The sequence below is a fragment of the Crinia signifera genome, chromosome 5 (genome assembly GCF_055691185.1).
Source record: "Crinia signifera chromosome 5, ASM5569118v1, whole genome shotgun sequence".
Lineage (NCBI taxonomy): Eukaryota > Metazoa > Chordata > Amphibia > Anura > Myobatrachidae > Crinia > Crinia signifera.
The window spans coordinates 255,317,287-255,570,119 of record NC_139221.1 but is presented as its reverse complement, the minus strand read 5'-3'; the positions used below and the strand labels follow the sequence as shown (position 1 = coordinate 255,570,119).

Here is a 252,833-nt window from a genome sequence, read left to right as displayed (position 1 = left end):
CAGCATACAGGTGAAGAGAAGCCAAGCATGGACCATCAACAGGTGACCATTGAAATGTACACTCACCAAAAATAGGTGCCCTATGTTCATTGAAAGGTTTCTTTCACTCGGTCACTCCTCCTCACAGGATATATGTGACTCCAGTTACTTGTGCAAAATTTGATTTATTTCCAACAGCAAAAGTTCCATAAAAACAATCTAAAAACAGGAAAAGACACCTGGGGCAAGTGGTGGCCTGGGTTACCTCCCTATCCGGGTGGATGGATCCCCCAATAGCTGAAGATGACACACAGCACCGGTCCACAAGCCTCCTAGGTGTTTTTCTTCCTCCAACAAACGCGTTTCGGGCTACAAATGAGCCCTTTTTCAAGGTATGGAGGCTACATGTTCAAACCTGTTTTTTTATACCGGTTTCTGATGACACATTGCATGGGCTATGCCAAAAACATGGAGAAATGTATCTCCTAAAACAAACATAGTTTACCGTTAAAATAACACAATACATATCCATCCATTATACAATCATTACAAAAGCATAATAAATATACGTTTATATAAAAACATAGATAAATTACAGTACAAATTGCTGGATATACAGATGAGCCATCCTGTGTTCCCCGTTCCGGTTTTTATTGTTGTCCATATCACAAGTGTTATTAAATTGGAGCTGGCGTCCTTACCACGCTTCTTCAGGAAGCCCGTTATCGGACTTCCGGGTCCTGAGACACACCTCCTAGACCGTACAGTGTTCTACCGGACTTCTGGTGCGGTGGAAAGCAGGTGACTTCCGGCCATACGCACCGCTACTTCTGGCCGCTCATCTTTGCGGTCCCCATGCAACCTTTAGTCAGTGCATAGTTCCGCTACATCAAATGGATTTTTTTGCCGATCTGGACTCCCATATTGTGGGCAATAGTACCATACAACAAAAAATGAAAAAAATAATTATTAAAACAGCCATTTACATAAAGCTATAATAAAAATAAGGATGGTTAAGAAACATTAGTAAAATATCAGATAATTTCCATTACGTGCCTAATTTAACCCTTTGCTAAAAATTGTAGTTTGGTTCATTTTACAAAAAACACTTAAATTCAAATCCCACATTCAATCCACAGGGTTCAATGGTTTTTAGGGTGTAGATGGTCCACATTTCTAGTTGGGACAAACTTTTGTCCATATCATTAACCTGCCAATTGTCAGGGACCAATTTTATTCCACAAAAATTAACCATGTGTTTAATATCCCCCTCATGCATTTTCTTAAAATGTAAGGATACATTGTGGGATTCTAATCCTTTTGCGATATTGCGGCAATGCTCAGCTAATTTAACTTTCATTTGCCGTATTGTCTTTCCTATGTACTGTTTTTTGCAAGAGCATTCTAACAAATACACACAAAATTTGGTATTGCACGTAATAAAATCCTCAATGTCATACATTTCATTATTATGTGCTGATCGGTATTGGTGTACCACCTTCATTGTTCCTTTACAAGCCCGGCACATACTGCAAGTGCCGCAGCGGTAAAAACCCTTTGATTTTATCTGGTTGAGGGGATTAGGGGTATTGATAGCACTCCCGAGTAATTTATTTTTCAAATTTTGAGCTTTCTGATAAATAAAGGTGGGCTTTTCTTTCACATGTTTGCTTAATATAGGGTCATTTCTCAGTATCCCCCAATGTTTATTAAAAATATGTTCGATCTGCTTTGACTGAGTCACAAAACAGACTCCAAGATCTTTTTGCGTGCCGGAAACCACTTCTACTCCTGTAGCTCCCCTTTGTGTTATAGCATGTGAGCCCATAACCCTGGCTTGATCATATCCTTTTTGTATAAATTGTTTGCTTAATTTGTCGGCATGCACTTGGTAGACCTCTAAATCTGTGCAATTCTGGCTAATCCTATTAAACTGGCCATTCGGTATGCTCCTCAACCAATTTGCATGATGGTTACTTTTAAAATCTCTTAAGGAATTGCTGTCTGTGGGTTTTTCGTAATTTCTGGTCTTCAAATGACCTTCATCAACATAGATTAGAAGATCCAGAAAATTAACTTTAAGACGACTAATTTGGAAGGAAAGTTGGATATTGAGTTGATTATTATTAAGTTCATCAAAAAATTTACCAAGGGATACTGAATCCCCCTTCCACACAAATAATATATCGTCAATGTATCGGCGATAGTTAACCAAGCTGGCGTCCAGGTGGGGTTGGCTCCAGATATTAATTTCCTCCCACCATGCCATAAAAAGATTGTCATAACTGGTCACCAGCCTGGTACCCATCGCCTTACCCTTTAATTGTAGGTAAAAATGTCCATCAAACAAAAAAATAATTGTTCTTGAGGATCAAAGAAATACCCTCAAGAATAAAACACCTGAGATCCTGTGCAGTATTCTCTTTATCCAGAAAATAACCTACAGCCTGAATGCCTAACTCATGATCTATAATAGTATACAGTGAGGTCATATCGGAGGTCACAAGTGTGCACTCTGATCCCCACCTCACTTCCTTGAGCATCTGGATTGTACTGATGGTGTCTCTCAAATATGACCTAGTTTTTATCACGACTGGCTGTAACAGGGAGTCAATGTAATGCGACAAATTAGACAGTACTAAGTTAGTGCCGGCGACTATGGGTCGGACTGGCGGTTTGCCTATACAATAGGCTGCACAAGTCAGACCTTATTTCCGGCAGCTCCACAGGAGGACTCTGACACGATTTGGCACTTGATGTGCCAAGTTTTGCATGTGATAGATGCAGTTTATCACATGCAACTCCCGGGAGCCAGACGGTGGAGGGGAGCCGGGCAGGGGGACGCTTGGAGCTGGCAGGAGGTATGAAGAGTGGCGGGTGGGAGACTCACAGAGGCAGTAAGGGGACACGGATGGGGGAGCCGGATGGTGGTGTTCTAGGAGAGCCAGGCAGGGGAGCAGGGAGATGAGCTGAAGAAAACAAAATTCACATACAAATGAATGGGAGGCCGCTGAATGGCTGATCTTATTCATTTGTATATTATAGTTTTTTCTCCTGGCTCCCCTGCTTGGCTTTCCGAGAACACCACCGTCCGGCTCCCCCAGCTCGTGTCCCCTCACTGCCTCTGTGAGTCCCCCGCCTGCCACACTTCATCCCCCCTCTGGTTGGTGTCACAAGTCAGGTTGCTAAATCCTCAAGAGGTATAATAGAATTTTGGTTGAGGTACAGTTCAGATGTCAGCTGGTGGGGCACAGCATTCAGCAATGTCTTTTACTTCCATTTGGTCAAAGCTGTTCCATGAAGACAGGTGGCTTACATTGGCAGGTTTGGTAGATTGGTACTCCTTTGGTGGCATTGTGGGGTTTCCTGCCTGCATGATGCATAGTATATCTCATTGCACATCGACTGGGAGTGGGTCTCATCCAGTGGCATATTTATAATGGATGCAGTACAGGGGGTCCACACCGCACACACTGCACCCATTCTCTTATACTTACCCTCCGGAAGACATCGGCGCTACCGGAATCGTCGGAAAAAATGGCCACTGCACCATTTTACCAGAGGTCTGCTCTAGTGCTCAGACTCTATTGTGCTGGGTGGCCAGGTGCTACGGCCCAGTTTGAGGAGGAGGCCTGAACAGTGGAGGCTGCATATGGGACATCTCCTCTTAAAGCACCCCTGGTCATCAGGCTGCATTATCTCATTTTAAAGGAACACTTTTTTTCTTGCAAGTGATTGCTGATTGATCTTGTTGATTGTTCTTTTTCCAATATGCTTGATTAGATTATAAGTCATGGTTAATGGTCAGTGGAATAACAGTAAACCTAGCCCCCCCCCCCTGTAAAATAATGGGGGGAAATGTCAAGGAAGAGGATTTTGGACTCTGATTGTGGACCAATCAACATGCTGACAGTCATTCACTGTGCGACTGCAGACTGGGAAGCAGGAAGAGGATTATGCCTGGCCATTCTGATTGTGTGTAATTCACAATCAAAGCAGCCAGGCATTCTCCACCTCCCTCCCATAAAAGCTCAGGAAGGCACTTGCCAAAAAACCCAATCCACCCCGACCTCTAGAATTGGGGTGCCCTTGGGCAGTTGCCTTTCAAGCCCATATATTAAGATGGTTCTCAACTGGTGATGTTTCTAACCATAGAGGGGAGGTCTAGTACACAATCTATGGACGTAACAATGTGATGCATGTTATCTTAACCTCACCCACACTATTTGTTATAGGAATTTTATATAAATCAGGAAGCTGGTTGGCTTTTCCAGAACTCCCCCAAATACTTATGCTGCGAACACACTGGCCAATATATTGTCCGTTCTATTGAACAGCGGATATGTCGCTGGTCTGTCAACCAGTTTGCAACAGCAATGCAGTACATCTGAGAAATGACTTAATTCCCAGAAATATCACGTTGGTTGTGTCGGACCTGATTGGTAAACCAGTGATCTGGTAAATGTCACCCGCCTTAGTGGCTCTTCCCCTATGCACAGCTGTGAATACGTTCTCAGCCTTACACACGGGGAAAGCCATTTGTAATCGCTCACCATGGAATGGTTTCCCCCCTGTTCGCAGAACTCCAATCACCGTGGGGAGATGGAGGCCGCTGCTGAAATCAGCATCGCTCTCTTAGTCCGAAAGGGGACAGCGTACCGTTCACATGCATGGCCATTCCATAATCGGCAGCACTGCAATAGGATCTGAATCGGGCCCTATATCAGGATACATTGAAGGATTTTTTTTTCATACTCATACCCCTTTTCCACTACAGCAATAACCCGGGTTATCCCTATGGCATCCCTGGGTGTGCTACCCTGGTTTGGCGGAAAAGGGTCCTTGACAAATAACACAGGTCCAGTTACCCGGAGATTCAGACGGGGTAGCTACCAAAGTGGGAGCTTCTGTCTATCTGCCCCTCCCCTTTAGAATGTAAGCTCCTCTTAGAATATATATATATATATATTGCCAACCAAAAATTTGCTTCAGTGTCCTGTCCCCTGATGCAACTATCTTTATTAACCATGTCCTTAACCTACATTGTCTTTTACTGTAATTCATTATTTGTTTTTTGCTCCTTTATGTATTGTTATGTGCTGCAGAACCCTTGTGGCGCCATATAAATAAACAATAATATGTAAATGATATGACCTTGGTCATCCAACATTGGTCACGCTAAAAGTAGTGAGAGAGCTGAATCACCGACAATTTAAAAGAAAGTAATTTCCAAGCGCTGATGAAGGTCTGACCGAGGATCAGTGGCAACAGGGTCTGAGATAGGATTTTGGTGGAAAAGGGCTATTACTACAAATTGATGTCTATTTCTTCTGGCCATGTTCCTTCAGGACCAAATATCTTATGGATAGAGAGGAGAAAATTACTTCTGGAAACACAAAGAACCATTTGAAGGAGTTGGAAGCAGTGAGCTGAGCGATATACATTCCTCTGCAGTGCACTGTGCATGTATCCACATTCAATGCTTTTTGCCAGCTGTGACAGCAAGCAGTGCTGACTGCTCACTGTCACAGCTCACATGGTCAGTATTCAACTGACCCCCCTCCGCATGCCGTTTTTACAGCGACGTATATACGGCGTGTGCGGCCGCCAAAACAGCGAGGCTCACGGCTAAATTCAGTGGGCTCCCTTTATTATCCGCAAACCTCGCCTGTCAGAGGATAGTAAGGATTCCCCTGGAACGCTAAAAAAGGTGAGCGGCCGGTGCAGGAGTTAAACGGTGAGTGTCGCTTGTTTTTGGCGATCCTCGCTGTTTAAACCCCTCGCCGGCCGCTTTGAATACGGCCCATAGTCATAGTGTGCTTACAGAGGCATACCTCCCAACTGCCCGGGGCCGGCAGTGTCCCACGGCGGGGGAGGGTCAGTTGGGAGTCCCCCCAGCCTGAAGTTAGTAGACACTGTGCGCTCTAATTGCGTCTCATTTGCATAGACTGCACCCTCATTTGCATAGATCACACCCGCTTTTCGGACACGCACACACAGCTCCGTCGCGCGGGTGTCCCTCTTTGGCTGCTTCACAGTTGGCAGGTATGCAGAGGTGTTTTGAAAATGTGACAAGGCGGTGGTTTAGAGGACTGTTGTGTGCAGAGATGTAGAATAATTCACATAGGAGGCCAAATACCGGCAGAGAACCTGCACCTGCAAAAGAGTAGGTGCAGGTTTCAATAATACAACTATAAATGCACCATGCAGTATTTTAGCATGCACAGACACTGAAAGTGATCATCTAGTCCTTGCACCTTCAGATGCATGGATGAGCATCAGGAAAGGGCTTTGTTGTAACAGTTGTGCAAACATAGAGAAATGGGCTCAGCACAGGAGTGAGAAACCCCCCCAGCAGCGAATGTGTTAAGTGTTGGGGGGTACACATGTATTGCACTTAATTACTCTGTCAGCCCTATATGTGCCTGCATGTACAGTAATCTAACTATGAAATGTTTTCCACTGTGGAATATCCAGCAGCACTACTAGTTTTCCAGCAGCATGTCTACAAGTCTGCACAATGTTAATCTGTTACAACTACAAGTTAACACTGTACAGTGCTTCCTGTACAAGTACGGCTGTTAGAGGAACTGTGCCCCTGCATAGTAGTTGACAGAAAAAGTTAGTGCCGTGTGCTCCACCATACGATGGGCTTTATTTTGGTTCATTCTTTCTGACAAAATCCTTCTTAGATGGGCAAAACCATGTGCACTGCAGGTGGGGCAGATGTAACATGTGCAGAGAGAATTAGATTTGGGTGGGGTTTTACTTCAAAGTGAGATCTATATTGCAGTGTAAAAATAAAGCAGTCAGTATTTACCCTGCTCAGAAACAAAATTACTCACCCAAATCTAATTCTCTCTGCACATGTTACATCTGCCCCCCTGCAGTGCACATGGTTTTGTCCATCTAAGAAGGATTTTGTCAGAAAGAATGAACCAAAATAAGGCCCTATGTTACAATTAAATTCCATAATTGTAGCTCCGCTGAAACTGGTTAAAAGCCATTGACTATAATTAAAACTACAAAGCAAAAAAATACATCAAATGAATGCTTTTATGTAGTTACTGATGTAAACATTATGCAGTAAAAGAAGCAGAAAAGAACACATACAGTGCATGTATTCCTTTTGTTGTCACAAATGCGGACAACATCATTACAGTGGTTTCTGATACATCACACCAAGAGATCTTTATCTGCTACTGCCCTAGACTGGATAGATAACCAACAGTACATCATACTCTTTAGAATGTTTGTGGTATAACGGCCCGACAGTCGGTATTCCTATGGTCAGTATACCGACATTGAATCCCATGTCGGTACTTGGACATGGTGGCGAATGCTTTGAAGCTGCGCTTGCCATGCTGCGGGCTCGGAGGCTTGCTGAGCTCGCCACAGGTTGTATTCTCGCTCTATGGGGGTCGTGGACCCCCACAAGGGAAAATAGCCCCTGTAAATCGTGATGCCGACTGTCGGGTATTTAACAGTCAGGATTCCGATGTCGGCATACTGACTGGGAGAATTCCAACAGTCAGGAGGTCATCCGGCACCCAAATGTTTAACAGCAATGTCACTCTATTATACTATTGATAGGGCCTGATTAGTTCATGTGTAAGCGTACACATCCTCTCACATGCAAGGGGATTCTTGCTACTGGGGGGGGGGGGGGGCGTTCTAGTGGCCGATCTATCAGAGGTGTAGCGTGGAGCCATGGCACCAAAGCAAGCGCTTGTCATTGCTCCCCCCCCCCATATATAGCCTTATATATCACCAACCTCAGCCCCCAGCCACATCACCATCCTCTGCCACAGCCCCCATCATCTTCCTCATCCCTCAAGCCCATCAACTTCCCCAATCCTATCCCCTTCTTCAGCCCCTTGTCCCATTACCTTCTACTGCATCCTGCCACACCAGCGACATGGTGTTAGGATCCAGGGACCCGGACCTGCAATCCAGTCGGCAGCCGCAAACTCTGTAGGGGACTGCCGCCAGCAACAGGGCAGCATGTCAGGTCCCTGTTTTTGCTAGGCAACCAGCCCGGTGCTTCACTTCCACCCCTGTCCGGCTGGTTGGATGCTGGGTGTTACAAAGCAGCCTGGACACCACTTTTAGCACTCCCTGCAGCAGGTGATGCCATTTGGAGGTTTGGAGGCTCGTCTGCATGGCTTCTCAGGATTGGCCAGTTACTTTCTTTTAAGGAAGCCAGGCCAGCCCGAGGACGCCGGTGATAGTTTCTGTTTCCAACTGCTGCTATGGGCCACTTTGTGCTGCTGCTTCCAATCATTCGAATTGCTGCACCATCTTGTGGTACCACATCTTCTTACCATCTGCTGGTGACTTTGCCCACCGAGTTTGTCAGTCCGTGATTTACCCATGTGCTGCGGTTGTCACCGTATCATTTGTGTGGTGTATTATTACTTTGTATTGTGTGGTAAATTATTATTGTTGTGCTGTATTTCCCTTTATCTATATTGGGGTCATTATCCCTTGAGACTTCTCATGTCGGTGAAGAGGTTGCTGGTCTTTCTGTTGTTTGCGATGTGGTTGCAGGTTATTCAATGGTTTGTGCTGGTTATTTGGTTGTTTGCGACCATGACAAAGTATCCTTATAGTTGCTACCCTTTGTTGGTAGAATTTTAGTTAAGTTCCCATTTTGACCTCTCCTTCGGTCTCTAGATCCTTGTATCCCGTAATACCTGGTGGCACCAGAGTTATTTATTTATTTACAGTTTCTTATATAGCGCAGCAGATTCCGTTGCGCTTTACAATAGTAGAGTTGGGGCAGATCTAAGTTGACTCTTCAAAAGAGGCATTATAAGTGAAGCCTTGCACCGCAGGATGTAATCGTCCCCAGGGTAACCATTCTAAACAGCAGTCATGTCTTTAATGTTCACACCCTGGATCATAATACAAGGACAATGTGCAGAAATGACCTATGATGTCACACCACTGCATCCCCAGCTGTAGGTCCACGCCCAGCCCAGGCTGTGTCAAATGAGATGTTCTGTGGGTAAGGGTCCTGGCAGTGGCCACATGGCACCCTCTGATGTTTTCCATGCTTGGAGTTCACACTACACTGCAACTGCACTCCCTATGCCCCTGGCTATTACGTGGCATAAGTATACAAGTTTTTTTAAACCTGGTAGACATCTTGTGGAAATGCCACAGATTTGTGATATGCCTGACTTAACATTTGCATCCTTTATTTTTATGTTCGACTTTCTCATGTAAGTTCAAAGTACAAGTTCATCCCCAGGGGGAAATGTATCAGACTTTCAAAGAGGACTGGTGGAGAATTTGGTCCATACTTACCATCCCTCCCAGAAGCTGTGTAAAACTAAAAATTTTTGGGTTTGTCCCCTGCATCCTTGGAAGGGTAAGTGGCTCTCCTGCATCCTGTCCACTTGCTAGTGAAGCGTGCAGAATAGCTTGATAATCACCAGCAATCATTGGACTGTGGAAAGGGGGCAGGGCTAAATCACTGGAATATGTTGTTTAGCTCCGCCCCTCACAGTAGACCCACGAATCACAGGCATTTGCCTGAGTTTGGAGCAGGGCCTAATGATGAGCAGTTTGGTCCTGCTCACAAGGTGATCTGCAGTATCTCCTCTCCTCTCAGAGCTTTGTTACAAAGTCGGTAAGTATGGGTTGTTTATAGTACCAAATAAACAAAATCTATCAAGTGCAACCGTTCGTAGTTTTTAAGGGCAACATCTCTACATGTCCTCTTTAGAAGGTTTGATGCCACTTCCTCATAATAAGCCAATTTTGGTCTATCTATATAATGCACATTAATAGTATACTCAAGCTTTAATTACTTGTAATTGTAACTAAGTGCACTTTTCAAAACTTCACCTTCTAATTAGCTATAATCCTATTTAATGGAGAGTGCAGTGCCTTAAATTACTCTAGGATGTGTCTGTGTGGGGATAATGTAAGTTAGTTTATATTACACAGTCTTGAAATAGCTGGCTGTTGCTATGTCCAGCAGCTAACTCTGCATCTCCTCCCAATTTTGGATTCTTCCGAAGACTCCAAAGAGACAGATCCTTGTATATTCAGGGCCTGTTGCACATGTGGCTGGAATGAGGGCCATCATTTACACTAGGCTGATCCAGCTGAAGCATTGCAGGTAGTGACTCAGAGGGATGTGAGTAAGCTGGGCTGCCAGTTCTGTAAATGATTTGACTTGCATGGGGGATGATTCAATTATCTCAACAGAAAAGCAGACATTGTACAGTTCCTATCTAGTAAAAGATAACATTCACTGCTGTTAGACACCATGCCGTCCTAATTGCGCTTTGTCTGGTACATAATGTAGTGATTGTGACTGAATACTGCTCTTCAGCATGAATCATGTTTCATTATTATAACCTGCAGCCATGGCCATATTCTATATACATTCATACAAAAGAACGTATAGCCGCTGCTGACATTGTGCAGTTTGATGTTTGGATAGGTATTTTTTTAATAAAATTGTATATCACAAGCGATGGCATTTGTTAAGGTAACACAAGAAATAGTAGATACCGGAGAATTAGCAATTTCCACAGCAAGAATCTTATTCCATATCGGAATCGCCCTACTTAATCTACGCCTCTAGCAATGTGACAAACGCGCAGGTATCTGAGATATTCTCATTCAACATATCTAACCGAATTCACCCAAAAATTGTTCTTTCTTTTGAGAAAAAATGATCCTTAACTTTTCCATTACCAGAGAAATTAACCCCAATATATTTTGAGACACGGTATCAGAATTGTTGTGTAAAGCACTGTACACACTGCACTGATGCCGGTATTGGAGGTGGCGGGACCTGGTAAGGGGACCGGCATCGGAAAGAGCATGCACACTTGCCGATACCGCACTCGAGGGGAGTGACCGCGGCAGGGGAATGACGGCCGTGCTGCAACTGCAGCATGGCTGTCATTAACGATGACCTCCCTAGTCCGGACATGCTGGATGAGGGAGGGGGTCATTAACAATGCACAGCGTACACAGTGTAATGTGAATGGACACTGCTGCATGTGCTTCTGTACAACTGAAAGCATAACTGAAACCTGCTCTGAAGGTCGAACTGGCCCATAGGGGTACAGGGGAAACCCTCTGTGAGCCCCACTGCCTGGGCCCCCCACTATCCCTCTAGGGATCAGGTTCCAAACTGTGAATTTCAATGATAAATTATACATATGTTGCCTTATTTTGCACAGGTCTGTGGTATATTTCCTACAGTGCATTGCTGTTATTAATCGGATACATTATCATGCATGAACAGCAGTATTTACTATGCATATTATCAAGGTGCTCAGACCATGCACTCTCTAAAGCAGGCATTCCCAACCACGGTCCTCAAAGCACACCAACAGTGCAGGTTTTGTAGATGACTTAATTAGTATCTGATGGATTCTGATTAAACCATCTGTGCTGAAGCCTGGATATCACTAAAACCTGCACTGTTGGTGTGCCATGAGGACCGTGGTTGGGAAAGCCTGCTCTTAAGGTTAGCCACACACCCTCTGGAAACTACCCACACCCCTTAATGTGGGCCCCTACAGCTGCATGACCCCAGTGGGCCATTTATGACCCAGTCCGATGCTGCTTGCTTTATACCATTGATGTATCTTTTCACAGAACCAGATTAGAATGGTCCATTTATCATTCAATATTTGCGGCTACTCCCCCAGAAAACACCCGCGATGGGGCCCATTTACTTTTGACCTAATCTTTGGAGGTGCGGTCATGCACTTTTGGAATAAACTGCAGAAATAGCACATTCTGCATCTCCTTGGCCACGCTGAAGCCCACCACACAGCAGCATGTGCTGGTTGAGAAGAGATGCTGCAGCTGACTGCCAGGTAATGGGCCCCTACATCAGATCTAGTACTGGGTAATTAGTACCCCCTCCTCCCCTATCAGCACCACTGTGTGGGGGTACAAGGAAAAAAGCAGACTTTGGGGGCAAATGGTAGATGAAATTTGGGGATAGATATATGTGATCAAGGGAGTCAGACACAAAAGGGAGATGAAAAGTTTTCACAATTCAGACATGTTCCTTATCTGTACATAGACTTCCATCCACATTCTCGGGCTAATAATACTTTTTCATCTGTTAATATCATCTGTGACTGTATTTGTATTTTAAAGCAAGACAATATTTCCATTGCTAATTGCTTTAGCATTGCTTATTGTTGACACAGTAATTGAATGGCAATTTTATATATGTTATAGAAATAAAACATTTGTCCTATTATCATCCACCTGCATTTTTTTACTGTTATTCTAGTTCATAGCAGTAGGTCCTAATTACTAGGCGTCGCTTAATCACCCTGGGCATTATAAGTATCAGTACTATTTTTCTCGAAAGATAGGTCCAGGATCTACAGGTCTGGGGTTGGGAAAGTGCATTTTGGCCAGAACAGATTCAGGAACCCAGTTCCAGATGATGTCATATTTAATATGAGGATCAAGAACTGCGTTCCTGCTGAAAAAAAAAATAGCACGGATTAGTATTTAGAATGACATCATCATCAATGGCTGATTTGTAGCTGATTGCACATTACTGTTTGAAAGTATCACTCTCTGAAATAAATGTCCTAGGAAGATATCATTAACTAGTGAATGTAATTGAAACATATATATGTAAAATGTCTTCTCTCAATGCTGAAATTGGTAAGCACTACAGTTTTCTCCTTCCTTTTTGGGATAACTGATGCCGACCTGACATTGGACTGTGTTACATCCAGTGGCAGCTCCTGCCTTTAGACTTAAGGGGGGTTGCAATTTTCTGGGTACTGCTCGTTTTTGTGCAGGTTATTAGTTTGGTTTGCGCTGTACTAGTGTTTGTATGCATTTACTGTAAATAAATGATGTACTCAAATGCACACAAACACAGGTACAGAGCAAAATACACACTTTTAATAACTTTAATATTAATTAAAGTACACAAAATGATACTCTTAATAAAGATCTACACACAAATATTATTAAAATAAAATAAAGTTCCATGCACCTCTCCGGTACAATGCATACCTTCCTTCAGATGCATCACACTGAGTGACTCACTGAAGTCTGGGCATGCTCACTGCAGAGAATTGCTTCTGGGCTGCACAGACAGCAGCCCATAGATGCATTGTAGCTCTGCCGATTTGCACAGAATGGTTCCTATTGGAATCTATTGCTGTCATCGCTCCATGTACTGGCAGACCAAGAGGGGGTGGAGTTTCCAGCTCTGTGTATAATGAGCAGTAGCAGCTTCCAATAGGAATCTACTTCATGCTGCCCACAGGGTTGGGCTGTTGCTGTGTCTGCCCTGCTGCTTCATGGAGCCTGGTGAGAGGAGGTTACCGGCATGTCAGAGACACAGACAGCCAGAACCAGAGCTCCGGAGGTAGGGGAGGGTGCACGCAGGGGGAAGCACCGGAGCTCTGGTGCTGTCTATCTGTATCTCTGGTGTTGTGATTTTAACTGGAGGGGCTGCAGTCCTGCAGCCCTATAGCAGGAGCCACCACTGGTTACATCTCCGAAGGGCTTACAGGAAAATCTTATTATCCCTGATGTTTGTTATCATGTTATCCAATATGGATCAGCTGATAAAAAGCATGAAACCTAGAACAATATTATCTTTTATTTATATGACGCCATAAGGGATCCACAGTGCCCAATTACAGCGTACATAAACAAATAAGCAGTGCATGCCTCCCAACTTTGTCTTAATGGATGGAGGGTCAACTGTGCACGCTGCAGGCACGCACCCAAAGTTTAGGGGGCCTAGCACTCATGGGGACACTCCTGTACGGCCCCCCCCCCCCATTTTTGCCTCTGTGGGGGCATGACCAGAGCTCTGAGAGCTGTTTGCCATGCCCCCAGGCCATTTGTAACATCCAATAGACACTATTCATGCTGTTCTGCTCAGCAGGGACAGGTGGAGAGGATCCCAACTGGCGGGACACTGCTTGACCGGGTAGGGACGCAAAACAGTCTCCAAAAAACGGGACTGTTCTGCGATACTCTGGACAGTTGGAAGGCATAACAGTGACTCACAGTTGAATACAATATCAGACAAGTACATGATAATTAAACCTAGCTGCATCAGCAGACAACACTGAAATAAGTATCAGAGTGGCAGAGAACCGCAGGATTTGGTTAAGTAAGAGAGGGAAAAGCACATGAGGGAAGAGGGCCCTGCTCTTGTGAGCCTACATTCTAAACAAGCATAACCGTAGATGTATGACGTCACCATAAGAGATTGCATCTCATGCTTTAGTAAATTAGGCATTCTGGGCCTTATTTTAGTTCACTCTTTCTGACAAAATCCTTCTTAGATGGGCAAAACCATGTGCACTGCAGGTGGGGCAGATGTAACTTGTGCAGATATAATTAGATTTGGGTGGGGTTTTACTTCAAAGTGAGATCTATATTGCAGTGTAAAAATAAAGCAGCCAGTATTTTCCCTTCACAGAAACAAAATAACTCACCCAAATCTAATTCTCTCTGCACATTTTACATCTGCCCCCCTGCAGTGCACATGGTTTTGTCCATCTAAGAAGGATTTTGTCAGAAAGAGTGAACCAAAATAAGGCCCTCTGTGTGCAGTGCAGATACTCATTCAGTGAGTTACTGAAGTGCAGCAAACTGTAATACTTCCTGTGGTTAGGACAGTATTCCCACAGATATATGAGTAGCTACAATGCTCCCAGTGGGCTGCTTCCGTGAGATGGCAATGGGACAGCTGTTTCCTGTTGTTTCTGCTATAAGCTTTACTTCTTATGGTATAACTGAGAGGAAGGGTGTTTTGCATTTTTGAATGCAATCTAAGTAGTAACACTTCTAGACTACTCATATGACTCACCTGTTATGGATGACTATCCTGCAGTTACTGGCATTAGGTGGGAAGGATTGTACAACATACGGCTTTTAGAGGCACATCCACAAATAATGCAAAGTATTTTCAGAGTAACAGAAACATGCAGACAGGGACAGCACAGGCACTACATACCTCCCAACTGTCCCGATTTTCACGGGACAGTCACTCATGATTTTCTGTGACTGTCCTCCTGTCCCATCCGTGGACAACAGTGTCCTACAGCGGGGAGGGGGCATTTTAAAGACACTCTGTCCATTGCTGCTCTACTTCTGCTCTAAAATGTAACTCACTCTGCACATTGCATCTGCCCCACACGCGGTGCACATGTTTTTGTCCATTAAAGAAGGAGTTTGCTTTTTCAAACCAACCTGAATTAGGCCCAAATCCCAGTGTGTAAGTAGACCGCAGGCTGATGCTATACTTGTATGTGACAAGACAGATTAGATATTTCCTGTTTCTAGTTGTATTTAAAGGTTGTTTGAGTTCTCTTTGTTCCACAAACAGTTGTCTCTCAAATATGTGGAGCTATATTCAGTACCTGGGAATTATTAAACCATTAGTCTAAAACTAATATATACCACAAGTTTCAATGTAATATACACAATCTAATATCCCAACCTCCCCGTAGCGCACTGCTGCTCTTGCACATCCAATGTGTAGTCCCATAGTGGGATCGGGCAGGATGACAAGTGAGGGCAGTGCTGAAGAGCTGTGGAGGGCTGAAGGAGAGGGTGTGGGACCCCTGCCTTGAGTGCCCTCCCATAACTTTATCCAGCCCTTATAGGCAAGGGCGTAACTACCAAAAGTGCAAGGGGTTCAGCTGCTATGGGGCCCAGAGCTGAAAAGGGCCCATCTTTGCTGTGTAAGTAATATGTTTTACAAACATTTATCACCATCAGTTGCTAAATAGGGGGCCCTTACAAACTTTTGCTATGGGGCCTACAAATATGTAGTTACGCCTCTGCTTATAGGTACTCTTATTTGACTAGGGTACAGTAATCCTACATACTGCTTTCTTCCTAATGTGCTGGAGACACTTTGCATCATATTTCATCACAAATAGCTTCACAGAAAAGGTTTTCCCTAAACTTGTGAGTGATGTGCAAAATAAATGACCACAGCAGGGGTCCCAAACTTTTTTGAATCACAGTGCCCTAGAGTATCAGATAATTTTTCATTTCGCCTCTAGGCCAAAAGTTTACTATTGAGAAATTTAGAAAAAATATATAAATTAAGTAAATTGCATTTATATGTCATCCTTAAGGTTACTTGGTTTAGGAGTGGTGGAGATTAGGATTCACTTATGTTTGTCAACATACTGTACAGTATGTCATGATTGGAAGCCACAAGCATTGGTTTTTCCGATTACATTGGGTATAAATAATTTGCATTGGTCCTGGTTTACCAACCTAGACGCCCCTGTAAGTGTCTCGAGGCACCCCAGGGTGCTATGGCACACAGTTGGGAACCACTGGACTACAGGTAGAAGAACCTTTACACTTGGGGCCTACTGGATGCTCCATTATAAGTCTTAAGAAAAATAGAATTTGAGAAGCTCTAAAACTGCTATTTAGAAGTAAGATTGTTAAAACAGATAGAAACTTTTGAATGAAGACATTGTTTTAATTTTGGCAGCTGGACACTGTCACATGTCTTGGGAAATGATTGCTACTCAAAAAAGATTTTATTATAGCAATGACTCCAGCTACACTTCTCCTGTAAATGCGATAATAGTCTGGGCACTGACATTCTCCATCTATCTCCATTTACTATAACAGAACTTGGCAGACACTGGGCTGCAAGATTTTTTTTGTTTGCCGAAAATAGTGTTGCTGCACTTTGTAAAGCATTTAACTCACTGATCTGTCCTGAGGATGTATTCTTCATATGGAAGCTATACAGTGTCTTCTATCCTGTGGAAATAATATTACTCAGGCTATCTTGTATCTTATTTCTTGTGTGTGCCCTGTCAGAGTCATACCCTTGTGTCTGACTTGTGTGCATTTGTCCTGTTGAGGAGCTGGTTATAAGCGGATCCACTAACTTTATTGACAGGGGTTGCTGTGATTGGACAGCAGCTGGATCTACTGTCCAATCATAGCAGCCCCGTCAATAAACCACTTATAGAAGTGCCGCAATTACCATTTATTTTAATGGGCTTTTTTAGCCTGCGCGTTTGCCCCGTCCCTCACCCCAACCCCCCGGCGCTTCATCCCCTTATTCCTTTATACATTTGTTTGGGAGGCACGCATATTGGTGCCTCCCAACCTATTTTACAGGTTACAAGTTGATAATATAATACAAGGAAAATACTTCTGACACAGAATATGTGTTATAAGTATATTATTTATATTCGTTTAACAACATGACAGGGGAAGCACTGCCTCCGGATAGCACACCGAATGCACGCGAACAAAAAGGGAAGAAATGTGCGGTGTCCAAAAGGCAAGTATTGCTTTGCGGACACCACTCGGTCATGCGCTAGGCAATCGGAACGCCTAATCAGGACGGACGCACCTCAACCAATGTCAGCTGAACACAATACAATCACCTAATTTACTCATTACTTGTAAATTACACACTTCTCACTGCTTCAATTGAAACCAATGAACCTTAAATGGACCATTACTAAACACACACATATATGCTGCAGTTTTCACACACTTTTACACTGCAAATAATGAACACAACTTAATATTAATAATACTAATACACATGTCACTTCTGCATGTATCAATTACTCCAGACATTTGGGGGGCAAAAATAACATTTATTAAATCAACTTAGAAAATAATTTCGAAACCTATTACAAAATAAATGGTACCATACCAGGACTAAAAGTAAATAATATATAATAAATAGCCACAGCAGAATCATTAGGAACACATCAGGTGGCTTCACAACAAAAGTAGAGCACCAACACTTCAAGTACAGCACACAGTAATGCTAGCCGAAACAGGGCAACAGGGGAACCAAACATGACATTTGAACCTCGGACAAATGTGGTGACCCTCGGCACGGAATTTGACACAGGATGCTGACACACACAGCTCAATGGAAGATTTGGGAAGACATAACGGTGGAGATTAATGGGGACACAAGTTCAGTTGCGGGCACGTTTGCCCCTGGCAGGCTCCTTGCCACGTGCAGCAGCTCTTCGGCCTCGCCCACGGCCACGCTCAGATGGTGGGTCACGTGGAGCACATGCTGGGGAGGGGGTGGATGTTCTTCCCCCTCTGGCAGCAGGGAGTGATGATGGTGGGACTGCACCAGAAACGGGTGACATTAGGACCCTATTGGTGGTAACTAGCTCCACCATAAGTTCATTATGGCGGAGGAGGAGTTCATTTTGCCGCAGGGCTTGATCAGCCAGCACCTGCAGGCTAGCAGCAATAGCCTGCATGCTCGCAGCAATACTCTGCTGGCTGGTGGTCAAACCCTGCAGCACCTCCTCGGCCCTATGCACCCGCTCTGATGCCGACTCTCCCTGCTGCACAATATTTTCAAGCACATGCCCCCACGTGGACAATTCAGCCGCGGACATTGCCGCCTGCTGCTGCACGGGCCTGCTACTGGGGCCAGGTGGCACAGACTCCACAACCTCCTCAAGAGATTGTTGACCAAGCGGTGGGGATGCTGTTGAAAGAGAAAATACCAATTACCACACATTCCATGCAAAATTAGAACCAGCTACTTATGGCCTGGCAAATAATTACCTTCAAGCATAGAAGCCATCACTTCCGCTGGGGACTCGCTGTCTATGGTGCTCACCCCCCGGACCTCCTCCACTGCAATGCAGCACTCTGCCATCTCTTCCAGGGGGGTGAGCTGCAGCTTTGATGGCATGGGGCCAGCCCCAGAGGTGTGGCTGTGTTCCCACCGCTGGGTCAATTTCTTTTTGAGGTTCCCTTTGAAGTCGTGCCACCTGCAATCAAAGTGTACATATTAATACATGTCACTCCTCATGTTTGCTGTAGCACCCATTGCAATCTGAAACATAATACAACATGTGCCTCCTGACACCAAACTTAGATTATATTCATTTTGAAACACAACCCTTCGAAGATACAATCACACTCACCCTACAATAACTATCAATTCAATGACATGGCAAACATGTCTGTGCCTCCAAGCAACGTGACCACCCATTGACCAACTCCATCTAATATCGAATGTAAACATTACTGGACTTGTACTGCTCAAATGTAACACACATGAACTTGCCTCTTCTTAACGTGCTCCGCCTCACGAACTTGTGGAGCCACCGCATTAATCTCCGCCGTTATCTCCTCCCAGATCTTCCATCGCCTTGTGTGTTTCAACTTTAAAGGTGGGCACTCGATCAAATCCCGTGCCCGGGTCACCAGGATGGCAAGCTCCTGCGGTTCATATGCCATGTTTCTGGTGGTTGGTTCCTCTGTTGCCCGATTGCGGCCACGGGCACGACCACTGGCACCGCCACTGCCACTGGCACTGCCACGGCCACGGCCACCGGTTGCTGTACTTGAAGTGCTGGCCAGGCTACTCTGTTGGGAAGCCACCTGCTGTGTTCCCAATGATTCTGCTGATGCTGAGGATGGGCCAGCTGCCGATTGTCGTGATGTTGATGGCCCATCTGGCTGCTCTGGGTTGAGGGGGACATAGGTGGTGTTGGACTCCATGCGGGCCAAGAGGTTCTGCACCACCTGTTCTTCCTCTGACTCTGAGCCAGCCATGTTTGCAACCACTGTTTGCCTTTGTAGCACAACTTTAAATACTATTTCTGTAATTGGCGTTAATCAGCTACAACCTGCGTTCCGTACGGCCGCGTTCCGTACGGCAGCGTCAACCGTGCGGCGCATAGGCCACGCCCCTTGCTGTGGAAAAATATTTCAAAAAAACCTGGCAAACTGAGTAAGTCTGATTTAGTAGGTAAATGCAGATTTGAACACCAATGACCAAATAAAACTGAGGTCACACATGAAATGTATATTTGAATGTACATCTGTACTGTGCACTTGTTTGGTATGGACTACAACTGACACTACCCATTCCATATGTAAATCCAGTCCACCACTTAGGCAATAGTAATCAGTGCTAGCATCCAAATCACATGTGAAAGCACTCCAAATTCAGTCTGGATGCTAGCTACTTTTCATTCCACCTCTCTAGTATGGGCCAGTAGAAGGTAAGTGTACACATGGCAGCATGGCCTAATTTTGGGAAAAGGTCTGGCACTATTTGCTATGTTTCTGCTGCATAGCTTTCCTTATAAAATAGCTGTTTAGTACCTTGTTGAGTTAGGTGTAAGTGTCTAGTGATGCAGACTATTTCACCTGTTGCTTATACCCATGTTTGGTGATTGTTATAGATTATATATAATGTGTTCCCATCTTATTTTACACTGTCTGTTTAGGATGGGTGTGCGATGCAATGGGTTAGCCGTCTGTTCGGGCGCATACACGCTGTTAGTGTAAAAATGAACAATAAAGTTAATACCAAATATCGCTCTGATCAACCAATGACAGCACATGATTGCTTGATTTGTGCCATTGCTAAGATGGCGGCTTATGGAAGAGCAGCACCCTTCTCAGCTGCGGAGCTGAGAACACTGGTCTCCGTTATGGAGACCAGGCTGGGGCGGGCGGGCCCATTTATAACAAACCGCCAGAAGCGGAATGCGTATGCGGTGGCCCGCCGCCGCAATTTCGCCCGCACACAGGTGCGGCGGACCATCGCTCAGCTGGAGCGGCGGTGGTCTGACCTGAGGCGTCGGCAGCCGGATTTGCTCCAGCAAATCAGGGGCAGTATTGCTAGATGTGAGTATTTCTACAGTAAATGTCCATTTGTACCTGATTGCTTACCTGACATTATTTAAGCCACTAAGGTCACCAGCCTGATCATGAGTTAAACATGGCATACAATATATGAGTGCTACTTCCTGTTTGACACCCTGTAATGGTCATAAAATATGTTATTGGGGAGGATTAATGCTTGTGATGCTTACAATGGCCCAAATGTCACAGCATACCTGCCATGTTACAGGCTGTGTTTTGTAAAGGCCACTAAGGAGCTGTTTGCCTGTACAATTATCAGTACTTATAACCTTTGCATTTATAGGTTGATAAGGCTTAATACAAATTACCACTAATTGGCACTTTTTTGATTTTTCCAAAACACAGCACGTGATCGAGCAAGACAGGCCCGGGAGGAGGCAGAGGCGTCCCAGGCCCAGGAGGAGGCGGAGCCAGCTATGGGCGAGGAGGGAGAAAGTGAAGAAGGGGTGGCGGAGGAAAGGGATGAAGTGGTGGAGGATGTGTGGGCAGTGGAGGCGGAGGTGGTGGCTTTCAACAACGAGGTGGCAGCGGAGGAGGAGGTCGTGCCAGCCGAGGAGGCCCAGGAAGAGGGGGAGGATGAGGAGGCCTGTGAGGTGGAGCAGGCGGCCAAAAGTGGTATGTATACATAAAGATTCATTATTCCTTTTGTCATCCACTATTTGATATGTAGCACTGGTGAATCAAATGTGTTTGACAATACTATAAAGGCAAACAACAAATTGGGTAGCAACAGACACACTTTGGGGTTAGATAGGGTGGCCAAACCATCCCTTTCATCCTGGACACATATTAATGACACAGGTTGTGCGGATGGCTTTCAGGTCGATTTTAAGTGCCACTGAACCTGTGTAGTTAATCTGTATCCTGGAAGAAAGTGATGACTTGCTCATGTAAGGGTTACATGTCCCTGCTGCAAGCATACAATCTGTAGCCTCATATAGGTGAGTAGAGTTTACTGGTGATTGATCTTTGTAAACTAGATTCAGTATGGCATAAATGGAGTATGGACAGGCGTGGCTTAGACTGGAGTAACAAGTGGTCAGTGCCCCTGGGCCCTCCTCTAGCTAACCACCAACTGCGGTCTGCATGTATGTTTTGCACCATAATTGTGTGTTGATTTGGTCTTAGTAATGATTTTGAGCATGGGAGTGGGTTAGTGCTGCAGCTTCCCCTAACTGGCATTATGACAATGATTTTTGGAGCAGACCATCAGCAGGCAAGCCATGCCTGATTGCACAAATGTACTGAGCATTCCTGAGAGTTGTGTAACTCCCCTGCCAGGCTCCATCATATAACAGACACTGAACTTTGTTTGCAGAATTGTGATTGGTGCTGCGCGTGACATGCTTCTCAGAGCTTAGTCATGGGTGGGTTTGGATTGAGAAGGAGCAGTATGACTGTGAGGTGTTCTACAGAGTAAAGGGTATAGGGCAAAAATCAGGCTTTCCATGTAGTATGTATGCATGTATGTATAGGTGTATGTGTCATATATATAGTTATATATGTCTCTATATATATATATACATATATATATATATACACATATACACACACACCTGTCACGGTGCATGTTTAAAATGTAGGTATGACTATGTTAAATGTATGCATGAATATCATTATTAATTTTTCAATTTGTATTTGGTCCACAGATGAGCCTGCCCAAGCAGAGGAGGGTCTCCGTGGGGCCCTCCTACGAATGAGAGGCCACATGCGGCAGATGTTGGCCGAATTGGACCGGCTCCTAGATGGCCCAAATTAATTTAAAAAAAAAATATTTTTTGCTTAAATTGTTAATTATAATAATAAATAGTTATTTACAGTTCAAAGTTGTCAGTGTTTTTTTCTAACATGCAAAAGTATATGTGTAACTTGTTTAAAATCTTTTAAATAAGCCAAATGTAAATAGTGTATATAGATGTATGTTAGGGTCACATGCTGTAAGGGTTAATGTGTGTAATGAATGTAGTAGGAATGTGGTTCAGTATAGATTAGCATTTAATTGATTGAAATAGATAACAATCCCTTTTTAATGAGGTTGCCTAATTGCCTAAGTGGGTCATGTGATCGCTGTGTGTACTCAGTAAAAAAGTGTTGGATTGAGCGTAAATACTCCGCATCGGTGCGTACGGACAGCTTCCCGTACGTTCTGACGCGGTAAGACCGTGCTTACGCGGAAAGACCGTGCAGAATCTGTACGTGCCCACCGCACACGCACGGTTTGTATGTCGTCCGTACACACGCCCTGTTCTTAAAGAGTGAGTCCGTCCGAATGTGGAGGACACGTGGGCGTTTCTACGGACGTTGGCCGTACGCCACCGCACAGCGTGGCGTGCGGACCGCACCGTAAGAATTTGGGAAAGTACGCACCGATCAGAATAAGGGCCCTGGATAGGGTCATGTTGGAAGGTATGGTATAAGCAGGTGTCTGAGAGGGTTTGCAACTCAATAACTGTAAAGATGCCCACACACTACTGTCACATAGTGTGGCAAGCGCAGCGAGCCACCGAGCCCGAAGCCTGGCAAGCACATCGAGCCCCGCAAGGGGACGCGAAATACATGTAAAGTAATCCGCGTCCCCTCGTGGGCCTCGCTGCGCTCGCCACACTTCGGGCTCACCACACTATATAAAATCAACTCCACGCCGTCGTGGATAGTGGGAGTATGAAAAGGTCAGAGGACGCGTTCCACCGCCGCTCGCGGGGCTCCCTGTGCTCACCACACTTCGGGGTGGCGTGGATAGTGGGGGGGGGGGGGGTGCCTAAAACCTCATTGTATGTCATACAATGCTATTATTGTATACCTAATGTCATGGCATTGTACACCCTATAAAATCGCATCGCATGCGATTTTTCGGGAGGTGCGATGCAATCCCCCGGGGCTAAGAGAGCAGTGAATAAATGACATAGGAAAATCGCATCGCATGCCCCTTAAAATGGCCCATGCGATGCGATTTTCCTAAGTAAGCGTACGTTGGCTAATTGCGCGCACAACTAACATATAAGTACCGGAAGAGCAATACCTTTAGCTGCTCCATCCACTGCTTACAGGTGTGAGTAGAGGTGGTGTAGTGCTGTGATTGGTGTACATGTTTTGGAAGTGCATGTAGATATGGACTAAAAGTGCTGTAGCTGCTCTTAGCAGAAGGGGCATATCTATACCATAGCAGAATTTATAGTACATAACTGTTAAGTGTAGCAAATATAACAACTTGTCACTTTTTTCTTCGTTACATTATCTTATCTGATAATGTTGAAAACTTTCAAACATAAATTGTTGCTAAGACTCCAATATGGAACAAAAATAACACATTTGTCATGGTAACATGATGTCATAAACATATCATATACAACAGTGTGCTCTAGTTTATCCTTTATGTCTTCAGTAGGTCAGGGAACCGTGCCAATATATTCCCAGTGATCATGATGTCATCCCCTGACATATTGTACTGTTATAGAAGGAACACAATGTACCCTTGCATTGCATACAAGTAAAATAAAGGCATTAAAAACAGTCAGCCTGGCCAGACATCTGAAAGAGACATTAGAAATGATTATTTCTAGCAGCGAAATGTTATCACTACCTCACCTGAACTACTTGTTACTTAAATGGTTTAATAGAGGGGTTCTCTAAATTTATATAAATATTGGTCCTCAGTGGATTGCCCAATCTATCTCCTATCCCCTTTGTCAGACTGTCAAAATCCTTATAACTATTATCATCACCCCCGGTCCTACTGGGCATAGGTGCCGATTTATGTTTTTGCTGGTGGGTGCTCAAGCCAAAAATATAGGGGAGTGGCTTCATGGGAAAGGGCGTGGCCACAAAATAATACTGATTTATATTACGGAGCACAGTTGTCTCCAATATTCAAATTATGGCAACAGTGCCAAATACATAAATGCCCCCACAGTGCCAAATACATAAATGCCCCCACAGTTCAGGTACTAAATGCCCACACAGTACCTGTGCCAGTGACGAGGGAGGGCGAGTGCAGTGGGACATGGGCGGGTGGGCCGCTGCTGAGCAGGTGGGTGCTCATCAATTTCCGTGGGTGCTCAGGCCCTCAGGCACCCACAGAGTCGGCACCTATGCTACTGGGTACCTGTATGACTGTAAAAAATGTCAGTAGCCTGATTTTTCATGACATAGGGCCTAATTTCCACTACATTTACTTGAGATTTTGATTATGTCCGATATTGACTATACTAGAACACTAGACAGTATACAATATAGCCAAAATTGGCTTGCCTGCACAGTGTATTTTTTCTTGTGATGCCAATCTCATGGGGGCATACATCGACATCACAAGCTATATACACACTGTGAGTGTTGTGATAACTTTTTGTCTGCTTTTAACTATATAGAATAAATTGGAAACTCAAATTGCACCGTGTGATATAAGTGAGTTATTTTATTTCTGTGCATGGTAAGTACTGGCTGCTTTATGTTTACACTGCAAATCTAAATCTCTCTGCACATGTTGCATCCACCCCACCTGATGAGCAAAATTGTTTTATAGATTTAAGAAAATAGGTGCTTTTGCGACCAGGTCTGAATTAGTCCGATAGGATGGTTAGTAAAAGAACATATTGGGGGAAATTTACTAAGATGGGAGTTAATTAATCATTCATGTCTCACTCTAGCTATAACACTTGGTAGCTGCACATAAAGGGCAATTGCTAGTGGTTGCCAGTGGTTACTTATCAGTGATTGCCAACACAATATTACCAGCTATTTATGCTCCTGCTAAACAGTAGCTACACAAACGTTCCCCAATAGCAGCTACTATAGCTATTCCATTACCTTATTATGGCCCAGATTCAGAGTTGATTGCTGATGTGCATGAATTCACAATCTGTTTGATTATCGAATAACTCCACATGTGGGCAAACCATAGTGTGCATGTGCGAGCTCAAATCGCAACAGAAATTGCAATAATATCTACTCGCAATCCCCTCGCAATTTGATGGACAGAAAGTTGGCATTTGTGGTGGTAACCTGCCATTTTCTGGGAGTGGCAGAAAAAAACGCAGGTGTGCCCAGGCATTTTATGGGAGAGTGTGTGACATCAGCTCCAGCCTCTATCAGCCTGTATCTGTCACAGAGTTATGGAAGGGGCAAACTTACTCATATTTGCACCGACTGGGAATATAATTCAATGGTTCTTGAATTACGTATCAGAGGCGTAACTCTGGAAAGGCAATGGAGTCCTCTACCGCCTTGCTCCTGCTCCCAAGGGGGCACCTTTCCTCTCCTGCAAGTCTGAGTCAGTTCATTGAAAGCTGTCCATATCGCTTCTGTGGCTGACTCCCCCTCCTAGTAGGACCATAGAATCACACTCTCTTTATTTTAAACATAACATACATAACATACATACACACACACATGCAAACATATATTTATATAAGATGCTGTGTGTGTGTGTGGCATCAATATTTATCTTGACTCCGGGCAACTGGGGCAAACCTACGCCACTGTTACGTATGTACAGTATGCACGACAGGATACTTGGTATCAACATTTTTGCGATTCAATTTTTGGATTGGGTTAGGAGGAGGCATGTCCTAGTTGATTTCAAATGTAAAATAAAATAATTGACCAGCAGTTGTGGGTTACCTGTAGCCAGTATTTACACTGCATGCACAAACATTAGTGTTTAGCTATCATTAAAAGGCAAGCTTTTCAAGAATACTTGTTTACAGTAATTCAACTGTTAGAACAACGGGAAATATTAGAAGTTGACAATGAATCCCTGGAAGTAGTGTAGACTTCAACAAGAAAACAGTACTACAGTAATTGGAACCTGAAGTGGAAAATACTGCACCGGCTGTTGCCATATCATTAGATATAAAAATAGTCCTAAAAAATGTTATTCAAGTTCATGAGTGGTAAAAATAACCCAGGTACCACCCAGCCTTAACAGTTATCCAGCAATTAGAGTTAAAGGTTTTCAGTAACTTATTGTTGTGGAATAGTATAACACACCAGTAGGATAGGAAAATATTGGAGCAAAATCACTTCTCCATTCTCAACCAACCCAGCAATAGGGCCCATTTATCACGCATCTCATTGGCAATGCGATCTGGGCGGATTGTTACCGCCCAGGATTGCATTGTAAAATGCGATGACATCACAGGGATGTACCATCTGTCATGCGCAGGGACAGGGCTCCGAAAGGAGTCCATCCCTGTGATTTTGCTGAGGCGGGCGCCAGGTGGTCTGAGCATGTGCGGTTAGTGCTGAGCTGACCACACTGCCCCAGCAGCAGTGCGGTGTGTAGCAGGGGCAAACGCAGGATTTTCAGCAGGGGGTTTCCAGAGGGGCGGAGCAAAGCACGGAGATGGACACTTAGGTAACCCAGTATATGCCGGGTCAGTTAAAGGATCATAGATAGACCAAATGTATATAAGTAATAATAAATATATATATATAGTGTGTGGAGGGTCCGGCACTCCCAACGAATATTAACAGCGATTCCGGTGCCCTCACTGAAGCAATTTGTAGGCGAGGTGGGGGGTGCGGCACTCAGAATAAATACACGCTGGCTCTTGGAGACGTTAACAACGTTTTAGTTTTTATCCAAACTGTTTTCAAGTTACAAACATACAGTGATAGTGACATACATTTATACTCACATACTGCCGCCTGCTCCGGGGAGACGTACGCCGTCGGGGGACAGCCCATCCTTCCTGCCCCGGCCAGTCATGATGACGTCACTCCGTCGGCGCCACGTACTCCTCGTCATTGCGTGCATCGTTGCCAAGGTAACTGATGCGCTGCAGGAAAAAAACATAAACACCACCGTGAAAAATTATATAACTGACAACCGGCTATTGCAAAATACAATCAAAGCTTAGTGGGAAACAAATTGCATATTACTACAACAAAACAAGGCAAAAAGGAACTGCATGGATAATAAGAAAGAGTGGAGGTAGCATGATAGAACTATAATTATGGGGCCTGGCTACTAAACTGATTTCTAAAGCACTGTAAGTAAGAACTTATATATTAAACATCCATATGAGATGTATTCATTCAGCCCTTTAGGGCAGGGGCGAATTTAGGGGTCATGCCGCCCCTAGGCACAACATTTTTGCCGCCCCCCCCCCCCCATATGTATGTATACATGTATGTATGTATACGTGCACCCGCGTGGGTATGTATGTGTGTATATATATATATATATACACATATATACTGTATACACACACACACCATAATAAAAAAAAAAATAGTTATGGTACACCCCTAAAGCACACACTTTTTTTAACATGCAGATTTTTTAGCACTTACGTTTAATAGAAGGTATGGAAAGAGTTAAAGTGCTCCAGACACAGTGCAGCATGGAGAGAGGAGGGAGGGCTCGTAACCTGAGTGCTCAGTGTAGGGAGACGGACTCGGAGTTCACAGGTCATCAGCGTGTGAGCAGGGAAGGAATACTTCCTGCATGCACTCACTGCTCGGAAGGAGGGGGGGACGGGTCATTGTACGGCTGCAGTGCAGATGCTGCTGCCGAGAGAGGGACAGTTACAGCGGCAGCCGACGGACAGCAGCATCAGCGCTGCTGAGCACACACTGTGTACACTATAGCTGTGGGGATGCAGAGAGCTCCTGGCAGCTGCCGCCCATAGCAGGTGCCGCCCCTAGGCCCGTGCCTCACGGGCCTAGTGACAAATCCGGCCCTGCTTTAGGGGCAACCACATCTAGTTTAGCTATCCACCTGCTTTCACATTGGATGAGCTTGAGACCTCTGTTACCACCCCTAATAGAGGGGGGTATGGTATCGATCATCCGATAACGTAAAGAATTAAGCGGGTGATTGAAAACCGCAAAATGTCGAGCCACTGGTTGCTCGCTGCTTCCTTTTTCAATGGCCTGTCGAATGGCAGATCTGTGGGCTGCCATTCTGTCTTTGAATCTACACTCCGTTTTGCCGATGTAGACCAAGCCGCATGGGCAAATGATTTGGTATATCACGAAGGTAGATTCACAGCTCAGACGATGTTTAATGTGGTATTTAACTCCTGTGTGGGGATGGTGAAACGTGTCACCTGCCAGTAAGAACTGGTTGTAGCCTGCCAGTAAGAACTGGCAGGCTACACACCCCCAGCGGATACAGCCACCTCGTTCAGTTGGCAGAAATGTTTTTACAGTTTTGGGTATTCTTAATTGTGCCATGTCGGTTTTGACAAGCCATGATCTGAGGTTTTTACCTCTAGAATAGCAGGGCATGAGGCGGGAGTTTGATAACCCCAATGCTCTGTCTGTATTGATAAGGGGCCAGTGGCTTTTTGCAATGCTATGTACTGTTGGAGATTCTGTATGGTATTTGCTTACCCATGGGAAAACCTGGTCTAGCTCAGTGTTACTTGCACTTTCAGGTGCCAATAATGTGTTGCGATCTAAGCCCAGTGCTTTATTCTTTGCCTCCATTATAGATCTCAGGGAATATCCTCTACCTAGCAACTTTTTGACTAAGATGTCTATCTGTAATATTGCATTGGCAGGATCACTGTTGATACGTACAATTCGTACCATCTGGGAATAAGGGAGACCTCTTATTAAAGCAGTGGGATGACAACTGCTTGCTTTCAATAATACATTGCGGTCGGTGGGTTTAGTGAACACAGTTGTTACTAGCTGGTTTTCCGCTATGTTGATTTTTACATCCAAAAAAGATATTTCATTTTGACTCATTGAGTAAGTAAATTTAATGGGTCCTCCCCCCGCATGATACTCATGCATAGCTTCCTCGAAAGATTCTCTGGACCCCCGCCATACTACAAAGAGGTCATCTATGTAGCGACCCAGCAATCTGATATATATATATACACACACACACACATATATATACATACATATAAATACATACAGGCGTGTCAACAGCAGTGTAGACCCTTGGGCATAGCCAGCGGTAGGGGTGGGGGAAGCTTTGATGCCCCGCGGGTGGTAGGTGGTATTATATCAACCGCTCAGCATGTAGGGCCTTGATCAGTAATTTCCACTAATTACCCCTTTACTGCACAGATGGTGGGAGATGGGATGGGATAAGGTGGCATTGGGCTGAATGAAGGGGCCCTGATACATAACTTCCAGGGTGGAAGGGTGCAGAGGAGGGATGTATAGTGGAGTGGGCTTATTATTCATAATTTTCTGGTGGGAGGACAGCTTGCTTGACTGCGGATATCTCCAGTTCCCGGAAATAGATTTCTTAGATTTTAATGGAATTAAAAACTAGAGAATTCCATCTACCAAATGTTATTGGGTTCTAGGGGATCAGAGTTCAGGAGGCAGAGCAATCTGCCAATGAGTATATAAAACTACATACCAGGTGTGTGGAGCTGGAGCAGTAACCAGATGCTGGAAGGCTGATATCTCTGGTTCTGGGAACAGTAGAGACAAGCTACTAGTGTCCATCAAAGGGGGAGAGTCCCAGCTTTTGGAATATATCCTCAGAAAAACTCTAAGTCAGACAGAACCTGAAATATCTGACTGGGAAGAGCAATAAACAGGCTTGGATGGGGACCACTGCTTTGAAGTCAGATATCTCCGGTTCCCAAGGGCTGATTTTAAAAATTCTTGTACCCATGGAAAGAGGGGACCCTCAGCTTTCAGACTAAGGCCCTTAGACCCCCTGCGTGTGCTACTGTGTAGCCCACAGGCTACAATGGACTACTGCCATCTCAGAATGGCGGTAGCCCAGAGATGCAATGCGCTGCTGCCCAATGTTGATACATCATACATAGTAACCTTTGAGGAAAGCAGCCGGCGGCGGTGCAGGATGGATCGCAGCAGGGACCGGAGATTCCTGCTGCGGTCCCTCCTGATGCATTCCAGGGATACTTAATATTTGCGGCTAACCCACAAAAACTGGTGTTTTCAGGGATTTAGCCACAAATATTGTATGATAAATGTGCCTCTAATTCGTGTTTGTATGCAAATGCAATTGCTAATGTTAGCAAGCGACGCTGACACTCACAAGAGCCTTTGCAAACTCATTCACAATTGCTTACATATCAGTGGAGTATAAGACATTTTGGAGAACTTCCAAGCAGAAGGTTGATCTATAGGTAAATACAGACTGGCCACAGCATTAGTGTCTCAGATGCCATGTATTTGCACGTATGATTATGCAGCTATCAGAAAACAGTAATGACACTCCTGCATTTTCCCAAACACTCCCCTTAAGCACCCCACACCTTGAAATGGTTATTTCTTGTTTTCAACAAAGTTGTCAGTGTGAGTGGGTTCAAAGAGCCGAACCATTGTGCATGCGCATTGTGATTGCAGCACTTGCGCAGTCTGCCAATAATCTCCTCCGTTGCATGATAATCGACAAAAGCCTACAAACATGAATTAGGCCCATTGCCCCGAGGGACAGACAGCATAGCAATGAATGTTCAGAGAGCAGTGGGATCTGACACAGGGAATATAAAGGTGTGAAAGCAGCGCTGAGTTTTACTGAGATCTATAAAACATACACATGTATCAAAGTATAAATTATTGAATTATAATATCATCAAGTAACAATACGAGCTCCAATTGGCAATTTCAAAACAAAAATAGCACATACAGTATGATGTTGGTGGAACTGGAACAAGGCATGCCAGTAAGTGCAAAGTTCCGGTGAATACCCAGCTTATGGTGGAATAGTTACCCTGTTCAATGGGCCAAGTCCATCTGCAATGAGCCGTGTGTTGACAAGTTGTACTCGCAGGCAAGGCAATGGAGACAGCAGGGTTCACAATCCCAATGGCTTTGTGCTGGTCTGGAACACTGTGGAAACAGGCTCAGCGCGTTTCGGTGTTGTAAGCTAACTCCTTACTCAGGAGCAGTATACTGTTGTAAGGACAGCTATACAGGAACACTGGGATGTGGCAGTATCAGTTACACAGGATCGCAGGAATAATTGCAGGACCAGCTATTCTGGAACACTGGGATGTGGCAGATGTGGCAATACCAGTGAAATAGGATTGCTGGGATATTTACAAGACCAACTACTCAGGAAGTAGTATCACTGGAAGGGGTATCATTGATCCAACCATATTACGAAAACACTCATAAAGGTGCATACTCATGGTACAATATATACTTTCGATTTTGACTATTCTGTCAATTAAAAATTTGACTATTCTGTCAAGTAAAAATAGAGTGTAAAGGAAGGTAGATTTTGACCATATTGTTCTAGTATAGTCAGAATTGGCCATAATCAAAATCACACAGAAACATTGGGCCTAATTTAGACTTTATTGCAAAGCACACTTTTTTCTCAAATGGACAAAACCCATGCTGCACTGCAGGTGGGGCAGATGTAACATATGCAGAGAGAGTTAGAATGTGGTGAGTTATTTCGAGTCTGTGCAGGATAAATACTAGCTGCAAGATTTCTACACTGCAATTTAGATTTCAGTTTCATCGCACCACACCCAAATCTAAAGGTGGCCATACAGTACTGCGATTGTGCACTATTTCACCCGAGAAATTGGGTGAAATCAGCAAATCGCATTGTGTTTTAGATCCGATGCACGGTCCTGTGCACATTCGATTGGTGCCCCTAGATCGCAAGTGTTGCATGTAGTATCTGTTGGATCCGGCAGTACTTGCAGGGATTGCATGTGATATAACAGATGCATAATGACCGCATGCAATATTGCATGTGATCCTGCTGCCCGGGAAGGTGCTGGGCAGTTCAAAAGGGTGTGGGCGCCTTAAAGCTGGGTACACACTAAATCTTTATCTGTTCAGTCTGGCTGGTGGCTACATTTGTTAAATCAAATGGATTTTACCTATTTGTCTGAATGACCATTGCCTGTTTTCCAGTGTTTGGGAGCAAATGGTTGATGGTTGTAAATATGGCAGAGACACTTGGGACCCATTCTGCACATGAGCAGAACAGATTCTGCGCATATTCCTGATAATCATTAAGACTATATATAACAGAATAAATATGGGTTTATTGTGGTTACGGCTTGACCTAGCAAGGGGAAAACTCTCTGGATCCTGCACGCCCAGGCGCCATCTTGGAGGCTATATTCCACGGCGATCTCCACTGCGAGCGGCTGCTGTGTCCGCAGTATATTCGCTCCTGCATCAAACTGCCAACACTGGTGAGTGGGTCTCTTAGAGTTAGATGGGAAGGTGCCTGACTGCTCGGGACTAGTGCTTCCCGCCGCTCATGCAATAAGAGGCCGGGAGCCATCTTGGAAGCTCCGGCTCATCCCCAACTGCCTTTTGTTATTTTGTATATTCAAAACCTGCAGCTTCACACCGGTCTGTTACCCTGCTCTAATTAGCGGTGTGCTAGCCACCGTCACTCCTGTAGATTCTGTGTGGTCTTTTGATTGAGCTGGACCTGTGTAATATTTGCATATATCATGTCTTACAAGGTATCTCCTGGAAGCTATCCATGCCTCTACGCAAAGGCTACTTAATATGTTTGAGTAACCCACAATGGATACTTCTCCCTCCTTCTACACTCCTGTGACAGAGTGTAAATCGGAGATATATATGTCCTGTGAATCATCTACTGATTATACCTTGGTCACGCTCCTGCCTGTACCTTTGCCTAACAATACAGTGTCTGATTACTACGTATTCAATTATTATAAAGTTGCCGCGGACTATCCAACATTTTCTTCTCTTCACTTGTTGGATGTCATAGGACTTTGGAACTTGATAGACATGTCTCTGCTGTGGTACACTTCATGTCTCAGCTCTGGAGGGCTTCAGGGCTAATTTGGTTCCTTATCCGGTTTCGGACGGGATGTCGAGAGTTGGCCGGATTGACAATGTTAAATTCCCTATGTTTATCACTACCACTTCTCACCACGTATATTAATCCCTATGCAGATGTGCATTTATAATTTCTGTGTATTTTTTTTTTTTACATTCTTAATTGCCTGCTTGCTGTTATATGACCAAATATCCTATTTGAGCCTTCACATTTCTCTACCTGTGTCATATTGTAATGTTATTTATCCAGTTCATCCTTGAGTAACTCTTAATGCTATATAAATTAACTTTTGAACATCCTATAGACAAAGCATTGGGGTTGTAGGGCATACATATTTCTTAAATTCTGCTTATTCCATTATTTTTTTCCCTGTTGGCACCGGGGAGCAGTGGTTGAATACTCTGCCCTTGGGTCTTAAAATATTTTGTTCCTGCTTTGTATTGGCCGTCAGGCATTAGTTTAATTTATCCTTTATGGGGAATGGGGGGGGGTGTTTAAATAGGTAATGTAGCGTAGAAGTAGGGGGTGGGTGGGTCGGGAGGTAGGGGTAAATTAGTTCTCGTTTAAGCCACTCATTTATTCCCTTTTTGTGTTGGTGTATAGATAGTTTGGGAACAGTTAGGGGATCCAGGTACGCCTCAGTTGGGGGTGGGTAGTACAGGGTGGGGGGTTATAGGGAAGGTTTGCTTTGGGGTTAAGCGATGGTTTGCTTTGATGGGGTCTATATTTGCTTTTGTCTCGGGCTATTGATAATTTAATGCCATTGTAGTTTTCTTTATATTTTCTTTTGATTCAGTATGGGGACCGTTCTGCAATTTGTGATGAGTGTTTATATACTGTACAGTGCATTACGATATATCCGTACCACATTCACTCCTGACTTCCTACACTTGATATTTACCCGAATGGCACCTTCGGGTACACGCTACAGTATTACAGTATGTGCAACAATTGTTCTATATTCTGCAAATACTATATACTGAATTGTCACCTGCTTGTCATTTATGTATCTGCATTGTATTCTGCTACTCTATTGTTGCGTACCACATGTATATTGTAGTGTCCGCATGTTTGGTTGCTGGGTTATTTTTCTTATGCAAAAACAATAAAAATGATTGAATTAAAAAAAAAAAAATATGGGTTTATCGTTACATGTTTGCATTATAGAGCATAAGTTTGGACAGATAGTAATTGTAACATCTTTGTTAATATTTAGCAGGCCGTGCCTTTGTTTGCCTAGGGAATGGGATCACTTCCTGTAGCTGCAGTTGCAGAATAACTAACCATGACTACACACACTAATATAGCAATACTGTACAGTACTAGATGAATCATAGCACATTATTAAATAAGACTAGCATGAGTAATTGTGTCCTACTACTAGAGATAAACTAGTATTAACATGTCCTAGCAAACAGTCATGAGCAATTGCAAAGAGGTTTTGTACTACTGTAGCAGATCACATTTTCATCTTTCTTTAGTCCTTTCTGTCATTTTAGGCTACACAACAAACACTACTCCCGTCTTCTTTAAATAACAAAACAATAAAATAGAGACACTTTTTTCACATTCGGGCCAGATGTACTAAGCCTTAAAAAGTGATAAAATGGAGAGTGGAATCACTTTATAGAAAATATTTGATAATTGTACCTGATTATATACATATATTCCCTATAGACATTAACCCTTTAAGTGCCAACATCTTAGTGAGAGATGTGCAAAATATCCACTAAACATGCCAGCATCGCTCACATTTGTTATATAAATTCAAATACATTGATACATTGTTACAAATACAAATGTTGTGTAAAAAAAGATTATATTTCCTATATGAGGTAAACATTACAGATCACTTTGATGAATAAAAATGTTTTCTTTGCAATTGTCACACCTATTTTGACAAATTCACTTGGCACTCAAAGGGTTAATGTAGCCAAAAGCTGGTTAGTTTCTGGGATGTCTTTGGCGTGTGGGAAGAATTTGGAGCACCCAGGGGAATCAACACAAATGCATGCCTCCCAACATCTGCATTGTTAAATGAGGGACACTCGGTCCAAAAAGGGGGTGTGGCATATGTAAATGAGGGCATGACCTAAGCAAATGAGACCACCATTGGGTGACGCCTCCATTTTCCATCTCCTGCGTCGCTGAATAGACGCTGTGCCTATTCCTTTCAGGCTTGAGGACTCCCAAAAAACCGGGGCAGTCCGCGAAAAACGGGACTGCTTGGAGGTATGCAAATGCATGGAGAACTTACATTACAAATAATAGTTAGGCATACCTCCCAACTGTCCCAATGTTCACTGTAGTCACAATTTATTTTGTGACTTTCCTGATGTCCCACCCACCAGCAGCATTGTCCTGTGGTTGGTGGGGGCAGTTGGGAGCCCCGTCCACATGATTTCATCTCCAAGTACCGCCTCCATCTACACTGCAGGTAGGCACCGCAGTGTAAATGGTGAAAATTCCGGATCCCACCTGGTTTGGATCCATGTTCCAAATACCGGGTCGGATCTGGGATTTTTGGTATAAAAGGGAAAAAATGGGAAATCTGCTAACCTAAAATATAGGAATTGAAGGGCTTTGGGAAGGTTTTTACTAAAACTGCTTCAAAAGTGTTTTAATATATTCAGGTCATACTAAAATTATTTGAAAAGGGTTTGAAAACACCCCATTCCACATTATTTTACTAAAAAGTACTTTGAATTAATTTGCCCAATAGAGAGAACCATAATCCTAAAGAATTTAGAAATTGGAAATAAAAAGAATTTCCTCTTACATATCAGTATTACAAAAGTTCGACATTTCTATCCTACAGTTGTGAAATTTTCCATAAACAGGAGGATTTAAAACTGCATCTGGAACATGTACTAAAATGTTTCGCTCAGCCATTAAATTCCAGTATTTGTATGTTTATTTGAAAAGAACTACAATAATCTTAGTTTCTTTTAAATTAATAAAGTTTTTTTTTAAGAAACATGCAATCATTACACTAAAAACAAAACTTGAAATTATACAGGTACTTACAGTAGTTCATTCTATATAAAACTTGTACTTATGGCACATTAGTGAAGGTTTATTAAGCCTGGTGAAGTGATAAAGTGGCTGGTACTTAATCGCCGGCAAAGTTCGATTGAGATTGTCAGAATCAGGGGCCAAACCTGGCCCCATTTCTGACAAAAGCATGTGGATCTGCGGCTATTCCGACAATCCACCTTCCCGACCTTCGGAAAAAAACTGCCCTCTTCCGACCTATTCAAGTTGGAAACTGACGTCTTTCCGACAAGACAGCAGTTATGACTTCTGAATACTGAATATACCCCTTTGTTTCTAATGATTATGAGTATGGGCCTTATTCTAGTTCACTCTTTCTGACAAAATCTTTCTTAGATGGACAAAACCATGTGCACTGCAGGGGGGCAGATGTAACTTGTGCAGAGAGAATTAGATTTGGGTGGGGTTTTACTTCAAAGTGAGATCTATATTGCAGTGTAAAAAGAAACACCCTGCATAGAAACAAAATAACTCACCCAAATCTAATTCTCTCTGCACATGTTACATCTGCCCCCTGCAGTGTACATGGTTTGTTACTTGTGTTTTTTGGCGGCGCCCATCGCATCGTATACCATAACGCATGCGATGGTATGCGATGCGACGCGATTTCGTGCCATAGTGTACGATGGCATACAATTTTCAAATTGTATGCCATTGTACATGGCATACAATGCCATACGATGCGATGCAATTAAAAATTGTATAAGCACCCTAATGGGTGCTTATACAATGTTAAGCACCCTAATGGGTGCTTACAATGTTAAATGCACCCCCACGCCACCCCCCCACTATAAACGTGAACCCGAAACGTGGCGAGCGCAGCGAGCCCGCGAGGGGCGGCGGTACGCGTCCTACGACCTTTTCATACCCCCACTATCCACGTCGGCGTGGAGTTGAGAATAGAAAGTGTGGCGAGCGCAGCGAGCCACCGAGCCCAAAACGTGGCAAGCGCAGCGAGCCCCGCGAGGGGACGCGGATACCTTCACAGGTATCCGCGTCCCCTGGCAGGCTTCACAGGTGTCCGTGTGGCGAGCCACGCGAGGGGACGCGGACACCTGTGAAGCCCGCCAGGGGACGTGTATACCTGTGAAGGTATCCGCTGCGCTCGCCACACTTCGGGCTTGGTGGCTCGCTGCGCTCGCCACACTTTCTATTCTCAACTCCACGCCGACTTGGATAGTGGGGGTATGAAAAGGTCGTAGGACGCGTACCGCCGCCCCGTGCGGGCTTGCTGCGCTCGCCACGCTTCTGGTTCACGTTTATAGTGGGGGGGGGGTGGCGTGGGGGTGCATTTAACATTGTAAGCACCCATTAGGGTGCTTATACGATTTTTCATCGCATAGGGGGTCAAAATCGAATCGCATCGCATGCCATCGGGTACATGGCATGCGATGCGTTCATCGTACGATGCTGAAATCGGGCGCCGCCAAAATACACAAGTACCCATGGTTTTGTCCATCTAAGAAGGAATTTGTCAGAAAGAGTGAACTAGAATAAGGCCCTATATGTGGGATGTCACTCATTATATGAAGTGTTAAGCTGTATTTGGTTTTATCACTATCACTGATATCTATTTTATTTTATAAGTGCCCCTATGCATTACCCAATAGGGAAAAATGTAAATGACACATGTATCTTTGAGAGGGGAAGATTAAGGGGGAAATTTACTAAAGGAAATTTGTAAAAAATAGGTGTATTTGTATCCAGAAATACACTTATCTTTGACATTTACTATGCCGAAAATACGGCAATTCGTATTTGTATTGATAGCACATCAAGACGAATACGAATTGCCGTATTTTCGGGATAGTAAATGTCAAAAATAAGTGTATTTCTGGATACAAATACACCTATTTTTTACAAATTTCCTTTAGTAAATTTCCCCCTAAGAGTGGGATGTACTTAGCCGAAAATGCGGTAAAACCCCTGTTTTACCACATTTACATATCTACTAACACTCGGCCGACGTGTCACTGCAGGGCAGGGTATCGCCACCTTTGGGTGGCGATACCCTATAGAAGCCTATGGACTTCTGTAGCCATCCGCCGTCTGCCGCAGCCTCCCTACCCTCCCTTCCCTGGCTTCCATGCTGCTCCTCCTCCCCCAGCAGCATGTCACAGCCAGCTGGGGATGTCCTTCTGGCTGCAGGGGGGAGGAGGAGATGCCGCACAGCCAAGGAGGTGATGCAAACCACATTACAGGTATCGCCTCCGTCACAGCACTGCAATGCCAGCTGCATATGTTAGTACATATGCGCTGGCATCGTGGCTGCTGGGCGGTGAGGGGCGGCGATGTATATTAATACATCCTGCCCTAACTCCTCCCAGCTATGGGCCACATAGCAGCTGCACTCCCTTCGCTCATGTTAGATATACCCTTGATTACACACATGATAACACACAGTGCTGTTTCTAGAGCTCTTCCACTGACTGCTATAGCTGCTGGGGGAGGAGCAACCAGCACACCTTGCACCAGAGTACTCACTCAGTAAGCCGGGCTGGTGGTATTTGTGTGTGAGGATGTCAGGATTCAGATCTGAGGAGCTGCGGTTCGGTGACCCAGGCCCTTAAGTGCTCCAGCAGGCTACTCCTGCCTCCTGCCCACCTGGCTGCTTCCTGGAATCCCCACCCAGGCCCAGGTAAACAAGGGTTTGGTGGCTGCTCTGCATAACAAGTTATATATTTTATGGGAACATGTTATTGCAAGGTTTCTGGTGGACTCACCCAGTGTAGCAAAGTGTCAGCATGTATTGTTTTAATTTAATTTCTTGATAATGAATATATTGTTTTCATTTGTAAGGGACAGCGGAATATGCTACGCTGTATAAGTAACTGTAAATATATAAATAAATATTGTTACATTTTTCTGTAAGACCACACCCCTGTTGCAAAGCCATGCCTCCTGTGAGGCCACACACCCTTTCTGGGGACCACAAGTTAAAATAAAACTCATGCTTCTAGCATAGTATATAGGTTATAAATAAATTCCCCTATGCAAGCTCCTTATTGGTTAAAGGTACACGTGTAAAAGGTACACAGAATGTAATCTTTTCTGCTTCATACTGTATATTTTCCATTTAACACATCTGGACCTTTTGTATTTGCAGTAGTTTAATATTTTACGACTCCAGTTTCTACTTGTAACAAAATGCACTTTTTATTTTATTGGATCTTGCACACAGTGGGGAAGTGATGTACATTTATGGGTAATTATTCAGCGCTGATTTTAATATATCTTAACATTGTCAGATTTCTGGAGGATAACTGACTGCAATTTTCATTATCATTATATGGGCAGCTTTAAACATATGCTCAGACACTACATTAGAACAAGGACAGGAAAAATGTTCAATGCCATTATTCTAATAATTCTGGCTGTTATTCAAAGTTCTTGCCAGTTGGATAACACTGTTCTGTAAATAAAAAATGGTTTTGTTTTTTTTAGCTTTTGGTTACTACTCTTAGCAGAGCCGGCTTTAGACATATTCCACCCGAGCGGCAGCACAGGGGAGCCACCCACAGTGGGCGTGTAGCTTTTCTTTATGACTTGAAATCTAATGATGCAGTCCATCAGTGCTGAATCCCTGCTGCCCCGCACATGCCCCCCCTCCCCATTGACAGAATAAGTCATTGCTGGGCAGGCTGAGCATGGCTCTATAAAAGACAGACAGTTGGCGATGAGGTGGTGCAGTGGTCAGTGTCACATGGTGGGGTTATGGTGCAAGGGGCTGCTGAGCTGTTTGACGTACTCTGATGGTTTGCTGCAGTGGCAGTGAGGCATGGGACCTGAGGTGTCTGAGCAGTAGACGGACCAGTGGACTGGTGAGAGAGCTAAGTGCCTGTGAGTGACAAAGTCAACCAGGTGCGTGGTGTGACTGTGTATCATGTGTAGTGTATGATGATTGGCATACAATTTCATGGGGATCATCCGTGTTCACTCAGATTGTAAAAGTGAAAGCAGTAGTGATGTACTTATCCTCTCCCCTTCAACACTATGGCCCTTATTCTGATCGGTGCGTACTTTCCCGAATTCTTTAGGATAGCGATTTTTAGCCGTCTGTGCATGCGTGGGGAACGCCATGCGCATGTGCCACGCATGGTCTACGTACTTGTTCTCACTAATACCGTACAGAAATGTGCACCGCAATCACTCGGGAAATATGGGCGTGATATGGGCGTCATTCGGAATGACACAGGGGCGTAGTTTCAAAGTGGGCTAAACTGGGCGGAAACATGGGCGAACACGGGGGAGTGCACTTATTTTGGTAGACGGGCATTCGGATAGCACGCCGAATGCACGCGAACAAAAAGGGAAGAAATGTGCGGTGTTCATAAGCAAGTATTGCTTTGCGGGCACCACTCGGTCATGCGCTAGGCAATCGGAACGCCTAATCAGGACGGACGCACCTCAACCAATGTCAGCTGAACACAATACAATCACCTAATTTACTCATTACTTGTTAATTACACGCTTCTCACTGCTTCAATTGGAACCATTGCAGCTTAAATGGACCATTACTAAACACACACATATATGCTGCACTTTTCACACACTTTTACACTGCAAATAATGAACACAACTTAATATTAATAACACAAATACACATGTCACTTCTACATGTATCAATTAAACCACACATTTGGGGGACAAAAATAACATTTATTAAATGAACTTATACAATAATTTCGAAACCGTCACAAAATAAATGGTAGCATAGCAGGACTAAAAGTAAATAATATATAATAAATACATGTATTATAGACATACATAGCCACAGCAGAATCATTAGGAACACATCAGGTGGCTTCACAACAAAAGTATAGCACCAACACTTCAAGTACAGTAATGGTAGCCAAAACAGGGCAACAGGGGAACCAAACATGGCATTTGAACCGAGGGCAAATGTGGGGACCCTCGGCACGGAATTTGACACAGGATGCTGACACACACAGCTCAATGGAAGTTTTGGGAAGACATAAGGGTGGAGATTAATGGGGACACAAGTTCATTTGCGGGCACGTTTGCCCCTGGCAGGCTCCTTGGCACGTGCAGCAGCTCTTCGCCCACGGCCACGGTCAGATGGTGGGTCAGGTGGAGCACATGCTGGGGACGGGGTGGATCGTCTTCCCCCTCTGGCAGCAGGGAGTGATGATGGTGGTAATGCACCAGAAATGGGTGACATTATGACCCTATTGGTGGTAACTAGCTCCACCATAAGATCATTATGCCGGAGGAGGAGTTCATTTTGCCGCAGGGCTTGATCAGCCAGCACCTGCAGGCTAGCAGCAATAGATTGCTGGCTGGCACTCATAGCCTGCAGGCTAGCAGCAATAGATTGCTGGCTGGCACTCATAGCCTGCAGGCTCGCAGCAATACTCTGCTGGCTGCTGGTCAAGCCCTGCAACACCTCCTCGGCCCTACGCACCCGCTCTGATGCCGACTCTCCCTGCTGCACAATATTTTCAAGCACATGCCCCCACGTGGCCAATTCAGCCGCGGACATTGGCGGCTGCTGCTGCACGGGCCTGCTACTGGGGCCAGGTGGCACAGACACCACAACCTCCTCAAGAGATTGTTGACCAAGCGGTGGGGATGCTGTTGAAAGAGAAAATTCCAATTACCACACATTCCATGCAAAATTCGAAACATCTACTTATGGCCTGGCAAATAATTACCTTCAAGCAAAGAAGCCATGACTTCCGCTGGGGCCTCGCTGTCCATGGTGCCCACCCCCCGGACCTCCTCCACTGCAATGCAGCACTCTGCCATCTGTTCCAGGGGGGTGAGCTGCAGCTTTGAAGGCATGGGGCCAGCCCCAGAGGTGTGGCTGTGTTCCCACCGCTGGGTCAATTTCTTTTTGAGGTTTGTTTTGAAGTCGTGCCACCTGCAATCAAAGTGTACATATTAATACATGTCACTCCTCATGTTTGCTGTAGCACCCAATGCAATCTGAAACATAATACAACATGTGCCTCCTGACACCAAACTTACATTATATTAATTTTGAAAAACAACCCTTAGAAGATACAATCACACTCACCCTACAATAACTATCAATTCAATGACATGGAAAACATGTCTGTGGCTTGAAGCAACGTCACCGCCCATTGACCAACTCCATCTAATATCTAATGTAAACATTACTGGACTTGTACTGCTCAAATGTAACACACATGAACTTGCCTCTTCTTAACGTGCTCCGCCTCACGAACTTGTGGAGCCACCGTATTAATCTCTGCCGTTATGTCCTCCCAGATCTTCCATCTCCTTGTGTGTGTCAACTTTTCCGGTGGGCACTCGATCAAATCCCGTGCCCGGGTCACCAGGATGGCAAGCTCCTGCGGTTCATGTGCCATGTTTCTGGTGGTTGGTTCCTCTGTTGCCCGATTGCGGCCACGGCCACGACCACTGGCACCGCCACTGCCACGGCCACGGCCACCGGTTGCTGTACTTGAAGTGCTGGCCAGGCTACTCTGTTGGGAAGCCACCTGCTGTGTTCCCAATGATTCTGCTGATGCTGAGGATGGGCCAGCTGCCGATTGGCCTGATGTCGATGGCCCATCTGGCTGCTCTTCCCCCAATGGCTGTTCAGGGTTGATGGGGACATAGGTGGTGCTGGAGTCCATCTGAGCAAATAGGTCCTGCAACTCCTGCAGACATGTGTGCAACCACATTGCATTTGGCAAACACACCTTTATATACTATTTCTGGGTACTTGTGAGTTATCTGGACGCCCGATTTTTTGATTGTATGCCTTAAGTTAAGGCATACAATCAGATGCGATGCGATATCGCATCGCATCGCATCGCATGCGATATCGGATGCGATGACCCGATTTTTCCATAGGAATCAATGTTAAAATGATTCCTATGGAAAAAGGGGTCCTTTTCATACCCCTACTATCCAAGTGGGCATGGAGTTGGATATAAACCTGTGGCGAGCGTAGCGAGCCACCGAGCCCGAAGCGTGGCGAGCGAAGCGAGCCCCGCGAGGGGACGGTATTCCGTGTCCCCTCGCGGGGCTCGCTACGCTCGCCACGCTTCGGGCTCGGTGGCTCGCTACGCTCGCCACAGGTTTATATCCAACTCCATGCCCACTTGGATAGTAGGGGTATGAAAAGGACCCCTTTTTCCCATTGAATTCCATGTTAAAATGGACTCAGTCCATTTTAACATTGATTCCTATGGAAAAATCGGGTCATCGCATCGCATCGCATCGCATCGCATCCGATGGTCGCATGCGATGCGATGCGATGTGCCCGATCCGACCCGATTTTCAAATCGGGCGTCCGGATAACTCACATGTACCTATTTCTGTAATCGGCGTACATCAGCGCCACCCTGCGTTCCGTACGGCCGCGTTCCGTACGGCAGCGTCAACCGTGCGGCGCATAGGCCACGCCCCCTGCTGCGGCCAAAAATTAAAAAAAAACCTGGCAGACTGAGTAAGTCTGATTTAGTAGGTCATACATGAAATGGATATGTGAATGTACATCTGTACTGTGCACTTGTTTGGTATGTAGTAGAAATGACAATACCCATTCCATATGTAAATCCAGTCCACCACTTAGGCACAAGTAATCAGTGCTAGCATCCAAATGACATGTGAAAGCTCTCCAAATTCAGCCTTGATGCTAGCTACTTTTCATTCCACCTCTCTAGTATGGCCCAGTAGAAGGTAAGTGTGCACATGGCAGCATGGCCTAATTTTGGGAAAAGTTCTGCCACTATTTGCTATGTTTCTGCAACATAGCTTTCATTATAAAATAGCTGTTTAGTACCTTGTTGAGTTAGGTGTAAGTGGCTAGTGATGCAGACTATTTCACCTGTTGCTTATACCCATGTTTGGTGATTGTTATAGATTATATATAATGGGTTCCCATCTTATTTGACACTGTCTGTTTAGGATGGTCTGCTAAACTATGCAAAGGTACAGCAAGTGTGGGTGTGCGATGCACTGGGTTAGCCGTCTGTTCGGGCGCATACACGCTGTTAGTGTAAAAATGAACAATAAAGTTAATTCCAAATATCACTCTGATCAACCAATGACAGCACATGATTGCTTGATTTGTGCCATTGCTAAGATGGCAGCATATGGAAGAGCAGCACCCTTTTCACCTGCGGAGCTCAGGACACTGGTCTCCGTTATGGAGACCAGGCTGGGGCGGGCGGGCCCATTCATTACCAACCGCCAGAAGCGGAATGCGTATGCGGTGGCCCGCCACCGCATATTCGCCCGCACACAGGTGCGGCGGACCATCGCTCAGCTGGAGCGGCGGTGGTCTGACCTGAGGCGTCGGCAGCCGGATTTGCTCCAGCAAATCAGGGGCAGTATTGCTAGATGTGAGTGTTTCTACAGTAAATGTCCATTTGTACCTGATTGCTTACCTGACATTATTTAAGCCACTAAGGTCACCAGCCTGATCATGAGTTAAACATGGCATACACTATATGTGTGCTACTTCCTGTTTGACACCCTGTAATGGTCACAAAATATGTTATTGGGGAGGATTAATGCTTGTGATGCTTACAATGGCCCAAATGTCACAGCATACCTGCCATGTTACAGGCTGTGTTTTGTAAAGGCCACTAAGGAGCTGTTTGCCTGTACAATTATCAGTACTTATAACCTTTGCATTTATAGCTTGATAAGGCTTCATACAAATGACCACTAATTGGCACTTTTTTGAATTTTCCCAAACACAGCACGTGATCGAGCAAGACAGGCCCGGGAGGAGTCAGAGGCGTCCCAGGCCCAGGAGGAGGCGGAGCCAGCTATGGCCGAGGAGGGTGAAACTGAAGAAGGGGTGGCGGAGGAAGTGGAGGCAGAGGAAAGGGAGGAAGTGGAGGAGGATGTGTGGGCAGTGGAGGCGGAGGTGCTGCCATTGGTGGACGAGCTGGCAGCCGAGGAGGAGGTGGTGGCAGCCGAGGAGGGCCAGGAAGAGGGGGAGGATGAGGAGGCCCGTGAGGTGGAGCAGGCGGCCGAAAGTGGTATGTATACATAAAGAATCATTATTCCTTTTGTCATCTACTATTTGATATGTAGCACTGGTGATTCAATTGTGTTTGAAAATACTATAAAGTCAAACAACAAATTGGGTAGCAACAGACACACTTTGGGGTTAGATAGGGTGGCCAAACCATCCCTTTCATCCTGGACACATATTAATGACACAGGTTGTGGGGATGGCTTTCAGGTCGATTTTAAGTGCCACTGAACCTGTGTAGTTAATCTGTATCCTGGAAGAAAGGGATGACTTGCTCATGTAAGGGTTACATGTCCCTGCTGCAAGCATACAATCTGTAGCCTCATATAGGTGAGTAGAGTTTACTGGTGATTGATCTTTGTAAACTAGATTCAGTATGGCATAAATGGAGTATGGACAGGCGTGGCTTAGACTGGAGTAACAAGTGGTCAGTGCCCCTGGGCCCTCCTGTAGCTAACCACCCCCTGCGGTCTGCATGTATGTTTGGCACCATAATTGTTTGTTGATTTTGTGTTTGTAATGATTTTGTGCATGGGAGTGGGTTAGTGCTGCAGCTTCACCTAACTGGCATTATGACAATGATTTCTGGAGCAGACCATCAGCAGGCAAGCCATGCTTGATTGCACAAATGTACTGAGCATTCCTGAGAGTTGTGTAACTCCCCTGCCACGCTCCATCATATAACAGACACTGAACTTTGTTTGCAGAATTGGGATTGGTGCAGCGCGTGACATGCTTCTCAGAGCTTAGTCATGGGTGGGTTTGGATTGAGAAGGAGCACTATGACTGTGAGGTGTTCTACAGAGTAAATGGTAGAGGGGAAAAAACAGGCTTTACATGTAGTATGTATGCATGTATGTATAGCTGTATGTGTCATATATATAGTTATATATGTGTCTATATATATATATATATATATATATATATATATATATATACACACACACACCTGTCACGGTGCATGTTTAAAATTTAGGTATGACTATGTTAAATGTATGCCTGAATATCATTAATAATTTTTCAATTTTGATTTGGTCCACAGATGAGCCAGCACAAGCACAAGAGGGTCTCCGTGGGGCCCTCTTACGGATCAGAGGCCACTTGCGGCAGGTGCTGAATGAGCTAGACAAGCTAGTTGAGGGGGACTTGTAATTGGTTGTTATTTTGAAGTTGAAACTAAAAATTTTATGTTAATAAATTGTTTATTACAGTTCGAAGTTGTCTGTGTGTTTATTTAAAATGGGAAAGTATATGTGTAACTTGTTTAAAATCTTTTAAATTCTAAAAATGTAAATAGTGTATATAGATGTATGTTAGGGTCACATGCTGTAAGGGTTAATGTGTGTAATGAATGTACTAGGAATGTGGTTCAGTATAGATTAGGATTTAATTGATTCAAATAGATAACAATCCCTTTTTAATGAGGTTGCCTAATTGCCTAAGTGGGTCATGTGATCGCTGTGTGTACTCAGTAAAAAAGTGTTGTATTGAGCATAAATACTCCGCATCGGTGCGTACGGCCAGCTTTCCGTCCGTTCTAACGCGGTAAGACCGTGCTTACGCGGTAAGACCGTGCAGAATCTGTGCGTGTCCACTGCACACGCAAGGTTTGTATGTCGTCCGTACACACGCCCTGTTCTTAAAGAGTGAGTCCGTCCGAATGCGGAGGACCCGTGGGCGTTTCTACAGACGATGTCCGCACGCCACCGCACAGCATTGCGTGCGGACAGCACCGTAGGAATTCGGGAAAGTACGCACCGATCAGAATAAGGGCCAATGTCTCTTCGTCTCCTATCACTCTCTGTCTATCCAAGGCATCACCCTCTCCCCATCATACAGATACTGCATTCCCTTTAAGGCCACACTCCTTGTTGAGAGAATACACCCTTGTTGTGAGGCCATACCCACTTTTCCAGGAGCCCACCACAGACACGTATTGGGTGAGTAATTGGGGTCCAAAAATACTTGCACATAGGCCAGGAGCTGTCCCTGTTCTTTAGAATACCCTCTTCCCTATTCAATGTATTCAGTACATATAGCTCAACAACTCATTAGTGGGCCTGTGAGTTACTAAAAATACACATTTTCAGCTGTATTTGTAATACTTTGGTGCTGGCGGCCTGGCACCATTCATTAAACAGGTAGCACAGATTTCACTGAAATTGTATGCTTACCTGTCATCCCCAAAGTGGATTGTGGTCCCCATTCACTAGTAATTGGCCCTCATTATCAAACTCTGAAAATACATAATTTTTGGGAACTTGATTGCAAGAGTGGATGAATCTTTAGAGGGACTTTTCAATTCCCACTGCTGGCCATCAGGGGTGAACCACAGTTTTGGCATGCACACTAGTACTACATTTTCATTGCTGCAATAGTGCCGGTGATAGAAATTATGATTATACCTGATCTTAACCAAACTACACTAATCACTTATCATACTGTACATCACTTATTTTTACATATCTCCGATCCTGACCTCTTCGCTACTCACAAGAACTACATCTCTCATCCACATTCATTATTCGCACCCATTCATGATTGTAGGACTGTCTTCGGACTGCACCCACATGCACAATAAGACTCTTCTCTAGTCTCCAAACCTTCAAGCACTCCATGAAAACTCACATCATTAGGCCAATTTATCAAATTTTAGAACCACCCACCTTCAATTACCCTCCTATACAATTACATTAACACTTGACAAGAAAAAAAGGGTTGGAGCAGCGCACAAGTTTTGAAAAACAAATGTAAATAAGATGAAATACAGATTGGATGCTCTTTACAAATTTTAATTAAGCATGTAATAAATTAATATAAAAAACGGTACTTATGTATTATCTGGGCTCCCATGTTAAATGCACCCCATTTTTTCATACCCCTACTATCCAACTACGCATGGAGTTGATTTTATATAGTGTGGCGAGCGCAGCGAGCCACCGTGCCCGAAGCGTGGCGAGCGCACACGGTCTCATAAGAAAAACGGGAGCCCAGATATTACATAAGTACCTAAAAAACACAATAAAAATATAGGCATAGGTTTAAAGAATTACTGGGCACCCCAATAAAATTGTATAAATGCCGGAGAGTCTGTTCCTATATTACCCCAATTGGAGCCATAAACAGCTGGAATAGTTACCACACTTGGCAAGAAATAAATGTCCTCCACCAGAAGTCCGTATAGTCGGTCCAAGTTGGCACAAATCGTAATAGATGTTTTGCTGGTGGGTGGTTAAGGTGGTGAGTCCATTTGGTTGGATAAGTGCTGGCTTCCAGGAGTTGGTTCAGATTACAATCTGGGATGGGCAGACTGTAAAAAGGGGTGTCCAGGCAGCTCTCTGATGCGTTTTGCCTCTCTGGGTGGCTTTATCAAAGGTGGTTGATTACCAACACACATCAACTATACCATACAAGAAAAGTAGAGAGAAAAAAAAAAATGTTAACACTGATGCCAATGTATATCTCCACCATGTGGTGGGTAAGCAGGCAATTATCCATCTGCTTTTGCCACAGGAGTAGCTGCTGCATCCCAAGTGACCAGTGAGGGCAGCCACCAGTACTTGGTCCCAGGATCGGCAAATGTGCAGATGACATAGTGTGATTGCACATACGCAAACCCAAGGCTTCTATATACTGCATCGGCTAAAGCCTATAAAATCTGTCAGGTTCTGCATGAAAGGCAGGGAGTGACTTCCTACAGGAAGCAATCTCTCTGCTTATTGCAGCCTGGTCTGGCAGTCTCAGTGGGAGGAAACATCTACCAATGGGAATGCCTGTATTGAGTGGGGTGGCAGATTTTGCCTATGGGCGAGGCTGCAGTCTTGCAGCCCATAAGTGAAATCTGCTACTGCTCTATAGTCATATGTTTTTTTTGTCAGCATTGGCTTCTGTATCATAGAGCAGGTAAACTGGAGATACGTAGTCTAAGCCAATAATTTGTCCCAAATGTTAAAGGAACATTTCTGACCCATGATGGAATTTCACACGCACAATATATGATCTGCTGCTTAAGCCTTGGGGGTGCATGCACTAACATCCACCGCCCCTTTTTGCCGCACATCGACGATCACCGAAGCCCGGTACCAATACCCCCCTGTGGCGGTAAACTGGCGTGTGGGTTTTAGGGAACAAAAAAGTGTGGTAAAAACCTCAATAATGGGGTTTTTATTGCATTTTTGCTTTAGAGCATCCCTCCTTTGCTCTGTATGGATGGATTTAAACTGTTTGCCAATAAATATATCCAAATGTACAGACCTGCACTTCTGTAACCAGTTTTAGTTGGTGATCGCTTTTGGCAGGAAATTGAAAATGAATTCTCCTTTATCCAAGATATTGAAAAAAAACCTGTTTCTATACAAATCTATGAATCAGTACAAGGGGCCTGATTCATCCTAATTCAGAGATGATCGCAGGATAAAGGCGTCATCACAAGGTGTCATTAGAATGTCTTTGAATTAGATATTTTCTTAAGCTCTGTTTTCAGAAATGAGAACTCTCTGGTCAGGGGCATCCATTATTCACGGCACTCAGAAATTTGGCAGTTACTGTTAGTGATCTGACCACAAGTGTTACGGGCCCCACCCTTCTAAACCACTGCTGGCACATTACACACAGAGATGGCTGGGTATTTTTTTTTTTTTACATTCTTTTTCTTAACATGAAGTTATTTGTAAGAGATTATTCTGAATGTGATTTTTTTTAAATCATATTTTTTAATTTGGGCAAGATTCCCAGAATCAAGTATGAATCTGAACATGTTCATGTTTGGGCATCTCAATCAGCACGCGCTGCTCTTAAGATTCAAAAACAACAGTAAAAAAATGATTGTCATTGGCATTTATCCTGTTGTATTAATCATCTGGAGACCTGGCGATCCTGCCTAGAGATGTATTTGCTTTTAACTCACCTGATTTTGGGGATTCAAAATGTGAAAACTGGGCCAAACTGATTTTAACAAATCACAATGTTTTCTATGAATTGGTATTTGGAGCTGCTTTGCTGATTTAATCTGTGTATTGTTATTTTTCTTACCTTCCTGGCACCTAGTGCAGTGTGTAGACCCCATGGAGACTGTCTTGACAGGAGGTGAGTACTGCACCGTGATGCTTTGCCAGTATTCCCAACTTTCTGTTGTGGGATGGCGGGGTGGGGAGCAGGGCCGGTTCAAGGCACCGGAGCGCCCCAGGCGAGTCGGGGTGGGAGCGCCCCGGTGCCGGGGGGAGGGGTGGTACCTGTGTAAAAAAATTGCTGCCCCGGCGTCCCTGCAGTGCTGGGGCGGTCAGGGGTGTCCGTGCCGTAGGGATACCTGCGTCGCCGTCATGTGTATAAAGCTGGCTGCGGCCGGCGGGGTCCCTGTAGTGAATAGCAAATAACTAGCGCCTCCCGCGCCGCCGCGCGCATAGCGCAAGTTATTTGCTATTCACTACAGGGACCCCGCCGGCCGCAGCCCGCTTTATACTGCCGCCCTCCAGGTGCCGGCGCCCTAGGCAAATGCCTAGAGCTGCCTAGTGGGGAGGGGTATATGCATCATCAAGAGCCCTTGTATCCTGCATTGGTTTGCCAGCATTAATGTAGTTTCAACTCTGCAGTGTGGTTGCATAGTCTTCATCCACATCATGCGTACTTGTTGGGTCAGGTATCAGAAAAGTACAGGGGTTAAAGTGAGAGGGAACTGGGTGGAACTGAGTTCCACCACCTCTAATGGTAGGGGGAACTGAGTTCCACCTCTACCAAAGCCCTGAACAGTAATTCCAGCAGAAAAGCCTGTCACAGTGCATTCTTCTTCTAGCACAGCGTATGTGATGTCATGCCATCACCACCTCTGAAGTGAAGAAGAGCTACTCTGTGCATGCTGAAGACAGGGTGAGAGGGGGCTGAAGGGACACAGAGGTGGGGAAGCTGCTGGAGGGACACAAGCCATGAAGCTGCTGAGGGACATGGAGAGCGAGCTGCTGGAGTGACAGAGACAGATGTGCAGCACAACTGTGAACATTATGTGTATAAGGGGCACTACTGTGTGATTTAATATGAATCAAGAGCACTACATGCGGTGTAATGTGTATATGATTGTGCTACTTTGTTGTGTAATCAGTTACTATTATGTGATTACACCCCTTCCTTGTGGGACCATTATCCCTTTTCGGGAGGTAGGGCACAAATGACCTGGCAGTGGTCTGGGCTCTGCCTAATGAGGAGGGGGGGGGGGTGTCAGGGGAATGGAGTTCCACCACCTCTCCAGGACCACTTTAAGCCCTGGAACAGTAGTCAGTTATTGTGCAACTGCTGGAGTGCACCCAGCTTCCTGCTCATCCCGAGCCAGTCAGAGTAAAATCCCTTGTTGTTTTAGGCTGTGGTATGCTTATGATAACATTGCTTACTGGTAAGTGCTGTCTTGTCCTGCTTTCTTACGACCATCAGGGTTGGTTTTTTGGAGCTGCAGGGTCTATAGAATCTATAGATCCCATTGTGTTTATTTTCATTATATATAGCATCATATTGATGTGATATAGAGTAGCTGTAAGTAGCTATTCAAGAATCCTTACCTTTCTGGCAAAGCAATCTGCAAATATGCACCTCCGCAATCCTGCCAGGAAGTGTGGTACACCAATATACACCATTCTCGGCAACCAGAACTTGACTGCGCATGTGCTGGGACACAGCCACACTAGGCACATCTGAGATTGGGACACCTTTCACCTTCTGTTGCGCGCCACGATACCTAAGGTGTAGACAGAGATGCATATATTTTGAATGGGTGCACATGTGGCACTGGTCCAGGGGGAACCACACCAAACAATATATATATATATGCCCATGGTTACAAAGGGTCCTCAGAATATTCCCCCTTCGGAGAACTCAGAATGTGAGTGGTGCTACGCCTTTTCTGACCAGTCTTCTGTATATTTTATATAAGGCAACTTCTGATTTAGGTTTAGTGAATTGCTATTTGGAAAATTATATTAAAATGTATTATTGTTGTGAAATATTGCACCATATATATCACGCTGTGGCCTGACAGTTATGTGCAAATGATATCAAACATTTACCAACTGCGGACATTTTCTTTGGAAATAATGTAAATAATTTGTGAGGCTAAATTAGATGATTTGATTTACGTTATTCTGGAAAATGTTTTCTATTGATCTGTTAAATGTATCACAACTAATACAATAGCTATAATAATAACAAATCCTATGTTGTTGTATAAACAATAGTCCTATTTCCTGCCTTAAGGCCAGAGACTTACCGGAATAAACCTTTTATATTTGAATGCTTTTAGCATCTGGTTTCTTACCATGAATATATAGAATATATCTTTGAGACTGCACTGGCTCACTGTGAGTGACAGTGATCTCCTGACAGTGACCTCCCATTGGAAGTCCTACCTGACAGTCACCTGCATGACAGGGAGCCCTAATGGTACGTATCTCCAGGCTGTGATAAGTAGAGAGCTACTTCTGGTAGGAAGCCACTCCCTGCCTGATCACTAGCCTTATACAGCTTCTGTGGCCTGGAGCCAATGCAATCCATAGAAGCTGGGAGTTTGCTCAGTAAATCACCCCTACAACACATGCGCCGGTCCCCGCACCTGTTACTTACATTGTGTAGATGCCAGGACCTGGGCAGTGGTAATGACTAAGAAGCGGGGGCAAGGCGCTAGGGACCAGACAGCACAAGCAGCAGCAGCCTCCCTCCTCCACCATAAGAGTCACCTCTGCAAACTATACTATCCCTATAAACTAGGAAATTCACGATTTCCACAGGTTCTGTGGCTTATTAAAACCGGGAGAAATGCAGGCTTGAAGCTAGCAAGCCACAGAACCTGTGAAAATTGATGGGTATCCTGGTTTAAAGGGATAGTATGGTACGCCTAATTATGGTTAAATATGCGTTAAAAATAGTTTTTTTAAACTCTACCATTACAGATCAGGCTTTAACCCTATGAGTGCCTATGAGAGATTTTCCAAAAATCCACTTAAAATTCCAACGTCGCTTGATATATAAATTCAGACAAAAATGTTTTGTAAAAAAGATATTTCTGATATAAGGTAAACATTACAGGTCATTATTATTAATAAAAATGTTTGCTTGCAAATTTTTTTACACCTATTTTGAAAACTTAATTTGGCACTCAGAGGGTTAAGTATATCCACACTTGAGCATCGGTGACTTAATTAGAACCTCAATCAATTTGATTTAACCATATGAACTGTAATAGCAGTTGGGAAACTTTCAGCAGCAACAGTAGTACACTGTATGCAGGCACCACACCCCAAAACCCATGACATCATGGTGTCATGCCTAAGGACAGGGCTGCAGGCTTTGGGGAGTTCTGCCCGGATTATCAAAAGGACAATGTGGGCTGCTCTACAGGCTGCATCAGGCAAACCTTGAATGCATAGGGTGGCTTTGCATTAGCCCTACTGGCTGCAGTGGGCCTATGGCACCATATGCACACCCCTAGTTAAGTCCCTAACTTTCAGTAAACTTGTATTAAAACAATGTCTAGTAGAAGACACACAAATATGGAATTGATTCAATTGGGAGCAATGTCCATTATCAGGGGCGGATTGGCCCACTGGGAAACCGGGCCATTTTCCGGTGGGCCGGTCCGGATTTGGCCGCTTTCCCTCCTGGCTGGGCCGCCGCTTTCCCTCCTGGCTGTCCACAGTAAATATTGCCGCGGCTTTGACCAGTGTGAAGATTGCTGTGGGTCGCTCTTGGGTGACGTCACCACGTCACCCCGGACTGAGCGGCTTCAGCGTGGCAGTGGGCGGAAGCAGCCGCAGGAAGTGTTGCACCAAAGACGGGTAAGGTGCGGGACCCCTCCAAAGCCGAGTCATCAGCGTAATCACCGCCCGCACCCCCCCCCCCCCCCCCCGGGCTGCCACCAACGTTGCCACCCTCCAGGATTTGTAATAGGGCGGTTTTAGTTACCGGTCTGCCCCTGTCCATTATGCAGTGTGTGTGTGTATTTTATTCTGCAGCCCTTTGTGTCTCTGTGCTAAAATATGTAGTATTGGGTTAAAATCAGGCTGAACTTGGCTCAAATTATGGCACTGTTGCTGACATTCTAAACATTCTAATTTGTCACAAGCAAGGGTCCTCCTGCAAATTATACATTTGCACCCTCCCATGCATAAATAAAAGGAGTGTGTACTTAAGGTGTGTGCTTCAAAAATGGTGTGCACTCACAATAGTACCCCTAATTCAAAATACGCCACACAGTAGCACAATCTTATTCACATTACACCACACTTAGGACCTTATTCTGGTTGACTCGCAAGGCTGCAAATTTTGAAGCCTTCCAAGTCCCCCAGACGCTGCCCGCATGGGCCCATCCCCCTCGCATGGATGATTTGCATAATCATCCATTCACAGCCTTGGGTGCAGGGGAGAAATAATTTGATGGTCTGCGATGATTTCGCCAGTGCTCGAATATCTGAGAAACCTCTGTGGCACCCTGTGCGGGAAGTGGGCAGGCAGCTGACATCCGCTGACATCAGCTTTCCGCCCCCAGCACCTGCGTCACCGGGCCATTACCATGGGAATGCCCACCGCCTCCAAAACTCCCCACTCCACGTCCACACTGCTAGGTGTAAGTGGGACGGCGATCATGCAGTTTGCCATGCTCGCTCGTACCGAGCATCTGCACAACACCTCCATTCTGTGCTGTAATCATGTAGTGTCCCTCAAACTCCCTCTCTCCCTCTCTCTCCCTCACACACTGTTTCTCTCTCTCTTTATCTCACCCTCTCCCTCTCTCTGACACTGCCTCTTCTCTCTCCAACACTATCTCCATCCTTCTCTGTGTCTTTCCCTCTCTCTGTGATATGTTCTCCCTCTCTCCCAGACACTGTCTCCCTATCCTTTCCCATCTCTCACAGACACTCTCTCTCTCTCTCTCTCTCTCTCTCTCAAAGTATCTTCCTCTCTCTCTTTCAATACCTGGCAGTGTCTCTTTCCCTGACACCCTCTCTCTTTCACTATCTCTCCCCCTTAAGCTCCAGACAAACAGAGCAATATGATCACTGAGCAATATATTGCTAAGCAATACTGTATATTGCTCAGTGTCCCATTTTCATCAGAGACGGTCGCTGATAAAAACAAGACACTTTGCTGGGAGAAGCCGCTGGTCGCAGGAGCATGGTCCTCTGACCAGCGACCACCCCAGGGCTGATCTTGGGATCGCACTCCCGGCCACAGTTGCCCCATACACATGTGGATATGGTCGCTCAGCGATTATGGCTGAATTTGCCCCGTGTGTATGGGGCTTAACTCTTCCTGTTACCCTCTCTCTCTCCCACTGACACCCTCTCAATTTGTTTCTCCCTCTTTCTCTATTTGACACTCTCTATCTCACTACTTTATCTCTCCCTTCTTTCCAGAGATTCTCTCTATCAATCCAACTCACCCTCTCTCTCTTTTTTACATCCTATCTCTTGTGCTACTCTTTTCCATGAACCCCTCTCTCTCTCCCTCTCACTCCTCTATATTTCTATTTCTCTCTCTCTCTCTCTCTCTCTTTTCCTACAACACCCTATTTGCCTCTCACTCCCTTTTCTTCTGATCCCCTAATGGGATTGTAGTAACAGTTGAGCCCTTTTTTAAGATTTTGCTATGGGGCTCACAAAATTCTAGTTATGCCCCTGCTTACATCTATTGCTGTCAGTCCCTTAATGTAGAAATTTAGATTTTCTTAAAAAAATGGCTTCATTACTAGACCCTGCAATGTTACAGCCCTAGCACATCCTGTATACCCGCCAGCACAGAGAGTCTAGCACTGTCAAAAAACAAAACAAACATATTCAACGTACATTTCGCAACTAACGGGTACTGTACATTTAAGAAAGCTTCCAAAAATTAAAATAGGTGGTGTTGCCCATAGCAACTAATTTTTTTTTTTTTTTTTAGAAGCTGTTGGAAATTTACCCCTTAGTTGCGAATTGTACTTTGGATATGTTTGTTTTTATTAAGCAGATTGTAGGCTGTACATTATGCTGTGTCAGTGCACAGTTATTTTGGGCTTTTGAAACAGGAACTGAAAATGCAGCTTGTGGTTTATATTAAAAGAGAAACATTGCTGCACACGGACTGCACATTGCTGAGCTCAGACTGCACATTGCTAAGTAGGGATGGCCATCGATCGTGAATGATTCATAATTGATGGGGTATGATGGTTTCCCTCCATCGATGGCACAGCAGAAACAAAGGGTGACATTTATTAGAGATCGATGTTGGGTTTTTGGTGATTTTTATCGCAAAAACGACCGTTTTCGCACTTTTTCCCGAATTCGCATAATTAATGAGATGCGAAAATCTGCAAAAAATGCGGGATTTGCCGCGAAATCGCTCTTTCTGAAAGTGCGATTTTTTTTATCTCCGGAATTCGCATCCAGATGTTTTCCCCATTGAAAAATATACAAATCGCATATTTAATGAGATGCGAATTTGGACAGAGGCTGAGAGCGTGATTGGGCGATGCGTCTCCATGGAGAAGCATAGCTCAGCCCTGATTGGCTGAGCTATGCGTCTCCATGGAGACACATAAGCCGAAGACGCTCTCTGCCCCATGCTACATCGACGGCAACCATTGCTGACGACCGCACTGATGCTATCCCTATTGCTGGGGACAGGCTGCGCATTGTTGAACACATTCTGCATATTGCTGACAGTGACCTTTGCCTAAGGGGCAAGGCATCAGGTGCAGTGGCGTAACTTGAAATTTTTTGTTTGCACAGGTCCGAATTCATCTGCTGTCCAATGGTTTGTGTGCTGCCCATGAGCATTGTCCGCAATGTGCATGCGCTTGGACAGGCTGTGAGCACCTTTGCCAAAAAAAAATATTTACAAGATGCTCCCAACCTGATTGATGGGGGGGGGGTGGACATTTTGGGGTGGATTTCACAGGCCTATACTCATGACGCACCCGCAAGGCCACTCCCCGTTCCCATTGCTGTGGGGCATGAATAGACGCTGTGCGCATGCGCACAGCGTCTATTCACGGGCGACAGGGGGAGACTCCCAACTGCCCCCGCCACGGGACACTGCCGGGCCCGGGCAGGCCGCGGGAATGTCCCCAAATACCGAGACGTTCCCGCGCTAACCAGGACAGTTGGGAGATATGTATTAGTGATAGCTCTGCAGTTGATAAAGTCTGTGGGGTTTATTATTGAGGATAGCTCTGCAGGTGATAGAGGCTGTGGGGCTGATTACAGATTTGTAGGGGGTGATAGAGGCTGTGGGGCTAATTATTGAAGATAGCTCTGCAGGTGATAGAGGCTGTGGGGCTAATTATTGAGGATAGCTTTGCAGGTGATAGCGGTTGTGGGACTGATTATTGAGGATAGATTTGTATTGGGTATAGAGGCTGTGGGGCCGTGGCTTACCAGACTCTCAAATGGTGTGCAGCAGACATATTAACCCCTTTCCTGGTACTCCCGAGAATTTTCCGGGCTGTGCTCTAGTGCGCAGACTGGCAAACCTGGAAAATTCTTGGGAGTGCCACTGCCTGCGCTCCCTCCTGCCAGGCAGCGCTGCTGAGCGCTGAGATCAGCTCTGCGCTCAACTTCAGCCGCTGCCCGGCTCCTGCTGCCCGGCCCCGCCTCCTTCCCCCAGGTTATGTGCGGCGTGACCTTGCTAATCATGCCGCACACAGCCGGGTTGCTGGGGGCAGGGCCAGGCAGCAGCTGACGGAATGCTAGGAGAAACACAGTGTTTTTTTATTTTAGGGAGTGCTCCCAGAAAAAACTTGCCCAGTGGGGAGCACTCCCTAAAAAACCCACCACTGATGGGATTAATAGCTATAGATAGATGAATTGATTGACAAATTTACCATTCAGGGCTATTCCAAGTCCTGGATAGGGAAACAATACTGAATAAATATAAAGTTGACCTACAAATCCCCTGGCTGAATAAATACAATGTCAATTCATCAGTGATTAATGCCATCCCAAAAACCCTCAAAACAATCATAGAATAAGTTAACACTAATTAACTAATTCTAAATAAAATACCATGCTATTCACAAGGCAAAAAACATTGTGATTGGGTAGTGAAAACAGATATTTCAAAACCCTCTAGACAGATTTTGAATGATTCAAGTAGTTCTGTTCAACCGACCAGTTACCCTATTATAAGGTAACAGAATGGGTAGTAGTGGATGTGGATGTGTTACGTGCCAATTTTTGCGTATAGGTAGAAAGATATATATTCAGCATCAACTAAACAGCAATTTTTAAATTCAATCGATTTTACTGATTTTTTGAAGAGACAAAGAACACACAAACAAAATAAGACAACTATGAAAGGAAAATTGTAGGCAGGTCGACAATACGGTAGCAGGCATAATATATATGGTCAACTATCACCAGCATATCATTGTAGAAAAAAAGACATGGCGAGGTGTTGTTGTATGTAATCTAGATAATCAAAAACAGTACCCTAAGATGGAAGTATACAAGTACATAGATACCCGAAGTGCCATTCGGGCAAACTGATTTATAAGTATTCTAGGGTAACACATAAGTCGCACTTCTGTTTGGTTAGGAGTCATGTCAATTTACATCTTGAAATGATAGGGTTTATAATGCCATAAGACAGACCAGGATATTCAAGTAACAATACAACCCACCTACCAGAAATAACTGTCAAAAAAAAAACCTCCCTAAAAAAAAACACCCTGTATAACCTTTCCCCAACTAGGTATACTTGGAGCCCTAAATGTAGCCAACTCCAGTCCTCGAGAGCTACCAACAGTTAATGTTTTCCAGATCTCCTCACAGAATCACAAGTGAAATAATTTGTTCCACCTGTGGATCTTTTAAAATATGTCAGTGAGTAATGAGTGCACCTGTGCAGCAGCTAGGTTGTCTGGAAAATGTGAACTGTTGGTAGCTCTTGAGGACTGGAGTTGGCTACCATTGCTCTAAGCCTATCCTGCTAATTAACTAAACCACCCACCCACATTAAGGGACAAATGACTAATGACCCGACCAGAAGGATACTGGCTCTCCCGCCAAGACATATATATCAGGCTTAATAAATGTAGATAATTAAATAGCACACATTACTGTCACAGCCTCAGAATAATAATGGTTAACAGCAAGAAACATATTAAGAACAGAACTTTCGCAACAGATATATACGGTGCAGCTTCCGTCATACAAACTTAAACATGTACAAGCAGGACTGCTACTTTCTCAGAATGTGAATGTTCTCAGTGTCGGCCAATGTGAAATATCTCGAGAATGAAAAAATAAAGTACTAGACCCATGCCTCAGTGATTCAGGTGCATTGACCGCGAGCCCAGCATATGCAAACTTGTGGAGTGTCCCATTATCCAACAGGAGAAGTGGCATTGCCGGTGGGTATGAGGCATCCACGTCGTGGTGTTTGCACAGGCAATAACCAGAGGCTTGTGGGCTATACATAGCCAAATAGCACAGTTGGTCCATAATGTGGCCAGTCTCACGGACAGTAGAGCTGACAGGAGTAGCAAGGGTAGTGAAAGTGGCACGAGGGGTAATATTATTAATCTTGCCACCAGGGACAGAATTCTCCGGATGGAACGATGAGTATTGAGAAGGCAAGTTAGGGGCAGTAGAATTAACAGATATACAACCATACCGCATCTTCATAAAGGACCCTGTATCATCTCCATTGGTCTCATACTTCTATGGATAGGAAATTGTATCCCCCTTTTGAATGACCGGGTATTCAATTGTGGCATAGGTATTGCAGCTGGACAAATTTGCTTTAACCTTTTTAGCTTCAGTTACAGGATCAGATGTAGCAGATATTAGATCAGCATGTAATACTGTAGGTTAATCTTGTAAAACAGCCTTTGATCCTTATTGCACTTAATAAGGTGAAAGACATCCATGGTCAAGCAGGTGTTAGAGCAGTGGTGCGTCACACTATACAGAGCAGAGTCAAGCAGGCAGGCTGCAATCAGTAGTATATAAATGTAGATCACTGCCAATCTGCCTCTGGTGTCAGAAGGACTAAGCTCAGCGACTGTTGCTCCACACTTACGTAGAGACCTGTCCTGCATTCAGGAGGCTCCAAGATGGCTGCGTTCCGCTCCCCAATTCCAAGCCAGCGGGATCTCCAGGCCACAGACACGGGGAGCACAAACAGCAGGGAGGGAGCCTGCACCTGGTCGCAGCAGGAGGTAGAGGGGATGCTTTACAGATCCCGGGCGCCCGGAACAGGGCTTACACGGGTAGAAAAGGGTATTTTGCAGGTTTTTCAGGCGGGAGAGCCAGATCGCACTTCGTACCCCTAGTCCGTCAGGCCACGCCCCCCAACTAAACAGCAATTTTAGTTTTGTAGTATATCAAATACTATGGGAATTATTTGGACCCGATCACTGCTGTGATTATTGAACGACTGCGTATATGTTTGGCCGCAGTGAGCGTGCGCTATGGCACCTAGCGATAAAAAGCAGGGTCTTGTTAAATCACAGCCTGGCCACAGTTTGATTGACAATAAATCGCTGTTTGTGAGTGGTAACCGGATGTTTTCTGTGAATGACAGGGAAAATGCAGGCATGCCCAGGCATTTTCAGGGAGGGCGTGTGATCAGCTCTGGCCTCGAACAACCTGATTCTATCGCACTGGCTGAGTAGGTTCTGGGTTAGGTACAGACTGCACACAGTGGAGAAATCATTTCATGGTGAATGAGTTGTGTATAGATTTGCAGCCTCTGGGACAATCTGCAATATTTTTTAAAGCAATTTGCAGCCTTGCACAAGGTGGGATTTCAAACTGTTGGGGTGGGCGGCTATCTGATTGAAGGACTATGCAATTTTCAGGTCTGAATGACCCCACGTGTCCTTGTGGTTTATCCTATATCGAAAGTTAAGAGAAAATTTAAAGAGCACATGGCAGCACATAGATCAGCCAATCACGCTGTCCTTATTTCAAGCAGACAGGTATTTTTTGCACATATCAAACATCCTTTAAACAGTTTGCCTTATCGCATGATTGTTTGCATTCCACCCTCAATACAAGAGGGTAAGTGCGATGAATTACACACTTGGATTTGATTTAACCAAAGGGGTTCACTGAAAATGTATTTTGCCTGCTTTATGTAAACTGCTTTGTATGAGCGGTATCTACTGTACTTTATGATAAATAAAAATGCGCCCCTCCCCATACATACGGTAATTTGTTAGTGAAGAAATTGAGCCGCGAAGGGGTGTGGTTTAATATAAGGGGTATGGCCTAGTTATAATGGGTGTGGTCTAGCTCGAAAATAATTACCTTACACCTCACTTTTGCAACCTGCAGGACCAGACATTGGTTACCGCAGGAATGGTTGTTGTCCTCCCACTTTTAAATTGGCAGGCTGAAGGCCACAGAGTGACATAAAACCACAAAGGCACACACAGTGACCTAGTACGCCTCACAAATCAAGCCCAGACAATGAAAGGCTAATTAAATCATCATACACTGTTTATCCGTAATGCCAATTACACATTATACCTCACACCGTAATGACAATTACACATTATACCTCACACAGTGATGCCAATTACACATTATTCCACACACCTTGATGCCAATTACACATTACGCCCCACACCGTTATGCCAATTACACAATATGCCCCACACAGTGATGCCCATTATACATTACGTCCCCCACACTGTGATGCCCATTACACATTATGCCGTACACTGCAATGCCCATTATGCTGCACACTGCGATGCCCATTACACCTCACACTGTGATGGCAATTACACAATATTCCCCACATCGTAGTGCCCAGTACACATTATGCCGCACACCATGATGCCCATTACACATTATGCCCCACACGTAATGCTCATTACACATTATGCCGCACACTGTGATGCCCATTACACATTATGCCCCACACCGTGATGCTCATTACACATTATGCCCTACACCGTAATACCCATTACACATTATGCCCCACACCATAAAGCTCATTGTACAATATGCCAAATAAGCGCCACTTAGCTACATGCTAGTTGCCAGGAGTTACATGCTCGATGCCAGGGGTTTCATGCTCGTTGCCATGGTGGATTTCATGCTTGTTGTCATGGTTGGTTTCATGCTCATTGCCCAGGGTGGGGGGAATAACATACTCATTGCCATGGAAGGTTACCCTGCTTGCTGCCCAGGGGGTATTTACAGGTGCACTGCGTGCCCACCGCTTAAATAACCCCCCCCCCCCCCCACAGAGGGCCTGGAGTCAGATTGTTGGACCACCATTAATCACACTTAGGGCTAGATGCACTTTTACTCTCAAAATGGGCAAAACCATGTGCACTGCAGGTGGGGCAGATGTAACATGTACAGAGAGAGTTAAATTTGGGTTGAAACTGAAATCTAAATTGCAGTGTAAAAAGAATGCATCCAGTATTTACCCTGCACAGAAACAAAATAACTCACCCAAATCTAACTCTCTCTGCACATGTTACATCTCCCCCACCTGCAGTGCACATGGTTTTGCCCATTTTGATAACAAATTTGTACTGCAATCAGATCTGAATGAGGGCCTAAGCTTCAAAAGTGATAAAATGGAGATTGATAAATAACCAACCAACTAGCTCCTGTCTGTCATTTTTCAAACACAGTCTGTGATATGATAGGTAGGAGCTGATTGGCTGGCTGTTTATCACTCTCCATTGTATCACTTTTTTTAAAGTGCATCTGGCCCTTATGTGAAAAGCAGCTGCTAATAAAAAACAGACACTTGGATTAGGCACTAGATTTTCCTTGTCCTAAGCAAAGTACATCTGCAAGAAAACCAGCAATTATGCTTACTGTGAACTTTATTCAAATTATATACCTAAATAAGAACATTCTTTAACAGAGGATGTCCTTGAATAGTTAGGCTGAAGAACCTCTCTTACAAAGGCTCCATTTAAAAAGACTTGAAAAGCCCTTTATTAAAGATAAAAGGCTCTCCAACAGCTCCAGCCGGATACTGCAGAAAAAAATTAATTTGTGGTCTGCATATTTTCATCCAAATTTGATTCACCAAATGTATGGGAAAGCAACCAGCAAGCTATGCAATATAATACAAAAATCATCACTTACGGGTGGGTTACCCCATCCGAGGAAGGGACACATAAATGAGGGAGGCTGGGAGTGGGTATTGCATGTTAACGTCACAGTGTGTCGCACTGCTCTCAGTCACTGAGGAGGACCTGGTATGGTAGTTGGTAAATTGTAGTGGGCTAAAGGACCTTCCATGTCCAGGAGGAGGAGCAAGGCCGAGGGGCTTGCTCCTTCAGTATCCACGCTACCACTGGTTGCCTTTAGTAACCAGGTAGCGAGTGATGTGTAGTGGATTGAGCTGCCGTGCCCGAAACCAGGGGCGGATTAAAGCAGAAGCAAAAGCGGTCAGTACCCCTGGGCCCCACTCTAGCTAGGGGCCCCCTTTTTTTAGCTAAAGGTTTTGTGCATGGGAGTTAGTGCTGCAGATTCACCTATCTGCCAATGTGACAATGATTAATGGTGCTGAGCATGGGGTGCCAAGGCACACTGACTGCACAAATGTGCAATAATGCATTACCGGGAGTTGACTAAGTCCCATGACACTTTGCTCAAGAGCAGAGTCTGAGAGGTTTGTGCTGAGCTCTGATTGGTGGAGCTCATTACATGCTTCTCAGGCCCATGGAGTCATGGGAGGGTTTTTAATCAGAGGCAGCACTGGGACTGTGAGGTCTCCTACAGTCCTACAGAGTAAGGTGCAGAGGAATAAACACAGGCTTTTCATGTGGTATGTATGTATGTATATGTATATTTATATATTTATATATATATATCCCCCCCACCCCCCACCCCGTGCAGTTACCGATTGACCAAGTTTATACTGCCTTTACTCTGTGTTTTGACAGTGTAATATTCTCCCATGCAGTTTGCGGCCAGTAATGACAAGTGCAAGGGGGCTCCCCTATTTAAAGTGCCCCGGGCCCCCCGAAGGCTTAATCTGGCACTGCCTGAAGCGCGGTGAGCCAGCGAGGGTCCGTTTGGGTCCCCTTGTTTAGACCTTGCTCCTTATCTCTCAGACTCCCTCTCCTTCCCTGTCATGTCACTAGGTCCCTTAGACCACTTGAATTTAGACCTAACCAACCTAGTACTGCAGAAAGAAGGCTTGCTCTCTCCCAATCCTACTGACACCACTGTCTCAACTTACAACACCTTTAGAATAATGCCATATCAGAATGGCGTTATGCTGTTCAGTCTTTGTCAAAAGTGCTACTATGCATGCACAATTTACATATCCTACACAGTACCAATAAAAATGGATGTGTCAAAAGGGCCTATATGTCCGTTTGTGTGGAGAACAGTATCATAGTATAGTAATACCTCCCAACTTTTGTTCCCCCTGAATCGGGACCTGCCACACTGGAGCAGCAACTGGCCCCCAAAAAGTAGGCAGAGCCAGGGACATTGTGGGCATGGCCATGGGTAGTGGGGCTTGGCCTAGCACCGTGTTTCCCATTTTCGCCATTGTGGGGGCATGCCCAGCACTCATTGAACAGCTGGGCAGCACCTAGCTCTCTTCCCTACACTATTGGATGGCATGCACATATGCACGGCATCTATACAGTAAACAGCACCTGCTCTGCAGCCGTGATCACCGGCTCCCCAACTGTCCCCCCACTTGCGGGACACCGCTACCTGCTGTTGGGACAGTGTCCAATTAGCTGTACTGTTTTCTGTAATAGGGACAGTGGCAGGGCCAGTGTAAGCCCCCCCCCCCCCCAAAAAAAAATCATTTACAGTCGCCACCTGCATTAAGTACAAAAAGGATCCTCGTAGATATCCTTGATTTTTTGATTTGCAGACTTGGTGGGACCCCCCCAGATCCCAGCGCCCTAGGCAGATGCCTAAAGCTGCCTAATGGTAGAGCCATCCCTGGACAGTGGGGAAGTATGATTACATGCCGGTGTGCAGGTTCTCCTGTCATTGCATGCGCTATTGTTAAACACACAGTCTGGGATTGGTGAAAGCACCTTCAAGGGCTTTTCCGAAGCTCTATGTAGGAATGGGATGATGCAGTGCACTGGAAAACTACAAGTACTGTATAGTATAATTTATATACTAGTTACTACAAAAATTGGGTACTCTTTACCTAGAAGGGCGCCAACGATCAAAATCGTGGTCATCGCGGGTAAAAATCGCGGTGATCGCGGTCATCGCGGGCATCGCGGGTAAAATTGGATGGTCGCGATGCCCGCGATGACCGCGATCACCGCGATTTTCCCATAGGGAACAATGTTAAAAAGGCTGATTGACCGCGATTTCACTGTTAAATGGCTCAATTGACCCGATTTGGCCATATTAACCCTGAATTAGGCCCAATTAACCCTTAAATGTCCCCCCCAATTTTTGACGCCACCCCACGATCCACGCCAACCCGAAGCGTGGCGAGCGCAGCGAGCCCGCGAGGGGCGGCGGTACGCGTCCTCCGACCTTTTCATGCCCTACTATCCACGTCGGCGTGGTGTGAGAATAGAATAGTGTGGCGAGCGCAGCGAGCCACCGAGCCCGAAGCGTGGCGAGCGCAGCGCGCCCCGCGAGGGGACGCGGATACCTTCACAGGTAGACGCGTCCCCTCGCGGGCTTCACAGGTGTCCGGGTCGCCACGGACACCTGTGAAGCCCGCGAGGGGACGCGTATAACTGTGAAGGTATCCGCGTCCCCTCGCGGGGCTCGCTGCGCTTGCCACGCTTCGGGCTCGGTGGCTCGCTGCGCTCGCCACACTATTATATTCTCACACCACGCCGACGTGGATAGTAGGGCATGAAAAGGTCGGAGGACGCGTACCGCCGCCCCTCGCGGGCTCGCTGCGCTCGCCACGCTTCGGGTTGGCGTGGATCGTGGGGTGGCGTTAAAAATTTGGGGGGACATTTAAGGGTTAATGGGCTCTGTGGCCCATTTAACATTGATTCCTATGGCCAAATCGGGTGGATTGAGGCATTTAACACTAAAATCGGGTCCATCGCGGCTTTTAACATTGCTTCCTATGGGAAATCGGGAGCATCGCGTCGCGGGCATCGCGGGTACGTTTATGGCCGGCCGCGACGCGACCGACACGATTTTCATGTTTTACATTGGTTTCAATGGGAAATCGCGGGCATCGCGTCGGTCGCGTCGCGACGGGCGCCGTACTAGGTAAAGAGTACCAAAATTGTACAATTATTGCCCCAAAGTCATAGGAAAGGTATCACTACTTGCAGAACAATCTGAGATGACTGTGCTTCTGTTGTGACTTTAGTGGCTGCTTCCTGACTACAAGTACTTGATGATTGTGATCTCTCACCAGGGGAAGGAAAGTCCCAATTTCCTTGGATTATTCTGTGTTCTTCGCATCATCAATCTAAGGAAGAACGTTTAATCTGTTATCTAGTGTCAAGTAGGGAAAAGTGGTTACATTATTTACATTAAACCTTTCCATAAGGCTATAGGGTTCACCCACAGAACAATGAATGATGTATTCATGTAAATTTTTATAAGAAGAAGAAATACATCACATGCACAGCGTTCTGTTTTGGTGTATGATTTGTTTTTATGTCCCTCATGTCACCTAGCCAACATTACACTGTTACATTTTTGGGGAAAAAAGGAATGAGAGATAGATACATTTACATTAAATCATCAGCACCATTTCCCTGCACTTTACCAAGTATAGTAGCTCTTACTAACTGCTTTGGGGCTCATCTACATATGTATATAAGTCATTTTAAAAGATTCCTCTCAGATGTAGCAGTACACACCCACCCTTCTAGGTGGCATGTGCACAATCTCTCCATGGGGGAGATTCTCTAAGCGAAAAATGCGGTAAAAACCCCGTTATCGGGTTTTTACCGCATTTTGGGATGCTGTAATCTGGCGATGCCCCATAGAAGCCAATGGGCTTCTACCGCAACCCTCCGCCGCCCCGCGCCGACCCCCCGCCGCCCCGCATCGCCCCCTCACCTGTGTCCGGGCAGCACAGAGCTGTGCTGCCCAGACCTGTGACCTCCTCCCTGCACTAATTCTCTTCCGGGTGCAGGGAGGAGGAGAGCCCGGCACAGCAGCAGCAGCGCCGGTTGTGTGAGGGAGGGGAGAGCCGCTGGGACCTGCTGGGACCCGGCGACTCTCACCGCAAAGGACAGCTCTTAACGCAAGAGCTGTCCTTTGCCTTAATTATCACATATGTTACAACATATGCGATAATTATAAATGCGATGGGCGGCGAAGGGGGGCGGAGATTCTTAGAGAATCTCCCCCCATGTATGAAACTAGACACACCCTTTGGGAGGAGCATGACACGCCCCCTCAATGGGGTACTTTGCTATATTCTATTATCAACTATATTCTCCCTGAAACTAGTTTTCAAAAGCAGGCAAGTATGCTTTAGTAGATACCTCTGTTATATACAGTGGTCTCCCCCCCCATTTCCAGCAACAGAGCATGCCCAAAGCATTCCAGAGCATGGAACCAACATCATTAGACTGCTTTTTATATTATATGTATTAGAATTCAACTTTCATGCCAGATAAGAACAATTCAGCCCAGTGGCATAACTTGTGAGGGGCAGTTTTCAATAGCACTGTACGACAGGAGGAGACGGTCCGGAGCCTGGAGGAGATCTGTGCTGCGAGAATGCGGCGGCATGAGGAGGGGTAAGGGGGGTGATTAACTCTACGAGGGCGGGCGGATGGGAGGGCTAGGGGGAGGGGGGGGGCGCGCTGTCTGCCCACACGTCCCGGGACTGTACGTCAGGAGGAGACGGTCCGCAGCCTGGAGGAGATCTGTGCAGAGGGAATGCGGTGGCGGGGTAAGGGGGAGAGGCTGGGGGGGGGGGGGGGGGCTATTGGGTGTTTAACTGTGCTGGAAGGGCTAGGGGGAGGGGTGGGGACGGCACCTCCCATAACGGTGGGGGGGCGAAAAAATCCTAGTTAAGCCACTGATTCAGCACATCTAGTTTGCCCCTTTTTTAACCATATTGTTACCTCAAACCCTATTTGGTCCTTTTAAGGATATCCTTATGTCTGTTGCATGCATGTTTAAATTGCTATAAGCTTTGTGTGTTCCACCTCTGTTGGGAGGCTATTCCAATTGTCCACTACCTCTGTCTGTGAAGTAATTTTTCCTCACATTTTCACTGAACCTGCCTCCCTCCAGTCCCAGTCCATTAGCTGCTTGCAAATATAGGCTACCTTGGCAGAATTTTCCAGAATATGTATTCGCAGGATCCATCCCTGGGGCTGCCAGCTTGCACATGCTTTGACGGACATAGGTATGTGTGCAGTACTGTTGCAGCTGGCTAAAGCAGTAAAAGATCACAGATGCAATCACTGTACTTCTTACTGATTGACATATAGATAGTGGCAGGTGCTTAATTACTTTAGTAATACCATTCAGGTGCATGAAAAGGAGGGGTAATACTGAGCAAGTAAAAATCCTGGGGAAACCATGGATTCATTACTTACTTCTTATTGATTGCTAAGACCGGGTCCTGTTGGAGCCCCTGTCCTGGCAAGTCAGTATTAATTCATTCAAGCGAATAAGGAATCCTTATTGCTGCAGATTACAGCAATATGGAATCCATAATACAGTCAATAGATATACCTCTATGAGTGATATTTTAAAATGGTCTTACAGTGCCTTACAAATGAACAAAGATAATGTCACTAAAAGTCAATTTAATTGTATCTGTGAATGGGTTTTTACAGCAATATATTTATTTACTGCAATTTATTACCAGTTATTTATATAGTGCCCACATATTCTGCTGTGCTTTACACAGGACATTTGACTATTCACAAATGTACAAGCACCTTAGGGTTAAAATCTAGTTACGCCACTGCACTGAATGTATGACCTTGGGGCTCTCCTTTTCCAACAGCAGCCGTAGCAGTACTGTCTCTTTACCAAGAGTTTGGCCACCATAGCTAACGCCATCTGAAGATGCCATTAGTCTTTTGTTGCCTACACTTCACAAAATTAGCAGAATTCAGCAGAAGGTTCTTTATGTTTCCCATAGAAGTCACCCATTCTTAGTCAAATGTATTTTCACGTATTTATGTCTTTGATACATATCTTTATGTATAGATAATGAACCTCTCTCTAACTTTGTCTGTGATTTTGACTCATGTGGATATACAGTTTAATTGTTTGATGTATTTTTTCCCGCTTTATTCAGTCACTGCCGAAGGTGGATGGCAATGTGCACTGTTTTGATTATATTGGTTGCAAGGTCACCTACTGTTCCGCTTGTGTTTGCCAGAGAGCGTGCGTTGCCGACATGTGACCTGGCACAATTTTTAAATATTCAAGATGGCCACGGGGAGCCAATTGTGGAGAGCCGTGCCATCACCCTGACATCTCCCCAGCCCCAGTATCTGCTACAGTATACAAATAATAGAGCTATCCGGTTCATATCCTGGATTATAGGTGCATGAGCACCTCCTGGAACGCAAAATCTGAAGTTTCCCTGTCTTATTTGAGGCATATAGTATTTTATAGCATACTTGCCTACCCTCCCGGAATGGCCGGGAGGGTCCCGCAAATCGGGTCCCCCTCCCGGTCCCCCGGGAAGGGGGGCAAGTCTCCCGCATTTCCCTACAGCCCCGGCTCGCCCTCTCCCCGCGGTCTAAAAACTATGACTTTCGCGGGTCTGCGGGGAGGGGGCGGGGCTAAATGACGCAATTTGCGGCATTTTGTGTAATTTTTAGCCCCTCCCCCCACCCACGGACCCGCAAATTAAGGCTTCAGCCCGTCATGGGGGCGGGGCTTGATGACATCACCCGTGCCCCGCCCCCAAAACGAAGCCTCTACCCGCCCCCTTTCACTCCTCTCCGGGCTTCTCCCGGAAAGGAGTATGCCAAAGTCGGCAAGTATGTTTTATAGTCTTGATATTTTAGGTCTGTAAATGAAGACTTCCTGCCTTTTGTATAAAAACATATGTCCTGCTTTCCTGTATAGCTAGAAATGGTTGTTCCTATTTTAATAAAAGAGAATAAAGAAAAGTCATCCAAATAGGGTCAGTTTAAAAAAAAAAAAAATGACTTGATAAAATTGTGTAACGCTATGTGGTTTAAATAGGTACTTTTTACACTTGTAAGCAAATTTTACACGTCTGACAAGGCAAGTTCACATATAAAGATGTGTCATACCGCAACAGCTGTAATTAATACTTTCCAGCAGCTTCTGTGGTGGAAAATATTGTTCATTTTTGGCATGTACATTACATATGTCCACCAAATGTTTCCTTCCTGTATTTATAGATTTAATGTGCATGGCAACTGTGAATCTCTGGTTCCATCTAGTGGTAAAATCGCTTCTGTACAAAGGATGGCTAAAATAAAAAAAAGAATTCTGTTAGTGTAACGCTTAGTTCACTTGCTTAGCTAATATTTTGTGCCTCCACCCAAGCTTTTGTTATAATGACCCTATGGGTAATTAAAATAGGTTAGCTAGGGATAACCTCTAATTCTAATATACAGATTAGTTATTCAATACAATTATAAAGTAAAAACGTCTTTATATTTTTTATGATAAATTAACAACACTTAGGCTATATTAGTATACATTAGTATAATAACAATTATCGTATATTAAAGTGGAAATAAAAACAAATATATATATATATATATATATATATATATATATATATATATATATATACACACACCTGTACAACAGACTACTTGCATGCAATACAAAAAACGGTACTCTTTACCTAGAACGGCGCCCGTCGCGGGCATCGCGGGTACATTTATGTATGGGCGCGACGCGACCAACGCGATGCCCGCGATTTCCCATTGAAACCAATGTTAAACATGGAAATCGTGTCGGTCGCGTCGCGGCCGGCCATAAATGTACCCGCGATGCCCGCGACGCGATGCTCACGATTTCCCATAGGAATCAATGTTAAAAGCCGCGATGGACCCGATTTTACTGTTAAATGGCTCAATCCACCCGATTTGGCCATAGGAATCAATGTTAAATGGGCCACAGAGCCCATTAACCCTTAAATGTCCCCCCAAATTTTTAACGCCACCCCACGATCCACGCCAACCCGAAGCGTGGCGAGCGCAGCGAGCCCGCGAGGGGCGGCGGTACGCGTCCTCCGACCTTTTCATGCCCTACTATCCACTAGGGCGTGGCGTGAGAATATAATAGTGTGGCGAGCGCAGCGAGCCACCGAGCCCGAAGCGTGGCGAGGGGACGCGGATACCTTCACAGTTATGCGCGTCCCCTCGCGGGCTTCACAGGTGTCCGTGGCGAGGCGGACACCTGTGAAGCCCGCGAGGGGACGCGTCTACCTGTGAAGGTATCCGCGTCCCCTCGCGGGGCTCGCTGCGCTCGCCACGCTTCGGGCTCGGTGGCTCGCTGCGCTCGCCACACTATTATATTCTCACTCCACGCCCTAGAGGATAGTAGGGCATGAAAAGGTCGGAGGACGCGTACCGCCGCCCCACGCGGGCTCGCTGCGCTCGCCACGCTTCGGGTTCGCGTGGATCGTGGGGTGGCGTTAAAAATTGGGGGGGACATTTAAGGGTTAATTTGCCCTATTTGGCCCCAAATCGGGTCCATTGAGCCATTTAACAGTAAAATCGCGGTCAATCTGCCGTTTTAACATTGTTCCCTATGGGAAGATCGCGGTCATCGCGGGCATCGCGGCCATCCCGATTTACCCGCGATGCCCGCGATGACCGCGATTTTTACCCCCGACGACCGCGATTTCAATCGCTGGCGCCGTTCTAGGTAAAGAGTACCCAAAAAACTTTAGAAAACCAATTTGTTAGATTTGAATATATACATATACCCGGGTATAAATAAAACATGTAAAAGATTATTATTACTAATATGTCAATCCCAGTTGTGCGCAGTTGGGGCCCATATAAGATCCAGTGTAGCCACTTACTGGATAAAGTCTCTGTTTTCTAGAAGAGCATTAAATTCCGCTATGTTCTCCTTTTACGTATTTTGACCTCCAGTAATAAAGTGTATCTCAGGTTCGTGTCCTTTACAACAATGACATTCGAACTATACTTGTGCTGAATCCCACCCTGAGAAGTATACTGTACAACTCTTCTCTATGGTCCAATTATGAACAATTAAAGTTATTTTCTTTGATGTAAAGTAACTGTGTTAGCTGCATATGAGTTTATCTGAGCACAGTCCTGCAGAAGCACAACAGGCTATGAAGGCAAATGATACAACGTTGCAATGGCTGGCAAATCACTTGAATCTCTTGAAATTTAACATTTAGATGAAAGCATGTATCAATGTCCTCAGCTCAGTTTTGTAAATTCAGGCCAGACTGTCAATGTATAAATGTATAAAGCTTTACTTGTATTCCTGGAACTGTTCCTCTGGAGCTTATATTGAGACTATACTCACTTCTTAAACATGCAACGTGTCCTCGTCAGTTTACGTCTGCAATAGATATTAGAAGCTGTCTGCACTTAGGATTTTAATAGTTATAGTCTCTGTATTCATAAAACGACAGGAATTATCATCACATTCTATGACGTAGATAGCAGCTCTAACATAGCACCACACACAGGTTATACTGGCTGCCTGGTCATTGTACTACAGCTTGGCTGCTCCCCCAATCTCTGACTTGTTAATACATCTTGTCGATTTCCCTTCCTGCTTCGCCTCGCTATTGAGGCGAAGCAGGAAGTATCATAGCGGCGCGATAAGCGCCGCTATGATACATCTGCCCCAGTATGAGATGTTTTCCTACTCTTCCCTAGGACTGTCATGTGACTGGCATCATGTGACTGGCATCATGTGACTCCCTTGTCATGAAGCATAAGGTGGCTCTGGAAGTTTCCACAAGTGTCCCTTCGGTCTCTTGCCAGCCATGTGTAAATGCATGAAATACATTAAAATGTGCATGTGCAATTATCTAAGTATATACATCATACATTAATTATGTTCCATCAATAAAAATGACATATATACACATACATATACATACACACATATACATACACATAAACATATCTTCTCATGAACTACAGATTAACTTTTAAATCCTAGCCTGTGCCTATGGAAATATGTATTTATAGACAAATGTTTTTCACAGATATTACTATATTTTCAGCAATGTATGCCTATCTGTTAGCATCTCTCACAATTACAGTATATGCCTATTCAGAGCACTGAGTTTAGTTTGTAAATAGGGCGCTACACTAGCCAGGCTGATTGTTTTAATTCTCCCCTTATACATACAGTGGTATTTGTTAGCACTTCAGAATTTTAGATTTTGGCCTAAAAGTAAAGAACATTTTCACAAAAGTCCTAAAATGAGATAAATAGAAACCAAATCAAACAACTGAGACACAAAAAAAATGTAGACTTTTTCTTTTTTTTCTTTTTTATTGAGGAAAATGATCCAATATCACATATCAGTGAGTGTTAAAGTATGTGGGGCTTTGCTTTCAGTATCTGGTATGACCCCCTTGTATAGAATCGGCCTGACTGTTGATTGGTGGAGTCCAAACTCTTTACAAATGGGTTTCTAACATTTTCAAGACTGAGGAACATCGACAACTCATCTTCTGAGGTGCTCAGACATCTCCTTTGTTTGTGGCATGATATCTTAACGTATGGGCTCTATGAGCAGCTTGATGCTAGAGCCTTTTGAGCAGAGCCATTCTGGCCCGATGCATTTGCCTCAGGCCAGTGCCTCAAGAGCTTATTAGGAGGCAGGTGGGAACTGAGGCCCTTATTCTAGTTCACTCTTTCTGACAAAATATGGTACTTGTTTCCTAGCACGGCACCCGCAATTTTGATTGTATTGATCGCGGCCGCAAAAATCGCGTCGATTGCATCACATGCCAACCAAATCGCATGCGATGCGATCGATGCAATTTTTTCATTGGAATCAATGTAAAATGGTCCCTGAGACCAAATTTAACATTGATTCCAATGTAAAAAGCCCCCCAAACCCCCATTTTCATTGCAAACCCCCCTCATGGGTGAAATGGCCCCCCATTGTTAACGCCACCCCACTATTGATGCCAACCCGAAGCGTGGCGAGCGCAGCGAGCCCACGAGGGGTGTCTGTACGCGTCCTCCGACCTTTTCACGTCGGCGTGGAGTTGATTTTATATAGTGTGGCGAGCGCAGCGAGCCACCGAGCCCGAAGCGTGGCGAGCGGACGCGCATAACTTCACAGGTATACGCGTCCGCTCGCCACGCTTCGGGCTCGGTGGCTCGCTGCGCTCACCACACTTTATAAAATCAACTCCACGCTGTTTTTTTTATTGTTACAATATTTCACTAATGCCGGAGGAGGCATTACAGGAACCAGGGGGGTGCCTTTATAAACCATTGCTAGGCACTGCACTGCCGCAGCTATGCTAACAGCCCCTGAGCACCTCAGAACCTTGGGGCCCCTAACATGCTTGAGGCCCGGTCCAGGTGTCACCTTTGACCCCCCACATCGCCTGCCCTGCCTATTGCCCCCTGTAGTGCCACTTACATGCATAATGCCCCCTTTGTAGTGTCACTTTCACACATAATGCACCCATTAGTTCCCCTTAAAAACATAATGCCCTTACACACATAATTCCGCCTGAAGTGCCACTTAACTACATGCTCATTGCAAGGGGTTACATGCTTGTTGCCAGGGTTTCTTGCTCATTGCTAGGGGTTACATGCTCATTTCCAGGGATTACATGGGCCCAAACCCCATAAATGTCCACAGTAGCAAAACCACTTATACACATAATAAATACCCATGGTAGTAGTACAACTATTATAAATAATAGATGCCCACAGAAGCAGAACCACTTCTATATACACACACTCACAAACACACACTATATAACACACCCCTTAACCTGTGATTGCAGTTATTGTGTGGGTGAGGGTGGGGAGGTATGGGTGGGGAGGAGGTGCTTGGGGGTGGTGTGGGTGGGGGAGTGGTGGGTTCAGGGACACTGTGTGTGGTGGAGTTGCAGTGGCAGGGTTGGGCTGTGTGGGTGGTGTAGTTTGGTTAGGTTCAGGGCTGCATGTGGATGCTGTTGGTGGGGGTGCTGTAGTTGGGTTGGGGGTGGTGGGGGGGGGGGGTGCAGCCGCTGTTGGAGGGGCGGGGTAGGTGTGGGTGAGGGATGGGGTTTGTGCGTGTTGAGGATGGGAGAGAGGGTGGCGTGCCATGGGGGAGGGGCGGGTGTTGGTGTACTGCGGGTGGTGGAGGTGTGGTTGTGGTGTTTTGCAAGTGGATGCCGGGGTGCTGTGGGTGGTTGAGGAGTGGGTGCCGAGGTGTCGTGGGTGGGTGTGGTGGTGTTGTGGGAGGGTGGGTTGCGAGGGTGAAGTTGAGGGGGGGGTGTGTTTGGGTATGGTGCTGGTGGGGTAGTCACAGGTGTGAGGATACTGCGGGTGTTGGAGTTCCAGGGGGTGTGTGTGGGAATTTACAATGAATTTACAATGAAAACCCCCCCCCCCATGACCCGCTGCTTTGGCGGGCGATGCGGCGGCTGGCAAGTGACTTCAGGGGGGGCGGGAGTGTGGGGGGGGAGGTGCAGTCACCGCCGCTGCTGAGTAGCTCCAGGGGGGTGGGATTGGGAATGAAACCCCCCCGGTGAGCCGCTGCTTCAGGGGCGGGAGTGTGATGCGGCGGCCGGCGAGTGACTTCAGGGGGGGGGATTGTTGCGGTCGCCACCACTGCTGAGTAGGTCCAGGGGGTGTGTGGGGGGATTCGAAATGAACGCCCCCACTGACCCACTGTATGGCAGGGGGGGATGTGGCTGGCTTAGAAGCGCTCCACTGGATGGAGTGTGCGTGTGTATAAAATGCTGGGAGGGGGGCGGATCTGTGCAGCCTGTGTTCGCTCTCCCTGGACTTCTGGCTGGATGGGCACCGGACAGGGGGAGTGACGTTGGCTGACTTGGGGTGATAACGCTGGGCGGGGGGGCGTTACCTTGGTGTGTATAACACTGGGCGAGGGGCGTCACCTTGGTGTGTATAACGCTGGGCATGGGCGTCACCTTGGTGTGCATAACGCTGGCCGGGTGGCGGAATGTCCTAAGGCATTGCTGAAATTGTCCAGATTTTGCGTCCCACTACCTGTGATCTGGACCCTGCCCCAACCAAGCTCCTAATAGGGTGCATGGATATAATTGGCCCTGTCTTTGCAAAAATTGTTCAGTGCTCTTTGCAGAAAGGAATTTTTCCTCAACCTCTAAAGGAAGCAATTGTTAGACCTCTTCTTAAAAAACCTAATTTAGATCCAGACTGCATGACCAACTACAGACCGGTATCAAACCTTCCTTTTCTAGGAAAAGTCATTGAAAAAGTGGTTGCAAATCAACTTGAAACCCGCCTGATATCTCATGATATGTATGATCCATTCCAATCAGGATTCAGGGGAAGACATAGCACTGAAACAGCCCTGGTATATGTGCTAAACGATCTTCTGATGGCAAGAGACAGAGGTGACTGTTCAATCTTAATCCTTCTTGATCTCTCTGCAGCATTTGATACTGTGGACCATGGGCTTCTGGTTGAGCGCCTAAAAAATTTCTGTGGCCTGGATGGCACAGTACTAAGCTGGTTTAAATCATTTCTCGCTGGCAGGTCACAGAGAGTTTCATCTGGAGTATACTCATCTGCATCTGTGCCATTGCCATGCGGTGTCCCACAAGGTTCTATATTATCCCCCATGCTTTTTGCAGTGTACATGCTGCCACTGGGTGAAATAATTAGGCGCCATAGCCTTGTCTACCACTGCTATGCAGATGACACACAGCTGTACTTGTCCTTTGCTCCGGGCACTGAAAACCCAATAGCAACCCTAAATGGCTGTCTAGCTGAGTTCCAGGAATGGATGAGTGCCAGTTGGCTGAGACTGAATACTGATAAAACAGAGGTCCTTATGATTGGACCTCAACATCAAAGGACAAGACTGCAGCACAGCCACCCAACTGGACTGACAATTGGGGGTACAAAATTACAAAACTCTGATCATGTGCGGAATCTTGGCGTGGTACTAGATGGTGGATTGACACTTAAACATCAGATATCAGCCACAATCAAAACCTCATTCTTTCATCTGAGGAACATAGCCAGAATCAAACACTTAATCCCATCTGAAGATCTGCAAAAGTCATACATGCATTTGTATCATCTCGTTTGGATTACTGCAATGCCCTTTACCTTGGTCTACCAGCAAAAGAACTGCACCGATTACAGCTGGTACAAAACACAGCTGCCAGGCTGTTAACTAACCAGCCCCGTTCTGGCCACATAACTCCCATTCTCTACTCCCTTCACTGGCTGCCAATAAAATGGCGAATAATTTTCAAGATCAATCTACTGAGTTTCAAAGCCCTACATGACCAAGGCCCAAGGTACCTGAAGCAGCTTCTGATTCCATACTGTCCCAACCGAGTACTGCGATCTGTAGATGAAGGACTTTTAGCAGTACCTAGGATCTCCCGTAATTAATCTGGGGGTCGAGCTTTTAGCCATTCAGCTCCGACTTTATGGAACTCACTTCCCCGCACAGTTCGAGAGACCCCAACTCTAGAATGCTTTAAAAACAGACTCAAGACTTTCCTATTTACTCAAGCGTTTCCTTCAGTCCCTTAAGTATTGTTTATGAAAAGCTTTTCTGTACTTCATTGTTCCTGTACTGTATTACATTCATTCTATCTGTTAAGCGCCTTGAGTCCTATTGGAGAAAGAGCGCTATATAAATAAAATTATTATTATTATTTATTATTATTATAATCTGTCTCTGTTGTGTGTATAATGCTGGCCGGGAGGCCTGTCAATCACCCGTGTAACTCCACCCAGCGTTATACACACACTTGATTGACAGATGTAGCTAAATATATAAGAGATCATTGTTCAGTGCAGCACTCAATTTTGCTGGACATTAGCCCTGCGTGCCTCCTGGCTGAATTTGTAGAAATCAACGTAGAACAAAAAACAGTGGCACTCCACGGACTTGAGTAAAATAGTTCAAGTGGCAGCAAGTGATCCGACGTTTTTGGGCCAGAAGACCCCCTTTGTCAAGGTGTACAAAGAATACTGTGTAAGGTCTTACCTTAAATACCCTGGTAAGATTAGTGCATCAGTTACCTTCACGGAGCGGGTACCCGGGACTGACGTGACTTCCGCCTCGGGAGCCCATCCCCGCTGTGCGATTTGCATGCAGCGTCTATGTTGCTAAGCAACCGCTGTCACAGAGACTTCCACTATGGGAATCTTCCCTGCTGCTCAATTTACTTGCAGCGTCTATGTTGCTGGGCAACCACTGTTGTTTAGAGCTTCTGCCTCAGGGAGATGTCGTGCCGCTGCGTGAGCTAGGACATAAGCGAAACAATATATACGTGTCATAGATATATTTTAAATATTAAATATTAATAGTGCTTGTATAATAAAACATGCTTATATAATAAAAAGCATACATATCTAATACAGTGCAAGTTACCTAACCCCATAGGGAAATATGTACCTGGCTCACTCCACAAAAATTGTGACAGGCATATATATACAATCTAAAGGACGGTACTGCATTAATAACCCTAATAATGATGTTAATGTAGGGCTTCTTATAGGCCCTTCCCTAGGCCCAAAAGGTAGGTACGACTTGATGCTGGGGGTCAGACTTCACATACTTCAGGCTACAGGTTTGTGTGATAGAATTCCAGTCCGCAAGGTTTTACAGAAAGATGCTATAAGACAGTCTGTCATTAAGGTTTACACATCTTCAGGGTGAATATCCACTTGGCTTCACGTTTTAATAGTATTCCATCCCTGTCTCCTCCCCTGATTGACTCCAGGATGTGATCAATGGCTATATGTCTTAGATCGCCCAATTTGTTGCCCTTTTTGGCAAAATGCCGTACAACAGGCTGTTCGGAGCACTTGTAGTGCCATTCTTTCACGCATTGATCTGGTTGTTTTGCCTATGTACATCAATTGGCATGGGCACGTTATTATATACACTATAATATGATAATAGACAATTGAGTGTATGTCTGATGGAGAATGTCTTGTTGCCCGATGAGTGTTTGAATGTATTGCCTGCTATCATGTGACTACAGGTTGTGCCCTGGATGCAGTGCCAGATTAAGCCTTCGGGGGGCCCGGGGTACTTTAGACCGGGGGGCCCCCTTGCACTTGTCATTACTGGCCGCAAACTGCATGGGGGAATATTACACTGTCAAAACACAGAGTAAAGGCAGAATTAACTTGGTCAATGGTTAACTGCAGGGGATATATATATATATATATATATATATATACACATACACACACACACCACATGAAAAGCCTGTGTTTGTCCCTCTGCCCCTTACTCTGGAGGAGACCTCACAGTCCTAGTGCTGCCTCTGATTAAAAACCCTCCCATGACTAAGCTGCTGCTGCTGTTCTCCATGGACCTGAGAAGCATGTAATGAGCTCCACCAATCAGAGCTCAGCACAAACCTCTCAACCTCTGCCCTCTGGTGCAAAGTGTCATGGGACTTAGTCAACTCCCAGTAATGCACTGCACACTTGTGCAATCAGTGTGCCTTGGCTCCCGATGCTCAGCACCATTAATCATTGTCACATTGGCAGATAGGTGAAGCTGCAGCACTACCCCACTGCCATGCACAAAACCTTTAGGTTTTTTTGAAAAATACATGCCAACCACAGGGGGCCCCTGGCTAGAGGGGGGCCCAGGGGCACTGACCCCTTGTGCCTCCATTATAATCCGGCCCTGCCTGGATGGCGTGTGAGGAAATTGGAGGCTGGTTGTGCGTTAAAGTCAGAGATATCTGTATGGACCAGGTGATCTTTTAAGTTCTTAAGCAGCCCATACACGCTGCTATGAGGGCATGCTGTACTAGCACGGATCGCATTGCATTGCATTGCATGTGCATCCGTTGTGCATGCAATGCAATGCAATGTTATGAAACCTAAGTACAAAAAGTATGTGCAAGCACATACTTTTTGTACTTAGGTTTCATCGCATTGCATTGCATGCACAACGCATGCACAGGCAATGCAATGCAATGTGATCCGTGCTAGTACAGCACGGAAAGCACGCCCTCATAGCAGCGTGTATGGGCTGCTTAACCTCTACTATAGCCTACCATTGGTTTTATCTCCTTAAAGCAGTGTAGAATGTAACATTTTCATTCCTGAGGAATTGTTCCATAGCTTCCAACCCTTCCCTATGCGGAATGCTTGTATATAAACTACATATATCAATTACGCAGATCAAAGTTCATTCAGGTACAGTTTGTATTCCCTATAGTTTGGTTATGAAGCTCTAGTATCTTTAATATAGTTTTCTTGTTTCATAATTGAGGGTGAAAAACATGTATTTAACAATATATCTTTTTGCTTCTGACTGGGCTTATTTTGGTTTCGCCCTGTACCTCAAATGATTACCAATGTTGATCAAATTATACTTATAACGGGATGTGGTCAGGAGTGAGGACCCTGTCAGTCAGAATACCAACAGGTCAGAATCCCAAAGCTGGTAAGTAGTGGGGGTACGGGAGGATAGAGTTAGGTTGCAGGGGGAGGGGGGAAGACAATTAGGTTCTGGCCGCCCTCTCAAGATATTGTTTGAGTTGATATATATTTTTTTTATGTTTAAAAGGTTTTAAAATTATTTATTTTAAACATTTTAAACATTGTTTTTTTTGATTAGTGGACCTGGAACCTGGAGCATTCAGTTCCAGTGTTGATGCACAAGTCAGCTAGCCAGCTCACACACGCCCATAACTGCAGACTTGGCGATACTGTAAAAAAGGTGGCCATACGCTACTGTGACTTCCTGCAGCAGTATTTGTCCATCCAATCCCTCTTGAGTGCATCAGATTGTATGATATTTCAAACACATGCGATTTTGGACGAGTTCTTGGCCTGATCCGTTGGAATCGGGTGAAATCGGTCCAAAACGCATAAGTGATTTATTGCAGCTATAAAACAAAGATGCAGATTAATAAATAAGCCTTTCGTGGCAGGGCTGAATGTTAGTGGCAGAACTGCAGGACGTGCCAGTCTCTCCTTATCGCTCTTTCAACAGACATATTTACAGCATGTAGGCAGGTTATTTAAGTATAGGAAATTACATGTAAAGTCTTATTTGTACTAATAATAACAAAAGGCAGGAAATCTTTTCTCTTACACCATGTAATTTAGTCGTGCTTCAGTTAGACAGCATGACATTAAATGGAACATTTACCTGCAATACCATCCCATTACCTCCTACATTATATAGCACAGGAACACCAGATTAAATGTACTTTTCAAAAAACAACTCTTTCAATTTTATGATGCAGAAATAAAATCCATCATATGGAAATAATAGCAAATCTGCACACAAAATAAACTGCCAATGTAAAAGCACGTAGCATACTGTATGTATTCCCACTGCGTCTGCACTATTCGCTGTGCTGCAAATTTGCAGCAGGAGAAACTATCGGATGACCACGCATGCGCACGGTACATCAGGACAACACACACAAGAACATCCAGCCGACACACACATGCAGACAGGAACATCCAGCCGACACACACACATATACACACACACATACAAGAATATCCAGCCGAAACACATGCACAGTTGCACACAAACACAAACAACCAACACTCAAATGTATACCATTAGTACCTGTCCTGGTGCCCTCCGAAGTATTTCCACACTGACATAGCCAATCAAACACAGAGACACTCACAGGTCTTCCAAAAGAAAAAAAAATCACCCATAGTGCACCAATGCCATAACAGGGGAATACCGCAGTTCCCTTTCAGTGTCTTACTTGAGCCTCTTTTATACAGCCACCTTCCTTCCCCTGCATCCTGTCCTCCTCAGGTCAAATTTGCTCCTATTTCTAATTCAGAGAAGCATATCCACCCCCTCTTTCCACTCTACCCTGCCTGCATCCCCCGTTGAAGCTCCATAATGCAGAGAAGCTGGTATGCTCATCTTGATCAATGTTCCCAATATTGTATAGTGTACTGTAGTCTAGTTTACTGTAGTGATTTAGTGTAGTGAGGATGAGATGGAGGTCCTGGCATAATGTGTAAAAGTGGCTCTACAGAGGTGGTTTAATGTGTGTAAATTGCTCTATCATGGCATAATGTATATAAGGGACTCTTCTGTTGCCTAGGGGGAAATTTACTAAAGGAAATTTGTAAAAAAATAGGTGTATTTGTATCCAGAAATACACTTATTTTTTATATTTACTATCCCAAAAATACGGCAATTCGTAGTCGTATAGATGTGCTATCAATACGAATACGAATTGCCGTATTTTCGGGATAGTAAATGTAAAAAATAAGTGTATTTCTGGATACAAATACACCTATTTTTTACAAATTTCCTTTAGTAAATTTCCCCCTAATGTGTAAAAGGGGCTCTTTTGTGGCATAACATGTTTAAGCAGCTCTACTGCGGCTCTACTGAAATCTAACGCGGTGAAGCGGTGGTACTGTGTGCTGAACCATGTATAAGCAGCTCTACCAATATAACAGCAGCGCTCACTTACACCTACCCCTACATTCACTAACACCCCAGTAGTACCCAATCGCCCCTACATTCACTACCAATACCCCAGAAGCACTCAGTCATGCACACTCACATTTTCACTACCAATACAACAGCAGCACCAAATCCCACCTACCCCTAAATACATTACTAAAGCACACAGACACACCCACTCCTACATTCACTGCTAACATCCCAGCAGCACCCAGTCACACCTACCCCTACATTTACTACCAACACCCCAGCAGCACCCATTCACCCCCACATTCACTACCAATTCCACAGCAGCACCCAATCACACCTACCCCTACATTCACTACTAAAACCCCAGCATCCCCCAGTCACACCCACTCCCACATTCACAACAACCCACCCAGCAGAACCCCAATGCATTCACCTCAAAGCCCACCTACTCTCCCAGAAGCTTGGGAGTGGGTACTCCTACCACATCCCACCCACTTCCTAGTGAAGTATGCAAAATGGGTAGAAAAATAATGTACCTTGAATTGAGTTTTATATATAGGGGGCAGGGCATCACCGCCCACTTGTTTCAAATTGTAGGCCAGTATGAAGTATAATTCATGTCCAACACCACAACAGCACTCAGACACTTACTTCCCCCTGCATCCACAACTAACACACCAGCAGCACCCTGACACTCTCCCCTTTTGCATCCTTCTTCATTCACTAAATAACACCCCAGCAGCACCCTAACAAACACTCTACTCACCCTACATTTATGTGCAGCAGTGATGGGCAGACAGGTGATTGTGACACCGTGAGAGTGCGCCCACTGCTTTGCATTCACCAAACACCACCAAGTCAGTCAACAACATCTTGAGAGTGTACCTGAGAATTGGACAGCACTCGATGCAGCAACCTGGCTCCCCCCTCCCTGTGACATCCAGAAAATGGAATCAGAGTTGGGGGTGGGGCTGCTGGTGTCCTGGCAGGATTGGTCAGGAGTCTCTTTTGACTTCCAGGCAACAGTTGTGCTTATGTGCTCTAGGCCCCGCCCTTCTGCAATAGAGGATGCAGTGGTAAACTGGGGTCCGATTCAGCCCTGATCGCAGAGCTATGAATTTGCAGCCCAGACAATTATCAGAGGACCGCACATGCACAAGGTCTGCAGTGTGCATGCGCGAACCCTCCGTGCAGCCACAGCCTGCAAGGCCATACGCAGGCTGATTGACAGCTGGCCGGTGTTTGTGGGCGGCATCCCAGCGTTTTCTGGGATTGGCGTCCAAAAAATCGTAGAGGGGCAGGCCATGACGTCATCAGCAGCCCCAATCTCCCCAAGGCCATCGCAGTGTGGGTGGGTGGGGGGTTGGGGAAATCCATTTGATGGTGAGTGCCATTCGCAGGTGTGCACAGGGTGGCTCTCCTCTCATGTGGGGAGGGGGCTAACTGCGATCAGGTCTGAATCAGCCCCCTAGTCTAACCCTGGCAAGAACAACAAAGTGTATCTATATAATGGTTAGGAGGAAAAAACTTATATTAGCTTTTAGCTCACTTTCTTGCAGTTTTTGTTTTCTAAACAGCACTGCTTTTGCCAATTTGGACAGATTTTTTTGCATTGTGAGGAGAATCAAGCAAATAAATGGATGATTATTTCTGTCAGTTAAAATATTTAGGTACAGCAGCAACTCCTACCTTACTGTAGGAGGGGGGCTGCTGCTGGCCACTGCCGGGTCCCACTGGCCACTGCTCCTTGCTGCAGCCCCCGTCCCGGCACCTGTATAATACAGTTTAAAGGCGCCGGACCTGATGCATGCGCAGTATTGTCGACAATAGCTGCCTCAGGGCTGCACGTCAAGGCAGGTAGTGGCTTCCTATAGGTATCCAGCTATTTGCCTACAGCAGGCTGGACTGGCAGTCCAGGATGGAGGAAACACCTCCCAATTGGACTGCCTTATTGCGGGTGACTGGCCAATAGAAAGTCACTGCCAGTCAAAGTGAAGCCACTGTAGTCTCATGGACTGCATCTAGCTCTCCCGCAGTGGTGGATTTTACTAGGTGGGCTGCATTCCTGCAGCCCATAGGTAAAATCTGCCACTGCTTAGTTAAAATTTGTGTGGATACTGCATAAATTATTGCCGATATTGATGTTGGAATGTGCCCAGATCAAAAAATTCCAAAATACTCTATACTAAGCGAGATTAATTTACTAAAAATATTTACTATTTACTAAAATATTGAAGATAGGATGTTGCCCAAAGCAAACAATCAGATTCTACTTCTTAGTCATTTAACTCTCATTTTAGTAAAGTTACCCTTGCATTGGGGGGTATTAAGCTTATTTTGCAAATGAAGTATGTGCATAACTTGATCATCAGTTTTGTATAATCATCAATTCTATACAACACGTCAGTTTTTAAGTGAGTGCAATTTGTGTCTTAGTGTTCTTCAGATGTATATAGGGGCTTATTCTGGTTGATTCGCAAAGCTGCGAATCCAATGATGTCACCTGCGGGCCCCCGGCACCAATGTCACAACCCATTACCATGGTAACACCCAGCGTTTACATGGGAACGCCCATGAAACGTTGGGCGTTCCCATGGTTGCGACTATCCGCCGCCGCCCCGCACCCCCAACCTGCAGTTTACCCAATGAACAGGCTGTTTGTTGTGGTCACACGCACCCCTGCGGATGTTACACCATATGGCCAACATTGACAAGGTCAAGATAGAAAATGTCAACACAAACAAAAAAGTTAACATGGCAATGGTCGACACATTAAAAGGGTGATGTTTTCTTTTTACTTTTTTATTCTTTAAAATCCAAATTGACTGGGAACGAGCAAAGAAACTTTTTTAAACAAAGTGAAGCATGCAAGGGGAAGCAGTACACTAATTTGATGTCAAATTGACAAAAAACATCATAAACTCCCAGTATGACCTTTTCATGTGTCGATCCATTGTCATGTAGAGTTTTGCTTTTGTCCATGTTGACCATTTGACGTTGACCTACTGACTGAAAATCTAGACACTGTCGACCCTCAGAAATGCGCCCTACTTGTAGCATTGACCTCTGGATCTGGAACGATTATTACAGACATCAGAAAATAATAACAAAATGTTAAATATTTTATGAAAATGTTTATTTCAACTGTATCTTTGGAATGTAGTAGTCATCGTTTGGGATTTAAATTACAGTTCTATTTTATGTGATATTATGCAATTCAATGTCCAAGAATACAAATGTCATTCAAAGTTAAGGCTTCGCAGTTCATTCCAAAACAACAGTTTACAAGTGTCATATTGTCATATAAAATAAAAATTTCTGTAAAAAAATTTGCACAAAAGTTCATGATGATACAAAACATGAAGCAATAATATACCAGTAAAATGAAATCATTTTACTACAGAAAAGTTTTGTTTAATAGTTTTCAATCAAGAAAAAAATATGTTATTTTACATTTTACAAATTATGAAACAATTTAAAACAAATATAAATGAACAATTTTCTTTAACACTGCCTTTACAAACGAACCCTTTACCCCAGCCAGAGAGAGCTGTAACTAGCTGCCATGCAAATAGTCGCTGCACTCTTTGGCAAGGGCACAAGGGTTAATAACATTATCAACATATAATTTTAAATATAGATTCAGTGCAAGGTTCCTTTCTCTCGGTTCTAAAGATTCAGTATCATTTTTCCGCTGTTCACTTCATTTCATGCAGATATTAGCGAGTGCTGAAATATATTATCGACAAAAGTTGTGTTTTTTTGTCATAAACTTTCAGCAAAATGAATAAATGCAAATGAAGACATACACAAAATATACATGAATGGGTTAGACAAAACTGCTTCAAAATTTAAATAAAAATGATAGTGTTCAGCGACGATGTGTGCTGTTTACAAGGTGCTCGGAGAGAGCAGAAATGTAATGCCCTCTAATTAATCATTAACTTTTTTTTAGTTCTATAAAAAAATTATTCACCTTAAATTTTTAAGTGTGATTTCCTGTCAATTACTAGTGTTCTAAACTTTTCCTTGGCTCTGTATTTAGTCACTACTGAACACATACCTCCCAAGTGTCCCCATTTCAGGGGAGCAGTCCCATTTTTCTGGGATTGTCCCACTGTCCCACCTGCAGGCTAAAGTGTCCTGTGGGGGGGTTGCAGAACACTGACATTGCTGCAAAGCAGCACAGAATGGATGATGAGCACCTGCGCCCATCATCCACGTACATTGTGCCAGCTGGAAGACTTTGTCTTCCAACTTGAGGGTATTGTGTAGTGTAAAGGACATCAGATGCATGGAGTGACATCATTGGAAGTCATTTGGCTAGTGGCCAGGTTTAAAGTCCAAAGGAACCGATAAAGAGGAGAATATAACAAGTCCCAAGTTTAATTTACAAAGGCACAACTTCATAATGTCAGTCTCATGTGTCTTCTGGTACTAGGCATAATAGGCAATATGAATTTGTGAAGTTAAATTATTGATAATTACAGATTTTGTTAGGGTGGACCGTGCCAAATTTGATGACATAGGGTCATTTTAACAACTTAGCTATTGCACTATTTGTGATGCCATGAAGATGTTATCAGGTAGGCCAGTATGGTATATTATAGCCAATAGTAAAATGTATGCTGTTATTTTATTAAAAAGGTTAATTATATTATGTAAATGATAATCCTACAGGAAAGCTTCACAATTCTCTACTCACCAGGAGTGGAGAAAACAGTTACAATATATGGGGAAGGATAAAGTACATTATCTAATTTAAAAATAAAAATAGTAATAAATAAGAATTTATGTAACTATTAATTGTGAATAAGCGCTACCTAAAATACTACTGCTTTTTAAAACACAATAAAAGTAATGAATTACAAATTTCACCAATAAAAGGAAACTGCCATGAAATGTATAAACAAATGTGGTGAATGGTGTGATGTAATTACTATTTAAAAGGATATCGACGATCATTTTGCAAACAATTATTGACACTCTATGGCCATATTGCATTGGAGTTGTAGCCACATCGCTTGGGTCATGCTATGGTCCTGGGCTTGTCTAGCACTCCCAATGTGCTAAGTCTCCAAATTCACCCCACTACCAGAAAAATAACCCTGTACTGCAGTGTGAACCAATGGCACACCCTCCTAAATACTGACACCTCCCAACAGTCCTTGGAGTAAGCATCATATTCTTTACTTTCAGAAAACAGTCCTTAAAATTATGTATGGTCCTGTCTAAATTCCTAATATATTGATCATTTGTATTCTTAGTGATACCACTGATTCCTAGCACAATGATACCCAGAATTACGTTCAATTTTAATGTATTGAATTAAAGTAAGATAGGTAAATTGTCCCTTCTAAATTTGAATGACATATTTAGCATTTTTAGAACAGGTCACAAGTAATATTTGTTACAACTTTTTTCTCTCTCTGCTTGGTGCATTTTGTCATGAGGTGATGCTAAGCTAATAATACACATTTATTAAAGTTCAGCGGGTAATACAAAGATAGTTCAGTACTGCTTTTACTGAAAAACATCAAATATCACTTTGTGATGCTTATTTAATAACATCGTGCAAATAGCATTTTTGTGTTGTAGCCCAGAGCATCCAATAACATAACAGCTTTCATTAGAATGACTTCACTACATTGTTTGAAGCTGTCACCTGATTGGCTACGATGAGTTACAGCTCTTCATTGCTCTTTGCTTCGGGAAACCAATCCCTTATGTTTTGCCTTTTTTTTTAGAAAAATGATACCGATGCTTTTGACATCCTGATAGAAAGCCAAAGTTAGACTTTGTAGGGTTAATATATGAAATTTCCCTTATTTGATTTAACAAAAGGATGATCTCTGTCTCACTTGTATCAGCAACAGAGCTACAAATTGCCTATGAGTTTACGGCAAAAAAACTTTACATTGTCTACTCAGAGTTGAGTATAAATTGTTAAATACATTCTACAGAGGAAACAAAAGATATGGGATATTGCAGCTTTTTACAGTAAAGTTGTGGATTAGAGCTAAACAAGAACAAAGCAAAATAATATTCAAAAACAAAAGCTTTTCAGCCGAGTTGATGGGACAACCATAGCCCTTGTCTTTTTAAGAGGTCATACAGGATTAGATTTGTGACCACTGTAGCACACAGTAAGAGACAAGGGCTTATAACCAAAAAAAATAAAAAAAATAATCCCAAAACATTGTTATAATCAGAGAGAACACAGTCAAAAACTAACACAAACACAAAAAGGCACTTGAGAGGACATCCACTAAGCCAGTGCCAACATCAATTGTTTAAGGGTAGGTCATACCCTATATTGCCCGTTCCATTTGATGATGGTGCGTGTACTGTTAAGACGTTTTTAAGCACTATGCTTCAGAACAACACTGAAACACAACAATAATGGATAGCTTTGCTTTAAAATGCCAAAAAAACATCATGGTGGCACATTTTAGAACTTCCTAAGCCTTTGTTACAGCACATACAAATATGCACAAACATGAAAAGATTCGTGCTGTGAGTCCTATAAATTGGATTGAGGTCACACACCGCTATGTGTCCATATAAAGAACCCCGCTCAGTATCACTTCGTTTCAGCACTTCGGGTTGTGTGCACAGCCAAGAATAATCCGCAGCAGGAGAACAGAACAAAACGAAACAGAGTTTACAAAACCATAAAATTGATCATAATTGGTCTCAACACCAGCATCTAAATCGTAAAAAAAAAAAAAAACATAACAGAAACAAAACGAAAAGCCAGCTGTACATGATTCAGATTGTATATACGTTCATAGTTTTCAGGTATATTCACTGAAGCTCCTGAGAGAAGTTTGGCTTCACGTCAACCAACGCATTTTGTAGCCTAAACAGTAAAAGATCATCGGCGCGTTTCCACCAAAAATGACTTTAGTCTGCAACATGAATTTCCTATTGCTGCTTCATGCCTCTGAATATGAATTCTGTGTGTTTAATTTGTCCTTTTTCAACTTGACACCATCCACAAGTTCGAAATTGTAATTCTCTAGGGCAGATAAGTTTCTGTCTGACATGCCATTGTGCCAACAGGCACAGTACAGGACAACTCCACATATGGCACCTAGCAACACTCCCAGGGCACTCATTGCAATGATGGTGATAAGAATGGGGTCCAATGTCTTGAGTACACTGCCTGGCTTCTTGGAGATGCTTTCGTTAAATTTCTCATTGCCAGGATAATTAGTTGTGATTCCTAAAACAAAAACAGATTATTTTAGAGACACAGTATTTTCAGCATTCATCATTTGTTAAATCTATTAAGCTGCTCTTTTAACAGTGCCGCATCAAAGAGACAATAATATTAAATAGAAAACAAGATATATTTAATATAGAGTTTGAAGGTTCAGTGGCTTTGTGGGAAGGGAGTGTGGTCTCATAGCACAACCTTGTTTTCATGGGGGTGTGCCTAGCACTCACTTAACTGAGATGCCGGGCTGTCTCTAGAGACTCTCTTTGGATTGCTGTCTACTACTCAATGATTGGACGTTGCATGATAATGTACAGTGCAGCACCTGGCTCCTGGTCACTAAGTAGGAGCTGAAATTTGAAGGGTTGGTGACACCCATGCGAGCCACGCCCTCAGTGTGTAGGGTTAATGTAAAGGTTACTCCACCACAAAAATATGCATTACCTTTGCACAGTGTACGTCAAATGTTAATTACAAATGTGGATACTTCAGCTTGTTTACATTATTACAGCCACACATTTTAGCTAAAAGCAAAAAGAAATCATATATACTGAAATATAAGTGCAGGGGCCAGGTTGATGGTGTAGTGTAAAGTGTAGAAGATATTATACCACGATGGTACACAATATACTGCACATGCATGCATGTATGCAATCGTTTTAGCATGTTTAGTGCAAACTATTGCCAGCTGCCATTTTCTATATTAGTCTTTAGTTTTACAGATGGAAATTGGTGGGTCTGTAGAAAAAGCTGAAAAATGGTCGGCCACTAACACGGCCATGTAGCAAATATTTTTGAAAACATATAAACTGTCAAGACGGACTGTTATGGACAGTTAAGGGCCTCATACCAACCGGCATCATAAGGGCCGGTTAGTACGGTTAAAGATGACGGTGCTCAAAATATGCACAAAAAAATGACCCTTTCCATTTCCATGAGATCTTTATTACGGATATGTACCCATTTTTCAGATAGATCATAATATAGCTGCTGATATTGTAGTGAATGTGGCCAGCATTACAGGTAAATGTAATAATTGTTCATCTTTACACTACAGTAATATTTTAAACAAATAGGAATACCTGGTTTATTATTTGCAATATCTTCAGTACCTGTTCCAGAGTCTGATCGATTAGAGCCTAAAAAACAAAATTTATATTTTAGGACAAGTTTGAGTCTATTACATCTGAGTTCAATTTAGATGCAGTTTTGTTTAACAAATAAATAAATGATGTCGGACAGTGACAGGGACTGATGTAATGCCAGACATACTGTCACTTAATAGCAGTCACATTTCAATGTAGACTGCTGTCTCGGTGTACATATTAGTGCAGTCTGCATCTCAAGCTGTGACTTATTAAATAATAAAGTCACAACAGCCACAGGAGCCACAAGTAAGAACTAAAGCTCTTAAAAGTTTTTAAAAATGAACAAAATACCTCCCACGTTTTTTCTGAAGACAAGGAGTTTGGTAAAACTGGATTAGTAAATTCTCATAATTTAAATGTATTGACCTTTTTTCTAATAATATTTTATTCTTGTAGTCATTTCTAGGTATTATTAACTAGTAAATGCAGGTTGTGGCATGCTCTTTCTTATATTCTGTTTCTCCTAAATACTCCTGGCTATGTAACAGTGTATGAGATGGTATCTGGAAGATAGATCTACAGTGTCTTGGTACACAGTCAATAGTTCGACATCATATGGTCAACGTGCATTAGATTGACAGGTACAAAAAGTCAACAGAGGTCAGCATGACAATGGTTGACATGCATATGGTCAACATCAGTGGCGGCTCCAAAGGGGAGGCACAGCAACTGCCACCAACTGTCATTCCAAACTGACTTACTGGCAGTTGGGGTGGCTCCCCTATATGACTTTCCTGCAGCCCCAACTCTGGAGCCGCCACCGGTTGACATGCATCTGGGGGAGTTTCATGTTTTCCCAACATTTACTATCTACATGGGAATTGGCTGTGTTGGAAGTGTGAAAGCAAAGTGAGCCCGTGAGGTTCTAGGTTTCTACTGGTGGTGGCCACATAACATGGAATATTCATGATCTGGCCGAAAAACCTCTGTTGACCATTTCTGAATAGACCATCATATCAATGTTTTCACTGTGTTGACCTTTTGTACACGTTGACCTTATCTACTGTAAACATTTCATATGTTGACTTTTTGTACCTGTTTATCTAATGCATGTTGACCATTTTGGGTTGGTCTATTGACTGTTGACCATACCCGTTGACCCATAGGGGTATGTATGAAACACAATAGTACTGTCACACGCAGCCGCGGCGGTGCGCGGCGGGCTTACTACTCACCCGTTCGCGCCCGCCGTCGGCTAGCATGTAGTGGTCTCCAGGTCAGCGGCAGCAGGCAGCGGCAGTCTGGTGGGCAGCAGGCAGCGTGGGACGCCAGCAAGTGTAGCGGTATGTGCTGTAGGGGCGCCGGGAGGCCGGTGCCGCCATCTTGATTAAGGGCAAATAGCAGATTGGTCCTTGTCTGAGGTTTCCGCCCATACTGACCTGACAGCCAATGGCAGCCGCCCTCTAGGGATATAGGGGATCTGCCTAGGCCTGTTCAGTGTCAGTACAAAGAGTCTCCAGAGGCGTTCACAGCTCCCAGCTGACTCCGGCTCTCTGACTCACCTCTCCTGACTTGGTGCCTTGCTTCAGTGCTCTGTGTTGGTCTCGATTCAGCTTAACCCCATCGCTGCCAGATCTCTCCACAGTCTGGTCTCTGCCTGCATCCCTGAGCTTCCTGGCCTAAGTTCTTCAAGTCGTCTGCTTCCAAGCAACTTCCCATTCTTCTGTCATCATCCATCTTCTTTCAGTCTTCAAGGATCCCTCATTACCATCAAGTGCATTCTCTTTCCGGATTTCTTCATTTTCCAAGACCCCAACCTGCAGTCTGCAGTGCTTGAACTGTCATTGTTTAAATGAACTTTTTCTTCTTTACAAAGTGCCGTGCCGGCTCAATTCTTATTACTGCTAAACTGCCACTTAACAAAGTATTCAAGCGTGTATTGTTCTATTTATGAATTCTATTATTAAACCTGCACGATTTAATCCTTCCTCCTCTGGTCCGTCTCCGGTTGCTACACACCACACGACTTCATCCAGCCCTTCAGTTGTGACAGTTTGTACTGACCCGATGGAGTCGGGTGAAGAACAGGCTTCCATGGCGGACGCACTTCACAGCATCATGGCTCGTCTGGAGCAAGTGGAGGCTACCCAACGTCAAGTGGCTCAATTCCTTCAGGTCTTGGCTTCGCCCCCGGCGGCTCCCTCAGTTTCTGTGGCTCCAGCTCCAGAGGTTCCAGTCCCTGTCCCTACACCTGGACCAATAGTTCCTCATCACATGCAATTACCAACCCCCAGCAAATATGATGGTTCTCCGAAAGGATGCCGTGGGTTTCTGAACCAATGCGATGTGCATTTCACCTTACAGTCTTCTCACTTTCCTACTTCCAAGGCAAAGGTGGCTTATATTGTGTCTCTCCTAGCAGGGTCAGCTTTGGACTGGGTGTCCCCTCTCTGGGAACGTGCTGATCCCCTGCTCAATGACTATGAAGCTTTTATTACCTCTTTCCGTCACATCTTCGACGAACCTGGCAGAGTGTCGTCTGCCGCTACTGAGATCCTGAGAATTCGCCAGGGTAGTCGCTCAGTGGGACAATATGCTGTGCAGTTCCAGACTCTGGCTTCGGAACTAAAGTGGAATGAAGAGGCTCTCGTCTCCGCCTTCTGGAATGGGCTGGCAGGTCGTATCAAGGACGAATTAACTACCCATGACTCTCCTGCTACTTTGGCTGAGCTCATCTCCTTGTGCAACAAAGTAGATCAAAGGATGCAGGAGCGTCAACTAGAGAGAAATCGCTCCGACCGTCTCCGCCCTCGTCTCACCACCAACGCTGTTCCTGTTCCTAGACCTGGGTCCTCCACAACCACACCACCAGACGAACCCATGCAGATCAACCGCTCTCGGCTTTCCTTTGAAGAAAAATCCTGTAGACGTCGTGAGAATCTTTGCATGTACTGCAGTTCTTCCGCTCATCTGTTGTCTTCCTGCCCACTGCGTCCGGGAAACGACCGCTCCTAACCTCCCCGAGGGAGGCCAGGTTAGGAGTTCTGCTTTCATCTCCCTCTTCAACTGTGCCCACCATTCCTGTTACTCTTGTGTGCCCTCAGGGAAAAATCAAGGTCCAGGCTCTACTAGATTCCGGAGCAGCCGGGAACTTCCTTTCTTCCTCTTTCGTTCTTCAACATTCCTTGACGGTGCAACCTTTGGCCCATCCGTTGGCTCTCACTGCAGTAGATGGGAGTCGCATCAGCAGCGGGCAAATCACCCTTCAGACCGATCCAGTGACAGTTCTCGTCGGTGCCTTACATCAAGAGACTCTAGAATTTTTTGTCCTTCCTCAGTCCTCACACCAGGTAGTCCTGGGCCTACCATGGCTTACTAAGCACAACCCTCATATTGATTGGACCAGTATGGAGATCACAGCCTGGGGTACGAACTGCCTAACTACTTGCATGCCTCGTGTCATTCCACTCCATCAAACTAATCCTCAAGAAGTAGGAGGTTCCAGTCTTTCATCTTCACCAGCTCCACCCTTGTCGTTACCCACACCATATCTTTCTTTTTCTGACGTCTTCAGCAAAGGAGGTGCCGATACCCTGCCGCCTCATCGTTCCTGGGACTGTCCGATAGAGTTGATACCTGGGAAGTTCCCACCGCGGGGCCGCATCTACCCCTTGTCTCTGCCAGAGACCAAAGTCATGTCTGACTACATTCGAGAGAACTTGGATAAGGGGTTCATTCGCCCGTCCACTTCGCCAGCCGGAGCGGGGTTTTTCTTTGTGAAAAAAAAAGATGGAACCCTCCGCCCGTGTATCGACTACAGGGGCCTGAACGATATCACGATCAAGAACCGCTATCCTTTGCCTCTGATCACCGAATTATTCGATAAAATCCGAGGGGCTTCCATCTTTACTAAACTGGATTTAAGAGGGGCGTACAACTTGATCCGTATACGATCTGGAGATGAGTGGAAGACGGCGTTCAACACCCGAGACGGCCACTATGAATACCTGGTGATGCCCTTTGGTCTTTGCAACGCTCCAGCCGTCTTCCAACAATTTGTAAATGACATATTTCGAGATTTATTGCATCATTCCATTGTGGTGTATCTCGATGACATTCTCATCTTCTCATCGAACCTCCATCTCCATCGGCAAACAGTAGCTGAGGTCTTGCGGCGCCTTCGCCAAAATAAATTATTCTGCAAGCTAGACAAGTGCGTCTTTGAGGTTACCTCCATTCCATTCCTTGGCCACATCCTCTCCAGCACTGGGATAGAGATGGATCCAGAGAAAGTAAGAGCCATCTTAGACTGGACAGCGCCCACCACGCTCAAAGGCATCCAGAGGTTCCTGGGCTTTTCAAATTACTATCGTTGTTTCATCCGGAACTTCTCCACCCTTGCTGCACCTCTTACTGCTCTAACCCGTAAGGGTTCTGATCCAAGTCAGTGGTCACCTGAAGCCTCTCAAGCCTTCCAACAACTAAAGGATGCTTTTGTCTCCGCCCCAATCCTTCTCCAGCCAAACCTCGACAAACCCTTTATTCTTGAGGTGGACGCATCCTCAGAGGGGGTAGGGGCAATCTTGTCACAGAGAGGGGAGGACCAGGTGCTTCATCCCTGTGCCTTCTTTTCCAAGAAGTTTCTTCCAGCGGAGAAGAATTACCCCATTGGAGAGCAGGAGTTACTGGCAGTCAAATCAGCGTTGGAGGAGTGGCGGTACCTCCTGGAGGGGGCACGACATAAAATTACGGTGTACTCCGACCATAAGAACCTCTCATTCCTCAAGCAGGCCCAATGTCTTACAGCTCGTCAAGCCCGCTGGGCCATGTTCTTCGAACGCTTTGATTTTCAAATCAAATTCAGACCCGGGACGATGAATGTCAAGGCCGATGCCCTTTCACGCTCTTTTGAAACTTCCGCTGATCTTGAGACTCCTCCTCGACCCATCCTCGATCCTCTGGTCTTTGCTCAAGTAACAGTCCAGCCTTCACCTCCACCAGGCAAGACCTTCGTTCCTCTCAATCTCCGGAAGAGAGTGCTGTCCTGGGCACACGCTTCCCGTTTCGCAGGGCATACCGGGGCACAGAAGACCTTAATGTTCCTATTGCGGTCATACTGGTGGCCTACCATCCGTCGCGATGTAAACTCCTTTGTCGCTTCCTGTGTAAAGTGCACTCAGCATAAGTCCTCCAGAACGTCCCCTGTCGGTCCTCTTCTACCTCTAGCCATACCAACAGAACCATGGTCCCACCTGTCTATGGACTTTATCTGCGAACTTCCTCCCTCCAAAGGGCATACAGTAATTTGGGTGGTGGTCGACCGCTTTTCAAAGATGGTGCACTTCTTCCCATTGAAAGGTCTTCCATCTGCTCCAGTGTTGGCTCAGCTCTTCATTTCCACCATCTTCAAACTCCATGGGTTGCCCAAAGAGATCATTTCTGACCGTGGCGTGCAGTTCGTCGCAAAGTTTTGGAGGGCTCTCTGTTCTGCTGTACAAGTCAAGCTCAAGTTCTCCACTGCTTTCCACCCACAAACCAACGGGCAGACAGAACGAGTCAACCAAGACTTGGAGGCCTTCATTCGTTTGTTCGTCTCTTCCTCTCAAGACGACTGGGTAGACCTTCTGCCTTGGGCGGAATTTGCGCACAACAATTCTTATCATTCTTCCTCCGGCACCACTCCCTTTTTCACTGTCTTTGGCAAGCATCCCCGATCTCCGGAGTTCTCAGATCTATCATTGTCCGAAGTCCCTGCAGCTGCTTCTTCCCTACAACGGTTTGCAAAGATCTGGTCAGACGTCCATACAGCTCTCCTCAAAGCATCCGCTCGATATAAAAGGATGGCGGACAGGAAAAGAAGAGCAGCTCCTAAGTTGAAGGTTGGAGATCGAGTATGGCTGTCTACCCGCCATATACGCCTTCGGTTACCGTCCATGAAGCTGGCTCCTCGGTTCATCGGGCCGTACCCGATCACTCAGGTGATTAATCCGGTGGCCTACAGACTACAGCTCCCTCCTTCCTTAAAAATATCAAATTCGTTCCATGTGTCTCTTCTGAAACCTTTGCGTTTGAACTTATATCAGAAGAAGGTGCCTAAACCGCCCAAGATTGGCTCGGAAAGAGAAACAGAGTTCGAGGTGAGGCGCATTATCGACTCACGTTGCCGCAATACCCATCTTCAGTATCTGGTAGAGTGGCTTGGATTCGGTCCTGAAGAGAATTCCTGGGTTGATGCTGCAGATCTTCATGCTCCTCGTCTGGTGAGACAGTTCTTTCAAAGAAATCCACACAAGGTGCGTAGGTGCCCTGGGGTCACCCAGAAAGGGGGGGGTACTGTCACACACAGCCGCGGCGGTGCGCGGCGGGCTTACTACTCACCCGTTCGCGCCCGCCGTCGGCTAGCGTGTAGTGGTCTCCAGGTCAGCGGCAGCAGGCAGCGGCAGTCTGGTGGGCAGCAGGCAGCGTGGGACGCCAGCAAGTGTAGCGGTATGTGCTGTAGGGGCGCCGGGAGGCCGGTGCCGCCATCTTGATTAAGGGCAAATAGCAGATTGGTCCTTGTCTGAGGTTTCCGCCCATACTGACCTGACAGCCAATGGCAGCCGCCCTCTAGGGATATAGGGGATCTGCCTAGGCCTGTTCAGTGTCAGTACAAAGAGTCTCCAGAGGCGTTCACAGCTCCCAGCTGACTCCGGCTCTCTGACTCACCTCTCCTGACTTGGTGCCTTGCTTCAGTGCTCTGTGTTGGTCTCGATTCAGCTTAACCCCATCGCTGCCAGATCTCTCCACAGTCTGGTCTCTGCCTGCATCCCTGAGCTTCCTGGCCTAAGTTCTTCAAGTCGTCTGCTTCCAAGCAACTTCCCATTCTTCTGTCATCATCCATCTTCTTTCAGTCTTCAAGGATCCCTCATTACCATCAAGTGCATTCTCTTTCCGGATTTCTTCATTTTCCAAGACCCCAACCTGCAGTCTGCAGTGCTTGAACTGTCATTGTTTAAATGAACTTTTTCTTCTTTACAAAGTGCCGTGCTGGCTCAATTCTTATTACTGCTAAACTGCCACTTAACAAAGTATTCAAGCGTGTATTGTTCTATTTATGAATTCTATTATTAAACCTGCACGATTTAATCCTTCCTCCTCTGGTCCGTCTCCGGTTGCTACACACCACACGACTTCATCCAGCCCTTCAGTTGTGACAAGTACCATATTTCTATTTTACATACGGCTTCACTTTACATCCCACAAAGAGGCAAGTGACTAGGCCTCGCTATGGATTCTCATTTATTCCAGGCCAAGATGCGCACGAAATTACATAATTCTTAGGCAAGCTTATTCACATACCTTTGCAGTGTTCAGGAGCAATGTTATTGGCAATGAAAATATCATCCACAGCAATTCCTCCAGTGCTTCCTTTACCAATTGTGCCCTCAACAACCACCTGTGTAATTGAAAAACATATTATAAAGTAAGTAATCTACTACATACCGTATCAGAGATATTACAGGCAGCTTTCAACTGATCAATCAGATGTGTGATACACATGATTAATTGGCTCCTATCTAATTATGCAGTTTAAATAAAACATTGTTATGTCTTTAGGTTTACAACGGATGCACTGTTCTGGTAAAGAAAGAGTTCAAAAATTAAACTGGGATTACTATTCTCATGCTAGCTCTATGACAAATATCCTGAATTACTGAGGACATTCAACATTTAGCAATTTCCAAAACCAATAAATCAATATTTTGAAATCATAAAACGTCTTGAAAACAAATGTTTTGTTCTTCAGAAGGCAATTACTAATCCCAGTTCTGAAAATTACAGCACCTAAGGATAAACGATTAGTCAAGTACTGCTGCTTATGAAAAGTAGCTAATACAGTATGTTTGTGCAGCACTAGCAGACTTTATTAAAGTGCTTGGAGCACATGTGCTAATGATAAAGGTGACAGATCTTTAACCCCTTACCGCCGCAGCCTGTTTTTGCCTTCCTGACAGAGCCTTTTTTTCAAATCTGACATGTATCACTTTATGTTGGGATAACTTTTTATTGCTTTTACTTATCCCAGTGATTTTGAGATTGTTTTCTCGTGACACATTGTACTTTAAGTTAGTGGTAAATTTTGGTCGATACAGTTTTTTTTTTTTTGTGAAAAATACCAAAATGTCGTAAAAAAATTGAACATTTTGCAATTTGCAAAATGTTAAATTTTCTGCTTGTGAGACAAATAATCATACCACTCAAAATAGTTAATAACTAACATAGACCATATGTACACTTTATGTTTTAATCATTATTTCAATCTCCTTTTATTTTTTTTGGACACTAGGGGGCAGCAGAGTCAAAATTATACACATAACTCATAAAACGCTGCAATTGGCTGTTCACATTTGAACAGCCAATCGCAACGATCGCCGAGGGGGGGGGGCATCGCTGCCCCCCCTGGGCAATGAGGGAAGATGTCTGCTGTCAGGGACAGCAGACATCGTCCCTCTGTCACCGCGCCTATAGACGCGGTGACAGTTTAATGGCATGACGTACATTTATGCCATGTGTCGGGAAGTACATCCCGACCATGACGTAAATGTACGTCAAATGTCGGGAAGGGGTTAATTAGGAAAACCGTGAACAGTTTTGGATTGTATTAATTATTTGTTAATATTCTATACAATGGGGGAAATTTACTAAGATGTTTTAGCACCCTCTAGAACAGGGCTGGGCAACACCGGCCCTCCAGATGTTAGTGAACTACACATCCCAGGATGCTTTGCATTAGTTTTGCTATGTGGCCATGCTGAAACGGATGCAAGGCATGCTGGGATGTGTAGTTAACTAACATCTAGAGGGCCGGTGTTGCCCAGCCCTGCTCTAGAAGATAGTAGACAGGATCTGATTGGTTGCCCATAGCAACATCACATGTGAAGTAGAATACACATTTTAGTAAATTTCCCCCAATGTCTGCAGGTTAGATTAGAAACACTCTGGACAATTCTCCATTCTGTTTCAGTTATTGAACACAATTCCAACTTTTATCTGTATATGTAGATGCATGTAGATACTTTTTTTGGTACTTATGTATTATCTGGGCTCCCATGTTAAATACACCCCATTTTTTCATACCCCTACTATCCAACTACGCATGGAGTTGATTTTATATAGTGTGGCGAGTGCAGCGAGCCACCGAGCCCGAAGCGTGGCAAGCGCAGCGAGCCCGCGAGGGGACACGGTCTCATAAGAAAAACGGGAGCCCAGATATTACATAAGTACCCTTTTTTTTCCCCCCCATCAATAACTTTTTATTGGAGAAACAGTTTTAAGAGGGGTACAGAAGTAAAAAAGGGAACATTGGGGGAAAAGGGGGTAGGGGTGGAGATGGGGTACATCCAGAAACTGTCATATGGCATAATACCAGCAATAACTCACAGGAACATCATTAAAGTATATAACAATCACATTTCACTGATAACAAGGTGAGGGTGTTGAGGGACCCAAAAGGTAATATGAGAATTGGGGATAAATAGTGGGATGTGGAACCTATATGGTATGAAAATTATATGCATATAGAAATTCCAGCGGTTAGTCGTGGGGGTTTCATTCATGCTAAACTGGAGTGGGTCAGTTTGAGAAGAATTTGGGAAATATTGGTCTCCTCCGCCCTCTGTCACATATGTGTGCCAAAGGGTCCAGCACGCATATGGGGAATTTGCTGTGTAAGAGTATGGCATAAATTCAGTTTCCATGAGGAAGTGGTAATTCGTTTTAAGAATAACATTCAAAAATGATGGAGGGGAAGGTTGCTTCCACTGTTGAGCTAGTTTGGCACGAGCCGCAATGAGAATATGGCCCAATACATATCTACTATCAAAGGGGATAGTAGGGGGGATAACATGAAGCAGCGCCAAAGCAGGGTCAGGCAGTACTGTCATCTTGAGTACTGTATTGATTAAGGTAAAAACATCATTCCAATACTGTAGTATCTCTGGGCAGGACCAGGAGACATGATAGATATGAGCTATATTGCCACATAGTCTCCAGCACTTATTGGAACAAGAGGGCCAAAATGTATGGAGGTGGTCAGGAGTGAGGTATAATCTATTTATCAATTTAATATACATTTCAGTGTGGTTGAGGCATCTGGACATGGTATAGGAGGATAAGAAAATCTTTCGCCATTGGGCAGGGGTGAGGGTTATGCCCAAATCCATTTCTTTTGGGCACTGGACTTAGTAGGCTCATCGGGGGTTATCAGAATCTTGTACCAATAAGATATGTCACCTCTGGGTTTAGATAGGAAGGGCCAAGTGAGGAGTGTCTGTGAGAGTGTGTCCGGAGAGATGAGGGTAGGGGGGAATCGACTTCCACCAATGCGCAATTTGAAAATAGTGTAGGTGTTCTGATGAAGGGATGGAGATTTTTTGTTGTATCTACGTGCAAGTTTCCATCTTGCACGTAGATACTTTAATAGAGTAACTACAGCATTTCATTGATCACTGCTAGTGATGCTTAAACTGGGCAGCACACAATAAAACAGATGGAGACTGATCATACCCGATATTGTTTCATTGACTTGTGCAGGAGAACATGGGCCTTTCTCCATTTGGCATCATGATATTTGCTGTCACTGGCAATCCATAGCAGCTGATCGAAACCTTCTGGGTTTTCATACTCCAGCTTGATGCTCAAAGAGCCAACATGGGACCCAGACATGTGGTACCAGAATGTCATACATTGAGCAGATTTCGAGGAGGCGACCATGGGACTTAACAAGCGGGCAACTTTACCTCGGTGTCTTTCATCAGCTTCAGAGTAAATGAAGTTGCCATCTCCTGAGAAGACAGTATTGTTACTGACATACTGACAGAGACATACTTTATTGCATGATGGGGCATCAATATGGTGCCTTTAAGATGCATTATCCAAACTACCATAAATATTACTCTACAGAAGGCAAATTGTAACTAGAATCACATCATCCAACTAGGTAGAAATCCCTGACTGAAATTTTTTCAAGAATTGTAGTATTTTTGTTAGGCACTCTCTACAGTATTCTCCCCACAGCTATCTTGGTTTGTGTATTTAATATTGTGTGACAAAATAAACATGAAATAAAAAACCACAAGTCCCATCATGCTTTGCTACAGTTTTGCTATTAGGGAATGCTAAAACTATGGAAAGGCATGCTGGGATGTGTAGTTTCACAACATCTGGCCACAGTTTGGTCATGCCTGTTCTAAAGTATAATAGCTACTACAGGCAACATCTCTCACTAATAAAAAAACACTTTAGTACGTTTACTCCTTAGGGTATAATTACGATTTTATGTTTCTGTTGATAAAACACATGTTCTAACATTTTAAAATTGATTTACTAAAGGTCGATTTTGATCATAAATCAGTGAAAATCAATTCAAATCAATGTTGTATTTCTGCTGGTACATGTATGTTTTAGCCCCAGAAATACAACATTGATTATTATAAATTCTCATTGATTTACAATAAAAATCAACTTTAGTAAATATACCCTTAAGGAACATACACGCAGGGCAATTTTTTGCTGTTTTTTAAGTAATCTGCCTACATGGCTGACACACATCGCTAAGCAGGATAGACAGATGTGTTTAGGGCTCTGCTCTACCTTATCTCTTCTGTCTGAGTTATACTCAGTTAATGTTTGGAATAGACGTTCTATAGAACAAGGGCCGCATAGGCTCGAGTGTATTTAAAAGCCTGTGAATTTGTGATTGTTAAATAAAGCTATTGAAAGATGGGATAAGGCCAAAGGAAATCTCAGATGAGTGGCAGTTAGATCTGCCAATCAGGTAGCATAGGGGCAGTAGCTTAGAGAGGGGTACTTATAGGCAAGTGGATAGGAAGGATTTCCTCTTTGAGTCTGGATTCCCACCCTCCCTTCTCTTTCTCTGTGCTGCCTGGCTTACGGGTCTTTCACCAAATTTGATTTGATAGCTTTAATTATAAACCGGCGAGAAGGCACTCTCGATCAGCACTCAGGTGGGGTGTCAGGTGGTCTCTGTGTGGTATGCCCCCCCCCCCCCTCTGCCAGGTCCCGACTCAACGCGGTGGGGCATTGGTCACTTCCTGGAAGTGTCCTCGTCAGGCCATAGGAGGGGTGTGGCATGTCCGTCACAGCGCAGGCTGTACCCACAATGGAGAGATGTTAGCGTTTTGGGGCGCCCTGGGCGCTGCCATGAGTAACATCCGCGGGGGGTGCTGGTCTCAAGTGCTTTTCTTTGTCATCCCTTAACAAATAGGGTCATACCAGTTACAATAAATATTCCATGACCTTTAAACTTACGCAGTTGGTGTCTGTGTCTTATTTTTAGTATAAGGTGTTTCAGTGTGAGTTATTTCTAGGCTTAAGAGCTAAGTAAAGGTATAGGCCAAGCAGCATGATTCACTAGGCGCCTTAATCAGAGGCTGAGCTAAATATTTTTGTACTTTTCTACGTTGGACCTCAGAATAAGCTCACCAGATGCACCAAGAAATGGCATTAGAGGGGGATGCTGCCTGCGGCTGCCGTTACTTAGAATGTGGCAACCAACCTGGTTTGCTTTTAAGTTGCAGCTAGTACATTACAGACATAGGACAGAAATATTGCACTTAGTAGCAATATGAGAAAATGTTTATTAAGAAGTCTAATACATAAATCATCTGCCGTAGATTATAGTGAAGTCTTAAAGCTCTGTTTAAATGACTGTGCTATTTTACTCTTGATCAGCTCTCTGGAAAAGATAATCAGTCTATTTAATGCTTAGCTGCGGGGAAGTGTGTGGCTTACTGTCCAAAATGAAGGAAGCTTGGCCATTCAGCTACATTAGATCATGTTTCATTAGCAGCTCAATTCATCAAACACAATGTTAATTTTCTGCACACTGCCCATCCAACAGGAGGGGAGAGAATACAAACAATGCTGTCTTGGAGTGAACTGATATAAATTTACTTTGGTCTTTACAGCTGTGGCCTAGGACAGCAATACTGTTGAAGTTCCGCTGGTTAAGACTATTGTTGGCTCCATTTTTCAATATTACCCTCAATGTACAGCGTGTAAATGAGCCTCTGTGGGTAAATGGGCATTTGACTGCTAAATCTCACAATAGTGAATCAAACTGGCATATGCAATACATTTACTTCCACTAGATCGCAACGTTGTGGCATCTACTGAAAGCTATTTGTGCCGGTAGTATCTCATTCCAAGTAATAACTATAAGTAATATCTGACAATGGCAAACTTACCTGTGTGATCCTGGACTGGGCCAGTTTTGCTGTTCAGCAAAATCCACTTGAGGCCTGGTGTGTTATCGTGTTCCCAGTTACAGAATGTTTTTTGTGACCCCCATCCAAATGTACAATCAAGGTCACTCTGTGGAGGGTCTGTATAAACACAAAAAATGCAGTGTTATCCAAATACAGTCGCTATATTGTGGTTGATTTGTGGATGGATCCTCAATATGGTTTGAAAAGATAACATATAGGTGATTTAAACCATATGTGACAAAGTGCCATCATAAATCAAGCACTGAACCAATATTTATGACAATACAGCCTATAAATTCATAAGAAAACAGTGACATCACTTTATTCATAAATTAAGTTACTGGCTTATAGTGCACTGACATGTTACAGTATCACTGATGTGTGATGCATACAAAAGACCACTAGATGTCGCTGTGAACAGCGTTTCACAATTTGCTTCGACACAATGCCAAAGCTGGCTGGAGAAGATTCTGGTGTATAGCATGGGAGCAGGAATAGATGACATTATGAGATCCTATAAAATGGTGTGCTCTTTATTTCAAGCTTCCCAACAGCCATATACAATGCAATTGCTTTTTATATTTTTTTTTATTTTTACTAGAGGTTTAGGAAGATGAATAGAAGGATGTGTGAGACAGATAACCCTAATCTTGTTTATGTTTTTGACTACTGCCGCCTGCTGTAAAATCATGTCCCCGACATCCTCCCAATTCCCTGGCTACTAATTTATGCCCAAGGAAGGAAACACCCACCTGAAGGAACAAAAAATATTCTTCCAGGAATGTTGCGTCGTTCACAACAAAGTCATATAAGGTCTTACTTAGAAAGCAGACTTCCTTCCCTGGCTATTTTTTCCATGTTACAATTGCCTTGATGAATTTTCTTTACTGTAAAGCTGCTTCCTTGATAACAGTATTCCCATTCTGTCTGTGCTCTGTCTCCCATTGTAAATCCTACAGAGAAGGCTCCTTTAACATTGCTGAACACCTCTGGCGCCCAGAGAGTTAGATGTGTGAAGCGTGTTTCCTCTGAGAATTGTTCTGTTTATGCTCAGAAGACACACACCATACATTTGACTATTAATGCACAAAACTCCTAGATGTCTGCATTCAAACACAATAATACCAGTAATACCCCAATACACAAATACACTATACTGCGGGGGAAGGGAGGGGGGGGGGGGGTGGGTGGTTTGCACAATATCAGCGCCTGGGTCTGTCTAGGGCAGGGATGGGGAACTTTTTTTGTGCCAAGGGCCGTTTGTATGGGGAAAAAATGCTTCGGGGGCCATAATTAAAAATTTCTCTTACAAATTGTCCTGCTGCAGCCGTCCCACGCTCCGTCGGCTGCCGCTAAATAGGACTGACAGTCACCGGCTGCTGTTGATTAAGAGGAATCTCCCGAGAACTACCGACCACTTGCAAGAATTCCCCTGTACTTGACTCCCAGCAAAGCCGCCGGGCTGGTGGGAGGTCCACTCAGACCGGCTACGGGGGCCGCATACGGCCCCAGGGCCTGAGGTTCCCCACCCCTGGTCTAGGGTATTGGCTTGTCAGGCTGGTACAATCTTACCCCTTCAACAGTAGTCACTTAGTTATGCTTCCCAGTAGTATCAGGAGCATAAAGATCTGCTGGAGATCCTGACATGGTAAACATGCCGGTGGCCAGCCTAATTTGCATACATTACATAGGTCACACATTTGTCTGTCATTAAAAACAAGCTGATTATAGTGACATTATACTGACACTATCAATCTACAGATAAATTCATTATAAGAAGACTAAGAGACTGTTTCAGAAATGGATGATAATGCCACCGCTGCGGTGGGAATATGCAAGTAGCGAATCTACGGAGATATGCAAATGTTGGATTTGTATTGAGACATCCACTGGCAGCTTTGCAAAACCAAGAAGTTGTGTACAAAGAGGCACATCAGTGGATTATTGGAGTACTGAGTAACTCTATGGAGACTCATACTTTCCTACTCTCCTGAAATCTGTGGGAGATACCTGTTTTTTTTTTCAGGTAGTTCTCCATACCCCTGTAAGAGTGGACACCCCTCCTGCATCCCTGTGAAGAGGAGTGGCCTAGTGATGCAACTAGCCCAGCTCCACCCACATCACCTCCCTCAGGGATCTCCTCTCTGGGCTTCTCCTGGGGAGAAATCAACTAAAGTAGGCAAGTATGTGTAGACTAAAGGTGGCCAAACACTACAGTCACAGCAATGTATCTGATCCCCCTTGAGCAACCCGGATCCATCCCAGGTGGCAGGATCACATGCGATATATTGATGTATCACATGAGACTCCATTTCCCGCCACCGACGGGAACGTAGGTCAGCAGTGCAAGACAGGTCCAACCTCTGATCAATTTGGCACAGGACCGCAAATTGGATCAGATACGATGTCAGACACAAATGCAATTTGTGGCAAAGTCACAAGATTTTTGGGCCCAATCTGTTGAAATCATGTGAAATCAGCCCAAATCGCTTAAGTGTATGGGGGCCTTTAGAATGGCCACCAAAACCAGATGCCTGAACCATCATGTCTGAGTACAAGATCGCAACTGCAGTGTGTAACACGTCCCCCAAACAGGGTAGGCCATGCCTGCAATTAAGCTGCCACTCTCTCTTTATCTCCTACAAAGCCTCCCTATCTGTTAAAGACACTGTGGACCAATCATCCCTGCGACCACTGGCAGTAATGTAACTAGATGCATGTGCAGTGCTATTCGCCACGTTAATCGCTAAACTGTGAAAATATCGAGTTTGCATCCATCTCTGAATCAGGCTCCAAGACTCCTTTTAGTTCATAGCTTATTGTCCATGAGGTCCTCTAATTTGATCATTTCATTGTTGATACATGGGACCAAATGTAATAGGGTGAGAGATTCAGAAAGTGAGAGATTTTTGGAGAGTTTTTCCATGTTTTTAAAGCAGCAATCAATTACATGGCAAAATCAACCTGGTTTTGCAGTGTAATTGATTGCTGCTTTAAAAAACATGGGAAAACTCCCAAAGGGCGGCATGTATTAATATACATCGCTGCCCTTCGCCTGACACCGCTGCGATGCTGCTGCATATGTACTAACATATGCGGCTAGCATCGGGTTGCGGTGATGGAGACCCCCGCGATACCTGTGATGTGGTCTGCGGGGGTCTCCGTCACATCCCGGCGGCTGCCAGCGTCTCCCTGCGTCTCCTCCTCCCCCCTGCAGCTGGATATCCTTCCGGCTGTGACACCTGCTGGGGGAGGAGGAGATCTGGAGGGGGGGGGGGGGGGGCGCGGACGTCAGGCAGCGATTGAAGCCCATGGGAGCAGACGGGTAATGGTAAATAGGAAAATGCGGTAAAACCCCTGTTTTACCGCATTTTCCCTTTAGTACATCCCACCCAAAATCTCTCACTTTCTGAAACTCTCACCCTATTACATTTGGCCCATGGTCACAGGAGATAAATCATGTGTCAGTAAATTGTGGTAGTTGCCAATAAAGTTTCTTAAAACTGACAATACAACGCTCTGGCATGTCTGTCCGCTTTTGCTTACAACTATATTATCTGTATCAAAATGTCTATATGAAAACGGATGTAGACGCTGGATGAATACCTCTCTCTATGTTTAGCCCTATTTTATAGTTTCCTAGAAAAGCAGACGTTTTTCCAGTGCTCTCTGTCCCCTGACAAACATCGGCTGTTGTGAAGTCAGTACTGTATGTCTAGTGGCATCTTGTGACTGCGCCAGAGTTATTACCACTGAGGAGCATACAGGGAAATCATATGGGCTTCCTTTATATACTGCTCTAGTTAATAGCTCTGGAAACATGAATGAAACGGTAAAGGAATAACAGGAACGGCTAATGGTTTCTGCTTTCTGACAGAAGGAATGATTTGCAGTAAAGCTGTAGTTGCCGTGGTAACAGCAGCTCTAGTGCACCCAGAGTTTCGAGTGATGCTTTCTAAAGAGTCCCCGTTCTGTTACACGGCAGAACTCTAACAGGGTGGAAATAAATTAATGTGTGTAAACAAAGAATAGACAATGGCACGGGTAATGAATAAATCATCTCATCATGCCCCTACACAATGAAAAATGGATCCCAATGCAACAGCATTAGACATGAAGACCTTTTACACTTTTCACAAATGCCCCAGGCAATGTTTAAACACTGGCTACATACAGCACTCAGGTTCATTGCAAAAACAGCAGTAAATGTTAAGCACTGGGTGTCACACCCAGTGCTTAACATTTACTGCTGTTTTTGCAGAGCTTTTGTAGAGCTTACAGAATGCATTTTACATGCAGCATAAAAAGCACCCACATGACATCACAGTGAATGATTAACTTAGATATGGTGTCTGCCGTCTCACTGGTACTCACTGATATACTGTAGCTGCCTACTTTTTGGGCTTTTGCTCTAGAACATCCAGCAGGCAAAGTCCAAGGGACAAATGTGAGAGATGTGGTGATGCAATGTGCGTCATCAACAGTGGCAGTGTTTACCTATGGGCTGCAGCAGGGCTGCAGCCCCCCCCCAGGTAAAATTTGCCACTGTAGTGAAGCCAGATGCAGTCTGTGAGACTGCACTGGCATCACCGTGACTGGCAGTGACTTCCAACTGGAAGTCCGACCTGCCAGTTACAAAGGCAGGTGTTCCCTCCCTTTGTGCGGGCTGCCGTGCAAAAACGTTGATTGCGCATTGTGGGAGCCGCTCATTACATATGCACATATGTAATAAGCGGCTCATTCATATGCACATGCCCGCTGCCTACTGCGCTGCCCAGATCCGCAGCCAGGTACCAGGGGAGGGAGGGGGTGTTACTAGGTGCTGGCTGTGTGTGTGGGGGGGGCTGCTGCTGCTTTACTGACACCTGTGGCTGCCGCCGCCGGGTCACCCCCTGAACCCGCTCTGCCTACTGCCGGCATTGCAGCTCTAATGCCCAGCAGCGGGGTCCCTTTGCTTTGGTATATTACTGGTTAATTACCGTGTACTTTTCACAATGGGTTCAATGTGAAAGGTACAAGAATGGTAATTAACCAGTAATATACTGCTTACAACATGCAGTGTGAATGGGGTTAAAAAAAAACGTTTCAAAAAAATGGTTCAGAGCAGGTTTGGCAGTGCGAAAGCAGCATTAAACAAACTTCTTATCACATTTCACTACTTTCACTTCCAAAACATAATCTTTCTTGTGATAAGATTGAGACGTTATGTAATCAGTGTGATAGCAGTTACACATACACTGTATGAGGACAGCTGCACAAACATGAGAAACACCGGCTCTCTTCGGCAACAATTTTGTTTCTGCAACAAATATATTCAGACATTGACACAATATTTTTGTATTAGCAATGGCTTGCTCTCTACAGTATAGGAGAAGCTTATTAACGGAGAAGATTGGATTTTCTTCTTTGATAACTTTGGTAAATAGTGGGAATACTTAAATTATGCTGAAACACTCGTTTCTGCATAATGTAAGTAGAAATTTGCATGTAGAATTAAGCCCTAAATGCTGTAGACAGGTCAGGGCAACTACACATAGTAAACAGCTGCAGAGAGGGGAACACGGTTTATACATGTTGATAAGTTGACCATATGCTGAGTGTGAGTTGTGCCTTACTACTGAATGTATGCCTGCAATGGAATCAGCAATGTTTTAGTCATTGCCAGTGGTGGAACTTGTGGGTGGTGAGCAATGGTGTAAAAATATAATTTGGGCCCCCCTCCTCCACCCCAACCCAAGTTCACAATATGCAACATGGCAGTGGGTGACAGGGATAGGCAGAGGGTGACAGGAAGTGGCAGAGGGAGGCAGAGAGTGGAAGGGAAAAACAGTGGGAGTCAGGAAGAGGATTACAGGGCAGCAGCGAGCCACTTAGTCCTCAGAGTCCCTGGTGCACTGCACCTGCTGCACCAATGGTAGTTCCGCCTCTGGTCATTGCTTACACTGTATGTTAGTAAAAACTATTACTGTAGAACATGCTATTTATTGCGGCTGACTAGATAAAAAATAATTGACATTGTTGCAGTGACTCATAGTTTTCAGATCTGACCTACATCATGTTTGAATAATAAATACACGTTTGCCCTAGAAATATGTGGAGGGGCTGCCAGACTGCTGTAAATGTGTTGTATAACATAGCAAACTATCTTAAGACATTTGCTTAATTAGAGGCCATTTCAGAGGCTCGTCCAAATTTCCTGCATGTGTCATTGTGATGCCATGATAGTATATTTGTGAATGATGCATCTTTTTCTGTGGAGTTGTCTAGAACCTTACAGGATGCTATGAGCATCTTCTACACTTTACCAATCTTTAGAAGGTTTGATACATGTTTCCCCATAGTATAATGGACAACAATAATACAATGTAATAAAAAAAAATAATAATGATATGATAAATAAGTCAAAGAAATCTGGAATGGAATTAGTGGCAAGCCAGATACAAAAGTAAGGGCACGATTAGTTGAGCAACTACACATCCCAGCATGCCCATTCCACAGTTTTGCTAAAACTGTGTCAGGGCATGCTGGGACGTGCTGTTCCACAGCAGCCAGAGGGCAGTTTATTGCCCACCTATGGTCTTAATCAACCAAAGCGAACTGCTAATTGGCTGCAACAGGCTACTTTACTAGTCAACAGACGCACAAAGCCATAACATATACATACTGTATGGAAAAAGGGTTAAACAATAAAAATGTAATTGGGAAATACAAGTGTTACAAGTGCCAACACCTGACAGCCACATGGCAGCGATCACCATGAATAGAGGCCCTATTAAAAATCCATCACATTATTACTAGTGGTCCTATTGAAGGTCACCACATTTCTGTCTGTCATTTCATTTAATTTGTAATGGGAGGTAAATGTGCAGCGCTGAATAGGGTCCATTAAACCCGCTCATTGTAAATGGTGTTCTGTTTAGTATTCACGCAAACATGGCACATTCCTTTGTTCACCATGGAGAATTTACATGCAGATAAAAGGAAACAAATATATTTATGGAAGGAACGAGAACAGATGCTAAGAAGCTTTACAGAGCAAGAGAGATGCCGGCGGTCTGTGGTACATTGTTCCATCCTTCTTCAGCTTAGGTTGTTTAACTCAGAAAATATGGTTTTATTTCTAGCAAGGAGAATAAGCTCTATCTATATAAAAGGTTTGTTTTCCCTTAAAGCAGGGGTGGGGAACCTTGAAATGGATAAAATCCTTCCAGGGGCCATATCAAAATTTGCAACTTTAAAAGTATCCTGATTCCCCCGTCCCACTCTCCGGCTGCTGCTGAATAACTGCTGCTGGGTGCTCTCATGTGAAGCCGCTCCCGCCTGCGTCACCACCTCCCGCCAGACTCCCTTCCTTGTCTCCCGTGCAGACGGATGGGCGGCCGGGCCAGACATTCTGGCTACGGGGGCCATTTACTGACCATGGGCCGGGGGTTCCCCACCACTGCCTTAAAGGGGAACTATGCTCCAAGTCATAAATTGTGACCCCCTTGTGCACAGTTTTACCTTTACTGACGGCTATACATTACATCACACATCACTTTCACGGAGCGTCATGTGACCCATGACATCACTGTTCTGTCTATATTTCTACAGAAGGGTAGATATGCCAGGCTCATTGTAAGATACAGTAAATCACGCTACAGCTAGCAATAGCAAATAAGGATGTAATTGACTGGTTTCCCTGCAATCTCATGCAAAGCCATGTATGGTATTGTGAGTTCTGTCTGTATTCCAATGCTAGGACTGTGAGTTCTGTCTGTATTCCAATGCTAGGACTGTGAGTTCTGTCTGTATTCCAATGCTAGGATTGTGAGTTCTGTCTGTATTCCAATGCTGGGATTGTGACCACCGGCGTAGCCACTGCCAAGATGCCAATTACATCCCCTGTACATATTTTGTTTATTAGATTTCACATCTGAAATGGTTTGGGGTTGAAAGCAAAGGACATGTCTCACCTGACTCAGTGCTGCCTTCCCTGGTCGGTATATCCGTACTCTGCATTGTAGTTTCCGCTAAAGAAATAGAAGAATCACAAAATATGTTTAGAAGAGCTAGCAATATTTGTTGCAATTTATATTTTTTGTGATTTTATGGACAATTTATCGTTATAAATGAATCCTAACAATAAATTGTTCACATTGTATAGTGTGCACGCACTATTGGGCCGATTCAGACCGATTCAGACCTGCTCATCGAGCAGAGAATTCAGCCCTGTCTCCAATGTTGAAGGAACTCAGACTGTGAAAGGTGTTGCGTTCGGCTGCTGTTGCTGGCATTTCTATACCATTACTTCATTAATAGTGTAAAAATGCATTGTAGTTTCTATTGTTATAATTGCTGTGCAGTGATGGTTGGTTGAGCAACATCACCCCGAAGCGTGGCGAGCGCAGCAAGCCCCGGGAGGGGACGCAGAATACATGTAAAGTAATCCGCGCTCGCCACTCTCCGGGCATAAAATCAACTCCATGCGTAGTTGGATAGTGGGGGTATGAAATCACCCATGGTTGACTATACAATTAAAAATCGGGTCTTTACAATGAAAAATCGCATTGCATCGCATGCCTTAAGTAGTGGCATGCAATGAAAAAATTGGGCTCCCAGATAATACATAAGTACCAAAAATTTTAATTGCAAAATCTAGAAAAGATCTTTCTTGTATAAAATGTCATTTTTAAGACAAGGTAAGGTATTTAAACAATATTTTTGTTAAATCATTGCATAAAGTATTGCTTTTATTGAATACAGATTCATCGCCAATGACATCAAGGGTATAGATTTACTGTAATATACTTTGATGAGAACTGAGGCTGGCATAGATTAAAATAAGATTCACACTTAAGGTGCTGGTAACAATTATCAGGGGCTTGTGTCAATCATGTGTTTTTTATTAATTTTATAGCCTACATGAACTAAATTATCCAAAATGATCTCAGCCTGACTATTGGGTTACACATGAATGGCAGTTTGTGTAAGTTGTTGAAAATATTAACAGGTGTAATATAACTGAAAGCAATCAAAGCAATTATTGGATTATTGCTTTAACAACATTGCTGGGAAACTGAAATATCCTGCACTCTTGTCCGTCTTTCTGTTTAGCACAATGAACTTTCAAGCAAGGGACTGAAAAGATGCTAATAATGAGCCAGTAATTATTGTGTAAAAAAAAAAAAAAAAAATCCATTCTCGTTATAACTCGTAGATATTTAACAAGAAACATGTGGTTTGAGGTCACTGTATTAAATTGTCCTTATTAAGTTCCAGATTGCTGGGTATATTTTCCAAGAAGTTTGTGTAGTTTAAATATGCAGAAATGTTTTTTTTTTTTTTTTACAATTAAAAATTAAATTAACTTTGGGTGAAATTAGAAACCTGTCTTATATGTTGGACTTTGCCAACACCAACATATTTCAGCTTGGTTTTATTTGAAATGCCAGGCATATTTTAATAAAACGAGAGGGCTTGGTTAATTATAATGATCCCGTGGTCAACGCATAAGATATTTTTTTACAAATAACAGGTTCCTATTTGTATAATAATAAGCAGGTGATGTGTTAGGATTGTTCAAACTTTTATGGTTTGAAGCCAAAAGGGTTGACCTAAGGACATAAGGACTTTGTGTTTCTCAACTTATTGCAGCTAATTAGATTTATGTTTCATTTATCTGATTTCTGCATGTGATCTGTACACTGTATAAGCGGATCAGGTGTGTTTAACATGTGCTTATTATCTATAACAAGTCAGAGGTTGATAAGACACAGTGATATCATCTTCTTCTGTTATACCAGATACTGTAGATTATTAAATGACAGATAACAGACCAAAAGTCACCAAATATAAGAGCATCATTATTAACTGCTCAAGGGCTAATTTCTTACTAAATTCACATTAATATCCCTTACATGCAGCAAAAAAAACAAAAAAACATGTTGCCACTAGATGGCTTTCTGTATCTGTTTTAACTAATCTGTTAATAACACATAAACTGTATTACCGCACCTGTCAGCCTGTAGTCTTCACTTGTTACACTGGGACAAATAAGCCTGCCATCCTCACAATCTTTATCATCAACGATGATGTTCGGTGTGGTAGGAATGGACGTAGGTGCTGTAAAATAAAGGTGAAGTATTCAATATCACAATGCTTTTCTATTTCTTAGACAGTGGTTCCCAAATTGGGGTGTAGGCATGCCACTGCTTGGTAGTCCAGCACCAAATCAAATTTACAGTCAGTACATTTAGCATCCACCAGCACTGGTTTTGCCTATAATGGCATCCACCACCACAGAATTGGATAATAACTATTTTACTTAATCGACTAATCGTTGCTGAATTCTGCAATAAGAAACTTTGGGCCTAGGGGTGCTGTGAGAAAAATATGGACACTCTAGTAAGCTGTGATGCAAGACAGTTTGGGAACCACTTATAAGTATGTTGCTTAAATTCTATGTTGATCCTGACTCAGGACAATCAATAGTAATCAAAAAAGCCCCCCTACTTGTTACCACAACCTGAATGGGACCGCCGATTGGCGTATTTAATCCACTGATCAGCAATGATTGGCGATCCCTGGAGGGGAATCAGGGAAAATTCATAACTTTTAAAATCCCCTATCCTAACTGAAAAAAAGGTTGGGTACTTGTGTAGTTTCACGGCGCCAGTATGTACGTGCGTCTGAGTCCCCTTGCGGGGCTCGCTTCGCTCACCCACGCTGCGGGCTCGGTGGCTCGCTACGCTCGCCACGCTATTTAAAATCAACTCCATGCCAACATGGATAGTGGGGGTATGAACTATCCATGTTGGCATGGAGTTAACTTACTTTTTTTGACTTATTTTGTGGCGAGCGTAGAACCCGGAAGTAGAAACTACACAAGTACCAAAGGTTGGAATCTTGTTTTTTTTTTTTTAAGTTAATATTCCCAACTCATTGGAGGATCGGGAAGTTGTGTCAATATGTCTCTAGCAAAGACTATGATTTATAAAATATCTATCTAAACAGGTTCATACATCAAAACAGCAGAATGATGTTTACTGACTCAGAGGGATAAAAATGAGGTGTTGCCTATAGCAACCAATCAGCTTCCATCTTTTATCTTCTAGAAGGTGCTATATAAATAAGAAATATAATCGTATTGCTCATTTATGCCTGTTACACTATTAAGTGAACAACAAGTGTGAAGGTCTTCTGTGTTCGCTGTGCTTTGTTTTTCTTTTGAGGAAGTTAAAATACTTCTAAAGTTAACTTTTTTCCTCAGAAGTGACCTATTGCTTTTTTTCTGGAACGGAATCAGATTTTTTTCGATATCTCCTCTAAGCTAGCGGGTTCCCAATAGAGATACTGCTATACAGCTCAGTATAGTTAATGTAATGCCAGATTCCTGTCTTTCTTTGTAGTGATAAGAAGAGGAGATGCCCTCTAGGTCTGAATACATAATAGGCCTCATATCTAATACAATTCTTATGTAGCTCATCCAAAAAAGCACACATCGCGGTCATGGGAAATAACGTTCTGCGATTACACCGTAGTGATGATGTTTTTCCAATGTGTTCAGAATTAATATCTTCCCTATTTTCGGTCTGAATAATATATGTTTTGGCGAACACAGATTTCCCTACCTCAGACCTCAGAACGCTGTACAATACTATGCTTCAGCTTACATTGATTCATTAACCAGTTAAGTGCAGGATACATTATGGTCATTTATCAGAATGGATGCTAGACCCCCAACTATATACATTATCTATAATGAAAGATGCAAATGCCCATAATGGGCCGTCTACAGGATGTGGAACTAAGGACACTGTGTGGAAAATTAATATCTCCTCTATTAAGGACTGTAAATCCTAGAAGATTGGCCATAAGATAGATTATCAATGAGGGAACACAAAAGCATTAGCGATAATGTAACTCGACTGAAAGGACAATAAATATATGTGACAGGCTTAATTCTTTGGCAAATAGAAATAAGGAAGTATATACCCATGTAACGCATGCATTGTACATGTCTGTGACATTGGTTACCTTCAATTTCACAGCCCAACAGTTCCAGCCGTAAGCCCAGACCTGGCACAGAAGCTCGTTCAGGAATTATACGGATGTATCGAGTTGTTATGGGTGCAAAAGTCCGCAATTCTGGAGTATCATAATTTACATTGCCTTCAAATGTCTACAAAGATGAAAGAGGGTTTATGACAATATTCTAATATGTTTCTGACACAGCTTTAGAGATTGTCTCGCCAAACATTGTTTTACATTAACTGTTGGATGATCCCTTAAGACGGGCATGTCCAAACTATGGCCCTCCAGCTGTTGTGAAACTACAAGTCCCATCATGCCTTGCGGCAGTTTTGCTATTAGGGAGTGCCAAAACTATGGCAAAGCATGCTGGGATGTGTAGTTTCACAACAGCTGGAGGGCCATCATTTGGACACGCCTGCCTTAAGAGAAACCTGGATCCTTTGATTGTTCAAAAACAGAAGTGCCTTTAGGGAAGCTCAAACTACCTCAGAGTCATGGGTGATTATCTCATCTCCTAACATAGGTCACCCATTGGAATACTCGCAGCAGTATATCGGCATGTTCGCAGCAGTATATCGGCATGTTTGCCAATGATGGTTTCCCAAATTAATTTATTCCAATTTATCAAGTAAAGTAAATGTGAACAGCTGTAAACTGTGAATAAATATGGAAAAGCTGGTGACACAAACTAGAGCCCTGAACACCTGCCTGCTTTACCCAACTGCAGTGCCTCCAACACATGGGTGTTAAACACCAAGCTTTTACTGTAGTAATGCTATTAGTGCTACAAAACACATGTATTTTGTGTGACAATGGAACCCATTGATTCAAACATCAACTTACCCATCTGTGGTCTCACTTACATATGAAATATTGTATTAGCATTGTGTTGTGCTTCTTATCAATGCTCCTGTGTGCATCTGGGGCCTCATTCAGACCTGTTCGCTATCTGTGTATATTCGTAGCCTAGCGAGCAGGTAAACACCGGCCGCTGCCCTGTCGAACACCCCCCCCCCCCACTGGCCAAACGAATCCCCTCATTAGCACAAGGGGGGGGGATGTGTACGCTAACAGATCCCCTTGCATATGTCCGCACAGGGGTAAAAATCATTCAATGGTCGTTCACCATAAAAAAATTATTCCACTGTTCTCTAAGAAAAGTCAGCTCGCTATCTGCCGCATTTGGGCAACAAGCATGCATAGACACACCTTCGTTCCAAGGTGTCCGTCCAGCGTTTTCATCCTTTTGCAAATTTTTTTAGCGTTTGACATGCGGATTCATTGGCATCTGAATTTGCCTTGAAACGCATATCAAATGTCCAGTGAGCATCTTTATTAAAGTATTATTATCGTGTCATGTGATAATAGGACAGTTGACTATAAGTGATCTTCATTCCTAGCATCAAGGGCGTAACTACCATAGGTGCAAGGGGTGCCGCTGCTATAGGGCCCAAAGCTAAAGGGGGCCTATCATCACTGTATAAGTTTATATTTGCTATATACAGTTATCACCATTAGTTGGTACATATGGGCCTTTACAATCTTTTGCTATGGGGCCTATGACTATATACTGTAATTACGCCCCTGCCTTGCATGCAAGTCAAACATGTTCATTATTCTCAAGTCTTAAACTTCATTCCTGAAACCTGACCGACGAATCATCCCGGAGATTTTAATTTTTAAAAATTCTCTTTTTATTAAAAAGCTCTTTGAATATTTTTCATTAATAATATCAGTCATTTAAAAGGACGCTATCGTGTAATATGAATATTTCAAACAGATCAAAGCATTACATAACTTGTATTGCGCTGATCATTTTGTTCTTTGATTCCAGGCCACAATATCTTCAGGCTTACATTTTCAGAAGCCATAACTTAAATGTGTGAAGATGTAATGGTACCATCCCCAATTATTTTCAATACTGTATAAGGAGCTACTCGAATATAATGGACAATTACATACAAAGTCTAATGGATTACTTTGGGCATTACCGACTAGTGACTATAGGAATAATAATGGCTTGTTTCAAAATCACTGTTTAAAACCTCCTATTGTCCGTGCCTACTGCCTAGTGTCTTTGGCTAAGTCACTGGCCCCACCAGGCTGTAAACTAAAGTATTTCTGGGAAGCGCATAACAAACTAGCAATCATCATGCAGAATAATGTAGGATATCAGTCCAGTATGTAATGGGGCATTATTAATAGGTAAATACAGTATGTACGTGGAAACATCATGCTGATTGTGCAGATTTATTTTTTCATGTTGAAGCAGTTTCAGTATAGCGATATTTCCTACAGTAGTGTACCTAATGTACCGGTAAATGGGTGTTGTGGAGGTCATGGAGAAGATGAAAGGGCAGTAGGGGAGATTTAGCAAAACATTCTGTTCTTGGCCTTTCCTCCTCACCTTCACTTTGTTCCTGCTGGAGTCCATGATCATTTCCCATTCAGTACCATTATTGCTATAGCCGATCTTGAACTTTTTCATGAACACTTTGTTTTCCTTGAGTTTACCACCTTGAATGATAATGCCACGTACAATTTTCTCGTCTCCAAGGTCAATCTGGAGCCATTCCTTGGTATAAGGGTGACTATTTGCAGGTGGCAGTGCCCAACCAAGGCGGCTGGTCACCAGACGAGTATACTCAGGAAACCAGTTGCGATTCTCCGAGTTTGAGGCTGTAATCTGAGGATCCGATATAAGTCCTGAAATCATCCCCAACATCCCAGAGCATGGATAATCTGCAAGATGGAAATGAATGACAAATTGATATTTTACACCATATTTTATTAGACTTCGTGCATGCCGAACATAGCAGAATTAAAATATAGCAGAATTCTGATTGTTGGGCTCTACCTAGATTCTAATTAAAGTGCTTTGTTGCATTATCTCCTCCCAAAGCTCTGCACCTCTTATTGATCTATGATAAGTAACAATGGGCCCGATTCAGCTTGGCTCGGTAATCTGTGTGCATGTGCCAGTTTGAGTGCGCAAGACATAAACTGCACTCGCATTACAAAAACTGTGATCGCAGGTGACAGGGTGACGACATGGTGGCAACTGACCAATTTGTGGTTAAGATCTTGTTAGGATCTGGACAATCCAGGCTTGGCAAGACCATTTTGGGGAGGGGGGGGAGCAGCGTAACACGCAGCCGATGCAACCGTAAATATTGCCAACCTGCATCTGGCTTTGCATCAGTGATGTGCGAGCACTTCGTTATGTAGTGAAGCACTCGTACTTTAGTGATGCAAATGCAATATTTCGCATTTGCAATGCAGGAAAGGGCCTTGAGTCACAGAACGGGGAGTCAGCTGGGAAGATCTGGCTATTGAAAAAGCCAAAAAAAAGAGACATAGCTATACCATTAGGGATGCCAATCCCGGGGCATTTTTTCAATCCCGGGAATCGGGATTGAAAAATGCTCAATCCCGGGATTCCCGGGATCCCGGGATTGGCATCTCTAAATCAGTTTAGGCCAAAAAACAATAAAATAAGAAGCCCAGTCCCGCCCCCCCCCCCCACCCCGCTCCAGCCGCCCCGCACATTCATTTACTTACACCAGCGGCTGGGAGCAGGGCAGACAGGAGCGGGAGGCGTCGGCGGCGGTAGCAGCAGCAGCAGAGCCGACGGCTGATGCTGCCAGGTCCGGTCCAGCGGGCGGGCAGCAGAGCGGGCGGCCGACGCTGTCCAGGTCAGAGATGATTCTAGAGCAGGTATGGGCAATCCGACCTGCGCAGCGTGATGGTCAGAGGTCACACTGCGCAGGTCGGACTGCCCATACCAGCTCCAGACTGCAGTCTGGGGATCAGGAACTCCTGGGTAGCGTCTGAGCACTCGCTCAGACGCTGCCCGGCATTAGATATGCGCATGTGCATATAATCCCGAAATCCCGGGATTGGAAGATCCAATCCCGGGATTCAAATCCCGGCGTTTTTTAGGCCAAATCCCGGGATCCCGCCGATCCCGATCCCGGGATTGGCCACCCTATATACCATATCCACATTGTATTATTACAAGGTGGATTGCAAACCTGGATGGCAGAAGAGGATCTAAGGGAGCAATAATGTGAAATTTTTATTTAAATAAAGGTCTCTTTTTTTATGCTCTCTTTTTTTTAATTTCAGGTGAACTCCAGATCCCCATAGGCTCTAGATCAGTGGTCGCCAACCTTATTTGGGGTGTGAGCTACTCGAAAAAAATGAAACCGCTTGAAGAGCTGCTAAAAATGTTTTTAGAAACATCTGCTAATTTCTTATGTGGACCCTGTACCTGCCTGGCTGACTTCCAACAGACCCCCTCTCCCTCTTGCAGAGACTCCCAACTACCTTCCCACTTATCTCTGTGGGGGCAAGATGTACTAAGCCTTGAAAAGTGATAAAATGGAGAGTGATAAACCACCAGTCAATCAGCTACTACCTGTCATTTTTTCAAACACATCCTGTGACATGGCAGGTAGGAGCTGATTGGCTGGTGATTTATCACTCTCTATTTTATCACTTTTCAAGCTTAGTACATCTGGCCCTGGGAGTGTCAGCTGTGCTGCTGTCTCCCAACAGTGGCTCCTGGTGGTGTGCATCTTGGAGGGTCCCCGGAGCAGCCTCCGGTCTGCTATAGGACAATGGCACTGGATCCCTCTGCAGCTGCCCTGGCTTCTGGGTTCTCACTTCCTGCCTTGTGGCTCCAGGCGTCAGGTCCTGATTTCAGGCACTGACAGAGTATTGCAGCTAGGTGAGCTACCCAAACTATGACCATGAGCTACTGGTGGCTTGTGAGCTACAGGTTGGAGACCACTGCTCTAGATGCTCTATCATGATGAAATGTAGTTCTACAAGCACCACCATGCTCAAATTCTTTATGTATGATGTTTCTTTCTCTTCAGAATGTAGCTGGTATTTCATGATGGAATTGGCCGGTATTTTCTTTTTGAGAGTACCTGATTCTCCTGAGGAGTTCACCTCACTGCTGAACAGGTTTGGGCTGGATTACAGTAACAGAGGGACCCCATACTATGGTTTCTATTTTATAGTGTCATTGGCCCTGTTTGTGCAGCCTGATGGGCACACCCAAGGTTGTGTGTGAGGGGCACACCCGAGGATGTGTGTATATGGAGTCAGTACTGCTGACCTTTTTACATTGTTTTCATTTTCAGGACTGTATTCCCTAGGCCTCCCAATTTGGCCACACCCCTCAGTACCCGGGCCCCAGAGATGTATTTACGGCCCTGATCATATGCTAGGCATCACCCTGCATCAGCCCCATTAAGATAAATAACAACAATACAGGCCAGTAGGTAATTCATAATAAGTAATTAATACCCCTTTCACATCGCACTTTTAAAACGGTAAATTGCCGTTTTTTTCCCTTTTTAAAACGTTTAAGCCTGCACTGTGAATGCACCACAGCCGATTTACCGTTTAAAGTTAACTGGCATTTCGAACCGTGTAAAAAGCAGAGTCCTACACGGTTCCTTGCCGTTTTTTGTGCAATGTGAATGTGTACAATGCTATGCATTCACAGTGCAGGCTTAAACGTTTTAAAAAGGGAAAAAAAAAACGGCAATTTACCGTTTTAAAAGTGCGATGTGAAAGGGGTATAAACCGGTATTTAAAACGGTAATCTGCAGCAATGTTAAGGCTCTGACCCGTTTTAATTACCGTTTTAAATACCGGTTTTTAAAACGTGTCGGCGATGTGAAAGTGGTATAACAAGGCAACAAAACAAAGACAGTATTCAACCTTTAATTACCAATAATCATGCGAAATGCACAAATAAACTAAAACAAAGGGAACCACACAAACAAGGGATCAAATCACAGTTTAATTATAAATTCTTTGTCACATTTTTCCATCTGAGAATTCTATATAAAGAGAAAACGCGGAAGCTATAATTGGTAGTTTAATAAGATATGGGAGACATTATCACTTTAGTCTGCAAGATGCGTATCTTAGAGATTTGGATGCTCTGCATAACAGAATATTATAAATGGCTTTATGTTTTGCTTCAGCTATAGATAAAGGAAAATACCCCCCCCCCCCCTCCTTTCCCCTAAACATTCTCTTAGTGTTGTGTATGCATGACATACAAAATGAAGCCATACAGCTGTGCTCAGGTGTTTATATCACAGTAAATGGATACCTGGGGACTGGAGATGGTGGGAGTCAGGTGCAATCAACTCTTAATTGCACACACAGGGGCCTTGAGAACATCAGCAGTACAGTCCGCTTGGTGCTAAATTGGCTTGCTAACTAAAAACAATAGGGTTGCATGTAGTGTGTGTGAATATGTAATTGTATCAATTAATAACAAAAGGTGCAGCCTCATCAGCGTGAAGACTGAGCTACAAAGTTACCTTGCAAACACCCCCCAAAAAAACAAAAGCAGCAAAACAACATTTAGAATTGTTGATCTGTACCGAGTTGTGTAATTGCAAAGGGAATAGTGCACAGCGTTGGCAAAGGAATTGCATTACAATGTGATTAAAGGGTAAGTTATTGTGAGGCTGATAAAAAGTTCTGTTATTTTACCAAAACGCATTTTTATTATTTTGAATACTACAAGTCAAAAAACTGGATTTTATTCCAGTGTGTAGACTAGGAAACGTACAGTATGACTTTCAGACTGGTATTTAAGGATTATGCATGTTGGCCTGTTTTAATCATTGACAAGTACATTCTTTGGAGCAAATGCATTTTACAGATCAATCCTTGTAGCCAAGTGCAGGCACTGTGTGTGTGGCTCAGAACTGTACAAAACTCAGTAGCACCCCCACTGGGGACTGAATGGGTGTAAGAGGGTTGTATTGGGCAGGGGCGCCGATTTACGTTTTTGCCGGTGGGTGCTCGTGGGTGCTCAAGGGTGCCCCCCCAGTCCTGGATGGAGGTAGGCAGGGGGTCCTGCCAGCACCGCAGTGGGGTCCCAGCAGCGGATATGCCGTCAGCAGCAGGGTCCCTGCGGAAGATGGGAACTAGCAGCGGTATTAATACCGCTACTAGTTCCCATCTTCCGCAGGGACCCCAGCTGCTCATGGCATATCCGCTGCTGAGACCACGCTGCGGGGCTGCCAGGATCCCCGATGGCGAGCAGCGGGTGAGCTCCGGCCATGGCCCGTGGGTGCTCCTCACTTTCCATGGGTGCTCGGGCCCCGGAGCACCCACGGTTTCGGCGCCTATGGTATTGGGGTACTCCCATGTAGGCTAAGTCAGCCTCCTAGTGTAACGTTTTGTATTTTATTTATTTTGATATAAGAGTATTGTATAGTATTGTATTGTGCAGTGATTACCAACTTTCTTGGTTCATAGCGCCCTAGGGTATCAGCATTTTTTTTTCAAGGCACCCTAGGATAAAAGTTTTTTTATTGGTAAAGTTGGAAAAAATATTATAGTATGTAAATTGTGCCTAAGTTTCACCCTTAGGGTGAGTTATACCGTTTTGCTTCTAATTGTCCATGTTTTATGATTGACAGCCACTCCAACTTGTTTTGCCTAGAACTTTGACCATAATAGAGGTTACCTGTAGCCAATTAAAGGCTAATCCTTCTATTACCAGCCATGTACTGGGTTTTTCAGGGAACAAAATACAGAAGTGTATGGGCTTTGTAAATGGTGCTTCTACTGACTCCTCTTTACAATTAATGTTGGCATACTTACAGAAATAATGGCTTCCTGTACCACTGATAGGAAATCTCCCTGATGATAGTAACGACTGTATTGTGGCTATTTCACTAATCTGTCTTTACTATTTATTTATTTATTTATTAACAGTTTCTTATATAGCACGCACATATTCCGCAGCATGTTACAAAGGATATTTGAACATTCACATCAGCTTACAATCTATATTCCCTACAACATGCACACACAGACATTCTTAGGTTAATTTGTTGGGAGCTAATTAACCTACCAGTATATTTTTGGAATGTGGGAGGAAACCGGAGCACCCGGAGGAAACACAACCAAGTATGGAGAGAATATACAAACTCTGCACAGTTAGAGCCATGGTGGGAATAGAACCCATGACATCAGTGCTGTGAGGCAGTAATGCTAACCATTACACCGTCCGTATATATAATAAAGACCAACTGCTTGTTTTTTAAAGGAGAGATAATTAATAACTACAAATACACTATTATTATTACCTGTTATTTTACAGCCATAGATTTCAAATCTTAACGAGATGCCGTTCTCCCAAGTCACGGGACGGATTCTAATAAAGCGCGTGATGACAGGCTTGGGAAACGCTCTATAAATGACATCGATAGGGTTGTTGTTTCCTATGAACACCTGCAGTAACCAAGGAAAATCATTAGGAACTGTATTTATAGCACTAATTAAAAGCCATTTTATTAATTTGTGTTTTGCAATGAGAGTCACATGATGCCAATAACACTTAAGTTATACAGTGGAGGCAGCCATATTGTGCATTGACCAAGTGTCCAACCTACCAGCTCACTATGGGGCCTATTTACTAAGATGAGAGTATTATGGGATGTTGCCCATAGCAACCACCCCAAATCTACTTTTTATTTATATAGAACTTTCTAAAATAGCTAGAATTTGATTCGTTGCCCATAGCAACATCCCATCTTCAATAGAACTGCCATCTTAGTAAATAAACCCCTGTGTGACATATGCCTCAGGTCTGTCACTGAGTTATAGTGAGGCTACACTTTCATTAATGCTTCCATTGTGTATTTTCTAACAGTTAGATCAACAATATCATACCCCATTTGTATTTAAACATATGCAAAATAAAAGAAAGAAAATTTTTGTTAAGAATATTCAGTAAAATTGCAATAAATAGGTCAAATTATAGTGAATAAATTGTGTTTCTCTATTGCTTTTCTGTAAGCTGCAGTAATACCACCGAAAATAAAATACTTATTGTCTGCCTCCTAAGGGACGTTCTATTTTATTTGAGCCATTAACAGAAGTGAGTAACAGCCTAAAATAACAATTTACTACAAATCATTTTTTATGTATTTCAACTGCTTTTTATAAACCTGCACATATAAATCGGGGCTTGAATGATGTGTGTTAAGTTATTTTTTCTCTATACTTTACTAGAATAGGTCTTTTTTCATCTGCTGAGGGGCCCTTTGTGTTTTTATAGTTCCTTTGCCTTGCATTCTAAGTACGAGTCTCCTAAGTCCTTTTAAATTGCACAGACCCGATTGTATAGTACCGGGAAGTGACTGGAGAGATATGAAACAGAAATGGAATCTATGTTTAATGACGGCTTTCATGGTATTTTACTATTAGTTATGATTCTTTTATTTTAAATTCTTACTAGTTGCTATGATATTTTAATTTACTGACTAAAAAAAAGTAGAACTTTGATTCTTACCAGATTCTTATTTCCATCTTTAAGTGTAATCCAGTCCTCTCCATTAGAGCTTATATCAACTTTGTACGATTTCACGTAATATTTCCTCTTTGTTTCCTTAGATACCGCTCCCTGGGTTCCAATTCCAGAAACAAATCGGAGCAATCCAAGGTCTACCTGTGTTATGCAAACAGAGAGAACATTGACTTCTTGGAATCAATTTATGATCATCACATTAAGGCATTGAATGATATGACTTGGTTATAAAGTAGGTTTGTATGAGATGAGGTTACCTGGCAGTTCTGAAACCTACATCCGCTATAAGTCTAGCATTTTAAGTCTGTACAAATAAAGGAAAGGTGGTGTTAGGAGAAGTAATGTAGGGGCAGGTGTTATTCCATGAATTACCATTTATCTGACAACTACGCAGGGCCACCTTTGGGGGGATATGGTGGTTACTGGTCTGTGGACTCGTATAAGCCAGGAGTCCCAGGCTAACCAGCGGCCTTTCCTCAACGATTTAGGGCCTTGCATGGTGAGCAGCCCTGTCCCCTGCAGAATGTTATAACAGACCTTGATGTTTCAATTGGGTCCCCACACATTTGGCCATTCCAGCACTGGGTCATGACAGAGCAATGGTGACCATGTTGACTAGTATAGCTGGTGACTAGCATTATAAACTTGCCTTCACATGCACATGCAGGAGTTGGCTGAATTGGAGCACTGTAGTTTATACCCCAAAATACTCCAACTCTGTATGTGGCTTGTTTTGAAGAATACAGTAAGTTCTTGACCACACATATATGACTTTCAGCCTGATTCAGGCTTGTTCAGAAGGGGCCGAATTCAGCCCTGTTTCCCATGCTGGTGGGTCTGTGCATGAGCGTATTTGTACATGTGCAGATCTGATTTGCGTACGCCTTCAGCGAGTATCACACTTGCCGAGGTGTTCACTTTCTGGGGCAGGGGAACGCCAAGCATTTTATGGGCATACCCATGAAAATGCTGGGCGTTCCCCTGGGACTGCAGGCAGGTGGATGTCTGCTCGGGGCGGGTGGCTGACATCACATGACGTCAGCCCCGACCCCTTTTCGTCAATCTCAGGCGGTAATAAAAGTCAGTTCTGATTGACCTTAATTACCGAAGGCTACTCTCTGTTGCTTAATGCTACAGATATGAAGGAATGGCAAGCAATGCCATATTATTTAGAAAAAAAAATCTTACATACAATATGAATGAAATTGAATGGATACAATTTTTTTCAATTATTATTTTTACTGGCAGATAACATGTATTACGTTTATACAGGCAGTTCCTCATGTAGAGTTGGGAGTAAATACAGCTTGTTGGGCCACTGCATGGGGTACAAATGCAAAAGCTATCGTAACCCTGAGTGACAAAAACCTTATTTTACCTGCGACAGTGTATGAGACAAAAAAACAAAACATAATAATAATTTTAGACCTAGGGCAGGATGCAGTAACATCCGCAGCCCCTCTCCGCCACACATTGACGGCTACCACATAGATAATAATTTCATATGCACTAACATATGCGATTATTATCTCAAAGTACTGCTCTTGCGTTAAAAGCTGCCCTTTGCGATGTGCCCGGTGATGTTTGAGCAGTCCCCAGCGGCTCTCTGCTCAGATGGCTGCAGGGGCTGCCGGGGCTCCGCCTCCTCCTCCCTGCACCCAGAAGAGTTGCAAGGAGGAGGAGGTCACTGGTCTGGTCAGCACAGCAAGATGCTGCCTGGACAGAGGTGAAGGGGGGCGGCGCGGTTCTGCGAGGGAACACAAAAGGAAGCCCATATGCTTCTATGGCGTAACCCCATGTGGTGAAGCTCCGGCGGTATGGCTTTACTGCATATAAAAATGCGGTGGAAAAAAAAAACATTTTCAGATTTACCGCAATCTTTTTTTTTAGTGCATCCTGCCCCTAACCTGAGGAGTCCTTTAACCTTAAACCATAGAAAGCACAAAAGCCTAGAGAGAGAAATTCAACTCAGTATCTGGCAAACATTTATAAACTGCATAAATCGATGAGGAAATCTGCTTAAGAAGAGAAAACTTATGGCTTGCTTGTGCACTTGGCAGACACCCATGGTTCACATGGCAACTAGAGAAACTAATTATGCAGAAATTACAGATTTTTAATTTAAGTTATCTTTTTTTTTTGGCATTCCATAAATGATAACGGAAACTACGACTCCCTTGTGAAGGGTCATGTTAAATACCATAAATTACCTCACACTTATTCATTTTTATTGGATTATATTGGTATCATATTGTGCAAACATTGTCGTGCCAGCATATGAACTCATTCTTATAATTAATAGCATTATTCCAGGGTTTTTGACTAATGAATTGGAAAATCATACAAAAAATTTTCCCTGGAGGGAAAAAAATTATATTTCATATAAGACTTGTGAAAAGCTGTGACTAGTTTATATATAACAAATCAAGCGCAATTGGAATATATTATATATGTAAATGTACTGTATGTATATAGTTATTTGTTTAACTCTGGGACGATTGCAACGCCTTAACAAAAAAGTACACAACTATATAGGTATACACTAATTAGGGTACGCTATATTACATATTGTAAGTATAATTTTACCATAACCACAAACATTTGGTTAAATAGGTTCTGATCTAAAGAGCTAAAGTCTAAATAGTTCATGGTAATCATACAGACTTGATTAGAATGAATAAAAGTGCAATATTGAAAAAAGACTACTAATCTGCAAATTTAGCATTTTCATATATCTAAAAAGGAGGTAAATATATTTTCCTCTATAAACTTCACATTTCAGCTGTTATAAAGTATCAATATACCAACCGATTATGCTCCTGCCCCATCTTTAGGACAATGGCCCTTATTCTAGTTGAATCGGACGGATGCGTATTTCGGACAGGAACCAAGTGTTCTTAGCCCCGCCTATCGTACAGATCGCTCACACCGTCCGAATGTGGTAAAACACCGACAGAACGGAACGCGAGTGGATGTTTCATGTGAACACCTCCTCAATCTGTGGGAACCTCCCCCATCCTCCGATGGTCGCCGACCATAGAATGATGGACCGAGTGGTCAGACAACACCGAGTGCTCCAGACCACTCAGACATTTTTCCGTATGAAAGCAGGGATATGGGTGGGCAGCAGACATCTGGCTATGTCAGCTGTCCAGCCCCCACACGTGCGTCACGGCTGCATTACCATAGGTACGCCCAGCGTTTTCATTGGAACGCCCATGAAACGCGGGGCATACGCATATGGTAATGAGCCCAAACAGCCCTTCACACCCCTCTCCACCCTCTGCTGGGGTGGTTCCGTATGATCATTTTCTGCACGGACCTCACGCCGTGTTCGTATGTGTGAGGTGTTCGCACATGCGCAGATACACCTCTGCACATGCGCAAACACCAACCATCGGCCGTCTATCCACACTCGGAGCCATCCGACTCAATCAGAATAAGGGCCAATGTTCCAGAAGCGATATCATACACATCCAAAAAGTTTATTTTACTTTTAAATGAGTTGCCATTACATCATTAGTCCGGCCCCTGAGTTAACCAATGACTGCACTGCATTTTAAAAACAGCAGGCCTACAAAACTGCAACTAAAGCTCTGCTGACTTAGGTAGAGAAGCACCTCCCCTCTTACATGTCAACCTATTACAGAGGAGTGAGAAGGTTCATGAAGGACAGGCGTATTTATTTAAGTATGAGCACTTCAGTTACAATACTGTATACTATTTATCTTAATAATTCCTGTACATATTTGATGTTTATATTAACATCCAAGGTCTTAAATGGGCTCGTTACAAAACAGTAGAGGCAGGGTTTTGCTGGGATGGACAAATATACAACCCCTCTACTCAACAGGGACCTCATTGAGGAATGAGGCACAATATAGATGCCTCCACTGCGGGGGTTATTCTGGTTCACTTGCAAAGGCAAATTCACTCTCAGATGGACAAAACCATATGCACTGCAGGTGGGGCAGATGTAACATGTGCAGAGAGAGTTAGATTTGGGTTGTTTGTGTATTTCAAACTGATATCTATATTGCTGTGTAAAAATAAAGCAGCAAATGTTTACTCTCCACGGAAACAAAATAACTCATCCAAATGTAACTCTGCTCATGTTACATCTGCCCCCCCACCTGCAGTGCATATGGTTTTGTCCTTCTGAGTGTGAATTTGCCTTTGCTGGTGAACCAGAATAACCCCCGTGTGTAGAAGGTGAGTTATCAGCAGATCATACAACATTTCTAGACTAGTGTTCTGGCACACACCATGCATCGTCTATCCAATCTGTCTGATAAGTACCAGTTGCCTAACAAGTGACCTTTGTTTCATTGTGTAACCAATTTTCCACTGACCACACAGTTTGTAATATTGTAGCCAACACTGCAAACGTTCTCAAGTGAACTAAAAAAAAAATCAGATTATACGGTGATCATATCTATATGAATCCTGTAACTAGGACAAAATCCTTCTTAGATGGACAAAACCATGTGCACTGCAGGTGGGGCAGATGTAACTTGTGCAGAGAGAATTAGATTTGGGTGGGGTTTTACTTCAAAGTGAGATCTATATTGCAGTGTAAAAATAAAGCAGCCAGTATTTACCCTGCACAGAAACAAAATAACTTGCCCAAATATAATTTTCTCTGCACATTTTACATCTGCCCCCTGCAGTGCACATGGTTTTGTCCATCTAAGAAGGATTTTGTCAGAAAGAGTGAACTAGAATAAGGCCCTAAATAACTCTTTAGGAGTGTGGATTTCATGTACTATTAAATATGATATTTTCATCAAAAACATTGTTTTATTTTTTTACAATTTTGTTTTTATATTAAATCTGCATATTCAAAAATGAGGAATATATTTTTTTGCATTTTGTTTCCTTATTTATTTATTACTATGGCACATGTTTTTCTTTTTATATGTTTATACACTGTTCTACTGAAATGTATCAGAAAACATTAATTATGTCTCTCTAGGGGACCAATACAGCATAACTGACGGAGAGGTGGTTGCCGTCTCAAAGCTTATGCCACGGAATATAACTGCAGATTAATTGCTGGTAGATTATAATGTATCACAATGTACAAAGCACTTAATTACCTATGGTACTAATAGAGCTAACATCCATTTTACACCTTAAGTGCTTTCCTCATTTACATGCTTGCATATATGGCTCACATGGAAACATATTGACCTTATATGGTAGGCTGGTGGCACCCCTTGCTTATAGGGTTTAATGTGTGAATCTTGGTAATCGTTGAGGGTGTGGATCAGTTGGTCACCAGCAAGTTGTTAGACAGTCATTAGGTGGACACCATTAGGTCAACATGCAGGAACGTCGACATGAGTCTAAGTCGACATGGGTTAGGTCGACAGGGTCATTAGGTCGACATGGGTTAGGTCGACAGTCAAAAGGTCGACATGGTTTTTTTCACCTTTTTTTTTACCCGAATGTCGACACAGTCGACATGGACACAGGTTAAAGTGCACCACGTCCCCTTGCATGGCTCGCTGCACTCGTCATGATTCGGGCTCGGTGCCTCACTGCGCTCGACACACTATTTTATTTACCGCACCCTAGTGGATGGTAGGGCATGAAATACCACCTGTCAGCACATGTCGGCTCAAAAAACAGTGAAAAACCCCATGTCGACCTTTTGACTGTCAACCATGTCGACCTAATGACCCTGGCGACTTAATGACTCTGTCAACCTAACCCATGTCGACCTAGACTCATGTTGACCTTCCTGCATGTCTACCTAGACCAGTGGTTCCCAAACTGTGTGCCGTGGCTCCCTGGGGTGCCTCGGGACACATGCAGGGGTGCTGCGGCTTGATGGTCCAGGACCAACTCAAATTATTAATGGTTCATTATTTATGAGCAAAACCAGTGCTGGTGGCTGCCAATCATAGCATGTGTACAAACAGAAGCAAATCCTGTCCTTTACCACATAAATGACCTTAAGAATTGCATATAAACCCAGTCTAATTATTTTATTTTTGGCTTAGGGGTGCCGTGAAAAAATTCTGATACTCTAGGGTGCCGTGATTCAAAAAAGATTGGGAATCCCTGACCTAGGCACATGTCGACCTAAATGCATGTCGACCTAATGACTGTCTGACAACTTGCTGGTGACCCATCTTAGACCGTTCACTTCACTTTCACAGTCATATAAGAAAGCAGCAAGCTACAGCTACAGTAGGTGTTGTAGATAGTAACAATCAGATTCTAGATGTTATTTATCTAGTACAATCTAGAAAATTAAATCAAGACTTAGATCAGTTAATGTGCGCTACACTACTACACCTCGACTTTTCTCTTTTAATAGTTTGAATATCGCTACACCAAAGTATTTCACAATAATCGTACTTATGGCCTATATAAGAAGACTCAGTAGCATTGATGGATAAAGACCCATTGGTGCCATGCCATAGCCTGATTTGGGCATAAGTACCAACTCCATTTGTCAAAAGAAATAAATAAACTGAGACCTGCATTAGCTGCTGGACTTTAGGCAGGAACCGGGTTGGCGTAATTGATGATCTGACAATGGGGGTCCTTTAAAAAATTGCTCACTCAGAATATTTTTTTACATTTGGGACAGGTGCCTTTTTAGCTGTGGTTTATTATCACAATAGCTACTTATATTATATAAATGTAACACAGCTGTCTTGACAGTTAGCCCCACCTTGCTAACAAGCCCCACCCTCTATCTGGCTAACCTCCACCCACTTTTTTAAATGATCTTTGTACGTATGATGGTCTAATGAAAATAATTACTGAAAATGAACTTATTTAATGCAGAAATATCCCCTAACCATTCCATCTAAAATCTGTTCTTTTAATGTTAACGTTTGCATACAATTTTAAACAGTGGTCTGGACTGTAAGTTACCTACAACTCCTTAAAATTATCTTTAAGCTACAACTGATGATCATTTCTATGATCTTTGTCTGAGCATTCGGTATTAGATCTAATCATCGAACGTTTCAAATGTTTGGACTGACCACACAACAGTCAGGGCAAACAGGATATAGATCTAACAACTGCTAGAAGCCCGGGTAAGGGACTAGATGGACCGGTATATAGTAAACTGTACCGAAAGCAGCCATAATTGAAGGTATACCGCTATTATTTATTGCAATTGAACTGTGTATAAACATACATGACAAACTTGTAGATTCATAAACAATACTACAGCATTTGGCACATTTTTAATTAGCTTATGTATATTTTGAATTATGGATGCATTTGCAACGGGTTAATCCAAAGCTAAAATAGCCATCTCAATGTTTTCCAGATGTTGTTGGACCATAAGTCCCAGCATTTCCGCATATTTCAAACACATGGATCATACCCACAGGGTGCCTAACCCTATTCGAAAGTATTTAATTCACTCCAAATTCAGTTGTAACTTTAAAATTCTACAAGCAAAAAACCCCCCCACACATTCCTATTCCCCATCTCCCAAATGCGACCTGCCACTGTTTTTAATGAAGGGGATAACATCTGATTTATGTGTAACGTTGAGCTGTATCCAGGCTATATTTCTGCAGTTGTAAAACCTGTAATGGTTCTGATTAAAATGATTAATTACATATATGTTCCTTTTTTTTTTCTTGTACAACAATTTTCAGCCTTCGAGCACCTTAACTGACTCCGATATACAGAGTATGTGAGAGCTTCATGAAAAACCTTTAATTACTGACCAGTTGTCTAGCTGGAACAATTCATTATTGCTGGCAGGGAAAAAAAAGTGGCAGTAATTTCAGAGAAATTCCAGTCATTGTGTTTAATTAGACTCATAAAGTAAAATGCATCCATTAAAATATCAGGAAGTGGTTGGTAACACAGACAGTTGTACATCTAATACACAGCCACTTTCTGCGAATGATGCTATTACATGCATAGGGAGATCAATGCTTTAGTAATGGCTTCAGGCCAGAGAAAGCTATGACATGGATGATTTGTAGTGCCAGACGAGGGTGCAGTAACTATCCACATATGGTATAATGGACATGTTCACTTGATTTAATTTAGACCCTATTTTCCAAATTGAAATCCTGACTTCATTGACAAGAGTATAATTATCGTCTTTCATACTTTCAAGTCTTTGAACATTAGAAGAGGAAAATAAACCAAAACACCTTTAGTATCCATCTATTTCTATACTGGAGAATCAGATTCCGTATATCAAGTGACACTTCACAGAAAAGCAGCGATAATTAGCTCAGTTTTTTAGAGTTTGTAAAGGGTTTTTACCATGAGTAATTATGTAAATAGCTTTTGCTAGACATCAGCACAGCTTGCCAATGTTAGAACGTGTGTGTGTTGTGGGGGGGGGGGGGGGGGGGGTTGTGCTCAGGCATTACCCACATCTCAGCCTTCATGTAACCTCTTCCCATAACATACCTTGGCAGACTGATATATTTCTTCTCATACAACCTACAGTTTGCCTTAACAGGGGTTATGAGAATCCACCTATACCTAAACATTTGCCCAGCAGCTTAAGCATCCCCGCCCAGCCACTTAGGTCCGCGAAATAAGAGAAGAACAGTCAGGGCCAGATAAAGCTCCGGGAGCTAAAAATGTTTATGGGCCTATACTTGGAAGGGGGGAGCTATGACCAGTGCTGTGCGGGAGTGGCCACAGCCGTATGGTCATTTACAACCCCAATACTATCAGTACCACTGTCTCGTTATATACATAAGAATAAAAATATTGCACTATTTTTAGAAAACTATGCAGATGGTCATCATCAAGCGGACATGATTTTGGGGCTAGTTTTATGTTTAGGCCTGGAGCTGTAGCTACATCTTCCCCATTGTTAGTCTAGGCATGGCTAATGTCCACACTGATGATATTTGCTCACTGCTGGGACAATTGCCTGTATTCCCTGCAAGTCATTGCTCCGATGAACCACATTATCACTTGTTTTGCAAGGGCTCATGTAAAATAGTTAATCATTATTTGTTGTGCAATGATATATTAGGTTTCAGCAATACTTTTTTTGTTGAATTAAACATATGAACTTTGCGTGTTCGTGTGTCTATATAAGCAGCAAATAAGCTTGCTTACATAAAGACATCACAGACCATTAAAAGCATTTATACCAGATTCTCACACCCAGCAAGCATCAAAGAGACAGGACAGGGATTATTAAAAGTTGCCTTTAACCTTGGTCTCAACAATAATGTACCGTAGACAAGTTTGAGGCTACTTACAGTCTTAAGCCAAAGCAGTAATTAGCATTTCCCACTAGGTAGAAGGGTTATACACATAGAGGGTCATCTTAAGTGGCTGGTCTATACATTTTGTTCCCCTCTAAATTACTCATGCTTGCAAATAGATTTTATTTAATTGATTTGCCTCTTGAATCTAATCTATTAAGAGTGGCTATAATCCCAGTGCACCAGGCTGATCACTCAGCAATGCTTTTAGACTTTGAAGCCTTCCATACTTCACCCGATGACCTGTCTATTGACTACACTGAGCTTCATTAGCTGCAGAGCACAGAAAATGATTGTGCGATAGACTAGGAACTATCTTGCATTAAATATAGCAGTGGGCAAATACCAACAATTACCAGAAATCAGATCAGTAGTATAAAGATTTATTTTTAAAACATTTTAGTAGGGAAAATAAACATTGGTAGTTATATATGTCGAGGGGCTGTGAGAATCTAACACCCCAGCCTGGACCAGCAATCAGTTGTAAGAATAATAATAATATAATATGCAACCAATGGTCAATCCAGCATGGTTCTGGAGAACCCTACTGCCGAGTATAGAGAATGGTACTAGCTAATGGTGAGAAGCTCTGCAACACTTGGCACAGTAACACAAGTGCTGTACTGCCCATAGGTGGCTATGGGGACAGCAATAAACAGTGGTCAGGGAAATATTGCAGGGGAAATCAGTGATTTCTCCATCATTTACAATTAGACCCCCTTGCTCATGTATAATCTCTGAAATGACAGGTGACAAAGTTGTTCTCCCAAATATGCCATAGTGTTGTCAATTTATTTATATTAACGAATAAACAAATATTTTTTTCTTTATATATTAGGAGTACAGAAATTGTCTATGTTTGTGCAATTTCAACTGCAATCAGAGAGACATCTATAACACTCCCATAAGGCGCAACATCTTTGAGCACCTGCTTTGCCACCTCTCCCCCCTGTTACCTCCCAATCACCATCCAGGAATATTTCTTACATCATCTTGGTGAATAGAGTTTGCCCCCCCTATAACCTCCCAGTCAGAGGAACTTTAAGAGAAGATGGGGGCCTGGGTGCAGGCTTTGATTAGTCTCCCTACTCTCCGGCAGTGTAATTGTGTCTGACATTGTGCAGGTCTTCGGGAACATGGCGCCTACATGTATAGTGACTTAGCGTGTAACTTTAAATCAAGTCCAGTGTGTAGGGTTGTTATATAGATCCTTTAACGTTGGTTGACAAAATACCTTTTCTTGATTCTGGGTTAAACTTTTATTTTTTTCATAGATTATATCTAAAGAAATCTGCATCTTTGTTTTCCTTTACCTAAAAATAATTGTGGACATTTATAGAACAAGTAATACACAGCAATACCTAGAAAAAATAATTTGCTGAAAAGTCTACATGTAGCAAAAATGGATTATAGTTGTGAGAAGCTGCCAAGACTTTCTATGTTCTCCCAAAGCTTTTATGTTGGATAACAAATGGCAGCAGGTAAAAATAGTATTAAACCATGTCTCTATAGAACCGGGTGTATTCCCTATGTAAAACCATCCCAAAGCTGCTTATGATACAAACACAAAAACAGATATCTTATAATGAGCTTGGCTATAAGTCGCTGGCTGATGCAACAGTCACACCTGAGAGTTGCATCACTATATACATTTTGTACATAACACCAGCAGGCCTGCCAGTGGCTGATTGGCTCAGACAAGCCATACCATAACCAATGGGAAAAATGCTACACTTCATACTGCTATCTTCAGAAGGGACCTGGGAATAAAGAACTGTATCTAAAAAAATGACAATACTCCCTCAGGTTGGCTTTGCATCAGTGTTATCATTTAAAGGCAACTTGTAACATTTTACTGGCCCTGTGAGAAATTCAGCTTGCAATGTGTTTGTGTGTTTTGGTTCATGTTCATAATTGCACGCACACACACACAAAACATTGTTTTAATAACCTATTTGCACACAATAATGACTAGGAATATCACACACAGCTTAAAGATATCACAACGGAATGCGGTCAATTTGCCGGCGGTCGGGATCCCGGCGTTCAGAATCCCGACACTGGAATCCCGACCACCGAAATCCCGAAACTTTCTCCCTCCGTGGGTGTCCACGACACCCATAGAGGGAGAATAAAATAGCGTGCCGAGCGTAGCGAGGCACCGGGCCCGCTGCGTGGCAAGCGCAGCGAGCCCGCAAGGGGGGGGCGATCCACGTCCCCCCCATGTCGGGATTTCGGCGGTCGGGATTCCAGTGTCGGGATTCCGACCGCCGGGATTCCAAACGCCGGCATTACGTATCGGATCCATCACAACAGTTGCAGTTTTGGGTAAATAAAATTATGCATATGGCAATTTAAATCATGATATCGCTTATGAGGGGCCTACAGAAGTATTTTAATGGTGGTTCATAGCATATTTACCATTCTAATAGCCATATGATATTTAATGCTCTTGGGGGATATTTATTAACCCCTTCCTGACAGAGCCTGTTTTTGCCTTCCTGACAGAGCCCTTTTTTTCAATTCTGACATGTCTCACTTAAGTGGGGATAACTTTTTTTTGCTTTTACTTATCCCAGTGATTTTGAGATTGTTTTTTCGTGACACATTGTACTTCAAGTTAGTGGTAAATTTTCGTCGATACAGTCTGTGTTTTTTTGTGAAAAATACCAAAATATCGTGAAAAAATGGAAAATTTAGCGATTTGCAAAATGTTAAATTTTCTGCTTGTGAGACAAATAATCTTACCACTCAAAATAGTGAATAACTAACATAGACCATATGTCTACTTTATGTTGACATCATTATTTCAACTTCCTTTTAATTTTTTGGGACACTAGGAGGCTTACAATATGAATAGCAAATTCTCAAATTTTCAAGAAAATTTCAAACACTGATTTTTTTAGGGACCAGTTCAGTTCTGATGTGACTTTGAGGGACTTGTATGTGAGACACCCCCATAAATGATGCCATTTCAAAAACTGCACCCCTCACAGTATTCAAAACAGCATTTTGGAAGTTTGTTAACCCTTTAGGTGTTTCACAGGAATTAAAACAAAGTGTAGGTGAAATTTCAAAATTTCTTTTTTTTTGCAGATTTGCAATTTTAATACATTTTTCTAAGGAACACAGTACATTTTACTAGAGAAATGTGACTAAAAATTGATTCCCCCAATTCTTTTGTTTTCATAAATATCCTATATGTGGCCCTAGTGTGCACGGTGACCAAACCACAGGCTTCATAATAGAAGGAGCACCTACTTGATTTTGGAGCCTCCTTTTTATGAGATTATTTTTTAGGCACCATGTAGGTTTCTAGGCACCATAACATGCTAAAAGTTAGGAACCCCCCCACAAGTGACCCCATTTTGCAAACTACACCCCTCAGGGAATTCAGCTAGGGGTATAGTGTACATTTCAAACCCGCAGGGGTTTCACCAATTGTGGTACAACTGGGCAGTGAAAATGAAAAATTATTTTTTTTACACAAAAATGCAGTTCTGGCTCCAAATTTGTCATTTTCAGAAGGTATGAAGGAGACAAAGCACCCCAAAATCTGTGCCCCAATTTCTCCCGAGTACAGCAATGCCTCACATGTGACCAAAAAATACCAGTTGGGTGCATGGCAGGACTCAAAAGGGAAGGAGTGATTTTTGGATTTTGCAGCTCAGATTCTGGTGGAATTTTGGTGGGTGCTATGTCGCATTAGCAAGACCCCCCAAGCACCAATACAGTGGAACCCCCCCACAAGTCACCCCATTTTGCAAACTACACCCCTCAGGGAATTCATCTAGGGGTATAGTGTACATTTCAAACCCCCAGGGGTTTCACCAATTTTGATACAAGTGGGCAGTGAAAATGAAAAATTACATTTTTTTACACAAAAATGCAGTTCTGGCTCAAAATTTTTCATTTTCAGAAGGTATGAAGGAGAAAAAGCACCCCAAAATCTGTGCCCCAATTTCTCCCGAGTACGGCAATGCCTCACGTGTGACCAAAAAATACCAGTTGGGTGCATGGCAGGACTCAGAAGGGAAGGAGTGATTTTTGGATTTTGCAGCACAGATTCTGGTGGAATGAATGGTGGGTGCTATGTTGCACCAATACAGTGGAACCCCCCCACAAGTCACCCCATTTTGCAAAGTACACCCCTCAGGAAATTCATCTAGGGGTATAGTGTACATTTCAAACCCCCAGGGGTTTCACCAATTTTGATACAAGTGGGCAGTGAAAATGAAAAATTACATTTTTTTACACAAAAATGCAGTTCTGGCTCACAATTTTTCATTTTCAGAAGGTATGAAGGAGAAAAAGCACCCCAAAATATGTGCCCCAATTTCTTCCGAGTACGGCAATGCCTCACATGTGACCAAAAAATACCAGTTGGGTGCATGGCAGGACTCAGAACGGAAGGAGTGATTTTTGGATTTTGCGGCTCAGATTCTGGTGGAATTTTGGTGGGTGCTATGTCGCATTAGCAAGACCCCCCAAGCACCAATACAGTGGAACCCCCCCACAAGTCACCCCATTTTGAAAACTACACCCCTCAGGGAATTCATCTAGGGGTATAGTGTACATTTAAAACCCCCAGGGGTTTCACCAATTTTGATACAAGTGGGCAGTGAAAAAGAAAAATTACATTTTTTACACAAAAATGCAGTTCTGGCTCAAAATTTTTCATTTTCAGAAGGTATGAAGGAGAAAAAGCACCCCAAAATCTGTGCCCCAATTTCTCCCGAGTACGGCAATGCCTCACATGTGACCAAAAAATACCAGTTGGGTGCATGGCAGGACTCAGAAGGGAAGGAGTGATTTTTGGATTTTGCAGCTCAGATTCTGGTGGAATTTTGGTGGGTGCTATGTCGCATTAGCAAGACCCCCCAAGCACCAATACAGTGGAACCCCCCCACAAGTCACCCCATTTTGAAAACTACACCCCTCAGGGAATTCATCTAGGGGTATAGTGTACATTTCAAACCCCCAGGGGTTTCACCAATTTTGATACAAGTGGGCAGTGAAAATGAAAAATTACATTTTTTTACACAAAAATGCAGTTCTGGCTCAAAATTTTTCATTTTCAGAAGGTATGAAGGAGAAAAAGCACCCCAAAATCTGTGCCCCAATATCTCCCGAGTACGGCAATGCCTCACATGTGACCAAAAAATACCAGTTGGGTGCATGGCAGGACTCAGAACGGAAGGAGTGATTTTTGGATTTTGCAGCACACATTCTGGTGGAATGAATGGTGGGTGCTATGTTGCACCAATACAGTGGAACCCCCCCACAAGTCACCCCATTTTGCAAAGTACACCCCTCAGGGAATTCATCTAGGGGTATAGTGTACATTTCAAACCCCCAGGGGTTTCACCAATTTTGATACAAGTGGGCAGTGAAAATGAAAAATTACATTTTTTTACACAAAAATGCAGTTCTGGCTCACAATTTTTCATTTTCAGAAGGTATGAAGGAGAAAAAGCACCCCAAAATATGTGCCCCAATTTCTTCCGAGTACGGCAATGCCTCACATGTGACCAAAAAATACCAGTTGGGTGCATGGCAGGACTCAGAACGGAAGGAGTGATTTTTGGATTTTGTGGCTCAGATTCTGGTGGAATTTTGGTGGGTGCTATGTCGCATTAGCAAGACCCCCCAAGCACCAATACAGTGGAACCCCCCCACAAGTCACCCCATTTTGCAAACTACACCCCTCAGGGAATTCATCTAGGGGTATAGTGTACATTTCAAACCCCCAGGGGTTTCACCAATTTTGATACAAGTGGGCAGTGAACATGAAAAATTACATTTTTTACACAAAAATGCAGTTCTGGCTCAAAATTTTTCATTTTCAGAAGGTATGAAGGAGAAAAAGCACCCCAAAATCTGTGCCCCAATTTCTCCCGAGTACGGCAATGCCTCACATGTGACCAAAAAATACCAGTTGGGTGCATGGCAGGACTCAGAAGGGAAGGAGTGATTTTTGGATTTTGCAGCTCAGATTCTGGTGGAATTTTGGTGGGTGCTATGTCGCATTAGCAAGACCCCCCAAGCACCAATACAGTAGAACCCCCCCACAAGTGACCCCATTTTGCAAACTACACCCCTCAGGGAATTCATCTAGGGGTATAGTGTACATTTCAAACCCCCAGGGGTTTCACCAATTTTGATACAAGTGGGCAGTGAAAAAGAAAAATTACATTTTTTACACAAAAATGCAGTTCTGGCTCAAAATTTTTCATTTTCAGAAGGTATGAAGGAGAAAAAGCACCCCAAAATCTGTGCCCCAATTTCTCCCGAGTACGGCAATGCCTCACATGTGACCAAAAAATACCAGTTGGGTGCATGGCAGGACTCAAAAGGGAAGGAGTGATTTTTGGATTTTGCAGCTCAGATTCTGGTGGAATTTTGGTGGGTGCTATGTCGCATTAGCAAGACCCCCCAAGCACCAATACAGTAGAACCCCCCCACAAGTGACCCCATTTTGCAAACTACACCCCTCAGGGAATTCATCTAGGGGTATAGTGTACATTTAAAACCCCCAGGGGTTTCACCAATTTTGATACAAGTGGGCAGTGAAAAAGAAAAATTACATTTTTTACACAAAAATGCAGTTCTGGCTCAAAATTTTTCATTTTCAGAAGGTATGAAGGAGAAAAAGCACCCCAAAATCTGTGCCCCAATTTCTCCCGAGTACGGCAATGCCTCACATGTGACCAAAAAATACCAGTTGGGTGCATGGCAGGACTCAGAAGGGAAGGAGTGATTTTTGGATTTTGCAGCACAGATTCTGGTGGAATGAATGGTGGGTGCTATGTTGCACCAATACAGTGGAACCCCCCCACAAGTCACCCCATTTTGCAAACTACACCCCTCAGGGAATTCATCTAGGGGTATAGTGTACATTTCAAACCCCCAGGGGTTTCACCAATTTTGATACAAGTGGGCAGTGAAAATGAAAAATTACATTTTTTTACACAAAAATGCAGTTCTGGCTCAAAATATTTCATTTTCACAAGGAATGAAGGAGACAAAGCACCCCAAAATCTGTGCCCCAATTTCTCCCGAGTACGGCAATGCCTCATGTGTGACCAAAAAGTGGCAGGACTCAGAAGGGAAGGAGTGATATTTGGAGTTTGCAGCACAAATTCTGGTGGAATTTTGGTGGGTGCTATGTCGCATTAGCAAGACCCCCCAAGCACCAATACAGTGGAACCCCCCCACAAGTCACCCCATTTTGAAAACTACACCCCTCAGGGAATTCATCTAGGGGTATAGTGTACATTTAAAACCCCCAGGGGTTTCACCAATTTTGATACAAGTGGGCAGTGAAAAAGAAAAATTACATTTTTTACACAAAAATGCAGTTCTGGCTCAAAATTTTTCATTTTCAGAAGGTATGAAGGAGAAAAAGCACCCCAAAATCTGTGCCCCAATATCTCCCGAGTACGGCAATGCCTCACATGTGACCAAAAAATACCAGTTGGGTGCATGGCAGGACTCAGAAGGGAAGGAGTGATTTTTGGATTTTGCGGCTCAGATTCTGGTGGAATGAATGGTGGGTGCTATGTGGCATTAGCAAGACCCCCGAAGCACGGTGAAATTATGAACCTAATATTCCATAGATGTGTGGTATAATTTAAAACACTCCTTTATACATAGGCCGGGTTTGTCGGGGCAAGTGTCACACTGGAAAATAGTTTGCTTTCTTATTCCCTTTTTATAGCAAACTTTGCACCTTTTTTGTGTCCTGCCCTTTTTTCCAGTGGAGGGGATTTCATCAGGAAAATGCTGCCCTGGTACAATACGGGGGCCAGTACTAGAAGTACTGGGGCCCTCTGCCTGCTGGTTCCCAAATATTAGGCCCTTTATGACTTCCTCTTGAAAGTGCATAAATGTCCCCCTCTGGCCGGTAGAACGGAATAGCACGTAAGCGTTATACAGTGCCATCTGGATGATATACACGGCCACCTTCTTGTACCAGATTTTTGTTTTCCGCAGGGCACTGTACGGCTTCAGTACCTGATCTGAAAGATCCACTCCGCCCATGTACCTATTGTAATCCAGGATACAATTAGGTTTTGAGGTGTGGGTACTGGTACCTCGTACAGGGACGGAGGTGGTACTGTCTCCGTGAATTGTTGTCAGTATAAGGACATCCCTCTTGTCCTTATATTTGACCAACAACATATTTTCGGTGCATATTCCCCTGCTTTCACCCCTTCTCATTACTTGGGCAATGTGCGTTTTTGGGAGGCCTCTTTGGTTCTTGCGCACAGTACCGCAAGCTGCTGTACCTCTTGAACCAAGGGCCTTAAACAGGGGGATGCTAGTGTAAAAGTTATCCACATAGAGGTGATAACCTTTATCCAGGAAGGGGTGCACTAAATCCCAGACAATTTTCCCACTAACACCTACGAGGGAGGGGGGGCATTCTGGCGGTTGAATTCTTGAATCCTTCCCTTCATAAACCCTAAACCTGTGGGTGTACCCTGAGGTGCTTTCACACAGTTTATACATTTTTATGCCATACCTTGCCCTCTTACTGGGAAGGTACTGGCGGAATTTAACCCTTCCTTTAAAATGTATAAGGGACTCGTCGATACAAATAAATTTTTCAGGGATGTACACCTCTTCAAATTTGGCACTGAAATGATCAATGACCGGCCTGACTTTGAATAGCCGGTCAAAGGTGGGATCATCTCTGGGTGGGCACTGTGCATTATCGGTGTAATGTATGAATTTAAGAATTGTCTCAAATCGAGTCCGGGGCATGGCCATACGGTAAAATGGAGTACTGTACAGAACATCTGTACTCCAATATTGCCTAATTTCTGGCTTTTTTACTATGCCCATATGAAACACCAGACCCCAAAACGTCATCATCTCTACTGCATCTACAGGGGTCCACCTAGCAAATGATGACGTGGGGTTTTGAGCAATAAACTGCTGGGCATATAAATTAGTTTGGTCCACCATTAAATTTATAAAATCATCAGAGAAAAATAATTTGAAAAAGTCAATTTCTCTGAGACCTGTGGAATCAAATTGGATTCCTGGCATGGCCAAAAACTCAGGAACCTGGGGCTCAAAATTGTCTGGTGGTGGGGTCCATACTAGATCAATTATTGGGGGGGGAATCTCAGCTGATCTACGGGGGCGTCTTTGAGGGGGTCCCTCATCAGCAGAGGAGGAAGAGGAGCTTAAGGCAAATCCTTCAAATTCCCCGCTTGCATCACTGGCTGTGTCAGAGTCAGAAGCAAGCATGGCATATGCCTCCTCCACTGAATACATTCTCCTGGATGATTGGGAGGACATTTGGGAGGACATTTGGGAGGACATTTGGGATGCCATTTTTATTTTTGTGTTACCGGTAGTGAAATGTTTCAACACGTGTATAGTGTAGGGGGGGGCACAAACTTTATTTCAATCCGGGGGGTATGTAGTGTGTAGTGTGTATGTAGTGCAGAAAAAAAAAAAATACTTTATACCAATAAAAAAAAAAAAAAATGAAGGTGTTAAAAAAAAAAAAAATGAAGGGGTTAAAAAAAAAAAAAAGGAAGGGGTTAAAAAAAAAAAGGTCCTGCGCCAAAAATTGAGCACAGATGTTGGTCAGTAACGTCTGTCACTGAACAGCGCTCAAAGGCAACAGGAATTTGATCAAAAAAAAAAAAAAAATAGATCAACCCTGTGCCGAAAGAGATGATCAGTGATGTACGTCACTGATCAGCGCACAGCGGCCACAGGACACCCACAAAATCACAGTGTGTGTAAAAAAAAAAATTAAAAAAATACCCCACAGCACACACACAAAAAAAAAAGGTGATCAGTGATGCGACACTGATTACCAGTGAGGTGCAGCAGGTGCACAACCTTTGGTGCAACTGACAGGTATATATAAAAAAAAAAAAACCTCTGTACCCCCAAAAAAGTTGCTGATCACCTCAGATATAGTGATCAGCACAAAAGGCGGGGACAGCAGACACAAAATTTAGCACTCTCTATCACTATCTCTCTCTATCTCTCTATCTCTCACTATCTATCACTATCTATCACTCTATGACACTGCAGCAGCAGCACTGACAGGTATATCTATATATTAAAAAAAACCTGCGCCCCCAAAAAGTTGCTGATCAGTTAATTTATACTGATCAGCACAAAAGGAGGGGGCAGCAGTCAGTTATATAAAAAATATATAGCACAATCTGTCACTATCTCTCTCTATCTCTCTCTATCTCTCTCTCTCTATCTCTCTCTATCTCTCTATAACTATCACACTGCAGCAGCACAAAATATAGCACTCTGTCAGTAGGCCTCTCTCTCTATCTCTCTCTCTCTCTCTCTATCTATAACTATATCACACTGCAGCAGCACAAAATATAGCACTCTCTGACACTATCTCTCTCTCTATCTCTCTCTCTCTATCTCTCTCTATCTCTCTCTCTATCTCTCTCTATCTCTCTCTATCTCTCTATAACTATCACACTGCAGCAGCACAAAATATAGCACTCTGTCAGTAGGCCTCTCTCTCTATCTCTCTCTCTCTCTCTCTATCTATAACTATATCACACTGCAGCAGCACAAAATATAGCACTCTCTGACACTATCTCTCTCTCTCTATCTCTCTCTATCTCTCTCTATCTCTCTCTCTCTATCTCTCTCTATCTCTCTCTATCTATCTCTCTATCTCTCTATCTATCTAGCTAGTACACTGCAGCAGCACAATTTCACAGGAAGGCACAATTATTGAACAGGATCCAGGAAGCAATCAGCAGCGATCAGGTAAGTATTGCAGCAAGTATTCTGGTCAGTATGGCGGCAGGGGGGTACGGTGACCGCACTGCACGCTTTCCAGACCGGAATGGCGTCTGCAGTGCAGTCACCGTTAGTTTAAATCCCCCTCCTTGGCTGTGATTGGTCCGTCGGACCGACGGACCAATCACGGCCTTTGGGGGCGGGCGGGGTGAGGTGGGGTGACACCAGTGTCACCCTTACACCCCGCGGTGATTGGTGCTGTACTTTACAGCACCAATCACCTCTGATCCCGTGTCACCGGCGAACGTTATTCGCCGGTGACACAGGAAAACGCTGTGAATGGCTGTTCACACTGAACAGCCAATCACAGCGATCGCCGACGGGGGGGCGGCATCGCAGCCCCCCCGGGGCATGCACGGACATGTCTGCTGTCAGGGACAGCAGACATGTTGAAACTGTCACCGCGTCTATAGACGCGGTGACAGTTTAAATCCATGACGTACATTTACGCCATGTGTCGGGAAGTGCTTCCCGACCATGACGTAAATGTACGTCAAATGTCGGGAAGGGGTTAAGATGGGAGTTCTATTTCACATGGGATGTTGCTATGGGCAACCAATCAGATACTATCTTCTAGAACAGGGCTGGCCAATTGCGGCCCTCCAGATGTTGATGAACTACACATCCCAGCATGCCTTGCATCAGTTTCAACATGGCCACATAGCAAAACGAATGCAAAGCATCCTGGGATGTGTAGTTCATCAACATCTGGAGGGCCGCAATTGCCCAGCCCTGTTCTAGAAGGTGCTTAATAAATAAGAAGTAGATTCTGATTGGTTTCTCATAGCAACATGTGCAATAGAACTCCCATCTTAGTAAATTTCCCCCATTGTGTTCCGTATCTAGGATGTTGGTTCTAGAACTATAAGATTAATACCACTTTCAGACAAAATCAGGGACTTGATCATAGCTTTTCACAGATTTTTCAACCTGGGTCACAACTCTGGTTATTCCCGGGTTGATCCCTTTCATACTAAGCTGGCTCAGGCATGCAAAATACAGATACAACAAATAGAGTCATAAGAAATGGTTGTTTTTGGGCACACAGGTATGAGGTCATGAAAAGTAATTGGTGACTGTTCAATGCATTGCAATACCATGGTTGAGAAGATACTACTAAATAGCCCAGAGTTCTAAAGTTCTTCCCATTTTGTGCTGTTTGACACAACAAATGAGAGCCTAATGCAACTGCTTACACTGTGCTACAGAAGGAGCCATGCTCATCTGTACGGCTTCCAGTGCGCCATTCAGCACACCATGACACAAATGAGGTGGGTGTGAGATGCTCATACGCCCCATTTGCAGCAATGGAGTGTGTGAGATGCTCGCTCGTCCCTGTCCCGGAGAGAGGCGCACCAAGACAAGTCGTCTCGGTGCGCTGGCTTGCCAAATAAGCATGGCTCCATCTGTACTCCAGGTACCCAGTTCACACCCTTTCACACTGTGAAGACCCCATGCCTGAACCAGGAAAAACCATTCCAGGATTGAACTCATAGGAATTTCGCCCCAGGCTGACATTTTTACACAGATAAATGACCATGGCCAACCAGGTCATTTTCTCTGTGTGACAGAGGTATCGTTAAACCTTTTCATACAATGTTAGTATGACATTGTATGTTATGTGCAATAGTACATTAAAAATCCACTATTATATGTATTTATCTTGTCTTCCAAGTTGCTAAAAAAAAACAACACCTATGCATCCTGAAAATTGTAACTTCTTATGGCTTACTCAACAGGAGCTGAAATAAAGAGTTTAGCTCTTTATCTTCCTCTCTTACATTATGCACAATCTTAAAAGTTGGAACATAACATAAAAGCCGAAAAAAAAACACAAAAGAAAAATACAAGTGATTTAAACATTAAGATGCAATGGTTTGTAACAAAGGCAACATGCAGCTTCCAGTTTTAATTGTGTCATAAAATGTTAGATCTTATGAATGAATCCTTCCAGCTATTGAAACATAAAATAATTAACCATTTAGCCATTGATTTCCTTGGAACTGGCACGGTGCTGAGTTTTTCATTCCAAACAGCATCTATTAGTCAGATACAAGTGTACGTTCCACGCCATATATATCAGCACAATGAATGCCAACATCGTTATACAAACCGTGATGAAGAAATCTTAGAAACTCAACATGAAGCTAGTACAGTGGGGTAAGACATATACCCAAACCGCATTTGTGTTGGCTCTTAGAAAGCAACCTTATGAAGAAGGCATAGGAAATAATAGAGTCTAGATTATGAATTGAATGTGTTTCTGGGAGATTATAAGAGACAATGCTTGCGGGAACGCTCTGTCTTGTGTGCGGAATGCTTCTACTCTTTAATGCTTTTGTGTTCTCTATGCATAAATCAGAAGCAACGGAAGACAAAATATTTAATTCAGATGGATCCTTTGAACTTCCATTCCATCTGGTTCTCTTTGAATAATGAAATCTGTTTTAGTCATAAAATATTGGACGAGAATGGACTCCAGTAAAAGGCAAACAAAAGCAACTCAGTGCTCCAGGTTAGGACACAGCCGTGTCACAGTGTGTGAAAAAAAAAACACACAACAAAAAACAAAAAAAAAACATTCCAAGCCTACTAGAGTGAAATGAACAGCCTCAAAGATAGTTACAACAGGCATGTATTGTAACGGCACAAAGGCAATGAGAGTCTTTTTGCAGGATTATAGCTTTGGGTTATATATTAAAACTGCCTTTATGTTGAAAGAAAACACTTTGACTTATTGTTCGAAATAAGTCAAAGTCATTTTAAGCAAGCACGGAACAAAAGAATCTGAGACACAGCCAGTGATTCATGAGGGCAAAATTGGGACCTGATGGAAGGGTGTGTTTTTTTCTGTAATCGGGAGAACAAAATACGGGTTGAGGTTTTAATGCCACTGTTGTGCCTATCATTTGGAAACTCTTTAGAACCGTGAAATTACATTGAGAATTGTTGCCAGGACGTATGACGGTACTGAATTGTATGACTGAATAGTGTCTGACTCTAGAACTTTTGCTTAGTTTTACTGAAAGGGTCGGATTATTTGGAACAAATGTATTTCCTTCTCAGGAATCCGAATGGAAGATTAATGATATGGATCTTAAGATCTAAGATCATCGTAGATTCCTCAGATGAAGATGTAGTTATCAATGACTTTTTATGGTAATAAACCAGTCACATGTTATGTATAGATTTTTATAGGTTACAGAAATGATGCAGCATAACTAGCAGTGTATCATGACATGAAGTCAGATCTTCAAATACACACTGACCCTTTAGCATTGGAAGTTATTGCTCAGCACTCAGTATTCACCTGGTTCTAATAGAAATAGAACCACTGACAACCAATTTAAAATCCGAAATCTTTAAAGCCGGTTTAATATGAGCCACGTAACTCCAGTATTAAACTTAATTACAATTTAATTGCCAGATGGGAAAAACATGGAATCTCTGCCACTTTATTAAAAATGCCTAGCAAAATTTATTCCACCTAGGTTATTTTAAACTTGATTTAATTTGTCCTGAGAGGCCCAACTTTTATAGCAGCAGTATTGCTCTCTGAAGAAGACACATTGGAGAAAAATAAAATAACACAACTTATATATAGTAGACCTATTTGTAAGCAATGTTCTTTGTTTGATTTGCTTAGTTTTACTTATTTAGTCCGTGACACATTAATATGATTTAATGTGAACAAGTCATAGTCATGCACACATTAAATCATATTGATGAGTCACTGACTAAAAAAAAGTCTTTGTTTTGCCCGTGTCATAGTTATACATCAGTAAGATAGATGTCACTTAAAATATAGATGTCACCATCCTATTTTAGTTAGGATGGTTTAACAAAAACATATTTTCTGTCTTTATACTATCACCCTTATTCTACATGGCATTATGCAATACGAAGACACCATGGGGTGTCTGATTGGTTGGTACTTTATCTAATGGGCCCTACACCCGGGCCGACAAGAGTTCAGTATACTTGGACGTTCTCAGCACACAACACTGCAGAGCGCTGAGTGCTGAGCAAAGTGTTAGGGTCAGTGTTCTAAGTTGAGAACACTGGCCCGACCGATTAACAACCTACGTGCAGGTTATCAATCGCTGCCAGATTCAAACTGGTGGGGCTGCGCATTTAGATCGCTGTGTGGTCTACACACACACACACACACACACAGTGATTTACATGCATTTTCAGGCATTTTCTGAACAATTTAGTAAGATTGCTCAGAAAATGCCTGAAAGTTGGTCCATAACTCTACTTTATCTCTCTTCGGGGTTTGATACATTTCCACCACCATGCTTAAGATTCTTGACTTGCCCGTGTCATAGTTATACACCATTAATATAGATATCACTTAAACAGGGCTATTTTAATTAGGATGGTTATACTTAACAAAAACATATTTTCTGTATATATACTATCCATTCCACATCCTTATTCTGCATGGCATTATGCAATACGGAAGACAACATGGGTTGTCTGATTGGTTAGTACTTTATCTAATGGAGCCGACAAGCGTTCAGAACGCTTGGTCTTTCTCAGCACACAACACTGCAGAGCGTTGTGTGTTGAGCTAGGTGTCAGGGTCAGTGTCCTCCATTGAGAACACTGGTCTCAACCGATTAACAACCGGCATGCAGGTTATTAATCGCTGCTGGATTCAGACTGGCAGGGCCGCGCATTTAAATTTCTGTCTAGTCTACACACACTCAGCAATTTACATGCGTTCTCAGGCATTTTCTGAGCAATTTAGTAAAATCGCTCAGAAAATGCCTGAAAGTCGGACAATAACTCTACTTTAGCTCTCTTCGAGGTTTGATACATTTCCACCACCATTCTTAAGATTCTTGAGTTGAATGCAGAATTCAACACAGTTTTGGCTCGATTCAGTTTATGTAAAGGGCCTGGGTTAACCCTTTGAGTGCCAACATCTCTGTGTGAGATATGCAAAATATTGGCTCAAAATACCAGAGTCGCTCACATTTGTTATATAAATTCAAATCAAAATGTTGTGTAAAAAAATTAAATTTCCAATATAAGGAAAACATTACAGGTCATTATGTTAAAAAAAATGTTTTGCTTGTCAAATGTCACACCTATTTTGACAAATTCACCTGTCACTCAAAGGGTTAACAGATGACTCTGGATAGTCTTTAGCGTTTCTAGAGTAGGAGTTGATTGTTTTCCTCTCATCTGTAACATTTATGTATCTCATAAGGCGGCCTCACCAGTGCAGACTGCTGCTAGAAACAGAAGATTATGAGTCATTTATTGTGGTTTCATATTTCTTTCCAAATCAGGGAACACAGCACTAAACTGTGCAGCTTTATCTCACCTCACCCTTTTATGTGAAAACAAATGATAATGTGAGGCCAAGTCAAACTCGTGTCTTCTATAATAGTATGACATGTAGAGGAAGTATGCTTGAATCAAAACATCTCAGATTGTCTAATGAAGCCGGGCCATTATAGTAACAGTTGGTAACAGTTGGGATTAAATTCTGGGAGGGAAAGTCCATTACACAAACACTTTTAATCACCCGTAATAGGTTACAGTCTAAATGGTAGACACTGTTTAAAAGATTGTCAGTTGGTCGATACCAAAAGACAAAATGTTGACACAAGCAAAAAGGCCAATATGGAAATGGCCAACATATGAAAAGGTCTGCATACATTTTTGTAATGTTTTCTTGTCATTTTGTACATTTCATCATTTGGACCCTAAATCGATGTGCCCTTTCATGACTCACTTTGCTCGCTATGCTTTGGGACGTTATCATTAAGAGTCCACCTGGATGGTATTATATGAAATAAGTCTAAAAAATTGAAAGAAATCCAAAAATACGAATGTGGATATTTCCATGTGTTGACCATAGCCATATCAAACATGCTTGTGTATATAAGGGTATATACATAGCTGTGTATATTGGTGCTGTTTAGATTACCACTAAGCCACAAAATTAAATTGTTCAAATTTGAAAAATAAAAAAAATCAATAAAATAAAATCCCCCACACTACATTACAGCATCTCCCAAAGGGAGAGCATCACTATGGGATCATGATACAAGTCAAAAAGTTGAGGCATCATCGGTCCTACCGCTATGCATTAACTAATCCACATAGTGGGCCTGATTTAGATGTAGTTGGATCTGCTATCACTGCTGCTTCCTTGGACAAATAGTTTTGCCTTTGATTGCAGAGAACCAATTGTTCTCCATAGTCAATGGTAGAGTCTTGACAGTGTTTTGTTTTTTACTTAATGCCAGGTACGTTGCATAGCCCCCATCCCTGCGGCCCCTGAAACGAATGGTTTTAGACAATCGAGGTGAACCACAGATGGCACCATCAATGGTAAAGCCACTGGTTGCCATCCGTAGAATGGATTGTCCTAACAATATGCATTTAGTAAATGCGCTGAATTAAAATAAGTTTTGGCTTTTACTATTTCAGGTTAATCTCATTGTTAAAAAGGTTTTTATTCACTTTGGCACAGACCTGCGATCTAAAATTCCATGAGATGTGTCTTTGATAGCCAACAAAGTTTCATAAGCACAGGTTTTACCCACAGGCTTTAAAAACAAGATATGAGAGCTATTACCTTGTAATGATTTCTTGTGCTGCACTGTGTCAACATAACTGCTGAGTCTCAATGCGTTAACTTATGATCTCTGCAGAAAAGGACAATTATGGCTTCCAGTACAGAAATCAGCACTCGCTTCACAGTCAACGTCTCGAAATTGCAATCATAAAATCTGAGAATGTTATGGATTTCATTAACATTTTCCCTCTTGGACAATAACAGAAGTTCTCTAACATTTAAATACCACAGGCAAGAATGTCTTTCACAAAAACAGATGTGGAACCCACAGTTCTGATTGGCTCCAAACTGTTCAGCAATTGTTGGCTGTAAGTTTGTTTGTTATAGTTATGGTCTGTTTTTTTCCTCAAGGAGACATATGTTATAAAAGAGAAAAATAAGTCCAACTTTTCAGGTGTGTTGGCTTGCTGGTGATCAAAGGGGAAAGTCTAACTAATGGCACTCAATCTTAACCACTGTAATGTAATGTAAGGAATGTTATATGAATAAGAACAACCACCCCCCTTCCCCCAAGCATTTGTAAACCAGCTGTTTACTCTTTAATGTTTTATCTTTAATGTTTTATCTTTTATGAACAGAACCAATAAAGTGAATGATTAAAATGTATCATGTGCTGGGATTTTAAAAACTAAACTATGGCAATCAAGGGAAAATATTACTTTAATGTATAATATAATTTCTAGTAACTTAGACTATCCACAAATTGTGGATTACATTGTGAATTAAAAAGATTTATTTTGTGTTAATAAAACACAATATACATGCAAGGGTGTTGAGTGCAGCTGCTATGGGGCCTAGAGTTGAGAGTGGTCCGCTTTCCCTGTCAATGTTACAGGTGTTATGTTCATTTTTATTGGTGGTAAATGTATACAGTAGGGGCCCATACAAACTTTTTTGAGCCATATAGTTATGCCTCTCAAATTAAGCGGAAGGCATCATAATGTTGCATATTGTGAACTGGGGCTATTTAATGCGTCAAATTATGAAGTGGGGGCACAGAAATGTGGCATACTATAAGCTGGGGACACTATGTCATAATATGATTTAATCCATGTATATATGACTTTGCTACAGCAGGTGGAGCAGAATCTGTTGTAGATAATGATGCACCCTGGCTTATGCTGGGTACACACCAGGACGACTAGGGCCCGATCCCCTCAATCTAGATCCAATTCCGACCAATTGGATGTAGATTGTGTGGTGATTGGGCCCTTTTCTGTCCTGGTGCGGACCGATACCGATCCGATGCGCGGTCCCGCGGGTCGGTCGGTCGTTATTGAGATCCTATCTGCTGCAGGTAGGATCTCAATGACGACCATACAGCCGGGTGCGGGTCGCCATCAGATCATACCCGCTCACGGTGCACATCGTGAGCGGGTCGGGCCCCCCCGCGTCACCGTGAGCGGGTCGGACGAGACACTGACGACCCGCTCACGATGTGCATCGTGAGCGGGTCGCCCTGGTGTGTACCCTACATAAGAATTGTAATGCACAATCAGTGCTATCTTGTGAAACATCTGCTATAAGCTTACTTGTGTTTCCCATAGGATATTTAATTTGTTTGCCCAAGCAGCTATGGTGAACCATACAATATAATAAACTACGATTGGCCTGATTCACAATAGGTGTAAAAATTGACAAACAAACATTTGTATTCATCATAATGACCTGTAATGTTTACCTTATATAGGAAATATAATCTTTTTTTACACAATATGTTTTATTTGAAATGATAAAACAAATGTGAGCGACGCTGGCATTTAGCAGATTTTGTGAACATCTCTCACAGAGATGTTGGCATTCAAAGGGTTAAAGAAGGACTTTGCAAACCAACCAGAATCACACCCCCCCCCCCCCCCATGTTTCACCTGGAGGTCGTAGCTGTCATTTTTAGCTATTAAATAGACAACTACTTCAGAATGTGATTAAGCTTTATTACAGCTAAATAATGTTGTTTCAATTACATCAATTGTTAATAATAATGTAGAAGGGAAGACGATTAATTAGAGTTTCTTCTTAATTCAATAATGACATTTAAAAAACATACAATTTACTTTAATAAAGCTCCTAGGCTTTGCATTTTATCAATTAATGTTGTTTTGTTTTAAGTGAACTTTTCTCATATTAAATTCTAAAATATGTAATAGCTAATACTGTCCTAAGGGGAAGAAGCTGCCTAGTCCTCTGTGTACTCAGTTAAAACATACTTGCCTACTTTTGAAAACTAGTTTCAGGGAGATTATAGATGGTAGTAGAATTTTGCACAGAGCCCCATTGAGGGGGCGTGTCATGCTCCACCCAAAGGGCGTTTCCAGTTCCATATATGGAGAGATTGTGAAAAGAGATTGTGCACGTGGCCCCTAGAAGCGTGGGTGTGTACTGCTACATTTGAGAGGAATTTTTTTAAATTACTTATATCCAAATGCAGATGATCCCCAAAGCAGTTAGTAAGAGCTACTATACTTGCTAAAGTGCTGGGAAATGGTGCTGATGATTGAATGTAATTGTATCTATCTCTCATTCCTTTTTTAGCCAAAAATATAACAGTGTAATGTGGGCTAGGTGAAATGAGGGAAAATGAGGGAGATTGATGGAGTAATGAGGGAGAGAGGGAGATTGCTGTTATTTCAGGGAGTCTCCTGCAGAATGCAGGAGGGCAGGCAACTATGAGTAAAAATAAAAGAGATGCTTTTAATTGTAATTATAGTGTGCCAGTTTCTGAGTGCATGAAGACTGCAGGGTGAATCATTCTAGTTCATTAGATAGTAAGATAAGGAGTAATATTTTAGCACTGTCACATAGTGTTGCATATGTTTCTAGGTCCCCAAGATGGCTGATAAACTCATAATGTCCCATTACTCATGTTCCTATCACACACTGAAGAGTGTCCCTGTACAAAGCTCAGCTATCTCTCACGTTACCATTTTCAGCTGATTGCAGCCACTGCTTTTAGTGTTTCATTAAAGTGCCAATTTATCTTAGCCCAGAGCAGACCAAGCTGAAAAATGATCTGAGCTCCATAAAGCAACCCCATGCACTTTTTACCTTAAACTCGTATGCACAGAAGAGACAGATTACCGGGGGAGTCTATTTTATTTACTCTGACATTACAATAATGCAATTCTCCGTCAAACACAAAGCTAAAAGTTCACATCTATAGATCAGCGAAAACCAACAATCGATGGCTGACTGGCCATAGATTAAAGGAGAGAAAGGAAATCATATTGACATTTGGTAATAGCAGTCTCATTACAGTTATTACTTGGTTTTGTAAGAAGAAAAAAAAAAAGATATAATGTATTTGACCAGATTTTGTTGACAGCAACATTTAATAGTTCAAGGGTTGTGAGATCTTGGAAAAGTTTGCACTCGACAATTGTGATTGTTGTTGTGTATAATCTCTGTGGTGTGTAGCAAGCATTACAGTAACCCTGTAGGTAGTATGATAATATACAGATTTACAATATTAATGCAGTCGTTCCAAACATGGTGCACCAGATCCCGTGCAATTTGGCTTTTTTGCACCTTTTTTTAATTGAATGTGCTTATTGATCGTAATAAGATGCAACAAAGCCGCTTCATGAGACTACACTGATAATTCTGTTACAACACTTGTATATTTGTTTAGCCTGTATGCAAAGTGCTTCAACGCAGCAGGCCTAATTTTTTTTTCATGCCAAGTCCTGCTGCTCTTCGTATACAGATTCAGACTTTGGAAATCTCAAATTTCCGAATGACTAATATATGGAATAGAAATTATTCAACAATCATCTACAGTATATTTAGCTTATTTGACAAAGACCATACAGATAAAGGTCCTCAAGAGGGGGTAGAAGTGTAGGTTCTGATGCGTTTCATCCTGACACATCCACAGTTTCACCCAGACTTTCTCAATGGCTCCTTGGTTTTTAAATATTTACTAAATGTGTATATATTAAGTACTACACTATGGTCTGACAATGTATTTTGTTTCTTCTGAGACCTTTTCCACTCAAAGAATTATCCAGAAGAAATTGTGAACTGCAGTAAGACTTTGTACACTACGGGTTTCATAAACTACTACTTTGGGACATGTTTTTTCATGTTATGTTGACACCATCTACTAAATACAGGTCTGCGGGTATAATGCAATTAGTATTATTAACTAATTAGTGAAAGTACCAGTAAATTTGGAGGTTTGCTGACTACTCAAAAATAACAACTTAGCCCTTTGTTTTTGGAAACACCCAAGAGGCTTGTATTATGTTTAATAACCAAATAGGTATAAATATTTCTGGCAATTAGATCACTATTTTATAAAAAAAAAAAGCATGTTCTTACAATGGCTGATTAACTGAGTTATTTGAGGTATTATAGCAGGGCTATAGTGAAATGACATATAAATGTAATTAGTTACATTAGAGCAGTGATTCTCAACCTGGGGTACGAGTATGCTGCAAACCAGTTGGGGGTACTAGAAAAAAATATTGGTAATGTTGGAAGAAGAGGAAGAAGGCTCCCTATGGTGGAAGAAGTCTCCCATTGCCACTGAGATAAACCATGTGGTGTCACTTCCAGTTCCGTCTGCAGTGTCATCAGCGTCTCCTCATGCTTTTGCTCATCCAGCAATCCACTGGGAGCTACCTGTGCTGCCCTCAGACATCAGCGATATATGCCCATACTGACTCGGATGGAGAAAGCAGCAGCAGCATTAATCATACAGGCATTAGGAGACAGTACCCAGGAGACAGTACAAAGCCAGCGACCAGACACACGGGGATCCGATTCCTGACCGCACTCTACTCCTCCGCTACTCCTTAATATACATAAGAATATGCATACTGCTCACTTCCACTCCACTCGTAAGTACTGTTGATATTTCAAATTGAGGGGGTACTCATAAATGAAATGGTACAGGAGAGAAAACATTTTTTGGAACCTCTGCATTAGATGCTTTAGTCTGTTGTCAAAAACATGGATATACTCAGGACCATCTTAAAAAAAATTGGAGGCCCTGGGCAAAGCAATGCTGTGAGGCCCCTAACCAACCAATCAAGGAACCAATAAAAAAATCATAACAAGCCCATCCTGTGGTCCTGCGCTATCTCTCCACATGGTCCCTTACAATAAATGGCTGTCAGCACTCTGATTGGTGGATAGCTCCAGCAATCTACCAATCAGCATGCTGACAGCTACTAACTGTCTGGCTGCAGGCAGGGTGGCAGGTCGAGAACTCTGTCTTGCCGCTCTGATTATGTGACTACCACCACCCCTGCTCAAAGGCCCCTTGAATTGTGAGACCCCCAGGGCAGTTTCCCCAGTGTGCTTGTACTTTAAGATTGCCATGGATGTACTTTTGTATTTATGCTTTCCAGATTTGAGGAAAGATTATAAAGGTGAGAATTTTAGAGGCTTGCAGGGTACTGTTGTTTCCTCATCTCTCCACTGGTAAAACTGATAATTATTACTTACATGGGAAATTTTTTTATGGTACTTAATAGTAGGCAGCAAGGCGCTTAGGGTGTGTAATCGGTGGTGCTGCTGCACGGAGGACAGGGCACTGACCCTGCCCTATGGGACCTACAAGTGACTCACAGGGTGCCATGGCAGACTTTAAGATGGGTAGTAGAAAGTAAGGAGTATCAAAAGCAGCCTACAGAAGTTAAAATGTTAATTCAGCCATTCATGCTTTGTATGAATTGTTGTCATTTGCCATAACTGGACAACCTAGAACACTATTGTGGCTGAACTTGTGCTCACATCTGTTCCTCTAATAAGCCGAAGTGACTATGTACAACACAAACAGCACTATCTATATTTGTTTTTGCATTTAAATCAACTTGTATTAGCAAACTTCAGAAGAAAAGTACTTTTATTCAGAATATTTAGTATAAAAGTCCCTTTCAGAGATGAAAGTAGAATAAACATCTGATAACATATGTTATAGCCAGCTGCTTGTTTATGGTTTATCACTTTGTTCTATTTTGTTTAAGAAGTAAATTCTATTTTCTTACGTGTCATCTGCTGTTACCGTGGCAACCAGGTTATTTTGCATTCTGAGGGGCTGTATACATTACTTACTCTGGAAATTGAGAGCCCAACGATACTATTTAAGAGGAAAAATATCATTTATACAGTTTCATCTATACTTAGTAAATACATTGCCCTAAGCAGGATATTTAGACCAAAACTGCCATTATATACAGTGAGGACGATGTTATCAACAGGCTGACATATCATGTACTTTCATCAGCAAGGATAATATATGTTATTTTGGAGTGCCATAAAAAGGGTGCATTATTTCCTATAATAGCATACCCAATTTTCTAATAAGGACACTGTCAGATAATTAAAAATGTATCTATTATTTCACAAATGGCCCAATTAAATTTGAAAGAATGTATATATAAAAAACAGAAGTACTCCTATACTTGAGAAATGTTTTGGCAACTAGAGTCATTGTATTCCATTGATTGCTATTATACTTGTATTCAATGCAGGGTCATGACTTTTGGGCTGGCCCGACAGCCGTGACCCTATCCTGTTCTTGGACGGCTTGATGCTGAATCATCAGGCTGGAAAGGGGGCATGGTCGCGAGATGCATCTGGAAATCGCAGAGTTGCGGCCGGGAGCTTGACAATTCCCGGCCGTTCTCGGCAGAACGAGCCCGACTGCTTTTAAAGTCGGGCACGTTCTTCCGAGATCCCTGTTCAATGCTGTCGGGGAAGATAGCATTGAATAGGGCCCCACCACTATTTCCTCTGTCGGGAACATCGGCGGGAGATTGAATACCCCCTTAGTGCCTGAATCTTGAGAGATGGACACAAATGCTGTCAGAGCTGCAATCCATAAGCAGCAGTTAAGCGAAAATACACAAAGGCCGCAGCTACCATGATTTGTACTGAGATGTCTAGAGTGCTGGCGTCTCAGATCCACCATTTGTGCTTGAAAAGGAAACCATCGGACACTGACTGGTTGATGACTGACCTTCTAAGTCATCATATGGTCCCATAGCAGTTCAGTTGCAACTAAGACACTGGAACTATTTTTACTATATACTGGATCGCAGTTGTGCCTACATTTCATTTGCCAATTTCCCCCCCAATGCCACCCACAATAGCTTCCTAACTGTGTGACTTAAGATCCTTAATCAAATAAATAAATAAATAAATAAATACAAATGAAAAAACAGTAAACATCTTTTACTATTTTTTCATAAATATGAATAATAACTAACAAAAAAGACTTAGGAACGTATTTATTAAAGCCTCTTAAGCCTTAAATCCTTCTAAAACTGTGGTTTAATTGGAAAATCACAATATTGCTTAATAGGGCTAATTAACAATACTGTAAAGCAAGAGATGTAAAACATTTCTTGGGTTCAGCGCTAAAACAATTGCAGTAGCCATCCTAATAGCTCTCTATGGTGATGGCAAAAACGTCCCAACTACTGGACTTTGGGACCTTGCGCGCCAGAGGCACCTTTTTTAAATCCCCGTATTACTTAATTTGTGATTGATGTGGGCAGCGTCGATAACAGATGAAAATTAGCTAGGGAAAGAGGCAAAGGATAATTTCAAGTATCTTATTCCCTCATATTTTACTTATAATTTGTGGAACAAGAGGAAGTAGAAATAAATGGTATATATCCCTTTAAAAAGCACATTTGATGCTCTAAAAATAAAACCTGTTTTTATTTCTCCCATCACGCAGGCCGGGAATTTGTTTCATGTCTATCTTCACTCTGTTGTGCAGCAATGAGTTGGCCGAGGACTGAGATAAAGTGGCAGATGCTGACAGTGAGGAATAATTTCATAAATAAGAAACACACGTCGCTCGATTCCAACGCATCCCACATTTTCCCATGCACATCTCCCAGACTTTCTGAGTGAGTAATTGTTGCTGAATCCCATGTTATCTCGCAAAGACAGATCACATTTTTTTTTGTCTGCAGAACTGCTGCCGTAAAATGTATAAAGGGTTGGAAGATCCACTGATTGTCCATCCATTATTCATCACATTCATTTTAGCAGGACGGTGTTTACACTTTTGCTATGATGTGGTTTCTCGAGTGTTTCATTGCGCATCCGAGCTCTCTCTGAAGATATACGTCGGAACGTCAGTCCTGATTCCTCATCTCCCTAACTACTTGTTCAGCTGTCATTTTAGATGTACACCATCTTGGACATATGCGTTCAATTTTTATGCCTCCTTATTATTAATAGTGGGGTTGGTAAAATGTAGTGAAATACATTTTCATTAAGATATCATAAGCCGCACAGGAAATATGTTCATTGTAGGAGTAGCAAAGCTAGGTAACCAGGATGGATGTCCAAGAAGTATAAAAGCCAGGTAACCAGGGAGAGAGGAATGTCCAAGATGTATCAAAACCAGGTAACCAGGAAGAGAGGGATGTCCAAGATGAATCAAAGCCAGGTTAAGAGGAAGAGGGGTATGTCTGTGTTAAAAGAGGAGTGATTTACTGCACATACTAGAGTCTTCTTGTTCCCCATGGAGCCTTCATGCTCTACCCCAAGAAGGCCTATAATATCTCTGAGCATGTGCAGGGCTTATCTTGAAACTGAGTCAGATTGTGTATAGTGGTACGGTGGGAGACAGTGCTATAACACTGTTCCAGCTTTATGCACCACTATACACTTGCAGTATACACTCATCGGCTGGTGAGCTGTATGAAACCCCACTCCATTCCATCACCATTGTACATGTAACAGTAAAGACCGATGTACCTGCTATCTATCAAAAACCAACATCACTATTTAAGTAACTGGACTGTTCATAATTCATTCTCTGGGAGAGGGATGTCTGAGAAGAAATTGAGTCTGGTTAGAAGGACGAAACGATGTCCAGGACCTAAGATGTACTGTTTTTAGTTCAGTGAAAGTACAAATGAACTAAAGTTGTATTAATGAATGTAATAAAGTTGTATTACTGATGTATGCCCGCTTTCCAGTTCAATATATATGCCATAGTATCTGGTTACAAAGAACTCCTGTTTAAATGGGTCATTATTTCGATTATCTAATCATTATAAGTACATATACCATAAAGTAACAATTGTGTAACAAAACACAACACACACACCGAATCTTAGGAGCCATAAATAGATTTCTCTCTTTCTAAATTCAAACATACAGAAGTTGCAACATTTTTGTATAAAGTACTATTTCCTCACAGTAGTAACTGTAGCAGTTCAAAGGTCAGATTGTTTTCCCACAAAAAAGCATTGTTCGGTTGTCAGAAATATTCCCAGTGAATGTCGCATCCATTATATAGAAAAGTATGACAGAAGTAAGCTTTATTGACTGTTCTCTATTCTAAAGTTCATAGGAAGTATTCTGGAATTTTAGCGCAGGTTGAACTAATGAAATCTAATTGCTACGAGATACATAAAAGATTAATGCTCTGAATTCCTTAGTCGTGTCTGCTGAACTTTAGACTTCTTGAAATACATAACACAAATTAGAGAATCATTATAAAGGCAAGTGACATCCTTAGGGCTTTTCTAAATCTGAGCAGTCCAGTTCAGATTTTGCAATTATTTGTAAAGTTGTAGCTTTGAAGATACCGTATGCTCTTCTTAAAGATGATCTGCAATCTAGTAAAGACCGCTATTCCCCAACGTGTGTGGTGCGGGATGGGGTGTGAAGTCAACGGGGTAGGCTTACGAGCATGAGTCCCTTTATTTGGTCTAAACAGTTCTTTCTACATTGCCTCCAATCCCTTACCTTGCCGACAGGTTTAGTGTTAGCCTGCAATTCGGGATAGGCTTCAAATAGGATTGAGTTTAGGGCCTCCTGCTCTCTGGTGGTGCAGAAGACTCTGGCATTGTACCAGAGTCTACTGCGTAATGCGCAGGCTACCGGGAACATCCCGCCCATGCGGTATTCCCAGTCACTTCTATATTCCAGTGTTAATTACAGCCAGCGGAATGATGAGTAAAATAAGACAGGTGCAGGGTGTGTGGCCCCCCTGCACCTGGGGCCCCTGTGCACCACAAAGCTTGCACCCATTATAGATATGTCAGTAGTTTGGGGCCAGGATGTAAACAGGGTGAGGGTAAAGCACTGTATACAGGGGGTGACCCGGCAATTTAGCTAAGTGACATGCTTAAGTGCGATCGCTCAGCACACATTGCTGGTGTCCGGCGATGCACCCACAATGCTTTGTGCTGAGCGATCATGCTGAGATGGGCTTTGCCTATTTTTAATAGGCAAAGCCCTGGGATCTAGGGAAAGCCAGAGCAAGCACTGGCTTTTCTTGTGGACGATATCGATGCGTGGGACCACGCATCACCATCCCTACAGGGCATACATATGAAGCGATCAGTGTTCCATTTCTAAACAATCTAGTCAGATCGCTTACAAAAGGGTCTGGAATCGCCCCGTGTGTATGCTGCTTTAGGGTTAGGTGGCAGTTAGGTTAGGTTTAAGCTAAAATATAATTGTCAACATTCTGACTGTAAACATTCACAGTGCTGACATACTGAAAATGTCGACAATGTGAATGTTGACATCATGATTGTCTACATTCAGACCACAGTAATATGTTGTGTCGACATCTCTTACTATACCCAAATGACAATAAATATTACCCAATGTATTATGGCATGTTAACAATCCAAGATTTCCCAAGTAAATAATGCCAATTTCCTAATGTTGTTAGAAGCCATATCCCACAGTTAAAGCAAACTTGAATGATGAGCTTTACCATCTGCACATTCGCGGACTGTGTGCCATGATTGCACAGTAGTATCCTGCAGTGATAATCACGAATGAAGCAGCCAAAGACTTCAATACTGGGAAAGTGTTTTGGATGGGATAGCCTTTTTTCTGAAAGCACTGTCCCGATAGCTCCATGACATCACAGCTAATACATTTATTAAATAGTAAATATGCATATATATCATTGTTATTTTTAGTTTGCCAGTTCATTTTTTCACAACAAAAAATATTCGTTGTCTCATCATCATAGGAATTCATGCACAGAAACAATAGCAGCGGTTTAAGAGAACCCTGAAATGCATTTTGGATCAGCTTGAAATTGAGCTGGTGGCCACAAACAGCCCGCAAAAAATAACTAATTTCATAGGAAACATCAATAATATATAAAGCCCAGCTCAGATTTATTATCTATGCTGACAGTTTGCAAAGATATTGCTGTAATAATGCCACAGCAGGGAACACCTAAATTAAAAATGTTAATTAAAATATCTCTTGCATCTCCTGTATCACGCATATGATGTAATATGCAAATATCTCGCTGTAATTGCCTGGCACATAGCCTCTCAGCAGGCTCTGACACTTTGTATCCAGCAAAAATATCCTTTGTGCAAGCTTTGAGGTTTCAGCAGGTTTTTGTAGGATGCAAACAAAGTTTCTTGATCCTGTGTGATTGAAAATTTTTCCCGCATATGAACGATGCCAATAGTATTTAATCATATGCATATTATACATTGTCAATTGTTGGTAATGTCATGGTCCGACAAACAGAAAAATAGGATCATTGGGCAGCACGGGCGGTGTAATGGTTAACATTACTGCCTTACAGCACTGGGGTTCAATTCCCACCATGGCCCTAACTGTGTGGAGTTTGTATATTCTTCCCATGCTTGCGTGAGTTTACTCCGGGTACTCTAGTTTCCTCCCACAATCCAAACATATACTGGTTGGTTAATTGGCTACCAATTAAATGAACCCTAGAATGAATGTGTACATGCAGTAGGAAATACAAATTGTAAGCTCCACTGGGTGAATGTTCAAATATTCTCTGTAAAGCGCTGCGGAATATGTGTGCGCTATATAAATAACTGGTAATAATAAAATAAGAATAAATCACTAGTTGTGCTATACAAAAAATTGTCAGCATGATGGAAGTTGTAGAAAGTTCATCAAAGTTAACAAACATATTCTTAGAACCTTTGTGAGGCAGTGTTCCACCTGTAGGCTAAATATATAGTTGCATTTTATTGCCTGTTTCAGTTTTAGTAATCAGAGGTGACATTTTCACCCGCATCTATTAAGCAGAGTAATTTTCTACGTAACTCTTTATGGCAGTAAAAGGCACCAGAGTACAATGACAGAGAAGCAGCGGCAGCATCCTGTACTGGCTGTACTCCAATCCTCTAATGAACCAGGGACTTTATCGCTGTTTCTCAAACTATGTAGAAAGGTTCTCAAAGAACTGTAAACCCTAACATGGCAGCCTAGGTGATGTGACAAATCAGCAAGTAGCATTACAGATATTTCTATGCATTCCCATACCTCCCAACTTCTTCCGATGTGAAATAGGGACACTCGTGTGGTGGAGCCCGAAAAGGGGGCGTTACCTATGCTCAGGAGGATGCTGCATATGCAAATGAGCCACCATTAGGCCAACATCCCCCCCTCCCCCCCGGGTTCCTGATCTGGTGCCATCAGAACCCCTGCACCAGAATATTGACATCGAATAATGACAATAGAATCTCCACAACCAGTATCCCGAACATAAGTATGTCAGGGTGGGTTAGGGTCCAGCCAGGGACAAAGACGGGGATGGGGGTAGGTTTAGGCCCTAGGGGGGAACTTTGGGTTAGGCTGTGGGAGTGGGTAGGTTAGGGTTAGGCTGCGGGGAGGGAGAGTTAGATTTAGGCACTTAGAAGGGGGATTAGAGTTAGGCTGTGGGGCAAAGAGGTTGCGTTTAGGCGATGGGGTGCCGGGTTTAAGGTTAGGCTCTAGCATGGAGGGTTTGTGTAATTCTGTGGAGGGGTGGGGTGGGTAGTGGGTCAGGTCACTTTTAAAGCCCCTGTCAGGATCCTCCATATTTGACCGACATCAGGAATTTTAAAAGTAACTGAAGTTTGCAACTGTTTATCTGTTTCCATTATAATAGCTTATCTCTTCCTCTAATATTATTTATTTGTATACACCACAGCATACCTGTATCCATTCTTTAACTGTGTCCTCACCGGGTGTCCATCCATTCTCATTATAGTTCAGTCTTGACCTCTCTGAAGACCAGTTGGTGCTATACTGCGAGGACACTGTGATTTGATCCGAAGTGATTTCACCAGATTCCATTCCTAGGGGTTCCTTGCACTCAAAATCTTAAAAACAATAAAAACGTATAAGGTCAGCTACGTATATAGCATAGTAATAGTTCACATTTCTGCTGCTACTGTTCTTCGGTAGCTCTGTATCTCATTTATATTGTGGATGTCAGGTTTGTCCAACATGATACCCTTATCTACCAGAAGTTTAAAGTAATATATGACTTGGTTTCTGTGTAATTGGAGGTCACATAGGAGAGCTTTGAAGCTAACTGGCTTGCTATTAATGCTATTACACATTCTAACCCTACTCATTGCAAGGAAGCCAGGACATTGCTCTTCCATGACAGTGGAACGGAACTGCCAAAGACAGCATAATCTTTTCCAGTTGTCTTGACCATGTTATTCAGAAGTAACAGAACTAAAACTTAACCTGCATCAATTAATCACAGAGGCCCAATCACCCACTGGTACATTTGTTATGATTGAAAGGTCTTATGTTCCGCCCCCACAGGGCATTTCCAGATTTTATGTCCTTTTTTCAAAGGCTGGCTAAAAAAAAAAATCTATAAATATTTCTATAGTTCTGATCTAGATCAATGAAGCAGTCAGAGCACCATGCCTAGATTATTGCGTAAATGATTGCATGGTCAACTAATGGAGTATCATGTATCATGTCAATTTATCTACAGTTAAACTGATGTTTCATTTATATATGAGTATGAATGTTGTTCTGGGTCTGTATTCACTCACTGCCATAGAGATGAACTTGCCTAGGGTGTCACCATTCTTGTAGCAACGGAGAGAGTATTTTAATCGCATATTTTGGCACTTTATCCATGATTCTGTCATTATGGGAGAAATTTACTAAGATGGATTTCACACTGGATATTGCTATGGGCAACCAATCAGATACTATCTATTATCTTCTAGAAGGTGCTAAATAAACTAGAAGTAGATTCTGATTGGTTGCCCATAGCAACATCCCATGTGAAATACAGTAGAACTCCCATCTTAGTAAATGTCCCCCCTATGGCTGCATCAGTTTCACACTTAATGACCTATTTATCTTTATGGCAAATTACAGTTGATAACAACCATTCCTTCTTTCCATGATTTGCAATGTGAACAAGGGCGTAACTACCATAGGTGCAAGGAGTGCAGCTGCTATGGGGCCCAGAGCTGAAGGGGGCCCATCTTTGCTGTCTTACTAATATGTTTTACATACATTTTTCACCATAAGCTGCTAAATAGGGGGCCCTTACAAACTTTTGCTATGGGGCCTACTAATATCTAGGTACGCCTCTGAATGTGAATAACATTTGGAACATTTTTCATTGTTCCAGAGCTGGGACAGTGCTTGCAAAAGGCTGCTGGTCTGGCGAATGTTAAAAGATCCTTTCCTAGATATTGACAGCGTCTACTGTGTTACTGTGTATGTGCGACCTTAGGTCAAGTGTGCGCATGGTAAGAGCCAATAGGAGAGTTGGTGCTTGTTTTTAAGCTTCATAAATAGTATAATGATAACACACACTGTAACCATATGGACATATCTGCATGTCTGCTGGAATGCTAAATAGGTAGATATGTGTAAATTAAACACAAGGTTATCAGAGGGGGATGCAGTCATTAGGTCTACAACAACTAGGTAGACAAGCATTGGGTCGACACCACTAGGTCGACATGCAGCAAGGTCGACATGGGTTAAGGTCGACATGGGTCAAGGTCGACATGGATCTAGGTCGACATGGGTGTAGGTCGACATGACAACAGGTGGACAAAGGCATTAGGTCGACATGGGCTAGGTTGACAGTCAAAAGGTCGACATGGGTTTTTTCATGGTGACCTAAACCAAATTATTCCTTTTGTGAGATGAAAGATGCCATAACAGAAAGTGAAAGCAATCTTTGCAAGGACACTGATCTGTTTTGGGTGGGGTGGAGAGTTTGTGGGCTGGATCAAAGTGAAAGTTTGTCACAGATCAAAGTTAAAGTAAAAACTGTCACATCTCAAAGTGAAAGTACATAGTAGGGATGGCCATCGTTGCCTTTGCCATGGATGGTTGCCACTGATGGCAAAAGTGCAACTGGCCATCGATAGTGTATTACTATGCAATGGATGACCATCTATATTTTTACATATAGATGGTCATCCATTTTCTGTGGCCTGTGGGCCAATCAAAATACGGGTGCGGGGCTTCGTGGGTGTCGGGGGCGGGGCTATGTTCCGTGTCGTGGCCCCTTGAAAAAAAAAAAAAAAAAAAAAACTATTCATTTAAGCTTGACATTGATCGTGGGAAACCATCTGGTTCTCCCACATCGATGGCAAAACTATTCGACATCGGCCATAAACCATCGATGATTTCTTATCATTGATGGTCGATGGCCATCTCTAGTACATTGCAGAAACAGCCATTTTGACAGGCTTTTAAGTAGTAGATCACATAATGGCTCTGTCAAATTCAGCACTGCCAGAAAGTGAAAAAGGTCTGAAGCATCCAGCCAAACATTTGGTGAAAATTGCATTTACAAGACAAGCGTGAGACATCTGAAAGATGACTGTCTCTTTAACTAGCGAATAGATGTTCTTGCCTGTTGGTTAATGCATGCTGTACTGCTTGTTTTCTATGTCTCTAGTTCTTGAGGATATCTGATTTATTTAGAAGTGTATTTAATGTTTTATGTTACTGGCTATGCACTAGACTACGTAATGAATTCATAGTTACAGTAGCTACATGATGCAGTTCTGACCTTCTTCTGCGTTGCTTGGTAAGACTGTGTAATTTGCAGAGAATCCTTCCTTTGCGATTGCATTGTCCGTGTGAAAGTACATGGAGAGTATTCCAGTTGAGGAACGAATACGTCCCGGAGTGTTCTGACCACAATAACGCCCAATGTGGGGACCCACTGTCAGAAAGAAAAAAAAAAACCAGATTAATTAGCAAAAAATTATCAGCTCTCTGTCTCAAAGAAATATCACCCCCCCCCCCTTTGTTTAACAAGAGGCTTGAATATAAAATCAATGATTTGTCTGACTTGAATATATTCCTATGCAATTGTCACACCAGATTGCATAAATATTAACGTTGATTTGCAATTATTTGATTGCAGAGCAGACCGTCTTCACATCTGTGACATACGGACACATTACTCTGCCATGTACAGTATTGTAGCTGTTATGGAACTACAACTGGCAGTATATTCTGGTAGTTGTAGTCTAGTTCCATTACAGGTTCCATAACAGATTCAGGAAGATGTATGAATCAGTGATAAGTGAGCCAGAGGAGAAGTGACCCATGGCAACCAATCAGCACTGAAGTAACATCTATAATTTGTGTAATATAAAATTATACAGAGCAGCTGATTGGTTGACAGGGACCACTTCCTTTCTTTGCTCACTCCTCCCTTATCACTGCTCAATACATCTACCCCCGCAATCTATTATCTTCTAAAAGGTGCTAAATAAATTAGAAAATCTGATTGGTTGATATGGACAACATTCCATCTTCACTTATAGAACTCCCATCTTATTAAATTTACCCTGATGTGAGTGATAGTTTCACAAAACAGAGGTGTATCTCCTCCATTTTGTGGGAGTGCCGAGGCCAAGGTCTGCATTCCTGGCTGCATTCATGGCATAGGTTCCAGCAGCCATCCTAAAACACCTGGGTTTTTAATTTTGTATATGTGTACAATACATACAGTATACATGGAGCATTAATTAAGCTTTGTCTGCAGTCAAACAAGCAAATCATGTGATTTCCTCTAAGCGTAGCCATGCAACAACATAAAACGTAACCCTCCGTCGTATACATGTTCAGGCAATCATACAAATACTGTTCTCTTTATTTCTTGCAAGACTTGTCAAGCATCACTGGTTAGTAGACAGTATAATAAGCAGTAATTAAATCCTCTATGTATACAAATTACAGGGTAACACGTGAACGCTATGCTATCATCATGTGTTTTAATCAGAAGGTCTGCGTACGGACCGCATTTGAAATAAATATTTTATATTGAATTTACATTTAAATATCGGGTACAAATTGATAACATTACAACAAAACTAGGCAACTTAAACAGGATACTTTTACAAAGATAACGATATAAAACAACATAAAACTACAGACAAATGTAGACATAATATAGAAATAACTAAGAGAATAAATAACAAATAGAAATACAATTTTCATTATGAATAGAACTGATGGATAAAAAAAGATGAATGGACGAAATGAAAACGACATTAATTAAAAACATTAATTATCAAGTGGCTATCCTTTACTTTTTAATTAATTTCTGTTGCAGATAAATGAAGTTTTTTTTATTTTATTTTTCTCATCCGAGAAGAAAAGCATTCTGGCCTTGTAAGAAGCAATAGTCCACTGAACTCAGGTGCCTTCTCTGATGCGTACACAAGTTGGCCATTGAATGGGAAACAGAGGGACTTTGTTGGTTTGGAAGATGTGATTGAGTCTGTGTATGACTCACTGGCTTATAATTTTAAAGGATTTATTTGGGATGTCTACATTGAGTTTGTCTGGATTTTGCCCCCTGGACATCTTAGTGCTTTTCTCTCTGCGATTATTGTTTAGTCAGGAGTCAGCAGTACAAGATCATACAAAGAAGTATTGAATTTCTTTGCACGGGCATTCCCCAGCTAGGTAATACAGTATTGATCTGCAGAGAGCTGGATAAAAGCACAAATTATTAATCTGTCTTACAAATATGTACAAAAATATACTATCATGCTATTTCCAAAATGACAGCAATTAATGCACACAATAGCATAAATATCATACTATTATTAAAAAGTGGGGGCTCCTGGTTCTTCTGCTGAATATCTTAAATGGCTCGATTATTGCATGTTTTCTAGAAACAACATAATTCCTAATGTTGCAGGACATATTGAATCTATGAACCATGGCAAATTATCCACTTAGATTCCTAATGTATCTATTATTAACGCATATAATTAACCGTTGCCCAAATGTCTAGTCAACACGAGATGAGAGGAAGTGATTAAACTCAGCTTCTCTCCCTGTAGCTAATTCTATACATATATTTATATGACCTTTCACTTTTCAATTTATTGAAAACATCCCAGTTTAAATAAACCATATACTGTCAAATCAAGAGAAACTAAATGGAGATTTCAAAGGACTGCCTGCAGATAATGGGGGCTATTTCCGATGGGGCAAATAGCGGCGGGCGCCTATTCAATGCAGTCTTTCCCGGCAGCCTTGAAGAGGCGTTTTGGCAGAACGGACCCAACTTTAAAAGCAGTTGGGCCCGTTTTGCCGAGAACCTCCGTGGATTGTTGAGATAATGGGCGTATCTTGAGAATCCACATCCGTTTCTGCGGACACGCCCTATTTTCACCGATCGGAAAGGAAAACGGTAAAGTGAATCGGACCCGGAGATTGAATACCGCCGGCGCCTATGCAGTAATAATATAAGCTATATATGGTCAATATGATTTTCTCTTCAGATGATAAATAAAGTAACCATTCTTGCTGTCTTCACTGATGACCAACATTGGCCATGACAATAAAAAAAAATGGATCACATATTGTAATAGTGCCACGAGGTGGAACCCAGGGATGTTTTGAGTGGTGCTCAGAGGATACAATCCTCTCCTACTTTGCACACTGGACTACTCCAGCCCTCCTGTTTCACCTCTTTTTCCCATAGAGGAGACCTATTCAGCACATAAGGCCCTCTCCACAGTGAAGTGTGGCCTGCATACTCTGTGCAGCCTGGGCCTCTGGTGAGTGATCTCAATACAATACAATAATAGTACACATTGTCTTCCATGTCTGGAAAGCCGTTAAAATTATTAGTACCCATGTATTACTTTTGTAAATATTTGCATATGTTGTAATGGTGGTGGCACCACAAATAACATTTACATATAAAAAGCTTGGAGACGACGCTGCCTCCACCCTATAGTGTGTACGTTCGACCCGAGTTGACCTAGCAACAACCCGGGATCAGGTTGGGTTATTTTTACGATGTGAAAGGGGTATTACTGACCTGTCCCGTTTTCTGAACTCTACATCATGTTTTTTTTAGTTTAACAATGGGAACTTTCTATGGGGAGGAGGCCTGAGGTTGTGAAGAGGGATTTAATCAGATCCCTTCACCCCTGTGTGAATCCAAGTTCATGCATGTGCACTGGCACTGCTGATTCAGTCAGTTGATAGGAATCATGAGGGCCAAACTCTGTGCCTTCCCTTTTCCTACCCCAATAGACTGACTACTTTCCCCTCACTTTGCTAATAAATACTCTGTGCATACATTATCACTAATCTATCACTGTACCTGTGCAATAAGGCTTTGGTGCATGCGTAGTGGCAGAATAATTGATCCACTGGCTTCTGCATTGTGTGTCCTTCGGATTTAGGCCTATGTATGTCACTATACTATCAAAATGTGAAACTGACATTTCTGGAAATATGGGAGAGTCCCATAAGCAACATAAATTTGACCATAATGTGATATACTGAACTTAATAGAACAAATGACAATATCATTCATCAACTTAATACTCTATTAATATTAATTGAATTATAATATTTTACTTTCCTGCTTAAAAGCATTGGATAAAGAACGTCCCCAGAAATCAGAAAACATTTCTGTTATCCCCATATGGCAATGACAAAATAACAGCAAATAACTGACTGGGAAAATTTGCAATCAATACAATGCTTACTGAGTAAATATTTCAAGGACTGTTGTACAGTTGCATTATCAGCTCTTTTACATTTGAAGTATTGCTTTATTAAGTTGTTTACAGTTTGTTTTATTTTTAGTTTGCTCCAGTTTCGATTGGCCCAGTAATCTCTAGCCGACTCCATTCCATCATTTATATAATGCACATTAGTTTGATAACTGCAAGTCTCAATGACAGAAAAGGTAGACAAGAAACAGCGGAAGCTGAGATAAAAGAGATTAATAGAGTGTTTAATTTGCTATGGCATTAACATCTATTGGAAGACACTATCTTTTGTGCCTTCATTCACAAATGTGTTTATTGACTTAAGCACTGAAGCTTGCCAAGCCAATAGATCTGAAACTGTATGCATACTCTAAATTACTTTTTATTCTCAATACTACTGACATGATCCGTAAGCACAAGGAGAGCTAGACACAGAAGAGCTCTAATGAATTCCCTTATAGTCAACCATGTATTGAAGATTCATATCAGACAAATAACACATGCTTTCAAATAAGTGTTTTACATAGGAAACTTTTAATACATTTACTTGTAAATAACCAAATCTTACAATGATATACCAGGGTTGCCTACCGTCCTGGAATGGCCGGGAGGGTCCCGAAAATCGGGTCACCCCCCCGGCCTCCTGGAAAGATGGGCAACCCTCCCGGATTCTGGGGGACCCCCGCTCCCCCCCCTGATTGAGGCTTCCTCCCCCTGACCGCAGTGTTTAAATGACCTTAACTGCCGATCTCCGGGGTGGAGGGTGGGGCTAAAGTGTCATAATCGCCGTAGTTTAGCCCCACACCTCCAGGGAGATCGGCATATGGGGTCATTTTTCTTCAAGGGGTGGGGCTTAATGATGTCAAGCTTAAGCCCCGCCCCCAAACTCCTGCTGAAAGTCTCCTCTCTGGGCTTCTCCCGGAGAGGAGCTTTCAAAAGTCGGCAACCCTGTGATATACTTAAAGTGTTCCCCTGTCCCTCAGACATGTGAAGCATACTTACCTAACCATTTTGAATGGTTGGGAGGTTCCAAAAAAATCAGGTGTACCTCTTAGTCCCCCAGAAATGTGGGCAGGTCCCTGGCAAACTCCCCCCCCCCCCCCAAGCCGCCCACTTAGAATACAAGTGGGCAGCCTGAAGGGACCAGAAGGCATGATTCATGCTGAATCACACCATTGTGGTTCGCCCCCCCCAATGTACAATGCCTGTAATATATGCATTGTGCAGTGGGGCCATTACCACGTGATTGTGGGGGCATGGCTCTAGGGATGGCCTATGGCAGGCATGTCCACACTATGGCCCTCCAGCTATTATGAAACTAAAAGTCCCATCATGCCTTGCCACAGTTTTGCTATTATGGAATGCTAAAACTATGGCAAGGCATGCTGGGATGTGTATTTGCACAACAGCTGGAGGGACAGAGTTTGGACCTGCCTGGCCTAAGGTAATGCTGAATGTTGTTTAGAACATTTTAGGGATAATGAAAAACACCATATCCCGATCACTAAATCATAAGTGTTCCAGATATTAGACCCTATACCACACATACAGAAACATTTACAGTAAATACACCTTATTAGCATCCATTATTTGTAGCAACATAAAGTGCATTATAACTGTAACATTCACAGCATACATTTTGTTAGCATAACAATGGCTACTTGTTTTCCGCTGTGGAATGTGTAAATGACAAACTAGTGAAGTGTTCCGGATCAAGCATGAGGTGAGAAACCTTAATCAACGTGCCTGCTGCAGATTGCTTCAGCCAGAGACCTACAGCTGTGCGTGTAAAATAATATGTTGTGACTCTCAGAGAAGGGATTTCTGGCTAAATGAGGAAGCCAGGCACCTGTGCACGTCCGCTCCGTGCCTGACCTTAGAGGAAAGGACGTATGTGTTTGTTTTTTATGTTTCAACAGGTTGATCTTTATCCTGGTTCTTAAGCTCGTGACCCATTTCTACCATTATTATTTCTTAAATGAGACCCTGAAGGCTATATGCAAATATGTGCCCTGGAATCTATCAATCTATGAATAATGAATGCTACACTACCAAGTGAATATCACGGTACTTAATTAAGTATCTACAAAACTAAGACACAGGTAAAATAAGTATAATTGAAAAGGTTGCTGAACCATAAATTGTGCAGTGGTCACTGTAAAATAAGAGCATAAATAATTGTATAAGAATTGGCTTTGCTGGGAGTGGATAAATGTTTGTCTTCTGCTTCTAGATCATCACATATACATTGCACATCATATATCACAGACACAGGCACATACATCACAGACACAGGCACATACATCACAGACACAGGCACATACATGAGGAATAGAGAAGTGTTAATATTCTTCTGCGGGGCAGTCTTACAATGAACAGGCAGAACCCGCTGCTTGGCCTTCACCGCTGAGTGACAGATTCATTATGCAATTTGACAACACATTTTTCGTTAAAGTGGAAAAGAATTGTGTAAATAAGCTAAGCCTTTTGTTCTTTCGTATTGTTCTACTTTTTTTTTGGCCTTTTTGTATTGTTCTACAAATATTATATAGTGATTCACTGTTGTCTTCAGAATAACCAATTATGAAAAACTGTACCACAGTATATTGGTTATACAGTTTTGGACAATCTTTCCTTAATTTATCTTGACAACTGATGTTTTGGGAAAAAAACTTTCGCTTGAAAAATTAAAAAAGCTGTAGTCTTGCTATTTATTTCTTCATTACTCGCCACCATTCTCAGCATCTGTCTGTTTCTGTATACTGGATGCTATTATAAGTCTGTTTGTGTGTGTGTCCCATGTGTGTCTGTCTGAGTGTCCCAAGAGTGTTTACAGTATGTCTATGTTTCCCATGTCATATAGAAGTAGGACAGAGTAATATTGTAGATGCTTTGTGACACAATTTAGTCAAATATAGAGACTTACTACGTTCAATGATTTAACGTTTTAGGATTTTATTAAAAAGTGTTATAAAGCTTCTAAAGATTGTGTTAAAATGAATAACGTAATGCATGCAATAGGCATGGAGTGGGTTAAACATCCAAGGCTGCTGTGTGACCTTGGGAAGCATGTGACTCGGTGTTCCAATAAGGACACAGGAATGGGCAGTGTTAGCTGGGATATCAGGTCAGAAAGGGGTGGAGTCTTCCTCTCTTCCCTGAAGGTTTTGAAGTGAGTGGACGTGTGCACCTGTGCTCCCCTACAGTTAGGGTTTTTCTAAACTCATCTGGGATACTTTTTACTTTTAATTTAAAAATAGTTTAAGGGGGTTTCAATTTCTGTGACATTCTTAAGCCTTTTGGCTTGAATGTCCCGTAGTCTTACTATATCCCCCCCCCCCCCCCCCCGCCTCACCCTTTGGTGGCTTTCAGCCAGGCCGCATGTCAGTTTTTGCAAAAAAAAAAAAAAAAATTAGTCATACCTCCGGTGGCATATTTTCTCCCCGGCACCAGGGCTTGGAGACCGACGGTGGGGGACCCATATCCAGGGCTGCGATGCTATTCGCGGCGCTTCCTGGCTGTGTCTCGGGGCAGGGTAACGTCACGCGGCGGCCCCCAGTCTATGGGAGTGCTCGCCGCTACCCTGTGTCTCCCCTCACGGCGCTCTGCGCACGACGCTTCCCGGCGGCTGTATCGCGGGGCGGGATACCTTGTTGCGGCCGCCGGTACTCTGGCCGTATCCCCTCTCGCGCGGCGGCCGCAGGTACTCTGGCTGTCTCCCCTCATGGTGCTGGCGCGGCCTGGTGGGGACCTGTAGTGCCTGCCAGGTTTTTTATTAAACACAAATAACAATATGTGGAGCGCAGTCCCCGGCTGTCTAGAGCTAAGGGGCAGGGCGATGCTCTGCAGCTTCAGGAGTCGGTCAGTGACGCTGAAGGGGGGGATGCAGGCTTGGTGGGATAGTTGTCCCTGAACAGGTATGGGGTTTCGTAGCCTGCAGGCTGACACATGAATATGGGGCTTAGCTGTCGCAGAGGAGTCTGGTGTCCGGCAGGGCTTTCGGGGGCGGGGCCTGGGGGGGCGGCGGGTCCCTAGCGATGCGGAGCATTCGGGATCCGAGTCTGGGTTCAGGGGCGCCCCCCCCCTTCCCCCTGCAGGGGTTCCCCCTCTCTCCTTGGCCCTCCGTGTTTCCATGGCCCTGTCATCTGGGGATGGCTCCCTTGCTAGGGCCTCCACCTAGGAGGTCTGGGCTGTACGGGGGCATTCCCAGTGGACACAGGCCGGGCTGATCCCTGGGTGCCCGGATTTTATCCGGTTATTTAGGGGCCAGCTGTCTTCGTGGCCACCTATAGAGAGTATTTCTTGGGGTGATAATGCTGCTGGGCCGAGGAGTCGGTTTTAGATGCTGTCCTGGAGAGTCATCTGAGGTTGGTGCATGGGCGGCAGAACCTTGATTTTTCACGTGAGGTGTCTTCTAGCGGGGTTTTCCGAGCCCGTGTCACTTTGTTCATCTGGCAACTCCAGCACTGCTCACTCATCCCCTCCCCCCCCCCCTTTTCCTCTGCTAAGGGGTCTAATATTAGCATTGTTCTACGGCCCCGGATGGGAGCCCAAATACGAGGTTGGGGTCGTCGGGCAAAGCGTAGGAGGGTAGCAGCCTTTTTCTCGTGGGAGAGGAATTGGCTTATTTCGCCGGCCCTAGGGCTCTGCGAATACACGGCGGTCTTTCCGGTATTGCGTGAGAGCCGCAGGGGGTAAATTCAAAAGGGTGATTTTTCTACTTGTTCAGCCTAACTGGCGATTCCAAGTAAGGCTTGGTGTTTCTGTCTCTATTAGAACATCCTCAACCCCTGGTTATAGAGTTTTTTTAATTAAGTTCAGCTCAGGGGCCATCATTCTCCAGGACATTTATTCAGGCATTTTAGATTATTGCTGCAGACTTAATAGATTACATAATATGATGGTGGAAGCGCAGTACCAGCATTATGAGTTATTTAGGGGCTTAGCCTCTACAGGTCAGATTAGCCATATTCTAGGGTACAAGATCTGCCATTTGCTTAGCAAAACTACAATAAGGATGTGCGAGGGAAGAGATTACATGATTGGCGACAGAACGCATCAAGTATGTACGTAGGCAGAGCTGTGTTCCCGCACAGAAATATCCCCTTGCAACCCTTACGGCGTTCCAGGCTATGTTACGGGCGCATACACTGATTAGGGGTCATTCAAGTTTATTTATTTATTTGTTACAGTGTTTTTTATAGCGCAGCAGATTCCGTTACAGTTTCTTATATACTGTAGTGCAGCAGAATCCGTTACGGGTTCTTATATAGTGCAGCAGAATCCGTTACGGGTTCTTATATAGGGCAGCAGAATCAGTTACAGGGTCTTAATAAAAAAAAAAAAAAAAAAAGTGACAGAGGATCATTTTGGAGGTGAGAGGACACTGCTGCTAGCTGGCAATCTATAAGGATATAGGGGGGGAAACACTAGGACATGCACCAGTAAGAGCATAGCAGTCCCACCAAGTTACAAGTTAAGAGGGGAAGCTATATAATACAAATAATTGCTTCCCAAATGGGTCGCAAACAACTTAAGGAAAGACAAAATCTCTAACATGGTAATAATCATTAGTTTCAATTATAATATTCCAGTCATACTTCAAAAAAAAAAAAAAAATTATAAGTTTTAGTAGGCATACGCTTCCAGGTGGATTAAAATAAGGACTTTTAATGAGTCCAAGGCAGCTATCTATGGTTACCTATGTTCCCCATAATGCGCTAAGTAATCAATGCTGCCATTTAAATAGCAGCGATGCCATGACTAAATACATCAGGATTATCTCCCCATAGCCTGTTATTCACTAGCCTTAGCGAACTGATCTGCTATGGGGAACCAAGGAATACTTCATTGTCAAACCCTTGGGGGTTCCGTTTCTTGCGCATGTGGCAAGAGGTTACACACCTTTTCCACTGGGGCCTGGAAGTGTTGGGGCTGGAATTCTCACTACCGTCAGGATTTGCTGTGTGTTGGCCCTGCTTATTCTGAAAACTGAACTGGGCTCCTGAGTAGCTTCCGTCCTCTATTTTGACATTTCAGTGTGCCCCTTGTTGAGGATAGAATGGAGGGGTCGGTTACTTACCAGTCAATTCTGGGAATCCAGATTGACACTGTGCATGGCCTCTGTTACACACACACACACACACACACACACACACCCCCAGTTACAAAACATACAGGCTGGGTGAAGCATTAGAGTCGTGCTGGGAAGCGCAGGAGGTGGCGCTACGACAGGCACATTTCTGTCTTGGGGCAGATTATAATGGCATGTAGTGTGTTACCCATGGGTCACTTGTTTGCCTCTAACTAACAGGGGCCACTGCAGGCATGGCCTGATCCCATCGCTTGGTTTGCTTGTCTGCTTTAATTGGGCGGAACCTGACTGCGGGGCCTCCGTTCTGGGGGTACTTTAAAGGGTTGGGATCTAGCTGGCTCTAGTAGTTGTCACTGCAAGGTGGCAGCTGTTTTCTGGCACAGCTGCCCCCACTGGTTTTGCGCCGGCAGGTTTTTGCCTTTGGGGTAATAACTTTAGCGCAGCACAGGCGATTACAACCAGAAGGCCAGGTCTCCTGGGGCTTTCACGTTAGGGCAGCTCGCGCTGCAATATTTGCTTTTCAACATCCATTTTAGGCCTATCTTGCCAGTGTGGGCTGTTTTAGTTCCGGGTAATCCCGGGCTTTGGTGGTGCGTTAATTTGCGGGCATGTCTTTTTATTTCATTTTAGCGGGTTTGTGGCATTCCGCAGATTCACGAGAAGGTTCATAGTTACTGGGGCTATGACTGGCTGGACTCACAGTACCAGTACCCCACGATGGTTAGTTTCCCTTATATGCGCCCCCTCTTATTCGCTGCTACGATAGGTGGAACTTTGCGCTGACTCTGTTTATGGGACTCTCTTGCGCCGCCTTGTATTTTCCATGTCCTTCCTGCTGCGTCCATGTTAGGCTCGACTTTAGGCTAGGTTTTAGGGTGCTGTGATTTAGGATTATGCGATACGGGGCGGATCAGGCAGCCAGGGGCGGATGGCATCCTTGGGTCTGTGGTGCCCTGTGCCGTCTGTCCTGTGACCATGGCGAACAGTTATACACTGCTCTGACCTTTCTTGGAGGGCTCTTGGCTGCTGCGGTTACTGGTTTTTCTGTGACCAGTTGACAGCGCGCTTTGATAATGAGAAGTTGCTAGGCGGGATTGGGTTTTTTCCCTCTAGAATTCTGGAACCCATTAATTCTGCACTGGGGCTGTCATGTCTCCCGCGACTGCTCTTTGGCCCATGGCGGACATTGAATCCTTAGAGAGATGGCGCTCTGCAAGCTATAGGAAGTACATTATGGCCTCACCTGCTGCGCTGCTTGTCCTAGCGCTGTGTATGCGTGTGATGATTGAGGTCATTTGTTTATTCCCCCATCCTTGTCCATCCTACTCGGGGATTAGCTACGCTCTGCTGTTGGGCCAGCGTCCGGAGTTTTCTCGCTTTTTGCCTGAACTGACGAACTGAATTCGATCACTCTGATTCGGCTATAGTCTCAATTAAGAGTTCCTCAGCAGGTCCAGTCGTTTTTTCTCCGGCCGAGTACACCCCGTTTTCCTTATCCCCTTCCATTACCTTGCCCTCCCCCTGTTTGTCTCTTTCCCTCTTTATTTCCTGGTATGGCTTCAATTGGTATTGGAGCATGTCTTTAAGCACCAAAATTGTGCTGCAACAGAAAAATTTATTTTCTTTTTGGCAGATCCTCCTATTTATGTTTAGGTCCCCTTTAATATAATACTACTGCCCCCCCCCCCCCTTTACAATTTCTCCTTTGGGGGTGGGGAAGGATTGGATCAGGGTAGGAATAGTTGGGCATTTCCTTTTTGTACTAGGCAGCTGGCTGGGCCTCAGATGGGGGCGGGCTGGTTTGCAAATTCTCACTGTTGGTCTGGTGGTTTGGAGTTCGGGGGCTGTACTGGCGTGAATGTGAGGCGTTCCTTGCGGTGAACGTCCGCCAGTAAGGGTTGCCTGAGGTCTTGGTACTTCATCTGGGAGGCAACGATTCTTGGGAAAATGTCCCAATTAGAGCTGTGGGCCTTGATCTTGAGTGATCTTGCCGCCATGAATACAGCTGGGTGGTCTGCACCTTGTTTGGTCTTTTGTTGTTCCCCGGCTCCGTTTGAGAACTGCTAGGAATAGCAAGGTGTTTAAGGAGGCTCAGAAGCAGCTTAACTGAGCTGTGGCACGGTGGGTTGTAGCAGCCAGAGGTGCTGTTGTCCCACTTGAGTGGATTCGGTTGTGGTGCCATCGTCTCTTCCGGCCATAGGGGGTACGTTCTGGTTAGGGATGGTTGTGCTTTTATTGGAGGATCTGTTTCTGGTCGTAGCTCAGTTGCATAGGTTGGTGGCGGGGCGGGGATTCTGCGTGCAGAGTCCCCGCTTTGGCGGGAAAGAACGGCAGGTTAATAGAATTACTACTTATTCAAATGATGATGATGCTACGTATATGTTTGCTTTTCGGTGCGCTCGCCTCTCATTGGCTTAGGCCTTCGCTCGATCACCCGCTCGGGGGGCAGCGACCCCACCCTGATGGGTGGGTAGCCAATGCAGTAGGTCGAGCGGATACCGCTTGTTAGGGTAGGCTTGATTATGTATGCAGATTGAGTGGGTGGAGCTTGGTTAATTAGCCGTTCTTTCTGGGCCACCATTAATTAATTATTAATAAATTAATCTAGCTTAAAAGTGCTAAATAAATCAGCTAACAATTTCTGCCAAACCTAAGTCTCCGAGTCTTTATTTCAGGTTTAGTTTATAAGTCTTGAAATGTGATGTGTATATATATATACATGCTAGAGGTCACACACATCAGATGCTAGGATGTTTAGAATAACGTAATGCATGCAATAGGCATGGAGTGGGTTAAACATCCAAGGCTGCTGTGTGACCTTGGGAAGCATGTGACTCGGTGTTCCAATAAGGACGCAGGAATGGGCAGTGTTAGCTGGGATATCAGGTCAGAAAGGGGTGGAGTCTTCCTCTCTTCCCTGAAGGTTTTCCCGCCCTCCCTCCCTTATGTTAATGTGGTGGGGTGGGTGTTAATTGCGTTGGCTGATAGGCGGGAAAGAACGGCAGGTTAATAGAATTACTACTTATTCAAATGATGATGATGCTACGTATATGTTTGCTTTTCGGTGCGCTCGCCTCTCATTGGCTTAGGCCTTCGCTCGATCACCCGCTCGGGGGGCAGCGACCCCACCCTGATGGGTGGGTAGCCAATGCAGTAGGTCGAGCGGATACCGCTTGTTAGGGTAGGCTTGATTATGTATGCAGATTGAGTGGGTGGAGCTTGGTTAATTAGCCGTTCTTTCTGGGCCACCATTAATTAATTATTAATAAATTAATCTAGCTTAAAAGTGCTAAATAAATCAGCTAACAATTTCTGCCAAACCTAAGTCTCCGAGTCTTTATTTCAGGTTTAGTTTATAAGTCTTGAAATGTGATGTGTATATATATATACATGCTAGAGGTCACACACATCAGATGCTAGGATGTTTAGAATATAAATTCAAAAAATCCCAAAAAATGTGCTATATCAGTACTCCTAAATTCCTACTCAAACTATATTGCAATGTAAAAATACAGCAAAAGCATTCAGTATTTTCCCTGAAAAATAAAAAAATAAATACATGAATAAATAATTAAATAAAGTAAATAAAGGTGTTTGCATGAGAAAGTAACTCGCTGAGCGTGCGCACAGACATTACACCCGAGCGCACAAAGTTATGTTGCCACCTGCTGCCTGCACACCTGTCAGATCTGCAGTTGGCTCCAGGCATGTTGCGCAGGGCGCCAACATATTTTAGCCTGGAGCCAGCCTGCGTGCTTTGTGGTTCCAGTGGCACCGCACAGTGCGCATATCACACACAGAGTAGCTCAGCAGCAGCCCATCCTGCGGCCCACCGAAGTCACTGGATTTAGGCACGACAGCCCCATGGTAAGGGTAATGTCTGTGGGGGGCATATATGTACCTGGCACTGTAGGGGGCATATGTACCTGGCACTGTGGGGGGCATATATGTACCTGGCACTGTGGGAGGCATTTATGTACCTGGCAATTTGGGAGGCATATGTACCTGGCACTATGGGAGGCATGTGTACCTGGCACTGTAGGTGGGCATATAAAAATTACCCATTTCATTTACTAGGCCTTTATACTGTTATGTGACCCACAAAAATGTAAATTTCCTTTCAAAGTTGCACAGCCAATATATTTTGCCACACACAGCATTCATAAATTAGAGGGAACATTGGCCAGGGCCTTCACAAGTGTGTGTGAGCAGTGCTGCGGCACAGCATAGATGGGTCTGTGGTTGGCATCATCACTGCCCTACAGCATCTTCATGTGGCTTGCAGGGTTCATGGAAGGGCAGAGTGCCGCCCCTATCAGTGGCCCCGATCCCTAAGCGTGCTATTGACATCACAGTTGTAGGGGCCAGCACAGTGCAACATGGCTTGCCCACGTGCAGTTACTTGCATCTGGTGCTTTGCTCCCAAATCAGAATCAGCCCTCAGTGAGTTTGTGTGTGTGTGTGTGTGTGTGTGTGTGTGTGTGAGTATATGTGTGTGTGTGTGCGATTATATGTGTGTGTGTGATACAGTCATTAAGTCGACCACAGCATTGGGTTGACCACTGAAGATCGACAGGCCTTAGTTCGACAACTGAAATAGGTCAACACAGGTAAGGTTGACAGGGTTGGAAGGTTGACACAAGCATTAGTCCGACAATGGAAAGGTTGACAGTCAAAAAGGTCGACATGAGATGGGTTTTTCACATTTTTTGAGCTGACATGTGCGGACAGGCGGTATTTCATACCCTACCAATCACTATGGCGTGGTGGGAAAATAAAATAGTGTGGCGAACGCAGTGAGGCACTGTGCCTGAAGCATGGCAAGCGCAATGAGCCATGCGAGGGGACGCGGTACCCATGTCAACTGTGTCAACAATCAGGACAATTTTTTTTTTAAACAGATGTCGACCTTTTGACTGTCTAGCTTCCCATTGTCCACCATCTGACCCTGTCCACCTTACCCATGTCGACCTATTTCAGGTGTCGACCTTCAGTCATCGACCCAATGCATATCGAGCTAAATTTGGTCGACCCAATGACCCATACCCGTGTGTGTGTGTGTGTGTACGCACACACACTCACATTTATAAAAAGCTGGTTGCAGCATATATACGGTACACTCATACTTATGGGAAGGCTGCGTCTGTCACAGCTGCAAGTTTCATTAATATTATTTAAAGTTGCTACAATTCCTCACACCCCTGTTACCATGCGAGCTCCAGCTACATAACACATTGCTTTCCTATTATTCTGAGAACTAATTAACATGTAAGAGCTCTGCCTATGTTCAGGGAAGGAAATGTTCCTGACTGTAATATATTGCTCTGCAGAGGTGAGAAATGTCATTAGCTTCTATAGACAGCAGCAGTGAATGAATCTCTGGCCCGTTTCAGAACTATATTTAGCCAAAAGAGGGGAAAAAGTAATATGGAGAACAAACATGATGGAAATCTAGATTTGTGTAATATATCGGTTTTACTTATGTACTCCGTGCCAAACTGCTCTGCATATATTGTAGAGCTGCAATAGCCGAAGTTCAATAAAAAATGCATTTATTATCTGTCCAAAAAAGCAATGAAATTATTTTTCAGTGACATCAAAGTTAATAAGGTGAGATTTCCATACACTTTATAGACCTTGGCTAAGTAAAATCCTGGTAGGTTTGATTTAAATGTTGCTGTTTATAAATCGACCCATACATATACTATGGTCTTTTCCAATAATGTGTCCAATCCCATTGGGCACCTGGGCTCCTGCACATAATGTTGACATTCAGCATGTCGACACAGAAAGTTAACATGGTCTTGATACTGACACTTAACATGCCAGAATTCACAATGTCAACAATGACAAAATGTCTAAATGAGCTTCAAAAGTGATAAAATGGAGAGTGATAAACAACCAGCCAATCAGCTCCTACCTGCCATGTCACAGACTGTGTTTGAAAAATGTCAGACAGGAGCTAATTGGCTGGTTGTTTATCACTCTCCATTTTATCACTTTTAAAGCTTAGTGCATCTGGCCCCATGATGTTTTACTGATTTTAGGATTAGGATGAGAGTAGGGTTAGGCTGTGGTTAACTTTAGGGATACTCATCTTGACCAAGCAAAACTGAATGATCGACATACCAAACATTGCCATTCACCATGTCAACATTCTGGACTGAGTTTTTCTATTAGGGTACACCAGGAACATTTTTTTTTCAGGGTGTTTAATCTAGTACTTAGGATGTGGCACCACTATGCCACCAGTGGAGGCATGAGAACAGCCCTTTTCTATGCTGACCATTATGGGCCAGGCCCACTGTCGGGAGGTTCGATAATTGTGATATTGTTCCATATATTTAACAAGTTCCTGATATTATGAAAATTAGCTTTAGAAATGCAAATTTCACGTGTTAAGTGGGATCGGGTTTTCATAGGACTGCCGTTACTCAAGCCCATGGCACCAGAATCATACTTGCCTACTTTTGAAAACTAGTTTCAGGGAGATTATAGTTGGTAGTAGAACAAAGCAACCCCATTGATGGGGCGTGTCATGCTCCACCCAAAGGGCGTGTCTAGTTCCATATATGGAGAGATTATAAAAAGAGATTGTGGACATGGCACCTAGAAGTGTGGGTGTGTACAGCTACATCTAAGAGGAATCTTTTTAAATTAATTTTATAAAAATGTAGATGAGCCCCAAAGCAGTTAGTAAGAGCTACTATACTTGCTAAAGTGCTGGTAAATTGATCTGATGATTCAATGTAAATGTATCTATAATTCCTTTTTTCGCCAAAAATATACCAGTGTAATGTGGGTTAGGTGAAATGAGGGAGATTACTAGACTAATGAGGGAGAGAGGGAGATTGCTGCTATTTCAGGGAGTCTCCTGCAGAATGCAGGAGGGTAGGCAACTATGACCAGAATGGATTATTAGAAATACAGATTTTATTTCTAACATTTCATTTTATTGACTAATTACATGTAGACCATAGTCCTAAATATGCCCCTGAGGCTTCATGTCTAACACAGCATCATACCAGTTATCCACCCATCCCCAATCTACATACTGACATCCTGGCGCCTATCTTATGTTCCGCTAAGATTGTGAAAAGATTGTGTCAGCAGATATGTGCCAGATTCATATCTAGGGAATATTTACACTGTACGTGCCTCAGAACAAAAGGCTATGAGATGAGAACAAAAGCTTCTGAGATGCCAACTACAGCGGAGGGGAAACAAGAGACCCAGCATTGTTCTCTGGTGTGGTCAGTGGAATCAAAGTGTGAAAACCGGGTGCTTGAATGAGGCTTTTTGTGTTCAGCGCGGCGAGCAAGAGCCTGCAAATCGGATGAAGAACAGTTGGTTGCACATTACTGCCTGCAGAAGTCTCAGGAACTGCCAAGCTTTTTATCTGCAGCTACATGGAAACTGTAAGGCGCCAATTTCCACATTCTAAGCTTGCTATCGTTCAAACACTGTTTTGATCAAGTTTCTGTATTAGTAGAGAACTGCTGGTCCCTGACAATTTATTACTGCACAATAGTTCCTACTATACAGTAATGGGATCTCTACACAGAGCAAGTGAACTTGGATTACTACATCTTCAATACAGGGACAATTTTGAAACTTCAGGGATACTGTTAGCTGTTAATATGTGCTTAAACCTAGATTCAAACTGCCTTGTGTTAGTATCATTTATACAATGAAATGTTTAACTTGTTGCTGAAATACTGTTCTTGTCTATATATACTGTAAAGTGCTTGTAAGGGTTTATTTACTAAGATGGGAGTTCAATTGAAGATGGGATGTTGCCCATAGCAACCAATCACAATCTACTTCTTATTTTTTATTTAGCATCATCCAGAAGACCGCACCATAGTAAAATAAACTCTGCACAGTGTATATTTATATATAAACTACATATATATATATATATATATATATATATATATATATTTATATATAGGATCATCCAACCAGCCCAGAATAAATGAAGGTCTAACAACAATGGTTGTAGTTGCGGCGTAATATCTATAATGGGTGCAGGGCGTGTGGTGCTCCTTGCACTCATTTCTTCAGTACTTACCCCTCCGGAGTCCCACTTCAGCAGTGCTACATAAATCACTGGGAAAATGAAAGGGCAGACATTTTCCCAGCATTTTGCGTATGCGCAGTAGTAACATCACTGGGAATATGGCTGATGAGCCATTGCCCCAGAGATTTGCACTTGCACAGTAGACTAGTGCTCACAAATGCACTGCCATCTACAGAGCAGGGGGCCTGGATGGAGACTGCACACAGGCCCCCCTACTCTCTTAGGTCCAGATGTACTGAGCTTGAAAAGTGATAAAATGGAGAGTGATAAAGTGCCAGCCATTCAGTTCCTAGCTGCCATGTTACAGGCTGTATTTGAAAAATGACAGTTAGGAGGTAGTTGGTTGGTGGTTTATCACTTTGAATTTTATCACTTTTCAAGGCTAAGTACATTGCTTCCTTATATGCCTGTGGTTAGTCCGACTATACACTATCAAAAGACAAAAACCAATGATATCTCCTCATTTGCATTGACAGACCCCTTCAATTTAAGTGAAAATCATGCTACCATACCTAAATAGTAGATTACTATATAACAGTTATAACTAATAACTTTCCCTTATAGTCGTAATATCATGTCAGTGACAGTGGAGGTGTTCTGGCGGACTGGGTCTGCAGTCCTGTTGAACAGACTCGCTCTGCTGTTTGTTTATCCAAACTATACAAGAGAACAAACAGAGGCAATAACACCAAATGCTTTTTGTACTAATAGGTCATAATGGGGGCAGATGTATTAAGCCTGGTGAAGAGATAAAGTGGAGATAAAGTAGAAGGAGAGAACGCACTAGCCAATCAACTGTGTTTGAAAAAATTACATTTGGGAGTTGATTGGCTGGTGCGTTATCTCCGTCCACGTTATCTCCAGTTTATCTCTTCATCAGGCTTAATACATCTGCCCCATTATTGGTTAATTGGTCAGTGTCCTGGATCTCTGCAAGTAGTATATATAAATGAATCCTATATCCTAAGTTAAGGAAATGCATTTTGTCAGTTACCTACCTCCGGGAAACCCATCCCATATTTCCAAGAAATCGTATCTGCAGGACCGCCCCCCAGGAGCATTGAAGTCTGACTCCAGTTCAAAGCCTTCAAATTCCATCAGGATCTCTGACATTTTTGGAGCAAAGATGATATAAGTACATTCCAAGGCATTGGGGTATTTCTCAGGGTATCCTGGAGACCTTATAACTCCACTGGCTGCTGTAAAGTTCCGGGAACACTCTGGACCTACAGAAAGAAAAATAGAATGGATGTGATTGATTAAAACAAACGTTTACAACTATAAAATTCAGTCATTTTATATCATAGTTCTACAGGTCTCACAAATAATTGCAAGCAGCAAGGGTTTTGAATTAACACGTCTTCACGCCTGTGTTAGTCAAATCTGAATTGCCATTTGTACGTAGCAATTTCAGCAGAAGAATTATGACAAATATTAAGTCATGTGGGAACAATAAAAATTCATGTTATAAAAATCTTGACATATCCCCCGAGATATAATTATAGACCCTTGAATCTTAAATCTTTAAGGCAGCAGGTTGACAGGCATTTATTTCTGAATTACAGAGAAATCTTCCTACAAGTGGGTGAAATTTAAAATCTGCAGAGGGCTGATTTTTTTTTGTTCTGCGTTCTTGCCAGATGTGACCTCTGCCTTCTGAAAATGTTAATGTGAAAGGTAATTCTTGGTTGTATCCAGGGAGAGTGAGTGTTTCGTGGCGATGTTGACACAGGTGGAGCAGTAAAGTGTTTTGTATTGGGTGCTTGCATGATAAACTGCGATTACAGGCAGTGTGGCCAAAAGTGCCTTCATTTGCTAACCTTCGGGAGTGTTAGCCAAAGTCAAATAACTCTTTAGAAAATTCTCACATGAATCGGCTAGAGTAAATAATACATAAATTATCCAAATATCCTGTTTGTCCACATCAAGGTATCTAAGAATTTGTCAGGTTACATAAATTACAGCTCAGCACTAACATAGGGATTAGTGAAATTGTTTATGCTACAAGTTAGTAGAGTTTTAAAGGCTGGCCACCTTCTGACAACTTGAATTTATTAACTTGCACAAACACTCCTGCAGCACTGAGAGTGTCGTTGCCTTATCTTTCTGGAATCCATGTCTGTTTATCAACCCGGCAGATTTGTTTGTTTTTGTGGCAAATAGATATGATAAGTATCTGTACATCAGATTCAAATGTATCCCACAAATTAAAATGCATCCAACAAATGACTTTCCCTCTTTCTACTGATATAAATACATGGCTACACCAACATATATTTCTTTACTTATCTCAAAATATCTCCCAACTTGACCACTCTGCTCTGCAGAAGACCTGTATCTGGGTATGGGTAAAAACCGGACCCGGACAAGACCCCCGGAATGCCGGACCGGACATCAAACTTGTAGTATCCAGTCCGGGGGGTGTCCTGTCTCTGGACAGGACATTTTGTTTCTGTGCCGGGTAAATACTGGCTGCTTTATTTTTGCACTGCAATATAGATATCAGTTTGTAGTACAAAAACCAACCCAAATCTAACTCTCTCGGCACATGTTACATCTGCATCACTAAGCCTGAGTGCAAGCCATTAGCAGTCCCCCAAACCTTGTAAGCTGCTGTGACAAACCACAAACCTCCACATTACAAATAAATAATACCCCCCCTACAATGAGATTGAACACAAACCACAAACCTCCATCAAACAGACAAACAACTCATTACTATAGTCCCCTGAACAACACAAATATCCCCTCCCCCATTGGAGCCCATAAAACCCCAGAAATTGTTACACCCCAGTTAGCACTCACTCCTGTCCCTTTAATAGATGTCACAATGGATATAGATGGGCACCCGCATTAGAATATTTGCAGCGTTGGGTACTCTGCTCTGTGAACCGGCTAAAGTTGTTTGTGTGGGAGAGAGGGGGGGGGGGGGACAGGACACTACTCTGGGCAGGGCCATGTCTTAAAAATAAGTCACTGGCTGATAAGTGGCCATTACAGTGGCATCAGCCTACCAGGAATCTTCCCTGTAAGGTCTATGGCCATTCTGACCCCTGCTAGGAGATGGCCTGAAGTGAATACAAATACAAGTTGTCTCAGGGGCGTGATAAGGGATTGTAATGGGCATTTCAGTCAATGCTGTTGAGTTCCCAAATGCATATCTGCAACTAGAGAGATCATGTTTAACGGAATGTCAGAGGGAGATATGAAATGATGCGCTGATGGCGGAGTGTTCAGAACCGCTGGCAGAGTTGCACTTTCCACTGGCATTAAAAGTGGTTATTTAGGGTTATTTTGCCTTTAAAACAATTAACTATCACATTAGATGGATGCACTGTCAAATAACATAGAAGCTTTAATTTGCTGAGAAATACAAGAATTTTCCATTGTTAATAAAAAATGCTAAAACCTGCCATTTGACACCTTTTAAAAACCTCAAATACTTTACTTATGGCCACCAACAGCTTTCCATACTACCCTGCCATCTTATTCCCCATATTTTGAGGTGATCACTACTTTCCCCCTGCAGAATTACAGTGCAACATGTCCACGAAGGTGCAATTTCTAACGGAATAGTACTGACCACAGGGGTGTGGGTGGTTAAAATACAGTATGACAAGTGCGTTAAGTTGACCTGGTCTAAGAGTAGCAAATTAATTTGGCCCAAAGCGGGTTGACCACTGGTGGTTTGTCTTTTTAAGAGATGCTGCAGAAAGTTCAACACATTTGATCAACTTAGTTATGTTTATTTTTTAATACTACGCTATTATGCTATTATCTAGTGACATTTATTTAATACGATGTTTTATGTTGTCAAAGTTATGTTGCTAATTAAATCTCTGTTCTATATAGCTTAATTGGATATTGATCTGTAAGCTGCAAAAAATACATAAACTTGGTTATTTATTGTTTCTATGACAGATTTGCCCCTCCCCCAGTTGTTGCAACTATACCGAGCAACACAGGAATTATACCTTTCAAAATGGAAAGTTCCATATTGAATTGGACTTGCAAATTTTGAACCAAATTATTATATAGAGCTGATAATTTAATATCCTCTACCTTGAATACGGTGCTCACCGACTAACACATCCTTCAATCTGCACATTGTAAGAAAAAAATCTGTTATTAACCCTTTGAGTTCCAAATGGAATTTGTCAAAATAGGTGAGAAAATTGCCAAGCAAACTTTTGTGTGAACCCTTTGCTGTGAGAGATCCTTAAAACATCCGTTAAAATTGCCAGTGCTGCTCACAGCGACTGTTCTTTTTTTGCTGCAATATTTCACTGAACTTCAATGAATTGACGTATTTGTATTTATCTATACTAAAAGAACAATCGCTGTGAGCGACGCTGGCATTTTTAGCGGACATTTTGAGGATTGCTCACAGCATTGTTGGCACTCAAAGAGTTAAGTTGCAGCAATGGATTCAAAAAGGTTATGCTCGCTAGCAGATGAGGGTTTAATGCAGGAAACAAGCAAACACCGGAATATAGATATAAATACCAGAAATCAAATGAGGACTGTAAAGAACCTGAGAAAAGTCAATTGATTTAGATGGTTCTGAGACAGGTATCATTATGTCACCTGCTGTGGGAATGAGTAGCTACCTTGATTTAATGAACCTTGATATCCCTCTGTTATTTATTTCTACACAGCAATATGTTACTTCCTGGAGAACTTCAAGTTAAATTACTTGTTTAAATGCACATCAAGACACAGCAGGTTTTTAATTATCCAATACAGAGTCAGAATGAGTCCTAAAGAAACGTTCTAAATCAGGCAATATTCTGTTTGGTATGTCAATGTTGTAGCCTACTGAATGCAAATAAGTGGTCTCTCTGCTTGTACATTTGTCATAGGGTCAATGTTAGTGCAATGTAAAAGACTAATGTTGCAGTTATACAGGCAGTCAGTAGAGCTGTGGGGGTGCTGTTCTTATCGGCAGGACCCGCGGTACCTCATTTATACCAGATAAGTAACAACTGCAACAAAACAAATGGTTCTTGCTAGGTTAGACTTGGCACAAGACAAGCAGTAAGCAAACTCTGTGCTTTTTTTTGCCTATTTTAAGTCATTGGTTTATTTTGTGGGGTGGGGGGTGATAAGAGCATTATTTTTGGTACTTATATATTAGTTGGGCGCCCAATTAGCATACGCCCGTTACCGTAGGGAAATCGCATTGCATCGCATCCAATGTTTTGCATGCAATGCGATTTTTCCATAGGGTTCTATGTTAGAGACTTTGCTATACAATATAGGGTGCCATGGCATCCGATAATCGCATCGCATACGATGTTTTGGATGCAATGCGATTTTTCCATAGGGTTCTATGTTAGTGACTTTACTATACAATATCGGGTGCCATGGCATCCGATAATCGCATCACATCCGATGTTTTGCATCCGATGTTTTGCATGCGAAATATCGGAAATATCGGATGCGATGCGATTTTTCCATAGGGTTGTTAGTGAATTTACTGTACAATATCGGGTGCCATGACATCTGATAAAATATCGGATCTGATATTGTATAGGGTTCCAATTGTATAAGGTTTTATGCCATATAATGTACTATCCATGTATAATATGACATATAATGTGATGGACGCACCCCCCCACTATCCACGCCACCCCGAAGCGTGGCGAGCTCAGCGGAACGCATCCGCCCTACCTTTTCATACCCCCACTATCCACGTCGGCGTGGAGTTGATTTGGTACTTATATATTAGTTGGGCGCCCAATTAGCATATTGCATTTTTGCTTATAGTTATTGATTTGATACATTGCCTTTTTGCTTATAGCTATTGGTTTGATTATCATTTGCCACAATATACAGATATTATTTTTGGCCTATCAGTGTAATCAATGTAGATGCAATAAGCTTTCACATTAACTGTACCCCCCGCAGACACATAATATGCTTACACCAAGAGGCAAATACAGTTAGTGCATTATATGAACTAACATTGCAATAGTAAACCACTGTAAATGATCCCGCACTGTGCTCACTACAGGCATCTGGAGCAAACGGAGGAATAGACTGCGGTAATTTCAATATCAATGTGAAGTTGGGTTGGACAGCTGTGTAAACAACACACTTCACTAGTCGCCAGAAGGAGCATTGAGAGATCATACTGGGATTTCTAAGGGGTGCCGGCATGTTGGACGGAAAGGAAATTGTAGATCCTGTGATAATACATGGTCAGCATCGCAAGAAAATAAGCTACTAAAAGTTATATGTATTATTCTCCTAATTCCGCACCCAGAGTGACCTCAGACCGAGGCCATCCTTACATGTTTATAGAGCGCCTTTATTTCGGTTTAATCCTTTGAGTGCCAACGCTGCTGTGAGCGATCTTCAAAATATCTGCTAAAAACGCCAGCGTCGCTCACAGCAACCGTTCTTTTAGTATAAATAAATACAATTATAGCCAAGTCAATTAATTGAAGTTTAGTTAAATATTGATCCCAAAAAAGAACATTCGCTGTGAGCGACGCTGGCATTTTTAACGGATATTATGAGGATCTCTCACAGCAACAATGGCACTCAAAAAGTTCATAAAAAAGGTTTGCTTTTCACAACTATTTTGACAAATTCCCTTTGCACTCAAAGGGTTAAGGACAATGCAGGATTAGGGGCAGACTCCTTGTATTGGACTTCAAAATGTAGAAAACATTGACTTTGTTCAGGTAGTTTTATTATGTAGAAAAAACTATTTTCAAAGTCAGAATTTTGTTGCATCTTGTATGGAAGTTGTATTGGCTAGTGTCCATCCATTATGTCACAATGTGATCAATGAGTGTATAGTTAGTGAATAAATAACACACACACACACACACACACACACACAACACACACACACACTTTCCAACAGTTCTGTGCAATGCGACCTACAATGCAACAGATGATAGATAGATAGATAGATAGATAGATAGATAGATAGATAGTGTAGATAGATAGACAGACAGATAGAAATATACAATAGATAGATAGATATATAGATATATAGATAGATAGATAGATAGATAGATAGATAGATAGATACTGTAGATAGATAGACAGACAGACAGATAGATATATACGATAGATAGATAGATAGATAGATAGATAGATAGATAGATAGATAGACAGACAGACACGATAGATAGATAGATAGATAGATAGATAGATAGATAGATAGATAGATAGATAGATAGATAGATAGATAGATACATAGATACATAGATAGATAGACAAATTGTTCCTAGATAGATATAGTGATACATTGATGATATATAGCTAGCTAGCTAGATAGATAGATAATGACCTTAGTTATGAAAGGTATAGTGTCCCGCAGAAAACATTCTGTTCAAGGTTCTGGACAGAATAATCAAGTGAAGAATTATAATATGTGGTCTATAAACCGCAGCTGTAATGTATAATGTTCTGGGAGTTTTAGATTTATTAAACATTGTATTGCAAAAGCAGATCTCTCTCTATATATATGTTTGGAGAGCATTACCAGAAGCCTTGAAAATCAAACAACATTTATCAAAACACAGTGGAATGCATCCCAAGGTTTCATGACAAAGTAGTGCAGGCAAAGCAACACATTCCAGAACATTGCAGTAACTCAGGGGTAAGCGAAAATATAAAACTAGAACTGACCTGTTTTATAAATGTCATAGCGGACTGAGAATCCAGCTCCATGTGTTTCATAGTCTGAGACAAAGCGGATAAACAAAGAAGGTCCGGTGGAGATGAGTGCTGATGGGGCAATCTTCCCACAAAATTTGCCCAGGGGGCGGCCATTTGCATTGTCTCCATCAAAAACCTCCACGTAGTCATATCTAATGGAAGAAAGACAAGGCAAGGACTTGTTATACATTTGCCAGAAGTTTACCCATATTTAATTCTTGAATGTTTATAACGTATAGGGCCAAATGCATTTTGGGAGTGTTTTCCCATTTTTGTAAAGCCGCAATCATTTATACTGCAGAACCAGGTTGATTTTGCCATTTAAATGAATGCCGCTTTAAAAAAAATGGGAAAACTCTCCAACAATCTTTCACTTTCTGATTCTCATACCTTATTACATTTGGCCCATAATATCAATTTCTCAGACATGTAACTGATTCCAGAAGTATTTTCAGCTATATACAGAGTAGATATCTTGCAGAGGGTTACTTTATTGATTATCTTTTAAAAAGAATAAAAAGGTGAGAAAACTTTTTCAATGAGTCTGTCTGCGAAAGCACAACTGCAGTTCGATCACTAGCCACCAGTGCTGGTACTGCTCACAATGTCTATTTCTGTCATTAAAGAAAGACTTTTAAAGTACATATGCATTATATTTGAAGAAGAAACTCTTTCCATCACTGGTGGCGGTGCGAATTTCCTGAGCTGCAGGTGTATCAGTAGTCAGACCTCTTCAGTTGTACACTGCTGCCCACAGGTGAAACAGCGGGACTATAACATTAAAATCGGGACATTTGGGAGGTATGCATATTGCAATTATAATAAAAAATTAAAGGAAATAACAAACTGAAGGAAATCTGATAGACAGATGGCTTCACATTTTCAGGATGAACCCGTTATTACATATAGAGCCATATAATATATGGTAATAACTAAATTGCAATTGTCATCTAACACATAGATATTTTGGGATGCGGTCAATATGCCGGCGGTCTTAAATACTGATGCCGGAATCCCGACCTATGCAATGCCGGCACTTCCACGACACCCATAAAGGGAGAATAAAATAGTGTGCAGAGTGTATCGAGGCACCGGGCCCGCTGCGTGATGAGCGCAGCGAGCCTGCAAGGGGGTGGGGGGGCGATCCATGCCCCCCCTTGTCTGCATTTTGGCGGTCGTGATTCCGGCGTCGGTATTTCGACCATCAGGATTCCGACTGCCGGCATTTCATACCGAATCCGATATTTCCTATTAATGAATGACAAACTACGATACAAAATACTCTATATAAAAATTCAAGTACTTTTCTTATGATGAATAATGAGACCTTGCACAATAAAAATATATACGTAAGCGAAAGCTAGATGTAGTTTCACTTGATGCCAACAGATGGCAGTGTTTCAGTGATCTTTCATCTGTCTTTCATCTATGAAATGACTGCAGACATGTATATGCATTAAGAGGTATCAGGTTTTAGATCTCTTAAGATGCCATGAAAACTGATTTGCTAGTCCCATTCGATTGTGCAAAGAGACACAATGAAGGAATTGCCCATTTGTGCCACAATTAATTTTATTTTCTTCTAATATGTAAAACTTAGACTAAAAAAATTAATAAAAAAAAATCATACACTATGTGGCATCAATTTCCAGGATGGTTCCTGTAAAGAAAGGTTGCTGACCCAACCATGAAGAAAATATAATGCTGGACTGGACAATAAATGTTTTTATAATTCTTAATGCCTCCCTCAACATCCTTGTACTCAGCCTTCCTGAGCACGAGACAAATGTTTAGTGAAGGTCCATTGGGATCATGGCAGAGATGATATCACTGGTTAGAGTAGGCAGGTAATGGCTCTTCCATGGGAAAAAAAGCATTACCTCATCAAGTTAATATGTATTCCAGTATTGCTGAGCATCAAAAAGAAAAGAGAAATGACACTGGTGGGGTCACAAGCATTAGCATATGTGAATTATTGAATTAGCTACATGCTCACTGCATTGTATTGTTCTGGTGGCTCTTGGACTAAATATACCACACTATCACTAATTTGTACAAAACTGGTTGGAAGTAGAAAATTATTTAGAATTCCAAGATTAATGAGTATTCTGCTTGCTTTGCTTTTCCTGACTGATAGCGATTGCACCAAAACACTACATCTATTATTCCTCAGTAAACTAACTCTATATAACTGGAATGAATGCATTTTTTTTAAAACTCACTTCCTGTAAGTCTGTATGCTAAATGGCCAAGTTACAATTTTCCACAATCCCTTTGGCAATGTATTTGTGCGTGAAGGATATAGAAGTTATGCATATTTTATTTGTTTGGCTGGGGCTTATTAGTGCTTGGTTTCATTTCATATGTTGCTATTTTTGTAAACTTAATTATCTAGCTGTACAACCTAAGTGGTTGTGAAGTCTCCCATGCACAAGGAGAATGTGAGACGTTAAGCTGCAGAACATAAAGTATGAGAAAAAAAAGCTGCTTTTGTGATGAAAAGTTTCTTCCAAAACGGACCCACACAGCGAGGCAGCCATATTGTGTCCTCCACTGAGAAATGAAGCATCTCATAGCTGCAAGCTTAACCATTCAATGTGAGTCATGTTATCAGGCCACCGCCCACATTACTGGGTAGGGGGGTGGGATCTGAGTGGTTTGTTTTCTCTCCCTGGAGAATTTAGAGAAGGTAAGCAAGTACAGTATGCAGCTGATTAAACTCCATAATGTATTTTCTAATACCAAATAATTGAAATAATTTAAGCCCTGATAGCTATAATTTGTTGCTTTGTAGACATTTCATTAGAGGCGCTCTGCGATTGGTTCTGTGCTTCGAGACAGAAGACCTACATACTGTAGATATTTGGGCCAGTGAAACTATACAGTAAAACAAAAAGAAAAAAAAAAACGAACATACACAGCGCTGTCAGCAAGCAGATCCCTCCAGGGTCAATATTAATCACTTGCCCACAGTGAAAGAACAGAGATGTTCACAAAGACCTATAACGTAGGAAATGTTCTTTATGAAATCTAGAACAGGGCTCAGTTATTACTGGCGGTCTAATTGTCCTTTTTATTTTGTTTTTGCTGCTTCTACAGAGTTTACTGGAGGGCATGATCACTCGGGAAATGGCAGAACAAGTGTAGTATACATCAAGTCTCCCGGCTCACAATATCATTTTGTAGAGCATAAAAAGAATGAAAGGAAATGTCCACTGTGTGAACTTCATGTCCTAGAGGTATGTTTGATGCCACAATCTTCCTGCAGCAGTTTCACAAAATCCTCACATCGCTACTCTGCGCTATTGGGTATCCCATTACATGCCCTACCTAACTCTCAATGGGAGGAATTCAATTCTGCAGGGCATCCCATGCTGGACATCTATGCTAATGGACATCTTTTAAAGCTATTCAATTGTTGCTCCAATCAGATACCTATTAGCATTTAATGAAGTTGAATGCATCAGGTTAATGGACTTTAAACTCCTTTTTACTTGCGCCTCTGGAGGCGGCACAGGATGCATGGCAGAATTGAATTCCCTCCAATCTGTGTATCAAATGCTTCGATCCACCCTCCCTACAACATGACACTACCATGTCACATCCAATATCGTCCTCACCAACTGATTGGCAATGACTAAAACATTCCAACGATCTGGAAATTCAGTATTTTTAATTTGTACAAATAAAATGTTCACATCTAATGTTGTATTGTATGACATACAGTGCATTAAATAAGAAAGAACTATATATATAAATAAATATAATGAATGTCTTCCTTGGCAATAATTGTGTTCTCCAATTTACCACATTTAATACACAGTTGTTTGGCGTTTAGAAAAAATGTCTTAGCCGCTAGAGGGACTGGTGGGCTAGATTATGTATTTCGGCAGCCAGTATAATGGAGGTTTGCCAGCCTTTATAATACATATGAATCATAATCACAATTTAAAGCAAGAATCTACGAATGAGATCCGCTCAGATGATGGTTTACCTGGGGCGAATATCCTTAGAGATTCCTCACGAAGAATGAGTAATATGACTTAGCAAGGAGTGTCAATTAAAATAGAATAAACATGTTGCTCCTTATTTATAGGTGTCCACATGGACAGTCAAAATATTCACTGTGCTGTACCTCCTATATGCAGTGTCGGACTGGCCCACAGGGGTACAGGGGAAGCCCATACCTCCCAACTTTCAGGGAGACAGAGGAGGGACAAAGTGTTGCGCGCCACAGGCACCGTGGCCTAATTTTGGGGGCGTGGCCTGTACTCGCGGCTCTCCCGTGAGGCCATGCCCCCGTTTTGACGCTATGGGGGCATGACCCAGAGGCTCTGTGAGCCTCTAGCCATGCCCCAGCCCCCTGGCTGTGGGAATAGATGCTGTGCACATGCACACAGCATTTATTCACCGCTGCTCAGCAGCTGGCAGGGGGACTCCCAACAGCCCCCCCCCTCGCCGCGGGACATTGCCGGCCGCGGGAGGGCAGCGGGAATGTCCCCAAAAACCGGGACATTCCCGCGGTTTTCCGGACTGTTGGGAGGTATGGGGAAACCCCCAGTGGGCCCCACCTCCAATTATAGGGGTCAGGTCCTAGAATGTGCTCATGATTTATACATTATACAAGGTACATTATACTGCACAGGACATTGGTGTATCTTCTACAGTGCACTGTTGTTACTAATGGGGTATGCATGCACAAGCAGTATTTGCTAAACTTTACTATACTATTTACTCTAAAGGTTTGCCAAACTTCTGTGGCAGTTGACCACGCCCCTGAAGTGGGCCAAGTTATAACATAATCACCGGTGGGCCCTTCATGCCCCAGTCCGACACTGCCTATATGCAGCAATTTATGTATGTACTGGACAGTCTAAATGGCAGGTTATTCCTGGCTGTAATGACCTCCTCCAAACAGCATAGATGACATAGTTTTGTATGTAACGTCTGCACCACTTCAAGGGGCTCTGCAGTGAAGCCTGAATCCCACTGGAGTGGGGAACAGGAGAATTAAGCCTTGCCGCTTGTATGCGGGTTCCTGTGCTGTCTCAGAAGTGGGTTGGAGTGCCCGAATATAATATTCCAGTAATGGATGGCAGTTTTGAAACTGTTTAAATCCACCAAACTGCAGGTGGTTTGATGGGAAAGTGAACTGGTTTATTTATTTATGAGATTATTCCCTAAAATAACTAACAATACAGACTCATTACTGCATACTGATATAGTAATTCTCATAATGGTTACTAGTAAAGTTGCCATTTTAGGAGCATATTTACCAAGGGATTTAAGAGGGGGAACAGAAGCCAATATTATAGAAATACCCTTCTCCCTACAGTCAAGTATCACCCACAACCGCTTATTCCCCACAGACAGTGGAGAAGGTCCTAAACTAAATTCTCCTAGACTCTTCCATCCTGCCAGAGAAGAAGGCAGCATTCCTTCATGTTGACCTGCTGCATCAGAGGTTGGATGAGAGTGTGTTGAATTCCGACTGGAGAACACATGCTCGTCTAACCTCTGTGTTTTGGGGTATCAGCATGTCCACATCCATAACCAATTCATAAGTTGCCTTCAATTTATGTTTTTCATTTTTTGGCAGAGATTCGTCCCAGGTAAGGGGATCCCAGGCCAGGACCTAGACTAGAGCCCCATGAAATGTTAATCAGGTTCTGGTCTGAATGAATGGTTTCTACTTTACCATTACTTATAGGTATACACTGATGAAATGCAATATTTCTATTGAATAGCGCAAATGTTTATGGCAGTTTGTTTAATATTGCTGTTCATATCAATGCTTCTTATAATTTATAGCCAAAACTAAAAGAGACATTGAAAAGTAACCTTAAGCATGGCTCCAGTCATAGTAAGCTTTTCATATGGTTGAAATTAAACACCATCTAAACACTACTATCAGCATTTGTAAAGCCCCATTTAAAAAAAAAAAAATTAATTGATAAAACAGGCAGGCTGATCTGATTTCCATATGAAATGATGTTTTGTAATACCCTCATTTATATGCAGAGAAAGTTTCACTCGGGAAAAAAAATCTCTGTATACTCAGTGTGTTTACCTTCGCTGCCAAGATAAAATACCTACTATATGTCCCAACAGTCTGTTCCAGTAAATAATAAGGGTCAGTACAGGGTTCCTTGTGGGCCCATCACATCATTACTGTGTACACAGACAGTGATAAGTCTCTAATGACATTGGAAGTCAGTTTTCTGGAGGGGGTTGATGGACTAATATTTATGAGCGAGTAGCCTATCAATGCTCTGAGGATTCCCCCAAAACATTAAATAGAGTGAGAGGCCGGCGCGGGGGTTAAACAGCGAGTATTGCTTGTTTTCTGCGATCCCCGCCATTTAACCCCCTCGCCAGCCGCATTGAATACGGGCCAATGTGCCTTCTACTTCTTGTTTCTAAAAATGTTAATTCATAGTGACTGATCAACATAATTTCCTGAATAACTCCTAGATAACGCAGGACACCAGATATTTTGGGGAATTCCAAATTACTCTTCTGAATAGGATTTTCAAGTAGAATTCTGCCATCTGGTATGTATTATAAAGTAATTTTTAGCTACTCTTCCTCAGAGCAAAATCGTCCTTCTTGTCAAATTGCCACCAAATAAAATATGTTGTAATTTATTTTGATGTTCCTAGCATAGTTTAATTGATAAGGAGAAAATACATAGTAAATAACTCAGGGCCAGTTAAACAATCTGACTTTTGAATGTTCAATATTTGCATGCGTGTCCTACCAGTCACATTTTATTATTTTGCTATTTTGGTTGCATGTTAAATCCTTTGGTGCCAGAAGTTGTTACTTTGCATCACTGGAGTATTTTCAGTTATGTTAAGTATTCAATACAAAACTGCTGTAATAACCGTTGTTAGGCAATGAGAATGGTTTCAGGAATAAATTTAAGATAATAACACCATAAAAGTGATCAAATAACCTTGAATTCAAAAAATTTAAGTAATCCAGTAGAATTTTCTCCCTACCTGGACATCTTAAAATACATTGATATTCTTTATTTATGTAAGCGTTCAATATAACTATCAGCTTCATATTTGAGGTTCAAAGAGAGTGTGTTATAGCTATATATTTTCTTACACTGTGTATATTTTTATGTGATCACATGTAGGATCACCTGATTGGTCTAATAAGTCTGAGGCTCTGCACCTGATTGGTCTAATAAGTCTGTTTTAAAGACATCCTGATCTGAAGTCATAGAAGTTGTCTGCAGATCTTGGTAGGTGTCTGTTCCTTCCTCATTTTCCAAGATAGACAAACCTGACTGAATTCTATGTTATGATTCTAAAGGAAAGATCTCAGTTGAATGTCTGACAACCAAGGAGGGGTTTGAAGAAATGTCCATGTCAAATGAATTGATATCAGCATCGCAATAGCAAAAAGCATATTACATCCATAAAGATCACACAACAGTCTTCTAGAGAAACTCACCTTTAGTAAATACGTGTCTTATATGCCAACTCAGAGATGCTTGCTGCTGACTACTCCTATGTTTCATCTCATAAACTCAAAGTGCAGATCTTTTGTGCCAGCACAGTTAAAATAACTTAATTAGTGCAATTAGACAAGAATAACCATTTAATTGTGGATATAAAAAATCTAAATCCATTAAGTGTCTCCTTTGATGTAGCCGACTGATTTAATGATTAGAATTAGTGCTTTTAGTATGTAATACTGAACGGGAGTAAAAAAAATAAAAAATTTGTAATGAGTATGTGAGGCCGCTGATATGGCGTGTCACGTGAGACCGGAGCACGAGGGATGGTTTGTATTAAAATGGTATCACAAACCAGTAATTCTACTTTATTTCCTTGAAACAGCAAAACTGCTTTGCACAGCCATTAAATATTGCCTGTAGGCATTCAATTTGCTGGGTTATATTATACACTGATTAATTAGCAATAATTATTGGCGTAGTGAGGTTTATTAATCATCGTCCAGTATTAAGGACTTGCCACTAAAAATATCATGTTCCAATTTTCCATAGAATTTATAAAACAGGGGTTCTCTGGACATTTGGTTTTAGCACCTTACAAGGTGTTCGAATTATTGAAGCAGTTACTATTTTTGTGCACACACGGCCTTATAGTTAACCTCCGCTACCTATAACCAAGAATGTGCAGCACTTAGGAATGAGAAGTACAGTAGGAGTATTCCTTTGAAATGTTCTGTAATCTGCCCTTACAATATCTGCTAATTAATAACTCTGTGAAACTCTGCAGGATACTTGGGCATGTGTTGAGAGACTGAACACGGGCAATGCAGAAGTTCGCTAGCGAATATTCCAATTTTGCATTTCACCGAAATATGCATATGCTAGATATAGTAAACGATGGAATGTTTGTGGATAGGCCTTCTGATTACAGTGTATTTTATGGCTTTTCAGCTTCACCTATTACTAACAGATGCAAACATTCAAAAATCCAGCCATGCAATTTCCATAGTCAAACATTAGCAGTTAAATGGGATACTGTATACTGAAGAGCTCATTGATTTTCAACGTGGGTCTGTCACAGTATGCCACTTGACCAACAAGGCAGTTTGTCTAAAGCTGTCCTGGTATATTATATGTGCAGTTGCTGTAAAGTGAAAACATCCAGGAGCATAACGGCCAGTAGGCCAACTGTTTCATGGCCAAGATGTTATTGCTCCTGGATGTACTCCTGCGGCACCAAAGCATAATACCTGATTAACAGCCAACAGAGCTGTAACAACACGTGTCCAGATACTTACCTTGGATCCCATGGGCTATTGTCTGTAAATGGGACAGTGTACTTCCAGAAAAAAAGAGTTTTTAATTGGATAGCCCCATAATCGTCATCGGTTAAAAATCGTCTGTTTTTTTTTTTCAGGATGAAAATTATCATGACTAATAGGATACTATGGTGTAAATGTACTGAGATGGGAGAGCTATTGAAGATGGGATATTGCACATAGCAACCAATCACGAAAAGCTCATGTCGTCATTTTCTGTGTCAGCCTAATGCTTTAGTCAATGTCATTTATGTCGACCTATTTCATGTGTTGACCTAGAGTTGCCTCGGTGTTTGTGCATATGTGAGAGAGAAAGAGCTGTAGTTTCACTCGCTGCCAACAGATGGCAGTGTTTCGGAGACACACAATCAGATTCTAGACATAGATATAGATGATATCATTTTTTGTAAGCATTTTAGGTACTTTCCTCCTTTAAAAATAATTAGCATGTGCCTTGTAATGTATCAACATTGGGGGGCCTCAGCTAATTTAAGTGAACCACATTTGTCCGCTTGGTTTGCATGGTTTCATAGTCACATCACCGTTATTTTACATTTTCAAGCTTCCATGCAGTGTGCAATATTATACTGAACAGAACACATCCTTAATCTTGCCATCGCCGTATTAATATTAATAATACATAAACAAAGCGATGTGTTCCGGTGCTCGGTATATATCTAAAGGAAGGGCAAACTGCCCAAGTCACACAGTGCAAACAGCATAAAAGTTCACGTCCAGATCACAGCTCGCTGACACGTTGGCTCCCAGCCATGTGTGCTATTCAAACAAGCTTTGTAATGCAATGTGGGATTTCAAGGAGATAGGCGGCCCAGCATAATGAACTGTTCTATCCTGTGTGTGCCCAGATGATATATGACTTCTTCATGGCCTGAGCGCATTGTAGACTCCCTGGGCACTTAGTTTACGGAAAAACACCCTTATTTAAAATCCATAAGCAGAGATTGACTGAAAGGAGGGGCGGTATATTGCTGTCATTGGATACCAGATTAAATTAATGTGAAATCCGCTCTTTGTGTAGATGTGAAGAAGGGTCAGATATTCTGTGATTAGCTTCGCATTGTCGTAAAACAAGTCACAAACTCAACAGACCATGCTTGGTGCAAACACCCTCACTGGGGATCTGATCTCGTTTGTCATAGATACCTTCCCCTCCCGTGACATGGCACACTACAAATACTAAATAGCCTCTTTACATGATTGAAATGTGTGTTGTCTTTATTAGTTTGGCCACATGGGAATTTTAAGGTCACCCGTACCCCGCCTCCTCCTCCCCCTTGCCCCTTATGCTTGCCTTCATAGTTGTTGAAAAGGTCTTGGCTATTTCTAAAGTGATGTATGCGTGTTCCACTGAAATGTAATATGCTTTTGTACTATTCCCTAATTCAAACAAAGATTATGTTTTATTGAGATTGAAAATCTCATCCAGGCGTAGGGACTTGTGGAATTAATATTCAGGAATCTTTTTGGTATAAGGCTGATGTATTGCCAAGTTGGAACAAAAGCTATTATAAAATCAGTGCATGCCTATATATTATCCTTAAACTTTCATGGGGCCTTTGCAATGACCTTTACTACGAAATCGCCTTTATATCGTTTCAGTTGAAAAATGATTTTCTTCACAATAACATATACTAAAAAAAACAAAAAAAACCCCTGAAATTAACAAAGATTAATGACAATTATTTGGTTAGAATTGTTGTACAATTGTTGTACAACACTAAACACTTTCTTAAAAGTGTGTCAATATCTTTATGTGATATGATTCAACTGTACATTAGATATATATATATATATATATATATATATATATATATATGGCTAACATTACTCCTCATCTCTATGAAGTGAAGTTCCGCCATTGACCACTAGAGGCCGCTCAATTGACCAAATTTCTCCTTTGTGTGCTAAAAGATGTCATTATAAAAAGTAAAAGCAATTTTTGCAGTGATCTGTTTCAAACTTGCTGGATATGGAGAGAGGGCGCTGTGAGAACAGATTGGAGGTAGGAGCAGAGAGATACTAGGGGTGGAATGAAGAGTCTGTGGGCAAAAACTGTCACAGCTAAAAGTGAAAGTACATTGCAGAAGCCGTCATTTTGACGGGCTTTTAACTAGCGGTGTATAATGTAATTCACTTCATTGATCCACTAGGTGGCACTGTTCTATTGGTGGCAATGGATACTGTTTAAACTCACCTTAGCTATTTGCATAATTGTTATGTAACAATAACTGAGGGTGGTCATCATCTGAGTTCTCTTGCGTTAGTTAGCGCATATTCACCTATTACAGTTATAGAACCTGTTCCGCTGGCTGTCCTATGACATCGCCATCTCATTATTTTAATGAGATGTATATACAATTACGTTCCTTGTATTATTTATTTATTTATTTTAGCTCAGAAGACAAAATATGTACTGAAAAAAGTAGCAGAAATGGGATTCTGTTTCACTAATGGCACTTCAGCTTTATGAATTGAGTGTAAAGTACCTGTTATGTATTGCTGCGGAATCCGCGGTGCTCTATTTCTGGAACTAACAGCGTATAAAAAAAATGGAGATAAAGTCAGAGGTGCTTCAATGCGGCTAAAAGCAAGTCTGAATTCCCAACTAATAATTTATCCATGACCCTGTCCTCCCACAATCGCTCTCCCGCTAGTTCCCCGTGATGCTTTTCAATACAGGCCACAGGTCTGGAAAGGTTATTGATTTAATATCAAGACTTTTTCCTGCCAATACATTTTTAAGTAACATAAATTATTGGGTGTTTTTCTTAAAAAAAAAAAAAAAACAGAAATAAGCAGTCTGCGGGTGTCTATAGAAAGCAACCTTTTCACAAAGCTTTTAAATCCTTTTTAGTCACTCTGTAATCCATAAAACTGCCAAGTTCAAATTTCCAGCTATTACAGAGGCAATGATTCTTCTGTATTTCGTTAGGTGGAGTTGACATCTTACCCTTGTGCTAATTAGGATTCAAGACGCGGCTATTGTAACTCAATGTGGAAAATCATTTCAAACCAGCATATCTGACAAAGGCTGAGTCCCATTGTACGGTAAAGCCCCGCTGCTCGCAATTTGTCAGAAACTCCAAAAAAGGAGAAAAAAATATTAATTATATTCTCAACACCTATCAAAGGCTGTTATGTGCTTTATACTTAGGAATTCACTCTTGAATTCTGAATGTAACTTATTGTCAATTTGTGCAAATCTGAAATGAAATGAATGTCAGCTCCATAGTCACCTGTCCAGTAGATCTAAAGATCTTTCTCTGATATTGTCCATTGTCTTCTTTTAATTAACTGCGCCATATATGTCTTTATATTCTAGGTTACATTTTGGGGACTATGCACCTGCAGAAGATTAAATATTTTGATATATTGTCATTGTAAAGATCTCCTCCTGGAATGATGTCTGATGCAGGCAATGTGAATTGGGCAGGTGGTTTGAGTATAACGTCATGGAGAAAGGTGACACATGATTGCACTGGAGCTGCAGTTAATCAGTCAGATAGATTCTACCCATAAATTCTACCCATAAATCCTTCTTGGCATCCATTAACACAGGTGTAATGGTCATATAGTACATCTTATCCAGTGGCATCAGATTACCAGTGCTAACAGTGACTTTAGCATGCAATAACAAAGTGCCCCGCAAGTTACAACATGAATACTTCCTTATTTCATTAATCCAAGATGTCCATATGGGTGTGGTATAGTAGCCCGACAGTCGGGATTCCGACAGTCATTAGTCAGACGTCGGAATCCCGACTGCACAGCGTGGGGAGCGCAAAGAAGCCCCTTGCGGGCCTGCTGCGCTCGCCACACTGCGGGCACGGTGGCGAGCTGCGCTCGCCACCTATTTTATTCTCCCTCTATGGGGGTCGTGGACCCCCACGAGGGAGCAGTCGGGATTCCGACGTTGGAGGAATGACCGTCCGGCACCCGTCCATATAGAGTATTATCATAAGCACCTTTTATTATATAATGCCCTCTTAAATCTTAGTAGTGTAGGACAACCTTATTTGCAGCTTGATTAAAGAGGTAATTATGCAATTGTGTATGTATAGCATATCTATGTTTCTGCTTACACATGACTGGCCAACAGAGCCAAGAACTTGTCCCAGACCTCCACAACACACACACACACACACACACACACACACACACACACACACACGCACGGGTACTGCTGGGTTCAGACTCAAACACACTACTGATCATGAGCTTGTACAGGCATACCCTCTAACTGTACCTTTTTGGCAGGTACAGTCCTGTTTTTTTATGGCCTGTACCTTTTTGGGGTCTCCAACTGCCCATTGTAAATATAGGAAAGGGGTTGTGACTACAAATTTGTACCATTTTTTTGCTCTTGGTACGTACATGCAGTGAAAACATGGCAGAGGGAAGGGAGGAGCTCTTGGCCAATGGGGTGAGATAATAGGATCCCTCTATGTGTGGCACTAGCTTGAGACAAGCTATGCTGAGCTTTTCAGAGTTGGCTGCTGGCTGCTGGAGCACTGAATGCCAGTGTCTCCTGATTTACAGTATATTCACCTTACAGTAAGGGCATAAAAATAGCCATTTCCGCGTGTGTAAAGGACAGAACTTGATAAATAGGCCATGTAGACTCTTGCATAACAACAAATATACCTTTATGTATGCAACTAGGAAAAATAACAGTTTTTTCCACATTGACTAATTATATTTATTTGTGGAGTATTCAGTGAACACCACTAGAGACTGAACATTCTGTAACAGATATATCCATTCTGTATACCACACAGATGTCAATTAGTAAAACACATTTTGATTAATGGAATAATAGTCTATGTTTTTGTCACTTACTACGGCATGGCTCCAGCAGACTCGCACTATATCGCTGCTATACTTCCTAAGCCATTATTAAGTTATGGCTCTCTAAGGACGGCATCAATATATTGTTACACTATGACATAGCAAGACACGGCCATGTGTGCAAAAACAGATTGAATGTTGTGTCATGGGAGCTATGGACGTTCACCCTAAATATTGGGCTTGTCTTCACAAAGGTCAGATTATTTTCTCTTGTAAACATTCCCAACTCAATCTCCCATATCTCCCACATGTTAATAATCAGCCCAAAAACACCATTTAAGGACAGGGTGCTGGGAATTCATTCAAAGAGTAAGAACTACACATTCCTTTCATACTGGAACTCTGTAGTCCGAGAGAACTTGAAATAATTCAGTCACAGGGAGAAATGTACTGTAGTGTCCCACACCCACAGCATTGTCGCTGTGATATGTAGCAGTGCATTATGCCGATCGCTGAGATGCTCATGCGAGAGGTGGCACTGCAATATTTTTGGCAGTTTAATGACTTTGTTTACAGCATATACCTACTCTTATTCTTTGTTATGACCTAGTTTGACAATGTTACATGAGTTTATTTACACAATGCCAGTGTTTCCATTTAATGCTAGCTCATATAACTACAGATGTTTTTGAATAACTCTGTGAAACAACCGCTGCAGTTTGGAAGCCCTGTCCTTTACAATGTAATTCAGGTCTTGGGTCAAACATAACTAAGAGGCTCATTTGTCAATGAGTGATAAAACTTTAGAATGATAAAACTATGATACATAGTGCTCAAGCAAATCAGCTCTTGTCAATATTCGAAAATGAAACAAGCTAAACAAGTTTTATCGCTTTTTGATAAATGACCCCCTAAATTCCTTCCTTTGCGTTATCCCCAGTGCTATTTTTCAGCAGGAACCAGCAGGAACTCAGTTCCTGAACCTATAATTAAATATGACATCATCAGGAACTGAAAATGTACTTTTCATAAGATAAGTTTTATTTTAAAGTCCCCTGTGAGTGCCTTTGTTTCTAAATTCAATATATACATCTATCTCTCCCTCCCTCTCTCTATTATATATGTTTTTTTTTTTTATTTAATTGATCCACCCCCAGACCTGGAGTTCCTGAACCTATATTTCCAGAAAAATAGTACTGGTTATCCCTATAGATATCCCTATGCGAGCAAGGCCCTCTTACCTCTATGTCAGTTTGTTTCTACCCAGTTTGTTTTATCACTGTTGTTTCCAATTGTAAAGCGCAACGGAATAGGCTGCTCTATATAAGAAACTGTAAATAAATAATAAATCAAGAGTTGAAACAGACAAAAATAGGCATCTTTGGAGCCTTGGCAAAAATGATTGCCTTAGGTCTCACTGACATGAAAGATTTTAATTCTGAAACATGGTAGAAAAATGGAACTAGGATGATCAAGCATTGGGAGTATGGTTACCGTCTGAACGGGTTGGGTACACAGGATGCCGGTGCTTGGAATGCTGGTGATCAGAAGATAACCCTACCCCTCTACACCCATCCTACCACAACCTAACCCTATCCTCCCCTATATGGCCTAACTCTCCCTGGCATACTTATGTTCAAGGATGCCAACAGTTTCCGGTGCCAGCAGAGTAATAGTTGTCAGAGTTCCGGTGCCAGTCTTTTCAACAGTGTTTCGGGATTCCAGCATCAAAATTCTGACTGACAGCATCTCAAACGCTGGTATGCTGACCGGATCCTCCGGAACCAACAAACACGTTGCTATAAAGTATGAATCGCAATATATGATTGGTTAGCAAAATAAAAAGAAGGGTAAGTCGTATACAGATTACTGTATAAGTAACTCAACTAGATTCTAACTAACCGAAGTAAAAAAAGAAAAGAAAAGAAAAATCTGGTTTGCTTCGAAAAATGTTCCAAACTCTTGTTCTTGGTGACTGTTATGAATACTTAACCTACTTCTTTCTCTTTTTTTTTTATCCCACTTACAATAGTGCATTAAATATTTACGAGGCACACGGCACGGATTGGAAAATGCACAACACATTTCTGCACGGAGAACTCATTGTCACCTGCGGAGAACAATGCTTTATAAATTAGAAGTGGAGCTGCCATGCCGTGCACCCTCACACACTCCTCTCGTCTTGGTGGGATTTCAGAATTAGCAGACAAAGCCCTGCAAAGTACCTCTGAATCCAGTTAGCACCTCATTGACACGAGTCTGCGGCTTATAAGCACCTGCAGTCCACGTAGGGTCGACACATTATTAAACAGTCCTGTGGAAATCATTATGATTCATAAGGATTGAGATAGCAGTTCAGCGTCTGCCCTACGGTATACATAACATATGTTTGGTCTTAAAGCACATTGAAGTTTTGAACACACCTCAAGACTAAACTTTTTGGGAAGAAGACAGAAGCAAGGTTTTTCTATGCTTTTTTTTGTTAAGCTGGTGCACTGTTGCGGTTGATCTATACAACAAAAATGCCTGCAATCAAATGGAGCGAATAACATAACCTCTCAACATCTACCACAACTATTTATTTATTTATTTATTAACAGTTTCTTATATAGCGCACACAGATTCCGCAGCGCTTTACAGAGCATAGTTATAATCAAAAACACATAACAAATTACATTACAAGACAGTTTAGGACAAGTACATGGTTAATATGGATAGTTGCATCAGGGGACAGGACACTGAAGCAATCATCAGGGTAGCAGTGGTTTATATATTCTAAGAAAGGCACATGAGGAGAGAGGGCCCTGCCCGTGAGAGCTTACATTCTAAAACAAGTAGTCTCATATGTCTTTTGTCACAGTTAGGGCCTTATCATACTTGCCCACTCCCCCAGATTGGACGGGAGACTCCTGAAAATCCAGAAAAGCCAGAAAGTCTCCTGGAGCCAGCGTCACCCAACTCCCCCTCCGCAAATGCCAGACTGTGAGAGGTCCAGGGGGGTCCATGAATGCCATTATCATAGCTCCGCCTCCCCCTTCAATGTCTGTAATCTGGGCATGGAAAAGCAGGGGGCATGGTTACAAGGATGCATCCACTCCCACGCATCGTTCACACATGTTGAGGCCACATCCCCTATTATACGGACCTGGCTGCATCCTCCCACATGGGGCAGCCAGGAAGTCAGTATGCATTGGCCAGATTCTGGGTCGCACAAAAATCCGACATTTTTCTGCAAATAGTTGATCCACTGTTTTATGGGTGTGTCACAGCGATGTCATGGGCGTGTCACATGATTGGTTGCAAACGCAGACACTTCATTGTTTGGATTGGAGGCGGTTTCTGTGATGGAGAATCAGCACCTAGCTTGTGGCTTGTGCACATGCACAAAATAGAAATAGAAGAATAAGCCCTTGCACATATACTGTAGATGTACGCTTGTAAACCAGGTAATAGCTTATAGTCGCTGCTATGGCTAAGGACACTAAAGCAGAAGCTGCAACGTGGGACTATGAATCATCCTCCTAGTGCAAATAACCATTTCTCATACAGCTGCCATTCTGCATAGGTTTCAGTATATTTAAATGTGGTTATGTGTGGGAACTACCATATGTCTGTCTTGGTCTCATGAAATGAAATATCAGACAAAAGGGGTTATTATTAACTAAGTGGCAAATTTACCGTATACAGGGAATCATTCAGCATGGATCACTAGTTAGAGAAATTGCTGTAGACTGCCACCAAGACAAAGAATATCCGCCCCTTGCAAAATTGCGAATAACAATCCATTCGCAGATCCAAGCCCAAAACAGATACCATCTAAAAGTTTTTTTTCCATCTGCGCCAGTCTAGGGCTTCCACTGATCTGCTAAAAAACTAGGCTGGTAGTGTTCATTGCTGACATTAGAGACTCACCCAAAAGACCTGGACACACCCTGCTTTTTCACAAACACACCAAGGAAAACGCCATGTTTCCTCACCTAGATGCTTATTTCCTGTGACTCAAACTACGACTGCTTTGAGTACAGATATTCACTCCCTGCGCCGATGCATGCGCAATGCAAAGTCGGGACACGCGCAGTCAGTCGATAATTGAACGGATCGCAAATTCTCTGAATTCATGCTGAATTAGGCCCACAGGGTGGTAACTCATAGCAACCAGTCACTCAGGGGTAAATTTACTAAAATGGGAGTTCTATTGCAGAAGGGACTTTGCCCATAGCATCCAATCAGATTAGATCTATTATCTTCTAGAAGGTGCTAAATTCATAAGTAGAATCTGATTGGTTGCTATAGGCAACATCCGATTTACCCCTCAAAGTTGAATAATCTATTTTTCATTATATAGAATTGAGCAGACCCTTCAACCCCAACCCTTCCACAATACACAATGCTATGTTGCTGAACTACCCACTTCATTTACTATTGTGTTTTTTTTTCTTGGCTGAATTGATTAACTGATGTTTAAAATAACCTTCTCATCTGTTAATTAAGTCAGCACATGTACGGTAACAGAATAGAGAATTAGGTGGGAAGTTCAGGAACAGAGCATTTTGTACCAAATAGAGGCGTGTCTGACCAAGCTAAATGCTGATTGGATTATTGAACATGTTTGCTCTAATAAATTAGTAAATAATCCCATAGATTTTAAGGGTGAAGTGCCCCCAAATTATAATAAAAAGAAGTACATGTCAAGCACTGTACCAAGTAATATAACACCAGAAAACAATACAGCTCTGACTTGAGTATACAATGTTATTTTAAGCAGAGGTGACATCTGTTAGTTATAATGAAACTCAATAGCACAACAGAAATGTAACACGTTTTCTAAATAAGAAGCAATGAGGTGTGATGCCATCATTTAGTTCAGAGGTAGGCAACCTATGGCCCACCAGCTTGTGTGGAACTACATATTCCAGAATGCATCTGGCTGGCAATTATTGATCTACAACAGGTTTTAACCGGACGCCTAATCCTTGTATAGTTCTTCAAAGCTTTTTCTTTTTTTAGTATTTGTCCCTAACCATTCTTCATCAGCTCTGCAGTATGCAGCCGCTGTCCTTGAACTGATTGTTAGAGAAAGTAGCGAAGCATTTGACTCCAGTCATGTTTCTCACAGGCCGTCTAGTGTAATTAATCTATTTTCAGAACACACAACTTTCCGTAGCTTTACCTGTTCCGATGAAATATGTGGCGCAGCTGACAGACAATAAATACAACTACTCAAGTGCAGAACGGTTTAATCAAGAATAAAAGAAAAACACATTCATTATCATCAGAGGATTGAATGTTTGCCATCTGCCAAAATGTGCTTGCACCAGAAGGAGCGGAAAAGAAACAGCATAAAAAGCCCAAGAGCTCATTCATACAATAAGAATGTGAAATAGCTTATTGTACTAAATTGACATCATGTGGGAATAGATTCCCAAACTCCATATGTAGAACTGTTCGGCAGTAACAATAAAACGGAGTGTCACATAATTTATATTCTTAGCATTAAGCAGCCTCATCACATCATGGGCACAATGCTCTAATGATCGGACGGGGCCTTTCCGATGGTTGGGAGTCTGCGCATGCTGATGTAGGCGGAAACGGGCCATGGGAAAGCAGGTGGGCCGATGCCTACCGGGGGCGAGTGGATGATGTCACAGGATGTCAGCGCCCGCCCCGTCTTTTGCGGCTTGTGGAGGAAATAAAAGTCAGTTTCTACTAGAGATGTGCAGGCTCTGATTTACTCTGATTTCAAAGCAGGATCTTATTGGCTATCAACTGTCAACAACTGTCATTTGATTTGGGATAGCCAATAAGTTCCTGCTTTGAAATCAGAGTAAATCAGAACCTGCACATCTCTAGTTTCTACTGACTTTTATTTCCGAAGGCAGGAGAACCATTAATTGATAGCTCTTGCTAGCGGACTCATGCGAGTGGATGCATCACCTCGCATGGTACCCATAGGATTCGGCATGGGTGGGGGGCAGGTATTTGGTGGGGCGATAAGCAGCGTACCGAGCCAACATTAATCACCCCACATATCTTCTACTGGTGCAGAATTCATAGTACTCTATGCACAGTTGTTGTTATCTACCAGTGATCAGGTGTGGCGGAAGCCCTAGGGACGCCCCAATTCCTATAGACGTTGTGAGGTCACTAGGGTCAACAAGACAAGTTTCAAACCAAATTTAATATCATTTAAAAAAACGGGTGGATATATTAGCTACAATATTCCCCAAACTCTCAGATATCTGACTGGAGAACATATCATTAGCCTAATACTGTGAACTGAAATCCATTTAAACATACTCAGGGTAGAAAGAAATAGCAAAACACTTAGATTTCTCAATGTAAATGAGGTGTTAAGCAGATTCAGAGAGACTGTGCAGAGATACGTGTCTGTAAACTCCATTTGTAGTACACCACAAGCAAAAATCTATATACAGAATATGAATGGCTTGCAATCTGATTTTACAGCATGCTGGCCTGTTCTGAGCAGGTCATTCTGCCAGCTCCCACATTCTCTATGTCACCGTAGCGGGTACTGGACCGTGATCATGTGATTCGCATAGTCCCATCCTCTGTGCTTGCAAGTTTAGAACTTGTGAGTCTCCATTGTAAGTGTAAGTGGAATTGTAAGTGTCTCCATTACCTAGTCTATATAGGACACATAAACAGAATAGTCACCGCAGCTGCCATTCAGTAGGCTGGTGATAGGTATTGAAAAAGAATTGCCTGCCACTATAATCACAGCATTTTCCTTACATGTACCCTATTCCCAGGGCTGCCATCAGAAATTATGGGGCCCTGGACTGTCAAATTAGGCAGGGCCCTAACCCCAACCCCCTGTGCTAATTGAAAATAACCTTTCTCCTCTTGTAGCCAGCATTGCAGTTCCCTGCTCTTCCAGGCGGCGGCTCCTCTGCAGATTGCTGTACTGGCATGTGACAGAAGGCTGGCAGATGGGCTGCGACAGTGGATGACCCACGGCCTGCCGCTATAAATGTAGGTGGCTGGCAGGAAGCGGGCCGTGGGGGACCATCATCTTAGGAAAGGGTGCAACAGAACAGCCCAGGCCCTTCCCTCTCTGCCAAAGTGGTGGGGCCTGGGACAGTTGTACCCTCAGCACCCCCCTGATGGCGGCCCTGTCTATTCCCTAAAGCAAAGTATGATTAAACCGTTAATAATACCCCCCTCTGTCTATCTCTTCACTGGCTCCCCATTCCTTTCCGAGTTCTCTTTGAACTCCTCACCACCACCTACAAGGCTCTCTCCTCCTCCACCGCTCCTTACCTCTCTTCACTGATCTCTATCCACATTCCCTAACGTCCTCTTCGCTCCATCGCTGACCGCCGACTGACCTCTCACCTAATCACCTCCTCCCACTCCCGTGTCCAAGACTTCTTTCGCGCTGCCCCCCTGCACTGGAATAACCTCCCGCCACCCATCAGGCTTTCTGATTCCCTTACCTCCTTCAAGCGCTCCCTCAAAACCCACTTTTTTTCGACTAGCCTATCCCTCCTCCTAACCTCTTTTGATCCTCCTATCCTGCCTCCGCTCCCCTCCGTTCCTACTTATCCTGTTGTTTTTCGTTCGTCCACCCACCTATTTTTAGTATGTTAACTCTTATGAGTAGGGTCCTCCTGCCTCACGTACTCACCCTACCTCTTTACCTCACCTGTCCTCCTGTCCTGTTCTTCCCTTCCTCTATTTCTTCTTCAGTCTCCTCGACAATTTTGACACCTACTTCTGAACTGATGCTGATTTTATTTCTACCAGCTATACCCCTATTTATACTGTATTTTTCAACACACCCTGTACGTTACCTTGTCATTTGTTTTTTGTTTGCTATGTACGGCGCTGCGGACACTTTGCGGCGCCTTATAAATAAACGTGCTACTACTACTACTACTACTACTACTACTACTATGACTGTGGGTTTTCCATATTCTACGACCTTAGAACGTACAACTTAGAACCAGGCACCACCAGCACTAGTACTAATTCCAAGAAGCAAAAAGCAAGAGTTATGTAAAGAGCAGGCCGCATCGCAAGCTAAACCCGCTGGTTTGGATATTTTCACATGGAACGTGTATAACACAGAAATAGCCATGTGTGTAGTATGTGCACACAAGAGTCATCTGAACATATCTCAGAATGTTGGCATTATTCCAAGTTCCAATACATACAGAGGCCTCAGACTTTCCTATGGGAGGAACACATAGCATCTGACCAGCCTCGAGACAGTTCCAAAACTAAACATGGACAAGTTAATTGTACATCTAGTGTTACTGTCATAGCTGATAATTATGCGTGTGATTATGATGTACCTGTTTAATGCTTGGAATATCTGAATATCTGAAAGTGAAGAATCCATGTACAGTCAGCCCTGGTTGTTTGCACCAAGTATACCGCTGGAAACAGTACAGCAGTACAGCCTTAGCTCCCACACTACATGCTCATTTGGCAAAACATTACTGTGGTCCGATTCTGGTTGGAACACAGGGTTGCGAAATCGCAGACCTGCTGATTAAAGAATGACCATGCACAACGCAGGCTGCCCGCAGGGTGATTGACACCCTGCGGGCATTTGGGGGTGGGAATGCAGCGTTTTTTCCGGAACTGTCCCGGAAAACGCAGGATGGGCCGCTGAAATCATCAGTGTCCTCCTTCTTCCCACAGCCATCGTAGCAAAGAGTAAAAAGAGTCAAGACTTACTCATCGCTGCAACGAAAGGGGAGAACCATGCGATGGTAAGTGGATTTGAATGGTTTTCCCGTCATGTGCATGGCTGCGATAACATGCACATGTGCCACATGGGTGCAGGGATTGCGGATGCACCGGTGACAGGGCGGCGTTTACCTGATCGCTGGCTCCAAAATCTCGCAGCCCATTAATCAAGTCTGAAGTAACGGGCTTGTTAAATCTGGATCATTGGGAAATGCATCGCTTGTAGCTTGTGCAGAATGGAGATAACTAACTAGTCATTTTTATTTGTCAAACAAACTATAGGAAGTGATCGGAGTGAATCTGAGCTGGATCTTGTCAAATACAGATAATTGAAAGCGATTTGAAAGCTGATTTTTATTTCTCCTAATTTCAGCTCCATTCACAAATGATAGTAAAGAATGGAGAACAATAATCTATAAAGTGTACCCATAACATGTTCATATAACCTTCTAGTGCCTCCTGATGTGTGGCCCAGGGGTACATTTAACTAACAGGCTGTATGTTTTCTGTGTGTTGTCTAATGACATTTTTATTATATTATACATTTTTATTATATTATACAGAGAGACACTCCCCCTTTTAAGATGTATCTAAATGACATTATCTATAGGTTGGAGAACATGCCATGTCTGTGTCCTGGAGAATATAAATCTACTTTCTGGCCATAATGTATAAAGAAAAGACATTAGTATCATTATCTGGTTATATAATGTAACATGTGCATCTGGATCATAATCTCCAGCAGTCCACGGAATGACATCCTTGGAAAATAAATACAGAAAACAAGCTGTCAACTCACACAGGATTATTTTTTCTTTAACAAAGGCAACATTTGGATGCTTTCTCGTCAGATGATGGCGAATGCAAAATGGGCACAATATTGGACATTAATACGAAAAATTAATGCTAAGCTAAGCTTCAAAAGTGATAAAATGGAGAGTGATAAACAGCAAGCCAATCAGCTCCTACCTGCCATGTCACAGACTGTGTTTGAAAAATGTCAGGCAGGAGCTGATTGGCTGGCTGTTTATCACTTTTGATGTGAATACTCTGGCCAAGAGTATTAGGGGGGTATTCAATGTCAGGGTCACGGCAGTGGAGCTTGCTCGACCGCCGTGACCCAGTCCCGTTCTCGGTCAGCTCGACCGAGAACACGCAGGCGGGATTCAATGTCCCGCCTGCCGGGGAGCAAAAAGGGGGCGTGGCCGCGAGTTGCGGCCGGGAAGAGGCGAGCTGCAGCCGGCAGCTCGTCACATCCCGGCTGTTCTCGGCAGAACGAGCCCGACAGCTAGTTATGTCAGGCTCCTTCTGCCGAGATACCCTGCTCAATGCTGTCAGGGAAGACAGCATTGAATAGGGCCCGGCGGGCATCTCCCCGATGGGAGGTGCTCGCCGGAGATTGAATATCCCCCTTAGTATGTGCATTCACTTAGAGAAATAGGATATTTGCTTATATGTGGACTTTACTCATTGAAGGGGATGCACAGCTGGGACAGCCAGGCCCAAGATATGCTAAACTCCATCTACCTTATGCTGTACAGGTAGATCTTCTACAGTGGCTGCAAATGCATCATGTAACTTTCATATTTACCAACATTTTAAACACTTTGCAAGAGCACAGTGCTGCCGAATCGGAGTATTGACCTAATTCAGTTTGCTTTGCAAAAGCAAACTCCCTTTTTTAATGGACAAAACCATGTGCACAGCAGGTGGGGCTGATGTGCAGAGAGAGTTAGATTTGTGGGGTGTGTTCAAACTGAAAATTTACTCTGCACAGGAAACTAAATAAAAGTAACTCTTGTTGCACAAGTTACATCAGCCCCACCTGCAGTGCACATGGTTTTGTCTATTAAAGAAAGAGTTTACAAACCAACCTAAATCACCCCCTATGTAATGATATCATATGCCATGGAGTCTCTGGTACTACATAATGTAGTACTACAATCCTTGTAATGTCTACTAATCTTTATAGCAGATTATTGCATTGTACATATGACTCTCTATGGATTACATCTGTAATATGGAACAGTTTTATTGTGCAAGTTGTCAATATTGTAAACGGGGTTATATCTGGGACAAATCTACGACTTTCCTTGTAAAATAGGGACTGTAATCAGCTATATTTTCTTGTTCCTTGTTACTTAAAAATATTTTTGTGATGTTGGAAACACCAAATCATAGATTAAAGCTGTTCTATAGGGAAGTTCTTTGTTTTGTACAATCCTCTATTGAAGGATGGAATGGTCTCCAGCAATTAGCCAGGGGGCACCCACAATGAGAGAAATTGTATATAGTGACATACAGTTTTATTAACAATAAAACTAGTAAAACATCCAAACAACTGTTGATAGAAATGGATCGGGTGATCTGACAGGATCAGGGCCGGATTGAAAATGATCAAGGGTCCAGGGCCGGCGCCACCACTAGGCAAACCTAGGCATTTGCCTAGGGCGCCGGCCACTGGAGGGCGGAAAATGCCGCCCGGGTACCTGTCCTACGGCGCTGTCTATTTCAATCTGGCGGCGGAGGCAGCGGGGGTCCCTGCAGTCTATTAAAAATCACGAGCGCTATCCGCCGGGCTATGCGGAAGCGCTTCTAGTGTGAAAACTCTGGCAGCACGGCGCACGCTGATCTCAGCCAATCAGCGTGCTGCCAGAGTTTTCACACTAGAAGCGCTTCCGCATAGCCCGGCGGATAGCGCTCGTGATTTTTAATAGACTGCAGGGACCCCCGCTGCCTCCGCCGCCAGATTGAAATAGACAGCGCCGGTAGGACAGGTACCACCCCACACCTCACACACAACACGCACCCACCCCCCCCCCCCCCCCCCGGCACCGGGGCGCCCCCAGCCCGACTCGCCTGGGGCGCTCCGGTGCCTTGCACCGACCCTGCAAGGGTCTATTATGAAAAGTGTAAGAGGTGATGCAAATGCCATGTAGGCACATAGAACCCATACACTATAAGTCCCTATGTCTCCCTATTATATAAAAGTACAAAAATTGCAAAAATTTGTAAAATAAAAATGCAATTGTGATACTTATGATTTATGGCCAACCATGTGGCGGTTTGGTGTCTGTCTGGTGATCATCATCATCTGGTGTCATGGTGTTGGGTCTATTTTTATGTGGAGGCCTGGCGCTGCAGCTCCATCTGCCCCATTGTTAATCTGACCCAGAGGGGTAGCAATTACCAGCAGTTGTGGAACTGACAGAGGATGACAGTTCGGTACTCTTTACTTAGTTGGGCGCCCATCGCGGTGATCGCGGGCATCGCGGGCAGTACATTAACGGCCGCGACGCGATGCCCGCGATCACCGCGATTTCCCATAGGGTTCAATGTTAAATTTAGTGCTGCCCGCGATTTTACATTCAATGCTTCAATGGCCGCGATTTGGCCATAGGAATCAATGTTAAATGGGCTACAGAGCCCAAATAGGCACAATTAACACTTAAATGTCCCCCCGAATTTGTAACGCCACCCCACGATCCACGCCAACCCGAAGCGTGGCGAGCGCAGCGAGCCCGCGAGGGGCGGCGTGACGCGTCCTCCGACCTTTTCATACCCCCACTATCCACGTCGGCGTGGAGTTGAGAATAGAATAGTGTGGCGAGCCCGAAGCGTGGCGAGCGCAGCGAGCCCCGCGAGGGGACGTGGATACCTGTGAAGCCTGCGTAGGGCCACGTTTACCTGTGAAGGTATCCGCGTCCCCTCGCGGGGCAAGCTGCGCTCGCCACGCTTCGGGCTCGGTGGCTCGCTGCGCTCGCCACACTATTCTATTTTCAACTCCACGCCGACGTGGATAGTGGGGGTATGAAAAGGTCGGAGGACGCGTACGGCCGCCCCTCGCGGGCTCGCTGCGCTCGCCACGCTTCGGGTTGGCGTGGATCGTGGGGTGGCGTTACAAATTAGGGGGGACATTTAAGTGTTAATTGTGCCTATTTGGGCTCTGTAGCCCATTTAACATTGATTCCTATGGCCAAATTGCGGCCATTGAAGCATTGAATGTAAAATCGCGGGCAGCACTAAATTTAACATTGAACCCTATGGGAAATCACGGTGATCGCGGGCATCGCGTCGCGGCCGTTAATGTACTGGCCGCGATGCCCGCGATCACCGCGATTTCTTTACCCACGACGCCCGCGATGGAGATCGTGGGCGCCGTGATAGGTAAAGAGTACTGACAGTTCTAAAAGGCGTATGGTCCCAGTGTAAATACCGGGCTAAACCCTGGTGCAAATGCTCCTCACACTTTTCATCTGGTCCTGCCACCGGTCCGGTGCTGCCTCCTCCGTTTAATCAACGCATTTCAACCTCTACATGCTGAAGTCTTTTTCGAAGCAAATCAACGAGTGTCCATACTCTCTCTCAGAGGCTTTATATACCTCTCCGTAAGTAAATCAAAGTCTATCATAACAGGCCTATATTATCACATAAATCTGTGCCTAGGCTATGTAATACAGAACTTTGGAACAAAGGGTTAAAATTTCTAATATCCTTTGTCCACTGCCTCGAGAAACCCGGATTTTTGTACATCAACATGCATCAACCAGGCTTTTTGTACAGGAAAGGGTAAAAAAAAAACCTGGGTCCTATCCAGGTAGCGACCAGGGTTGTACATGGATAGGATCTGGGTTAACGGGTAGTAGAAATGGTCCGACCCAGGACTTGCTTACAGCATACTGAGAGCCTGGTTTAAAGGGGTAAAGTCCCGGGTTTGACCTGGTTTAAAACAGTGTTCCAAATCCTGGGTCAGACCTAGAACTTTAATGGAAAAGGGGTGTGAGGGGCAAGGTTTCAAAGGCAAACAATATTGTCATCTATGTCTGTCATATTAACTGCAATGTGTTTTCATTTAATATCAATGCTACTTAAACTTTTACGGGAAAAACTTCATATGTGGAAGTCCCATTGTTTTGGTCATACATAAACGCCAACAAAACAATTGCTCCTCTTAGATAATACTATGTTTCAGTATAGCACCCTTTGAAGTTTGCATCATCAAATAGCAAAATGTTTTCCAATTTAAATAGTGGAATAACATGCACTTATATAAAAAAACATCACATAATTCCCAGGTGCATAACCTGTGATATGTTAAAATTCTGCAACGTACTGAAATACCTGGGGCAGAAGGATATTTAAAAGAAAATCTTCTATATGTCCAACTCTCAACTTGAACTGATATTCTGTGATTTATCCTTTTAAAGCTGCTTCACGCTGTTCTGCTCCCTTAAAAACCATTGAGGAGTCACACTGAGAACAGTGTGGTGTATTTTTCAAAGTATGGCAAGAAGAAAAATAACCCTAAATGCCTATGGGGTCATTTCTCTATTCCTTTCAGTTTATCAGAATTTCTGTAAAAATAATCAGCATTTTCTTGGTAACAATTTACTGCAACTTTACAGGTATCTACAGGTTTCTCTAAAAAATACATAATAGGGTATAAGATACAGACACACAGCAATACCATTTCTGCCCAGAAGGTGGCTCCTAATTGCTTTTGTTAACTATTCTATGGCAGGATTATGTATGTCATGACTGTTGTTTCTCAGGGGTTCCTAATTAGTGTGATTTATTCCATTATACCCATTATTTCTATATAAATACAGAATACTGAACCCTGCAGTAATTGTTTTAAAAACCTAGCATTGCTAGTAATAAAATATGCAAGACGTATTTATATAAACTTTTCATCGTTGCTGTTAGCCAATTTATACAAAATACAGCAAAGCAAAACCTGCTATGAGAATCTATAAAAAATACTGAGAACCAAATATATTACAGGTCTTATATGCATAAACTGTATATCATATTTTCCAAGAGATTAACCCTTTGAGTGCCAAGGGAATTTGTCAAATTAGCTGTGAAAATTGGTAAGCAAACAATTCTATCATAATGACCTGTAATGTTTACCTAGTGTTTCCGCTAGGCTGTTTTAGCAGGGCACTGCGTCCTGCCCGATTTTTAAAGGGCAAAATGCACCCTGCCCCTCTAGCAGGGCCCCGCTAAAAGTGTCTGTTGCTTGTCCCACTTTTGTGCCTGGGGAAGCTGCCTGGTGCTTTCCCCGCACGGGTGCTCAGTGACTTCGGCCCCCTCTTGTGACTGTGGCTGCCAGGCCCACCCCCTTTAGTGACGTTGCGGCCCGGGCACGCCATCCTTAGTGAAGCCGGCAGCCCTGTGCCGCCCACAACGGTGATGACGGTGGGCCCGGTCCGCCCCCCTTATGCTGCCCCCGTGCAGCAGCGCCCTGCCGTACTTAGTTCCTAGAAGGAACACTATTACCTTAGACAGGAAATCTCATCTTTTTTTACACATTTGTTATTTGAATTTATATAACAAATGTGAGGGATGCTGGCATTTTTAGCAGATATTTTGTGCATCTCTCAGAGATGTTGGCACTCAAAGGGTTAAACAAGTAAAGATGGGTGTAAAAAAAGCACAGATACGCTACACTGGATAAGAATTTTGGCATGTTTGTTGACCTACACTGTGTAACCTGCAGCTGGGTGGCGAGCTGGTCAATGGCAGACGCTCTAATGACCTCCTTATGTGACACAGAGCAGATAACATAAAAAGACACTGCCACACCAGTGTCCATGTGACTGAAGGCACAAGCGTAAAATTATTTAGTGTCATTAGAACCTGTAGGTTCCATCCTATCCCTTATTTAAATGCTGTTGCTAATGTAAACACAAAAACATGACTATTAAGGCCAAAGGGTACATAGTATAATACAGCAACTTAACAAAGGAGTTAATGAGTGAGGACTAGTTACCCAGGACCACTGTATAATGCCCCCAGCTATCTCCCACAGTCCAGTTACTTATTCACAATCTCCACAGTGTAACTCAAAGTTTGCATTTAATTATTTACTTACATAGAAAAGAAAAGGGAATGCAGAGGAATAATCACAGCGAATATGTCATCACTCTGGGCAAGGTTGTATCTGACATATAGTCCTACAATGTGGGTATTTTAGTCATTTGATTTCATGGCTTATTAATCCCCTCATTCAACTAACCTCAAAGTCTGTCTCTATGTGACAAAGGAAAGTACCCATTGAGTCACAGTGCTGCATGTTCTGGGAGTTGAACCCTTGAAAGATGTCTCACAGTGTATAATATCATATCTCCCAACTGTCCCTCTTTCCGCGGGAACGTCCCGGTTTTTAGGGACGTTCCCACATCCTGCCTTGGGCCAGCAGTGTCCTATGGTGAGGGGGCAGTTGGGAGTCCACCCTGTCACTCGGTGAATAGACATTCCTGCAAGCAGAGGGGCTGGGGGCTGGCAAGCAGCTTACAGAGCTGCTAGCCATGAATGGGGGTATGACCTCACAAAATGATGTGATTTATAAGCCATGCCCCCGATCGCTAGGCCACACCCTGCACTTTCGGTGATGCGCCTACGGTGCTTAATGGTGTCTCTTCCTGGCTGGATCCAAAGTTGGGAGATATGTAATATGCTCTGTTACAATCATTTGCTTATTGGTGTGTATAAGCTAATGTCAAGTCCCTTATATCTATACCAATTTTTTCAAGGAAAAACAACTTTAATTGTATGTTGCAATGTTTACAGGCTTATAGCATCTCTCCGATCATTATGCTTGAGTCATTCTACCTGTAATTCCTAGCAAATAACAGATTAAATATACAGTATGTCCAGCCAACAAAATGGCCGCCTTCACTGTAGGTGAGAGGTACACTTTAATGTTTGTGGTCTCCCATTTATTGTTTGTAAGCTAAAACCAAGTTACTTAGGAATTTTAGAAAAGTGATTAGCAAAGTAAAATGTACCTTTACATGATACATTAGGAGGTTCTTGACTGATTGTAATTAATTAACCCAAAGCCAAGTGTTCCCCGAGAGACCTCATTGCTGGGCTTTCAATAATACTTCCATCCTTTAAATGCTCCTTAATGACTTCCCACAAAGCCCTTAAAATACTGACATACATCTATCAACATACACAAACATAACCCCTCTTGGGGAGCTTGTCGTAAAATACTTCAAACCCCTACTGGAGGATATTTTAGTGCTTCATTTTCACTTAAAACATCTAAATTGTGGCATAAGGGTCACATTTTTGGTGAATGTGATAAACAGGGAAAACAAAATGCCATTATAAAGTCATCTCTAATTAACTCGCTTTATTCTGAGGTCAGAATTCTGCTTGTTTTTTATTTCAGTTTGTCAAATCGTTTGTTTTTGCATCCCATTACCTATATTTAATTATTTAAAATGGTCTGACTGGTTTAACATTTGATAAATGGTTCCTGAAAGATTGTGTATAATTAATTACAACTGGAGAACAAACTCACCCTCCCCAGTGGGTAGGAAGTCGGATCTGTCTGACTGTATGAAACAAGTCTTCCACTGGCTCTGCATCTTTGATGTCTGGTTTTAACGTCCATGCAGGGAATTTCAGATTCCACATAAATGTCCAAGAATAACCTCTTTAAAGTAATCCCCAGACTGTAGCCATTGGGAGTCATTTGAAAAGACAGTAAACTTTATATTTTGATACTTTTGGATAATGTTGCCTAGAGAGGGCTATCTGATTACTTCTACAAGCTCCTCATGTCAAGACAAAACAATGTATCTACACTCTCTTTATTTTTAAGCAGATTTTTTTCTTTTTAACAGAGAAGCAGTGATGTTTATTTACTGACATTGCTGAAAGGCTGAAAGGTATTAATCTGTATAGCAACAACTCATCACCCGAAATTCGGTTTCACTGTCTACAATGCTTGCAGTTTATACTATATGCTAAGGATGGGGGGGGGGGGGTGTTAATTGTTCTTCCCCACAACTTCCGCTAGACTGGGGGACAGACAACATTTCAGCTTGAAGTCTCTTGGTAAAACAATCTTTTGTCCTCATATGAATGTGTAATTAGGGATGGCCATCGACCATCGATGATTCAAAATCATTGATGGTTTATGGCCGATGTTGAATACTTTTGTCATTGATAGGGGAGAACCAGATGGTTTACCTACATCGATGGCATAGTAGAAACAATGTTTCTTTTTTTTTATCTTCATGCTGCCAGGACACGGAGCATAGCTCCGCCCCCGACACACGGACGCCCTGTCCCCACATTTTGAGTGGTCCTCGGGCCATTCAGTCAAAGATAATGGATAACCATCGATAGCTAAAACTATCGATGGTTATCCATCACATAGTTTATGACTATTGATGGCTGGGTGCAGAATTGCCATTGATGGCAGCCATCGATAGTGACTTCACCGATGGCCATCCCTAATGTGTATACATGATTACAAGTAATCACATTGCCTATTTAGTAAAAAATGATTATAGCCTAATTCATAGCTATAGTAACCAGTATACTGAATGGGACAGTTAAAGGCTAGATTTACTAAGTGTCCCTAGACTATTGATATACTGCACATGCTTTTGGCCCGCAATGTGTGTGTGTGCAACGCCATGCTACTTTTTTCCTTCGTTTGCCATTCAAAGGTGACTGACAGGAAGTAGGAGTTCAGGGTGGTAACTGGCCGTTTAGTGGGAGCGTTAAGAAAAATGCGGGCATGATGGGAGTGTCAGGGGAAACACCAGCGTGCCAAAGCCTGTTAGTGGAGGGTGTGTGACGTCAGCTCAGGCCTCGATCAGGCTGATTTCATTGCAGCCGCCGAGGAAGTCTCTGGCTACTCTCCGCCAGAGTGGCGACCAGTGAAAAAAAATCATCTCATGGTGAACATATTATGAATGGATTAAAACATTTTGAAAGTCTTCCCTAACCATACACATCTATTTGCACGACATAAACATTAATTCGCAAGGTGGGATTTCACTAAAATCGGGTGGTGCCTACCCGATCGCCGGCACATTTGCAGGCTGTGCGATCAGGGCTGAATCAGCCCTCAAGTAATAGACTCCGCCTCTTTGCGTAATCCATGAACCATTCAATAACATAAATGGGAAATTCATAGGGAGGAGCATTGACAACTGCTAACCAGATAAATCTGAGTATATATATATATATGTGATAGGATCTACTATTTTAACTGTTATCTATGGGCCCACTGAACCGCTCAGTGGTACAGGTAGCAATTAGAACATTATTAATTGTATCTTGGTTTAAATGTGCAGCTATCACCTGATCATAAATATGTAGCTCTATCTGTACGTGCCCTGTATAGTGTTAAATGGTACAGATCCAGTATAGAAGGAAATGTTTGATCCTCCCATGAATCCTGATTGGTGTGTCAATTCAAAATGTCACCAATAAAAATCCAGGTATATTAAAAAAAACTATTTGTCCAATTTTATTAAATAATACATGTTTATACCTTTTAAAACACTTCTCAATCTACTGACTTGATCCTATAGTGACATTCCTCTCTCTCTCTCTGTTATTTTTAGCCATTCACAAGTTAAACTTCATCAAATGGAATGACCTCCAGTATTCTGCTTGGGGTGGAACATGTTAGATGTGTGTTTATTGAACATTTTCTTTCATTACTCCAAGTGGTGTTTACAGAGGAGGGACCTTGAGGAAACTGTAATAACTGACATTAACCAACATTAGACACTCTGTCCTGCTATAAAGCTTGTATCCTTTGTCTAACTGCGTTTTAATCTCATTCGAACAGGGTATTACAACAGCTCTTGAAAAAGAAATCAACCTTTATATGGACTTACGTAGATTAGTGGTGCTATCTGGTGTTATTTATGACCCTGTTCAGGCCTTTTTGAAGCTGGTTTAGCTTGCTGTTTAATAGCAGTCTACCTTGCATGGGGCATTACCTCCTGCTGTTCCTCACTTTTCTATACTGCGGCTGATCTAGCAGGCTACATCTGAGGTAAAAGATTTAGGGGAGGTTTATAAAAACTTGGAGAGAGATAAAGGGCTTGATTCAGAGTTTATCGCTAATCAGAAAATGTACGAATGGAGTGATTTATTTATTTATTTACAGTTAAGCAAACTGGGTAGATACAAACCGACATAGAGGTAGGAGGGCCCTGCATGTAGGCTTACAATCTATAGGGATAATAGGAGGGATATATAAGGATAGAATTCCATAGCATGGCAGTCCTATCAGATTACAAAACATTCCTGATGGGACGCAATTAGATATAAATGCTACTGGAGGTTGTGTAGGGGTTCCTAAATATGATAAGCTTGCCTGAAGAGGTAAGAGTTTTCAGGGAACGCTTGAAAGTTTGGAGGCTAATTATCGAGTGATTATCGAATGCATGCATACCGTATGTATCAAGCATTCACAAGGGTGATTAGTGACAGAAAATGTGACCGAAAATGCATATGGATCGTAATCGCAAAGCTGCTGAAGGTTGACCAATATCAACTCAGTGTTTGGGGGTGGTAACCTGACATTTTCCGTGTGTGTCCGATAAAATGCAGGTCTGCACAAGTGTTTTAATTGAGGGTCTGAGCCATCGGTGCTGGTCTTGATCAGCTTGTCGGAGTCACAGATTACTGAAAGTGTCAGAACTACTCACTTTACAGATACTGCAAAAACCTTTCAATGGTTTGGGAATTGCGTACGTATTTCTGACTCAATACCTGTTAGCGATCCATGCGCAATTCACTAGCCTTTGTCTAGGCTACTATCGGTCATATATTAACCAGGTCCAAAGTACCAACCAATCAGCTTTAACCATTTTCATACACAGGGCCAGATGCACTAAGCTTCAAAAGTGATAAAATGGAGAGTGATAAACAAACAACCAATCAGCTCCTACCTGCCATGTCACAGACTGTGTTTGAAAAATGTCAGGCAGGAGCTGATTGGTTGGTTGATTATCACTCTCCATTTTATCACTTTTGAAGCTTAGTGCATCTGGCCCACAGCCTGTAAAAATATGCTAATTGGATAGTACTTTATCTCACTCCAAGCTTTGCTAAATCTCCCCGTTAAAAATCCACAGAGTGATAATTTACATAAAAAGTGAAGAAATACTATTCTGTCCAGCACCAGTTCGGCCTTTCAGTTGTTACGTCCTGCCAGTTACCATGGGAAAAACAAACAAACCGAGAAAAAACCAATGTGTTTGCCAAGGAACACTGGGTAGTGATGTGAAAGAAACATCTAAATAAACAATAAACACGCACACAACAATCCAGCATTGATCCTATGTAATGCATTTATCCTGAACGATGAATACTCAACAATTTGCTTTCTTGAGTCTTTGTAAAATTGAAAATTACATGCACTTGTGTAGCATTTACATCTTGCCAAGTATCCGTACATTTGCAAGGTTGTACTTTTCAAACCACAATTAAATGATTATGACTGATAAATGACTATACAAATCCACTTAACGATTGCAAACAAACATAAAATATGATCCGCCAAGTCAAGCCAAACAGAAAATAATAAAAGGAGGACTTTAAGCATGTAAATTGCCTAGCCAGGCAATAATAATTCATTCAGAATTGACATTATAATACAACTGCAGATCCATCTCTTCATTATTGTTTCATTACACAGGTTGAAAGAATTTTTTTTTTTTTTTTTAAGTGTTGGAAAATTATACTGTTGGAATATTTTATTCTCCCCAAACCTGCAATTTACTGGATTGCGGTCAATACATAATATCTAATGTGTACAAATAAATGTCACTATATTTTGTATAGTATCAAATGAAAACGATTGTATAGGCTGTAAGATTAGACAGGATTGGTCTGGCAGGGGTGGGAAACTGCAGAAGGGTATTTTTGGTTTACAGATAATGGCCATGAGTAAGTACCATAATTAGGTGGGCTCCTGTCAGTCTTGTACAGTTAATACTGCAGTGATTTACAGCCACCTCAGTATTATAGACAGTTACCTCAGTATATCTGCAGACACAGACAGGTCTGGATTAAAGTTTGTGTGGTGCTACCGGGGGCTCCAAAATTTAAATTGTTACTAATAAGATATGCGGGCGATGCTATCAAAAAATATAATGTATGAATACTCCCTGCACAACAAATGTAGCATGTTCATAATTATACCACACTAAAAGAACAGTTTACATATGCCACAGTGCCACATTGGTGATGTAGCCATGTGTGGGGACCACTGGGTGATCATCCTGGTTGACCTGTTATTAATCTGGCTCTGAACTTATTTATTTATTTAACATAGTGACATAGTCCATTGGCTTTCTGCCAATAATAGCAATACCTTCAGTCATTATTAGTACGCTATCGATTTTTAGCAACTATTGATGGGTGATGGCAATAGCTACTGCACAGTTGCCATTGCCATTGATGGTTGCCATCAATGGCAATAGTGCAACTGGCCACCGATAGTGGAATACTATGAAATGGATGACCATTGATGTTTTTACCTATCGATGGTCATCCCTTTTTGTTGACTGATTGGCCTGTGGGCCAATGGCAGTTGATTTAGCTTGTTGCCTTTTTATCACCTCTATTTGCATCCAACCTTTATATAAGTATGTAGTCACCATCTAGTAATGTGGAAGGATGTTGCAGATGAGTGAAAAAGAATGCGTGGGTGTTTTCATGCCAGCAGCATTCTTACCAGTCATGTATACATTCCTTCCCAGAGTATGCACAGGGCAGCAAATGAACAGCATGCAATGTGTTCCGAGAAAGAAAGAAATTAAAGAGGGAAAAAATAGTTTGTAAAATTCATACTGTAGGTCTCCTCTACTTCACACATGCCAGTGCTGCCCGTGGGAACCTGAGCATTCCTGTGCTGCATGCCAGGCTTAGTCACGCTTATTACACATATAAAGGTAAATTAAAATATAGCTGATTTATATCAATAGACAGTGTACACATAAGCTATTTGTGCTATAACCAGATGTTAGCATTTGTCCATTGTCAGAAATGATTAATGGAAACAAAAAGGCTTTGGGTTAATTAAAATTGATTGCAATTTGTAATGAGTAATTTGTCACAATAACTCACAGATATTGCACACTTGGAAATAATTGTGGATTTGCAGGATGGCAGGTGATGTTACACTTTACCTGTTTTCCATGATGTATTGAATTTAGTATCATTGACTTGGCCTTGAGCTTTATTAGGTCTCAAATCCACTGTTTATGACATGCAGTTTACTAGTGAGTTTGATGCTTGTTAAATGTCATACAGTAGATGACACTGGAATCTATGACTTGTGGTGTACCCATGCCATTGAGTCTGTTACTAGAATTTGGTTACACAACAGTAGCCCAATGGGTCCAAAATGACCAAATTGCATTGTAGCATTATGGAAACAGAAGAAAATGCAGGTGAACATTCTAGTGCTAAACACTGCTAATCAGAATAATTATATTAAACTCTGCATATGGGCCCACCAGTTGCGGTTGGTGGGCCCATATTTTTGGGCAAAATGATGATATGCACTCAAATAGGGTCCCTCAAAATAAATGATAATAAAGGTAATAATAAAATAATAATAATAATAATAATAATGTGTCCAGTAATGTCCATATTGCTACTATATATCAGTGATGGAGAACATTGGCACACCAACTGTTATTGAACTGCACATCCCAGCATGCCCTGCAACAGTATTAGCATGGCCAAGTAGCAAAAGTGTTGCAGGGCATGCTGGTATGTGTAGTTCAACAACAGCTATATATATTTTAGTGCCAAATTACACATTTTGGGGTATCCTATGCTCGTTCTACATCCTTGTGGGCTTATTTTGACCCGAAATCTCAGCCCTCCTGCCCCACAGATTAATCATATTTAAAGAGCACACTGTAAAAAATATCAGCTTTTAGCACCTACTGCATGGCACATGTTGCCTCTCTATCTTTACTGCTCCCAGCTCGTATTAAGTATGTGTTAATTTGCAAGCCATGGGTGTAATTGACTAGAAATAATGTTCTGTCATAATTTCAGCAACAAAGTACATGAATGATTTGATGATAAACTGAGAAGTTTTGAAGCTCTAAAATGGGTTTCTAGCAGATTAAACACAGAAGTGCAAGACCGTGTAGTCTCAACATCAAACAGAAATACAAAGTATTTATTTGACTTCATCAAATTCTGTGTGAGCTGCTGCAGAATGTGAGAATTATGCCGTGCTAAATTTAGTAAGTGGCATCAAACCTGTTTGTCCTAGACTGAAGCTGTATTAGAGGAGCCAATGTTTTAGTAGGGGGTTTATGATTTGGAAAGAGAGTTCTATGAAAAAGCATTAGTCGTTCACCAAAGCAAGATGGAAGCCAGGCTACTAGCCAGGTAGGTATAAACCGCTACCTTATCATATCTATGGATTCATTCTCACATGACGGGCTTGGTAAAAATATAAAAATGTTCTACCTTTACTAAATGTCCGTGCACGGTTTGAGCAAGCTTATTCCAGTCTCAAGAAATGGTTTAAATTTATTAGAACTGTCAGTTTATTTGCCAGGAACAATGCGTATGCACTTTATGAGGCTATTAATGTTTTGCAGGTACTAAGGCTTGTGTACTTAGACTGATCTGTTTCATGTCACGATGGGTCATAAGTGGTATTACAAATCCATTTCTGGAGTTTTCAGTTTTAGGAAGGGTTTCAGCCTAGGTAACTTATGTGAAGACCTGTTACTCAGCCATTAGCCTCGCTGCATGCTGAGTCTTGTAGTTCATCAACAGCTAGAACCAATTTAAACAAGATACTTTATGTATTTCCCAAAGGGATACTAAGTAAAAACTGGACCCAGACAAGACCCCAGAACTCTGGACCAGACATCAAACTCTGCATTCCGGAGCTTGTAGTGTCCGGTTCGGGAGGTGTCCCATCCAAGGGGGGTGTCTATTCTGGGGGGTGATTGGACAGTGATAGGTAGATGCAGGTAGATAGGTAGATGCACAGTGAAATCCTGCCTTATAAATTCATGTGAAAATCTTCAAAGCCATTTGTAAGCTGCCCACCATGTAATGATTTTTCCACTGGTCGCAGGCTCAGAGAAGCCAAAGACTTACGCGGCGGCTGCGATTAATACAGACATATCTGGCCTGTTGCTAATGTAACACCCTCCCCTAAACTCTTGGGCACACCTTCATTTTCCCTGTCACTCCCATGAAATGGCCAGTTTACCCCCCGCAGACGTCTACTTCCTGTCAATCACCGTATGTATGGGAAGCGATCAAAAGCAGACTTTCATCACAGTTCGGCCTCATGCATGTGTACTATGGGCTGTACACACGTGCAGTTTATTGATAATTTGTGCCCGTATGATCAGGTCTGAATTACCTCCATTGTCTTAGGTTTGTGCCTAGTTTTTGTGTAGACCTGTACATGGCTTCCAAGCTCTTTCTTGCCCCAGCTGTGTCCCCTCTCTTGACTGCAGCAGCTTCCTCCCCGCTCAGCAGATGCCTTTCTGCCTCCAAATTTTTCATTTGACAAATAAATTGAGTACAGCCAATCACCCGACAGACCTCGTAGTGCTAGAGCAAAACCCCGCAGAAAGGGCTTTTCCCACCTTCATAGACCCTAAATCTGCTGTAAACAGGACATGCAGTGACATGTCACAAGTAAGTTATAGATGTGTAACCACGGCATTTGTCAGCCATGACGGCGGTACTCAATTTATTTATCAATGAAAAATTTGGCATCAAGGCAAACAGGAGCTGAGCCATTTCTGGAGGTAGAAACACATATAAATCTATGGTGGAAATTACATTTTAATATTTGAAAATGCTTTTGTTCCAAAGCAACCTAAGAATAACACATACTTTTCCTTGGTATGACAAGATGGCCGCTCCCCCGAGTCACCCCAATGTAAAGCAGATTTTCTATACAAAATAAGTGATTCATTTTATTGTCAGTGTAAAGGAAATGTCTGTCCATATAAATAGCATGCTCCTTCCAACATCCATAATGCAGTGTCTGTGAAATTTTTAAAGCTCCCCAGATGATGACATCTGACCTGATGGTAACCGTCCACCTCTCCTTTACAGCAGCGTTTGTCACAAGACATTCTACATGATAGCACTGATACAGTTTGCTGGGAAGCAGACATCACTTTCTAGATGCAAAGCAATCAGGGACACTCGTGTTTATTGCTCCAATAAATATCATTTTTATAGCAATGAACCATGGAAAGCTAGAAATGGAAATATGCTAGAATTATACAACATTTCTTTAAATATGTATAATAACAATTTATAACCTATGCATCCATATTTACACAAAGCCATGCACATCATTAATTACTCTGTTCTGGTGTGGGTATAAATCATCCTGGGGAAGTGAGCAATGAATAACAGGTGTCTATTGTAGTTCGGTCTAAGATAGTCCATATAAAATGAATTTACAGGGAACCAATGGGCACAGATTATATTGTGTGTACTGATTATACATGTATTTTGTGTATGTGTATGATACAAGATTGGAATGATTTCAATTAAGTGTTCCACACTGTTAAGAAAAAAAATGTAAAGCAAAATAGTTTAGATTGAACTAATCTTGCTACGTAGATGCTGTTATTGTCAAGAATTTCCTTTTGTGGGCAGCACGGATGGTGTAATGGTTAGCATTACTGCCTCACAGCGCTGAGGTCATGGGTTCGATTCCCACCATGGCCCTAACTGTGCAGATTTTGTATATTCTCTCTGTGCTTGCGTGGTTTTCCTCAGGTTCCCAACAAAAAATAAATAATCATAGAATGTCTGTGTGTGTGCGTGTACATGTGGTAGGGAATATAGATTGTAAGCTCGACAGGGACTGATGTGAGTGTTAAAATATTCTTTGTAAAGCGATGCGGAATATGTATGCGCTATATAAATAACTGGTAATAAATAAATAATAATACAATGGTATTTCATTCCTATACTACAGTCTAATACTACAGTCAAATAATATTTATTCACCAGAGACTTACAATTGGCCAGTGTATATTTCCATGTGGAAAATGCACACAATTTGACAAATATGGAACCCAACAACAATCACTTCTGTGCCATACAGAAGGTATCAGTGCCAACCACTGCCCACCGCTGGTATTTTATAGCACACATGCTGCAATCAGGCCACCAATAAAGGTTTAGTAATAGTACAGCAGAACATCTGCACCGCTTCTGTCTGACTGTATCTGTGCAATTCTAATAAAACAATCCCCTCATCTGCCTTTGTGTAAGTGAGCAGTGATCCCTTGTTCTCGGTTTTATAGCAGAGGTATGTAAATAGTACATCCTGTTTTAAGAAGGCTTTTACTGGATCATAATTATCACCAAAATGTTATATACAGTTAATCGTTTGCAGCTTTATAAAATTCTTTTTACTTTTCATCAATACTGTAATACAACTGACAATTTCCTTATCCCTTGGAGCTACACTAATGATTACACCGGAATAGTTTAGCCAGAAAACAATCTCACAGGAACATTCCTGTTATACCTAACTGGGGCTGGAGAGAGTGTGCATGGAGAACATCACCTTATCTATCCCTGGAGGAAAAAATGACTGCACAGGAGCAATAGACTCCTGTCCACTTTCCAGTATCTGCGATAATAAAATCCACTGTTATCTTTCCTGTGACATCACTTTGTACATTGTTTGCTTAGTGTCACTGATACCCATGAAAGTTTTCTTTAGATTAAAACTCTAGCTCATTACTGCCAGCTGTCTGTTCACATTGAAGCATGAAGGCTCTCCATTATCTGTCTACCAGCAAATCCCTGAATTTCGAGAGCAGTCAGCAAAAGCAGGACTTTAACCAATGAAGGGAGCTGCTCAGCCAATGAGAATGGAGGGTGGAGGCCATGGGACTCTTATTTTCTACGGTTTAGGTAAAAGGACATTAACTCAGGTCACATACAGCCAGTGGGCAAACTGGCTGAAGTTAATTATAAACCCCCCCTGTAGATTAGCTATTGAACTGTTTGTTCTAACTGGAAATCCTGCTACTTATGTTTAAAAAACAGTTAACGGTAACAGTATTTCTTTGCAATGACGCTTGAAGCGCATGTATGTAAATGAACAAAATACATTTTAAAAATTATAATTGGTTCACACTGATCAGCAGACCATGGAAAACAAAAGTTAGATAACTTCTTCTGGGAACCTGTTCCTGGTACAGGCCAGAAAATTGTTGCCTTATCATGGCCAATTGTAATTTATTTTCTGGGATGTTTGACAAAAGATGTTGCTGGGACAGTGGCTCTGATTAGAGATTGACCCAGGGAAGAGTAAATGGGATAGTATAAACTTTCTTTTCACTGCCTGGCCTGGACCTGGATAGTCTAGAGCACATGTGCGGACAAACTTGCTTAGCTTAGGTGAAAGCAGAAGATATCACTTGTGTTCAGCCTTTGATAAATTGCTGAGATACTAACATCATGTGATAACTGGTATATGAACATTAAATAAGGGGCCATAAAGGTTGATAAATATGCCCCTGGAAAAATCTAGGAATACCACACAACTTTTATAGCTGGTAACAAGGGGAAAAGAGGAATTAACATCTCTAACTCAATTTATAGTCACAGGCTTACATCATTGCTGTAGAAGAAAACTCAATGTATGTGTTAATAGACAGTTCACACTGAAACCCCGGCTCTAACCCGGGATAGTGTATATGGTTGGAGTCAGATTACTTACCCCTATTACCTACCGCTATTATACCCTGCCTGGATGGTCCCAGGCCATCTCTGTTAATACAGGACACTTTGAGATGATGTAATCTCCAAGCGTTCTGAACCAGCCAATCAGGTGCCTATTAGGCATGACCCGGGTCTGCCTTTCACACTGCAGATGACCTGGGTTAAACTTGACACAAGTCAGGTTGTGGACCCAGGAAGCACAACTGGGGTTGACCCATTCACTCCGAACTAGGACCTGGGTAATCCCAGAATGCCATGGCAATAATCCAGATCAAAAAGATCAGTGTGAAAGGGGTGTAAAATGAAAACCAGTTCTTATTAACTTGCACCAAAGGGCATCTATGTAATATTTCAGAGCCTTTGTAGGTATAACTTTTTCATTAAGTATGGGGTAAGTACAAGGGCGCACTTGTGATGAAGGTTAGTAGTAAATTAGGCTAACTCTTATAAGGGCATTCACATTCAGGACATATACAGATCTGTATTTAGGGCACACATTGGCAGGAGTTAGAAGAGTATCTCCAGCCTATAGTACAATATTGGTAGTCTCACCAAACTGGATAGAACACCGGATCTTATGCAATTACTATACTGTATTGTTGTTCATTTATGGAAGGCTGAAGCAAATGGAATTTTTACTTGTGGATGGGGTTATCCTTTAAAGAGTAAAATGAATATGGAGGGATGAGGTCTAACAAAGATTCAATAGACCACAACTCTTATCATCCTGAGCCACTTGCATTTTGCGTGGGAGTGATTGCATGTACACTAGTCCACTATAAAGCTATACGTTTCCTTGCCCTAGGCTAGCGAGAAATAAACACACCAGTGTTCATTAATACAACTATTTTACAAGCCACATATTTATTTTATGGCTGAATAAATCTCATGGTGGATGACGTTCTTCTGAACCAAACATTGGGAACCAATTAAAAGACCAGTAAAAAATGCTGAATGGAATTTCCGAAAGTGCCAAAAACCACATGCTTCCCTTCTGTAGAACAGTAAGGTTCCAAAGGACTGAATACAGTGCGTCCCCCGGTCTGTTTTCCACTTGCATACGATCTGCTCACTGACGCATGGCACTTGTACACAACAATGAACGTCTCATTTCTGTATGGTTACCCCATCATTTTACATTCTCATCAAGCACAATGCTGCAGAAAGGCCTCATAACAGATAGGTTGTCTAGTATAAGATCTGCATGGAGCGCTTGAAGTGAGACATTTCCTGAGCTAAAACAACAGTTGTAGAAGTCTGTTACACAGTTCCTGGATTACAAAGTGTGACATAGACTTAAAGGAGACTGAATAGTACAAAGCATTTGCTTCTTTTTTTTTTTTTAATGAGGAACAAAGTCAGTTCTACTGGATTAAGGCAGCAATTCTCAAACATGTCCTTAATTCTCACCAGCAGTGCATGACTTTGAATGCAGTCATACCACATATACACAGCAAATTGACTGGACTGATTTTCCTTTCAACCTTTGCTGACTGTAACAGACATGTTCACAAGCCAACGGTTTCAAAATCCCATTATCTATTCTGCAGCACATTTACATTAGAAGTCTAGATACAGTAGGTCTGATGTTTTAAAAGTGTTGTATTTTTATATAATGGATTGCTAAAACTGTGGCAGGGCATGCTGGGACATGTAGTTCAACAACAGCTGGAGGGCCATGAGTCTGACACCACTGACGCGCTAATGGATTAATTTATATCATGCCATGTCAAGTGCAATTTACCCAACAGACTATGGGACAGATGCACTAAGGGGGTTATTCTGATTCACTCGGAAAAGCACAATCACTCTCTAATGGACAAAACCATATGCACTGCAGGTGGGGCTGATGTAACATGTGCAGAGAGAGTGAGATTTGGGTGTTTTATTGTTTGTGTGCAGAGTAAATACTGGCTGCTTTATTTTTACACTGCAATATAGATATCAGTTTGATGTATACCCCCCCCCACACCCAAATCTAACTCTCTCTGCACATGTTACATCAGCCCCACCTGCAGTGCATATGGTTCCGTCCATTAGAGAGTGATTGTGCCTTTCCGAGTTAATCAGAATAGCCCCCTTAGCTTCAAAAGTGATAAAATGGAGAGTGATAAACAACCAGCCAATCAGCTCCTGTCTGACATTTTTCAAACACAGTCTGGGACACATACTTGCCTACTTTTACTTTCACCTCTCCGGGAGAAACCCGGAGAGGCAACCCGTCAGGGGGGCGGGGGCAAGGCTGACATCACTCTTCCCCCATGTCGGAAAAACTCAGTGATTCGTGGTCCGCGGTGAGGGGGCAGGGCTTAAATGACGCGAATTGTCGCGATCGCGTCATTTAAGCCCCAACCCCTCACCACGGACTCGCGATTTGCGCTAATTAATCCAGCAGGCATGGGGGGAGCAGGGGCTGTGAACAAAAACCGGGAGACTTGCCCACCTTCCCGGGAGGCGGACCCGTTTAATCGGGAGGCTCCCGGCCATTCCGGGAGAGTAGGCAAGCCTGCTGTGACATGACAGGTAGGAGTTGATTGGATGGTTGTTTATTCACTCTCCATTTTATCACTTTTGAAGCTTAGTGCATCTGGTCCCAGTATAGAAAAGACACAGTTATCCATAGCAACAAATAAGGCATTTTATTTTCTGTCCTAGTCAAAGGACAGAGTCTCATTGGTTGCTGTTAGATTTCATCACTTTATAAGCCCAGTAACCTGTGTAATAGATTTCACCCAAGGAATCTCAAGATTATTCTGAAGAAATATATATAACTTGACAGCACTGAAATATAAAGGCTTCTCTCTATATGACATTATGCAAATGTCAAACAAGTAGCAGACTTAAGGCAGCCTAGTAGCACATTCAATAACAGCAGATTCAATCCATGTCTTTCCAGAGATGAAAGTGGATTTATTATTCCTGCGAGCTGAGGATTGCTTTCCTTCTAAAGAAATGAGACACAACAGGTACCTGACTGTATCAATATACACAATGTGTTTACAGATCCATGTTTCACAATCTAAAAAAACAGTCTGATACATAAAACAGTCACATCACCCTTGATCAATACATTCTCCACAGAGCAATATACAAATGATTGCATTTTCAGCTAGATTTTTCAAAAGCAATGACATGACCTGTTTTGTATATCTGCCAGTTCGTATGTACTATAGAAACAGAAATCAGCCACTTACAACATAACATCACTAATTGAATGTGTGAAGACTACTAAAGTACATAAGAATTTAAAGCTCTGACAGCTGAGCCAATCATAATGGCTTTAAAGCTCTGACAGCTGAGCCAATCATAATGATCATTGCAATTCAACTCTTCTATGCTCAAGCAGCCTTGATATGTGTTTTATTAGGTAGATAGTAATGAGTGCTAGACAATAGACCTGTCCTAAACAGAGATGTGCAACCATATTGCCTGGTGCACATTCCACAACTGCCCAGCAGCATCTAACACAATGGTTCACCAGTTATAAGCCGGAACATTGTCTAGCCATACATGCCAGATATCTGATGGACACAGTTTATAGTGTACCACTGTGCATCAATGAAAGTTTTCCCTGCATTAGAGACAGTTGCACTGAACAGCAGATTAGCAAGGCAACTGTTCGAACTTCATGTATCAGAGAATAGAGATAAACATTGATTTTGCAATGATTAGGCTTAGATGGAACATTAGAAAATATATATACATTATGTTTAGAAAACAAACTTAATTTGAGGCTTCAGTATCAGAATAAGGAATGCATTTTCCGAAACGGTACTTAAATGTTAGTTGAACAAGTATTTTGTAGAGCTTAGTACTTTACAGGACAGCAGATTCAGAGGAAGCAGCAATCGGGTTGGGATCGTTTGGTCTACAGCATGTTGGTCGACACTGTTAGGTCGACACTGTTAGGTCGACATGGTTCTAAGTCAACATTGGGACTAGGTCGACATGGGTTTAGGTCGACAGGTCAATAGGTTGACACAAGCATTAGGTTGACAGGGTCTAGGTCGACAGAAAAAAGGTCGACATGGGGTTATTCACTGTTTTTTTACCCGAATGTCATGATGGACACAGTTTCCAGTGCACCGCATCCCCTCGCATCGCTCGCTTTGCTCATGATGCTTCGGGCATGGTGCCTTGATATGCTCGTCACACTAGTTTATTCTCCCACCACGCTCTAGTAGATGGTAGGGCATGAAATACCGCCTGCCGGCACATGTCGGCTAAAAAAACAGTGAAAAACACCATGTCGACCTTTTGACTGTCGACCTAGACACTGTCGACCTAATGCTTGTATCAACCTAATGACCTGTCGACCTAAACCCATGTCGACCTAGACCCATGTCGATCCTTGACCCATGTCGACCTAGAACCATGTCAACCTATCCCCATGTTGACCTAACGGTGTCGACCCAATGCTTGGCGACTAACATGCAGCAGACCAAATGACCGTATCCCGCAGCAATCATGGTATTGATATAATATACCTCAACAACAGACCTGAGATTGACATTTTTGAATGAATTGGAAAAGGCAAATATATGGAAAGCACGCACTGTGTTGCAGATCCTATCAACACTTCAGATCCAGATAAAAAAATCATCTGATTACTAACACAGACTTTAACTCCAATCCCCCACTGATCATAAAATGACATGAACACGACACTATTTTTGGTGATACACGGGCAACGTACAGTATGCAAAAGCCACGAGACTGTGCTTTTCCACCAGCAGGTGGCGCCCAAGACCTTACAGTGTGATTCCACTTACTTGCACTCTCGCTCTAAGTCAAAGTGAGGGTTGAAGTTGATGAGTATCCTCTGGTATGGTTCTGGGGCCTGTATTACCCATTCACATCTCTGGTTTGGGTGGTAAGATGATGGGTATCCAGGTGAGATAACATAGCCGGGATCCTTGATTTTTATAGTAGCTCCACATGTATCTGCATTTAAAACAAGAGGCTGAAGTCAGAATTGTCACCTCGGGAGTCACTGAAAGAGCTGTATAATTGGGTCTCTAATTGCCTATTCCGATGGATTTTTACAGCCCTATTTTTGTACTTGTCTGGGGGGGGGGGGAAATATGATTTAAATAGTAATGTACCAAAATGTCAACCAAAATGCAGAAGTGAGTCTGTGGTGTGTAAGGACTGTCTCTAATTGGAAACTGTGAACTAAATGAACAGACACTACGGGGTACATTTACTATGGGAGATCTATTGAAGATGATGTTGCTAGGGGCAACCAATCAGAATCTATTATCTTCTAGAAGGTGCTAAATAAAAGTGAAATATAATCGGATCGGTTGCCCACAGCAACATCCCATGTTCAGTAGAACTCCCATCTTAGTAAATAAACCCCTTTCCAACGTAATAAGCCTCCGTGCCGTGCAGCAGCAGCAGTAACACTGACTCTCTTGCAGGACATATGGAACGAGTCTCACGGGCACTTCAGAGCCGGGAGATCGTTGTAATCTTATTAAGCAACACGTATTAAGTAGCTGTGCACTAAAACCATACAGTCTGCCCCCCTGCATGGTCTTTCAATGATAAAGCCTTTTCTGGGTCATTTGCCATCAGTATCTGTTTTAGCTGAGGCAGAAGCACCTTTCATCTGATTACTGTCAGGACTAGGGAGTTACATGCCCCCTTTCAGCAGACTTAAATTTGGTGAAGCAGAAAGCAGACACAGAACAGTCAGCAGATCAAAGTACCAGACTGTTTCTTCTTAGCAGAGTCTCACTGAGCAGCCAGCCCAGCAAGCATGACAGGTATGCAGCATGTGATAGTAAGATCCCATACTATGATACCTGTCTAGGGGAGGTGCAGTGACTAGACTACACCAGGCTCTCCAGGGCTTGCCCAGTGACTGACTATAGCGTAGGGCTGTTATTTAGGAGCATAGGCTGTGACCAGTAAAAGCACCAAGGACCTGCTATGGTTGTTTACACTGCTGGTCTCATTAATAATTGGGACAGCGTTATTATATTCTAAAACCCTCTCCCTAATAGATTCCCAGCGGAAGGGAAATAGCATCCCTGGCTCTCAGCATGAATTTCTAAATGTACAGATTTTTATTACAAGAAAACCAGGTCAATTGGAAATGGAGGAATATGCACATGAAAAATGCATAGGGCTCCCTGCACTGTAGAAGCTTCTTGTCAGGAATTAAGTAAGTAAGAAATATGAGTTTAATTAAAATGTTAGTTAAGCTAAGTGTTCTCTGCCTGGCAGCATAAATTGGGGGGGGGGGGGGGGGGGGGGGTTTGTATCACCAAGACACCATAGGTTGGGGTGCTGACCATGGAAGACGTTCCCCGGTGTATAGAAGGTAGGCACTGAGATGGGAGAGTAGAGTGTCATTCTGCAGTCCTGGGGAACTGATAGGGTATCATTAACCTCCTCCTTATCCCATCTCACTGTATGGCAGGGGGATCTGGCATCTGCCAGACAACTGACATAAACCAGGCTCCTTCACAGTCACTTGACAGAGTCACTTCAGACAACATTGACGCAGAATCCTGCACCAGCCGCGCTCTTTAATCTGCCACTTCGGAGAAAGTGACACAATAATAAGATAATGTCCTGTATTACAGGCTCTGCTCAATGTCACCAGCACAGCAGATTAATAAGGGGTGTGCTCGGTGGCTCTCGACCATTAGGCCTAAATAAGGTTAATTAAGTCATGTAGGAGACGGAGGTATCTGGAGGTCTGTTACTTTGCACTGCTGGGTAATAGCATTGCTGACTCCAGTAAGGTCATTCCACAGTCCTTAAGTTATAATAGTGTCTGCAAGTAATACAGGGCAGCAATGTGTAGCTTTGTACCCTGTCTGCTATTTCCTGGCAGGAATATAATCCCCATTGTCGAAGCATTGTTGCATATTATTTACCAATTGTTACCAGTAATCCAAAAACATACAATTCCTAAACCACACATTAAATACAATAAACACATAGGCATATATAACAATAATAACTTTCATACATTAACTATAACTAAACTGTTGAGACTAATTTCATTGTGTCATTTGCAATGACCACGTTTACAGCAGTAAATAGTAAATTGAAATAATAGATCATTCCCGAGCTTTGCCAATACATTTCCATTGCTACTATTTGTCTCAATTGACCTACATGCAGAAAACTCATTAGCAGCCAGTTTCCCTACTGCTTATTAGACGCCTCACTTCTGATTGGATACTTATAATATTCATAAATCTGTGCGGAAACGTTTAACAACCAAATATCCAATACGCGCATTTCCAGCGCAAAATAACTTTTTTTTTTTTTAAGCGCACTCCCGGCGCAGATTTACACTGAAATAACCTCCCGGACACATAACCGGGCTGCATCCGGCATCGCGGAACAGACCAGGTACATGCAGCACATCAATGGAAACGAAATAGCCTATTATTATAAATAGAAATGACATGAAATTCCCAATGACGCAAATACGTCTGTAAATAGAAACGTTTTCCACAGAGCTCTTTTTATAAATTCTTCTTTTTGCACTCACAATAGTGGAGTAACGGAACACATATTCTGATATGAATGACGGAACACATATTCTGTTATTATGTAGCAGACAATAACTTTTTCTGTTTAAACTAAAATAATTTTGCGCCAATTGATTACGATCGTTGCACATGTTACAATAATAAGCGCAAAGTAATTTACGGTAGGCTGGTGCTTATGTGCAATAAGATCAGAGGTTAGTAGTGAGAGCTGCCTCCCATCAGATGGGGTTACCCCTGGATGCGCGCATCTGCGCCACTCACCGCTCTTGGTAGCGCAGGTTACGTGGATGAGCAGCGCCCAGCAGCAGCAGACCAGCCGGCGATGCATCCTCTGGCTGACAAGTAAGAACAACCTCCGGTGAAATCCTATATTCCCCAGCTCAGCTCCAGGAAAACACGCAAATACGTCCTAAAAGCGCAGGGACTATTGTGCCATTGGTGTTTGCAGTGTCCTGTATCCTGTCATTGACTTCAGGGTTTCCTCCAGCACTTCCCACACTTGGGTCTGTCTTCTGTGACCATCCCCAAACAGCAATAAGAAACAGCCAAGACAAGCTCCTCCTCAAGCCACTTTGGGAACTGATAAGGAAACCAAACGACTCCTGGGTTTCCTGGAGAAACAAGGAAGGAAGGACAGAAATATGATTAATGAGCAGCTGCCTAGCAAAGCGCACAGAGCCACCACCACCACCAGCAGCAGCAGCAGCAGCAGCAGCAGCGGCGATCACCAGAGTGTCCAAGCTAATGACTTGTCTCCTTCACATGTATGTCTGTCCCTGGCACTGTGCACAAGCATCATCCATCCCCAGGTCCCTTTGTTATATAGAGGGTCTTACAGGGTTGCACTGGAAGCTGAGCCAGCATCAAGTCATACATTATGTGCCAAGGAATACGCCTCTACTCAGCAAGCCCCTCTCAGCATCCAAATGCAGTTAGATTGATGATCTGAGATTATTCCCATTTAATTGCTGCCTCCCCTATTAGCCCATACTTTCCCCATAGATGGCTAGTGGACACGTAGTATGCGCTGCGCTGCCCGCTGAGCGCACTGTGCGTCCTCCCTCTTCTACCTCTGGCTGCGCTGCTGTATGAGAAATAAGTACCAGCGTTTTATCTCCGAGGATCACTGACCAGAGCTAGTGGCAAAGACTACAGATAATACAGAACTAATCCTGCCAGCCGCTGAACTTCAGCTGTTTAACAGAAAGCAAGTGCAGCCCCCAGAGGTCTGTGCTACATTACTGAGAGCCACCCCTGTGCCAGGTAAACGCAAGTGGAAGTGACAAGGCATGACCTGCCCATCTGCATCAGGTAACAAGCTCTGTAATTAAACGCAGCTCCTCTGCTCTCTCAGTGCGTTTCTTCATTTTACAAACCGCTGCTTCGCAAGCCCCATGTGGTGGTGCCCCCCCCCCCCCCCCTCCCCCCCAAATCCAACATGACAAACACAAGAACTGTCTGAGTGCTGACCAGTGCCACATCTGTTCCCTGGCACTATCTAGCAACCTCAGTACTTCCTCTCAGCACAGATCTGTCAGCAAGATTATCCAAAGATAAGGACATTGCTGCCACCAATATGGGAGAGACATTAGAAGCTGACAAGTGTCAAGTTTGGGTACATTTAATCCGTTTACGCATGGCCAGAACCAGGGGTGGTACCAGTTAGAGTCTGATGGAGTAGTGTTGTTCTGTATGAGGCGTTCTGTACATAACCTGTGTACACTGAAGGCATCAGATGGAAGTGTGGGTAGCAAACTGCCATGCATAGATGTGATACAGGAATAAACAGAAATCCAGTTTACCTTCAGCTGATGGAGCAGTATCCCCCTTATGGTGAAGATGCCATAGCAGGGTGAGATGTGAGTCAGTGGTTATTAGGGTGCCTGTCGCTGCTGCTGAAGGCTATAGCTGGCAGCTGTGTGTTAGTGGTTGTACATGCAGGTCCTTGGAAGAGATTTGTAAGATCACAGTTTCCCAGCACAGAAGGGATGGGAGGAACAGAGGCAGAGAGAGAGAGAGAGCGGAGAGACTAGCAGTCAGAGCCTCTCTGAAGAACAAGCCAGTGAGGAGGGTACAGTGTACAACCCAGCAAGCTACACATAAGGAGGAGGAGGAGGCTGGAGGAGGAGAGTGATCACAGGGGAGGAGGGAAGGACCTTCTTTTATGATGACTGTGCAGATCAGTCACTTTTTCACAGCTCTGTCTGCTGTGCTGCAACAACAGATGTCCTCTAGCCTCTCTGCATATCTCCCTCACTGGTCCTGGAAAGGTATCCTTACCTGGGGGCAGAGGCTGGACAGAGGCAGGGCAGGCTGGCTTGGAGCTAGCTGTCCCTCCTGCACTGTGCCTCCTTGGGTTGGCATGTCACTTCCTAGGGGGCAAGCTATTTACTATGCACACTAGTAGCCAACTGATTGATTTAGGAAAACAAAAGAGAAGTCCTAGACTTCACCCCAGGGGGGAGGGGGTGGGGGTCAGGTTTGGAAAGTGCCAGCAGGACACAGATAGGGAGATCCCCGGGATGTAACATATGGTCATTACCCTGAAGGAGTCCTAGAACATGAAATGCTCAGGGACATTTCCCTGACTGGCAGACAGGGGGCAGACGTGTGCTCTGAATAAACAAGATGATGTATTTATCCACACAGTTTCAGATTAGAAAAAGTGATTCCCATGTGTGTCGTAGACACCATTTATCTGCATACATTCCAATGAATGACTGAGCATATCAATAAGACTTAGCTGGCTGTCTTGCGCTCATCTGTACCAGGATACCTAAGGGTGGATGGCTGTCATGCTGGGGTACAGTGTGCTACAATCTATAGTAATGTTTGTGCATTGTATTGTTAATGTTATATCTACAGATGTGTGACACAACTTATAGAACATTTAATACATTTTAAAGTCACATCAACTGTCACTTGGTTTATGACCTGATCAGTCAGAACTGAAACATAATTGTGAATTAGTTCCTAATATCAAAATGATTTAAACTATTTAAAAATTACTTTAAAAAATAGTTACATTTCTAAAACTGATGGGTAATACACCACACAGTAACACAAGGTTTCACGCAGCATCAAGGGAAATTTCGATTTTTTAAAGTACATTTTGAAAACACATATACTGCTGTGTATATATATATATATATATATATATATATATGTAGTATTCCAGTAAATTAGCCAGCGAGGGGCACTCACCACCAATTTGCTGGTAAACCAACTCTTTTAATTGACAAAATACAGCAGCAATCCACTACTTCCAGTGCTAGTTCTCTTGTTTCCTGATTCAGGATAGTGTCATCAGGCATGGAGACAGCCTATCACCTTCTGTGGCACAATCATGTGTTCAAAATACCGGGTCTGATGCTTTCACACAGCAAAATGAATCACCTTTGAACCGTGTAGGATCCTTCTTTTTAAACGGGTTCAAATACCGGGACTAGGGAGCTTTCATACTGCACCCAGAACCGGGTTGACACGCTTAAAAATCAACAATATACCATGTTATAGCTGCGGTGTGAAAGGGGTATTACTTTCCACATATGAACTTCAGGTGTTTATTGCTATACATATGTTTAATAGGATCACCAATTAATTTCTTCTTCAGGAGATCTTGGGTAATTTGGTCAATTAAATAGAGAACACAGCTGTACAGTAGGAGCAAGTTTCATCTTTGCTCCTTTGTCCATGGCTAGCCATGGCTAGCCATGGCTATTCTATTGTTCTCAGCTGCAATACAATACGTATTGCAGCTGAGAACAATAGAATAGCCATGGCTAGCCATGGCCAAAGGAGCAAAGATGAAACTTGCTCCTACTGTATATACAGTACTGTGTATTTTTTCCTGAGAGAAATCACATACACTAGTCTAATGTTGTATTGAGTTTTCTTAAACAATTAATCTCATGAGATTTAATCAGATATCTAAAATAGACTGTGCAGCCACAACCTAGGCCCTAGTGTAAATGCAATACAATAGAGGGTTTAGCCACACCCACTTTGACTTCTTGAATTAATTACAGTACCATTGGAAATAATTACACTAGTGGCACATTCTACTGTAAATGTCCCACAGTTTAATTATGGATTGTATTTTTTCATGGCTGTAACTAGACTTTTTGGTGCCCTGCACCAGAAATATAATTGGACCCCCCCCACCATTTTTTTTAATAGTGACCAAAGGCACATGCCCTTGTGCAGTGCCTGACAAACTGATTGCAGATAAAGCAGATGCTATTAGGGTCCTTTCCCACAAATAAATATATATTGTACAAACACTTATAGCACACTGCAAGAAAATGAATTGGATGCAAATCCTCCTTATACCACATTCATGCAATTAACTTGAGAGTTCTTTTTCAATCAGTTGCAATACCCATTCTTAAATAAAACATTTTACTATACTGCCATACCCAGGATTTAAACCCATAGTCTATTACATTACAGTCAAACACCTACTCAATGGGGGCAATTCCGTTATTTCCCATGCTGGGCATCTATGCTAATAGCCGTTTTCAAGAGTCATTCAAATGTTTTTTCGATAGATGCCCATTACCAGCAGTAGTCAATATTTTTCATTGCATCGTTCCAAGGTGCGAGAATTTATTTTTACAGTTCAAAGCACCGAAACCTGGATGTTTAAATGACCACGCAGCAGAATTAGATAGCCAGTGCTATTAGTTGCGTCAAATGCTAATGGGAATCCGATCAGAGCAATAGTTGAATTGCTGTGCTAGACATCTAAGCATAGACGCCCAGCAAGGGGTGCAGAAAGAATTGAAATCCCCCCATTGAGCTCTTCGATCCTGCATAAAAATTGTGAGATTTCTAAATAAATAAACTATATGAAGAAACAACATTGCAATTAAGTAAATCTCAGTAGTGTACACCCACACATCCAATCCTGTGCAGCCATTCACTACTTAGATCTGCTCAGCTAATTACACAGATGATTGACAAGTGCTGACAACAGAGCCCCCTACTCTGCAGGGCTGTGTGCAGTGACACCCTGTGCACCATCCTAGTTGTGTCCCTGATTTTCTATATAACATGTATTCTTATTTTTCATTTTTCAATCGATGAATGCAAAAACTATGGCCGGAATTTAATTACACCGAACAAATCAGAGGCAATATCTGAAATCATGAGATATCCTCAAGCTTTAACGCTGAGGCTATTCAATTGGACTCCAGATTTCTCCTGATAACCTTGTTAATGCCTATTAAATTGCTGTGTTAACCTACGTTGATGGACAAAATCCATGAAAAGTTCACAGATTCATGATTTGAGTTGAGGAATCCATTATTCCCCAAATTATCAGGAATATTTTTTCGAGCCACTGTGGCAGGTGAAAAAAAAACCATGATAACTCCTGGCTCTGGGCTAATTGCATAGCTACGGGGAATCAATTATCCCACGGTAATCTACTGCTGCTAACTGCATTCCTGCCTATATCATGTAGTTTGGATTCCCAGAGTGATATGGCTTCACTGATCATTTTGTGCTACTCGTTTAAGTGATCGCATTGTAACCATCCCAGCAAATCATAAAACAGCTTTTTATTTCATTGCAAATGAAATACAGCATTGTTCTGTGTTTCCATATATTTCTGTATATCAAACACATGACCATTCATAGGACATGGTTTTATTTGTACCATGTATTCTTGCCAAATATCTCAGGTTTGCAGAATACATAGAAGGCCCCATAATGCATCCTTATGAGGTAAATAATGCATAATAATATTTTGTAAAGTCATGGCATGTAAGATATAATGGCCTTGCTATATGTTCAATGCTAATACAGTTACTGGTTGGTGCGGAGCTGTGCTTTATTGCAGGCCACATTTGGCGAACAATGGGTTAATTTGTAAGGCATCCACTATGTCAAAGGCCACATACTTCTAGTAATTGGGATCTGAGTCAAGTTCTCCCACATTTGAGACAGTATCTGGCTTCAACGGCTACTGCTGCTCTTCTTACAACTGTTTATGTAACTGAAGGCAAAAAAAATAACAAACACCCATTAGTAGTGTATGCTTTATATATGCTTTATATACTCTATCTTTTTCTATGCAAAAATGTAAATAGCATAGTAGAGTAGTTTAAAAAAAAATCTCCTCAGCTATCTGTCATATATTTATCAAGACATGTTGCAAAACATGGGTTTCATGTTTTGGGGGCGTGGCCTAGAGGCAAGGGGGCATGGCCTTCACCCACAATGCTGTCGTGAGGCTACGCCCCATTTCTGCCACTGTGGGGGCCTGGCCAGCGGCTCTGTGAGCTGCTAGCCATGCTTCCAGACCCTCTGGCTGCAGGAATAGAGGCTGTGGGTGGGTGGACTCCCAACTGCCCTACATCCCTGCTGCAGGACACTGCTGGCCCCGGGCGGGACGTGGAAGCATGCCCAAAAAAACAGGCCGTTCCCGCGAAAAGCAGGACAGTTGGGAGGTATGCGATGAGGTTAGAATCCAGACACTTGGGATACCATAGTCAAAATACTGATGCTGAAATTCAGACTTGCAGCCGAGAGCAGCACTGGAATATCGACATTGCGGGATATGCCAACGCCGCAAGACAGACTGTCAGCATCCTGATCAAAAGTATGCGGGGGCAGGTCTCCAGTTGGCTGGTAATTGGGTGTTGAGTTGTGGGATAAGCAGTGTTGTGTAAATGGGTAAGCTTGATGCTTTATGGATCTTTGACGGCACATATGAGGCTCATATGGATATGGGCTAATATAGGTTTTTCCTGCCTAAGAAATGTCGGAGCAATTACAGCTGACTTGGCTTACACTCTCCATCAGACCTAGACACCAATTTCTATAAATGTATTTTATAAGAGTTCAAATTAATAAGCCAGTAAACTTTAGAAATATATGCAAACAAAATAAAAATACAAATTGTGGTATTTAAATTTGACATAGGGGGTTCCTAAAACCTGATCATAAAGCTTTTTTTCTGAAATGGACAAAAACATGCTGCACTGCAGGTGGGGCAGATGTAACATGTGCAGAGAGAGTTAGATTTGGGTAGTGCAGGGTAAATACTGGCTGCTTTTTCTTACACTGCAATTTAGATTTCACTTTGTACACACCCCACCCAAATGTAACTGTCTCTGCACTTGTTACATCTGCCCCACCTGCCGTGCAGCATGGTTTTGTCCATTTAGAAAAGAGCAGCTACGCGATCAGGTCTGAATAACCCCCATAGTCGTGATATCCTCTCTTCATTTTGTACAACACGTCTCCTCAGACAATAAAAAGGCAGAACTGGGATATGCTGGAGGTAACGTAGGCACAATTGTAAAGATACAAGCTACACTCACAAACACATATTTTTTACAGTTCTTCAATGATCCGCTCTGAATGTAACACATCAATATCTCTAATACAGTACAACATAAATATCTCATACAAACATTTTTACAAATATAAATCATGAGTTCATGTTTCCCTGATATGATATTGTTATACAGGTAATTGATGACTAGGAAGGTCAAGGAAAAGTGATTCTGCTCTTATTCTGGTGGAGAAACGTACAGAAAAGTGAATTGTACTGTAGTAAACACATCCTGCATCACACAGGCCTTGCACAAAGCCAAGGAAGACATCAATAAAAATTGTTCCAGTCTAATTCAACATTTCTGTTTGTTATTATGTTGGAGGCTACGTGAGATAAATCAATGGATTTTATAAACATACTTTATTTCTTTTTGTTACAAACTGAAAAAAATGATCACGTTAAGTGGGTTATACAAACTATACTCAGACGTACAATGAACGGAAGGAAAGTGAGGAAATGGCCAATTATGGCCTAGCTACTTACATGGAAGAAAAGGAGTTATCCTGTGCCAAAATCCTGCCCTCTGTACAACACCTTCTTAAGAGGGGTTAAGAATTCTAAGCGGATATAGGGGTCTATGTACTGTACTAAGCCAATAAGCTCCTAACTGCCCTGCTACAGGCTGTTTGAAATATGACAGTTAGGAGATGGTTGGTGCTTAATTTCTATCTACTGTATGTCTCTTCAAGGCTTATTACCCCTTATTGTGTTCAAGGCAACCATATGCTCGCCAAACACAATTTCACATTTTCTGTAATTCTGTTTGTATGGATTGCTCAAATGAAAAATGTCTATCTCTTAGGGGGCCCTTACAAACTTTTGCTATGGGGCCCACGATTATCTAGGTACACCTCTGTGTCCAAATAATGTCAGTTGCTGTTTACAGTGGATTGTAAGCTGTTTCTATCACGTTTTTGTGAAGCCGGACATAATTTAAAAATTTTCTTTGTAAAACACCTAGGGGCATTCTGTTCCCCGCGATGTGCAGATTTGTTAATGCAAGCAATCTTTGATCCTGTTCTAGCAAAAAGAGAGAAGAAATAATGTGATGAAGTGCCTTGACAGCACATCACAGAGAACTGAATTGCCTTTTCTGTATACTTGGGTGTACTAGATAGTTATGTATGGGAGTCACAGTGGTAAACTTTCTAACTTGAATTCTCAGGATCCTGGGCTTAGTTCTAACAAAAGTCCTGATTCAGGAATGTACCCAATGTGCATGCAATACCAACATTCACTTTGTTTAGTGCAGTGGCATAAATAGAAATTTTAATTTAGCACACCCCTCCCCATACATATTTATTTATGTATTTATTTATTTATTTACCTAAGTGCTCATTGTCAGGGGTTTCAGTGGGACCTCTAGCATATATTTATCTCTCCAAGGATGTGGCCATTTTTGGAGGGATATTTTCAGAAGATTTCATATGGACGGCCAGACCCATTACAATCGGCAGAGACCATGCCCCCTCACAGCACTGGCTCCTCCTAGCCACTGCTTGGGCTGAAGTGTCATTGTTACTTCACTGGTGGAGTAGTTATAAATTCTGAAAACCCATATGGTGCGTACGTTACCCTAAGTGCATACACAAAGGTGCTGTTGCGTACAGCTCATATGGAATCAGAAACAAGCAGAGATTGGGGTTCCAGGGAGGCGGCCTGAAGTGAACGCACAAAAGTCAGGGTTCCTAGGTGTGTTATTATGGGAGAGTTGCAGGCCTGTCAGTAAAAGTGGTGGGATTCTCAGATGCAGTGTTGGTGTTTGACAGTGTATGAGGGGGTGGATGTCCGCAGAGATATTAGTGTATGGGGCCTCACGATTTCTGTTGCTGGCCCTACATACATCAACACATCTCAGCAGCTCCCACCCTGCACTAGTTAGCCACCGATCGTGATGATGATGATTATTACTATTATTTAGGGATATTATTTATTTATTAACAGTTTCTTATATAGCACACACATATTCCGCAGCGCTTTACAGAGAATATTTGAACATTCACATCAGTCCCTGCCCC

At 42.8% G+C, this 252,833-nt stretch overlaps 1 protein-coding gene across 1 annotated transcript; it reads right to left on the bottom strand.

Annotated features, from left to right (window-relative positions):
• Window positions 1-86,014: 86,014 nt before the first annotated feature.
• Window positions 86,015-245,533, bottom strand: NRP1 (neuropilin 1). The gene is made up of 18 exons (XM_083188848.1): window positions 245,270-245,533; window positions 243,729-244,078; window positions 240,720-240,891; window positions 194,062-194,243; window positions 187,410-187,637; window positions 168,265-168,420; window positions 165,405-165,571; window positions 125,835-125,990; window positions 124,627-124,771; window positions 118,896-119,230; window positions 116,492-116,636; window positions 114,470-114,577; window positions 112,429-112,485; window positions 104,453-104,590; window positions 101,751-102,028; window positions 98,544-98,640; window positions 91,200-91,256; window positions 86,015-90,123 (listed from the first exon to the last, which is right to left on the bottom strand). The coding sequence occupies exons 2-18, from the start codon at window positions 243,793-243,795 to the stop codon at window positions 89,834-89,836; spliced, it is 2,778 nt and encodes a 925-aa protein (XP_083044974.1). The 5' UTR covers window positions 243,796-244,078; window positions 245,270-245,533; the 3' UTR covers window positions 86,015-89,833.
• Between the last annotated feature and the right edge of the window lie 7,300 nt (window positions 245,534-252,833).

Excerpts from the sequence above, each read along its gene's own strand:
- NRP1 (XM_083188848.1), bottom strand. The coding sequence starts at position 243,795 with ATGCATCGCCGGCTGGTCTGCTGCTGCTGGGCGCTGCTCATCCACGTA. Across the intron at positions 124,772-125,834 it reads AAGATGGAAATAAGAATCTG|GTGTTCATAGGAAACAACAA; the intron begins GTAAGAATCAAA and ends TGGTTACTGCAG. Across the intron at positions 119,231-124,626 it reads CTATGGCTGTAAAATAACAG|ATTATCCATGCTCTGGGATG; the intron begins GTAATAATAATA and ends TCCATCTTGCAG.